The sequence below is a fragment of the Oncorhynchus kisutch genome, linkage group LG30, assembly GCF_002021735.2.
Source record: "Oncorhynchus kisutch isolate 150728-3 linkage group LG30, Okis_V2, whole genome shotgun sequence".
Taxonomy (NCBI): Eukaryota; Metazoa; Chordata; class Actinopteri; order Salmoniformes; family Salmonidae; genus Oncorhynchus; species Oncorhynchus kisutch.
Genome location: NC_034203.2, coordinates 18,184,188 through 18,472,545, shown reverse-complemented (window position 1 = coordinate 18,472,545; position 288,358 = coordinate 18,184,188). Strand labels below are relative to the sequence as shown.

The 288,358-nt window shown below is 42.6% G+C and overlaps 13 protein-coding genes across 41 annotated transcripts in view; 6 read left to right on the top strand and 7 right to left on the bottom strand.

Moving 5' to 3' along the window:
- Positions 1-17,782: 17,782 nt before the first annotated feature.
- LOC109874865 (class E basic helix-loop-helix protein 22-like) lies at positions 17,783-19,002 on the top strand. Its single transcript, XM_020466899.2, has one exon. It carries the CDS (start codon positions 17,940-17,942, stop codon positions 18,642-18,644), a length of 705 nt encoding a protein of 234 aa, XP_020322488.1. The 5' UTR covers positions 17,783-17,939; the 3' UTR covers positions 18,645-19,002.
- Positions 19,003-19,076: 74 nt separating this feature from the next.
- Positions 19,077-31,659, bottom strand: cyp7b1 (cytochrome P450, family 7, subfamily B, polypeptide 1). Of its 2 annotated transcripts, none has more exons than XM_020466896.2 (6): positions 31,325-31,659; positions 25,257-25,393; positions 24,429-25,028; positions 22,286-22,492; positions 21,023-21,201; positions 19,077-20,422 (listed from the first exon to the last, which is right to left on the bottom strand). In XM_020466896.2, exons 1-6 carry the CDS (start codon positions 31,399-31,401, stop codon positions 20,093-20,095), a joined length of 1,530 nt encoding a protein of 509 aa, XP_020322485.1. In that variant the 5' UTR covers positions 31,402-31,659; the 3' UTR covers positions 19,077-20,092. The 2 variants fall into 2 exon arrangements, with proteins under 2 accessions (XP_020322485.1, XP_020322486.1); XM_020466897.2 differs by lacking the exon at positions 31,325-31,659 and adding an exon at positions 25,483-25,789 and having other exon boundaries at positions 19,673-20,422.
- Positions 31,660-53,276: 21,617 nt separating this feature from the next.
- On the bottom strand, positions 53,277-59,575 carry LOC109875281 (armadillo repeat-containing protein 1). 2 transcript variants are annotated; one of them, XM_020467578.2, is made up of 7 exons: positions 59,318-59,575; positions 58,974-59,142; positions 58,646-58,737; positions 57,870-58,059; positions 57,520-57,636; positions 56,268-56,342; positions 53,277-55,976 (listed from the first exon to the last, which is right to left on the bottom strand). In XM_020467578.2, exons 2-7 carry the CDS (start codon positions 59,133-59,135, stop codon positions 55,785-55,787), a joined length of 828 nt encoding a protein of 275 aa, XP_020323167.1. In that variant the 5' UTR covers positions 59,136-59,142; positions 59,318-59,575; the 3' UTR covers positions 53,277-55,784. The 2 variants fall into 2 exon arrangements, with proteins under 2 accessions (XP_020323167.1, XP_020323168.1); XM_020467579.2 differs by having other exon boundaries at positions 58,974-59,512.
- Positions 59,576-60,079: 504 nt separating this feature from the next.
- On the bottom strand, positions 60,080-105,181 carry LOC109875280 (high affinity cAMP-specific 3',5'-cyclic phosphodiesterase 7A). Of its 8 annotated transcripts, none has more exons than XM_020467571.2 (13): positions 104,216-105,129; positions 76,903-76,972; positions 75,933-76,019; positions 74,368-74,522; positions 74,206-74,269; positions 73,777-73,872; positions 73,529-73,629; positions 73,143-73,274; positions 71,497-71,588; positions 62,756-62,900; positions 62,430-62,526; positions 62,220-62,300; positions 60,080-61,906 (listed from the first exon to the last, which is right to left on the bottom strand). In XM_020467571.2, the coding sequence occupies exons 1-13, from the start codon at positions 104,351-104,353 to the stop codon at positions 61,680-61,682; spliced, it is 1,485 nt and encodes a 494-aa protein (XP_020323160.1). In that variant the 5' UTR covers positions 104,354-105,129; the 3' UTR covers positions 60,080-61,679. The 8 variants fall into 8 exon arrangements, with proteins under 8 accessions (XP_020323160.1, XP_020323161.1, XP_020323162.1 ...); XM_020467572.2 differs by having other exon boundaries at positions 60,084-61,906; positions 75,933-76,022; positions 76,912-76,972; positions 104,216-105,181; XM_020467573.2 differs by having other exon boundaries at positions 60,084-61,906; positions 76,912-76,972; positions 104,216-105,181.
- Positions 105,182-109,865: 4,684 nt separating this feature from the next.
- Positions 109,866-115,165, top strand: LOC109874497 (dnaJ homolog subfamily C member 5-like). Its single transcript, XM_020466409.2, has 4 exons — positions 109,866-109,976; positions 113,268-113,481; positions 113,636-113,807; positions 114,752-115,165. Exons 1-4 carry the CDS (start codon positions 109,870-109,872, stop codon positions 114,835-114,837), a joined length of 579 nt encoding a protein of 192 aa, XP_020321998.1. The 5' UTR covers positions 109,866-109,869; the 3' UTR covers positions 114,838-115,165.
- A 656-nt stretch (positions 115,166-115,821) lies between these two features.
- trim55a (tripartite motif containing 55a) lies at positions 115,822-132,852 on the top strand. Its single transcript, XM_031810664.1, has 9 exons — positions 115,822-116,207; positions 116,556-116,731; positions 127,485-127,665; positions 128,013-128,108; positions 128,304-128,537; positions 128,833-128,855; positions 128,941-129,065; positions 129,305-129,696; positions 131,300-132,852. The coding sequence occupies exons 1-9, from the start codon at positions 116,040-116,042 to the stop codon at positions 131,393-131,395; spliced, it is 1,491 nt and encodes a 496-aa protein (XP_031666524.1). The 5' UTR covers positions 115,822-116,039; the 3' UTR covers positions 131,396-132,852.
- Positions 132,119-133,168, bottom strand: crha (corticotropin releasing hormone a). The gene is made up of 2 exons (XM_020467026.2): positions 133,083-133,168; positions 132,119-132,678 (listed from the first exon to the last, which is right to left on the bottom strand). The coding sequence occupies exon 2, from the start codon at positions 132,656-132,658 to the stop codon at positions 132,143-132,145; it is 516 nt and encodes a 171-aa protein (XP_020322615.1). The 5' UTR covers positions 132,659-132,678; positions 133,083-133,168; the 3' UTR covers positions 132,119-132,142.
- An 18,575-nt stretch (positions 133,169-151,743) lies between these two features.
- On the top strand, positions 151,744-163,064 carry adhfe1 (alcohol dehydrogenase iron containing 1). The gene is made up of 14 exons (XM_020466917.2): positions 151,744-151,902; positions 152,133-152,170; positions 153,805-153,848; positions 154,196-154,249; positions 154,500-154,654; positions 155,058-155,254; positions 155,580-155,657; positions 155,812-155,917; positions 158,272-158,424; positions 158,578-158,676; positions 158,815-158,893; positions 161,139-161,235; positions 161,471-161,628; positions 161,844-163,064. Exons 1-14 carry the CDS (start codon positions 151,850-151,852, stop codon positions 161,925-161,927), a joined length of 1,395 nt encoding a protein of 464 aa, XP_020322506.1. The 5' UTR covers positions 151,744-151,849; the 3' UTR covers positions 161,928-163,064.
- A 179-nt stretch (positions 163,065-163,243) lies between these two features.
- si:dkey-97a13.12 (CD2-associated protein) lies at positions 163,244-171,533 on the top strand. 2 transcript variants are annotated; one of them, XM_020466918.2, is made up of 5 exons: positions 163,244-163,611; positions 163,952-163,995; positions 165,199-165,366; positions 169,006-169,097; positions 169,303-171,533. In XM_020466918.2, exons 1-5 carry the CDS (start codon positions 163,545-163,547, stop codon positions 169,508-169,510), a joined length of 579 nt encoding a protein of 192 aa, XP_020322507.1. In that variant the 5' UTR covers positions 163,244-163,544; the 3' UTR covers positions 169,511-171,533. The 2 variants fall into 2 exon arrangements, with proteins under 2 accessions (XP_020322507.1, XP_020322509.1); XM_020466920.2 differs by lacking the exon at positions 163,952-163,995 and having other exon boundaries at positions 163,247-163,611.
- LOC109874872 (myb-related protein A) lies at positions 170,402-197,611 on the bottom strand. Of its 3 annotated transcripts, none has more exons than XM_020466914.2 (15): positions 197,448-197,611; positions 186,814-186,901; positions 186,645-186,726; positions 186,480-186,551; positions 186,278-186,370; positions 184,964-185,184; positions 184,440-184,623; positions 184,183-184,257; positions 178,948-179,169; positions 175,057-175,401; positions 173,305-173,444; positions 173,098-173,206; positions 172,718-172,837; positions 172,325-172,432; positions 170,402-172,172 (listed from the first exon to the last, which is right to left on the bottom strand). In XM_020466914.2, the coding sequence occupies exons 2-15, from the start codon at positions 186,849-186,851 to the stop codon at positions 171,888-171,890; spliced, it is 2,094 nt and encodes a 697-aa protein (XP_020322503.1). In that variant the 5' UTR covers positions 186,852-186,901; positions 197,448-197,611; the 3' UTR covers positions 170,402-171,887. The 3 variants fall into 3 exon arrangements, with proteins under 3 accessions (XP_020322503.1, XP_020322499.1, XP_020322501.1); XM_020466910.2 differs by having other exon boundaries at positions 173,098-173,212; positions 197,448-197,608; XM_020466912.1 differs by having other exon boundaries at positions 173,098-173,212; positions 186,814-186,859; positions 197,448-197,505.
- Positions 197,612-204,473: 6,862 nt separating this feature from the next.
- On the bottom strand, positions 204,474-211,918 carry vcpip1 (valosin containing protein (p97)/p47 complex interacting protein 1). Its single transcript, XM_020467522.2, has 3 exons — positions 209,077-211,918; positions 208,001-208,087; positions 204,474-207,854 (listed from the first exon to the last, which is right to left on the bottom strand). Exons 1-3 carry the CDS (start codon positions 211,724-211,726, stop codon positions 207,031-207,033), a joined length of 3,561 nt encoding a protein of 1,186 aa, XP_020323111.1. The 5' UTR covers positions 211,727-211,918; the 3' UTR covers positions 204,474-207,030.
- A 5,343-nt stretch (positions 211,919-217,261) lies between these two features.
- cspp1b (centrosome and spindle pole associated protein 1b) lies at positions 217,262-238,689 on the top strand. 15 transcript variants are annotated; one of them, XM_031810549.1, is made up of 30 exons: positions 217,262-217,345; positions 218,533-218,639; positions 218,865-218,949; positions 219,229-219,310; positions 219,418-219,504; positions 219,909-220,145; positions 220,777-220,880; positions 221,988-222,352; positions 222,523-222,681; positions 223,149-223,240; positions 223,342-223,438; positions 223,724-224,053; positions 224,240-224,358; positions 224,623-224,761; positions 225,353-225,467; positions 226,339-226,486; positions 226,657-226,791; positions 227,031-227,137; positions 227,355-227,504; positions 227,704-227,847; positions 228,024-228,140; positions 228,268-228,334; positions 228,426-228,552; positions 228,683-228,822; positions 229,108-229,248; positions 229,565-229,608; positions 229,734-229,794; positions 237,057-237,160; positions 237,459-237,600; positions 237,779-238,689. In XM_031810549.1, exons 7-30 carry the CDS (start codon positions 220,872-220,874, stop codon positions 237,994-237,996), a joined length of 3,270 nt encoding a protein of 1,089 aa, XP_031666409.1. In that variant the 5' UTR covers positions 217,262-217,345; positions 218,533-218,639; positions 218,865-218,949; positions 219,229-219,310; positions 219,418-219,504; positions 219,909-220,145; positions 220,777-220,871; the 3' UTR covers positions 237,997-238,689. The 15 variants fall into 15 exon arrangements, 12 of the variants coding, with proteins under 12 accessions (XP_031666409.1, XP_031666398.1, XP_031666402.1 ...); XM_031810545.1 differs by lacking the exon at positions 217,262-217,345 and adding an exon at positions 225,555-225,593 and having other exon boundaries at positions 218,528-218,639; positions 237,776-238,683; XM_031810547.1 differs by lacking the exon at positions 217,262-217,345 and adding an exon at positions 225,555-225,593 and having other exon boundaries at positions 218,532-218,639; positions 218,862-218,949; positions 220,067-220,145; positions 237,776-238,683.
- A 30,449-nt stretch (positions 238,690-269,138) lies between these two features.
- Positions 269,139-288,358, bottom strand: part of LOC109874639 (solute carrier organic anion transporter family member 5A1-like) — a 33,824-nt gene continuing 14,604 nt past the window's right edge. For all 3 annotated transcript variants that reach the window (XM_020466637.2, XM_031810211.1, XM_020466636.2), the window contains exons 3-10: positions 287,108-287,240; positions 282,432-282,649; positions 280,856-281,020; positions 278,035-278,233; positions 274,148-274,307; positions 273,553-273,794; positions 273,261-273,325; positions 269,139-272,760 (exon numbers count right to left, since the gene is read on the bottom strand). In XM_020466637.2, coding sequence (XP_020322226.1) covers positions 272,288-272,760; positions 273,261-273,325; positions 273,553-273,794; positions 274,148-274,307; positions 278,035-278,233; positions 280,856-281,020; positions 282,432-282,649; positions 287,108-287,240 — 1,655 coding nt within the window. In that variant the 3' untranslated portion in view covers positions 269,139-272,287. The remainder of the gene's footprint in view (positions 272,761-273,260; positions 273,326-273,552; positions 273,795-274,147; positions 274,308-278,034; positions 278,234-280,855; positions 281,021-282,431; positions 282,650-287,107; positions 287,241-288,358) is intronic.

Sequence of the window (288,358 nt, the reverse complement as noted above, 5' to 3'; positions counted from 1 at the left end):
CAATCTGTAAAAAGCACACCAAACTACCTCATCCCCATATTGTTATTTATCCTCTTGCTATTTTGCACCCCAGTATCTGTACTTGCACATCATCATCTAAACATCTGCACATCGTCATCTGCCTCTATGGCCTATTTATTGGCTTACCTCCCTATTCTTCTACATTTGCACACACTGTACATAGATTTTTCTATTGTGTTATTGACTGTACGTTTGTTTATGTGTAACTCTGTGTTGTTGTTTTTGTCGCATTGCTTTGCTTTATCTTGGCCAGGTCACAGTTGTAAATGAGAACTTGTTCTCATCTGGCCTATCTGGTTAAATAAAGGGGAAATAAAATAAAATAAAAAAAGATACAGAGAGAACATCTCATTGGTTGTGGCTGAAGAGTGAGAAGCAGTGGACGAGCCACCCGGCTCACTTGGGCCTAATCAACCCATCCTTCAGGAGGTGTAGTGGGCAGCACATGTAGGATGAGAAGGTACCTCACCTGAAGACCAGCCAGGAGCTGCAGAAATGGCTGTTTGTGGGTAAATATAAAGAAAACCCTTTATACTCTACTTTCACTTTGCTGACCATATTTAAATGTTGAGGAAGTTCTGAGAATAAAGACACTAAATCCTCACATGAATAATGAATTAGTATACTATCGTGAAGCATAGGGTGGATGTAACTCTCACCCCCGCCGACACAACAGGTTCAGGGATGGAGAGAGCAGGAGGCCAAGAAGACAGAGAGTCAACGGGACGGAAAGAGGAATAGGAGGGAGAGAGCTGAAAGACGTCGCAGCCAGGAGAGGAAGGTGGAGGTAAGATTTACATCCATCCTATGTTACACGACAATACATGTGCAAACTTTAATTCCTTTTCGTATCTATTGACCGAGACCAAAACAGTGTAAGAGCCTTTTTATGTTTGCCTGGCCTAAAACAGGCAGTTACGTAGCTTTAGCTACTGTATGTTTATGCTCTTCTTAAGAGTGCAGAACATGGATTTACCACCAGAGGACCAAACCACTGAGCAGGTCCATGTTGAGAGCAATGATGTCACATAATGTATGCATACTATATGTATATGATGTGGTTTAAAGACCTGACTGTAGCAGAATAGGAATATGCATCAAATTAACAGAATCTGTCAATGCTCAAATCAAATTAAGATCAGGTGAAACACTTGACTCATAAGCTTTATTTACAGTAGACTGTTATCATCATTCATTCGTGCTTTGATGTCTAAAAAGAAAGGGTTAGACACAAGTTCATAAAGAAACTGGATAAATTCCTGCTGATGTGGTCTCTGCTGAGGTTTTGTACAGTATGTGTAGGTTTCCTGTCACTGTGGTTATCACAGCACAGTAGTACAGAGCAGAGTCTGTCACTACAGCAGAGGAGATCTCCAGATCCAAATGGTTTTTCTCTTCATTCAGTTTTGCAGATATTCAAGTGTTCAAAAGATCTGCTTTCTTTATAAACTCTGATCCTGAGATGTGCAGGAGGAACTCTGGCCTTTGTGCTGTGTCTTGGTGATTCTAATAGAATTCGTCACCCGCAGTAGTTGTTCTGGAGTAGTAACAGGGAATCTCTCCAAACAGTACTCTTCTTTCTTGTGTAGAGTGAGTTCCTCACAACTGACACCTCATAGACAATGGTTTTAAAACACATACATTTAATTGCTCATGAAACAACACCGGTCTTCTCTTCATTCAGTCTACCAGTGTGTCGTGGAGTTGTAATGGATGTATTCTGTACATACATGCTGCTTTGTTGGATCAAAAGACTTAATTTCTATCTGGAAATGTCTAGGGAATGCTATTGTTTAATTTTCAATACTATACCATGCTATACCATATGCCCAATCTTCAAATAAAACTTATAAAACAAATGTTATAATATTTGATCACTCTTGATAAGGATTAGGTTAATTTGTGTGTCAGACTGGCTTCTTTTTGTGTTTCCTGTCACTGTGGGCTCCAGGGCACAGGATTATCAATCAATCAATCAATCACATACACATATATTTATAGAGCCCTTTTTACAACAGTTGTCACAAAGTGCTTATACAGAAACCGAGCCTAAAACCCCACAGAGCGAGCAATGCAGATGTAGAGGCAAGGTTGTTAGGAAAAACTCTATAGAAAGGCAGGAAATTAGGAAAAAATCCAGAGAAGAAACAGGCTCTGACCAGTTCAGGGTTCCATAGCCGCAGGCAGAACAGCAGAAACTGGATCAGCAGCACGACCAGGTGGACTAGGGATGACGAGAGCCAGGAGTCTTCAGGCCATATAGTCCTGAGGCATGGTGCTAGGGTCAGTCCCCACACCACCAAGGCATATCAACAGTCCACTAACTTACTACCCTGAGACAAGGCCAAGTATAGCACACAAAGATCTCCCAACCGCACAAGCCAGAGAACAGGACGGATGGAAGAGCGCGAGAAAGAATCCCAGTGGAGATAGCAGCTGGCTGGGCAGAGCAAGGGTGGGTCTTCACTCCAGTGGCTTGCTGTTCGCCTTCACACCCCTGGGCCAGACTACAGTCAATCATAGGCCCTACTGAAGAAATTAGTAGTCAGTAAAGACTTAAAGGTTGAGATCAAGTTTGTGTCTCAGATGGATCGGCAGACCATTCCATAAAAATGGGGCTCGCTAGGAGAAAGCCCTGTCTATAGCTGTATGCTTAGAAATTCTAGTAACAATAACGAGTCCTGCATCTTCTGACCATAGCGTATGTATAGGTATGTAAGGCGGAAGCAAATCGGTGAGATTGGTAGGAGCATGTCCATGAATGCTTTTTAAGTTAGCAGTAAAAACCCTGAAATCAGCCCTAGCCTTAACAGGAAGCCAGTGTAGGGAGACTAGCACTGAAGTAATATGATCAAATTTTGGTGTTCTAGTCAAGATTCTAGAAGCCGTATTTAGCACTAGCTGAAGTTTATTTAGTGCCTTATCCGGGTAGCCGGAGTGTAGAGCATTACAGTAGTCTAATCTTGAAGTGACAACAGCATGGAATAGCTTTTCTGGATCAAATTTGGACAAACATTTCAGATTTATGCAACATTATGAAAATGAAAAAAGGCTGCTCTTGAAATATTTTTTATATGTTCGTCGAAGGAGAGATCAGGGTCCAGAGTAATGCTGAGGTCCTTCACAGTTTTATTTGAGAAGACTGTACAAGCCGTCGAAGATTCAATTTCAGATCTGAGAGCAGATCTCTTTGTTTCTTGGGACCTCGAACAAGCATCACTGTTTTGTCTGAGTTTATAAGTAAAACATATTCCGCCATACACTTCCTTATGTCTGAAACACAGGCTTCAAGGATAGGACATTTTGGTGTTTCACCATGTTTCATCAAAATGTACAGCTGTGTGTTGTCTGCATAGCAGTGAAAGTTGACAGTGAGTTCCCGAATGACATCACCGAGAGGTATCATATATAGTGAAAACAATAGGAGGACAAACCATCCACAGACAAACTGATACCTTTCCGACAGATAGGATCTAAACAAAGCAAGTACTTGTCTGCGTAGACAAGTTACGGTTTTGAATCTTTCCAAAATAATATGGTGATAAGGTCTAGGAGCACGTTAATAGACACTGAGCCTTGGTCTGATGCCATTAAAATGTCATTTACCACTTTCACGAGTCCGTTCTCAGTACTATGATGGGGTCTAAAACCGGACTGGAGAATTTTGCATATCTTATTTGTCTTCAGGAAGGCAGTGAGTTGCTGACCAACAGCTTTTCAAAAATGTTTGAGAGGAATGGGAGATTTGATATAGGCCATTTGTTTTTTAAATTTTCTGCGTCAAGGTTTGGCTTTTTCAGGAGAGGCTTTATTACTGCCACTTTTAGTGAGTTTGGTACACATCCGGATGATAGGGAACTGTTTATTATGTTCAACATAGGAGGACCAAGCACAGGAAGTAGCTCTTTCAGTAGTTTAGTTGGAATAGAGTCCAGTAGACAGCTGGCAGGTTTAAAGGTCATTACTATTTTTGTGAATGATTTGAGAGATACAGGATTAAAAGACTTGAGTGTTTCCATTGATCAGAGGGCCTGGCAGTTACAGTATGTGTAGGCTCAGGACAACTGAGTTTTGGAGAAATAGCCCAATTCAATGATGGAGTCCGTAATTTGTTTTCTAACGATCATTATCTTTTTTATCAAAGAGGTTAATGAATTAATCACTGCTGAAGTGAAAGCCAACCTCGGGGAATGCTTGGGGAATGCTACTTTTTAGTTAACTTTGCTAAAGTATGAAAAATACATTTTGGAATATTTTTATTCTCATTCAGGTTGGAAAAATAGGCTGATCGGGCAGCAGTTAGTGCTTTTCAATATTACATGGTACTGTCTTTCCAAGCTAGTCGGAAGACTTCCAATTTGGTGGAGTGCCATTTCCGTTCGAATTTTCTGGAAGCTTGCTTCAGGGCTCAGGCATTTTCTGTATACCAGGGAGCTAGTTTCTTGTGACATTTTTGTTTTGTTTTTAGCTGTGAGACTGCATCTAGGGTTTACGAAAGGTTAAATTTAGAGCCCTGGCTAGGTGGTTAACTGATTATTTTACCCCAACGTCCTTGGGTAGGTGGAAGGAGTCTAGAAGGGCATCAAGGAATATTTGGGATGTCAGAGAATTTAATGCGCAGCTTTTGATAATCCTTTGTTGCGGTTTAAGCATTTCATTATTTGTTGCAAACGTAATAAAATGGTGGTCTGATAGTCCAAAATTATGAGGAAAGTCATGCAGATCCACAATATCTATTCCACAGGACAAAACTAGATCCAGGGTATGATTTTGGCAATGCATAGGTTCCGAGACGTGCTAGATAAAATCCACTGAGTCGATGATGGTCCGAAAGCGGTTAGGAGTGTGTCTGTGGACTTCTCCATGTGAGTATTGAAGTCACCAAAAATGTGAATATTATCTGCCATGACTAAAAGGTCCAATAGGAATTCAGGGAACTCAGTGAGGAACGCTGTATACGGCCCAGGGTGCCTGCACACAGCACAGTGGCTTGCGAAAGTATTTTGTGGGGTTTGTATCATTTGATTTACACAACATGCCTACCACTTTGAAAATGTAAAATATTTTTTATTGTGAAACAAACAGGAAAAAGACACAAAAAAACTGAAAACTTGAGAGTGCATAACTATTCACCCCCAAGTCAATACTTTGTAGAGCCACCTTTTGCAGCAATTACAGCTGCAAGTCTCTTGTGGTATGTCTCTATAAGCATGGAACATCTAGCCACTGGGATTTTTGCACATCTTTTTGCACATTTTTGCACATTTCTGCTCCAGCTCCTTCAAGCTGGATGGGTTCTGCTGGTGTACAGCAATCTTTAAGTTATACCACAGATTCTCAATTGGATTGAGGTCTGGGCTTTAACTAGGCCATTCCAAGACATTTAAATGTTTCCCCTTAAACCACTCAAGTCTTGCTTTAGCAGTATGGTTAGGGTCATTGTCCTGCTGGAAGGTGAACCTCCATCCCAGTCTCAAATCTCTGGAAGACTGAAACAGGTTTCTCTCAAGAATTTCCTTGTATTTAGCGCCATCCATAATTTGTTAAATTCTGATCAGTTTCCCAGTCCTTGCCAATTAAAAACATGCCACAGCATGATGCTGCCACCATCATGCTTCACTTTGGGGATGATTTTCACGGGGTGATTTGAGGTGTTGGGTTTGCACCAGACATAGCGTTTTCCTTGATGGCGAAAAAGCTCAATTTTAGTCTCATCTAACCAGAGTACCTTCTTCCATATATTTTGGGAGTCTCCCACATGCCTTTTAGCGAACACCAGAAATCTTCCAATTCCATCTTTTGGGAGGGGCAGAAAACAGTTTTCAAGCCGCAATTGAGTTGTGAGACTGCTGTGGAGCTCATCACTCCCCCTAACTGGGACAATTACTTGATGCCGGCTCATCTTTCTAGATAATTTACACACTGAAGCTATGTTGTGCTTGGTGACCTCTAACTGTTTCATCCTAACATCGTTGGTGCCGACGTGGATAACAATATACCTAAACTTTCTACACTTGCCAGTTTTAGCCCCAGCCAGCACCATCTTCAGATGAGCCTTTATGTCGGTAGCCCTGCCTCCTGGTAAACAGTGTAGGATCGTTGGATGATTATTTTTCAATCTAATCTTGCGGGTAATGCAGTCGCCAATGACTAGGGTTTTCAATTTTTGTGAGCTAATAGTGGGAGGCTTTGGCAGCTCAGACCCCGTAACAGGTGGAGGAGGGACCTGAGAAGGCATGGCCTTTGACACCGACTCGTTGCTTAATGGGGAAAAACCTATTTAAATTTTCTGTCGGCTGAATGTGTGACACCGTTTGAGCAGGATTTCTTTCCAGTAGTCTTGAGAAAATTGTTGGGACTGTGTGGAGGGATTATTACCGCTATCTGTACTTACTGGTGGCACCGATGCTGTTTCATACTTTCCTACACTTAAACTGCCCTTGCCTAATGATTGAGTCTGGAGCTCAGATTGCAACTCGGTTATCCTCACCATAAGATGATTGTTCTTCTGCATTTTATGAGTACAGCAACTGCATTTAGAGGGCATAAAGTTAATCCTACGACTTAGCTTTTTTGTCTGGTGGAGGTCCTATATAGAACCATGTCCAGATAAACTTTCCGGGGTGAAAAAGTTTAATGAAAGAAGTTGAGGGAGGACGAGCAGAGTCTGTCACTTCAGCAGAGGAGATCTCCAGATCTACACGGTCGGTCGGTATGAACCTAAGCTGACATGCGAGAAGGGACAGTTTTCTGGACATACCCTGATTTGGTGATGAAACTCTGGTTTAGACCTAGGATACTGACTATACCACTGTACATTGTTTACAGAGACAGTGTAGCTGCAGGATAGTGTGATGGTATCACCCGCCACACCACCTACCATAGACCTAGTGGAATTAATGTCATCTTCAAAACTACCATCTGTCAGAAAAGGAAAAACATGTAGCTATTTTTGATAGCTTTTTTGACAACTATAAAATGCATTCTGATGTTTCAATTAAAATTGTAAACAAACAAGGACTCTCTACTGCAATCTTTCAGTCTTGCTGATTGGTTAAAATGTTGTAGCTCCACCTCCTGCCAAAGACAGGGGGTGGTGAACAACCAACTTTGTTTCTGTGTGTGCCATGAAATCCTTATTTAATGTACGTAGTAGCATTGATGCATTTTTTTGAACGAGTCCAGGCCATTCATCTTATACTACATCATCAAGAAAAAGTTAGAAATTAATAATGAATGTAGAAACAAAGCTAGAGTTAGAGTTAGAGTTATGGCTAGGGTTAGGATTGATCTGGGATGGGATGGGGATTTGGCTAAAATAGTGTTCTGGACACATTCATTCATGTTCCTGTTGATAACTTTTCCCCCGCAATCAGATGTCCTAGGTTTTTGTACAGTGTTAACAGGTTTCCTGTCACTGTGGGCTTCAGAACACAGTAGTACAGAGCAGAGCCTATCACTTCAGCAAAGGAGATCTCCAGATCCACATGTTCCACATGATTCGCTGTAGTCAAACAAAATCAAATCAAATCAAATCAAATGTATTTATATAGCCCTTCGTACATCAGCTGATATCTCAATGTGCTGTACAGAAACCCAGCCTAAAACCCCAAACAGCAAGCAATGCAGGTGTAGAAGCACGGTGGCTAGGAAAAACTCCCTAGAAAGGCCAAAACCTAGGAAGAAACCTAGAGAGGAACCAGGCTATGTGGGGTGGCCAGTCCTCTTCTGGCTGTGCCGGGTGGAGATTATAACAGAACATGGCCAAGATGTTCAAATGTTCATAAATGACCAGCATGGTCGAATAATAATAAGGCAGAACAGTTGAAACTGGAGCAGAAGCACAGTCAGGTGGAAGTTGAAACTGGAGCAGCAGCATGGCCAGGTGGACTGGGGACAGCAAAGCAAAAGATAACAGATGTTTGAAAAACCACAAACTGACAGGTCTGTATTCTGCTGAGCACCAGATGTTAGTTCTTGAAGTGGTCCAGTCCTCGGTCCTGGAGTGGGCCCACTCCTCCAGGCTTGCCTGCCACCCGGGCTCCCGGCAGACCCTAGCCTTTGTGCGACAACGCTTTTGGTGACCTACCTTCGGCCCAGATGTTTGTCTGCCGCTGTCGTCGTACCTGGAAGAGAGCCCGGTCGGCCCCTCTCAAGAGCACCTTTAGGTATCGACGACAAGCGGATCGCCACCGGACCCCGGCTCCCCGGTATTGTCTCGGGCAGAAGGTACGGCTGTCCACCCAGGATCTGCTTCTCTGGGTGGAATCCCTCAAACTCTCCCCCCGGTTATCCGCCTTTTCCCCATCTCCAAGTTCATTAGCCCCTCTGCTGTTCGTCTTCTGTTGGCCCGTACCCTTAGTATACATCACACTTTTCATGTTTCCAGAATTAAACCCATGTCTCACAGCCCTTTGTCTTGTTTTGTTGACGTCGAGTGAGAGGTTGTTTTGCTGACACCACACTCCGAGTGCCCTCACCTCCTCCCTGTAGGCTGTCTCGACATTGTTTGTAATCAAGCCTACCACTGTTGTGTCGTCTGCAGACTTGATTATTGAGTTGGAGGCGTGCATGGCCACGCAGTCATGGGTGAACAGAGACTACAAGAAGGGACTGAACACGCACCCTTGTGGGGCCCCATTATTGAGTATCAGCGAAGAAAATATGTTTTTTCCTACATTCACCACCTGGGGGCGGCCCGTCAGGAAGTCCAGGACCCAATTGCACATGGCGGGGTTGAGACCCAGGGCCTCTAGCTTAATGATGAGCTTGGAGGGTACTATGGTGTTGAATGCTGAATGCTATAGTCAATTAACAGCATTCTTACATAGGTGTACCTATTGTCCAGGGCAGAGTGCAGTGTCATGGCAGTGGCATCGTCTGTGGATTTATTGGGGCAGTAAGCAAATTGAAGTGGGTCTAGGGTGACACGTAAGGTGGAGGTGATATGATCCTTGACTAGCATCTCAAAGCACTTCATGATGACAGAAGTGAGTATAATGGGGTGATAGTCATTTAATTCAGTTACCTTTGCCTTCTTGGGTACAGGAACAATGGTGGCCATCTTGAAGAATGTGGGAACAGCAGACTGGGATAGGGAGAGATTGAATATGTCCGTAAACACACCAGCCAGTTGGTCTGCGCATGCTCCGAGGACGCGGCTAGGGATGCCGTCTGTGCCGGCAGCCTTGCGATGATTAACACGTTTAATGTCTTACTCACGTCGGTAACGGAGAAAGAGAGCTCACAGTCCTTGGTAGCAGGCCGCGTTGGTGAAACTGTATTGTCCTCAAAGCAGGAAAAGAAGGTGTTTAGTTTGTCTGGAATTAAGACGTCGGTGTCCGTGACGTGGCTGGTTGATACCATAGAAGAGTTTTAACGTAGATGGTGAAAGTTGCAAGACAGAGTAACTCTGTCCCTTTCTGAAGCCACTTCTATATCAGTGTAGGGTGTTATTACCTGTTCAGAACTGACACCTGTATGATTATAACACATATTGTCACGTTTGTCGTAAAGATGAGACCAAGGCGCAGCGTGAGTAGAGTTCCGCATGTTTTTAATAAAACCGAAACTCAGCAAAACAAAACAAACAAGCACAAATGAAACGTGAAGCTATAAGAATAGTGCAGACAGGCAACTAAACATAGACCAAGAACCCACAAACACCAAAGGGAAATGGCTACCTACATATGATCCCCAATCAGAGACAACGATAAACAGCTGCCTCTAATTGGTAACCATATCAGGCCACTATAAACATACAAATACTTAGACCTACAAAACCCTAGACATACAAAAACCCTAGACAATACAAACCCCTCGACAATACAAAACCCATAGACAATACAAAAACTAGCGTATCCACCCTAGTCACACCCTGACCTAACCAAAATATAAAGAAAACAGAGATATCTCAGGTCAGGGCGTGACACTTGTATTATGTTAATACTTTAAACCCACATGGAACATTTAATTAATTCCAAATGCAGTGTAAAGGTAAAAATGTTGTGAATTATCTTTAAATTCTTTGATTTGAAAAAGAAATACACCTAAACATAATCACACTCAGTTTGAATGAAAATGTAGTTACCTATCAAGTCAAAGAAGGGTAAAAGTGAACAGAACAACATTGTAGATGGCAGGATGTGTAGAATAAGCACCAGCTGCTGATGAAAAGCACAGCATCAACTGGCTATGATCTTCATGGTAGTATCATGTTTTATCTTGAGGATTCATAATCTAATCTAATCAATAGATAGTATAGAATACAGTATATACATATGAGTTGAGTAATGCAAGATGTGTAAACATTATTAAAGTGGCATTATTCATAATCTGATCCTGAGTTTTATACTCTAGCTCCACCTACTGACTATGTTGAAACAAATGTATTTTATATGTACATTTAATAGCAGTTTTAAAATGATTTATGCACTAAATACTCCACTTGATGGTGCTGTGGTCAAGCAAAATACATCAGATGCAGGTAAATCTATAACTGACAGGTGACATGTCTGCATTCTGCTGAGTCAGTGAGTTAAGTGTCACTGGACATCACAGCACAGTAGTACAGAGCAGTCTCTCACTTCCACAGAGGAGATCTCCAGATCTGTACAGGTCTTCACTTTGTTCAGTTTAACAGTGAGGTGAGAGGATGGAGGTTTAGCTCTCACTACAGTCCTAGAGGCATGGAGGATGAAGAGGAGGAAATGGGGAACTGATCCTGGATACTGTTTATACCACAGTACACTGTATGCTGAGGAGTAGTTGCAGGAAAGTTGAACATTTACTACCCTCCTCTCCATACACTTGGTTTGGCTGCACGGTCTGAAGACTGTCACCTGCTGATGTGAGGAGGTGATGGATAAATCACAAGGTAGATGTATTTGAAAGTAGGAAAGATCTTGTTATTTACTCTAAACCCCCCCCCCCCCCCAAAAAAAAACCGATAAACTATACATTAGCCTAAAAAATGTAGTCAAAAGAATGACAGGTATACAGTCATTGACTAACCTGTCAGAGCAGAAAGTAAAATAACTGTGTAGAGAACCATCATATTGTAGCTGAAGTTATATACTGGAGTGAAGTCCAACACAGTATTTTAAAGGATCATTTATTTTCATGAACCTACAGTAGGACGCCTCACCCCTGCGCTAAAATATGCATTAGAGGAGTTTATTAAAGGGGTTTCCTGTCACTGTGGGAACAGTAGTACAGAGCAGAGTCTGTCAATTCAGCAGAGGAGATCTCCAGATCCACACAGGTTCTCTCTTTATTCAGATTAACAGACAGTCGAGGGTCATCAGGTTCAGCTCTAAATACAGAGAGCTTTAAGGTGACTGTAGTTTAGAGGATGAATTGCGGTGCTGATCTGGGATATTGACGATACCATTGAAGAGTCTACTGATCCAGAGTAGTTGCAAGACAGTGTAACACTGCTTACCTCCATGCCATGTTCTGTCTCTGAAGTTGGTTTTAAGTTATTTTCATAACTGCCACCTGTAATAAAGATTAAATTAAAATGTTCAGTTGATGGGAAATTATTACATACTCATATTCAATACAAAGGAAAAGATCATCTTCTTCTAGGAAGTGCTATTTACAAATGACACTTGACAGTGACCTTGAATAAACTAAAAGTATGTCATGTCAGGCTAATACTCACCAACAAGTGCAGAGAGGAGAAACACTGGGTAGAGAAACATGGTGATGGGTGTAACAGTGTGTTATCTCTCATCTTATCTCCTCCTATTCAGTAAATGGACCCACATTACATCAACATTATAATCTGTGATGAACAAATATGACTTAATTGATGGATAATCATGAACATGATCTCTGATTATTTGTATGCAGATTATTGCCTATCAGGAGTCCCGTCGGGCGGCGCACAATTGGCCCAGTGTCGTCCGGGTTAGGGGAGGGTTTGTCCAGGGGGGCTTTACTTGGCTCATCTCGCTCTAGTGACTCCTTTTGGAGGGCAGGACGCCTGCAAGCTGACTTCGGGCATCAGTTGAACAGTGTTTCCTCAGACACATTGGTGCAGCTGGCTTCTGGGTTAAGCGGGCGGGTGTTAAGAAGCACGGTTTGGTGGGTCATGTTTCGGAGGACGCATGACTCCACCGTCGCCTCCCGAGCCAGTTGGGGAGCTGCAGCGACGAGACAAGATTGAAATTGTGGCGCAAAAGGGGGTAAAATACAAGATATATATATATAACAAGCTTACCATGCACTGAGGAAAGACCTTCATGCCATTTTGAGAGTCTCATTTTCATTCTCATACTAGCTCCTCCTCTAAACACAACACAACTAATTTTTCAGAGGATCATCTGAAGTGAATGAATAACAGGTATTCCCAAAGTATTTGATTTCCATATTGATAATATTCTGGTGTATATGTGTATAGAATTTCCCCTATTATGCTAAATGTGTTTTTACTTACTGTAAATACAGTTGTTAGCACAATAGGGAGCTGTATATCCTGTTGTCACTGTAAGCTTTGGGGCATTTGTTTTTGAGCACCCAGTGTTTCGTGAGTTCATTAAATAGCACAGTATTGAACTCTCTGTTTCCTGCGTCTGACTCCACACCCACGACACCTGGAGCGTTACAGAATCCTGCACCTGAAAATGGAGTCAGCAGGAGCAGCGGCCAACCCTCTCCCATCGATGGAGGAACGGGTTCTCCACCATACCACCGTCCTCCATCGGATCGGATCGGCTATGGATCAAATGATGGAGAGAATGAACCGATGGGAGAGGAGTGGTGTCCTCTCTCCACCTTCGGCACCCCCGGCTCCGGACTCCCCATCTCCCGACTCCAGCACTCTCCATCTGACGCTCCCGAGGGCTCATGATGGAGCGGCGGCGGGGTGCCAGGGGTTTTTACTCCAACTGGAGCTATACCTGGCCACCGTCAGAACCACTCCCTTGGGAGCGGAGAGGGTGAGTGTCCTCATCTCCTGCCTCACGGGTCGTGCTCTGGAGTGGGCGAACGCAGTCTGGAATGGCCCAGACTCAGTGAAGGAACACTACCCAGAGAGAACGACTATTTCATCTCAGGCAGGAGAAGAGGAGCGCCCAGGATTACGCGCTGGAGTTCCCGGACCTTGGCAGCAGGATCTGGGTGGCACGACAGGGCCCTTATCGACCACTACAGGTGTCGTCTCCGGGAGGACGTCCGCAGGGAGCTAGCATGTCGGGACACTACTCTTTCCCTGGATGAGCTAATCGATATGTCCATCCGTTTGGACAATCTACTGGCTGCCCGCGGGTGTTCGGAGAGGGGCCTGTGAGTTCCACCACCCAGCCCCTCTGCTCCCATTCCGATGGAGTTGGGAGGGGCCGTGCTGAGGGGTACCGGAGGAGGAGGCCCCCCCTGCACCATCTGTGGTCGGAGAGGACACACGGCCAAACGGTGCTGGGGGGGTCCGTCTGGGAGTAGAGATGGCAGGCGGACGTCGGTGGAAAGTCCAGACCAGGGTTCCACGGTGTGCATTCCCCCCGAGTATGCCGATTTGGCAATCGCTTTCAGTAAAAAGAAAGCGACTACATTACCACCTTATCGACCGGGAAGGGATTGTACGATAGATCTCCAGGTAAACGCTGCGCTTCCCAAGAGTCACGTGTACCCATTGTCCCAGGAGGAGACATTGGCGATGGAGACATATGTCACGGAGTCGCTGGGACAGGGGTACATTCGGCTCTCCATCTCACCAGTCTCCTCGAGTTTCTTTTTTGTGAAGAAAAAGGAGGGAGGTTTTCGTCCGTGTATTGATTATGGAGGTCTAAACGCCATCACAGTGGGGTATAGTTACCCACTACCTCTCATCGCTACAGCGGTGGAATCATTTCACGGAGCGCAGTTCTTCACAAAACTGGATCTCAGGAGCGCGTATAGTCTGGTGCGTAATCGGAAGGGAGACGAGTGGAAAACCGCATTTAGTACCACATCGGGCCACTATGAGTACCTCGTCATGCCGTATGGGTTAAAGAATGCTCCAGACGTTTTTCAAGCCTTTGTAGACGAGATTCTCAGGGGCCTGTGCGGGCAGGGAGTGGTTGTTTATATCGATGACATTCTGATCTACTCAGCCACTCACACCGCGCATGTGTCTCTGGTACACAAGGTGCTTGGTAGACTGTTGGAGCATGACCTATACGTCAAGGCTGTGAAATGTGTGTTCTCTAAACAAGCCGTCGCGTTTATCCGGGGTTTTGGCCAGGTATCGGCTCCCATTACCTCACTGCTGAAGGGGGGCCCGGTGCGGTTACAGTGGTCAGCAGAGGCGGACGGAGCTTTCAACAGGTTGAAGGCGCTGTTCACGGATGCATCCGTGTTGGCGCATCCGGACCCCTCTCTAGCATTCATAGAGGAGGTGGACGCCTCCGAGGCTGGGGTGGGTGCCGTGCTATCACAGCGCTCGGGTACGCCACCAAAACTCCGCCCCTGCGCTTTCTTCTCAAGGAAGCTCAGCCCAGCGGAGCGTAACTACAGTATGATGTGGGGGACCGGGAGTTGCTAGAGGTGGTCAGGGCTCTGAAGGTGTGGAGACACTGGCTTGAGGGGGCTTAGCACCCTTTTCTCATCTGGACCGACCAGAATCTGGAGTATATTCGGGCAGCTAGGAGACTGAACCCACGTCAGGCAAGGTGGGCCATGTTCTTCACCCGGTTCCGGTTTACATTGTCTTATAGACCGGATAGGTCCACCGAACCTACTCCCACCCTTCCCGCCTCGAGGCTAATAGCACCAGTGGTTTGGGAGGTGGACTCGGACATCGAGCCGGCGTGTCCGGCGGGGCGAAAGTACGTGCCGCTTGGTATTCGGAAACAACTGATTTGGTGGGCTCATGTCCTACCCTCCTCGGGTCACCCTGGGGTGGCGAGGACAGTGGGGAGCCTTCGGGGGACGTATTGGTGGCCCACCTTGGCTAGGGACGTTAAGGTTTACAGCCCTACAGACTGCAGAGGCATTATTCACCCACGTCTTTCGGCACTACAGGGTGCCAGAGGACATAGTTTCTGATCGGGGCCCCCAATTCACGCCCCGAGTATGGAGGACGTTCATGGAGCGTTTGGGGGTCTCGGTCAGCCTGACCTCCGGTTATCACCCCGAGAGTAATGGGCAGGTGGAGAGAGTGAACCAGGAGGTGGGTAGGTTTCTGCGGTCGTATTGCCAGGATCGGCCAGGGGAGTGGGCAAGATACATTCCCTGGGCTGAAATGGCCCAGAACTCACTACGCCACTCCTCTACTAACGTGTCCCCTTTTCAGTGTGTGTTGGGGTACCAGCCGGTCCTGGCACCATGGCATCCGAGCCAGACCGAGGCTCCTGCGGTGGAGGAATGGGTACAGCGCTCCAAGGAGACCTGGAGGGCCGTCCAGGAATCTCTCCAACAAGCAAGTGGACGGCAGAAGAGGAGTGCTGACCGCCACCGCAGTGAGGCCCCCGTGGGGGACAGGGTACCTTGTGGACTGGGTGGGGTATGGTCCGGAGGAGAGGTGCTGGGTACCGGTGGGGGACATCTTGGATCCATCATTGTTGAGGGATTTCCATCGCCTCCATCCGGATCGCCCTGCACCTCGTCATTATTATAACCTTTGTGTATGAAGTAGACGAACGTGTTTGTTCCTGGTCGTGTATTCTGCTGTACTGTTTTCGTCCCCCGTGTTTGGGGCATTTGTTTTTGAGCACCCAGTGTTTCGTGAGTGCATTAAATAGCACAGTATTGAACTCTCTGTTTCCTGCGTCTGACTCCACACCCACGACACCCAGAGCGTTACAACAGCAGAGTCAGACAGCGGGAACCTCTGGATCATCAAGGGGACTGATTTTAATACTGATTTAAATGTAATTAAATTGAGATGGGCATCGAATCTCCCCAGGAATTCAATGGCATTAACTGATCCAAAAGTCACCTGCCTCAGCATATACTTTGGGAAGTCATTAGCTCCCTGCTTGTACCAGAACAGGTACGGTTTGTATCAAGAGTATCAAATTGACAATCCATTGTGACCTGTTCTCCCTCAGTAGCGATCACATCTCCTGGTGGCTGAATGACTGAGTCTTCTTCTCTGCATTCTGGAAAATAATGTAATACACATTAGTATTAGGAGTGAATAAAAAAGTATGAAATTAATAGTAGAACTATTGTACTAAAAAATATATGTTTGATAAAAGAAAGGAATGGGAGCAAAGGCAGGAAAAGAATAAGAAAAATATTATAATACCATAACAAAATGCAGCACGAATCAGTACATTCCCCAGCCAGGGTTCCATGTCTGCTACTGTGAGATTAGTGGAAGAAGAGTAATACCACTCTGATGTAACTAGGCAATGATGAGATGATGAAATCCTTGTCTCCTCCTCTTTCTGTGTGTCGTCAAACATTGAGAACCTTGTGACTTTGTCTGAACAACACTGTACCCTGAGTGTTTGTACAGTGACTGAATCTCATGTTGTCACAGTGGGCCTCAGAGCACAGTAGTACAAAGCAGAGTCAGACAGCTGCAACCTCTGGATCGTCAAGGGGACAGAGCTAGATGTGAAATTCAGTCTGGAATCAAACCTCTTCTTGAACTCATCACTATTGCTCCCTTCTAAATAACGATCTCTTCTCAGGACATACTGAGGAGAGTTCCTAGTTAACTGGATGTACCAGAAGAGATCAGGAGATGTACTACTGGTAGTGTAATTACAGCTGAGTGTTATCAGTCCTCCTTCAAGGGCAGTAACATGTCCACTCTGCTGGTCAACAGCCTGCTCACCTTTGCAATCTGAAAAATGTATATCTTCTGGTTTTATAATACATATATGCTAAGGTTCTGAGAATGAGAATGTAGAAATGACAAGCACTATACCGTACCAAAATAGTATGCAGCCAGGATAAGTAAAGTATTCCTAAGCCAAAGTTCCATTATGATTCATGTATAGAGGAAGAATAGGCTGTTATAGACTATGTTCCATCCACTGTAGCTGAGAAGTCTCATAATTGTGGGGTTCTGCAGTATGGGAGGAGCTTATTGAATATTAAATTGTTTAGTTTAACTGCTAGAGGGATTCCTTGTTAAATGCTGCCTTTCTCCGGTTGATTTAGTTTGATATAATATATCATTATAAGATCACATTCTAAAAAAATTCCATTACTTGGAAACATGATTAGAAGCATGAAATATCAAAAAAATTTATGTTTTTTTCTCCCTGTCATTTGAAAGTTCCAATTTTAAGTTGTTTTGGGCCTTGGAGAAAAATATTTTATGTTTAGGGCAAAATTGAGCTCATCTGACAAATAAAATGAAATCATATATCCACTCATTTGAGGATTTGCAACAAAATCAGGAAGAAGGCCACAGACCACAGTAGCCTGCTATGGACCAGTCCACTATAGACCTGTGCTATGCTGCCCAATACCACAATGAGTTAACTTTAAGATGCATTTAAAACAGTAGTCAAGTCAACTGATGATTGGTTTTATGATTGAAACCAAAGATTGACAGGGGATGCAATCATTATCTTCATTCCTGTCATCACAGTGCACATTAACATTAATGATGGTCAATGGCATCACCATGTAGCCTATTACACATGGGTTGTTGTCTCTCCATTTGGTCCATAAAATAAACCTCTCACTCCTGTCTGGAGTTAATCAAGTAGAAAACTGCCTGCCTCATAATCCTGTGTCTCCTAATGTATTTTATTATCTCCTGAAGGTGAACCTCTGAGGGCGCACTTTACTGTATCATATTAAACCGTCACTGGACAAGTGTAACATCAAAAAAGTGGCGCGCAGAATCCAGGGCAATCACAAGTGGTCGAGAAAGAGTGGGGGGTGGGACCACTGACTTAACAGGACTGCGCACACCAGAACTCTGTAGGAGAGAAGTTCTTCACAAAGGTCCAGCGTTTGGGCGCAAAAGGATGGATTCTTTCAGATCGGGCTCTAGCATAGGACTGTCTCCCTCTCCCAGAGATCGACAATCACCCATGAGTTTTGATCAGGAGCACTCACAACCGGGAACAATGGCCGGAGTTCAGGCGGGAACACTTGGCTTCCCATCTGAATCGCTGTGCGTAAAGTACGGGGAATTTTTAAAACACACCGCTGCCGCCGCAGCAGCCGCTGAGAGCAGTGGCGGGGAGCAGAGTCAGGATGATGACAGTGATGGCATTGGCAGGAGTGACATGGTGCTTTTTCCTGAGGAAAGGCTCATGGCATCAATGGCCAAATGTGACGCAGGTAAGAAACACAAAGAGCAGAAAGTGCTGCGGCTGAACATTAACGCCCGTGAGAGGAGGAGGATGCATGACCTGAACGACGCGCTCGATGAACTGAGGTCGGTGATCCCCTACGCGCACAGCCCGTCCGTACGGAAGTTATCCAAAATAGCCACTTTGCTCCTCGCCAAAAACTACATCCTCATGCAAGCGCAAGCACTTGAAGAGATGAGAAGACTTGTCACATATCTTAACCATGGACCCGGTGTTACCGCGGCGAATACATCTGGTGCACCCGGATTAGGGCTCTATGACCAGCAGACAGGATACCCGTTCTCTGCTGGGACTCCAGACCCTTTCCATAGCAATGCAAATCTCTTTAACAAACACTTCAACCATAAACCTTGAACAGTTGTGGCCGACGACACTAACAGGGCTCTTCAAGCTTCGTGCACACAACTGAATTAATGAATTGATGGGACCAGCGTGACTGACTGAGAAGTAACCACATTACCAAAATATGGATTCTTACTGTATATGATGATGTTATATATTTCATGGTGATTATGTATCGAAATGGCTGTTGTTTTTGCAACGCCAAACGAAATGACAGCTCCATAACATGGTCAAAATGGTGAGGCTAATTTGTCTTTAACAAATTACAATGCAAGTCCAGTCTATTTATTTGACCATTATGTAGGCCTTTATTCATTTTATTCAGTTTGATTCGATGATGTTCGATGAATAAATTGTATTGGTGATATAATAGAGATGTTATGGTCTATATTTCTGCATTATATTCCAAATCGTGTATGTACAACCACACTTAACATCTGAAAGTCACAATTTATCAACAATTTTTTTCCATCAATTTAAGATTGTTATTAATTGTCTGGTTTAAATTCCCCCTAAATACTATGTAAAAACTCAGCCATTATAGCCTAACAAACATAAATGGGGTCTTTTCAGTAGCAAGGAAAACAACATGCTCAAACAAGGATCGGCAAGTCATAGCCACAGTGAGCTTGTCAAACAAAACAATTAGTCGTTGATCATAGTTGATAACCTTGCAGACTCCAATGACCCCATTAAAAGAATATAGGACACTTTTAGATATAAAAAGAAATTATGAATACAATTACAGCCATGTGCAGGACTGGTTAGTTAGGTTTTAATTTATTTGATTTCATGAATAGTAAATAGTAAGTATCCTGTTAGTGTCTTGAAATAGGAAAGACATTTGAATGTATAACTTGAAAATGGTCAGTTATTGTTATTATACGAATAAATATGTCATCAGAAATGTTTAGGGACACCACCATCTAATACATAAAGCTATAATCACATTGTGCTTTACCCTGTAAAATAGTTTAAGTATTTTATTCAACTACTGTACTGTAGGATACAGTTTATGTAATAATATAAGCAAGGCATAATAATAAACATTTGTATTTTATTTTAATAAAAGATATGGTAATCGTTTTTAACAGCAAAAACAGATAACTATATCTAATTATTGGCTCATTATGTCCTATGGAATAAAACAACAAAAGGTTCCTAGCTAGCAGATTCACTAGCCTTGCCCACAGCTGGAGCTTGCCTATATAATACATTGACAAATTAGCAAGTCGATAACTTATCGTGTGAATAACCATAGAGTTAACATCAGTCTATGAGAAAATAGTCAAATACATGGGTGCGTCTCAAATGGCACCCTATTCCCAATATAGAGCAGTACTTATGACCCTATGGGCCCTGGTCTAAAATAATGAACTATGTGGGGAATAAATAGGGTACCGTTTGGGACGCAACCTATGAGAAAATAGTAAAAATCCATATGAGCTGCATGGGGCCCTCTATTCTTCCTTTATACAGAGGTCCCCCTCTTCCTCTCTGGCCTGACGTGGTCTGTAGTGGATCTGGACGTCTGTGGCAGGGAGCAGGATACCCAGGCCAGCACGGCTAGAGTCCAGGGAACACGGCTCCTGCCCCTCCAACACCTCCATGTCAAAACGAAGCAGCAGCAGAGACAGGAACTGCTTTATCTCATTCACAGCAAAGTATCTTCCTGGGCACTTAGTGGAGCCCGAGCCAAATGGCATCCGGTAGTACTTCAGCTTCTGGCCGTCCTTATAGAAGTCAGTCTTTTCCTTTCCGTCTTCGACGTATCGGTCAAACTTGTACATCTGTTGGACGGGTAATAAATAATAGGTTTCTAGTGCATTATTTTCGGGATTATCATTATTATATCCCAGATCTTTTTATGCTCTTGCCAACTCCATTGATGTCATTGTCAAGCCAAACCAAGTTCATGTTTGGCATGACAAGGAGTGACAAGGAGTTGGCATGATAACACAGACTGGCACTCAGGCTATTCTTATTTTCGACCTCCTATATTTTAAAGCTCCTTCACCCCAAAGGGGTGATATAACAAAGGGTAATATTTCCTGTTTATTGCATATTCCAGGAAAGATTCAATTTTGTTCAGTCACCGATCATGGCAAGATTATCACCCATCACACCCTGATTACATTAGCATGCATGTTGTGACCTTCTGAAGGCCAGTGAGTGGATTCAATCACTCACAGTCCATGCATGCTTCTCATTAATCTAACCTGGGGACAAACACACACACATGCACACACACACACACAAATAGCAGGTGGTGTGGGTGGTGGAGGGAGGCACTACAGTAGAACATATACAACTCCCAGACTAGACTAGGCACAGTGAAGAAAGCCTACAGCTTTTCTAGAACGCCCACAGAATTCTGAGGTCTTCTTTACCTCTGGATTCTCATAGATCTCGGGGTCCATGTGCATGCTCTGGGGATACAGGGAGATGATATCTCCTTTCCTCACTCCGATGGAGCGCTCTCCCTCCAGCCGCAAGCTGAAGTCCTCCTGGGCCACACGGATGTTCATGGAGGCTGAAGACAGCCGCAGACTCTCATTTATGGCGCTCTCTGAAAACAGAACACAGAATGGTTCAGTTAGTCACCATGGGTTTTTGTTTTATAGCTACCAACATTGGCCAGAATAAAACCCATGGCAATCTATTTTTTTTTTTTTTTTTTTTTTTTTTACCTTGAGTAGCCACAATACTACTGGCTAACTACATACATGTACTCACACAGAAGAGAAAGCTTGGAGACTTGAAGGCTATTAGTTAGCAATATGAACTGCTCTAGCAAAATGGCTATGGCTAAAGCACAAGCTGAGTAACCAAGTCATACATAGCTTTGTTTCCACATGTATCCATCAAGGAATCCTGACTAGCAGTGTTTCATTAAAACCATTACAATCTTAACCGAGACAAGACACTATAGGTCAAAAAAGAGAGATTCCAAAATGTAACTAAGGACTCATCCAACCCCCTATCACTTATAAAAACAAACAGATGTGAAATGGATATTTGACTGTCTTCCCCTGAGGAGATGAAATTGTCAGTAGTGTGTGTGTGTGAGAGAGAGAGAGAAGAGAGAGAGAGAGAGCCACAGCCAGCCTAGACTAGTGGCATTTGTCCCTGAGCATGCAGTTGTCAGAAGAGATGAGGCTACAGTCAGCATGGTGGGTGCAGCAGTGTGATCTAATGTGACAGGTACAGAGTCTGGAGGGATCCTTTGAAACTGGCTTCATTACTACAATCACAGACACTGGTTTGTTGGGGGGTGGGACAGGACGATTTGCCCTAAATTGTACACAGAGCCACACATAGAACACCTGCCACTATACAGTAGAAGTGTGATAAGAAGACGTATGGGTATATATGTATGCATAGTCAGCTATACAGAGGATTGGAAGGCCCTCTCAAAGCCACACTACCATAGACAACTGAACTATGTCTATACTAGTTGGGGCTGAGCCAAAAAGACCACTTAGTCAAATCAAGGAGTAATACAATTATACATTCTATCAGTCATAAAATGCTGAGGACAAATTGGACACTACCCAGACAGACCTAACAACAATACACCACAATTATAATCTACCCAGATAAAGTAGGCAACAATGATGAGCCAGATATAGCAGAATACAATGAAACCCTACCAAGATACAGTAGGCTGTCCAGCTGTTCTCGGGTGAAGGTGACGTCTCGGTTGTGATCTGCTTCTAGTCCGGAGACCTTCAGGACACAATGGATCTCCTCACGCACTACTGCAAGGGCCTCTGGGTGTGTCAACAGGTAATACATGGCCCAGAAGGTGGCTGGGACTGTGTTTCCCACCGACGCCCATAGAATGGCAAAATGATGAGCTGTGGCAGGTACAGAGAAGAGTGTCTATTAGTTAGGTTTGGGAGGTTCTGGTTGAAGTCAAAGTAGCACATGTTATGTTGTAGGTGTATAGAGATACAGCTACATGGTAATACCATATTGTTCCTACAGTTATTACTGTGTAGGTATAAGTGTATATGGTAAAGTTAAGGGTAATGTCGGGTATACACTACACAATTTCGCCACAATCTTTCCGTCCCAGACAAATTTTCATGATCGGGGTGAAATCCTATGAACTTGGGCTAGGATCAGTACGTCGGCAATCATTTCCTTTATTTTAGGGAATCAGACATGCCTAATTATTACTTGAACATGTGTTTTGTGTTTAATAGGCTAAACTACACATTCTGTTAACATATGACCCCAAAGTGATCTGTCTTGCAATTTGAGGTCTACGACATTTCAGATTTACATATGATAATTTTTTACAAGGAAGTTTAGATGTAGTGAACTACTTTTTCAAAGTAATTTCAGTAAAGTAAAATATATGTTTCTTAAGGGTAGCTTTAGTGTAGCTTAACGAGTGTTGTGTATTCATGGATGACAAGGGATGCCAGGCTTCACCAAAACATTTACCAAAAAAAAAAAACAAAGAAACATACATTATATTGTATCTTTCATCTCTCTGTGTTTCGTAAATTTACTTCAATTCCCAAGAGGCTGAATGTATCTCACTGGAATTAGCATCAAAACAGCACCCCTCTGTCTCAGTATGCGTAGCACATCTGTCTGATGCATTCTGGTCAAAAAGAGTATGACATTGTTGCCGCCCGTAGCATTGAATGCAAGGGAAGCCAACAAGCATTTGGCCTCCTTTGATAAAAAAATAAAACAATTATAGCCAATCAGCATTGAGGTAAACTGAGTGAGCTCAGCTGTGAATGGTGCTGGTGTACAAAAAAAAAAAGTGTCAAGCGAAGCCAGTTTAGATTTCTCTTCACACCAATCACATCACATCAAAAGCAAAATGTCATTGTCCCTTTCCTAAATCAGCCATGGATATGGATAGGGATTTGGACTTGTGGTTTTACTTAATTCTCCGTACTGGCCAATGATTATAACAGCAATTCTGAACCAACCATAAATCATACATTGTGCCCCTGGTCTGAGGAGGATGGAAGTTCAACATCTAGCTAGATATAGTAGCTTAATGTTAACAAGCTGGCCTGGCGCATCGTTGTCTATGAAAGGAAGTTAGGCTAGCGAGCAAGCATTTTAGCCAGGTAGCCTAGTACAACAAAAACTAAGAGCGTATACTGTACGACAGAGTCATAGACCGTTTAAGCAACATGAAAGACAAGGATGGCATTGGCGTTTTTCTACCAGTAGGGTGAGTCAACATGTTTTTTCTACTTGAAAGGGAGATACCTGAACACACACACACACACACAAATCAGTGCCATGGACAGCCATATCATATTAAGCTTACGTTGATTGGACTAAAACATTTTTTTTACCATCTTTTGGTTGTCACTGTTTTAGACTAATTATAGGTGAATAGATTATGTTGATGTAGTCGAAATGGTTCTCGAATAGTGAAGACAGCGCCTGTTTTCTTTGAGACTTGCGGTAACTCTCCATGCTTCTAAATCAATAGTTGTTTAGTGGTCTGAAAATGTCAGAATCATTAACTTGCTGGACCAGGCTGTAGGTCATGTAACTGTTTGTTACATGCAATATGTTTTGTGGACTTCACCAGACAGAGGTTGCTCTCCGGCTTTGTGATGAAACAGAGTTGTGGTTAAATTTGTTCTGCCATTATGTCTTCTTATTGTCTCGGCCTTAGGCCTATATATCACGGTGGCAAGGCATATTACCGAGATGGATTAACATATTCAAAATGTAGGAAGTAAGGTAAAGTACATCACAGAAACATATAAATAAGCCTAGGTACGACAGTATATCGGCTGTGTATACCTGCTTTATCTACGTCTCCCATGCAGTCATACTGTTCAAACAGTGCTGCTCTTTCCTTTATGAACCCAGACGTGTTGGACCATGTAGACATCCTCTGAGGGTGGAAGTAGTTGATGAGTTTATCCCGGATGGTCTTGGTTCCTCCCAGCAAAGAGATGGGGATCCTGGCGATGAGGAGAGGGAACATGTTGTCGAACTTGACAAAGTCCTGTCGGAGCATCACCATTCCGCTGTGTCTGTTGGTGTGGGCAGGTTTGCCATACATGGTCAGGAAAGTAGCCTCAAACATGACCGAATTGCAGAACTGGTACATACTTTCAGTCCTCCACTCGCTCTCCCCATCCAGGTAGTCTTTATGGAACACAAGCATGAGATTTCCCATCATGCTCTCTGTCAGGTTATCGAGGTTGTCGCCCTGCAGAAGGCGGAAGGACCTCTGGATGTGCTCGTCCATTCCGGGGAACTTGCCGCTCCTGACAGGGGGGTAGCCGAACGTCACGGGGGCCACTTGGTCAGAAAACTCATGGAAGTCCAGCTGTTTGCCATGTTTGATGACGTACGGATACAGCAACGGGTTCATTATAAACGTCATGTATTTACCTGAGTGGAAATACGAGAACAGGATTGTATTTCAATAGACATGAAACACGTGTACTGTGTAAAACTTTACTGTTTTAAAAGAGCATTATGCCATAAGTAATAAGCATAAGTAATAAGTGCAATAGAATAGATAGATTTTGTCAACCATTTCAGTAACAACAAGAACATTGAATATTTTTTTAAACTACACTATTTTAAAATGTATAATAAAACATTAGTATCCCTCACCAGCAATCAGCACAGTAAATACATCTCCATGTTTCTCCTTATGTGCTGCAAGAAACCCATGAGCATTCTTTCGAAACTCCAAAGCTTTCCCAAGGAATGGAATCCAACCATTTACAAGTGGAGGCTCCCCATCTCTCCTATAAAAGAGATTAACAACATGTCATATCATCAACAAATATGCATCGAAAATCTTTCTAATGAAATAAGAGATAAAGCATTGATCTACCGGTTTCAGATACAAATGAGATCTTATGGACAAAGGAACTGGTAACAGATACAAGGCGTAGGCATGTGATTGAGCGTCTCCCAAACCTTCAAGCTGGACTCGTATCAGCTATCCCCAACATCTATTCTCTTTTAACACATACAGTATACAGTGTAACAGACAAATACAGCAGATGATGGGTGGCAAGGTTTAAAGGAAGAATTTAATGACCGAGAATTTAGCACAGACACAATAAAATGTTTTTATAAAGCCCTTTTTACATCAGCCAATGTCACAGAGTGCTATACAGAAACCCAGCCTAAAACAACAAACAGCAAGCAATGCAGATGTACTGTAGAAGCACAGTGGCTAGGAAAAACTCCCAAGAAAGGCAGGAACCTAGGAAGAAACCTAGAGAGAAACCTAGAGAGGAACCAGGCTCTGAGGGGTGACCAGTCCTCTTCTGGCTGTGCCGAGTTGAGATTATAACACAGAGCATCATCTCAGGCAAAATTTGATGACAGAGCATGAATCACTCCCTTACAAATTGTATCCAACTCAAACAGCTATAAATAGCTGTAGGGTTGCAAAATTATTACAAATTCTGTGGTTTTCCAGAAATCCTGGTTGGATGATGCCAGATTTCCAGCTTATTCCCCCCTGATTCCAGGAAACCTCCAACTGGGATTTCGGGGAAACCAGTGATTTTTTTTGGAATTTCCCGGAATTTTGCAACCCTAACCCATAAGTGAATACAGATGGAAGACAATTACAAAAAAAGGCAACATGGGAGTTCTGCATAGCAATATAATCGCTTAGTGATTACAGGAAGAGTAGGCTGGTTATTTTCCCAGGGAAATGTAACACTGTACATCTAACACTGCTCTGTTCTCTCACTGTCCATCCTACAGATCGAATTAAATATTACCTTCTAATCCATGTATGTGAGTGTGTGTGCCTGTGTGTGTGTCTGTGTGTGTGAGCATGCGCGTGTATGTGCATGCACGGGTGTGCAGTAAAAAGCATCCATGCGTTAGGCTTAAAGAAAGGAAGGGGCAGTTTTGACCCTGTCAACAGGACAGCAACACACACACTGGGCCCTTAAAACACACACACACGCACACACAGACACAGGTCCTTCAGAACACATCAAATCAAAGTGTATTGGTCACATACACAGTTAGCAGGTGTTATAGCGGTGCAGGGCAACGTTTATGTACTAGCTCCTAACAATGCAGTCAAATGTCAAATGTACAAAACAAATACACAGAAGAAACGTCAAGAAATCAAGAATGGCGGGCAAATTAACAACCCCAATTGCACTCTAGCAGTATCAAAACGCAATCTATTCATATGTACACTGGGGGAATTTACACAAGATGAAGTAAGATTGACATGTACAGCAGTACATATATTAGTTTGAGCGATGTCAAGAATCCAGTATATAAATAAATATGAAGTGTGAATAAACAGTGTAACTAAAATACAATGTACAGTAGTAGATATTAGAATAAGCTATATCAGGGATAGAGTGTTTAAATACTGTGTAGCAGGATTACAAGATGATGTTATATTTATCAAATCAAAGTGTATTAGTCACACGTGCCGAATACAACAACAGTAGACCTTACAGTGAAATGCTTACTTACAAGCCCCTAACCATGTCACGCTCGTTGTTAGAATAAACGGACCAAGGCACAGCGTGCGTAGAGTTCCACATGTTTAATTATTGAAATTCACCAAAACAATACAGACACAAACGAAACGTGAAGTAATGGAGTACTCACAGGCACTACACAAAAACAAGATCCCACAAACAACAGGTGGGAAAAGGCTGCCTAAATATGATCCCCAATCAGAGACAACGATAGACAGCTGCCTCTGATTGGGAACCATACCAAGCCAACATAGAAATGAAAAACTAGAATGCCTACCCTAATCACACCCTGACCTAACCAAATAGAGAAATAAAAGGATCTCTAAGGTCAAGGCGTGACAAACCAACAATGCAGTTTAAAAAATATGAATAAGAAATAAAAGTAACAAGTAGTTAAAGAGCTACAAAATAACAATAGCGAGACTATATACAAGGGGTACCGGTACAGAGTCAATGTGCGGGGGCACCGGTTAGTCAAAGTAATTGAGGTAATATGTACATGTAGCTAGAGTTATTAAAGTGACTATGCATAGATAATAAGAGATTAGCAGCGGCGTAAAAAAAAAAGGGGGGCGGGATGCAAATAGTCTGGGTAGCTATTTGATTAGATGTTCAGGAGTCTTGTGGCTTAGGGGTAGAAGCTGTTTAGAAGCCTCTTGGACCTAGACTTGGCGCTCCGGTACCGCTTGCCGTGCAGTAGAAGAGAGAACAGTCTATGACTAGGATGGCTGGAGTCTTTGACAATTTTTAGGGCCTTCCTCTGACACCGCCTGGTATAGAGGTCCTGGATGGCAGGAAGCTTGGCCCCAGTGACGTACTGGACCGTACGCACTACCCTTTGTAGTGCCTTGCGGTCAGAGACCGAGCAGTTGCCGTAACAGGCAGTGATGCAATCAGTCTCTCGATGGTGCAGCTGTGGAACCTTTTGAGGATCTGAGGACTCATGCCAAATATTTTCATTCTCCTGAGGGGGAATAGGTTTTGCCGTGCCTTCTTGCTTGGACCATGTTAGTTTGTTGGTGATGTGGACACCAAGGAACTTGAAGCTCTCAACCTGCTCCACTACAGCCCCGTCGATGAGAATGGGTGGCGTGCTCGGTCCTCCGCTCGGTCCTCCTTTTCCTGTAGTCCACAATCATGAGGGGCCCTGTGTTGAGGATCAGCGTGGCGGATATGTTGTTACCTACCCTTACCACCTGGGGGCAGCCCATCAGGATCAGTCCAGGATCCAGTTGCAGAGGGAGGTGTTTAGTCCCAGGGTCCTTAGCTTATTGATGAGCTTTGAGGGCACTATGGTGTTGAATTCTGAGCTGTAGTCAATGAATAGCATTCTCACATAGGTGGTCCTTTTGTCCAGGTGGGAAAGGGCACCAAATGGTTGTTTTATGAAATATAATAAGGTTCTTAGGACTCTCTCGGTCCCTTTCTGAGTTAACTGAGAGGAGTTTACTGTTAAAGAGATGGTGTCCACTCTAGCTTCCTGCAGTTAGTCTGGGCGTAGGGTGAAGGAAAATGGGTTTTGCTAGAGATAGCATGAGCTGACAATGACTTGATTGATAAAAACCTAAAAGCTGGCATTCCATAGACAAACTAAGCCGGGTTGTGGGTAAAACACCATCCTGTATAGATAACCAAGGTGGCTTATGGGAGTTGGAACCAGTCTGACTAAGCATGTTTAGGTCCTATATAACATCAGCTTTTTCCTTATCAGTTAAGCACTCGGCAACGCACTTCAGAGTGTGGGGTCGAAGGTTTGATTAATGCAATAATGAATCGATATTAAATAAAGATGATTGTTGGAAGAAATGACCAAGTCTCTCTCAGTACTGAATTTCCACAACAATACACAGTGTGAAATGGGAAGTGACCAGTGGTTCAATGCCTTTACAACATCGGGGTGTGTATGTGTGTTACATTACATTACAGACACACACTGGACACCCTTAGATTATAATAACTCCACTCAAACGCTAAGCAAAGAACATCCTCTCTCCTTTTTTGTGGAAGATCTTGCAGTAGTGGACAGAAAACTGTAATACAAACTGAGCAGATTCAGAAAGCTATTATCAAATATTTGTTCAATGATTTTTGAAGCTTAAGGATATGGTTACCAGTCAGGGTTTATTTGACCAGTTCGAGGTTGAGCTGGCGAGACATTTGCTTATATAGTCTATAGCCACAGCGTGTGTACACAAGACTATTAGCATACAGTAACTGAGTTAGGGGCACAATGTTACCCGTAATCTTCTCCCATATTTACCCTATAGACACACAATGTCAGTGGGTCATTATACTGATAAAATAGTGGCAGCATTGTAAGGTGCGGTATACAACAAAGTATTGTGTCATTGAAAACAAATACATAGACTAACTGTTACCATAGATTTCAACATCATTCCTGTCCTGTACTTGTTTTTGGAAACACAAAACTTATGCAGGAAAATACTGTATCTAGAGCTGACGTGGTGCAGCACGGAGCACAGTGTCCTGTGTCACAAAATAATGCATGAGAATCAACAAAACAATACTAATCTGTGCAATGTCAGTGCTAAACTAACTCATGTGTGTGCTTATCCATCCAAGGGATAATATTCCATTTCTCCTGCTAGTGTGTGGAGAGCGCTGGTCATGAGAGACTATCTGCTATTTGTGAGGCCTCAAACTGACAAGTCTCAGCCCAGGCTTGCTTGTTTTTGTGCTTGTGCCCCCACCTAGTCCACACTGCCGCCTGCCTGCCTGTCTGCCTGCCAGCCTCTTGTCAGAAGCAATCAGGGAGGCTGATAGTGTCTGCCAGCAGTGAGCACATTTGGAGAGGACAGCATCAGAATAAGGGCCCCATGCGTCAGTAACAATATAACAACAGATGCCCACACTGCAGCAATGAGTGTTTATCAATTAGACCTGTCATTTGTTATACTTCACATTAAACAAAATAGGATGATACTGTATGTAGAATATGGAATCCCATTTACCTTTACTGTTGAGGCCCTATTTGCTAGGAAGTTGCAACCCATTACTAAGTAATGTTGCAATCAGCTTGCAGGGGCAACAAAATGCAATCCATAACATGTTCCTCTTACTCAAGATTATCAACAGCAAGGTACTTCCCTTTTGCATAGATAAGAAGAGCGTGGTGGGGTGGGGAACACTGGGGATGATGACTATACTGGGTTCAAATACTAAATCATTTTAAATACTTTATCTGCGCTTGAATGAGCTTGTCTGGCACAATGTAACCAATAGAATAGTCCCAAAACTGTAAACCCCACCATCTGGCACTACAGGCAGTCTAGACTCTAGAGAAAATGCTCAAATAATTCAAAAGATTTCAAATAGTATTTGAACCCACCAGGTCTGATCCTCATTAACTGCCTCTCTGGGAGTTGACCAGCCATTGCAAACACTGCTGAAGGAAATTCCTTTAGAGACTGTTTGTGGCTGACCTACTTCTCACAGAGAACACAGTAGGTTTGCAGTCCTAAATGGCACCCTATTCCGTTTATAGTGCAATACTTTTGACAGGGCTCTGGTCAAAAGTAGTGCACTATAGGGGATAGGGAGCCATTTGGGACGAATCTGGGGTTTGCAGTCCCACGAACTCGCAGTAACAGCAGCAAATGGAACTTAACAAGACATTCATAAAGGTATTTAAGATCATGAAAACTATGTTTATAGAGCAAACAACACTGAAGAAAAGGTAAAGGACTGTTTGTTTGGATATAGCTACACTCAGTGCATACATAGGCTACACTGTCATCGTATTTTTTAACAAAGTAAGCCTTCATTCTAATTGGGAAAACATTTCTCGCTTATCTGGCCGTTGGCCAATGCAGATTTTATCATTCCTAAAATAACGCATTTCATTTCAGCAAATGTGTACACGTCATATTTATGGTTGCTACATTGTTACAACATTGTCAAAACTTTTCACATGAAGATGCAGGTTATAATTTGTTGGCTACTGTAGCTGAAACTCAAATGAAGCAACAACAAGACGCTCACTCAAATCTACTTCATGTTCTTACACAACAGTTTGATCACCTTTGTGTAAATAATCTCCTGCATGAACGCTATACAAATAATGTTTGAGGTTTTAAGGACCTTGAACAACTATCAGCTCAAAGTGTTTAGGCGAAAGTTATATTCCTAAACAGTAACGCGAACACCACAAACTTCAAATAAACTCGGAATTCATCCACCACTTGCCTTGTTCTGCTGAACCGCACGCTGATTAAGTAGAGTGCCAAAAAGCCAAACAACAAAGGTAAAACAAACTCTAACATTTCCTTGGGAGATGACAAGACGTTCCACAATAGGGAAAACTTCGGAAAGTTGTAAATCAATAGTTGTAATCGATAGTCGAAGTCAACTGCTCTCCTTCATATTGCCAGAGTTCGGGTTTGGTCATGTGGGCGCGCTGTTTCTGACATGACCACTATCTAATTCTAACCAGACCTGTGTTATGCCGGACGATGTGGCTTTTATTACAGGAAGTACAGTAGTTCAAAGAGTTGAGTAATGAAGCAATGCTGTTGAGCAACAGTGTGAGAAATAAATCAAACGTGACATTCAAAGCGCTGTTCCAGATGAACAGTTTTTTGCAGTCTCTAATTGGTAGCATTCATTCCATGCACACACACCCTTCTATCTTGTTGCTGCATATGCTCAAACAATGTCTAAATAATTGTGGTTTAGGGCCCCTAACCTACCTGCCTTGCCTACTAATGTAAGCAAATTTAAATATGAACCATAATAGAAATGTCACCATCTATGCACAGTTACTGGAAGCTTGCTATCTGATGAAAATATCCCTTCCGTTTGACTCAGATGTATCTTAACTTTATATAGGCTTTACTCTCGATTAACCCATAACTAAAATATTTCCTAGTTTGGTCAGATCTGTCCACAAGAGATTATACAGGCTTCAACCCTTCAACAAATACCATTGATTCACCACATACTGTGCAGTATCTCATCATTGATGTCTAAGTAGGTTGTGTTGTGCTGCATGTAAAATTGTAATATCCATTTCTCTATGAAGAAAGAATTACAGAGAATACAGAAGTGATGTCAACATCATTCAGTTCAATGTATGATTAATGCATTTTGTACAAATAATACAAATAGAGAAGTGTTTGCTGGAAAGGATGAGTGTATTGATGAATAGTGGAAGTCATAGTGGAATTCATAGGACAGAGACAGAGACCATTACATTTTCAAAGACAACTAACAGAATGAACCTCCAACTGACTAAAGGCCATGGTAAACTGTAAGGGCATAAACTGTTCATTTTAACAAAATCCACACCTTCCTGAAATGCTTCTCTGTAACACCATGTCTAGACAAACATCCTTGAAAACCTGAGAAAGAATGCTTTCCGTGCCGAAAATTTACACGTATTTATTTATAACCTTTATTTAACTAGGCAAGTAAGTTAAGAACAAATTCTTATTTTCAATGACAGCCTAGGAACAGTGGGTTAACTGCCAGTTCTGGGGCAGAATGACAGATTTGTACCTTGTCAGCTCGGGGGTTTGAACTTGCAACCTTCCGGTTACTAGTCCAACACTCTAACACTCTAACCACTAAGCTACCCTGCCACCCATAGCAAAAGAGCCTGTTCTCCATTGTCTCAAACAAACACCTAGATACAGATTATTAGGCCAACTAATATGGCCTACTAACTACTGTAACTAATCAGGGCAGGAGGTATGTCATCAGCACACCTCATATGATTAATATAATTCAGATTAAGGTTGCAAATAGGTTGCAATAAAGAAATTCACTTGTTTCCAAGAAATCATGGTTGAAAGATTCAGGATTTCCAGTTTATTCCCTCCTAATTCTGGAAACCCAGGGAATTCATTGAAAAACAAATTGCAACCCTAATCCAGATACCCAGTCTGCCCTACAGGCTCTATATTAGCATTATAATGAAGAGCATTGATTTCAGACCATGTGCATTTATATAGTCTTATTAGAGTTAACATTGCCTGTGTCTCAAATGGCACCCTATTCCCTTTGTAGTTCATTACTTTTGACTAGGACATTGTGTCCCACTTATCATGCTGTTTCCAGTTTCCAGGAAAGTGTCTTCTGTGCTGAGGGTGGTGAGGGGTGTTGATGGTTTATTTCTTTTAAGATTACATTTCTCCTCATTACAATCTGCAGTGATCTCGTCTCTCTAAATATAAATTCTTCAATAATAGTCCTGTACAAACGTAAAACAATTGTGCAAATTCAATTTACATCTCTCTCTGTTTGCCATTTGCACAGTAGATTAAGTTAATACAAGAATAGCATGGAACATGTCCTGGCAAACAACATGACAAATCAGAACACATTCAAACACTGTTCATGTTGTTAGTGAGTCTCTCGTCTAGTGGACAAATTCTCGTTGCCAGTGAAATGGCAAGAATCCGTCAAGAAAAAAACAATTTTCACACAACTTCAATACTGACAAAGTTACTTTATCGTGGCAGGTTAGGAGAATTAGGTTAAGGTTAGGAGAAGAGTTAACATGCTGACCCCCCCCCCCCCCCCCCCCCCCCCCCCACCACCCCCACCCCGCGTTGTCCCAACGAGTGTCTGCGTTGCCAAGCGCTAAAATAGAAGTCAGTTCTATTTGTGACACTGAATGCGATGCAAGTCCTGCCTCTCCCATCTCCTCATTGGTTTATAGAAGCAGATACCCACGTGCCATCTCCTCATTGGTTATACCCACGTGGGTGATTGAAAGATTAACTGAGTTTGGTCAGTTGTCATGGTAACTTTAATGCCAATTACCATATAAAGTCCAAAGAAGAAAAAGCATGGAAGGAGGAGAGATGACTAGAAACGATTCGGTTGACCATTTTATGTGTGGATTAATTGTCGAGTAGAGGACCTTGTGCATTTCAGGTAAAATAACAACTCAACGTTTATATCCCAAGACAAATTAGCAAGCAACTGCAAGCAAGCTAGCTAAATTGCCACAAATGTTTAATGCTTTTTGACCTGTACCCAAATTAATATAATTGGTTCAGAGTTTGTTTTGCTATTTCAACCTGTGTGTCATGATCGAGTTTGGTGTTGGGGACAAAATCAATTTGCACACGATGGCACACGCACGCGGCCGGTTTGGGTACTGTGTTATTAGGGTTAGCGAAAATGCTCTCCAAATCTGCTACGAAAATCACTTCCGGACGTAGCTGTATCGAAATGGCGTGAAAAGAGTATGTCCCAGTCTGTCAAGGCTCACATAGAATTTGAAATCTTTTTAGAGAGTATTAAACACAATGTTCTCTCTCCTAAAATGAGTCAGGTGTTAATAACACTGATACCTAAGCCTAAAATAGAAGTGCTGCTCATCGATAACTGGCGTCCAATTTGTCTTCTTAATAACGACTATAAGATATTAGCCTTACTACTTGGAAAAATAATTAAAGAAGTCCTGGATGCAATCATTGACGAAACACAGTCTGGCTTTATGAGGAACGGACATATTTCAGACTGGTATTAGACATACTTGACTACTCAGACCTAATAACTGAGGATAGCTTCATATAATTTTTTGATTTTTATAAAACATTTGACACAGTAGAGCATCAGTTCCTCTTCCACTCCCTTGAGAGACTTGGCTTTGGGGATTTTTTCTGTAAGGCTATTAAGACTCTCTATACAAATGGTAACAGCTCTATCAAATTGAAATATGGCACCTCACCTAGATTTGAGTTAAAGAGAGGAATTAGGCAAGGTTGTCCTATCTCTCCGTGCCTGTTTTTATTAATCACCCAACTTCTTATAAATTATTTAAATAATAGTCCTGTACAAGGTATTTCCATAGCTGGTAAAGAAATTATTACAAGTCAGCTGGCAGACAATACTACACTTTTTCTGAAAGATGCTAACCAAATTCCCATATCGATAAATGTGATACAATCCTTTTCCAAAGCATCTGGTCTACATCTTGACATTAATAAATGTGAACTCATGACTGTCAAAGATTGTGTGACACCTTCATATTATGGTATTCCAGTAAAAGAAGAACTTACATATTTAGGTATAACCATTACAAAGGATCAAAAGTCTAGAGGCTTACTACATTTTAACCCTCTTGTTTAAAAAAAATCCCAGAAGAAGCTAAATCAATGGCTACAGAGGGACTTATCTTTAAAAGGTAGTCCTAATAACCAAGGCTGAAGGTATCTCTAGACTAACATATGGTGCTCTATCTTTATATCTTGAGAGTAAAATAAGCAAGGAGATATATCAGATGATTTTCAACTTTCTGTGGAGAAACCGTACCCATTACATTAGGAAAACTGTTGTAATGAACACTTATCAGAATGGTGGACTGAATTGTCTGGACTTTACTACCTTAAATAATACTTTTAAGATCAGTTGGATAAAACAATTCCTAAGAAGACCCACTTCTATGTGGATTTTTATTCCTCATCATGTCTTCTCTACTTTTGGTGGCCTTAACGTCATGTTTGTTTGCAATTCTAATATTGACAAAGATCCAGTGAAACTTTCTGCTTTTCATCGGCAGGTTTTCTTGTCAAGGTCCTTAATTTATAAGCATAATTTTTCTACACACAAATATTATATATGGAATAATCGGGATATATTGTATAAAAATACTTCTTTGTTTTCAGAATATTGGTTCCGAAATAATATCCTATTGGTGAGCCAACTGGTAAATGCAGAGGGTCTTTTACTCTGTTGTAAGGAATTCTTATCACTTTACAAGGTCCCTGTAACACCTAAAGATTTTGCAATTGTTTTAGGTGCCATTCCCTCAGGTGTTGCTTTATTATTCAGGAACCTGTCAAGACCTGACCCTCAGAGCCTCCCTTCCGTTGACCCTGCTGACTCATCAGTAGGAAAGATTTGTTTCGCTTTTTGTCCATTCAACAACAGAGCGATATGAACCTTGTTTAAACAGGATGTTTTATCTACACCTTATGTCATGCCTCATTGGAATGGATTTATTGATAATATCTGTTGGAAAAAGGTTTGGATGTTGCCACACACATACCTACTTGTTAACAAAATTAAGTAAGTTTCCTTTAAAATGATTCATAAATATTATCCTGCCAACCACTATATGAAACCTTTTCGGGATAGGGGGCAGCATTTTCACTTTTGGATGAATAGCGTGCCCAGAGTGAACTGCCTCCTACTCTGTCCCAGATGCTAATATATGCATATTAGTAGTATTGGATAAAAAACACTCTGAAGTTTCTAAAACTGTTTGAATGATGTCTGTGCATATAACAGAAATCCTATGGCAGGTGAAAACCTGAAAAAAATCCAACCAGGAAGTGGGACATCTGATGGTTTGTAGTTTTTCAAAGCTTGGCCTACCGAATACACATTGAGATATGGATGAGGTTGCACTTCCTATCCTAGGGCTTCCACTAGATGTCAACCATCTTTAGAAACTGGTTTGAGGATTCTACTAAAAAGGAGGGGCTCATGAGACCTCTTTGAGTCAGTGGTCTGGCAGAGAGCCTCGGTCTCATGACGCGCGCTCCTGACAGAGTTACCTCTCGTTCCAATGCTTTTCTGAAGACAAAGGAATTCTCCGGTGGGAACATTATTGATGTTTTATGTTAAAAACATCCTATCGATTGATTCCATACATCGTTTGACATGTTTCTAAAGGACTGTAATCAAATCGAATCAAATCACATTTATTTATATAGCCCTTCGTACATCAGCTGATATCTCAAAGTGCTGTACAGAAACCCAGCCTAAAACCCCAAACAGCAAGCAATGCAGGTGTAGAAGCACGGTGGCTAGGAAAAACTCCCTAGAAAGGCCAAAACCTAGGAAGAAATCTAGAGAGGAACCAGGCTATGTGGGGTGGCCAGTCCTCTTCTGGCTTTCCTGGATTGCGATTATAACAGAACATGGCCAAGATGTTCAAATGTTCATAAATGACCAGCATGGTCAAATAATAATAATCACAGGCAGAACAGTTGAAACTGGAGCAGCAGCACGGCCAGGTGGACTGGGGACAGCAAGGAGTCATCATGTCAGGTAATCGTGGGGCATGGTCCTAGGGCTCAGGTCCTCCGAGAGAGAGAAAGAAAGAGAGAAAGAGAGAATTAGAGAGAGCATACTTAAATTCACAAAGGACACCGGATAGGACAGGAGAAGTACTCCAGATATAACAAACTGACCCTAGCCCCCCGACACATAAACTACTGCAGCATAAATACTGGAGGCTGAGACAGGAGGGGTCAGGAGACACTGTGGCCCCATCCGAGGACACCCCCGGACAGGGCCAAACAGGAAGGATATAACCCCACCCACTTTGCCAAAGCACAGCCCCCACACCACTAGAGGGCTATCTTCAACCACCAACTTACCATCCTGAGATAAGGCCGAGTATAGCCCACAAAGAACTCCGCCACGTCACAACCCAAGGGGGGGCGCCAACCCAATAGAACTTTTCAAGTTTTTGTCTGGACGAAATGCTCGCACCTCATGAAGATGGATTACTGGGCTGAACACGCTAACAACAAGTGGCTATTTGAACATAAATGATGGAACTTTATGGAACAAATCAGTAATTTATTGCTGAACTGGGATTCCTGGGAGTGCCTTCTGATGAAGATCATCAAAGGTAAGTGAATATTTATGGTGTTGTTTCTAACTTTGTTCCAAAATTCTTTTGGCCAAATTTCATATTCACAAATGTAAATTTACAAACAAAACACCACATTTTCTTACCTTACAAAGGGAAATTGAACTGTATTTTAAGACAATTAAATACTCTACTAACAAAAAAGCTAGAATAATAAGTGTATGTATGTCCCTTAAGGTCCTTATGTAATATGATATTGTACCCCCTAGCCCAATTGTCTTTTGTATATTATTTATATATACTTGTGATCCCACATGTACTTCATGTATTGATTTGTTGTTAATAAAAAATGAAAATAAAAATTTTAAAGGCTCACAGAATTATGTGATTACGCGCAGCAGTAGTTCCTAGTTTGGGGTTTTCTTAATTGATTATTTGGATGAATATCTATTGGGAGAAGGCGGTGCTTAATCTGGTGCTGTGATTTTCAAGACCACGTGCTAGTTTCCACTAGATTCCACAGCCACAATGTCAAAATTGGCTATATCGTAAAAATGTATGAATGCAAAAATGTCCATGATAAACACGGTGAAATTAGCGGAAGGGAGGGGTTTGGCCAATAGTTTCCATTTACCACGGAGGAGACTTTGCTTCATTCCTTTGCAAAGGAAATGACAAACTTTCTCCAGATAATGCTACTTTTGGGTCACCGAGATTAGTGAGAAGGTAGTAAAATTAAAGTAAAAATGATTTTCTCCAAAGATGATCATAGCTTTCAGAACATGTCACATCTTTTGGTTAGAACATTCTGTCCTGATACCCCTATACATTGTTCACTAAAGTCACTAGCAGTGGGCGTGGCTTGATAGCCTTGTTCACCAGCCAGGTCCACACTGTCATAGTGTCTAGAACCACATGAGGCTTCTGGCTCCTAAATATCTTATCCAAAAAGTATAACAACATTCAGAGGGGATACCATTGCTTATTTAGTATTACTTTGGGTGCCAGTGTTTGTACGTGTAAACCAACCCATAAATGGATGTGATCTCATATACAGAATATCTGAAATCAAACAGTATAATTTGCTCCTCACATCTTCGGGCATAATTGAAAGCTACATGAAGCTCACAGTTTTGACGCCAGACGTCAGATTATTCTGATTACAAAATTTCACTCAGTCAGAGATCTGACAAGATGCTCATGTCTCCGCCATAACAATGGGGGTAGTTTTCCAAAAGACGGGAAGGCAGGCGACAAGCTTAGGTCTGCATATTAAGCCAATAGAAATGCATTGGGCTTATTCTTGAGAGATTTTGGCGAGAGTGAGCCCTCTCACTTTGCCTCTTCCTCTCTAGCACAGTGCCATGTTTTGATCACTATGGAATGTGGAAGCCCGTTCCCTCCACCCCAGAAAATTATCTGACTACGAGTTATAAGTCATAATTATCAGATTTGTAAATCATAATTATTACATAGTAAGTCTGGATCATGGACATTGAAAAGTCCTGCAGGTCCTTTTACTTTTTATCATGGTTGGATGACTTACAATAGTGAAGTATTAAATTATCTCGGGGGACAGTACCAGAGACTGTAAGGGGGCTGTTGCCTGACTAGAAGTTTTCATGAGTTATTTAAAAAATATATGATTTTCTAAATTATTTTCTATTAGTTTAGGGTTCATCTAATCCCGACCTGACAGTGTTCCTTTTCAACTAATCTATTTTGTTTTCCAACCCTCAGGAGACGATGAGAAGGGAGTGGGCCACCTGACCAACGCCATTGCTGTGTGTGGTTAACTCCGGCCGCTCCTCTAGGTGCTCCGCAGACCTACTGCTGTCTTTTAGATCCTGCTGAAACGGTCCACTGTCAGCCAGGTGAGTCTGTTCTCCCATGGAAAGGAAGGGCTGTTGTGGCACCTGACAGATTGTAAATTACTGTTTTGTATTACTGTTTTATGTAGTTACTGTACAAGCATAAATTGTACAGATTCAATTTACATCTCTCTCTGTTTGCTATTTGTACAAGTAGATTATCATTCTATCCTCTTAGTTTGAATATATTGTTTTTATATATTTAGAGTTTGAAAGTAGTGTTAGGTTAAAGCTCTTTGTGCATGAGAACAGTACAGTTAAAAATGACAAATTGTTACTGGCAGTCATTGTTCCTTTTTCCGTCTTCCTTTTTGTCGGAATAAAACAGGATATAATGAGGACTAGATGAAATATGTCTCTCTGCCGATAGGCAGAGTGCATGTAATGGACAAAAATAACTGGTCTTGTGATATTTAGAGGTATTTTTCTTTTCATTTCTTAAATGAGCATGAATTTATAATATTGTGCTGTTATTATTTCCTTTACTATTATCTATTATTGTTGTTAATATATATAATTTTTTTCTGACTGTTTTCCATGGTATTTGGTTGGTTCTCTCTTACAAAGCACCCCCATAGATATACAATAGAGCTATGGGGCTTTGAATGTGTGGTGGCAGTACTTAATTATGTCATCATGGGACTGCCCATATTTCCCTCTGGCCTGCGCCAACTGGCAGCCAAGGGTTTGCCTTAGGAAGCAAGTGTGCATCATGAGTCAGGGAGATATGGGGGTGGGTTAGTGGGTGGAATATTAGGACAATTGAAGGTTTACACAGTTGCAGCTACAGTATGTTTAACAGTGAAAATATTATGGTACAGCTATGTGGACACTTAATCATCATGGTACTTTTTGATGGTAGGTTTACAAACATTGGTTGTGGTAAGTATAATTGAAACTTGGGTATCATTATGGTAAGTGGTGAAATAAGAATAGCCAGTTACAATTGTAATGGCTTAGCAGATCATAAAAAAATATCAATTTTTACCTATCTGAAAGATAAGGAATATAATATATATTGTTTACAGGAAACTCACTATATAAATAGAATAAGTTGGGTAGAAAAAAGGAATGAGAGGGAGAAATATATTTCTGTCATGGGCAAGGAAACTCAAAAGGAGTGATTATATTAATGATCAAATATTTTAATCCAATTGTGCAAACTGTGCAAACAGATCCTCAAGAAAGATGGATCCTTTTAAATATGCTATTGGACCAAAAAACAGATCTGGCTAATTCATCTGTATATGGGCCAAATAATGACGATCCACACTCCTTTGAAAATATATATAATAATCTATTGAGCTCACAAGCAACGAATGAATCTATTATTATGGTGGGAGATTGTAATATGGTTTTAAGTACCTCATTCTTGCTGGCATCAAAAGTTTATGAGTATTAATAGGAGACCGAATGATCAGACCATCATCTAATTGGCCTCCATGTAACTCTTACAGAATTTCCACGTGGATGGGGATATTGGAAATTTAATCAAAGCCTGCTAGATGTCAATTTGTTCTTAACTAAGACAAAATCATTCATAATTGACTTTCTTCTGCATAACATAGGTACAGCATATCCCCATATTGTATGTGACACTTTTAAATGTGCCTTTAGAGGCCATGCAATGAAATACTCATCTATAAAGCAAAAGCAATTTAGGTCAAAGGAGATTAGACTAATAAAGGATATAGAGGAAGTAACAGTGCAGGTAGATGGTAATGGAAACTGTACTATAGAGGCACAAAATAGGTTAGAGGAAAAACAAAAAGGATTGCAGGAACTTATACAAAAACAATCAAGTGTAATGTTTTTTTTAATAGAGCGAAAATTCTTCTTAAATAAACAGAAATGCTATCACAAATTTACAGGAAGTAGTTACAAATGACAGTCATCCATGGTTCACCAAATTATATTTTGAAAGAGGAAGCAAAATATTTCAAACATATGTATTCTTTTCAGTCTCCTCCATCTCCACTGAATGGTGTTAACTATAAGGATTTATTTCCTAATAATAATCATGTAAAATTAACACATTTACAGAAAGACCTGTGTGAAGGCCTACTTACAGAGGAGGAACTTTTTGAGGCAATTAAATATTTTCAGTCTGGAAAAACATACAGACATACTTGGTATTCTTATTTCAAAAATATAAATTAACTTACTACAATCAATTTCAATAGAAAGTTTGCAAAAAATAGGATAAGATTATGCAACCATGGAGAAGTAAGTACTTGCCTATTTATGCAAAAATCACATTAATTATCTCTTTGGTCCTATCACAGTTTACTTACTAATGGCACAGCCTACACCAGATGACTCATTTATATAAATCATATGAGCAAAACATATTTCACTTTATTTAGAATGCTAAGCCTGACAAACTCAAACATGTTTATTTATATCATGAATATGAGTTTGGGGGGCTAAAATGATTACATATTAAAGTATTAAACCTCTCACGAAAAGCTTCACTCATACATAAGTTATACTTAAACCCAAAAAGGTTCATCCTTTGTTAAAAAAAAGCCCTTTTGTCTTTATACAGATAACAACTGCTCATTTTCGACTAATTGAAAATGAAATTTTATTTAAAGTATCGACCTTACTTAAACAAACCATACAAAGCTGGTCACAATTTCAGTTTTATCTTCCAGAAGAAATAGAACAAATATTACAACAAATAGTATGGTTAAACTCCAATATACTGATTAATAAAAATAAAAAACATTTTTTATGGATAGAAAAATGGTATTATTATCATTAATGATATTATGAATCAAAACGGTGGAATTGTGTCACATATGCAGCTATCGAAAATATATGGGAATGTCTGCTCAATACAAACTTACAACCAACTGACTGCAGAATTACCACCAAAAATGGAGGAGGCAAGTGGAAGAGGGAGAAGGTAGGGAATTTGTTTGTCTGCCATATATTCTAGACCAAAACAGGCTGAAAGAAATTGGCATAAATAGAAAAATATATCTGTTTCAATTGAGGGCAAAAATGTTGACAGCTGCTCCATACAGGTATCAAAATACGTGTGAAGAGATTTTTGATGTACCGATTCCATGGCACATGGTTTATGAACTGATAAAAAAAAAAAACACTTGATTCAACACTTAGATTTTTAAATGTTTAATTATTACACAAAATTCTTGCCACCAACAGAATGCTATACTGTATATATGGGGCATACAACAATCTCAGCTCTATAGATTGGGCTGCGAAGAAACATAATCACTAGATCCTTATTCTGGCACTGACCCTATGTAGCTTGTTTCAGGTCACAGGTTCAGAAATGGTTAAAAAAAATCATTAACTTCAAATTAACCTTACCAATAGCAGTGTTGGGCGATTTGGAAAGCCATAGTCAATCAATCAATAATATAATAATGCTCATAGAAAAGGTTTTCATCTTTAGCTCACAATCTGTGGATTCTATGCGATTTAGAAAGGTTAAAAATGTAAAACATTACAGCACAATTGAAAAATATGGAAACCAAACGAGGGTGGTCTATGGTGATAGGTGGGATGGGCTGAGAGTGTCTGAGGGGTGGGATTAAAGATCTTATGTTTGGTAATGTATTATTGTTATGTGATTGCTGTATATAAAAGTAACATATATGTCAAAGTATGTATATGTAGCTGAAAAGCTGTAAAAACAAAAAAAAAGTGTCCTTCGAAGAGGGATGTTAGGGCAGTGCGGGGAGCAGGGACGTGACCATGGCACTTGGGTCCAAGAAAAAAGCTGTCGGTCCAAACTGCAAATGTCTGAGCTGCAGAGCTCTGGTTGGAGCTAGCTACAATCTTGCTTCTATCCCAATATAGTTTGCCCTGCCTTCATGGTTGTCGGCTATCGTTGTTTTTGTAGTTTTTGCCCCAAGCACTACTCCACGTGCTTCCCTTGCTTGGTGTGATGGTGACTTCGGTAAGATATTTATTATGATTATGAAATGTAAAGTAAAGTAACTTAATCCTTTGTAGTCCAAGCTATTTAAAGTATTGATTGAGTGGAGCGCAAGCCACCATCTGGGTAGTCTTGGAAAACCAGACCAAGGCAACAGCAGTGATTAGGTTTGGGATTAATGACAGACTCTTTCGGTAACTTAAAAAAATTGTTCCGGGGAGGGTCCTCCTCAGACAGACAACTCTCCTAACAAATCACACGTTTGGGTGGGAGGGGCTTAAAATGCCATCAGGAATTGAGGGGATTTGATTATCTGGCCCGGGTTACCCCGATGGGGAGAGTTTGCACCGAGTGAAAAGTGATTGCATTTCTTTTGGATTTGCCTCTTGGACGTGAGCCAGGTGCCCCATTCAAAGCCCATTGCAAAGTTGTCCAAAACACAAGTGACGTAGCCTAGGCTAAATTAAGCATGTGGAGTATTGAGTAAGATTCTGTGTTTTCACATGCAAAAGTGATTGCTTTAGATAAAAAAAAATTTAGCTGCCTTCCCAATGAAAATTAGTTTGAACATTTTAACATATATTTTATTTAACATACAGTACCAGTCAAAAGTTAGGACACACCTGCTCATTCAAGGGTTTTTCTTTCGTTTTACTATTTTCTACATTGTAGAATAATATTGAAGACATCAAAACTATGAAAGAACACATATGAAATCATGTAGTAACCAAAAATGGTTATTTATGTTATATTTGAGATTATTCAAAGTAGCCACCCTTTGCCTTGATGACAGTTTGGCACACTCTAAATATATACAATATATTTGTATTTGTATTTGTTTAACACTTTTTTGGTTACTACATGATTCCATATGTGTTATTTCATAGTTTTGATGTCTTCACTATTACTCTACGATGTAGAAAAGGGTACAAATGAAGAAAAACCCTTGAATGAGTAGGTGTGTCCAAACTTTGACCAGTACTGTAGGTATGCTTCTGGATGATGCACCATGCTGCCTTGTTGACAACATGACAGAGCAGCCCAGATTATTGTTCGATCTGAGAAGGGCACTCCTCCCTCACCATGTTTGCCTGTTAACGCCACGGGCCATAGACCCGGGCACCGCAGCTCAGGTTAATAGTACTCCCTCATTGTGCTGGGACAGTGTTTCTAAACTCTTGTCCTCCAGTACCCCCAACCATACTAATGTACGTTGTAGCCCCGGACAAACACACCTCATTCAACTCCTCAAGGGCTTGATGATTAGTTTACAAGTGAAATCAGGTGTGCTTGTCTGGGGCTACAATACAAATGTGTACTGTTGGGGGTACTCGAGGATTGGAGTTGGGAAACGCTTTGCTAGGACAATTGGATAAGGCAGTGACGTAGGAAGGTCGGATGTCCCAACTCCGCCCTTTCCAAACTGACGTTCTTTATGTACAGACATGTAAGCCGAAATATTGGTTAATTGTGGGAGTCAACCTGTCTGTCTAGAGCAGCCTTTCCCAAATTCGGTCCTGGGGACCCCAGAAGGTGCTCGTTTTTGTTTTTGCTCTAGCACTACACAGCTGATTCAAATAATTCAAGCTTAATGATGAGTTGATCATTTGAATCAGCTGTGTAGTGCTTGGGCAAAAACTAAATGTGCACTCATTGGAGTCCCCAGGATTAAGTTTGGGAAACGCTGTTCTAGAGACTACCATGCGGGTATGTATTATTGATTGATAACTGTTGGTGCTGGCTCACAAACAAACAAAAGGTGACAGTGATTTTAATCTTGTAACTTAAAGAGAAACTTACACTGAGTGTACAAAACATTAAGGACACCGGCTCTTTCCATGACAGACTGACCAGGTGAATCCAGGTGAAAGCTATGATCCCTTATTGATGTCACTTGTTAAATCTACTTCAATCAGTGTAGATGAAGGGGCGGACACAGGTTAAAGAAGGATTTTTAAGCCTTGACAATTTCTCGGATTGTGTACTGTTTTTCATGCTTAGGTTTGTGTCAAGAACTGTGTCAAGGTTTGTGTCAAGAACTGCAACACTGCTGGGTTTTTCACACTCAACAGTTTCCCGTGTGCATCAAGAATGATCCACCTCCCAAAGGATATCCAGCCAACTTGACAAAACTATGGGAGGCATTGGTGTCTACATGAGCCAGTGTCTCATGTAGAGTCCATGCTAAGATGAATTGATGTTGTTCTGAAAGCAAAAGGTTGGGTTGCAACTCAATATTAGGAAGGTGTTCTCAGGGTATATATTTTATGAAACATACAAATTATAACCTGTTTCTTGACCACAGGTGCTTTTTCTAGGACAATAATTACTGTAACCTTTAGGACAATTTCTCCATCACAGGTCCCCATGTGTACAGTAAGGGTATATCGTTAACATAACTTGTGATGGTTTAAATGTTCCGATTAGGCATGACAAATCAATTACCTATTTACATTATACTTCACACAAACATTTCATATGCATTGAATGTAGGATTGTCACCATTGTGTAGTAAGATGTATCTTTAAAAAGTATTGACTCGAGCAAATATGATGTAACAATACTGGATGGGTAACGCAAGCAGGTGAGCTTCCTCTATCTTTAAGGGAAACACTGAGGGTGGAATTTCAGAGTTTCCGACTAGGTCGGGGTGAAGTCAAGGATAGTACACTCAGGCCGTTTACCATTGTCTACTTAAGAGGGTGGATCTCCCATAGACACCCAATGTGATATCAGCTGGGTCTGGTCTACTTAGTTCATTGACATCCACTGAAACAGAAAAAATGAGGGAGTGGTATGTCTCGCTTCATCTTCCGTCTCTGGTGAAGCTCTTGATTCACCTGGCTTGACCAAGAGGTTATGCGATGGGGTCCAGCTGAGGTCACTATGAATGAGATGGGAGACCATGCACCTAGGGAGACCACGCATGGGAGCCCACTCACCTAGGGTGCCACGTCAGTTGCTACTTAAAGGGATACTTTGGGATTTTGGCAATGAGGCCCTTTATCTACTTCCCCAGAGTCAGATGAACTCATGGATACCATTTTTATGTCTCTGCCTGCAGTTTGAAGGAAGTTGCTAGCTAGCGCAATTGCTAACTAGCGCAATTGCTAACTGGAGGCTAACATTAGTTAGCATTGGCTAGCGAAACTACCTCTAACTTTCTTCATACTTAACACCGAGACATAAAAATGCATCCACAACTTCATCTGACTCTGGGGAAGTAGTTCAATTAGTTTAAAGTATCCCTTTAAAGCATAGTCTACCTTGGTCAGTAGAGCATTACTTGGCCTCTACTTTGGCTATGTCACGCCCTGACCTCAGAGAGCTGTTTTATTTCTCTATTTGGTTAGGTCAGTGTGTGATTTGGGTGGGCATTCTATGTTTTCAATTTCTTTGTTTTTGGCCGAGTGTGGTTCCCAATCAGAGACAGCTGTCTATCGTTGTCTCTGATTGGGAATCATACTTAGGCAGCCTTTTCCCCACCTAATGTTGTGGGTAATTATTTATTTTCTGTGAGTGTTTGTGTGCGCCACGGTTGCGTCATGGTCGGTTTCTGTTTACCTGTTTTTTCGTGAAGGTTTCACTTTATTAAAGATGTGGAATTACATGCACGCTGCGCCTTGGCTCATCTATGACAGGGAATTTGAAGACAGTGAATGTGATAGGCTGGCAGACTTCTTCCTGGCCTCAGCAATGGTTGCCCCAAAGGCTGCCCCAAGAGGTGAAGGAGAGCAGAGGGATCTGATAGGTGCTCACCGCTCCTGCAATAGAAGTGTTGAATACAGAATAAAGCATCTCTCATGGTGATTGGATGTCAAATAAATCCTTGCCAATAGTTTAGAAGAGCTTATGTTGCTAGGCTAGTCCCAAATATGTACGTCCAATCACCCACATCTACTAATCATAGACCAATGGGTCAATCTGAAGTTACAGAAAGGATGAGGGGGATTGGTCATTTGCCATCAGAGTAGGAGTGCTGATCTAGGATCAGGTCCACTCTGTCTATATAATAGTATTGTAGTATTCATTATGATCTTACCTTTTGCAGATGCTTAGTCTGGATTGTTGTCTTGGGTCAAATTGGACCCTGTATATTAATAAAATATTATTAGTACTGTAAATCCATATGTACTAGCTAGCTATCATTGTAGTAGTATCTAATATAGGATACTTGTATTAACTGTATAGATTAATTTCACGACCATGAGCTCCTACATGCGCTCCAGTATTAAAGTTGCCAACCAGCGGCCACCACTATTCCTCCAGCCACATCTGGAACTCCAAGAAAGACAGGCTGGCGGACAGACACACACAAAGGGCCAGCTCTAGCTTTTTGGGGACCCAAAGCGAGATTTGGTTGGAGGAGGGATCCCCCCCCCCTCCCCACACACACACACACCTCCCCACCACCAAGCGGGGGGAATTGGCCGGTCGCCAGCTGGACGGTGTTTCCTCCGACACATTGGTTCGGCCGGCTTCTGGGTTAAGCGAGCAGTGTGTCAAGAAGCAGTGCGGCTTGGCAGGGTTGTGTTTCGGAGGACACGTGGCTCTCGACCTTCTCCTCTCCCGAGTCCATAGGGGAGTTGCAGCGATGGGACAAGACTGTGACTACCAATTGGATACCAAGAAAAAGGGGTAAAAGGACAAAAAAAGAAATTGCATAACCATGCTAGTTAATTGTTTTAATGGACCTTCCAAAGGTGAAATTACAAGTCCTATTGGTTGTGAAGGTAAGGTAGCTAGCTAGCTAATCTCGATCCCACTCCATGGGGGTCTAGAATTTTATGAAGTAGACAACTGACTGTGTTTTGGGTCACCAAAAACCCGCTTGGATGCATTGAAGATGCATTAGTTTGTATCCATGAAGCTTCCCATGTCAGCCCAATTGATCAATAAGGAATAACCCTATGTCAAGGAGGTCTTTGATTCATTTTTTTCGTATGTAGAGCCTTAAAGAACACAGAATTCTCTGCAATGTACGTATAAAGACCATTTATATTGCTCAATGACACTAATATCTCCCAATGCCTTAAACCGAGGAGAAAATTAAAGTTGATCAACTCAAGCAGACTGGCCATAATGTCAACCTGTGCATGAGAGGAAGCAAAGCTTGCCAAGCAGCCTTTGCTAACGTTTCATCGTAATGAAATATATTTCTCATCATAACGGATTATTTAGTAATAATAATAACAACTTTCTCATTATGAACGTGATCTTTCTCATAATAACGAGGTAATGGATTATTTTGTTATACCAAATGTTTAAAATGTTTTGTAATAATGTGATCTTATCTTGTAATAAAATAATAATCAGCAATACACCACCATACTCATAACCCGTTTTCAGATTATTCTTTTTTTCGGGGGGGGGGGCAGGAACGGGCTTCCGTAGATCACACATCTCATCCACGATTCCTTCTACAAGAAGAAAAAAAGTCATATTTTGAAAGGGGCCAAGGACCCATGATGCCAGTCAGAGTTTAATGAAGGTGAATTTGGTCTCCTTGGTGAGGCCGCAAGCAGCAGCGTTGCCATCTGTCACAATAATTGCATGGCAGCCGGCATCTCTGGAGAGTCATGATGGTACAGATTGGGCTCTGGCCTCCAGTCGGACCACATGCACGGAGCCAGATGGTGGTGGGCACACACACGCACACACACTCGCTTATTTTGAGTCTTTAGAGTGTACAACCATACCCCTTAGGAGCCTCACTCCTCTGTACACCCAAGCTGTTCCTCCTCCTACATACACAGACAGACAGGCCTCCTAGCTGGCATGGGTTCTGCCATGAAAGATGATTCACACATCGCTATAATCAACGTTGTTGTTTGCTTTGCATTTCTCCCAAGGCCTGGATGTACTGAATATTTAATCTGTTGTTTATTTAATGTGAGTTTCAAATCATTTTAAATGATTGTGACTTGTTTACTACTACCTACAGATGTACACTGAGTGTACAAAACATTATGAAAACCTGCTCTTTCCATGACATAGACTGACCAGGGGAATCCAGCTGAAAGCTATGATCCCTTATTGATTTCACTTGTTAAATCCACTTCACTCAGTGTAGATGAAGGGGAGGAGATAGGATAAAGATGATTTTTTAAAGCCTTGAGACATTTGATAAATTAACGGGGTATGGTAGTAGGTTTGTGTCAAGAACTGCAACACTGCTGGGTTTTTCACACTCAACAGTTTCCCTTGTGTATCAAGAATGGTCCACCACCCAAAGGGCATCCAGCCAACTTGGCACAACTGTGGGAAGCTTTGGAGTCAACATGGGCCAGCATCCCTGTGGAGGGAGGGTGTTCTTAATGTTTTGAAGGAAGGTGTTCTTGACGTGAGGAAGGTGTTCTTAATGATTTGTACACTCAGTGTATACCTTCACAATAGGAGAACGCTCTGGTCATCATGTCCTAGACATTGTGTTGGAATGTGTTCGTGAGTGAAAAGGCCAAGATGTTCATATTTAACGTTGGCCTTTTTCATTCCAGTTCTATATGCGTTAGCCTTTTGTGTGATTAGAATTATTTTTTGGTCTTAATTCATTTGAGATTTTATGAGTTAAGTCAGTCAACTGCCTTAATGTTGCTGGACCCCAGGAAGAGTAGCTGCTGCCTGTCATTGTAAATAAGAATTGGTTCTTAACTGACTTGCCTAGTTAAATCAAAATAAATAATAAATAGAGAGGTGATGTGAGAGCTGTGTTTGTTTTGATTCATATTGTTGTATTGACATTGTTTTTTTTAAACATTTAGTTGTATTACATGTTATTGTGTAAGTTCATGTTGTAAGTTAGACCCTGGTCTTAATGGTGACCCACCCTGTATAAATAAAAGTTGTTATCTGGAATGTGAAACATGTTGACAATGGCCACGGAAAGATACAGAAATCCTGGAATAGTGTCAAAAAAACCTTTACACCTCTATTAGTCAGTCACAGGCTGTTAGAAAACAGCTGGCCATCACTGACAATAACTGCTTTCGAATGACTCCCACCCAAAACTACATCTTGGCTTGGCTCAGGTCCAATGACACTTATGGCCAAATTGATGAGGTTGAGAGGTATAAAGATTCTGGCCTCTAGTAAAATGGCCATGGGGGGTGGCTAGCTCTTGGAACAAAATGTAAATGTATACAAGTGATGCAATTTAATGCACAGTTTTACAGTACCATCTGCAAATATTTGCATTCCATTGTACTCTGGGTGAAATGAAGCATCAGCTTCACTAAGGCTATTCTAAGTAAGCCAAAACCAATCTGTTAACTATGAACTGCCTGGATGATGGCATGGTACTATAGTCCATTAACACACACTTACTGTAGTCACCTCAGCAGAGTCCACACTCTCTCTATAGCCTATTGACTGTCTTTGGTTCAGACACAGTAATGACTAAATAAACACACTCTGCAAGACCTGAATGGTAATCGTTTGTGTGTGTGTGTGTGTGTGTGCGTGCGTGCGTGCGTTCCATGCATGTTGCAGTGTGTTGCCGCCACACATGGCGAGCCCAGCTGGTTGTGGGAGGAGTGCCATATGGGTTGGGACTTCATTGGTCTGTTCTCTCTGCTTCTTCTACATAGGCTCCCCTCAAGATGAAACCAGGCATGAATGACCTTCAATGTGTCATGATCCTCAGTTTACAACATTAGCGTCCAACAGACAAGCTACAAAAAAAGACCTGTATGTAAATTTGGATTAATCTGCCCAACACAATAGAGGCCGGTGTTCAGTATTTGGACGTTTTGTCTCTCTTGACGTTCAGATACAGGATCACATGTTGATCTTATCACTCAGATCTAAATGGTTGTTGTAAAGAATCAACTTCGGGGGGAAAGATGTAATACTCTGAAAAACGGTTTATCACAACAAATCTGGAGCGCAGGAGATTAAATATACAGCAAAGCTAATGAGCCATTCATTTTCCAAATAGCGATAATTACCTAATTACCTCAACTAATGATAATGACTTTAATGATTCAACATTTTGGTTAATTGATCTTGATTGATTGCATACCACCAAACAGGGAAAGGGGAAAAACAAGGTAATTTAAGGAAGTACAGGTCAGGGCTATGATTGCATTCATAGCATTGCTAAAACATAAATATTTCAAATTTTAGGCTACTCCATCCCCTCTCATATATTGCATTATTTAGATACTCTGAGCTATGTGCTCCCCATACTCTAGCCCCTCTTGAAGGACACACTTGCTGTGACAGCAACAAATCATCTACAGCCTCTATTGAGATTTCAGTATGGCCATTATCATTTGCTTGTTCCACCCACAGCAAGTTCAGACAGGCTCTGAGAGTTAATACCAATAATGGTGTTCTCATTCAAAATAATGTTGCACGCACTCACGGTAAGTACTATTCTATTTAGCATAGCTATATCAACGTCCTGTGGCCTCTCTCATGCCACCTCCCTCTTGTCCCTAAAACCCCCCTGTGGTAGTTTCTGTGTTGCTAGGTAACAGCTTTCAGTAGGTCTTGGCACAGGTCTCTCTTATGCCCCTCTGATGACAAAAGTCTTATCCTCTAGTAACTACGAATAGAGGGTACTAAGGAAGCTTAATACATAACAGCATTCATGCACACAACATATTGTATTGTATGGGAATAGCTATTGTCAGGGGGTAAATTGCCACCTTTTAAGATATCATGGCTCTGCATGTTTCTTTCTGCTCTTTTTACTGTAACATCACAAGATTAACTGAAGTATTATATTCTACTGTTATTGATGGATAATTTTGGATGACTTTTAAAACAAAATGTATTAACATTACAAAATAAAAGAGAATATATATATAGGCACAGTCTATATGATCAAGCATTTCTCAGTTCATTCACCTCAAGCGGCTTGGTGGCAAACTGCAGTGGTGATGCAACACTGACACCTTATGTCTATTTCATTGTATTTCAGACGAAGAGGTAAGGTCCTGAATACAAGGGTAAAAAGCAGAGGCTTCCTTTTTGATTGTTCTTACAGTATGCACGGAGTGTGCTGCTGAATCGTTTGCCATTGTTGCAATGTGAATAAAAGGGTCGCTATGGGGACGACAGCAGGCAGATTCCCAAAGGGAATCCCATTGATGCTGTCACATGGGACTTTGCTTCCTCTGCATTTTCATTGGGATTGTCTGTCACTTACAGTCTGCCAACACGACGACGGCATTGCTCTTTTCTGTCTGTCTTGCAACTGTTTCACATCTACTTCAATAAACTACCAACCCAACAACATCAAGACTTGTTGTGTGGACATAGCTGTCTGGAAGTGCAAGTTGAAACATGTTTGTCTTCCAGTTGAGCAGCTTCCATGAGCGCTGGGATTGCAGCAAGTCAGTGGCGAGAGCTGTAGTCTAAACCTATAAATGAGGCCCTTGGCCAAGACAGACAATAGCATAATCCTCAGTTCTGTTCTCCTCTGCAGGGCCCCTCTAGTTTCAGATGTGGGAGGTTGGACATTTGCCAAGCCTATTGGGTCCCAAATAATAGCAAGAAGAACATGCATTATGGGAAGGAGCTCTAAGACAAGGCCCTTTAGTAATGTCCCAGGGGACCAACATTCTGTTTCTCTCCACTTTTATGGGAATGCAATCACAAGTGAATTATACTGTACAGTACATTAGAGGGAAGCCAAGTCAGTTGGTTTGACTCTCTTTCGATACCGATAAGAGCATTAGTTATCTACTATACAGAACACTAACACTAAATTAAAGTGATAGACACTTATCAGAGAAGGACACCAGTTGTCAATAAAAGGGACATTTCATTCATTGAAACCAAACATGGTCAACATCTTTCATCGTTTATTTTGTTGAATAAACGGTCATGTCCTCCATTTGAGGCAGTACCCTATCCCATCAGTGTCAATAAAATGAACAATGACATATTTCATATAATAACATTGTTTTTTAATATTATTTGATGTAACTCTTAGGAATCATAACTCACATCAAAAACACAATGGCCCACAACCCTACAGACAGAACTGACAGGCAGCAAACATACCTGTGATGCACATACATACTGTACATAACATTCCTGTGCGATAGGTGTTCATTCTGTATTGGTGGAAAGAAACAACTCCAGCATAAATAGGTTGTAATGTTAAAAGAGCAATTCACTTTTCAACCTCATTCATTATCTCCAGCACCATACCAGTGTCTACATGTCTGAAAACAGTGTTTCTATTATCTGTGGTTAAAAAGATAAGGTCCTATAAAATGCTTCTTTGTGACATCACAGTGCAGGATAAAAAGGTTTTATTTATTATTTTAAGTGATTTTCAAAATCTGCAATGAGTTTGTAGCCAGAGGGAGGGTATTTTATTGCCGGTAGACACTGGTACTGTGCTGGAGATAATGAAAATGAGGTTGAAAAGTAGTGGAATTACCCATTAATAGTCAGGAGGGAAAGGAAATATTTAATGTTTGGGGGTTAATTTAAAATACATGGATTATGTGATAGAAATGTCACCTGAGTCAAATAAAGATGACAAACAAAAGGCTGACTTAAATCATGATAGTTTACCTAATAATGGTTTCTGAACTAAAAGCATATCAATGACAAGACAAATATATTTACATATTTCTTTGTGAATGACTTCATTGGCAACCAATGCACAGTATTGATGAGTGTGAACTATAGAGTATGCTGCCCTGGCATGATGAACACAATCTAGTCAGGTGTGATTGTACGAGATGGGACTCTTTACAGGATGAAACAACACAAATACATGAGTGGACAACAGGACATTGCTTGACAATTCTATACAAGGATTCCCCCCCCCTCCTCCCCCTCCACAGACAGATATTGACTTTCAAGAAACACTTTCAAAAGGTAACCTCTTTTGAAAGTTCTCCCACTGAGAGGTTGTTACCTGTAAAATAGGTGGTCCAAACTGAATACTTCTTATGCTGAGATTTACTTTGAACTCATAATAATAAACATTTCCCATTCATACACTAACATGCACTGATAGCATAGCTATTTCAGATGCTGGGCAATTGATCCACTATATAGACTGAACCAAAATATTCAGAATTCTATACTTACAGACAACCCTACACTATGGCAGCATCCACTTGAGCTCCCTTTAACGACAGGTTAAGGACACTGCTGGCCAATCCATCTCCACTGAAATCTAACCATGTTTGTTTCCATCAACATATATTCAGAGATGATTAATGTTAGGCTTAGCCTAATCTTGGTTAAACCAGAACTTAAATCTCATGTAATTTGGTCAGATGCTTAACCATTTATGTTTATGTAGTCTGTCCATGAGAGATTACATTCAGCCTTGTATTCTTTTTAACGGTGCTAAATCATGCAAGACATTGGGGAAATGGCAGAGGCTGTCCCTAAAAGAGGAACAATGCTCTTCCTTAGGAAAGATATTCTAATATTGTCCTTCGAATGAGTAATACTTAACATAAAACAAGCTAATAATGCATGACACCACGTTGTTAGAGAATACCACAGTGGTCAGACTGTAAAATCTCCATGCTGTTTCTGGAGAGAAAACGGTCTCAACCAGCCACCCAGTCCTGTAAACATTTCTCATAACTCATGACAGATTCCATTAATAATTTCAGTAGGCATTGGAATTGAAGAGTACCTAGATTGGAGTTTATCCAGTGTCTACATCAGTATCCTTTGGAATATATCAAAGCAGGGAGCCTTACAGGCAGAATACATTTCAGATCTAATGCTGACAGTCAGTCACAAGGGTCTACATGTAAACAGAATGAAACGAAAGGCACGATAACTGAACACACGTTGATTACTGCATATTCTGGAACACCCATTGCTAAAAAAGGGGAGGATGGGTCAGTTCTTGGTCTAAAAAGTCAGATAAAAAGGTAGGGAGAAAAAGACCCTTAATGCAAACACGCTTTCAGATCCTTAAAAAAAAGTGCTCTAACTACAGGAAATTATTTTTGTGGTAACGTTTGGACCCTTTCTGATGGATCAAGTCGTAATGCTGCCACAATAATGCTCTTCACAACAAGACAATTTGGTTTTCAAAACATTTACATGAAAAGAATAGTCTAGCTCTCAATCAGAACCCTAAAGATAAGAAATAAGAATCAATTCTGGAAGCCAGTCCTCTCCCTTAATGGCTTGGTGATTCTGTATGGTGCAAGGTGGGTGTGAGATTGTGGGTGCATGTGTGTACTGTACACGCATTGGAATAGTTTGTTGTTACACATTGCCTTTGGCAGTCCAGCTCTTTGGCAGCTGGGAGCCTGATTCTGTATCTGTAGTATCTGAAGAGGTGTGGGTGGTCTGGGAGTGTCACCAGTAGAACGAGCGGGACAGGAAGTTAGCTGCAGTGCCTAGCCAGCTTGCTCCATCCTGCCCTGTGCCCACACAGGTCACAGCCTTGTCTGGCTCATGGGACGGGCTCTCCTCCTCTGGAAGGTAGTCTGGAAGAGCCACATTCTGCTCCACTGCTACCGAACCATCCTCTGGGAATGGGATGATTACCTGAACAGCAAAAGGAAGTGTTCAATTCAATGTGCAGCATAAGGTAGATGACATTCCTGCATACAAGGTCAAGGAGCATGGTATTTGAATTTAGATTCGAATTAGTTACCCAACTCCTTTCTGTAAGCTTTATCCTTGAGATAAGATAATTCCTTGATAATATTTGTAGACCAAAACAGATCTTCTCAGGGAAATCAATTGCAACAGAAAGTATATAAAACATTGATTCAACCAAGGCTGTTGTTAAGACAACAGAAACAAAACACTGGGAGTTCATTCAGAAATACAAACCTCTTCTCCATCCTCTCCCCTGACCACCTGTTGAGCTTTCATTACTTCAGTTGAGGCGATGGCAGAACCCAGAGCCTACAGAGGAAGCAGAGGTTTAAATGAATACCAACAACACATCAGCCATTATTCACTCGTCCATACCCTCTCCAGAATGTTCTAACAGAACAGCAGGTTGTCTGCCACCTTAATCTCTCGTAGACTAATCTAACGAAGCAGGCGTAAAAGAAACGCATCAGCAAAGTTGACTTCTTACTGGTCCTGGCGAGAGAAAAATAACTGTCGGGGGAGGTTCTGGAGTGTCGCCTTGTTAACGCAGAAATACTGGTTCAGGTCCAAAAGCAGAAGGCACATCACAGGCTATCTTTCATTTCCCCTGAAAACCGGATGCGTCAGGTTTCCGAGCACGCTGAGGGTGCTCGTGGACAGGCGTTTAACGAGGAGCAACTTCTGGATATATCATTTGGACAAATCAAGACTTTGCGGGTGTGAACCTACACCTGGCATCTTCCAGAAGGGGACTTTTGGCCCAGACACCTGCCCAAGACTTGCAGAGAGAGTTGGGTTGACCTACCAAAGGGGATCCATTCTGGTTCTGCCACTCACTCAAGGTTTATGTATTTTTTATAGAACCTTTATTTCGACAGGGAGTCATGCTGAGACCAAGGTCTGTTTCTCAGATGAGCCCTGTATACACATCAAAACATCTATATACCCTGTGCACATCAATATATACATTAATACACTAAACGCAAAACACAATCATAGAAAACATACATTCTTCAGTAAAAAGGTCCTCCATCAGTCTTGTTGAATTGCCCTAGAAGCACCAACTCATCCAATTTTAGAGAGCCTTGAAGATTTTTCCATAAGTAAGGTGCAAAAAATCTAAAAGCAGATTTACCTAACTCAGTGGAGTTCGAAGGGATCTCCAGAGTTAGCCATCCCTGAGACTGGTTCTGGTATCTCGTACGTCTATAAGTTAACAATGAAGTAAGGTACGGCGGAAGTTCATGCAGAAGGGCTTTATAAACAAAAGAGTGCAATGCATCTATCTACGTTACTTCAAGGAGGGTGAGCCTACTTCCTGATACAGAATGCAGTGATGTGCCTTCATACCTCTCCCCCCAGAACCTAATAGAGTAGCTGCGAGATTTTGGTTCTGGGTTGCCGAGAGTAAACAGACTCGCCTCTGGCCTCCATTGCCTCCCTAGAACATGCGGTTGCCTAATAGGACAGACAGGATGCGACTCACCTCTGCCTTCAGGTCTGAGCGGATTCTGACGATGCACCGCTTAATGCCCATCTGGAATGTAAAGCTGATGACACCTCGGATCTTCAATAAGGACTCTTCACAAAGGCTCCTCCGGCTCTGGAGGAGATTAATGGGAATAACTGTATAAACTCACTGTACCTCTTTTATAGTGGACTACAAGAACTGTCACCTGAGCTAATAGCTACTTATTGACGCATGATGTATTACAGAACCCATAATGCTCTGTGTAACATATCCGGTTTTATCTTAGTAAATATGTTACTGGAGCTAACATGACAGTGTCCCGTCTCCTTATTGATACACTTATTGGTCAGTATTGGGGCACTCACAGAGTCATCCAAGCCATGTATGTGGAGGACCACTGTTTTGGCCCGCTTGTTGGTGGATCCCAGGAAGAACTGGTCCTTGCGTCTGCAAGAGGGCCCCTCCTCAGGCTTGTCTGTATCCACACTGTTAGAAGCCTGGAGGAGTTCATAGATTTCTGAGGCCAGCATCTTAGTCTCTCCTGGGGTGGTTGTCCTAAGGGGGGGGGGGGGGGGGGGTAGATTTTTAGATTAAAATCTTTAGTCTCAACAGTATTAATGTACAGGAACTGAATTGTGAGACCCAATTAAATTACAAATACAGTTTTGCAGCACTTACAAAAATACCTTCTAGCTCTGGCTCAGAATGTTTGTTTCTCTACTTATTATTTATTTAACTAGGCAATTCAGTTAAGAACAAATTCTTATTTATAATGACGGAAGCAAAAGGCCTCCTGCAGGGTCGGGATTAAAAATATATATATATATAGAACAAAACACATCACGACAAGAGTGACACCACAACACTACATAAAGAGAGACCCAAGACGATAACATAGCATGGCAGCAACACATGACAACACAGCATGGTAGCAACACCACATGACAACACGGTAGCAACCCAACTGGGTCTAAGAAGATGAGCTATGTAGTGTTTGAAATGAGTTTAGAACCAGTTGGATTTTTGCAAAGAACAGTTGCAAAGAATACCAAATATGTTCTATTTGACAAAGATATCAACAGACAAGATGAGTGAGACTGCACAATCATGATCTGGGCTTTCGCAAGGGTCAAATACTCACTTTTGCATGACATTCTGAAGACTTAACATCATCCCCAGCTCTCCCTTCATTTTCTCCCTGTTTTGACGACATTCTGCGAGGTAGCGAACAGCCTGAAGGGGACACAAGAAACACAAGAGAATACATTCACCAACAGCAAAATGACATCCTCACTTACAAGGTTAAGGAGCATGGTATTTGAATTAAGATTACGATTAGACACCCAACAACCATTTATTTGTTGTTGGGTGTAAGTAGCTAGTACACAGACTTCAAAGCAGCCCAGTCACTTCAGTAACCAGGTGCATTGACTTTTAGAATGCAATGCATCCACTACAGGGGGGCTTACCAGGAGTGCTGAGTAGACAACCTGGGGATTGGGATGGTCCAGAAAAAGGATGAGTCCCGGTAAGCAACCTTGGTCTTGAACAATAGCTCTTCTGTTCATAGGATCTGCAGAAAGATCCCTCAACTGGTTCACCACAGCCAAAGCGTCTAGCTCCCTACTCATGATGCCTCTTACAGACCCATACAAGACAATCGACAGGGAGAGAGGAGATATGGAGGGGATGACATTCAGAAACAAGTCATCAACTTTTGCTATTAAATGTATTAGCTAGCTCAATAGTAAGTTCAATACTATACTGTAAACACAGTATGTAGCTAACGTTAGCTAGCAACACAGCCGTTTACCTTCAAATAAATGCCTCTTCAGATCTGCACAATGTGCACACCGCGTCCAAGAAAGACAGCATGAACAAAATCCAACGGGTAAAATAACACAAATGTAGCTAGACGCTTTTATTTTCTGTTAGTATTACATTACAAAATGTGGTATTCAGTTACCGACAAACTGGACAGGACTGTTCCAAGCGGCCACTCTGCAATATAAACGTCTCCGATTGGACGTTGGGGGCGACATGCCCACTTCACAAGCCATTCAGCTGCATTGTTCTTAGACCTGGTGCGTGATGTCAGATGATGCCCCGGCATGCTGATTTAAGATCAGTTTTACGGTTTATATTGTAACACGGATCCTCAATGCACTGATCCTAGATCTGTATTAATGTCAGACCTCTACAAAGTGATATTTTTAAACAAAACACAGATCAGAGAGAAAGCATAGTTATCTGTGATGTAATCATTAGTCCAAATAGTTGCAAAACGTTCTCAACTATAACGAGTTTCTTTTGGACAAATTCAGGTAGGTCCCATAGATATCCTATTAAATTACTAACATTTAATTATGTCTAGGTCCCTCCTGATTTAGTTCCGTTTGATTTAGTTTAAGAAACGTTTTGTAACAGAATTGGCCTAATGAATACTTCCCAACAGCTTTAATAATACATTAAATAAATATTTTCTCGAATTTGCAAAACACCACAGAGAATAACATTATTTGTAGAACTGTAAAGAACGACTGAGACTGCTTAAAAGAGAGGAAAAGAAAGCAAGCACGTGTGACAAGTTGTTTTAATGAAAATGTAACTGCAACTGGCAAGTATCAAAATATCAATTTGGCAAAGCTTTTCACAAAATAGTTTGCCACGCAAGTTTCTAGCCAAAAACGACTTACATCAAAATGGTAAACAGTTATATCAAACAGTCTTTCAGTTACCAGAAAATACATTTTTTTTTGCCATAATGAAAAGCACCGGTTTTCATTCAATGTACTGAACGTCCAACCAGAGACACGATCGTGCCTTGTGTATAGAATTTTAAAAAACAATACCAAAAATAAATTAAATATGGAATGTTTCATGTTGACTGAGTCACTGACCAATCTAATAATGCCTAGTAATTTCCTTCCACAGAGGCAAACAGTCGAACAATGCATTGAGAATACATGATCCACCTTATTAAAAAACAACTGGTTTGGTCACTTAGTTTTGTGCATAGCTTAAAAGGCATCCGTTGCCAGTCTTAAATGTTGCCTGTTTGCATTTTAGAAAGGGCTTCAACTCTCTAAAATAACATTGTATGTCATGGCGCAGCTCTACCAGAGGCAGACCTCCCAATTTCTCTTAATAAGTAGTCATGCTGTTTATACCTTCAACACACGTAACTCTGGTCATCCGTTACTAATATGGAAGAGTGGTTATTCAAGTGTTGAAAGAATGTTAAGGTCATAGAAATATAATCTATATTCTATTTCTATGGTTAAGGCCACACGCATGCCCCCTTTCCCCCCCTAACAAAACATCAGACTATGGTTAAATCCCCAACACCATACAGGTAAAGAAAGAAATTGATTTCATACCACATCCAATATACTTTTTTTTCACACAATTAGTCTCTGAGCTGAGCTGAGTCTTGGGTCATAAGACATGTTATAGTTCACAGTGCAAGTAGCAACAAATGGACCAAAACAGTCGTTTCAGGGCATTTGGTGTGTTGATCTGCAATCAGATGTTTGTTCAGTGTGTACAGGACAACTATTTCATGTGAGTGGTTATTCACATACAGTATGTACTTTTTTTTTTTTTTACAGAACCAATGTTAAATTTGTAAAATACAACACAAAGTAAATGCTTGTAAAGAGGAAGCAGCGAAGTGGGCTCTCCACATGATTTATTGTACGAGGAAGTATTACTAAGTCTGAAATAGAGAAACCCACAGACGCTTGTCTCAATCACTCAACATGAACCTCTCTCTGAATACAAGGTTTCCTCACTTTAAAAACATTAAAACAAATTGTTTGCAGATGGCACTATAATCAGAAGGGTATTTTTTAAATAATTCCCTTCAGGTCTCTATTCAAATGGTGGCATGTCAAATTAGGGATGTCAGAGCAGAACTACAGTAAAAATAAATAAAATATGGAAAGAAAATACAGCAGAAGCAACATGAGGTATCTATGTATTGCTCTATGTTGTTAAAGTAAAGGGTCCAAATGCAATAAATTAAGTTAAATTATGTGAAAAACAAAAACAGTGGTTAACCTAGATGGGGAGCATGTGGCTGAGGTGCTGTGGTGCGGGGAGTGATGGGTAATGTAGTTTTTGTCCTGTGAGGAGATTCTCTTCGCTTCCTGACACTTCACTCTCTTGGCGAGTCATGACCGTTTACTTCCCTGAGGTAATTCTTTGGAGTTTGAGTCCTTGGCAGCAGAAGTCCTCTGTTCCTCTGAGGCCCTACTAGTGTTAGCCTCCTGCTTGTCTCTACCCTCCTTCCAGCCTTGCTTGTTCAGGCTCAGGTGGCCCATCATGGTCTGGGACAGCCGTGTGTCGGAGAAGCGTGACCATTCCACAAATAGAGGCTCCACCACGTACGTCATAAAGCCTGCAGGGGAAGGAGACATCTCTCATTCAGAGCAAGTTCTGACTAATAAATCACAAAATGCTGCTCAAGTCAGGAGGAGAAAAACCCAACCACAAGCAAATGTACAAATATTAAGTAGGACACATTTTTAAATCATTACAAGTACAGTACATAGCCTTGTCCAAGCCAGAATGGCCCAGAGGGCAGGAAGATCTATTGTTTCTGTAGCGTGAGTCAGCTTGACGTACACCCCCTGGACAGGAAACCAAATCATAATCAAATCTAAATTAATCATATGCTTATAGTGGACTTAGATTAAGAGGGGTAACTTTACCAATCTGTATATTGGCAACTGAGTTGGATTGCCTGTCACAGAGTGGGGTAACTTCAAGATGATGTTTCCTCTCAATGTCACCTGATGAAAAGAAGGATTGGTTAATACTCATTATATAAACCATACTGTCACACATAGGTGCACTCTTAATAAACACCTGGATTAATATTAAAGGTGATTAGCCCAGTACAGGGTTTCATGATATAGTACCTTGATGGAAGAACTCCTCTGTCACTTTCTCGCTCCACAGTTTGCTGAGTTTCCACGGTCGGCAGGGGTTGCAGATGTCCGCACACTTCAGAGCTATCTTTACAGGGTCAATGGGGAAAACAGAGCGGAGACTTAGGAAAAGGACAACATATCGCTCAGTCTGTCTCGCTCGCTCCCTTTCCTCCATCAGCCTCAACCGCGTGGACGATTCACTTTTAGCAACACTTCATTGCCTCTGAGATGATCTCAATGCCACAACAGTGGAAAAGGGTGATGAATAATACAGTTATGAATGCTCTTTTTGTTATTTGGCACACATTGCTCACCTGAAGGATAAAGTGCCGATGTCTTCCGTTAGTGAGGCAGAGGTCTCTCTTGTCCAAGTGTGTCCTGAACTCTGACAAATAGTTATTCTGCCTGCTGATGTCCGTGGCCAGAATCAGGGATCCAAGCCGCTCCTCCATGTTCAATCTAAATGACAACAGCATCCAATCAATATTCATTAGCACATACTAATGATGCGGAGTCATTTTCATAAACATAAAAAGGTAAAGCCTTTTTTTACTGCAATGTTCCAATGGCAATGGGTTATTACACTGAAGTCTGAAGATGCATTTAAATTAGCTAAATCGGGAGACTCCATAGTTAGTATTTCATAAACTAAATGTCTTAGTGGATGTAGATGTAGTTAAATATAGACTAGATCTGACAGCGAACAAGGGTTATGCCTAATGAATGGATGGAATTATACTTTGGAAAGAACCATAGCTCTTCACTAATATACCTCACTAGATAAAATCAATTTAATAAAGTTAAAGAAAACATGATGAGAAACTCCAAGGGCTTAAACCTATTCATATTTTTCTACCAAGTTGTGGCAAATGAACTGCTGCAAGAAGTACCAAACACAACAATAAGTCTATGCTAGCAGTAATCACATGGATCTGATAAAACAAAAATCAACCACGTTACATAAAGATCCTAATCCAATCAAAATGTTTTCATGGCATGCAACAAAACAATTCAGAGTCACAGAGGATGTCCTGTCATTCTCCGTCTCCACTAACAAAAACATCTCTCCTACAGGTGCAATATATACAGTGCTTTCGAAAAACACTTTTCCAAATGTATTAAAAGTAAAAACAAAAATACATTTTACATAAGTATTCAGACCCTTTGCTATGACACTCAAAATTCAGCTCAGATGTATCCTGTTTCCATTGATCATCCTTGAGATGTTTCTACAACTTGGAGTCCAGCTGTGGTAAATTCAATTGATTAGAAATACTTTGGAAAGGCACACAGCTGTCTAGATAAGGTCCCACAGTTGACAGTGCATGTCAGAGGAAAAACCAAGCCAAGAAATAATTGTCCATAGACCTCAGATACAGGACTGTGGGTCCGCAAGAATGAAGTGGCCGCCATCATTCTTAAATGGAAGAAGTTCGGAAACACCAACTCTTCCTAGAGCTGGCCGCCCATCCAAACTGAGGAATCGGGGGAGAAGGGCCTTGGTCAGGGAGGTGACCAAGAACCTGATGGTCACTCTGACAGAGCTCTAGAGTTCCTCTGTGGAGATGGGATAATCTTCCAGAAGGACAACCATCTCTGCAGCACTCCACCAATCAGGCCTTTATGGTAGAGTGACCAGATGTAAGTCACTCCTCAGTAAAATGCACAAGACAAAAAAAAGACTCTCAGACCATGAGAAACAATAGTCTCTGGTGTGAAGAAACCAAGATTGAACTATTTGGCTTGAATTACCAAGCGTCACGTCTGGAGGAAACCTGGCACCATCCCTACGGTGAAGCATGGTGGTGTCAGCATCATGCGGTGGGGATGTTTTTCAGCAACAGGGACTGGGAGACTAGTCAGGATCGAGGGAAAGATGAACAGAGCAAAGTCCAGAGATCATTGATGAAAACCTGCTCCAGAGAGCTCAGGACCTCAGATTGGAGCAAAGGTTCACCTTCCAACAGGACAACAACTCTAAGTGCACAGCCAAGACATTGCAGGAGTGGCTTCGGGACAAGTCTCGGAATGTCCCGGACTCGAACACGACCGAACATCTCTGGAGAGACCTGAAAATTGCTGTGCAGCAATGTTCCCCATTTAACCTGACAAACCTTGAGAGGATCTGCAGAGAAGAATGGAACAAATTCCCAAATAAATCTAATGCAATTTTATTGGTCACGTACACATACAGTACCAGTCAAAAGTTTGGACACACCTACTCATTCAATGATTTTTCTTTATTTTGACTATTCTCTACATTGTAGAATAATAGTGAAGACATCAAAACTATGAAATAACACATAAAAGTATTAAACAAATCAAAATCTATTTTAAACTCTTCAAAGTAGCCTCTCTTTGCCTGGATGACAGGTTCAATGTCCATTGCTCGTGTTTCTTGGCCAAAGCAAGTCGTTTTATTGGTGTCCTTTAGTAGTGGTTTCTTTGCAGAAATTCAACCATGAATGCCTGATTCAAGCAGCCTCCTCTGAACAGTTGATGTTGAGATGTGTCTGTTACTTGAATTAATGAGATAGGGTGCAGGCCAGGGTGCAGGCTGTTAGCCAGCCTGTCAGCTTAGTGGAGTCTGCCACTAGCACAGTCAGTGTAGTCAGCTCAGCTATCCCCATTGAGACCGTGGCTGTGCCTCTATTTAGGTTGGGCAAAACTAAACATGGCAGTGTTCGCCTTAGCAATCTCACTGGAATAAAGACCCCCTCCATTCCTGTCATTATTGAAAGAGATGTGATATCTCACATCTCAAAATAGGGCTAGATCCTTCACTTCCAAGGCAGTTAAAGTCAATGAACTAATGACTGATCATAATCTTGATGTGAATGGCCTGACTGAAACATGGCTTAAGCCTGATGAGTTTACTGTGGTAAATGAGGCCTCTCCTCCTGGTTACACTAGTGACCATATCCCCCGCGCATCCCGCAAAGGTGGAGGTGTTGCTAACATTTACGATAGCAAATTTAAAATGACTGCATTTTCGTCTTTTGAGCTACTAGTCATGAAATCTATGCAGCCTACTCAATCACTTTTTATAGCTACTGTTTACAGGCCTCCTGGGTCGTATACAGCGTTCCTCACGGAGTTCCCTGAATTCATATCGGATCTTGTAGTCATGGCAGATAATATTCACATTTTTGTTGACTTTAATATTCACATGGAAAAGTCCAGACCAACTCCAAAATGCTTTTGGAGCCATCATCAACTCAGTGGGTTTAGTCCAACATGTCTCTGACCTACTCACTGCCAAAGCCATACCTAGTTTTGTCCCGTGGACTAAATAATGTGGATCTTAATGTTTTCCTCATAATCCTGGACTATCGGGCCACCTTTTTATTACGTTTGCAATTGCAACAAATAATCTGCTCAGACCCCAACCAAGGATCATCAACAGCTGTGCTATAAATTCTCAGACAACCCAAAGATTCCTAGATGCACTTCCAGACTCCCTCCACCTACCCAAGGACGTTTAACCTTGCATAATACCCTAGATGCTGTCGCACCCCTAAAAACATTTGTCATAAGAAACTAGCTCCATATACAGAAAATACCCGAGCCCTGAAGCAAGCTTCCAGAAAATTGGAACGGAAATGGCAAGACACCAAACTGGAAGACTTCCGACTAGCTTGGAAAGACAGTACCGTCCAGTATCGAAGAGCCCTCACTGCTGCTCGATCATCCTATTTTTCCAACTTAATTGAGGAAAATAAGAACAATCCCAAATTTATTTTTGATACTGTCGCAAAGCTACCTAAAAAGCAGCATTCCCCAAGAGGAGGATGGCTTTCACTTCAGCAGTGATAAATTAATTTACTAATTTGAAGAAAAGATCATGATCATTAGAAGGCAAATTACGGACTCCTCTTTAAATCTACGTATTTCTCCAAAGCTCAGTTGTCCTGAGTCTGCACAACACTGCCAGGACCAGGATCAAGGGAGAGACTCAAGTGTTTTAATACTACATCTCTTGACACATTGATGAAAATACAGTTGAAGTCAGAAGTTTATTTACACCTTAGCCAAATACATTTAAAAACTCAGTTTGTCCTTATTCCTGATATTTAATCCTAGTAGAAATTCCCTGTTTTAGGATCACCACTTCATTATAGGAATGTGAAATGTCCAAATAATAGTTTAGAGAATGATTTATTTCAGCTATTTTCACAGATATGCATATAATTGGTAGATTTGGATAGAAGACAGTCTAACGTTTCGAAAACTGTTTGAATAAAGTCTGAGTATAACAGAACTGATTTGGCAGGCGAAACTCTGTGCACAATCCATCCAGGGAAAACATTGAGGTCAATCTGTTTTCCATTGGTTTTTTATGGCAAGGCCGTTTTAATATAAATATGCTTGCAGTTCCTATAGCTTCCACTAGATGTCAACAGTCTTTAGAAATTGGTTGATGTTTTTCTTTAGAGAAATTAAGAAGTAGCCCTGTTATTTTCCTGTGTCACTCCAGGTGCACTCTAATAATTTTGTGCGCACGACTTGGAACATGCTTTCTTTGTTTTCGTCCGGTATTGAACACAGTTTATCCCGTCTTAAAGTGTATTGATTATTTCTGTTAAAAAAATACCTAAAGTTGTATAACGAAACAAAAGGTAATTTATGAGAGATTTTCTAGTCATGTAGCGCAAGTTGGAACCGGTGTTATTCTGGATCAAACGCGCCAAATAAATTGACATTTTGGATATATAACGACGGAATTAATCGAACAAAAGGACCATTTGTGATGTTTATGGGATATATTGGAGTGCCAACAGAAGAAGCTCAAAGGTAAGGCATGAATTAGATCTTTAATTCTGAGTTTTGTGTCACGCCTGGCGGGTTGAATTTTGATTGCCTGTCTTTGTTTGATGGGGTGCTGTCCTCAGATAATAGCAGTTTGCTTTCGCCGTAAAGCCTTTTTGAAATCTGACACTGCCGCTCGATTAACAACAAGTGTAGCTTTCATTTGGTGCATTGCATGTGTGATTTCATGAAAGTTTAATATTTATAGTAATTCAATTTGAATTTGGCGCTCTGCCATTTCACCGGATGTTGTCAAACCGATTGGTCTTTTACCAAATAATGTGATCTTCTGTATACCACCCCTACCTTGTCACAACACAACTGATTTTCTCAAACGCCTTAAGGAAAGAAATTCCACAAATTATCTTTTAACAAGGCACACCTGTTAATTTAAATGCATTCCAGGTGACTACCTCATGAAGCTGGTTTAGAGAATGCCAAGAGTGTGCAAAGCTGTCAAGGCAAAGGTTGGCTACTTTGAAGAATCTCAAATATATTTTGATTTGTTTAACACTTTTTTGGTTACTACATGATTCCATATGTGTTATTTCATAGTTTGATGTCTTCACTATTATTCTACAATGTAGAAAATAGTAAAAAGAAAAGAAAAACACTTGAATGAGTAGGTGTTCAAACTTTTGGTTGGTACTGTATTTAGCAGATGTTATTGCGAGTGTAGAGATATTCTTGGGTTCCTAGCTCCAACATTGCAGTAGTATCTAACAATTCACAACAATACACACAAATCTAAAAGTAAATTAATGGAATTGAAGAAATATATAAATATTTGGATGAGCCATGTCGGGGTGGCATTGGACTAAAATACAGTAGAATATAATACAATATATACATATGAGATGAGTAAAGCATTATGTAAACATTATTAAAGTGACTAGTGTTCCATTACTAACATGGCCAGTGATTTCATGTCTATGTATATAGGGCTGTAGCCTCAAAGGTGCAGGGTTGAGTAACCGGGTGGTAGCCGGCTTGTGTTGGCTATTTAACAGTCTGATGGCCTTGAGATAGAAGCTGTTTTTCAATCTCTTGGTCCAAGCTTTGATGCACCTGTACTGACCTCACCTTCTGGATGATAAGAGGGTGTACAGGCTGTGGCGCGAGCGGTTGATGTCCTTGATGATCCTTTTGGCCTTCCTGTGACATCGGGTGCCGTAGGTGTCCTTGAGGGCAGGCAGTGTGCCCCCGGTGGAGGCGTTGGGCTTACCGCACCACCCTCTGGAGAGCCCTGCAGGTTGCTGCCGATGCAATTGCCGTTCCAGGCGATGATACAGCCCAACAGGATGCTCTCAATTGTGCTCTCAATCTGTAAAAGTTTGTGAGGGTTTTAGGTGACAAGCCAAATTTCTTCAGCCTCTTGAGGTTGAAGAGGGGCTGTTGCGCCTTCAACAAACTGTATGTATGGGTGGACCATTTCTGATTGTTAGCGATGTGTACGCTGAGGAACTTCTCCGCTTCGGTCCCGTCGATGTGGATAGGGACGTGCTCCCTCTGCTGTTTCCTAAAGTCCACTATCAGCTCCTTTGTTTTGTTGATGTTGAGAGGTTATTTTCCAGAGCCTTCACCTCCTCCCTGTAGGCTGTCTCGTCATTGTTGGTAATCAGGCCTACTACTGTTGTGTCGTCTGCAAACTTGATTATTGATTTGGAGGCGTGCATGGCCACGCTGTCATGGGTGAACAGGGACTACAGGAGGGGGCTGAGCACACATCTTTGTGGGGCCCCAGTGTTGAGGATCAGCAAAGTGGAGTTGTTTCCTACCTTCACTGCCTGGGGGCGGCCCGTCATGAAGTCCAAGACCCAGTTACACGGGGCAGGGTTCAGGCCCAGGGCCCCGAGCTTAATGATGAGCTTGGAGGGTACTATGGTGTTGAAGGCTGAGCTATAGTCAAGGAACAGCATTCTTACATAGGTATTCCTCCAGATGGGATAGGGCAGTGCAATGGTGATTGCATCGTCTGTGGATCTATTGGGGCGGTAAGCAAATTGGGTCTAGAGTGTCAGGTAAGGTAGAGGTGATATGATCCTTAACTTGCCTCTCAACGCACTTCATGATGCCAGAAGTGAGTGCTACGGGGAAATAGTCATTTAGTTCAGTTACCTTTGCTCTCTTGGGTACAGGAACAATGGTTGACATCTTGAAGCAAGTGGGGACAGCAGACTGGGATAGGGAGAGATTGAATATATGTGTAAACACTCCAACCAGCTGGTCCGCGCATGCTCTGAGGACGCAGCTAGGGATGGGCCGACAGCCTTGAAGGTTAACGCTTAAATGTCTTACTCACATCTGCCATGGAGAACGAGAGCCCACAGTCCTTGGGAGCGGGCTGCGTCAGTGGCAGTGTGTTATCCTCAGGGTGAAAAAGAGCATGACGTCGGTGTCCGTGACGTGGATGGTTTCCCCTTTGTAATCCGTGATTGTCTGTAGACCCTACTACATACGTCTCGTGTCTGAGCCGTTGATTTGCGACTCTACTTTGTCTCTATACTGACGTTTTGCCTGATTGATTGCCTTACGGAGAAAATCATTATACTGTTTGTATCAATCATATTCCCAGTCACCTTGCCATGGTTAAATGCGGTGGTTCACACTTTCAGTTTTGCGCGAATGCTGCCATCTATCCACGGTTTCTGATTTGGATAGGTTTTTATAGTCACATTGGGAACAACATCCCCATACACTTCCTGATGAACTCAGTCACCTTGTCCATGTATACGTCAAAGTTATTCTCAGAGGCTACCCAGAACATATCTGCGTGATTAAAATGCATTCCGATTGGTCAGACCAGTGTTAAATAGACCTTAGCACGAGTACTTCCTGTTTGAGTTTCTGCCTATAGGAAGGGAGGAGCAAAATGGAGTCGTCATCTGATTTTCCGAAGAGAGGGCGGGGGAGGGCCTTGTAGGCATCTCAAAAGGGGGAGTAGCAGTGGTCAAGTGTTTTTTCAGAGCAGGTACTACAGTCAATGTGTTGATAGAACTTCGGTAGCACTCTCCACAAATTTGCTTGGTTAAAATCCCCAGCTACAATAAAGCGGCATAAAGTCTTTGCATAAAGTCCAGTGTAGTTCCTTGAGGGCCATCGTGGTATCGGCTTGAGGGAAAATATACACGGCTGTGACTTTAACCAAAGAGAATTCTCTTGGGAGGTAATACGGTCGGCATTTGATTGTGAGGTACTCTAGGTCAGGTGAACAAAAGTACTTGAGTTTCTGTATGTTATCACAATCACACCATGAGTAGTTAATCATGATACATACACCGCCACCTTTCTTCTTCCCGGAGAGATCTTTATTCCTGTCTGCGCGATGTACTGAGAACCCAGCTGGCTATATGGACGGGGACAGTATGTCCTGAGAGAGCCATGATTCCATTAAACAGAGTATGTTACAGTTCCTGATGTGTCCCTGGAAGGAGATCCTTGCCCTGAGCACGTCTACTTTATTGTTCAGAGACTGAACATTAGCGAGTAATACACTCAGAAGCGGTGGATGGTGTGCACGCCTCTTGAGTCTGACTAGAAGTCCACTCCAAATACCTCTCTCTGCTGGCAGTGTCTTGGATCAGCATCTGGGATAAGTTCAATTGCCCTGGGGGCTACGAACAAAGGATCAAATTCGGGAAAGTCGTGTTACTGGTCGTAATGCTGGTGAGTTACCACCGTTCTGATATCCAACAGTTCAACAGAGTGGCGCAGCAGTCTAAGGCACTGCATCTCAGTGCAAGAGGCGTCACTACATTTACATTTCCGGCTTTATGTAATAACACAAAAAAATGTGCTATGCTAATATTGTAAGAAAAAAAATACTGTAAAATTGCTGAGGAGCGAGAAGCAGTGTTGCAATGTCTGTCGGCGCCATCTTCCTTGTCCAAGCATGTAGTGTTATACCCAAGAAGACTTGAGGCTTTAATCGCTGCCAAAGGTGCGTCAACAAAGTACTGAGTAAAGGCTCTGAATACTTATGTAAATGAGATCAGGTTTTTATTTTTTATAAAATTAGCAAACATTTCAAAAAACCTGTTTTTGCTTTGTTATTATGGGGTATTGTGTGTAGATTGAGGAGGGGAAAATACGATTTAGTCAATTTTAGAATAAGGCTGTAACCTAACAAAATGTGGAAAAAGCCAAAGGGTCTGAATACTTTCCGAAGGCACTGTATAGAATTGCCTGGAGGGCACAAATAAAGAATGTTTATAGAAGATAGAAGATGCCCGGTCTCTGAACTGACCTGTCTTCAGTGGGAAGGTGGGACAAGAGTGCTGACTCTCGGAGCAGACCCACAGCAGACTTCCAGTGGTGATTCTCCAAAACGGAGCTATTCTACAATGGAAAACACAACCCAAAAAATACTCAGAGTATTAAAGAGGTAATTATATTGTACATGGGCTAGATGATGTCTGATGCCAACCATTAACATGTATTTTAAAGTCATTCAACATTTTATGGACAACTATATCAGCATCTTATCCATCAAAGAGACTAAAATAATGATGAGTAGAGAGTAGGGCTAACCACATTTAGTTGACTGGTCGATTGTTTGGTCGATAGGCGGATGGTCGACCGAGATTTCTTTAGTCGAGCAGTCACAATTAATACATTTTTTCATGGTGCACAAGACACCTGTCTGAGTGGTCTAATAAATTGCGGAGGCCACAGGGATGGCACAGTCCATCACTCTAAGACATGTGATACTGCAATTGTATATGTCAAAATAATGGTGCAATCTAAATCAAATAGAATTTTTTTTAAATGCACTTTCTTCCGGGTTGGATATGGTAGCTGCCCGCCGTTCTGAAACAGAATCTTTAGTGCGCTGTAGAATTGGCGCCTTTCCCTATGTTGCTATGTGCATAACAGCGAAATTAGCATATTGGGATTGAGAACAATGCAGCAGGGGTAGCAGCAGGGGTAGCAGCAGAGGCGAGGAAACAGCCCTTGCCTTAAGCCCTATTCGGACAGGATTAGTTTTACTGGGTTTGGTCGGGTAATGTAATTATGTGCACAAAACATCTGTTATTTTAGTCCCGCCGAATCTGCCATGTCAGTAATTTGTACATGGTAGGAGAGTAACAATTCCAACCAGAATAACCTACTGTTTTTGGCAAACTCCAAGGTCCACTGATAATACTAGTGCCGTGTGAATCAACATCCCTGTGTGTTGCTCACGGTTTGAGGAAGAAAACAATAACTGATTTCATAAATTGAACACAGTGCTGTGTATAGCCTAAATATGAAGGGCCTACATGTATCAACGTTCACAGTAAATGCCTTTGTTTATATGTTTTGTGCGTATGTAACCCTTGCTGTTAATTGATCGCAAAGCAGCATACAACTGACCTAAAGTTTTGGAAATGATTCACATTCTCATCCATAGCCTTAGAGCGCATCTCAAGTGCTGTAGGCTGGGGGGCATTTTGGACGTCTACTGCGGATCGCTAAAATATCCTAATGATTATGATCATACTTCCTCTATTCAAATATTATTGTGACACTACTGTATACCAAAGACGGTTTGGTATGGTTTAGAAACTTGGGAACCAAGCTCAAGTTATCAGTGTAGCCCAATTATTGCCTAACACAGCATGACCATCGGGCTCTTTCTTGAGTCATTTGCGTGTCTTAATTATTTAATTAATAAACTGTATGCTTAAAGCGTCAGACAAGCTCAGCGCATATGTAGTTGGTTTTATTCAAAACACAGGGTGTGCCTGTATATATATGGAAAAATACGTTTAAACCAATCGAGTGGTCGAAAGAACAGGACGACTCTCGTGGGGGGGAGTAGTACGTTATTGATCCCAGTTTAGAAAATTGGTTTTATCACCACAAGCATCAACATTGAGCCCAGAGGCTATTTTCAGTATAGGGCCTTACCTTGTACAGTGCTGCTAGATAATGGTTTGTTTTTATGAGGAAAGGCTGGTTGACACCTGGATGGTCCAGATCATGGGTGGCAGCAGCCAGCAGACCCAGCAGGAGATCACAGGAAGTCATCGTCTCAGCAAGCTGCAAAACACAGAACCCTCCTCATCAGACTCCTCATGAAGAGGTACAGTTGGAACAAACTTCTCCAGGTGTACTTGTAGGTTATACTTTTTTTGGTCCACACATTTTGAAGGCTACAGCACTTACAAAAACCTACACATCTTTCTACAAAATAAAACACTACAAAAAATAAACACATGTTCAAAAGAAATGTGAAAAGCTTAAGAGTATTGATCTGTTATTAGTTAGTGGTTAACAGTATAATTTCCTCTGACCTTGGGCTCCTGCAGGTAACAATACATGGCCTGAGTCACGTCCGCAGCATGGACTGCATTGTGGTAGGGGTTCAGGCTGCGGTAGTCCTCTTGAATCATGACTAACAACAACAACAACAACATTACGTATTCATTTCACTTGGGGAGAGTTTCAACTATGCATTACCACTTCATTCAAGTAGACAATATTGGGTTTAAATAAACCCATGTCCCAGTGCAATACGGTGTATTTCATTTAATTTCAATACCTAAAAATCTTCTAAGTTTAACCATGTCCAACTGAAAGAGCTCAATTAACCCATAACTGTTGAATAAGTGAAAGGTCAGGTTGACGAGGCTGTTCCCTGTAAGTAAGCAGAACAGAAACAATGAATCAACAAATGCATAATAACACTGCAGTTTGTAATACCAGATAAAGGAAGGGACACATGATGTAATAGTCCTCAATCTAAAGCTGAACTCTAACCACCTCTACTTAGTCTGACTAGCAAAACACCATCCACAATAAAATCACGTCATTCTCCATCCACATTTATAGAAAACTATTATGCGATTGAACATTTTCCAAATGAAAATAGAGAGCAATACATGTCAGGGTGAGAAAATAAAGCAGGCATGCATTGCATTTACAATTCTTAAACAGTAGAGGGCAACAATCACCTAGGAAGACACCTTACCGTTTGTAAGTCTATCAAAAAGGAACATGTCAAAGTTCCAGTTTCCAACCTTCTCCAGCATTAACTGAAATACATTAAGAATTATTTTGGGTTACAATTATCACTCAGTGATACTACAATACTTACATATTTAGGAAGTATTGTGCTGGATAGATTGCTAACCTTGGCTTGACCTGTGTAGTCATCATCAAGGATGTAGCCTAGTGGGTTGGAGGCTGGGATGCCGCGGATGAACCGTGACGAGTGGAGGTACCTCTGAAAGCTCAGCAGCCTGCGGACATTCCTGGCAGACACAGGCCCCGCAGACTGGGGTCGGGCTGTGGAAACAAAAGCACAGGATGATTAGCTATGGTTGAAATGTACTCACTTTGCTCTAAAGCTAAGCCGAGTTTATATAGCTAACAACTTAATTCATTTCCAGGTAAGAGTAACATGATGCTTTGTTGCATTATTTTTCAAGTAGCTTTCAAGAGATGTCCATCTCCACAACCGCCATAAGTTCACTTACCACCTTTTTTCACCATAGCTAAGTAATATTTCAAGTTGCAGTTGGCTAGCTAACTACTTCACATGCGTTGGTGTTATGATTTTGAAAATATTTAAAAAACACCATCAGTTGGCTTTTGGAGCTCTAGAACACTGAAAGGTTTTCAAACAGTTCTATTACAGAATTCCATTCTCCGTATGTGCACACAACTCTAATCTACACTCTGTACTAAAAGCAGAGCACAGCATATCATTGAGGACAAAGATTTTTTTTTTACTCAAAAAAGTCAATAGCATTAGGGTTAATACTGTACTGTAATAACCTCAATATAGAACAGATGCATTCCACGAAAGTTAGAATAATAACCTGTTAACTGTGAAACGTTTTGAAAAGACGTGGGTAGTGTCAAGAGCCCCAAGTCAATTCAAACAGTGAGTAGCATTGACAGAGGACAAACACAAGAGAGGATTTGAGCCTGCCATGCCGTGGCCACCCCCACCACTGTGACTAGTGCAAAGCGGTGTGAGTGTGCAGACATGCTGCTGACACAGCAGCCCATTCTCCAGCCAGCTGGCAGCCCACCAGTCGGAGTACTGCATTGTCAACGCACACTCACCAACCATGGCAGACTAGCAAGCCTCAAACGGCCTTTTGCAGCAAACCTGCATTCTAGAAAACTCTTGGAAAGATCAAGGCATTAACAAACAAAGCCAGGATTAATGTCTAATGTCTAATAGGCGATGGTCCCAAAACATTCTAAAATGCAATATTGATTGCTGGAAAGTTTTACACAGTCAGCAAACACAACACATATGATCACGTCAATAGGACAGCCAGCTGGATGGCTTCCATTGATCAATTTGTTAGAGAGACTTTGTACAATGGTCTTTTCATAGACCTTTTCAGAAGATCCAATTTGACAAGTGAATAATATAAAATGCTTTAATTTCATTAATTCCAAGCACATGACCGTTTTAAATGTCATATTAGTTGAAATGATATAATCATATCCACTACAGTATGTGGATGTGTATCTTGCCTACATTTAGATGAGGGATTGTTGAGTGTCCACTTCACATCTGCCATTTAATTCATAAGTCAAGTTATCATACAGGGTTACGTCAATCATAAGAGCTACAAGCAACAAATCATGGGTTGTAAAATGGTTCAGCTTCTTTATTGATAGAAGGGGTTTAAGCGGTGGTCACACAATGAATGGGAGTTTTTGGTTCATACTTACAGTGCAAAGTTCGGAAATCGACATACAAGTAAGGATGGGACCCTCTTGGTTCCGGTTCAAACCCCACTTGGCTTCTGACTCTCACATCTCCTAGAAGGAATGGGAAAACACGGTCCTCAAGGTACTGGCAATAAATAGGTGTTTCATTTAATAAAGCATTGGGCCTGCAGAGACTGAGCTGTGTCTCAAATAGCTCCTTATTCCCAGGACCCATAGGGCTCTGGGACCCATAGGGCTCTGGTCAAAAGTAGTGCACAACATAGGGGATAGCGTGCCCTTTGGGAGGCAAAGGCTGAGGCAACACAGACACAGCTGAAGAGGAAGCATGGCTGTGACACATTAGTATTCACACTGGTGTCAGTGAGCTGAATAGAGAGGCAGGCTTCTCTATTCAGACTAGATCAAAACAGACTCTGCAGTTATATTAGATAGAGTTGGGTAGTTATCTAGTTGGGAGACATCTTACATTCCTCGCCTGTGATATAAAACATCTTAAGAACTGTTAGCCATACTGACTAAGAAAGAGTACGTGTTAAAGATCCTGTATTCATAAGAGACAGGATCGTAAAACAGAAACACATACCCTTTCTTAGTCAGTATGTCTAAAGTACTATTAGACCTTATATTTACATTTTTAGAAGACGCTCTTATCCAGAGCAACTTTCAGGAGCAATTAGGGTTAAGTGCCTTGCTCAAGGGCACATCGACAGAGCATTGTCGGCTCGGGGATTCTAACCAGCAACCTTTCAGTTACTGGCCCAATGCTCTAACCACTAGGCTACCAGCCACCTTGCTGGGTAAGATTACCAAGATTAGACATGGGACAGCAATAGAGCTATTGCATATCTACTAATTAACAAACATGCATCAAAACATTAATTAAATCATCAATATTCATATGGGTGGTGAAAAGAGTCATACGATACGTTTCAATATATATGGATTGAGAAAAATCAAGTGAATATCATACCATACGTACCGAGCATCCGAATGTAGAGAGCTGTTTGATTCTCACTGTCATAAGAGATCGCCCCTCGTCTCTGAAAGGACACAAGGAAGGGATCATTAAGGCCGCAGACACACCAATAGAGTTTGCTGGCCGAGTGCGCACCGATTTTACATGTAGAATCGTGTGAAGAATTTCGCAGTCAGACGTCTACAGTGGGTGGTCTTACAAAAGCATTTACGACGCACATTTCACAGAGTTGGTAACATAATACGCAGTAAAAACAGAAACATTGAACGAACCGCCTCTCCTCCCCTAGTGACTGCTCTGCGGCACTTCTACTGTAACAGTCAGGGGAGGTGAGGGGTGCCCTTCTGCTGTGTCACATGCAGCTGTAGCCATGTGACAGTGGAGGACATTAAAGCCCTCTGCAGGACCCAGTCATTCTTTACACTTCAGGGGTCATGCAGAGCTCCCTGCAGTGAGCGAGAGGACCCTGGAGCACACAGTTTCTTCCAAACACCAGCAAGTTTGGTAAATGAACAGAAATGCACTGTTATTCCTTGTTACTATTTCTTCCAACTCAACAAAACATTCAGATATTTTATTTCAACTCTGTGTTGTCCCAATTCAGTTATCCATCTCGTCAAACTCTCAAGACAAACTCACAATTAAATGTGCCTCTTCTTGGTAAAGTACGTATTTAAAAAGGGATCTGTGATAGATTCCCAGTACTGTTGTCCAAACCCTTGCCCAAGCTCAGTTTCAGCTAATGAAGCTAAAACTCAGCTGGCCTGTGGGAAATTGCTCACCCAGAGAATGCGGTCTAATTAGCAGCAACAGGATGGGTTTCAGTATTGGCCACTGGGAAAATCACACAAACCACATGGAGCAAAGAGAACCACTCCAATGTCACCACTCACTTTCCCACCACCCAAAGACACCTCAATGATTTTGGATTTTGGACCATAAACAACAAAAAGTACAACATTTGACAAAACTTTTAACAGTATTTATTTATTTATGCTCCTCTCCTCCCTTCCTCTATTTTCCTGGACTTCCCCTCGCCCTCTGATGCAAATGCTCTCTCAGCTCACCGGGGTGTCCCCAGATGGCATAAAATTCGAACTATGACGTCAATCTGCTCAACATATTTGCATAATTGATATTCCTCCATCAGCCAAGCCCTAGCCGCATAAGCGCTGTTGAATGCAAAGGCTTAAGACATATGCCATACCGGCTTCTCTGGCCAGTGGCTGTACTTATACAGTCTTGCATGTGACTTTGCACTGAGTTTAGATTACAAGACCTGAAATGTGTGGTACTTGTAGACAATGTTCCCTCGTTTTTTTCAGTACTGAGTACAATTCAAGTCTGCTGAATGCAAACGTGAAGGTTATAAAAATTCTATGCAACTTCTGGCGTGCATTTTATGTGAACACAGACTGTACCCGCTTTAAGTTACAGTTATAACCGTGGCCAAGTAGGCTACTGTGGCTATTGGATCATAATGTAGGCCTATCAGAGTGCCCTAACGTAAAAAAATGGAGAAAATGCATCCCATAACATTTTAACATGGAAATAGCTGTTCAATCATTCAGCATACAGTAGCAGCCAATGTGTGGTGTTCAATGTAGGCCTCGATTCCGTGAGACTTTTGGAAAAAATATGCAGGGCTTGACAACCTGTTTATCCACTTGTCTTTTAGACAAGGAAGTGACTGAAGATTTGTTGTTTGATGAAAGAAACCACTTTACAAGTTATTATTATTATTATTATTATTATTATTATTCCCATAGCATTATTACAGTGAATCAGACAAACTATGCTACCCCCTGCCTATTGGCTACTTACCTTATTCAAGCCCGTCTCAAAATACAACACTGCTCTTTTAAGACAGAAAAACATTTCTTTACCTAACTCGCTTTTTAAAGATGGCTAGAAATGCTCTGTTCGGAAGCAACCACTCCCCCATTTATGACTAGAAATGATCTATAACTGGGCTACTACCTCACTTATTAGCAAAGAATATAAACAAATGTGCACACGTGGCTACATGCAGATCTCAAAACAAGCGCATCTACTTGCGACCACTCATGCTGTAAACACAGTCCAGTTCAAAAGGAATGGCACAGATCCATATACTGTATGGCAATGGTCTATTTGCATATAGAGATACTGCAGCTCTGATTGGTTATGCTGCACTGGTCTGTAGAATCATGCCTGTCAATGCAATAGAATCCTTCTCCGGTGCGTTCAGCCAACAAGAAAATCCCTTGCATACTAACTAAGTCTTGCATAGTTAATTTTGTTTCTGTGTGTTTTATTGAAAGTGGCTAATATTGGCAATTCCCACAGTAGAAGAAAACTTTGTTAGGTGTTAACTAAAGGGGAAATTTAGAAGGTTGAGTGAAGTTCAATCTTGTGCAGAGCGGCTGAGGGTACTTTAAAGATATTTACATATATTTTTTAGTATCCATTAATGAATGTACAGAAATTGTATTCTTTCTCTAAACAGTACTTACAGTCCAGAGCACACAGTAAGTTTCAAATGAGACCAAAGACTGGTTTTGTAGCATCTACAGACTCATCATTGTAGTGTCTTAAAGAAGGCCTGGGTAAGGCCAAAATCACATTTCCCAACTTTAATTTGTTATTTTTCAATAGTTATTTTGGATTCAGATTTTAAAAAGGTATGCCAAATGCATCCTTCCACCAAATGACCTTTCTATGGATTTCATTTCAGGAAGATCCTAAACATCATAAATATCTTTGGGCCAACCTTGTTTGGAATGGCCCATCTGACAGACGACAAAACTGTGGTGGTGGGTCATCAAGCGCTTCTACGCTATATGAAACCAACTGACCATGAGTAGCAGGCAACCAGCACAGCAATGAACTAGAATCAAACATGTTAGTGCATGTATGGACAAGCCTGTGTTGTGTGCTTAGTTTAGGGCATCACACGTACTGTAATTTGTTACTTTAACCCTTTATACTCGTGGGAATTGGCCTATATGGACAGGGCTAAATTGAAAGTATGAAAAGTATATGCATAACCATGGTAGCAATTAAAAGGCAACCGTTTGGAGATAATTGGGAAATGATTAGATCAAAAGGTGAGAACACAACAGTTCAACTGACAAGACTGAATCCAAACATTAAACTGTTGATTTTATGTGCATTTTACATTTACTGTACTTTGTTGATAACGAAATCTGAGAACACTCTGGATACATTCGGTAACACGATAAGACTACTCATGGAAAATGTGGGCTAGGTACAACATAAGACAAAAAAAATGACAAGGGTTGGAGTGTGCTAAGATCCTAAGCAATTTAAATACATTTTTATGACACAAAGAAAAGTCTTCAACTATATTTTACCAAATGGGGCCATCTTCTGTATACCACCCCCTACCTTGTCACAACACAACTGATAGTCTCAAACACATTAAGGAAAGAAAATTCACAAATTAACTTTCAACAAGGTACACCTGTTAAGTGAAAAGTACCTCATGAAGCTGGTTGAGAGAATGCCAAGAGTGTGCAAAGCTGTCATCAAATATAAAATATATTTTTATTTGTTGAACACTTTTTGGGTCACTACATGATTCCATGTGTTATTTCATAGTTTTGATGTCTTCACTATTATTCTTCATCACGCAAACACACAGTGTATTTGGAAAGAATTCAGACCCATTGACCTTTTCCACATTTTGTTACGTTACAGCCTTACTCTAAAATTTATTAAAATAGTTTTTTTTCCTTCATCAATCTACACACAATAGCCCAGAATGACAAAGCAAAAACTGTTTCTTGAATTTTGTGCAAAAAATTCAAACTGAAATACCTTATTTACAGTGCTTTGCGAAAGTATTCGGCCCCCTTGAACTTTGCGACCTTTTGACACATTTCAGGCTTCAAATATAAAGATATAAAACTGTATTTTTTTGTGAAGAATCAACAACAAGTGGGACACAATCATGAAGTGGAACGACATTTATTGGATATTTCAAACTTTTTTGAACAAATCAAAAACTGAAAAATTGGGCGTGCAAAATTATTCAGCCCCCTTAAGTTAATACTTTGTAGCGCCACCTTTTGCTGCGATTACAGCTGTAAGTCGCTTGGGGTGTCTCTATCAGTTTTGCACATCGAGAGACTGAAATTTTTTCCCATTCCTCCTTGCAAAACAGCTCGAGCTCAGTGAGGTTGGATGGAGAGTATTTGTGAACAGCAGTTTTCAGTTCTTTCCACAGATTCTGGATTGGATTCAGGTCTGGACTTTGACTTGGCCATTCTAACACCTGGATATGTTTATTTTTGAACCATTCCATTGTAGATTTTGCTTTATGTTTTGGATCATTGTCTTGTTGGAAGACAAATCTCCGTCCCAGTCTCAGGTCTTTTGCAGACTCCATCAGGTTTTCTTCCAGAATGGTCCTGTATTTGGCTCCATCCATCTTCCCATCAATTTTAACCATCTTCCCTGTCCCTGCTGAAGAAAAGCAGGCCCAAACCATGATGCTGCCACCACCATGTTTGACAGTGGGGATGGTGTGTTCAGGGTGATGAGCTGTGTGGCTTTTACACCAAACATAACGTTTTGCATTGTTGCCAAAAAGTTAAAATTTTGGTTTCATCTGACCAGAGCACCTTCTTCCACATGTTTGGTGTGTCTCCCAGGTGGCTTGTGGCAAACTTTAAACAACACTTTATGGATATCTTTAAGAAATGGCTTTCTTCTTGCCACTCTTCCATAAAGGCCAGATTTGTGCAATATACGACTGATTGTTGTCCTATGGACAGAGTCTCCCACCTCAGCTGTAGATCTCTGCAGTTCATCCAGAGTGATCATGGGCCTCTTGGCTGCATCTCTGATCAGTCTTCTCCTTGTATGAGCTGAAAGTTTAGAGGGACGGCCAGGTCTTGGTAGATTTGCAGTGGTCTGATACTCCTTCCATTTCAATATTATCGCTTGCACAGTGCTCCTTGTGATGTTTAAAGCTTGGGAAATCTTTTTGTATCCAAATCTGGCTTTAAACTTCTTCACAACAGTATCTCGGACCTGCCTGGTGTGTTCCTTGTTCTTCATGATGCTCTCTGCGCTTTTAACGGACCTCTGAGACTATCACAGTGCAGGTGCATTTATACGGAGACTTGATTACACACAGGTGGATTGTATTTATCATCATTAGTCATTTAGGTCAACATTGGATCATTCAGAGATCCTCACTGAACTTCTGGAGAGAGTTTGCTGCACTGAAAGTCAAGAGGCTGAATAATTTTGCACGCCCAATTTTTCAGTTTTTGATTTGTTAAAAAAGTTTGAAATATCCAATAAATGTCGTTCCACTTGTTGTTGATTCTTCACAAAAAAAAGATATAAAACTCTCTTTATGTTTGAAGCCTGAAATGTGGCAAAAGGTTGCAAAGTTCAAGGGGGCCGAATACTTTCGCAAGGCACTGTACATAAGTATTCAGAGCCGTTACTCAGTACTTTGTTGAAGCACCATTGGCAGAGATTACAGCCTCCAGTCGTCTTGGGTATGACACTACAAGCTTGGCACACCTGTATTTGAGGAGTTTCTCCCATTCTGATCTGCAGATCCTCTCAAGCTCCGTGAGGTTAGATGGGGAGCGTCAATGCACAGCTATTTTCAGGTCTCTGCAGAGATGTTCGATCGGGCTCTGGCTGGGCCACTCAAGGACATTGAGACTTTTCCCGAAGCCACTCCTGCATTGTCTTGGCTGTGTGCTTAGGGTTGTTGTCCTGTTGGAAGATGTCACTGAAAAACATCACCAAATGTATGATTTTACCACCACCATGGGATGGTGCAAGGATTCCTCCAGACATGACATTCAGGCCAAAGACTTCAATCTTGTTTTCATCAGACCTGAGAATATTGCTTCTCATGGTCAGAGTCCTTTAGGTGCCTTTTGACTATGAAGGCCTGATTGGTGAAGTGCTGAAAAGATGGGAGAATCTTCCAGAAGGACAACCATCTCCACAGAGGAACTCTAAAGCTCTGTCAAGAGTGACCATCGCATTCTTTGTCACCTCCCTGACAAAGGCCCTTCTTCCCCGATTGCTCAGTTTGGCAGGCAGCAGCTCTAGGAAGAGTCTTGGTGGATCCAAACTTATTCTATTTAAGAATGATGGAGGCCACTGTGTTCATGGGGACCTTCAATGCTGCAAAACATTTTTGGTACCCTTCCCCAGATCTGTGCCTCAACACAATCCTGTCTCGGAGCTCTATGGACAATTCCTTCGACCTCATGGCTTGGTTGTTGCTCTTCCTTTCCAAATCATGTCCAATCAATTGAATTTACCACAGGTGGACCTATCAAGTTGTAGAAACATCTCAAGTATGATCAATGGAAACAGGATGCACCTGAGCTCAATTTCAAGTCTCATAGCAAAGGGTCTGAATACTTATGTAAATGAGGTATTTCGGTTTTAATACAAAAACTTGTTTTTGCTTTGTCATTATGGGGTATTGTGTGTAGATTGATGAGGAAAAATATTTATTTAATACATTTTATAATAAGGCTGTAACATAACAAAATGCTGAAAACATCTAAGGGTCTGAATACTTTCCGAAGGCACTGTGTGTGTGTCTGTGCATATATACAGTGGGGCAAAAAAGTATTTAGTCAGCCACCAATTGTGCAAGTTCTCCCACTTAAAAAGATGAGAGAGGCCTGTAATTTTCATCATAGGGACACTAAATATGCAAAATATGGTGGAAAATAAGTATTTGGTCAATAACAAAAGTTTCTCAATACTTTGTTATATACCCTTTGTTGGCGATGACAGAGGTCAAATGTTTTCTGTAAGTCTTCACAAGGTTTTCACACACTGTTGCTGGTATTTTGGCCCATTCCTCCATGCAGATCTCCTCTAGAGCAGTGATGTTTTGGGGCTGTTGCTGGGCAACAGCCCATGATAGTTTCTGGATTTGACCATATTAATGATTAACGTATTTCTGTGTTTATTATAATTAAGTCTATGATTTGATATTTAATAGAGCAGTCTGACTGAGCGGCGGTAGGTAGCAACATGCTCGTAAGTATTCATTCAAACAGCACTTTATTGCGTTTACCAGCAGCTCTTAGCAATGCCTGATTCACAGCGCTGTTTATGACTTCAAGCCTATCAACTCCCGAGATTAGGCTGGCAATACTAAAGTACCTATAAGAACATCCAATAGTCAAAGGTATATGAAATACAAATGGTAGAGAGAAATAGTTAACGCGTCATAATTCCTGGAAAAACTACAACCTAAAACATCTTAACTGGGAATATTGAAGAACTGGGAATATTGAACCACCAGCTTTCATATGTTCTGAGCAAGGAACTTAAACATTTGCTTTTTTACATGGCACATATTGCACTTTTACACACACACACACTTATTTTGTTTAGCTCTCCTGGTTGTGACATTGATGAACTTGCGCAAGCACATTTGTAGTTGATTCATTTGGAGCACAACCCTGCATCCTCGCCATCACACAATTACTGTTGTTCATGCAATCCAAAAACAGCCCATTATAAATTGCAATCTGGGTCAGGTGGGCATGATTTGAAAGCTTGTTCTATTGCCAACATGACTAGGTTATAAAATACGATCTTACAGTGTTAGGCTTTCAAAAGGCAATTCTGACAAATAGATCATAATTATGGTGCTCATAGAAAGGGGTCATGAGTGCATTCAGTTGTGCCGCGGCACATTTTCTTCACAACAACCCATGGTATTTATGACGCCATGTCATCTTGTAACTGTACACCACACATAGTGATCATAAACATTGACACTGTATATGACATGAGTTTTATGATATGAAATGTGAAGTGCACATTTTGACTCATGGATGTTTGGCTTGCTTGTATGACATCAAAGACGTATTCAAGCCTCAACGTCTCATCTTACAAAATACATAATGATCTTAATTTATAGCATTTCCCTCATTCCCAATTAACAGAAGGGATGGGGCAAATCAGAACGGATGTCAGTCAAAACCCATACAGCGTATAGCATGTTACTGTACAGACAACACATTCCACTTAGTACCCCAATCTGCCATTTTCAACCTGTATACGGGTAGCAGTGTAAAGGGTTCAACAGTCAGTTGTATGAACTATGAGACAAGAAAACGTGCCAAAGATTTTGTTGACACATCAAAGCATGTCTATTCCGCTTGATTATCTTTGAGAAGAGAAGCCTTGCCAAAGTTTGACAGCGTTATTGTTAATACTGGCTGCTCCCTGTGTCTGTTAGCGGAGTGTTATCCAATTATGTTTATGTGGCAGCTAATGATACAGTATGCTGACACAGATTTGACATTGTACTACTTCACTATTCTTTTATTGAGTGAGAGTAATCTATTCCATCATAATGTATGGGGCTGAATCAGTGTCAAATCAAATCAAATTGTATTTGCCACATACACATGGTTAGCAGATGTTAATGCGAGTGTAGCTAAATGCTTGTGCTTCTAGTTCCGACAGTGCAGTAATATCTAACAAGTAATCTAACAAAAATTCACAACGACTACCTTAAACACACACACACACACACACACACACACACACAATGCAAGGGGATGGAATAAGAATATGCACATATAATTATATGGATGTGTGATGGCCGTGCGGCATAGGCAAGATGCAATAGATGATATAAAATACAGTATATACACATGAGATAAGTAATGTAGGATATGTAAACATTATTAAAGTGGCATTATTTAAAGTGACTAGTGATACCATTATTAAAAACATTTATTAAAGCGGCCAGTGATTTGAGTCTATGTTAGTGATGGCTGTTTAACAGTCTGATGGCCTTGAGATAGAAGCTGTTTTTCAGTCTCTTGGTCCCAGCTTTGATGTACCTGTACTGGATGATAGCAGGGTTCACAGTGAGGGTTTTAGGTGACAAGTCATATTTCTTCAGCCTCATGAGGTTGAAGAGGAGCTGCTGTGCCTTCTTCACCACGCTGTCTATGTGGGTGGACCATTTCAGTTTGTCCATGATGTGTACACCGAGGAACTTAAAATGTTCCACCTTCTCCAGGACTGTCCCGTCGATGTGGATAAGGGGGTGCTCACTCTGCTGGTTCCTGAAGTCCACGATCATCTCCTTTGTTTTGTTGACGTTGAGTGAGAGGTTATTTTCCTGACACCACACTCCAAGGGCCCTCACCTCCTCCCTGTAGGCTGTCTTGTCATTGTTGGTAATCAAGCCTACTGCTGTAGTGTAATCTGCAAACTTGATGATTGAGTTGGAGGCGTGCATGGCCACGCAGTCATGGGTGACAGGTATTACAGGAGAGGGCTGAGAACACACCCTTGTGGGGCCCCAGTGTTGAGTATCAGCGGGGTGGAGATGTTGTTTCCTACCTTCACCACCTGGGGGTGGCCTGTCAGGAAGTCCAGGACCCAGCTGCACAGGGCCGGGTCGAGACCCAGGGTCTCAAGCTTAGTGATGAGTTTGGAGGGTAATATGGTGTTGAATGCTGAGCTGTAGTCAATGAACAGCATTCTTACATAGTTATTCCTCCTGTCCAGATGGGATAGGGCAGTGTGAAGTGTGACGGCGATTGCATCGTCTGTGGACCTATTGGGGCGGTAAGCAAATTGGAGTGGGTCTATGGTATCAGGTAAAGTGGAGGTGATATGATCCTTGACTATTCTCTCAAAGCACTTCATGATGACAGAAGTGAGTGCTATAGGGCGATAGTCATTTAGTTTAGTTTCCTTAGTTTTCTTGGGAACAGGAACAATGGTGGCCATCTTGAAGCATGTGGGAACAGCAGACTGGGATAGGGATTGATTGAATATGTCCATAAATGCACCAGCCAGCTGGTCGGCGGATGCTCTGAGGACGCGGCTAGGGATGCCATCTGGGCCAGCAGCTTTGCAAGGGTTAACATGTTTAAATGTTTTACTCAAGTCAGCCGCGTTGCGGTAGAGCCCACAGTCTTTGGTAGTGGGCCATGTCGGTGGCACTGTATTGTCCTCAAAGTGCGCAAAGAAGTTGTTTAATTTGTCTGGGAGAGAGACGTCGATGTCCCACTCATCCTATCTCTAGTTTATCATCCTCAATTCAAGCCAGATACTGGCAATTGCACAAACAGCAGAGTCGTAGTTTATGGGCAGACACAATACTACTACATTACATACAGCCTAGGCTTTTGTTTAAAAAAGCTAATCTAATATGAACTAAACAGACAAAGCAGTATATTAAAACCTTGGTTTGAAGGCGCCAGTGTTTACACAAATCAGTTCTGTTTATGGCAGCCAGAGCCGGGGTATATCAGGCTCTCACAGGGAAGGAGGCTGTTAGACAACCAACCTTACCATGCCCATATGTGCTTCACACAAGCTATCCAGACAAGCAACTGGCATCTTGTCACATGGAGCTATGAGGGCTGTGTCAGGCCCAGCGTGCGTCACTACCGGCTTGCCTCGCTGCACTCCAAACACTGTGGCGTCTGTCAGGCTGGGACGGACATATGCCTCCATCCCTCATGCCACTCGCTCCTATTAAAATGCTTGACATTCAATGCTACATTCACAAGTCAACACATGACTGCTGCTCACGATTCTGGGCCTGTATCCACAAAGCATCTCAGAAAAGGTCCTATAATATTACCGTTAAATCAACACACTCGTCACTACCATTTAACAACGCTTTGGCAGTTTGGCATCCAAAAACTTGCCGATAATGTTACATAAAACATTTGAAGGGTCTATAATTTTCTTTCAACACAAAGTTAACATTGGCACCTAGACGCTTTTAATTGCCCAACTGCTAGGCATATTTTTTAACAACCTGTTATTGTGCTCCAAAGGCATAACGTATGTTCACTTGTGAATGAAATAACATGTTGGTTAATTAAATAACTGAACAAAAATGTGTGGTTCTAAGTATTTCGGCATATCCTGTGAAATAGGGCTAATGTGAAATCATTGTCAAAAGCATGTAGGTCGAGATTATATATGGATTGATCATATATATATAATATCAAAGCAACTGCATGTGACACAGTAGCCACTGACACCTCACGAGGTCTCCTAAATATCTGTCGACTAGGTGGGACTCTTATAACCAAAGAGGCTTCATGCATAGCTTTTATGTTTACCCATAAGAGTAGGAATAAAATACTTTCTGCTCAGACGATTGCTCTCAATGCAAGTGGACTGGCTTCAGAATTCAGTAAATCTCAGTATGTCATCATGATTGATTCCATGGTTGTCAAAATTAAACTCAGACATTTGGTATTGATACAACATCCTTTAAAACATCACACAGTGGTACAGTGTTGTGAAAACCCAGCAAGTTTGGTGAATGAACAGAAATGCAATGGTATTCCTTGTTACCCATAATTTCTTCCAACTCAACATCACATTCAGATATTTTATTTCAACTCTGTTCCATCCATCACAAAACTCCTAAGACAAGCTACAAATGGTCTGTGCTATCAAGACCTCATCTTTTAAGCCACCAATAAAATAAGCCTAAAAAGAACTGCAATGTACACTATGTGCAGTATATGTTATGTCTTGTGAAATGGATGATATGTTTATGATTCTACTCTACTGCTAAATCAATAAACCTATAAACCAACTACTACTTCTGCTACTAATATTACAATAGGGTAAATCCATTTGAATTCAATAACATCTTCACAGCATCCCTTTTGATGTAAACAAAACGTTCCATATATGATTGCCCATGGAAGAAGTGGTCAGAAAGTGACTTTTCGGACCTGAATGCAAAAAGAATTCAAGAGATAAAGGTGCTCAAAGTTGACCCATTTTGCATACCCCACCATACCATGGAGACATCCATGTCTTCATCACTGGAAAATAGAAACGGTTGAGATTGATATCATTTAAAAGCTTACAAACAGGGTTGTCAAACTGTTCTTTTACAATTTATGTCATTTATTAAGCTTAATTGTCAATTATCAAAATATGCATACAGTCTCATTTTTCATATTCTCATAAATTGTAGCTTAGAAATAATCGGAGGTTTTCGTTTTGTGCCCGCCATCAGTTGAGACATAACATGCTCTTGAAAACAGGGTGCGTGTCATTTCAATCATAGAAATATAACCCATAGAATGGACCTATCCCTTCAGACCACTGCAATTTGATGTGCAAAATGGGTCAACTTTGAGCACCTTTATTTCCTGAATGTTTTGGCATTCAGGTCTAAAAGTTACTTTCTGACCACTTCATCCATGGGCAAACATGCATGGAAATGGTTGTTTAAATCAAAAAGGATGCTGTGAAGATGTTATGGAATTCATATGGATTTATCCTACTACAACAACTAGAACTACCACTTCTTACATACACAAAAATCACTGTCTTTAACTTTGACCTATAATTAAGATGGTAGTCAAACTCTCAATACAAACTCACATTTAAATGTGCCTCTTCTTAGTAAAGTACGTATTTAAAAAAGGGATCTGTGATAGATTCCCAGTACTGTTGTCCAAACCCTTGACCAAGCTCAGTTTCAGCTAATGAAGCTAAAACACAGCTGGCCTGTGGGAAATTGCTCACCCAGAGAATGCTGTCTAATTAGCAGCAACAGGATGGGTTTCAGTATTGGCCACTGGGAAAATCACACAAACCACATTGAGCAAAGAGAACCACTCCAATGGCACCACTCACTTTCCCACCACCCAAAGATGCCTCAATGATTTTGGACAGAGCTTTTGTCATGAAAAACCCAAATCATGATGGAACCTTAACAGGTCCTCACTGGTGTCCTAAACTAAAAACACTTGACAAAACTACTCATAACAATATTTTACTTCAATCCAATGTGGTATTCTGCTTACGCTGTATCATTACCAAGTCTTAACTGTTCCTGATGAAACCAGCCAAAATAAAAAACACCCTCAAACTATCAGTCCCTGAAAATAGCAGACATACTGTACACACCATCACAACGTGAGCTCATAGTAACTCACCACACCTCCTTTCCTAGTAAGGCAGTAAACAGACACACAGTCATCGGTCTGTGCTAGAGATATCCTTTTCAAAGTCAAATCAACTCAGTGTTGATAAAGAGGCAGTTTACCTAGTAGTCCAAACTGACTGTCTGCTAGTGTCAGAGGACCTACCTTGTGGGAAATCCACCTTGTTAGAATCATAACTAAGGACCAGATCAGTACAATTCCCATTGGACCGTGTGGCCGAGGATCATACTCCCTCTCCCTGGATGTACATTCGTGTTTCTGTGTCGTGGGTCCAGCCCGGATAAATATTAGCAGACAGGCAGACGAAGGACAGCTCAAGGCCCAGGCAGGCAGAAGGGGACAGACAGAGAGTAAGCAGAGCCTTGTGCAGCTGTCTTAGCTCCAGCGCTAGCTACCTATCACCTGACTGACTGCCCAGTCCTAACACTCCAGGGACTGCCTGACAGACTGACTGGCTGGGCTGGCTGACTGACTGCCAGTCGACCGAAGGGCTGGTGTGAGGGGCACACACCACACTCTCTCCCTTCAGCCCCATATGGACTGATGGTGTTGCACTGTGGCAACGGCCAAACACCATCATAAACACTGACACAGAGAAGGGGGGGGGGGGGTAGAGAGGACAAGGTGTACCAACATTACTACACCTCAATGTCACGTTATTCATGACGTAAGGGTTTGAGAATCCAAAAAGGTCAGAAGGAGATGACTGCATAGCCTGGCTTCAACAGTATGTGTGCCTTGCTAAAGGCATGGCGGTTTGGAGAGTTGGCATACAGTACATATGAATTGTCAATATGAAACATGGGACACACAATGGCAGAGATATCCTTTTAGTCAAATCAACTGTGTTGATAAGAAGGCAGTGATACCTAGTAGTCCAAACGAACTGTGTGCTGGGGTCGAATGACCTACCTTCTAGGAAATCCCCCTTGTTAGAATCACAACCAAGGACCAGGATCATACCAGTGTTCTTTCCCTGCACTTAAGGTACACATATTTGAGTTTGCTATAGCAACACGAGTCCTACAATGTAAAAACGTGGGTTCTGCTGCCAAGATGAAGACAAAAGGTTTATACTATGAGAAATGATCTCTGATAATAAGCCCAAATTAAACATGAGGGGAATGAGATCACTGACGTTCCCAAGTCTTTGTTCTACTATGCACTTAACGTCATCAGAACAATACCATTAACATAAGTTACAATCTTACACAATACAAGTCAGTCTGGCCGATTATTGTAGGAAGAGAGACAAAGGGAAAAGTTTCTGAGACGCTCTGGGTCTGTAGCCTTGAATAAATGCTGTCCCAAAACAGGGTTAGGTATGCCCTCATACTCAGGCAGCGCACAGCCCGAATTAGACCCTCAACATACGTCGACATCACAGCTGATAAGTGTGGTGAAAGGGGACCAGAAATAGACCATCACACGCCATCATCAGGCAAGGGCCTCAAACCAACGGCACAGGAAGTGTTGGGAAATTGTCATCCTCCATGCAGCAACAGAGTCCCTGCAAGGACAGCTACGCAAATGATTCCACTCTAAATATCTAGCTAACAGGACACTTGGGATGTTTCCTGATTATTCCCTCGACTTCAGTGTCATTGAGGGGCCACGAATACACTAGTGGTGAAGACGGTTCCGATTTCTCTACGATAAATGCCTACTCCTAGAAAATATTAAAATGACAAACAGACCTCAATGTTAAACATGTCATATTTCAAAAGGTTAGTTACTCAAATTTTTTATTAAAAAAGATTGCAGACATTTGAAAGCAGGCCTAAATATCAACCAAATGTCAGTTGTAGAGTTAACTACCTCTTTTCCATTTGGTGGAAATGGGAATATAAAAACTAAATGTGCAGTGTCCCACAGTGTCCTAAAAACAGGAGCATGCAGAGCAACTGTGTAAAATAAGCTCTTTCATAAATAATCCACTTATGAGATACAGCGGATTCAGAAAATATTTAGACCGCTTGACTTTTTCCACATTGTTACGTTACAGACTTATTCTAACAATTCCCCATAAAAACAAAGCAAAATCGTTTTTTTTTTACATTTTTTCAAATGTATTAAAAATAAACTGAAATATGAAATTTACATAAGTATTCAGACACTTTACTCAGTCCTTTGTTGAAGCACCTTTGGCAGCGATTACAGCCTTGAGTCTTCTTGGCTAGGACGCTAAAATGTGTATGTGACCAATAACATTTTATTTTATTTATTTGGGAAGTTTGTCCCATTCTTCTCTGCAGATCCTCTCAAGCTCTGTCAGGTTGGATGGGGAGCGTCACTGCACAGCTATTTTCAGGTCTCTCCAGAGGTGTTAGATCGGGTTCAAGTCCGGGCTCTGGCTAGGCCACTCAAGGACATTCAGAGACTTGTCCTGAAGCCACTCTTGCGGTGTCTTGGCTGTGTGCTTAGGGTTGTTGTCCTGTTGGAAGGTTAACCTTCTCCCCAGTGAGGTCCTGAGTACTCTGGAGCAGGTATTCATCAACAATCTCTCTGTACTTTGCTCTGTTCATCTTCCCCTCGATCATGACTAGTCTCCCAGTAACTGCCACTAAAAAACATCCCCACAGCATGATGCTGCCACCACCATGCTTCACCGTAGGGATGGTGCCAGGTTTCCTCCAGACGTGACGCTTGGCATTCATGCCAAAGAGTTCAATCTTGGTTTCATAAGACCTGAGAATATTGTTTCTCATGGTCTGAGAGTCCTTTAGGTGCCTTTTGGCAAACTCCAAGCGGGCTGTCATGTGCCTTTTATAGACAGGTGTGTGCCTTTCATGTCCAAATCATGTCCAATCAATTGAATTTACCACAGGTGGATTCCAATCAAGTCGTAGAAACATCTCAAGGATGATCAATGGAAACAGGATGCACCGGAGCTCAATTTCAAGTCTCATAGCAAAGGGTCTGAATACATATGTAAATAAGGTGTAATAAATTTGCAAACATTTCTAAAAACCTGTTTTTGCTTTATCATTATTGGGTATTTTGTGTAGATTTCTGAGGATTTGTTGTTATTTAATCCATACTTTCTGAAGGCACTGTACACATTGGAAAGCCTACAAAACCACATACCATCTGTGCCTAGCGGCGGTCCAGCAACTAAGGAGCCGATTAAGATTGAGTGGGCAACCTGGTCTCACACACTAAATGTAATATAGGAAAAGTCAATCCTGGACATTAAAATTAGTATGATATGTTACGTTTAGCATGGTTACATAAGACAGAAGGTTACTTAAGGCAAAAAAACGAAAGGAGGATGGTTGGTCGGGGTTGATGGTTTTTCGCTTTGTCATTATGGGGTACTGTGTGTAGATTGAGGATTTAAAAACCTTTTTTTTTTTATCCATTTTAGAATAAGGCTGTAACGTAGCAAAATGTGGAAAAAGTCAAGGGGTCTGAATACTTTCCCAAACGCACTATTGATAATATTCCACATAATACTTTCCAGTTGAATAATGTGACGACAGCAAGCTCTCTCATACTGGACATGTCTCTGTCTACATCCCAAATGGCACCCTTTTGCACTACTTTTGAACAGGGCCCAAAGGGCTGTGGTCAATAGTGCACTATATGGAGAACAGGGTGCCATTTTTCAACATAGCTTCTGTTTCATAGTCACGTGTGATGATGATAAAGCCATCAGAGTGCTGGAAACAGCATAACACAGGTTTGTTTGTTTTTCCAGCTCATCATGTTTCTGGCGGGTTGGGGAGAGCTACAATAATATATTAAGACGTGTCCTAGGCGCTCCCATTCAAGGATTTACAAGGCATTTCTTTCTGAAATCATCTGTGAGCTTTGAAGAGGAGACTAGTTTGAAAGCATGTGTGAGCTGGATTGAAAGAAGACTGGTTTGAACTGTAATTCCGGTTTGGCATGACACAAACAAGCAAATTAAACTGGTTGAAAAATAAGGTCAGAAGATAAACATTTCTTTATCAAAGGACAGATTATTAGGACGAAACCTGGGCTTGCGTTTAGTATCAGTTCAACCTTCCTTTAGGCCTCAAAGCTGTCAAAATATGCAAATTCAGACTTCATGCAAACTAAAGTTGACCATATATTCAAATCTGACAGGACACTCGTCCACAAACAGTATGACAGGTAAATTTACCTGAAGCTCGAACAAGGCTATCCTATCAAGCACTGGCCCGTGGAATGCATACAGTAACATGTAGTGTACCATCATCTCCCCCCTATTTTGCATAGAACCTTAGGATGTAGGCCGACAAAACTAAAATGACAATTGCGCTGAAAGGTGAAATAACCTATGCAAAAGCTGAAATGACCAATATCAATGTATATTTTCAAAAGAACTTAGCTCTGGGATGGGCAACTGGCGACCCTAGGGTGTTGGCCCGTGGACACATTTCCAACCATATGATTGTTTGTTTATTTAACTCTTCCAGGCAGAGTTGCAAAGAAAAAGCCATATCTCAATCTTTTAATTTTATTGGCTAGTCTAAGATGGGCAAAAGAACACAGACACTGGACAGAGGAACTCTTGCCTACAAGGCCAGCATCCCAGAGTTGCCTCTTCACTGTTGAGACTGGAGTTTTACAGGTACTATTTAATGAAGCTGCCAGTTGAGTACTTGTGAGACATCTGTTTCTCAAACTAGATACTCAAATGTAATTGTCCTCTTGCTCAATTGTGCACCGGGGACTCCTACTCCTCTTTCTACTCTGCTTAGAACCAGCTGGAGCTGTTCTGTGAAGGGAATAGTACACAGCGTTGTACGAGATCTTCAGTTTCTTGGCAAATTCTCACATGGAATAGCCTGAATTTCTTAGAACAAGAAAAGACTGACGAGTTTCAGGAGAAAGTCTTTGTTGCTGGCCAATTTGAGTCTAATCGAACCCACAAATGCTGATGCTCCAGATACTCAACTAGTCACACTTTTAGTAGTGGTTTCTCTTTGACAGGTAGCCTAGTGGTTTGACAGGTAGCCTAGTGGTTAGAGCTTTGGGCCAGTAACTGAAAAGGTTGCTAGATTGAATCCCTGAGCTGACAAGGTAAAAATCTGTTGTTCTGCCCCTGAATAAGGCAGTTAACCCACTGTTAAGAATTTGTTCTTAACTGAATTGCCTGGTTAAATGTAAAGAAGAAAATTTGACCACGAAGGCCTGATTCAAGCAGTCTCCTCTGAACAGTTTATGTTGAGATGTGTCTCTTACTTGAACTCTGTGAAGCATTTATGTGGGCTGCAATCTGAGGTGCAGTTAAATCGAATGAACTTATCCTCTGCAGCAGAGGTAACTCTGGGTCTTCCTTTCCTGTGGCGGTCCTCACAAGAGCCAGTTTCATCATAGCGCTTGATGGTTTTTGGGACAGCACTTGAAGAAACTGTCAAAGTTCTTGACATTTTCCAGATTGACTGACCTTCATGTCTTAAAGTAATGATGGATTGTCGTTTCTCTTTGCATATTTGAGCTGTTCTTGCCACAATATGAACTTGGTGTTTTACCAAATAATGCTATCTTCTATATACCACCCCTACCTTGTCACAACACAACTGATTGGCTCAAACGCATTAAGGAGGAAAGAAATTCCACAAATTAAATTTATCAAGGCACAACTGCTAATTGAAATGCATTCCAGTGACTACCTCATGAAGCTGGTTGAGAAAACGCTAAGAGTGTGCAAAGCTGTCATCAAGGCAAATGGTGGCTACTTTGAAGAATGTTTAACACTTTTTTTGGTTACTACATGGATTCCATATGTGTCATTTCATAATTGTGATGTCTACACTGTTATTCCACAATGTAGAAAATAGTAACAACACGGAATGAGTAGGTGTGTCCAAACTATTGACTTGGACTGTAGCTTTTTTTGGGGGGGGGGGGGGGGGGTCTCAGTCATGTTCTCAATTTCAAAATGTTCAATTCAGATGACTGATTGTCAGTCAGATCAGATGCCTTTGATGTGGTTCAACTATGGACACACAATCACACAGTCATGTTTCAACAGGCTCCCTAGTCCTACCCACATCACTCATGCAGCATCTTGACACCTCTTGACGTCACTGGCTCATTCAACAGCAGTCTCCTTATCTCCATCTGTATCATCCTGTATTATTCATAAGGTCTAAACATCTGAGCAAAGTTTAGTATGCACACACCTTAGACAGCCATATCTATTAACTACAAGCTAATCTGATGAGTACATGGCTACATGACTAGACAGCTAAAACAGATTATTCACTTCCCACAGCAGATGACACATTCTGGCGTGCTTCTGAAAAAATGCACAGCATCTGCGTCACTGAGCAACTCAGGAAATACCTGGACTGTAATCTTCATTATGCTGTAGCTGTACAGTAAGTCCATTGCAGCAAATGACTCGGTGTTGGAGGTGCCTTGACATTTAAAATCTGAATTGTATCCATCAATCAAGCAGACAGACCAATCAGGTTTATTAGTCTGGGCTATTACTCTAGGGCAAGTAAACCTTGCATTGCTCAGGTTTATCCCATATCAGTTCTAGTGGGCTGGCTGACTACAGCGATGTAACTAGTAAAGCTAAGAGGAGGAAAGTACAGGAGAGATGAACTCTCCCTTAGCCTTTGTGTGGCCTGTCCCCAAAACACATTCGGTCTCTAAACTGTAAAAGAAACAAGAGCTAAAATTGTTCTAAGGTGCTTCACAAATTCAAAGTATCCCCATGAATTGTGGCACTTCAGTGTGAAAAGCAGCTTTGAGCATCTCCGCATTCCTTCCAGTGTGTTACCTGTAGTAAATTCCACTTCAGAGGGTGTGTGTGTGTGTGTGTGTGTCTACACTGGATGGGCCCTTCTCTTAATGGAACAGACCATGAGGTCTGGCTCATGGAGGGCCATAAAAGACAATTAGCAATATAGGGGAAAGGCAAACAGTCTGGACTGGAGCATTGTGAGGGGTTCATAAACTAATCACAGACCCTTACTGGCCTCTCACAGAACACAGAGTGATGCAGGGGAGTTGGAGGTGAAGTGTGAGGTAAGGACCATCATGTCATATCTACCTCCTGAATAGTTCCATTTGCAATCTTATTATGTAAACATATAACAATTTAACCTCACTTTGTTTGATCAAGTATGAATATGAAGATAATATCTCTAATAACAGAAAACAACTTTACACAATGATGATGTCTTCAACTAAAAGAATGAAACACCTCAGAAACTTTTAAAGGGATACTTCGGGATTTTGGCCATGAAGCCCTTTATCTACTTCACCAGTCATGTGAACTTGTGGATACCATTTTTATGTCTCTGTGTCCAGTATGAAGGAAGTTAGAGGTAGTTTAGCATTAGCGCAATGACAGCAAGTCTATGGGTATCGACAGCAAGTCTATGGGTATCGACAGCAAGTCTATGGGTATCGACAGCAAGTCTATGGGTATCGACAGCAAGTCTATGGGTATCGACAGCAAGTCTATGGGTATCGACAGCAAGTCTATGGGTATCGACAGCAAGTCTATGGGTATCGACAGCAAGTCTATGGGTATCGACAGCAAGTCTATGGGTATCGACAGCAAGTCTATGGGTATCGACAGCAAGTCTATGGGTATCGACAGCAAGTCTATGGGTATCTGCATGTTAGCAGATGCTAACGCTAGGAAAGAAACAAATCAAGTATAGTTTACGGTTTTCTTTCAATAAAAGTAGCAAAACAGCTGGTTGTTAATGACTAACTACATTTTACCTAATAATTAAGTGTATTAAACATCTGTGTGATGTGATCAATCCATTTATTCCAGTTCAGAATTAAATTATTTATTGTATTTTAACAGCAACAGTTCCAACCTAGACAGGTATGTAAGAGTGTTTTTAAATGGGGAAAAATAAACATGAAAAGATTTATGGGTATTTCAGTGTTATTTGTTTTTGTCTATATTGCAGTTTTTTTTAGGCATAAGGGCAATGAAATGTACCGATATTTAGGTATAGTTGCATATTTTCCTAAGCTTGGGTCCCAGGAAAACACAGAATTTCTCATTTGGGTCCCAGGCTGAAAAAGTTTAAGAACCCCTGGTCAAAGGTATTTGAAATACAAATGGTAGAGAGAGAAATGGTGCTATAATTCCTATAATAAACTTCAACTTCTTAACTGCAATAATTGAATTCTCATAATAAAAAGAACGACTAGCATTCACATGTTCTGAGCAAGGAGCTTTTGTTCATGGCAGATATTGCACTTTTACTTTCTTTTTCCATTATTTAAACCAAATTGAACAGGTTTCATTATTTATTTGAGACTAAATTGATGTTATGTATTATATTAAGTTAAAATGTAAAAAAGTGTCCATTCAGTATTGTTGTAATTGTCATTAAAAAAAATCCAGAAAAATCACATTGTAGGATTTTTTATGAATTTCTCATTTTGTCTGTCATAGTTGACGTGTCCCGATGATAAAAAATTACAGGCCTCTCATCGTTTTAAGTGGGAGAACTTGCACAATTGGTGGCTGACTAAATATTTTTGGGCCCCACTGTGTGTGTGTGTGTGTGTATATACACATACATACACACACACACACACACACATTTTATTTTTTTCTTCTTTTAATTATTATTTTTTTAATTTAAAATCGGGCGATTAAAATCGGTATCAACTTTTGGTCCTCCAATAAATCGGTATCGGCGTTGAAAAATCATAAAATCGGTCGAACTCTATCATAAACCCTTTCAAATCAAATGGCTCACATGCACCAAATATTTTTTTGTATCTTTACAACCACCTTAAAGTGGAACTGACAGCATTTTAGCAACATGGAATCTTATTCAAATATGTTCATATACACCCCCAGAAAGAACATTCCATTTTTTATATTTTCTGACAAGCAAGCACTTCGATACGGTCATTTTATTACGTATATAGTGAGGGAAAAAAGGTTTTGATCCCCTGCTGATTTTGTACATTTGCCCACTGACAAAGAAATGATCAGTCTATAATTTATTGGTAGGTTTATTTGAACAGTGAGAGACAGAATAACAAAAACATCCAGAAAAACACATATCAAAAATGTTATAAATTAATTTGCATTTTAATAAGGGAAATAAGTATTTGATCACCTCTCAATCAGAAAGACTTCTGGCTCCCAGGTGTCTTTTATACAGGTAACGAGCTGAGATTAGGAGCACACTCTTAAAGGGAGTGCTCCTAATCTCAGTTTGTTACCTGTATAAAAGACACCTGTCCACAGAAGCAATCAATCAGATTCCAAACTCTCCACCATGGCCAAGACCAAAGAGTTCTCCAAGGATGTCAGGGACAAGATTGTAGACCTACACACGGCTGGAATGGGCTACAAGACCATCGCCAAGCAGCTTGGTGAGAAGGTGACAACAGTTGGTGCGATTATTCGCAAATGGAAGAAACACAAAAGAACTGTCAATCTCCCTCGGCCTGGGGCTCCATGCAAGATCTCACCTCGTGGAGTTGCAATGATCATGAGAACGGTGAGGAATCAGCCCAGAACTACACAGGAGGATCTTGTCAATGATCTCAAGGCATCTGCGACCATTGTAACCAAGAAAACAATTGGTAACACTACGCCGTGAAGGACTGAAATCCTGCAGCGCCCGCAAGGTCCCCCTGCTCAAGAAAGCACATATACATGCCCGTCTGAAGTTTGCCAATTAACATCTGAATGATTCAGAGGACAACAGGGTGAAAGTGTTGTGGTCAGATGAGACCAAAATGGAGCTCTTTGGCATTAACTCAATTCGCCGTGTTTGGAGGAGATGGAATGCTGCCCATGACCCCAAGAACACCATCCCCACCGTCAAACATGGAGGTGGAAAAATTATGCTTTGGGGGTATTTTTCTGCTAAGGGGACATGACAACTTCACCGCATCAAAGGGATGATGGATGGGGCCATGTACTGTCAAATATTGGGTGAGAACCTCTTCCCTCAGCCAGGGCATTGAAAATGGGTCATGGATGGGTATTCCAGCATGACAATGACCCAAAACATTCAGCCAAGGCAACAAAAAGGAGTGGCTCAAGAAGAAGCACATTAAGGTCCTGGAGTAGCCTAGCCAGTCTCCAGACCTTAATCCCATAGAAAACCTGTGGAGGTAGCTGAAGGTTCGAGTTGCCAAATGTCAGCCTCGAAACCTTAATGACTTGGGAAAGATCTGCAAAGACGAGTGGGACAAAATCCCTCCTGAGATGTGTGCAAACCTGGTGGACAACTACAAGAAACGTCTGACCTCTGATTGCCAACAAGGGTTCAAAAACTTTTTTTCCCCCTCACTGTACGTATACTAAGGCATTTGTGAAAATTATATAGCAATATAGAGTGGGAAAGCGATTAATAGACACTGCAGTAAATAAAACTGAATAAAAACATGTCTCGTCCAGGACCGGAGTTTACGCAGACCTGTGTGCCATAGCCAGTCAGAGCTACAGTAGGCCTTTATACAAACAAGCCATTTGCCACACAGGCCTTCCATCATTCACTTTGAACTGGACTGTGTGTTTACAGGCAGTTGCAACAGCGCAACTTTAGATCATTAGAATGCATTCACTAAATGTCACAAAATACACCTGAATGGATTTCTGCAAATACCACGGGAGTCCTCTTACATTGGGGAACTTTACAGTCCTATTGATCAAACAACTGAAAAGGTAGGCTCTCTCCCCCTCAGTTATATCAATCAACATCAATAACTAATGCAAGCCAGAGCAAGATGTGCTAAAATCTAACGAAGGAACATAAACCCTCTCCAACTTTCAGCTAGTAGGCTGTCAATGCTGCACTGATAAGCAACGGGGAATTGTAGCCTACTCATCCTTCTGCAGCTTGCCTGCCAATGCACGCTTGTCCCAACCAAGTACCCAAGCGAACTGGCTAAAATTAGCTAGCTTGCTACTCGCAGATACAATTGTGAGAACACCCCACTCTGACCATTTTACTCACCCTAACTGAGCTGGTTAGGTTGTTTACATGTTGTCCAGAGCATTCGTTACTAACTAGAACGGGTTTTTTGCCTGCCTTTGTTTACTGACAGTCGTATTCAGCGGGTGTTGCACGTTTGTAAATTCGTCAGTTATTCTGAGCTCTGGCACATTCAGACGAGAGTACTCTGAAATCGGAGTAGCTAGATAGCCAGAGTGAATTTGCGAAGGCAAGAGATATGCTAGCTAACTGGATAACAGTCATTCAGGTTCTTGCTAGCTAACCAAATGACACCTGCATCTCTAGCTGTGTATAGCCACCCAAAAAAACGATGAGGGGGAAAAAGTCAAGTCACTCACCCACTTCAGATCAATGACCTTGCTAGTCTGATTGTATTGACATTCCCAGCTTTAGTTCAGTTTCGTTCGTTTTTGTCCAAAATATTGAGTTATTGAAACAGTGCATCACAAATGGAGGCAGCAAACAATGTACCAGGCCAGCTGTGATTTACAACCTGATGGCAATATTTTATGGACTAGCAAGAAATCTATTGGTGAATTATATTAATCATGCATTGAACTGCATCCATCTATTCTGCCCACAATGCCTTAGTGTAAGTCATGGAATGTTGAGTCAAATAGAACCTATTTTTAAAACCTCTTATAAAGTTGGTTTTGTAGCATAAACTTGGAATGTAAATATTAGTCACTTGTTTCACATCTGCAAAGTAATTAAAGGGCTGTCATTTCCACTTGAAGTGTTATCCAATGTCCTTTATTATGGCTACTTAGATTGAGCAGTTTTTGATTAAAATAACAGCTTTGTGTATACTTTAAGGTTATGGTGTGGATATTATGCATTTTTCCTTTTTCTGTAGGTTTGTTTGTTAAAGTGTCAGCAGGCTTCTACTACAGTATATCTGCCATACAGATGCAGACAGAGGTCATATGGGGCATAGAAACCTCCAGAGTACACCAGGCCATCCCAGTAGGCCAACCCAATATGTACCCCTTCTGCATGGATGGTTCAACACCAAGGAGTGGCAGTAACAGATGCTGATTCCAAAGAAAGCTAAGGAAGCTGAACTAAATGACTATCGCCCTGTAGCACTCACTTCTGTCATCATGAATTGCTTTGAGAGACTAGTCAAGGATCATATCACCGCCACCCAGGTAGACTTCCACAAGCTTCCCACAATAAGTTGGGTGAATTTTGGCCCATTCCTCCTGACAGAGCTGGTGTAACTGAGTCAGGTTTGTAGGCCTCCTTGCCCGCCACGCTTTTTCAGTTCTGCCCACAAATATTCTATAGGTTTGAAGTCATGGCTTTGTGTTGGCCACTCCAATACCTTGACTTTATTGTCCTTAAGACATTTTGCCACAACTTTGTAAGTATGCTTGGGGTCATTGTCCATTTGGAAGATCCATTTGCGACCAAGCCTTACCTTCCTGATGGATGTCTTGAGATGTTGCTTCAATATATCTACATTTTCCTACCTCATGGTGCCATCTATTTTGTGAAGTGCACCAGTCCCTCCTGCAGCAAAGCACCCCCACAACATGATGCTGCCACCCCCGTGCTTCACAGTTGGGATGGTGTTCTTCGGCTTGCATGCCACCCCCTTTATCTTCCAAACATAACGATGGTCATTATGGCCAAACAGTTCTATTTTTGTTTCATCAGACCAGAGGACATTTCCCCAAAAAGTACGATCTTGTCCCCATGTGCAATTGCAAATCGTAGTCTGGCTTTTTTATGGCAGTTTTGGAGCAGTGGTTTCTTCCTTGCTGAGCGGCTTTTCAGGTTATGCTGATATAGGACTTGTTTTACTGTGGATATAGATACCTTTGTACCTGTTTCCTCCAGCATCTTCACAAGGTCCTTTGCTGCTGTTCTGGGATTGATTTGCACTTTTCGCACCAAAAGTTCATTCATCTCTAGGAGACAGAACGTGTCTCCTTCCTGAGCGGTATGATGGCTGAGTGGTCCCACTGTGTTTATACTTGCATACTATTGTTTGTACAGTTGAACGTGGTACCTTCAGGCATTTGGAAATTGCCCCCAAGGATGAACCAGACTTGTGGGGGTCTATAAATTTGTTCTGAGGTCTTGGCTGATTTCCCCATGATGTCAAGCAAAGAGGCACTGAGTTTGAAGGTAGGCCTTGAAATACATCCACGGGTACACCTCCAATTGACTCAAATGATGTCAATTAGCCTATCAGAAGCTTCTAAAGCCATGACATCATTTTCAGGAATTTTCAAGATGTTTAAAAGGCACAGTCAACTTAGTGTATGTAAACTTCTGACCCACTGGAATTGTGAAACAGTGAATTATAAGTGAAATAATCTGTCTGTAAACAATTGTTGGAAAAATGACTAGTGTTATGCACAAAGAAGATGTCCTAACAGACTTTCCAAAACTATAGCTTGTTAAGAAGAAATTCATGGAGTGGTTGAAAAACAAGTTGCAATGACTCCAACCTAAGTGTATGTAATCTTCCGACTGCATATACTGTATCCTTCAGTATCTATTCTATTGTATATAGCCGCTGTCTATTGCATCTTAGCCGCTCTGTCACTGCGCATCCATATCTTTTTATATATTCTTATCCCATTTCTTTATTAGATTATGTGTATTAGGTTTCGTTGTGGAATTGTTAGATATTAGCTTTTGTTGTGAAGTTGTTAGATATTACCTGTTAGATACTGCTTCACTGTCGGATCTAGAAGCATTTCGCTACACTCGCAATAACATCTGCTAACCATGTGTATTTGACCAATAAAATGTGATTTGGACTAGTTAAAAAGTTTACTGTGCCATCTTTACAAGTTATCCAGAGCTGTTGGAGCCATACAGAAACACTTGTCAAAAACTGTCTTTAACGCATGGCATGAAAAACAAGGCCTCTACTGTGCAATGTTGTCAACAGGCCAGTCCAGAGCACATGGAATATTGTGGTTCACTTTGGGACAGATGAGCTGTGTTGGTTCACTTCAATGGATCAAAACCTCTAAGCATTACAGATAAGGGGGGGGTGGGGGGTGGCTTAAAACATTAGTACAATAATATCACAGTAATGTTTTCATTGGTCACATTATTAGGGATGTCACACAGGTCAAGTCTGGCATCTCACTGATCTAAGAGACTGATAAAGATTTATAAAGATGATAGATCAGTCCACTGTGAGCTTTCCTGTGGAAGGGTCAACTTGATCAAAATGATGCGATAACAACTGTGATAACAATTCATTTGGTGGGCCACTAAAAATGTAAAAAGGAATATGGCTACTTTGTTTCTATCAAAATATATACCTATACAAATATTTCCTGGCAGAAAGCACAACCCCAACCTTGACTTGATAGCTGAAAATGAAAGCATCAAATTGCTTTTGTTAATTCCCCAGATCGCTATTTCCCTTGCTCTTACCTTGGCCAGCTGTCTTGGGGCAGGTCCACCAAAAAAATAAGAATTGGAGCTGAAGCTAATGGCTCCCCTGCGGCTGAGAACATGTTTAGGAACCGGCCTGTCTAGAGGCAAAACCGGTAACTGATAACATACTTCCATTGAACAGTCAAAGCTCGGTCCAGCTCAAATTGCAATAAAAAAGCAACATAAAACTCATATAAAAATAGCATTTAAGCTGCTGGCACAACTGCAAATGTGGTAATTCCAATAACAGTTCCACTTCCCTTTATTTGTGTCGAATAGAGTTATTGAGTGTAGAAGAAATGGGTTGTTCACTTTTTTTGATGCATCAAACTTGCACGTCACGTTGTCGATAGCAATCCAACTGCTCTAATATTGTGTTCCAATATCCATATTTTATCCATTTGGACTTTTCCCCATTATTCCCCTACTGAACTCAAATCCGGGCCTGAAAACGGAAAGGCCTCTTTCTTTTTGGTATCTCTGTAATAAATTGCTTCCTCATATTTAACAATATTTCCTTGTTTAATGGGGACTGTGCACGCCAAAGCAATCAAAAACAGACGATGAAAACCTAGACGGAAAAAATATTCCGAAAATAAGAGCCGTCATCTACAATGTTATATAAAAAGGAAATGTACAACTAAATGTGTATTTATTCTGTCCCTGCTTGAAGTGGTGGTGGTAGAGAAAGTATTCCGCATGCATTCAGTCCATTTTCACCGCGTTGCTGGCATAGATTACCGTAGCGCACAGACTGTCCATGTAGCATCACGGGGTTAATATGGGTTCTTCATGACCGTACACTCCGAAAAAAATAATTTACCATGGGTCCAATAATTCACAGTAACAACAAAGGCTTCAACGCCACCGGAGTCCGTGTATTTCCTTTCGCTGACTCTACCCTCTTCCCAAACATAAATTCCCACCAGAGGTAGGTGGAGCTGTTGACTATCTGATGCGCCCTGTCTGAAACGTCCAATTGTATTTATCTATGGAATGTTACCCTCTTTGTGATTGGATGAAGAGGAACTGTTCATATAATACATATAAATCTATTGGCAGCATGAAAAGCGCAGCGCTCTCTCGTCCCATTTTGTCACTGTAGTACAGTGGTTCCCAACCAGGGGTACTAGGACCCCGTATTTGATTGAGTAGGTCTTGTTTGTTTAATTACTATCACAGATTATCCTATCCCCAGATGACCCTGTCACAGATATAATGTATTTAGATGCTACATTGGTTTTCTTCTATTAAGATACCAATTGTACAGTGTAAACTATTTATTTATTTAACCTTTATTTAACAAGGCAAGTCAGTTAAGAACAAATTCTTATTTACAATGACTGCCTACCCTGGCCAAACCCTAACCCCGGGCGATGAAGGGCCAATTGTGCACAGCCCTAAACTACAAGTAACACGATTAGTGGATTATTGCAGAGATAACTGCTGTATCAATGGAGAACAGAATGTAAATGTGGCTTATTTTGTCATGATATGTGTAAACCTACTTTGAAAGAAATCTAAATCAGTTATATGTTAGTCTGGACACATTTTAGTTGAAAACTATTGTTTTTACTTGATGTGTGTCTTTATTGCATTGTTGTTCTACATTGTTCAGATTCTAAAGGAAGTCTAGAGGACAGCCTAGATGGAGTAGAGGTGAGGAGTATAGGCAAACCTTCTAAAAGGGGCAATCCGCAGATGAATCAATAACAAAGCAGACACCCCACCTCTGTTTTGGTAAAAAGCTGAGGGATGAGCCTGGAGAAATGTAACCATTCTTAAATTCATAGACAGAGCTATTGATGCAAGGACTGACCATCCAATATATCAAAATTATCATTTTAAATGTGTTGAGGCTAGGGTTTGTTTACATTTAAATTGTTTACAAACATTGGAGTAAAACAAGCTTATATTTAGGGTTGTGATGGTGTACGTCAGTTGAACTAAGCTCCAGCAGGTGTATCTCACTGATCATCCCTAAAGCCAACACCTCATTTGGCCGCCTTTCGTTCCAGTTCTCTGCTGCCTGTGACTGGAACGAATTGCAAAAATCGCTGAAGTTGGAGACTTTTACCTCCCTCACCAACTTCAAACATCTGCTATCTGAGCAGCTAACCGATCGCTGCAGCTGTACATAGTCTATCGGTAAATAGCCCACCCAATTTTACCTACCTCATCCCCATACTGTTTATATTTATTTAATTTTCTGCTCTTTTGCACACCAATATCTCTACCTGTACATGACCATCTGATCATTTATCACTCCAGTGTTAATCTGCAAAATTGTCATTATTTGCCTACCTCCTCATGGCTTTTGCACACAATGTATATAGACTCTCTTCTTTTTCTACTGTGTTATTGACTTGTTAATTGTTTACTCCATGTGTAACTCTGTGTTGTCTGTTCACACCGCTATGCTTTATCTTGGCCAGGTCGCAGTTGCAAAGGAGAACTTGTTCTCAACTAGCCTACCTGGTTAAATAAAGGTGAAATAAAAAAAATATTTAAAAAATTAGTCATTTATAAGTTATATTCTTCAAGAATCCCGAGTGGCGCAGCGGTCTATGGCACTGCATCTCAGTGCTAGAGGCGTCACTACAGACCCTGGTTAGATTCCAGGCTGTATCACAACCGGCCGTGATTGAGAGTTCCATAGGGCACAATTGGCCCAGCATCGTCCAGGTTTGGCCGGGGTAGGCCGTCGTTGTAAATAAGAATTTGTCCTTAACTGACTTGCCTGGATAAATAAAGGTTAAATAAATAGACAAAAAAAATCAATGAGTATATATAATTAATTCATAAATCCAGACATGGATGTGGCATCTGCAGATAGGCCCTTTAAACAAATATGTCATTTGCAGAGAGTAATTTGACTAAAGCCCTTAACACAGGAAACATGCCAGACAGAACATAAAACACGTTGTCCCCTTCCTAAATGTCACCCTATCCCCTATATAGTGTACTACTTCTGAGCCCTGGATTTGAGAGAGAGAAAAAGCCTCATCAAACCATGAGCTCTTGATAGGATAGGGGAGGTATTATTTGGTCAAATAACGTTGTGCTAGTGTATGTGTGTGTGTGCGTGCCTGCCTGCGAGCGAGAGAGAGTGTTCCAGTCCAAAAGTAGGTCATGCATGGGAGCTCCAGGCCAGCAAAGGCAAGCTATTGGACAAGGATTTACATCTGCAGCCTAACTAAGTCACAGTGCTGATGCTGCAACATGAACTCACCGCATACAGTACAGACCTTATGGCAGCTAGCTTGTATCAAGACAGATAGAGGAATCAAAGAGAAAAATAACACCAACCTTGTAGGTACTCCATTTCACAAGCAAAAATGTTGTTTCACATTTTTTAAGAATTCTTTTAAATGGATGTAAGATGTGTTTACACTAATACACTTTTCTACATCATTTCATGTTCTCTGTGATTGTAACTGAAGCTTTACTACACCTATTATTCCAACGGCCAAGTAAAAGGGTATTCATTTCACTTAATGACTTCCCCAACGCAGTGTTTTCACCACAGACTAGTCCCAGCGTAGACATGCTTTTCGTCAGCGGGACCCCTGAGGAGCCAGCCAGGAAGCCACTAATACAGCACAGGTGAGTCTTCCATCAGGGTGTTTCCCAGGAGGCCTACACTCGTCTGTCTGTCTGTCTGTCTGTCTGTGCGTGTGTGCGCATACTGAATGCTCAGTCACCACCATCACATGTCATCCCACAGGGAGGAGTCCAAATAATAATTATGGCTCAGAGATTAGCAGAGGTGACCTCTAATCAGAATCAATGACAGGGTTTTTTTTCTTCCAAAGGAAACTTTGTCAGAGGACAGTTCGTAAAACAGGAAGGACTAACTATTCACTCCTCCTGCCACATGTTCACTTTATCAGCCATATGCCTTGTGTTCTCAAATTTGATACTTTATGTCAAATCAAATCGAAACACATTTTATTTGTCACATGCACCGAACACCGTGAAATGCTTACTTACAAGCCCTTAACCAACAATGCAGTTTTAAAACAAATAAGAGTTAAGAAAAAAATGTATAATAAATGTATAATAAACTAAAGTAAATAAGTTACACAAGAAAATAACAATAACAACAACTGGGGTACCAGGACTAAGTCAATGTGTGGGGGTACTGGTTAGTCCAGGTAATTGAGGTAATATAAAGTGACTATGCATAGATAATAAACAGAGAGTAGCAGCAGCGTCACGGCAAATAGTCTGGGTAGCTATTTGATTAATTGTTCAGCAGTCTTATGGTTTTGGGGTAGGAGCTGTTAAGCTGTAACTGGCATTACATTATATGTACGTTATATGGCATTACAATTACAATTTTCTTCAGTGCCTCAAGACTGCAGTACTGTAACAGTACACTAAACATTCCTGTGAGTTTGTCACCACCCTGCGATGAAAATATGCTATTACATAAATCAGTGACAGTAAGCTACAACAAACATTTGCAAACTGGAAAAAGTAGTATTCACAAATATCCTCCCCTACCCATTTCCATGAATTACTGTATGTGGCACTATTTCCTATGAAATTGTGAATGTAGGCCCTACCTTAAAATAATTTCATTTTGAACAGAAATCACAATATTTTTCCTCAATAAGAGTTACTGTCACGGCTGGCTGAAGGTGCAGCATGGTAAGCGTACATTCTCTTTTTATTAAAAATGACGCTGACAAAACAAAGAACAAAACAAACCGTGAAGCTTTGGGCAATGTGCCCTGAACAAAGTCAAAGTTAACTTCCCACAAACAGGTGGGGGAAAAGGGTGCCTACAGTAAGTATGGTTCTCAATCATAGAAAAAAGGACATAGAATGCCCACCCTAGTCACACCCTGGCCTAACCAAAATAGAGAATAAAAAGCCTCTCTATGGCCAGGGCGTGACAGTTACAAATGTGTTCACTACATCATAAATAATAATTGTACACATAATCACTTGATGGTGTGATCTAGGTCAAAACACCTGTTCAACTTGAGATGATAACTTGAAAGGTAAATCTGTCATGTGAACTTCATGTCAACATAAACCTCTTGTTTTATCAACCAGATACAGAAACCATGAAGTACTCTCTCCATATTGATTCTCGGCCCCCAGTCCCTAGTCATAGTGATTCTAAAGAAGAGCCCTCTCCAGCATCTTGCCCTCTGTTTTCTCAGACCCCTACCCAGGAGTTTTCAAGCCTACATTCAGTCACACAATTCAAGCAGCAGACTGTGTTGGCTGAAACCTGATCAAGGCTACACAGGAGTGTATAGCAGGCCCATTGGTGGCCTGTGAAACTCAAGCCTGCTTGTTTCTGAAGGTTTTATTTCACTGCGTCTCAGGTTTAGTCTCACAAACAGTAGCTAGCAGTCCACTGCAACTCCATCATTACCATACACCTCACCAGGTAGACAGAGGACTTTAACTGAGGACTATAATACTGTAAAGAAGTAAGATGGCTACTGCAGCATAATATTAGAACAAGGAAGCCAGGTATCTATTTTGTACCTTTGGATGATAATTTCTTGATTGTGCATTTCTTTGCTGTCAAGTAAGAGTTACATGGTTTGACTGAGTGTATTTTTTTAATAGTTGTATTGGTTTGAATCTAATTGACCCTCTTTCTCCAGCAGGTAAATGGTTGTAGGATGTCTGAACCAAGGCAGCGCTCCCTGTCCACCTCGGGAGAGTCTCTGTATCAAGTTCTGGTGCTAGAGAAAGGCTGTAACCAAGATGACATCAAGAAGTCCTACAGGTGGGAATTGACAACAAAGGCATCAGCAGTTCACATTGATCTATCTATCTATCTATCTATCTATCTATCACATCTACACTGACTGTACAAAGCATTAATTAAGAATAAAATAAAATAACATTTGTCACATGCGTCAAATACAACAGGTGTAGACCTTAAAATGAAATGCTTACTTACAAGCCTTTAACCAACAATGAAGAAAATATTTACTAAATAAACAAACGTAAAGAATAAAATAAAAAGTAACACAATAAAATAACAATAACGGGGCTATATACAGGGGGTACCGGTACCGAGTCATTGTGCGGGGTTACAGGTTAGTCAAGGTAATTTGTACATGTAGGTACGGGTAAAGTGACTATGGGGGTTAGGGTAATTAAATAGTCTGGGTAGCCATTTGATTAATTGTTCAGCGGTCTTATGGCTTGGGGGTAAAAGCTGTTAAGGAACCTTTTGGACCTAGAATTGGCGCTCCGGTAACACTTGCCGTGCGGTAGCAGAAAGAACAGTCTATGACTAGGGTGGCTGTAGTCTTTGACAATTTAATGAGCCTTCCTCTGACACTGCCTAGTATATAGGTCCTAGATGGCAGGAAGATTGGCCCCAGCGATGTACTGGGCCGTACTTACTACCCTGGGTAGCGCCTTATGGTCGGATGCCGAGCAGTTGCCATACCAGGTGGTGATGCAACCGGTCAGAATGCTCTCGATGGTGCAGCTGTAGAACTTTTTGAGGATCTGGGGACCCATGCCAAATCTTTTCAGTCTCCTTAGGGGGAAAAGGTGTTGTTGTGCCATCTTCACGACTGTCTTGGTGTGTTTGGACCATGATAGTTTGTTGGTGATGTGGACGCCAAGGAACTTGAAACTCTCGACCCGATCCACTACAGCCCCGTCGATGTGAATGGGGGCGTGTTCGGCCCTCCTTTTCCTGTAGTCCACAATCACTATCTATCACATCTCTATCTATCACTATGACATCGACACTCCGTTGCCAGTGTATTAGGTACACCACCCTGTTCACGAAAATGGTTAGCTTCTACAGACAGTGAGTCACATGGCTGTGGCTTGCTATACAAAGCAGGCAGACAAGCATTCAGTTTCTGTAAGATTGAACATTCAAATGGGCAAGATGAGTGACCTAAGCGACTTTGAGCGTGGTATGATCATCGGTGCCAGGCGTGCTGCTTCCATTATCTCAGAAACGTCCTGCCTCCTGGACTTTTATCGCACGACAGTGTCTAGGGTTTACAGAGAATTGTGCGATGAACAAAAAATATCCAGTCAACTGCAGTCCTGTTGGGCAAATACAACTTGGTGATGAGAGCTCGAAGAAGAATGGCAAGAATCGTGCAAGATAACAAGCAGGCCACAAACAGGCAAATAACAGCGCAGTACAACAGTGGTGTGCAGAACAGCATCTCGAAGCGCACAACTTACCGGTCCTTGTCGAAGATGGCCTACTGAAGCAGACGACCACACTGGGATCCATTCCTATCAGATGAAAACAAGAAGAGGTGGCTCCAGTGGGCACGCGCTCACCAACACTGGAGAATTGAGGAGTGGAAAAACATTGCCTGGTCCGACGAATCCCATTTCCTGTTGCGTCAAGCTGATGGCAGAGTCAGGATTTGGCGTAAACTGCATAAGTCCATGGCCCCATCCTGCCTGATGTTAACGGTACAGGCTGGTGGCGGTGATGTAATGGTGTGGTTCATGTATTCCTGGCAAACGTTAGGTCCCTAGATACCAATTGAGAAACTTTTCCAACCCCCAAAGAATTCAGGATGTTCTGGAGGCAAAGGGGGGTCCAACCTAGGGTGTACCCAATAAACTATCACATCTACACCAGTGATAGTTTAGTATTAAGAACATATGCTCTTTCCATGACAGACTGACCAGGTGAATCCAGGTGAAATCTATGATCCCTTATTGATGTCACTTATTAAATCCTCTTCAATCAATGTAGATTAAGAGGAGGAGACAGATTAAAGAAGGATTTTTAAGCCCTGAGACAATATACATGGATTGTGTGAATGTGCATAGACAACAATATGTAAGCACCATTGAATAGATTTTGGGAGTAGGTGCCAGGCGCAACGGTTTGTGACAATAATTGCAATGCTGCTGGGTTTTTCACGCTCAACAGTTTCCCGTGTGTATCAAGAATGGTCCACCACCCAAAGGGCATCCAGCCAACTTGACACAACAGTGTTCACACACACACACACATACACACACACACACTCATTGGAGTCAACATGGGCCAGCTTCCCTGTGGAATGCTGTCGACACCTTGTAAAGTCCATGCCCCGACGAATTGAGGCTGTTCTTAGGGCAAAAGGGGGTTGCAACTGAATATTAGGAAGGTGTTCGTAATGTTTTGTACACTCAGTTTATAGGTATCATATACTGTATTCCACATGAGATGTTGGGAAGATATTATGTTATACTGTAGACACTCGTACCAGGAAGAATCACATTTTCCATTGCAGTGCTAGGAATATGGAACCAAATACTACACTTTCAACTAAATGTAGTACACTAAGTGAATTTGTTCAAATACTTATGACAACTTCAAATTGGGGTCTAGATACATAAAGTTCTTCCATTTCTAAACGGTAAACAGATATGTATGAACATACTCTCAAATAAAAGGTGACATTCTGTGATGTCGCTTCATAAAAAACATTTGATCTCAAATCCAAAATGCTGGAGTATAGAGCCAAATTAAACGTTTTATCTTCACTGTCCAAATAAATACATAGAGGAGTGGATGTGTTATGCCCCTATGACCTATTTTGTTGTAAATGGTACCTGACATGATATTATTAAATGCAGACACGAATAACCCCTAATGATATTCATGTTTTATATTCTCTGAACTGTATTCATTCAGTATCTTGAATGAATTAGCCATTTTTATGAACATCACTATCTCTGAAGTAGTTTATAATACAAAATATATATATTTTCAGAGCATGTTTGCTCAACTCATCAGACACCACATCTCCTCTCTGTTGTCTTCTGCCAGACACTAGATGGGGCAGTGGACTTAGCTCCAGCAGAGCTGATCAAATGGTACATTAACTAACCTATACAAACAAGGGTGTGTCTAGATATGTCAATGAAATACCAGCCAACAGACAATACAACCTTTATCTTTGCACATTATCTCTCATCCAGTTTCTGAAACCACAAGCGAGAGGTTCACCAAGTTCTGCTGTCCATTTTCTACCCTGATTTTTGATATTATTGTGTGTTTATTGATTTACTTTTGAACGCCTTTCAGAAAATTAGCTCTGAGATACCACCCGGACAAGAACCCTGACAACCCAGAGACGGCAGAGAAATTCAAGGAGCTCAATAGCGCAAATTCCATTCTGTCAGACATCACAAAGAGAAACATCTATGACAGCTACGGCTCCCTTGGCCTTTACGTGGCCCAGCAGTTCGGAGAGGAGAATGTCAACACTTACTTCATGCTCTCTACCTGGTGGGCTAAGGTGAGCCGTCACAATCATACAGAGTCCCTGGATGATTTGCTGTGAGTCCCTGCATGTGTGTGTGGTTGGCTGTGTGTACGTCTGTGTGTGCATTAGTTGATGATTGCATGTTGGTTTCTTTGTCTTGTGTTAACCTATATCTCTCTCCTGTCAGGGTTTCTTTGCCCTGTGTGGCGTGATAACGGGGTGCTACTGCTGCTTCTGCCTGTGCTGCTGCTGTAACTGCTGCTGTGGGAAGCTGAAGCCCATGCCTCCTGGAGAGGGAACAGACAGCTATGTCTCCCCTGAAGACCTGGAGGAGGAGATCCAATACGACATGGAGACTGGTGAGGGGACACACTCAGTGAGGGCACACACACACACACGCACACACACACACACACACACACACACACACACACACACACACACACACACACACACACACACACACACACACACACACACACACTCATAAGCACACACAGGCTCACACACACAAGCATTTCACACTTGAGGAGGGCAAGGGGCAAAGGGAACAACAACTCATATAGTTAAAGTGTACTGCTTGCAAGCACCAGCAGACAGATGGTCCCGTTACACCACTAACACACTTCACAAGAAGGAACTGATGACCAATGCCCACATGGTAAGGTGAGCTTACTTTACACCATCATGGAGGGAAGTGAAAGTTCATGACTGCCGCCCACATACACAACAATGTATGACCAGACTTAAGAAACTCATAGCTACCCTTGCCGCTACAATTTCAACAGCACAATATTCATATAACATCCATTTAGGTACAGCTGATAGAGAAAAAATCTCTGTTTAAAAATTACAATTCTCACTGTGAATGTTAGTTCATTACATGTTCAAAAATGTATGGGAAGCAGTGTAGCCAGGATAAATAGCTAATTGTTTTTGGGCAACTCATCAATTATGGGAAGTTAAGGAGTAATTATGTACAATGTGTAAATGTCTCCCCGCAGTTTCAACAACAAGTAGATGTGCTAGATTTGTGTTGATGCGATACATCCTTCTTGTGCCAGTCAGAACCATTTCCTATAACCTCTTAGGAAAATAATAGATGAACAAATCATTTCTAAACATACCTTTACATCTTCTGCAAACAACAAACAAAAACATACCGTTAAATAGTTTAACATCAATGTGTCCCTGAACAGAATGAGAGAAAATACCACAATAAGAAGGACGAATGTATCTATGCTGATCATCTGATATTGTAGAGATTCTCTGTGTCATTATTCACACTGTTGTTTAATCCTAGATGTGGACACTCCAGTTGTGCACCAGCCAACTAATGCCAGTGAGAAGACACAGTTGATTGGGGATGGGCACCGAAGCTACACCTGAACCTGGATGTCTATAAACAGTAGCGGCACTAGACTACATAAACACTACACAGCCTATTTCTATGTCAATGGCTGTTCCCACACTCAAACCCAACTGCATTGTCTGAAAATCACTGCTTTTGGTTGTCTTTATTCACTTTTCTTCATTTCAGTTTTGGGGTTTTCATTGGATGTAGTTGATGTCATTGATCCCCTGCAAAACCAATCCATCATCTCCCATTCACTGAACTAAACACTCTGGAGGGCATTGTTTTACTTGTCACCTACAGTAGACTGCAGACAGCTCAGTGTGGAAAGATTACGTGTATGTATAAAATACAACTAATGTATTTTGTTAAAATTAAATGTATGATTTTATCTATCTATACAGTCAACATGAAATGGTATTGGATTATTTTGGTATGAGTGTGGTATATATTTGTTTTAAGTCTTCATCCTGAGGAAAGGTTCTGAGTCAATGTGGGACTGCGGCATTACTTACAGTGTCAGCGTAGTGTAATTCCTTCATTTGTTCCGCAATAGATCATGTTTGTCATTGGGAGGTGGACTGGAGTCTTTCAACATTTTGCAGATGTAGGCTAACTTGCATGTTTTCTACAAAAGCATTCTTGCATTATAGTGCAATTTTTAGAGATTGACAACTCTAAACATAAAATTAAGTCCGCTAATCAACAGTCAAAGCAGGGACTTGCCTATGTTTGTTAGAAAGGCTCCACCCGGAGTGAAGTCTAGACACAGCTCTAGGATCATTTCCCCCTCCCCCAATCCTAACCTTATCCATTAGTGGGGGAAATGCAAAACTGACGCAAGATCAGCGGCTAGCGGCTATTTCAGCCTACTCTGTTTAGTGGAGGTATGGGCCTACCCCTTTCTGTTTCAGAGGTGGTAACAGCTGGACTCCCTAACCCTTCTCATGACATTTTCATATATGGGCAAGTAAGCATGACAACCATTGACGTGGGGGTTTCTAAAAACAGCCTGTGACACTCAGTGGATTGCCAGCTAGGGAGCAACGCGATCCGTTAGAAGAAACACTGAGGACAGCAACGAGCGCCTGAGCAGGCCCAGTGACTCTGCATTGTTCAAAAGGAGTAGACATCTTTGATATTTGCCAAGTTAGTTCTTTAGGGATTGGGGGACCATTGGGGGACCATTTGTTGGTGTCCCTAAAGACCAGTAGTGTTTTTGTTTTTCAACTGTGCAATGAGTATCTCTCTGGGGTATTCACATTCCACAAAGCAAGACAGCACCATGGACAGCTTGGAGAAACAGCTCATTTGCCCTATCTGTTTGGAGATGTTTACCAAACCGGTGGTCATTCTCCCTTGTCAACACAACCTTTGTCGAAAATGTGCCCAAGATATTTTCCAGGTAGGTTGGTTATTATACAGCTGAACTTTTCACTTTTAACCTTTACTGTTCTCTTGATAGGCTATGTAAAGCTACAAAACAATTATAGTGAAGGTAGTGAAGGTATTGCTCATCTTTCAATTGTCACTGTTTATTTACCACTTATTTGGTCATGTTAAAAAGAAACAAAAAGTGTTTTGTCATCATGTATACCTATTGAAACCATGCCATTTCCAGATTCACCTAACACACAAGTTCAGTAACCAATGCAAATACTACTCACCTATATCAGACAACAGTAGGCCTATATTTTTTTAAATCCATGACCGGCTTTATCTAACACCATTACTGCTGTCCTGATCTGTGTAGGCCTCAAACCCTTATCTATCGACCAGAGGAACCACTGTGACTTCAGGGGGGCGTTTCCGTTGCCCATCCTGCAGACATGAGGTGGTCCTGGACAGGCATGGTGTCTATGGCCTCCAGAGGAACCTGCTGGTGGAGAACATCATTGATATGTACAAACAGGAACAGGAGTCCTCAAGGTGAGGAAATAAAGGCCTAATAAGAGAAGACAATGGGCCTAAAACAGGCAGAATATCATTGTAATATACAGGAGTCCTCAAGGTTAGACACTACAGGCCTATTTAAAATGATTGCGGCAGACAATCTAGTCAAAGGCACTCAGTAGTCCCATGTATGTCTGGCCCATTAGACATACAGAAACCCCCCACACCAACAAATCTGGGCTTCAAGAAGACTACATATTATCCAAAACATATAGAATGAATCTGAATACTACTGATGGGAAATGGAAAATGAAAGGAGAATATACAGAATGTATAAAACATTAACACCTGCTCTTTCCATAACATATCTGAATCCAGGTGAAAACTGTGATCCCTTATTGATGTCACTTGTTAAAATTCACTTCAATAAGTGTAGAGGAAGGGGAGGAAACAGGTTAAGAGTTTAAGCCTTGAGACAATTGAGACATGGATTGTGTATTTGTGCTATTCAGAGGGTGAATGGGCAAGACAAATGTTCTACGTGCCTGGTAGTAGGTGCCAGGTGTACCGGTTTGCGTCAAGAACTGCAACGCTGCTGGGGTTCACGCTCAACAGTTTCCCCTGTGTATCAAAGAATGGGCCATTTCAGTTTAATCCACCAGAAGAAAAAAAAACAACAAATAATACAACAAATATTGTGGTTAAACTCAAGACAATTTTTTTTTTTTAAGCATTCATTTTTTATTCCGTTTTTTTTTTTAAAGGAACAATCTTTGTAAATGATATCATGAATAGGACTGGTGGAGTTAAGTCACACATGCAGTTAACATATGGAAATGTCTGCTCTACCCAAAATTACAAGTAACTAATTGCAGCATTAGGGCAAAAATGGAAGAGGAAAGTGGAAGGAGGAAAAAGTATTGAACTGTCGGCCCTGCATTAAAGACCATAAAATCGTAATAAATAAGCCGACCAGTTTCATTGAAGGACCAAAAAAAATGACAACTGTGCCATATACAGTTGAAGTCGGAAGTTTACATACAACTTAGCCAAATACATTTAAACTCAGTTTCACAATTCCTGACATTTAATCCTAGTACAAAATCCCTGTTTTAGGTCAGTTAGGATCACCACTTCATTTTAAGAATGTGAAATGTCAGAATAATAGCAGAGAGAATTATTTATTTCAGCTTATATTTCTTTCAGCTTATATTTCTTTCATCACATTCCTAGTGGGTCAGAAGTTTACATAGACTCAATCAGTATTTGGTAGCATTGCCTTTAAATTGTTTAACTTGGGTCAAACGTTTCAGGTAGCCTTCCACAAGCTTCCCACAATAAGTTGGGTGAATTTTGGCCAATTCCTCCTGACAGAGCTGGTGTAATGTTACGGTTTTCTTCTGTCGAAGGAGAGGACCAAAATGCAGCGTGGTTATTTGTAAGCATCTTTAATAAAATATGAAAATACGAACAATATACAAAAACAATAACCGAGAAAAACCGAAACAGCCCTATCTGGTGCAAACAAACACAGAGACAGGAACAATCACCCACGAAATACTCAAAGAATATGGCTGCCTAAATATGGTTCCCAATCAGAGACAACGATAAACACCTGCCTCTGATTGAGAACCACTCCAGGCAACCATAGACTTTTCTAGACAACTCCACTAACCACAAACCCATAACCTAGAAAAAAAGCCTAGACAAAACCAACACATAATTCACCCATGTCACACCCTGGCCTGACCAAAATAATAAAGACAACACAAAATACTAAGGCCAGGGCGTGACAGTACCCCCCCCCCCCCCCAATAGGAGAGGGTCTGGGTGGGCGTCTGTCCACGGTGGCGGCTCTGGCACGGGACGTGGACCCCACTTCAACACAGTCCTAGTCTGCTTACTTTGCGTCCTTAGATTGGCGACCCTCGCCGCCGACCTTGGCCTACTAACCTTAACCAAGGGCCCCACTGGATTGAGGGGCAGCTCGGGACTGAGGGGTAGCTCGGGACTGAGGGGAAGCTCGGGACTGAGGGGAAGCTCGGGCAGGTTGATGGCTCTGGCGGCTCCTTACAGACTGGCGGCTCCTTGCAGACTGGCGGTTCTGGCGGCTCCTTGCAGACTGGCGGTTCTGGCGGCTCCTTGCAGACTGGCGGTTCTGGCGGCTCCTTGCAGACTGGCGGTTCTGGCGGCTCCTTGCAGACTGGCGGTTCTGGCGGCTCCTTGCAGACTGGCGGTTCTGGCGGCTCCTTGCAGACTGGCGGCAGCGCTGGACAGGCGGGAGACTCTGGCAGCGCTGGACAGGCGGGAGACTCCGGCAGCGCTGGACAGGCGAGGTGCACCGTAGGCCTGATGCGTGGTGCTGGCACTGGTGGTACTGGGCCGAGGACACGCACAGGAAGCCTGGTGCGGGGAGCTGCCACCGGAGGGCTGCTGCGTGGAGGTGGTACTGGATAGACCGAACCGTGCAGGCGCACTGGAGCTCTTGAGCACCGAGCCTGCCCAACCTTACCTGGTTGAATTCTCCCGGTCGCCCTGCCAGTGTGGCGAGGTGGAATAGCCCGCACTGGGCTATGCAGGCGAACCGGGGACACCGTGCGTAAGGCTGGTGCCATGTAAGCCTTCATTACACTTGGCTCGATGCCCACTCTAGCCCGGCCGATACGAGGAGCTGGTATGTACCGCACTGGGCTATGCACCCGCACTGGAGACACTGTGCGCACCACAGCATAACACGGTGCCTGCCCGGTCTCTCCAGCCCCCCGGTAAGCACAGGAAGTTGGCGCAGGTCTCCTACCTGGTTTCGCCATACTCCCTGTGTGCCCCCCAAGACATTTTTGGGGCTGACTCTCGGGCTTCCATCCGCGTCGCCATGCTGCCTCCTCATACCAGCACCTCTCCGCCTTTGCCCCCTCCAGCTCTTCTTTGGGGTGGCGATATTCTCCTGGCTGTGCCCAGGGTCCTTTACCGTCCAAGATTTCCTCCCATGTCCAGAAATCTGTATTTCGCTGCTCCTGCTGCCGCTGCCCGTCACCACGCCGATTGGTCCTGTTGTGGTGGGTGATTCTGTTACGGTTTTCTTCTGTCGAAGGAGAAGAGGACCAAAATGCAGCATGGTTATTTGTAAACATCTTTAATAAAGATGAAAATACAAACAATATACAAAACAATAAACGTGAAAAACCAAAACAGCCCTATCTTTTTTTTAATTTTTTATAAAAAATAATTTATTATCTTCAATACCATTCATTCTTTACAACTCATAATTTTCATACATACTCAAATAATGGTATTTTAATTTAACTAATCATAAACCCCAAACAAAACCTCAGGGGAGCATCTTCCCTCCCGTCACCCTACAAAATACCTTTCCCTATCTCCCCATCCCTAATCTATCCCCTTACAAATCTAAATGACACCCAGCCCTAAACCCCCCTTCCACCTCTCCCGAGCAGCATGCTGCCCCCACTTCCTCTCCTCCCTCTTCATCCTCCCCCTCAAATCTCCTTCCACCCTCCTCACTATCCCTTCCACCCCCCAATCTCTCCCTGTCTTCACCATGTTCTGCCTGGCTTCCCACAGCCCCCGTTTAAAGAGACTCATGAGAAGCCAGAGCAGAAACCTGTCCCTATCCGTCCCTCTCGCTCTCCCTACACCTCTCTCTAACCTGGCCCACGTCAATACAAAATCCCCCCTTACCAAACCTAACAACACCCGTGCCCTAGACCATACTACTCCGGCAAAGGCACAGTCCCAAAAGACATGGCGCACAGTCTCCTCCCTGCCACAAGAGGATCTTGGACAGGTGGGGGATTGCACCAAACTATACCGGTACATGATGGAACGTACCGGCAAGCACCTATGGAGGCTCAACCAATTCAGGTCCTTGAGCCTGTTGTCCAGACCCCGCGTCTGCACTCCCTCCCAGACCACTTCCGAGATGCCCACTACAGGCACCGGACTCCCTGCCTTTCTGGCCTCCTCGTACAGGTGCCTGTGATCTAAACCTACTCGGGCAACTTCAACCTCAGGGTGCGCACGCAGCCACTTGGCCGCATGACCAAAGTGCCACGGCAGCTGTTCTGCCCGAGGACCCGTGTTAGACCACACCATTATGCTTCTCGCCTGATATGAGAAGAACACCCGCAGGAGGTAACCGGATGGGTGTATCACTGGATGAGCAAGCTCCGTTAACAAGAAAGAAACAAAAATTGTGTCCAGCTTGAGGGGGAAATGTGGTACCCCCCCTACCTCCCTCCCCGATGGGACAGATCATGCGCGCCCTGGCGACCCACTCGCACCTGCCACTCCACATGAACTGAAACACAAGCCTCACTAGAGGCCTCCTCAGACAAGCCGGCAATGGGTAGATGTACGCCAAATACAAAAGAGACGGCAACACATCCACCTTTAGGACCAGGACTTTACCCATAAAAGACAAATACCTAGCCTTCCACATTGCTAGCTTCCTCTGTACCACTGCGATACGCATGTTCCAGTTCAGCGTCGCTGAGCCGGAGGTCTCAAAATGGACCCCGAGAATCCTCAGGGCCCCCTCACAGAGAGATAACCCCCCGGGCACATCCGTTCTACCGCGCCATCTACCGAAAAACTTGACGGAAGACTTTGCATGGTTCAGAACCGCTCCCGACGCTCGGGTGAAATCCCCAAAGATGGCAAGGGACCTTGTCAGGCACGAGTCCTTGCACAGCAGCAAGGAAGTGTCGTCGGCGTACTGCGTCATCTTAACACGCAGCCCACCACTTCCAGGGATCAACAAGCCTTCCACCCCTGTGTCTGCCCTAATGGCAGCCCCCAGAGGCTCCATGTACAGAACGAAGAGGAGAGCCGAGAGTGGGCACCCCTGCCTGACCCCAGACGAGAGGTCAAAAACGTCACCCAAGTGACTATTTACACTAACTCGGCACCCCGCTCCGACATATAATGTACGAATCCATCCTATGAACTTCTCCCCAAATCCTAATCGACCTAACACTCTGAATAAAAAGGATCTATTCACGCGATCAAAGGCTTTCGCCTGATCTAGCGCTGCTACCATTAAAGGCAGTCCTCTATCTTCAACCCAAGCGATGGAGTCCCTGATTAACTGTAGGTTCCATCTAATAGAGCGGCCCTCTACCCCGCACGTCTGATCCTCATGAACGACGTAGGGAAGGGCTGTGCGCAACCGGTCTGCTAAAACCTTTGCAAGTAGCTTGTAATCTACGCACAGCATGGTCAATGGCCGCCAGTTGCCAAGGTCTGTTACTTCCCCCTTCTTATATAAAAGTGACAGCACACCAACAGCCATTGATCCCCCCGGGACCCCCGTCTCAAGGATGGCCTTCAAGACTTCGAGGACCACTGGTCCAAGTATACCCCAAAACTTGAGATAAAACTCAGCCGGCAGCCCATCCATCCCAGGCACCTTCCCTTTTCCCATCCTCCTAAGAGCGCTCTCAACCTCTTCTAGTGAAATCTGGGCCTCCATCACTTCTCTAATGTCCTCCGGCAACCGCCTGGACAAGTGTTCTAAAAACACATTTCCCTGCTCTACATCTATTTCCCTTTCCTTAAATAAACCTTGGAAATGATCAGTTGTCACCCTGACCATATCCTCTGGTTCTCTAACTATACTACCATTTTCTTCCCTAATGCCATGCATTACCTTCCTACTCTGTCTGGCCCTAACCGACTTAAAGAACATAGCGGAACAAGTCTCATTGTGTTCTAGAAAGCCACTATGCGCACGCTCCAGGAAAGCTCGAGCCTTCCGCTCCTGCAACTCCCTGAGCTGCGCCTTTAGGGTAGCGGATCTCTCCCAGTCAAACGACCCGCCGAGGTTGCCTGCCTCATACTCGAGTTCAATTAACCTTTGGATACGATCCACCTCCCTCCTCTCCTCCCTTTTTTTCCTCTTGCAATACCCTATTATAAAAGCCCTAATCCTCACCTTAACTAATTCCCACCACTCTAACACCCCCTCGCACATGGACCGGAGGCCTTCAAGCCTCCAAAAGAAATCATAAAACCTGTCAACAAAAGCCTGCTCCTCCAGCACATCCCGATCTAACTTCCAGTACCCCCTACCAAAGAGGCAGACTGGAGACCCCACCTGCAGGAGCACCCCGTCGTGATCCGAAAAGAAAACAGGCAACAGCCGCCCAGACAACTTACCCAAAGACCTGGGTACAAAAATATAGTCGAGCCTCCGCTCAACCCCCCTGGAGTTGCGCCATGTAGGACCGGCCATTTTCGGAGTAGTGTGCAGACCACCATCAACCAGACCATGGCAAGCCATTAGCCTGGTAATGGCGCCTGCACTGCTATCCCCCCCTATTCCTAAATCTGTATTAAAATCCCCCCCTATCACTAATTTCCTATTTGTGACACACAGGGGCGTCAGACAGTCCACCATCTCCCTCCTGTCTGCCACCACCTGTGGCCCATACACCACCACTAATCTAAATTTACAATCCCTTATCGTGACATCCACCCCTATAACCCTCCCCTGCATTACCACAAAAGAATCCTCCACTTTTACCTCCCTGTGCCCACACAAAATCCCTACCCCCGATGAGTGCACCCCCCCAATACCCCAAACCGACTCCCCCTTGTCCCACTCCCTCTTAAACCTACTAACATCCCCTCCATCCCTCAGGTGAACCTCCTGTAAAAAACAAAAATCAAACCCCACACCCTCCAAATAACTAAAAACCGCCCTCCTCTTAACAAAATCCCTTAAACCCCTTACATTTAAAGTAACAAAAGGAAAATTAGACCCCATGAAAGAATCAAATAAAAACATGTAATACACTCAAATTCTAAACCCAGACAGAAAAAAACAAAAACAGGAGACTCACCCGATGCTCCCCTGCTCCATATCTACCGGTGAAAACACCATCCGTACTCCCGACATCCCCCCCACTTCCTCCATCTCACCAACCCAGGATGCAGGAATAGTGTTTGGCTCGGGGTGCCCTGCACCCTGGGTCTACCCCCACAATCCTCCCCCTCCCCAGTGCTGCAGCTGGATTGGAAAAAAATCGGGGAGGCTGAGTCCCCAAACAAAAAACTCCCCACCTCCTCCTGTACCCAGTCCTGAGTCTTGTTAGGTGTGTCCCCACCCAACAGAAGTTGAGGGCCTGGGGAAACCAGCAGCAACCCAGAGGTTTCTCCCACCCCCATCACTCTCTTGGCCATCCCCTCCCTCTCACTGTCGGCCAATCGCACCCTCCTCTTCATTCTCTTCTTTGGTGATGGCGGTAGTGGAGAGATACCACCCTCCCCCCCCACCAGCTCCTCCACCATACCCCTCATCTCTTCCACCAGGGCACTTTCCCCCCAGTCCACTTGCTCTTCCACCGTCTCCTTCTCCAACACTCCTCCCTCGCTTTCTTCTCTCTCATGCTCCTCCACTCGGTTGCCTTCTTCCGCCGCTTTTCCTGGTTCTCCTACTCCCGTGCCTTCCGTTTCCTTCTCTCTTCCATCCGCCGCTTCTTGCTCCTCCTCCTTCCTTGCGGCCTTCCCCTCTGGACCTGTACTCTGGTCATGAGGCTTGCTTCCTTCCCCCCCTCTTCTTCCCCCATCCCCCGCTCCTGCTCCCCCCCCAGCCGCAGACGCATATGACCTCTGACGAGCCGGGCACCCCCGCCACAGGTGTGCTGACGAGCCACACCCGTGGCACGCCTTAGGCTTGTCACAATCCTTCGCCTCGTGTTCCTCAGATCCACAAAATCTGCATTTTCTTGTGCTGCACGAGGCGAATATGTGGCCGTAGGCCATACAGCGCCTGCAAAATGGGGGCTGACGTGTATAAAACAACGTCCCCCTGTCAGCCCCTAGGGAGAACATAGCAGGAGGATGGAGGTAGCCACCATGTCCCTTTGGGTCCTCTCTGAGGAGGGCCTGGAAGCCTCTCCTCCCATTCCAAAACCCAAGGGAGTCTTTGAGGTGCCTTGCTGAGGAGACGTTATCCATGTATCTCCCCAGAAAGGCCCTCACCTCTTCATCCTTAACGTATGGGTTGTAAATGTTGACAGTTACAACCCTAAAGTTATTCTTCGCCAGGCTTGTTATTTCATAGTGGCTCATCGGCCTCTCGCCTCCCACTGCTCTTGCCCTTCTCAGGATATCATCGTGTTTCTCCTCTGTATATAGTGCCACATCGTATGCTCCCTCCAACGAGTTGCCTTGGAAACAAAACACGTCCTTCACCGTCAGCTTTAGAATCCCCATCAATATTATCCTTCCAAAAGTTTCCCGTCCTAAAGGCTCCAACTCCTTTTCCTTCCAAGCAAAACGAATCGTGTTGGCCAGCCCAATCCCAGGGACCGACCGTGTTGATGTATTTAGCACCATCTCCGCAAGGAGAATGGCGCTCGTTCTCTTCTCTTCCAAAACAATGAAAAAAGAAAATCCAAAGTGACTGAGTCTATCTTGTGCTAACACACACAGAGACATGAACAACCACCCACGAAATACCTAAAGAATATGGCTGCCTAAATATGGCTCCCAATCAGAAACAACGATAAACACCTGCCTCTGATTGAGAACCACTCCAGGCAACCATAGACTTTTCTAGACAACTCCACTAACCACAATCCCATAACCTAGAAAAAAAGCCTAGACAAAACCAACACATAATTCACACCCTGGCCTGACCAAAATAATAAAGACAACACAAAATAATAAGGACAGGGCGTGACATGTAACTGAGTCAGGTTTGTAGGCCTCCTTGCACACGCTTTTTCAGTTCTGCCCACAAATTTTCTATAGGATTGAGGTCAGGGCTTTGGGATGGCCACTCCAATACCTTGACTTGATGACGTCTCTGGAAAGACATCATTAGACACTCTAATCAAATCAAATCAAATGTATTTATATAGCCAATCGTACATCAGCTGATATCTCAAAGTGCTGTAGAGAAACCCAGCCTAAAACCCCAAACAGCAAGCAATGCAGGTGTTGAAGCACGCACGTTGGCTAGGAAAAACTCCATAGAAAGGCCAAAACCTAGGAAGAAACCTAGAGAGGAACCAGCCAGTCCTCTTCTGGCTGTGCCGGGTGGAGATTATAACAGAACATGGCCAAGATGTTCAAACGTTCATAAAGGACCAGCATGGTCAAATAATAGGTCTGGGGCAGGTAGCACGTCCGGTGAACAGGTAAGGATTCTATAGCCGCAGGCAGAACAGTTGAAACTGGAGCAGCAGCACAGCCAGGTGGACTGGGGACAGCAAGGAGTCATCATGCCAGGTAGTCCTGAGGCATGGTCCTAGGGTTCAGGTCCTCCGAGAGAGAGAAAGAAAGAGAGAAAGAGAGAATTAGAGAGAGCATACTTAAATTCACACAGGACACCGGATAAGACAGGAGAAGTACACCAGATATAACAAACTGACCCTAGCCCCCCTTTCTATTCTGGTTAGAGCCAGTTTACGCTGTTCTGTGAAGGGAGTAGTACACAGCATTGTACGAGATCTTCAGTTTCTTGGCAGTTTCTCGCATGGAATAGCCTTAATTTCTCAGAACAAGAATAGACTGATGAGTTTCAGAAGAAAGAGTCTTTGTTTCTGTCCATTTTGAGCCTGTAATCGAACCCACAAATGTTGATGCTCCAGATACTCAACTAGTCTAAAGAAGGCCAGTATTATTGCTTCTTTAATCAGGACAGTTTTCAGCTGTGCTAACATAATTGCATCAAGGTTTTCTAATGATCAACTAGACTTATAAATTGATAAACTTGGATTAGCTAACACAATGTGCCATTGGAACACAGGAGTGATGGTTGCTGAAAATGGGCCTCTGTAGCCCGTTTCCAGCTACAATAGTCATTTACAACATTAACAATGTCTACACTGTATTTCTGATCAATTTGATGTTATTTTAATGGACAAGAAAATGTGTTTTTCTTTCAAAAACAAGGACATTTCTAAGTGACCCCAAACTTTTGAACGGCGGTGTATGTTTTCAAAATACAACTTCTGTCACTAAATATACACTGTAGACTCCCTACAGAATATGTATCTACAGTATCTACATGTAATTTACTTACTGTAACTACATTAATGGTAGTCTCTGGAAAGAAGTCATCTGCTCTTGCTATTTTTGCGTAATCAACGTCATGTTATTGAGTATATTGCAGCGACAAGATGAATACCATTTTCACATGGACACGTTGTTTGAATCGGTGTGAAAAGCACTGCTCTGGGTACCAACAGTGTGGTAATCAATTAACAATGATTTACATAGCACAAGTGGACTATTAAAAACAGTTCTTCCAAATGTTAACATACTCTTGGTTGCCAAATAAACATAAATTACAAAGTAATGGCTATTCTGACTTGCCAACATTCCACGAGGAGAAAGTCTGTCTGTACTACATTGTTTTATTTACTTTTAAGTGACATTATTATGGCTTAAAGAGAGACACTTAGTCTTTGAGTCTCCAAGACATCGTTTTTGTGACTTTCCAGTGTGACGGACGTTACTGTGCTTGTTTAACAGTATAGCTTCCTCGCTCACAAACCCAGGTTAACTCGGTTAAACCAGGGCTGTTGAGTTTTTAAAAAGGTCACAGGGAAGTTTTTGCCAAATGTGTAGTGTTACACTCTTAGAAAAAAGGGTTCCAAAAGGGTTCACGGCTGTCCCCATAGGAGAACCCTTTTTGGTTCCGGGTAGAATCCTTTTTGGTTCCAGGTAAAACTCATTTTTTTTCTAAGAGTGTATTAATCTGGGTCCCCTAAGTATGACTGTAACCTGTACTGTAGCCCTCTGGTTCAATCTGCAGCAGCAAGCCTGAGCCTGAGCCTGCCAGGTGTGACCAGCCCATGTGTGAGGAGCATGAGGATGAGAAGATAAACATCTACTGTGTGACGTGTGGCGTGCCCACCTGCTCTCTCTGCAAGGTGTTCGGAGCCCACAAAGACTGTGATGTGGCCCCAATCAACACTGTGTTCAATAAGCAAAAGGTTAACTTATTTATTTTACCTATACTGTCTATCTCTTTTTAATAACGATGCTTTACAGGTATAAACTCTTAGCATTTTTTTTTCTATCTAGAATCTAGGTAGAACCCTTTTGAGTTCCATGTAAAAACCCTTTACACAGAGGGTTCTACATGGAACCCAAAATAGTTCTACCTGGAACCAAAAAGGGTTCTTCAAATGGTTCTGCTATGAGGACAGCTGAAGAGCCCTTTTAGGTTCTAGGTTTTAGGTTTTAGGTTCTAAAAAATTAACAGAGTATCAGAGTTGGTACATACAACGTCCTTCTTTGTAAAATAATGATGAACCTCCTCTGTGTGTGTGTGTTTCAGACTGAGTTGACTGACTGTATAGCCATGCTAGTGGGGAACAACGACAGGATTCAAGGCATCATGAGTCAACTGGATGAGACCTGTAAGACCGTTGAGGTGAAGCCTTCAATCTTTTCTCCTTTCTTATGTTTCATCTATAACAGCATTTCCACATTGTATAAAACTGCAATAATATTGATGGTAAAAAATGTATTCTTTATTTTTACTCACCCTAATTTTGACTTCTGACAATATCTATGACCCAGTTCTCTGTCGCCTCGACCTTACAGTACAATCATGGCTGTCTTCCAGGAGAATGGCAGGAGGCAGAAATCCAATGTGTGTGAAAGTTTTGATCACCTTTATGCCATCTTGGAGGAGCGGAAAGGGGACATGACCCTGAAGATCAACGCAGAGCAACAGGAGAAACTGGACTATATAAACGGCCTCATGAGGAAGTATAGAGAGCACCTGGAGAACATGGCAAAGATCGTGGAGACAGGGATACAGACAATGGAGGAGTCAGAGATGGCTACTTTCCTGCAGGTGATGAAACACTTTTTTTTGTCCAGAAGGGACAAGAATGGCCTTTATCTACAAAGATAACAAATTACTACCACATAAAATAGGCATCTGAAATTCTGCATCAGTGACATATCAATATTATATAAAGTTATGTACCATGTCTAAATCAAAAAGTGTTAACATGCTATTACAAACATCTTGTCTTCTGAGATGTCTTCAGAGATTTCTTCCCAGAAGACATGTTGTGCAATGTATTCTAATGTTTCACATCAGAGCTTTCTGAGAAATAATTCCTTTCTCACCTTTGCTCCCACAGACTGCAAAGCCTCTTCTACAAAAGTGAGTACACATACCCGTTTGCCAGTTTTAGTCTGTAGGGCTGATCTGTAGAACAGTGTACCTTTGATCTCCCTTTGTCCACCAGGCTCATTGCAGGCACTAACATCTCCAACCTGGACAAAGTGGAGCGTGGCTATGACAACATGGATCACTACGCAGCCAACTTTGAGCGGGAGAGGAGGGCACTGCACACCATAGACTTTGTGAAAGGTAGGGAGTATAATGAGTATTATGAGTACACCACCGCCAGTACACTCTCATCACCTCCCTTGGCATTTCAATGTTCTTTCACAATGTGACCAAAATCACTTCTTCCAGGGCCGTAGAGACTGTGTTAACTGATGACATACAGTAAATAACAAGAACAAGATCAAATAAAAACTCAGTAGAAGCACTTTCCCGTTATACAATATAAACCAATCTTATTTTGAAATCAAATTATTGTTCAGATGATGAAGATGATGATGAGTTTGAGTTTGAAGATGGAGAAGAGGAAGTAGAAGTGAGTGGAGTGAAAGGGGTGACCCGTACAGATGTCTCTCCTGCTGCTGCAGTGGCGGCAACGGTTGGGGCCAACCCTCCAAAGCCCCAGCTGACATCACCCCCACCCCTGCCTCAGAGACCTACTGAAACCCTAGGTGACACCGCTACACTGGCCACTCCACAGGCCCCTGTCCATGCAACAACCCCGGTACAATTCCCATCCTTAAACCCAACCCCAACTGCCAGCGCACAGGCCCGCGCCACAACCCCAGTCTACTTCCCAACTTCAAACACAACACCAGTTCAGTTCCCAAACACAGCCCCGGTCAACTTCCCATCAGCAGACCCACCGACACAGGTGAGAGAAACATTTGTGACACACTACAGCCTAGCCGGGAGATTTACTGTAAATGTCTCAACATAATAAATTATATAATAATAACAATGCATGAGCCGTGGCTAACTCCATTCTAGCAGGAGTGTCCGCTAAAGAAAATCTAAAATGAATATTGCTTGACTTTAATCTCCTGTCCTCTGTATGAGGAAAAAATTGTTGTTGAAACCAGTCAATAACCAGTCTGTATCAAAATATTCCAGTCATTGTTTAAAGCAGCTGTGCTCTGCTCAGCTCTGAGTTAGCCTGCATGGAACCTGGCCTGTGTTACAGAAGGGGCTTTCACCTCAGCAGGAGGCTTTAATGATGAGACACCTGCCTGCTCTCTGGTTGCCGGGGCACTGCGTGTGAGGGGTGATGCAGGGAGGGGGAGGCTGCTGTTTTCATTGGGATAATTATCAGCCACTCTGTTACATGTCATCACCATTGAGTTAATTTGCATGTGGAGTGCTAATTTGAATGAGCATATAGTTCACACCAACATAATCAGGTGGATTCAAATTAGAAGTGAAAAGCCACCTGGAACAGTTTGCATTCATTCCAGAGGGAAAAAAATAGGCTTGGATGGCCTACTGATTCATAGAGGCGATTATCATAAAGGGTCTTTGTGTGTGTGTGTGTGTGTGTGTGTGTGTGTGTGTGTGTGTGTGTGTGTGTGTGTGTGTGTGTGTGTGTGTGTGTGTGTGTGTGTGTGTGTGTGTGTGTGTGTGTGTGTGTGTGTGTGTGTGTGTGTGTGTGTGTGTGTGCGCATAACCTAAAATCATCACCTCATGTTGCATAAAAGAACTCTAATAATCCTGAAGAAATAAAGCTGGGTTGTTTTGTTTCTTCACAGGAATTATTTGTCTTTGTCACAGTTGCGGCTTTGTTTATTGAACTGCATCAGCTTTGGAGACTGATAAAGTCTACAATTATTGAGCTTTTGGGTCAGATATGTTTATTTCTTCCTTTGGGCACTGACTAATACTTAAGCAGTCAATCTATAACACTTAAAAGGTTACCTTTAAATTGAAAACATGAGATGCTTCAATTCAGTGCAATGTTCTTTTATCGGGTCAAATTGCTGTCTGCTATTGTGTACTCTGAGGTTATTGTATCGGTATGATTATGGTAATTCAGCACATCATGTTGATTGATACAGGAAATCATGTGGACGTGGTTGTGGGTGGCTATGTGTGTGGTGAGATAAATATATATTTTAGAGTCAATTTGTATTTCGTATCTCATAGTAGCTCTTTAGACTACAAAATATTTGATTTCCTTCATGAAAATTGTGTTAATTAGTGCTTTGGATTATGAAAAAAACTATATTTTCCACTCAGAATGTCAGAATTGGTCCTTTGTTTTAGTTCATTTGCATGGACATGTCGACATTTTATAGATATCAGAAATATTTATATGTATTCATTCTGTCCAAATAAGACTTTACTTGTTCAATATACATTGCGAGTATTTTGATCCCATTTAGAATCGCCATTCTGAACAATTTACTATGTATTATTTGAGTAGCTTCGCAATAGTTCAGTGACACAAGGGACATCTAATGGTTTTGCTCTATTTTTCACAGATGTCCTCTGAATCGGGATCAACTCAGCCAAACACAGATGACAAAGATGGACCCAAACACGTCTTCTCCTTTTCTTGGCTGAACAACCAGAAGTAGATTATCATTTTACCTCAAGACCATACTGAAATTGTTGTAATACTCCATTGTCTTGATTGAGTCAGCATCCTGCTGCAGGAACGGTTTAAATAAGTACTCTGTTACCGTTGAATAACTGTAATTTATCTGTAAATGCTCTCTAGCACTTGCAGTATATTCGTCATACTGTGAAAACAAACGTCATTGGGCTTATCTCTGACTTGAGAAAGCTGTGCTTAATTTGGCACACCTTTGCGCAATAGATTTCCGCGCCAGTCAGAAGAACAGCCAGAATGTATTTATACACTCAATTTAGGCTACACAGCAAGCAATAAATGTAACTTTTCAATTTTTTTATTACAAATATGAATATTAGACGTTCTCTTGCACAACAAATGTGATTGGTTGCTCATATTGTATTTTATTATCAAACTTTAACCAGTTGTACAATGAGAGGGAATATCAGAAAGAGAGGATGAATGTGTGACTAACAGTATATACAAAACATGTTATGCTTGAATATAAATTAAGACAAAGGATATTTGTTCAGTATCAGCATGTCAACGGGCTATGTTTGCTTCTCATCAAACAATGTAATAACTATACAGCGAATTATAACTCGATTTTACAGCTCTCGTTTAAATAAATACACATGATAAATAAAATAACGAAAGTTAACCAATTAAAGAGTAATACAGAAATGGAATAGTACCGTACACTTTGTGCAAGATGTAAACAAATTATTTGGCAAATGTGTTTCTAACACTTTCATTTCCCGAATATGTCCATCATTTTTCGGTTACTATTTGCCTGCTGTGCTAATTGCTCGGCTCGAGCCATTTCTAGAACTTCCCTCAGCAGGTGGAACGTCAGGTCCAAAGAGATCGGTGGCTCTTCGCCCGGCCCGGACCTCTTTCCTCTTTCCATGGAATCACCCATCTGGTTAGCGTAGCTGTTCAGAAACCGATTGATGTCACCGACTTTACCTTGCAGAAGGCGCTGCGTGAGCTGAAGTTGTAAAGCCCTGTTGACCGTTGTTGAGGGCGCAGCAGCTCCAGGAGATGTGTTCGGCGAGGAGGACTGGAGCGAATTTTGATTGGAGTTGTCTAGCCGAATTAAGTACTCCTCTCCTAGTCGCAGAAGAATAGGGAGTTGCTGTTGCAGCTCTGCCTGTAGATTGTGGGATGGATGGACCGCCCAGGGGGTTTCAATAGCTCTACATTCATAGCGAGGTTGGAAGGCTCCAAGTAGAGCCACGGCGAAAACGAAGACATTCACCTTCATCTCAGGAGATTGGGAGGAATCTGAGAATGAAATGTAGGCTAATTTGTATCATAATTAAAGTGAAGATGCATGTTAATTAGCCTAGGCTGGGAGTGTCCCTTTGACAAAAAGTTGTATTTTCATATGCCGCAAAGACTGATTTTGTATTTTACATGTATTTTATTTGCATTGAAAACAATAAAAGCGGTTGCTTATGTTGTAATTGCTTATTTAACTATAATATGTTATTTAATTACTTTTCAATTCCATTTTATGTTAACTATGTCCACCTCATCGAATAATATCATTCAATACTGTATACAAGTATTAAGTACTGCATTTTATGGTAAATATGCTACATTTCTATCAGTAATTAAATTATCTGCACACAACACCACAACTATTTCCTTAAATTAAACCAAAAATTCAAGTGGTTGTCAAATACCTGAGTTTAACTGTGACAGAAGATGTTTCTGTGAAGTTGCTATGAAAAGGATATCTCTTCTACAATAATTGTGCCTTCCAATGAACCTGCAACAGTGCGTTTTCAAAACAGCATCGAAACAAGACTTATATATCATAGACCTGAGACCATCATCACGCTCTGACATGAATCATGATGGTCTGCGCAAGCGCTAATGTAAAGAAGTCAAGGCAAAACCTGAATATGAATGGGGAGCATCCCTCAGTCCACAATGGTCCCAGAATGGGGTTAATATCAGATGAGTCATAAAGTAATTGGGATGTGTTGTTTTCTAGAGTGCCATTGTTCAACTAACTATGGATGTGGCCTTGCTCCTGAATGAATGAAAAAATGATATGGACAGTGGTACAGGGATAATAGTAAAATGCAATCATCATCTTCACCACCACCATTATCACCACCACCAGCATCATTGTGATACCGATTTTTACCCATCATAAAGCAAGGAATTAGTTTTGAATGACTCAATACGGTTTGTTCCAAAGTGGATGCAAAGTATTACATACTGAACAAATGCAACATGTTTCTACGAGCAGACACAAAATATCCCAAAAATGTTCCATGTGCACAAAAAGAAAATGTCTCTTTAATTATGTGCACAAATTTGTTTACATTCCTGCTAGTGAGCATTTCTCCTTTACCAAGATAATCCATCCACCTGACAAGTGTGGCATATCAAGAAGCTGATTAAACAGCACGATCCTTACACAGGTGCACTTTGTGCTGGGGACAATAAAATGTGCAGTTTAGTCACACAAAACAATGCTATAGATGTCTCAAGTTGAGGGAACGTGCAATTGCCATGCTGACTGCAGGAATGTCCTATGCCCTCCCTGCGCCCCTGCCCAGTCATGTGAAATCCATTGATTAGGGCACAATGAACTTACTTCAATTGACTGATTTCCTTATATGAACTGTAACTCAGTAAAATTGTTAAAATTGTTGCATGTTGCGTTAATATTTTTGTTCAGTATATTTTAAACAGGTGATTCGATTTGGCAGGGCTCAATGCAACGGCAAAGGTCCAGGTACACGTTCCAGCCTGCCAAGCTGGCAAGCGAGGTGGGTGGCTTGCACTTATAGAATACAGAAAAGACCCTTGTGGCCTTTTCCAACTGCAATTATTTGGATTGACTCATTAACATTTCACACAGGACAACCTGATATATCAGAACAGATTACGAGGTAGAAGTTGCGTTTGAGGGAGAAAATAAAGCAATTTCCTAAGTATTTCACTGAACCATATTATCGCCTAATAAAGAGTAGGTTATAAATATAGTTGATTATAATGAAATATATGACCTTATAGCCTAAGTCTCAATCTGTTCACATCTGTATGTTTACCTGACTGCACATACACAGAGAAGAGATGAGCAACATCCAAGGCATTATAAAGGTATGGACGGGCCGCTCCTGTAGCCAACTGCACCTATAGCCAAATTCACCCTTGTTTTTTTTCTGCAAAAAAAATGCTAAGAAAACCACCTAAGAAAACCAGAACCGCAGATAACAGGGAGTTAGAAAGAAGCACTAGGCCTACTTCTTTGCTAGAAGAACAGCTACTGGGGTTAGGCTATATCAGCTGATCATTTGCTAATTTAGGGTAAACAGCGAGTTAGCTAGGCTATGCTGTCAAAACAGGCTAACTACTATAGTATTTACTGACAAACAGTCAAACTGCAGCTGCCCACTTCCCTGTCCCTGACTGAGACAAAACATTCTAACAATTCAAAGTAACCTACTAGTGATAGTCATTTCCAACTCACTGCCTCAAGCCAAGTCTAAGACCAAAAGGCTCATTAACAGCTTCTACCCCCAAGTCATAAGACTGCTGAACAATTCATCAAATAGCTAACTACTATGGTATTTACTGACAAACAGTCAAACCGCAGTTGCCCCTTACCCTGTCCCCAACTGTGAGACAAAACACTCTGGGACCCCTACCACTGCTGCTACTAGCTGTTTATTATCTATGCATAGTCACTTTACCCCTGTACCCCCGCACACTGACTCGGTACGAGTACCACCTGTATACAGGTATAGCCTCTTTATTGTTATTTTATTGTGTTACTTTTTATTATTTTTTACTTTAGTTTATTTGGTAAATATTTGATTTACTCTTCTTGAACTGCACTGTTGGTTAAGGGCCTGTAAGTAAGCATTTCACAGTAATGTCTACACTTGTTGTATTCGGCGCATGTGACAAATATAGTTTTGATGTGATGCTTGTCCATTCGTCTGCGCACTGCTGCGCTTGTGGTGGAAGAAGGGAGGAGGAGGGGACTTTTTAAAAGATTAATAAGTTCTTGAGAAAGGATCTAGTTTGATAGGCAATTCTATACATTTAACATTACAAGAGAGAATTGAGACTAAAAATAAAAATAAAAGTTGCCTAATTAGTTCAAAAGAGCATTTTTTTAATAGGAGGGCAAAAGGGGAGGTGCTCCAGAACCCCTAGCGCTTTATCTGCGCACATGCCTGGTTATGGGTTTAGGTCAGCCTAAAACCCTGGCATTATGCCAATAATGCACAAAGTGTAGGTGTATGAAGTTGACATTTGAATGAACAGTCCACTGGACTGTAGAAGTGGGAGAGCATGGCAAACCCTTTTCATGCTTACATAAAAAAACATTATTTGAGCTCAGGCTATGTAAGACACATTTTCACTAAGAATTATGTTATAAAAAAATTAGGTCATACATCCCTTCAAGGGCCAAGTTTCACTGAGATCATAATTAGAGCTGTTAAATGTTTCTCTTCCTACAATAAATAGGTCCAGGGTGCGTCCCAAATGACACCTTATTATCTATACTTCTTTTGTTCGGGATCTGGATATCCATGTTCTATCAAATAAAATAAAATGAATCATATAAAATTGTATTTGTCACATGCGCTGAATACAACAGGTATTCCTTACCATGAAATGCTTACTTACAAGCCCTTAATTAACCAACAATGCAGTTTAAAAAAATGGAGTTAAGAAAATATTTATCATGACTGTTGACTACAGACTATTGATTCAGCAGTTACAGTCATATTAAAGATTAATTGGGAAAAATGACTAGAGATACAAACAGTTGTTCAAACAAAATGTTCCACTGGGTCCAGGAATGGAAATAGACAGGAATATCGTTAGTCAAGGCAAGTGTATTTGTCATAAGCACAGGATACACATGGTAACCAGTACAATGAAATGCTTACTTGCAGGTTTCACCTCTCAATAACGCAACTTAATTAACAAGAAAATAAATAAGCTCAATGGAATAAAAATAGAGTACATTTAGCAGAATGTGAATACAAGGAAGTCACTCAAATAAATGCACAGTAGGATATTTACACATGTGCCAGGGAGGGAAGGATATGGAGGAGGATGTGTGAGTGAATGTGTGAGCGAGTGCATGTTTGCTAAGGTGCGAAGAGTCCACGCAAGCCCACTGGGCACACACTGTTTTAATCAATGAAATTACGTTGAACCAATGTGGAATAGTTGTTGAATGACATCTGTGCCAAGTGGGAGGAGATTGTTGGTGTGCAGGTGGTCGGTCCCGGCTGAGGTGTTCAGCAGTCCGATGGCTGTCTGATTAAGTCAATAAATGACTATGAGTGTTTCTAATTGATCATCTCTGCTTTCTCCATTCAGCCAATTCACAAAAATGTGAATTTAATTCAATGCCTCTAAAAAGACAGAAGATGCATTAGGATGATTCACCAATATGTGATCTTGGAATAAAATGTGTATGTATTGTACATGTACAGTATTTGAAATAACTTAAGGGAATGCAGGACACATTCTCTGGGATTTGTCTGTTACACTCCCACGGTTTTAGGGGGTCATGCCTTTGGTCCACAGTGAATATTCTAAGTGAGATCTTTGAACTTTCTACAAATATAAAACAATGCCGTCAGCTTCATTCACATTTTGGCAAAATCTGAATCACAAGTAACATTGGTCTATTTTCAAAAGCTCATCAAGATACAAGATGGAGTTAAGTTGCTTTACCAAGCCATCTCCAGAGCAAGCTCATTATAAAGTTCTGTTCCCATTTTCCCAGAATTATCCAGTGAATGAACCATGATGGGAGGAATTCTATAGGGACAGTATATTGAGGTTATAGTCTTTGAAATGCATTCCTGTCGGACAGGGTTAGGAGGAGGATGCACACAGGCATGCACGCACACATACCTCTGAGATGGCACTCCACCAATCAGGCCTTTGTGGTAGAGTGGCCAGATGGAAGGCACATGACAGCCCGCTTGGAGTTTGTCAAAAGGCACCTAAAGGACTCTCTGACCATGAGAAACAAGATTCTCTGGTCTGATGAAACCAAGATGAAACTCTTTGGCTTGAATGCCAAGCGTCGCTTCTGGAGGAAACCTGCCACCATCCCTACGGTGAACCATGGTGGTGGCAGCATCATGCAGTGGGGATGTTTTTCAGCGGCAGGGATTGGAAGACTAGTCAGGATCGAGGCAAAGATGAACTGAGCAAAGTACAGAGAGATCCTTGATGAAAACCTGCTCCAGAGGACAGGACAACGACCCTAAGCACACAACGCAGCAGTGACTTCAGGACAAGTCTCTGAATGTCCTTGAGTGGCCCAGCCAGAGCCCGGATTTCAACCCGATCGAACATCTCTGGAGAGACCTGAAATTAGCTGTGCAGCAAGAATGGGAGAAACTCCCCAAATACAGGTGTGCCAAGCTTTTTGCATCATGCCCAAGAAGACTCGAGGATGTAATCGCTGCCGAAGGTGCTTCAACAAAGTACTGAGTAAAGGGTCTGAATGCTGATGTAAAAAAAAATATAAAATCCTGTTTTTGCTTTGTCATTGTGGGGTATTGTGTATAGATTGATCAGGGGGGGAAACAATTGAATCAATTTTAGAATTAGGCTGTAACCTAACAAAATGTGGAAAAAGTCAAGGGGTCTGAATACATCCCGAAGGCACTGTATGTGTAGCTAGCCTAGTGGTGATTACAAGATAGATAAGACATGTATTTGGGTATTTCAAATCCTCTCACAAGATTAACAAACAGCTTTTAAAACACCTGTTTGATATTGAGAGATTCAACAATATATGGAAATGTGTCCTTTTTTTTTGCTCTGTACTATAATGTGTGAATAAATATTGATTTTATGCAACGTTTACGGGCATGGTCAGAAAAATATTGCAGTCAATTCATCTTTTGTATGTTCCTCATCAACTTTTCAGTTGTGCGATTTATCCACAGGCAGTATACATAATGTTTTATTCAAGACTTTATTTTTGTCATCCGATGGCTTTAATTTCAATCATTTACATGCGATCGGAATCGTAAGTGTTGTTAACGACGAAACATACATATACATCAACAGCTGCTGGTAGGAAAATGGATGAGCCCCTAAGTCCCTGAAGAGGTCATTAGTGGAGCTCATCTGTATGGTGAAATTCAAGACTACATCCCAAATGGCACCTTATATTCCCTATTTAGTGCACTTCTTTTGACCCAGGGCCCATAGTCATTTGTGACATATCCTATGTTTGCATAAATAGAGCTATTTAGGGTAAACAAGGTATAGTGATTGCATGAATAGGCCTTTATGTATAGGCCTATGAATAATTTGTCCTTTTATTTAATGATCAGATTTTAATGATGGTCAAAAAAAATCTATGCTTTCTGCCCGTTTCCTCTCCTGTGTCTGATGCTGTGTGTGGTGTGCTGCCTTATTCCTGCCACTCTTTGACCTTTATCGGCCAATGAGTGACTGATGATGACAAAACGCCCATGCTCGCTCTCATTGATTTGATATTTCTAATTGTAATGGACCTCACAAGCTTAAATAGCTCCACGATTGGGTGATCAAAGACATCACTTGAGATGCAATACAGGCATTCGTGCACTTGTAACTGAGGACAGACTTTGCCATACAGAATACACCATACACATGTATTAACATAGTTCCCCTATGGAATACATACAGTATAATATACACTAAAGTATCCAGAACAACATATAGAATGAATCTGAAACTACTGATGGGAAATGTAATTAAAGGAGAATATACACAATGTACTAAACATTAAGAACACAAGCTCTTTCATTGATTTAGACTGACCAGGTGAATCCAAGTGAAAGCTATGGTCCCTTATTAATGTAACTTGTTAAATCCACTTCAATCAGAGTAGATCAGGGGTTCCCAAACTAGGGGTCGCGGCCCCATGTGGGGGTCGCCTGATATGAAAACGGGGTCACGGGAGAATTCCAAAATCCTGGTAAAAAAATGTTTATATATACAGTTGAAGTCGGAAGCCTGTTAACATGCACCTTAGCCAAATACATATAAACTCAGTTTTTCATAATTCCTGACATTTAATCCAAGTAAAAATTCCCTGTCTTAGGTCAGTTAGGATCACCACTTTATTTTAAGAATGTGAAATATCTGAATAATAGCAGAGAGAATGATTTATTTCAGCTTTTATTTCTTTCATCACATTCCCGTTTGGTCAGAAGTTAACTTACACTGAATTAGTATTTGGTAGCAGTGCCTTTAAATTGTTTAACTTGGGCCAATTATTTTTTATAAAACACAAATATCACATTTACATAAGTATTCAGACCCTTACTCAGTACTTTGTTGAAGCACCTTCGGCAGTGATTGCACCCTGGATAGCACCCTTCAGTATGACGCTATAAGGTTCGGCACACCTGTATTTGGGGAGTTTCTCTCATTCTTCTCTGCAGATCCTCTCAAGCTCTGTCAGGTTGGATGGGGAGCGTTGCTGCACAGCTATTTTCAGGTCTCTCCAGAGATGTTCGATCAGGTTCAAGTCCGGACTCTGGCTGGGCCACTCAAGAACATTCAGAGACTTGTCCCGAAGCCACTCCTGCGTTGTCTTGGCTGTGTGCTTAGGGTCGTTGTCATGTTGGAAGGTCAACCTTTGCCCCATCCAGACTAGTCTCCCAGTCCCTGCCGCTGAAAAACATCCCCACAGCATGATGCTGCCACTACCATGCTTCACCGTAGGGATGGTGCCAGGTTTCCTCCAGATGTGATGCTTGGCATTCAGGCCAAAGAGTTCAATCGTAGTTTCATCAGATCAGATCATCTTGTTTCTCATGGTCTGAGAGTCCTTTAGGTGCCTTTTGGCAAACTCCGAGCATTTTGTCATGTGCCTTTTACTGAGGAGTGGCTTCTGTCTGGCCACTCTACCATAAAGGCATGATTGGTGGAGTGCTGCAGAGATGGTTGTCCTTCTCGAAGGTTCTCCCATCTCCACAGAGGAACTCTGGAGCTCTGTCAGAGTGACCATCAGGTTCTTGTTCACCTCCCTGACCAAGGCCCTTCTCCCCCGATTGCTCAGTTTGGCTTGGTGACCAGCTCTAGGAAGAGTCTTGTTGGTTCCAAACTTTTTCCATTTAAGAATGATGGAGACCACTGTGTTCTTGGGGACCTTCAATGCTGCAGACATTTTTTGGTACCCATCACCAGATCTGTGCCTCGACACAATCCTTCCTTGGATTGTTTCGATCTCATGGCTTGGTTTTTTCTCTGACATGCACTTTCAACTGTGGGACCTTGAACGCAAGCATGCAGGGGAAATACAAAAATGTTATACAGATGAGTGACCGAATCAGTGAAATCCATTTGACTGTAATCCTGACTTAGTTGGCATGCCGGCAAGTGAAACTGAACAGCTGATCGAGCTGTAGACAACGTCACTATGGAGGACTTTTGGTTCCTGACTCAAAGGGAATACTGTACGGTCTCCCTCCGAGCATTAAAACTCATGCTACACTGATACAGTGCTCTCGTCTGTATAAAAAAACAAATATCGATCCAGGTTGGATGTGACAGGAGAGATGAGGTGCACACTGTCAGCCCCGCCCCCTGACTTTGAGAAGTTCTGATGCGACATGCATCAAGTACAACCATCTCATTAGTAGTGGTTCGATAAGAGAAAATATGTCAAAGTAATTTGCAATTGACTGTCATAGGCCCACAGTACAAATATATTACGGTGAGTTGAGAAAACAATCAGAAATACTGTTTGAATGTTTTGCAATTGACTGATATCCCCAATTAAAAATGTAAGCATTGGCTGTTAACTACATGTTTTTTTCACATGGTTGTGGTCATGAGAATTTTCAGATATCAAAATGGGGTCGCGGGCCGAAACGTTTGGGAATCCCTGGTGTAAATGAAGGGGAGGAGACAGGTTAAAGAAGGATGGTCCATCCCAATGGACATCCAGCCAACTTGACACAACTGTGGGAAGCATTGGAGTCAACATGGGCCAGCATCCCTGTGGAAAGCTTTTGACACCTTGTATAGTCCATGCCTCGACAAATTGAGGCTGTTCTGAGGGAAAAAGGTGGTGCAACTCAGTATTAGGAAGGTGTTTCTGATGTTTGGTATTCTCAGTGTAGGCTACAGCAATATGTAAAATAATGCTAAGCAGTACCCAATTTACTGAGCATCATAAATGTTTTAACAATCTAAGACATTCATTCTTTCTGCATTCAAATACGGTTATTTTTTTTCAATGGATAAATTAGGACGTCTCAGAAAAGTGTATTAAACCAAACCCCTTGTTTTACAACCTACTTTGGCCAGGAGTCTAATTTAGATGAACACAACCAAAGGTTCCTGATGTTGGTAAATTGATGCACAGGTCCCTTCATAAGACATACAGTGGCGTGCGAAATTATTCACCCCCTTGACATTTTTCCTATTTTGTTGACTTACAACCTGGAATTAACATAGATTTTGGAGGGGTTTGTATCATTTGATTTACACAACATGCCTACGACTTTGAAGATGCAAAATATTTTTATTGTGAAACCAACAAGAAATAAGACACAAAAACAGAAACCTTGAGCGTGCATAACTATTCACCACCCTTTACTTTGTAGAGCCACCTTTTGCAGGAATTACAGCTGCAAGTCTCTTGGGGTATGTCTCTATAAGCTTGGCACATCTAGCCACTGGGATCTTTGCCCATTCTTCAAGGCAAAACTGCTCCAGCTCCTTCAAGTTGGATGGGTTCCTTGGGGTACAGCAATCTTTAAGTCATACCACAGATTCTCAATTGGATTGAGGTCTGGTCTTTGACTAGGCCATTCCAATACATTTAAATGTTTCCCCTTAAACCACTCGAGTGTTGCTTTAGAAGTATGCTTAGGGTCCTTGTTCTGCTGGAAGGTGAACCTCCGTCCCAGTCTCAAATCTCAGGAAGACTGAAACAGGTTACCCTTAAGAAATTTCCCTGTATTTAGTGCCATCCATCGTTCCTTCAATTCTGATTAGTTTCCCAGTCCCTGGCCATGACATCCTGATATTTTTTTATAACTCAACCCTGATCTGTAATTCGCCACAACTTTGTCCCTGACCTGTTTGGAGAGCTCCTTGGTCTACATGGTTCAGCTTGCTTGGTGGTGCCACTTGCTTAGTGGTGTTGTGGGCCATTCAGAACGGGTGTATATATACTGAGATCATGTGACACTTAGATTGCACAAAGGTGGACTTTATTTAACTAATTATGTGACTTCTGAGGGTAATTGTTTCCATCAGATCTTATTTAGGGGCTTCATAGCAAAGGGGGTGAATACACTTTTCAGTTTTTGTCTTCTTTTTTTCTTTCTTTTTTGAAACAAGTAATTTTTTTCATTTCACTTCACCAATTTGGACTATTTTATGTATGTCCATTACATGAAATCCAAATAAAAATCCATTTAAATTGCAGGTTGTAATGCAACAAAATAGGAAAAACACCTAGGGGGATAAATTATTTTGAGACATATCACTTGACATAGCTAAAATTAAAGAATGTTCCGGGGAAATTATTTTAGTTATTACCCACCGTGTTGAGGTGCTGGTGGATACAGTTATCAACCAGTTTCATACCCTTTTCTTATTTATTTGTTGCTCATAATTGCATTTCCAAAGGTGGCGGTGGCAATGTCTGGGGAAAACATAGTGTGGATCCCGAATGGCACCCTATTCCCTATATAGTGCACTACTTTTGATCACGTCCATAAAAATAGATGTGCATGTCTTCACCAGGGATGGGTACCCTCCGAGCGTGTGGAACCAGCTAACGATGTAGCCAGGAGGCACCCTGACAGTTAACGTTAGTGGTGAGAGAAGACTGTTCATTTCTCTGTCACTGACCTCCTGGCGATGTTCTGGTATGCACACACGCACGCACACACACACACACACACACACACACACACACACACACACACACACACACACACACACACACACACACACACACACACACACACACACACACACACACACACACACACACACACACACACACACACACACACACACACACACACACACACACACGCACACACACACACACAGAGTGACATGGAAGGTCACATGTTGTGTGTCACTCTATTGATCAGTGTGAATGCTGATGTTGATCTCGCTGACATTATCACTCTGTCTGTGGGGTATGTCCAACAGGCTCAGGATGTGTCCCAAATGGCACCCTATTCGCTACAGAGGGTAGTGCGTATGGCCCAGTACATCACTGGGGCTGAGCTCCCTGCCATCCAGGACCTCTATACCAGGCGGTGTCAGAGGAAAGCCCTAACAAAAGACTCCAGCCACCCAAGTCACAGACTGTTCTCTCTGCTACTGTACAGCAAGCAGTATCGATGCACGAAGTCTGGAACCAGCAGGACCCTGAACAGCTTTTAAACTCAAGCCATAAGACTGCTAAATAGTTATATAAATAGTTAACCAAATTGCTACCCAGATTATCTGCATTGACCCTTTTTGCACTTTTTTTGACTCATCACATACGCTGCTGATACTGTTTACCATCTGTCACTTTATTCCTAGTTATATGTGCATATTGTAATTACCTCATAGCCCATCTTTCTATATGTATTGTTGGGGAGGTTCTGTAAGTAACATTTCACTATTAGTCCACACCTGTTGTTTACAAAGCATGTGAAAAATTACATTTGATTTGATATAGTGTACTACTAGGCTATAGGGTGCCATTTTGGGGTCCTGGTCAAAGGTAGTGCACTAAATAGGGAATAAGGTGACATTTGGCATGCACAATCTGAGTAATACACTATTAAGTCTCAGGTGGTGGAATGGAGGCGTCTGATCTCCTCCTCAGTGACCCTCAAATCAAGTAGGGACCTCTTTTCCTTTTCCAATCATCATTCGCCCCACAGAATTAAATCTCAAATTAATCAGAATTCTTCCCGCTGACCTCACCTTATTGTAATTGCAACTCACATACAGGAAAATCTTGTCACATTTCCACTCGTTAGAGGTTGTCATGACGTAGGGAATATTAAAGGCAAAGCTCTGCCTTGCTCACGGCGTTCACAGTAAGGCCCCTGCATGCGTCATCGTTGCCAGGGGTCATCACACTGTTTTGGACTAAACAGTCTATGGGAAAACATTTCCAGAGGGAAGTCTTGTAGGTCTACTTCTAGGTAGCGATTCATCCGCTACATCCATCTCCATTTGACCTCCTGATTCTCATGTGCTCCACTGTGACAGAGTGGAAGTGTTGCAATGACAGGTACACAACCCCCCACACTGAAACACAAGGTACTCAAGAAGCACTCAAAAATCAGCATCAAGATCACTGTCAATACCACCGTCAACGCCAAGAGTGACCATCCACTACATAAGGAAACATGAGAGTGTCAGACTTATCAATTTCTTGAGTCTATTCACTATGTCCAGGACATTGCAGGACATTTTGGTCCAAATAAAGTCCCTAGTCAATGTGACTCACACAGTGACGATAACAAAGTTTGGTTTTTAATTCAATCCGAGCCTTCTTGTGTTGGGGGGCTGGACAAAACATAGCCTCTGGGCCACTTTCCATTGTGTCCATCTGCCCTGGACACTTTCTGTATATCAATCAAAACTACAAAAAGAATCAATCCAACTGATTTAGAAGTACAATTATTTAATGAGGGAAGGACAGCAGATTTGCCATTGTCTGTTTAATGTTACACCAATTACTGGCCTGTCTGAAATAAGGGTGTTAGGAGAGAGCTGGCGCTTGCAGCAAACACACGCACTCACACACAAACACACACACACACACACACACACACACACACACACACACACACACACACACACACACACACACACACACACACACACACACACACACACACACACACACACACACACACGCATGGCCCAGTACACGATCACTGCCATCAGATGTGCAACGCTTATAGCTGAAACAGTGCTTTGCACATCTGATAAGAAAATATATGCATACAGTACATGCACACCTCCATTGATATGCAAAAGCGAATGAGATACAGGTGGTCATTTGCATGAGAATACATGTTTATTCCTGCACAGTTTTCACAATTAAGGATCTGTAGGTTCTTGCATTATTTATGGGCAACAGTCTTAGAATTTTAGGCTGGCAGGCAAGGAAATGCTACATTTGTGCATAATGGCATTTCAGAGAGTGGTCCTGACAAATAGCAAGTACAGCACAAAGCCAAAAAGAGGGAGGTGTTCCCTCTATGAGTGTCCCAAAATGGCACCATGTTCCCTACATGGTGCACTACTTTTGACCAGAGCCCTATTGGCCCTGGGCAGTAGTCGTGCACTATATAGGGTCAGCCAGCCTTGATGGGGTCCTACTAGCTGATAACCTTTATTCTAATGGCTAGAATGTGTGGTGTATGGCTACCGGAGACATAATAATTGCTGAATTGTTGCCAAACCCCCATGACTGTTCTTAAAGAATTGTTAACCCCCAATACTTCCAGATTCTGCTAGACGTGGCATGCATGATACATTTATATGATAGTAATCTAAAGTTATAAATAATGTTTTAAGATATGCAAGGAAAAATGCTGTTATTGTCTTCCAGAAAATACTATTTGTAATGCTCCATTTCTCAATATACTTTATCATTAATCAGCCTAACCTTAAATTGTTCCAATGATTTTTCACAGACAAAGTTTATGACTCAAAACCTTTTAGAGCTAATTATGTCTTGTGATGTTGACAATTTAAGTTGAGAGATATTTCATTCAAACATCTCCGACATTCCATGAAAATGTGCATCTGAAAAGCTATGAATTCGAAAAAAATTAAACATTTTTTATCTCGTCAACACTAGCATTTTCCGCCCTATTTTCTAAAAAGGATTGGATACAATCCCTCCTCTGAAAGAGGAGCAGATCGATATGCTCACTTCTTTCTATTGCTCATTGACAGACCACCTAAGACAGTGACTGTGATCCTAATGTAATGCTTTTGGAGTTCTCCTCACACTAAGTGATTACTCACAGGGTCAACTGAGGAGGGAGACACACAGTGATAGGATCACTGAGAGAAGCAGTAGATTAATACAGAGGACAAAGCAATTTCACGTCACATCAGCACAAACCCCTTTTACTGGACAGGGGCCCTTCAGACCAGGAACCCTGGCTGACTCTACTGGCCAGAAGTCCCTTTTGAAGTGCCAGGCTTGACCAGTAGGGGCAGGATATGGCCCCAATCAGCTTTCTATCTTGATCCAGGGCTACATCATCTATTCTATAACGAAACTTTTTGCTCCATTATACGAAAGGGCAATAAAATCCAGATCCACAAACTTTCTCTTGACCACAGAAAGTGGCAAGCCTTTTTCTAAGAAAATTCAACAAAAGACCAAGATGTCATCTAAAACACCTTTCCTAACGGCATAGCAAACGTGGACTCATAAAACGTTGGGGTCAGTGTAAAGTATATTGTATGATATTATTAGACATTGTCCCACACAATGACATATATGACCCCTTCACCTTGACAGGCCTGCTCAATTTAATTGAGAAACACAACGAGGTGTGCAGCATTGTAGGATCCAAGTAACAGCCTACGTCCTACCACACCATCTTCAGAGATCACTGCGCACATGGAGATGTTTCCCCCACGTTGTCCAGGGACTTGGACGGCAGCCAGCTGGCCGTTGAGGTCCCGCCCACGGCGCCGAGTTTTGGCCAGGTTGAAGCCCACTTCATCAACAAAGATATACTGTACTTGTGATGGTACACAGAAGCATTAAGCAGCATCACCCTCTAAAAATATATTTTGGTTAGTTATTTTTACAGTACAGTTCCAACATGTGCATCAAACATACCCTGCAGTTGTTTCACCTGGTCGTTGTTTCTCTCAAAAGGCACCAGGGAAATATGTTCATACTGTAAGAATACTGTAACATGCTTTGTGAATTTACATACATTTTAATATGTCCTTTACTGCAAATGTAATGGTAAAGCATATCGCATATCCTGCAGACTTACCGGTTGTCTTGGCGAAAAGTTATCATGATCGAATTGAAAGTTGATCATTTCAGATTGGGGTGAACTAATCTGTCAGCCTTCTACATGGTAAGGCCTCTGTTTACCACATGGTCAACAACAATGTCCCGGACTTCATTAGACACAACAGTTCCCTGCCGTCTTCCTCCCTCTCTCTGATGTCCACCTCTTTGAAATTGTTATTAATATTGTTTTTCTACTTTTTCTCCCCAATTTCGTAATATCCAATTGGTAATTACAGTCTTGTCCCATCGCTGCAACTCCCGTACGGAGAGGCGGAGGTCGAGAGCCATGCATCCTCCGAAACACGACCCTGCCAAGCCACACTACTTCTTGATACAGTGCTCACTTAATCCAGAAACCAGCCGCACCAATGTGTCAGAGGAAACACTGTACAACTGGTGATCGAAGTCAGCGTGCATGCGCCCGGTCCACCACAAGGAGTCAGTAGAGCGAGATGGGACAAGGACATCCCGGTCCGGCCAAACCCTCCCCTAACCCAGACGGCACTGGGCCATTTGGGTCTCCTGGTTGTGGCCGGCTGCGACACAGCCTGGGATCGAACCCGGATCTGTAGTGATGCCTCTAACACTTCGATACAGTGCTCTTTGACCTCTTTGACGGGGCTCATGCCCAGCTCTTTGACCTCTTTGATGGGGCCCATGCCCACCTCTCTGACGGGCCCCCTTGTATTGTAAGTATTGTGAACATTGCATTGTGAAAGGCAATTACTTCATATGAAAGGTATTTCTAGATGAAACATTGATTAGATTTGATTAAAAAGTAATTTTTTGGTGTGTGATTTGTGTGTGATTTTTTGTGTTGTACTAAGTCAATTGAAAATGTGCTTAAAGTTTTGAAAAAACTGCAGTTTTGATTATCTGTTTTGAATTTTGTACTAAGAGTTGTGAAATTTTACCACATACTCGTGAAAATAGTACCAAAGCGATAAGAAAAACTGTAAACTGTGTGCATCCCAAATGGCACTCTCTTCCCTATATACTTAGTGTTCTAGTCAAAAGAAGGGAATAGGGTGCCATTTTAGATGCACTAACTGTATGATGTTCATACCCCTGAAGCAACCAACACATTTGTTCAAAATAGGTAGGAGATCTGACTATTTATATCATACAAGTCCTTTATATCACTAAGACCAACGAGAATAAATCAATTTGACCACACCGAGTCACTTTGATTTTACCACAGCCGTGTTGACAGGAGTGTTTCCGCAACGTGCCCTCTCTCCATCCCTCTTTCCATTCCCCTCTCTCCATCCACCTCTCTGCATCCCCTCTCCATCTCTCCACCCCCCTTTCTCAATCCCCTCTCCCTCTTTCCATCCACCTCTCTGCATCCCCTCTCCATCTCTCCACCCCCCTTTCTCAATCCCCTCTCCCTCTCTCCATCCCTCTCTCTCCACCCCCCTCTTCATCCTCTATCTCATCCCCCCTCTCTCCATCCCTCTCTCTCCATCCCTCTCTCCATCCCCCTCTCTCCATCCCCCTCTCTGCATCCCGATCTCTCCAAACCCCCTCTCTCCATCCCTCTCTCACCAACCCCCTCTCTCAATCCCCTCACCCTCTCTCCATCCCTCTCTCACCAAACCCCTCTCTCAATCCCCTCTCCCTCTCTCCAACCCTCTCTCTCTCATCCCCCTCTCTCTCCATCCCCCTCTCTGCATCCCCTCTCCCTCTCTCCATCCCCCTCTCTCCATCCTCCTCTCTCCATCCCCTCTCTCAATCCCCCACTCTACATCCCCTCTCCCTCCCTCCATCCCTCTCACTCCATCCCTCTCTCTCCATCCCTCTCTCGCCATCCTCTCTCTCCATCCCCCTCTCAATCCCACTCTCTCCATCCCTCTCTCTCCATCCTCTCTCTCCATCCCCCTCTCAATCCCACTCTCTCCATCCCTCTCTCTCCATCCCCTCTTCCTTCTTGCTCCTTTCTCCAGGTTACAGCGGGTCAGAAACAATGTGTCAGTAAGAGTGCCAAACCTGACAGCCCATTTCCCAAAACTAAGCCTCCACTTATGTGACATCCATGTTTCAACGAATGCGTCCCAGTCACAAGGTATTACAATGCCACTGTTTGTGGCAGAAGACATTTTCTGTGACAGTTTGACCTTTTGCGAAGCTATCGACTCTCTCCTTCCTCTCGTTGCTCATCCAGAGGGGGAACTCTCAGACCATGCATTCAAATGCATCTTATTATTACTTATTCCTTACTATCATGTACACTTGCATCAATTCAAATAAATGTTATATTTATGTTGATGTAAAAAGACTACAAGAGAAATTGCATGAAGCTGTGGACTTCATGGAAACTCCCTACCATATTCTCATGTAATTTGTGTTATGAATACTGCAGATGCATCATGTGGCATGTCTATCCAATTAACATTGTTTCTGGTGATCACTCTCATGTCACAAGCCCTCCACTGACCCATAATGAATCATTGGAATTAGATCCATGAGAGTGTGATGGAGAAAGCAAGACGTGTGTATCAGATAGTGATGATCTTCATGCAGTATAGGTATAAAGTACGTTATGTCATTTTCATTAGCTGTGTTATGAAATTAAATGAAATGCTGTAATGATGAATTAAAGGGCCTCACACACTATGACCCTGTATCTGAGAATAGAACAGAGTATTTCAAGATGGATGAGAAACAATTGCTCTGAAGTGAACAACAATATATTTATTCTATGAAAATTACATATTAAAAGATCTACTGGTATTCCACATGCAAATGTTGTTAGGTGAATACAATTATTTATTTTACTTGTACAAAGTTACAAAAACAAAACAATTAATGATAAGCTAAATTAACTATAAATGGTATGGCATTGTGTTGCCAATACCTGAACCAAACTCTAAAATCCACATCACAGAATAGAACTATGAAAATACACTTCTGAATACAACTCAGTTGGAACAATTTAAAATGGAAGGTACTCATTGGCTGATCTCTCATATTGGGAATGACAGTGCTGCTGCTAGGTGTTTAATGGGAGTAGCCCTTCCAGCTGCAGCATGTTGGGGCTGTTATACAATAACATTGTGTCTGTGCATCCCAAATGGCATCCTATTCCCTACATAGTGCACTAGTTTTGGTCAAAAGCAGTGCACTCTAAATAGGGAATCGGGTGCCATTTGGAACAGCCACCTGTATCACAGTCTCAGAGAAATGGTGCTGGCTGCACCACACTGAGACTGAAAGGGCACAGGGAAATTGCTCTTTTTAAAGCAGGCTAAGGACATGGAGTTTCTTTCGCTGCCTGGCTAGTCTGTCCCCTCTGATAACATCATCACGGCTCAACACGGATCTCCTCATGCCCTGGTTAACACCGGCCAGAGCTGACACATGTAGTGTAGCGGTGCGAGTGAACACAGCACAGGTACTAAATCACTGTGAGTCACTTGGTGGAAAAAAAACCATCCAGCTGAATGAAACGATCAGTGTCGGAGGTATGGAGAATAGAGGTGCCTTTACAAGACAGACACTACATATAAACAGTCTCTTCCTTTAGATTGTCTGGTATCAGTGATGTATATAACCATTAATAATGGCTCTGGGCTGGCACCGTGCAGGTTGTACAGTATATGTGGAAGATTAGAGGTCACAGGGTTAAGGGGACCACAGAATTAGAATTACCGCCATAATAAAACATATTTCTATTTTATTGATGGGGACACCGGAAGTAGATATGAATGAAAAGTGAGAGATTTCATGGTGTCACACATCTATGGTGGGAAAATACGTTGTTTTTTTTCAGGGCATTTTCACTCTCTAGTGACAACCGCAACAGTGGCAGCCTATGTGGTAAGGGAACTTTGGGGTTGACAGTCCGTTAGGCTGCGTGTTGCGTGACGCTAACTGTCTAAAGTGCTCTTCCTCACATCACTTGATGTAGGCTACGTAATCACATGCCTGACTGTCACTCACTGGCAGTAAAGGGCAGAGATGCTATTATTGATTGTTATTCATCCAAGTATGAAAACTAGGATGCAGTTATAGCTTAGGCCTATGATGTGCAGTGAATAAATCTAAACCCACAGGAGATAGGTTGTGATTTCAGCTGATAGTTGCCCCCCTTTTCCCATGAGTTGAACTTGATATTGAACATTACTATTTTGGTTACCCTAAATGATATTTTGAATAGTAGGACTAGGCCATCTTTCTCTTACAGTATGTTAACTCTACTGCCTGTTACAATAAATGGAAATTGTGCTTTCCTCATCATGACGTGGGTGGTAGAGCCTTGGGTAAACGTCATAGGTCTGACCCATGTCCTATATCTTTTCACATTTGGTACAGTAAGGGGCGCTCGTGTATCAGTTCAAATCCAGACTTCGACTCCCTCGAGTTGAACTCATAAGTAAACCCAAATCCCGAAGGAAGAACGACAACATGGCAGGACGCGACAGGATTGTGCATTTGCTCAGGCAACTTGAAAAAGCAGCGTAAGTTGATTCCTAATCGCGAAAATGCACAAATACAAGATTGTTAAATGCACTAGAGGTAGTGGTTACTTAAGGTAGTTATCTTATTTAGCTAGGCCCCTACCTAACTTGTTATGTAGTAGCCAGATGGCAGTGCAAGCATCGACGTCAACCCAACTTCGTTTCACTCGCGGGTTTGCGTCAAATTATTACACTGCTTATGAAAATGCCGTTTTTTCCCCCATTTACAGGTGCAGATGCCCTGCCCATTCTCATACATTCCATCAAGGTAGTAGTTGGTTAAAATAACCAGTTTTATTATAACACACCGTTATTGTTAATTAAGTTAAATGTAACATGTATGTAACACCTAACACAGCTTCTTGTGCAAAAGCTCTGTTCTGCCTGTTCTGCCTGTCATTCAAGTGCACCTAGTGATTTAGCGCCACCCGGGGCTGTTTTTATTTATCTGTATCTAGGTTGCACTCATGACTTTCTTACGTGATGTAATAAACAGGAAACAGTGCCCATAATTGCGAACATTATAAAACAGTTTCTCCGCGTCAAAATGCGCATCAGCCAATTAAAATCGTTGATTTATTTATACTTGAAAGAACGCTACATTTTAGCTGGTCCCATCACCTGGCACACGTTAGCCCTATGCTAACCTCACCAGATGACAGTGATTATTTCCTGGAACAAAATTCCACATATCCAATTATAAATGATGACGAAGATGGACTTGAACATGGTAGCAATTTTCCATAATTGCAACCATAACAAAGTCAAGGACTCATTATCATCCTACAGGTGGCAGTATTGCAGTAACAGTCAGTTATTATAAAATAAACTTATAGCGAGTCCGGGCTCGAAAACATGTTGCCGAGCATCCACAGTAGAGGAACGTTTGTCAATCTACAGTAGGCCTACACCTATCGATCAGTTGATCAACACATCCTACATCACGAGGTAGACCTGTGGTTACACAGGCCATTCAGTGCTTTCGGGTTGTTGTTCATTGTCACATTTTAAAAATATTTTGTTGTATTTAACTAGTGAAGTCAGTTTACGGCCAAACCCGGACAACGCTGCTCAACATGGTGATTTCTCCCATGAAATCAAAGGAAGCCCGAAGAGAACTAGCCACCCCTCATAACCTGGTTCCTCTCTAGGTTTCGTCCTAGGTTTTGGCCTGTCTAGGGAGTTTTTCCTAGCCACCGTGCTTCTACACCTGCATTGCTTGCTGTTTGGGGTTTTAGGCTGGGTTTCTGTACAGCACTTTGATATATCAGCTGATGTAAGAAGGACTATATAAATCAATTTGTTTTGATTTGATTTTGAAAAAGACAACACAAACAGCTGGGTTGCTCCTTTCCCACTAAGAGCACCCGGGCCTCCTCTCCCAATCTGAGGCCCATCTCGGACTCAAGCATACAGCCTACGCCGACAATGGACTCAAACCCTACCACGCTCCCATTGACCCGCAATGAGTGGCCCTTGGCACTTATTTTTTTTATTTTACCCACAATTTCTCCCCAATATCGAGTTAGTCTCATCGCTGCAACTCCCCAACGGGCTCGGGAGGTAAAGGTCGAGTCATGCATCCTTGAAACATGACCCGCCAAACCGCGCTTCTTAACATCCGCCAGCTTACCCCGGCAGCCAGCCCCACCAATGTGTCAACTGACGACCGGTTTATCTATTAAAACCAGAGGTTTACGGAAAACCTATCTCTGACTCTGGTTCAGTTCTTGAATGGATTTTGGTTAGAAACACCTCAAGGAGGACAGTACACTCTCACTTTAAAAAAGAAATACATGTGTACATGTGTACCACTAATTAGGGTCCATAGAAACATGGAACAAAAGTGTGTTTTTTTACCCTGTCACAACATGTTTTAAAGTTGTACTGTTTGTGCTCTAGCTTCAGGACATGACTGTGGAAGAAAAACAGATTATGCATTTGAGGTAACTTGAACTATTTAACCATATTTTCACTCATCTGACTTTGACATGGCCACAGAAGCTTTTCAAAATAATTAAATAAGCCCTACTAATAAGCAGACATGACAGTTATTAAAGTTAAACCAACCGTATACTCCAACTACTGTCATGAGGCTCAGCATAAAACCCCTTTTAAAAAAGCTTTAAAGTAGTCTTTAGGCTAAAGTACTGCAAAAAAAAAGAAAAGTGGCCTGACACTTTTCTAAGATATCTATTTCTCTATTTTATTAATGAAAAGTAGTCAACGGTAATTCTTCCTTGGGATGTTGGCCAACGTTAACCATATTTTTCATGTTATTATTTGGTTTCAGATGGCGAGCTCAAACATTAGATATGGAGAGGGTGTCACACGGGAAATTGGTATGGTAAATAAGTCTCTGCTATTTGTTGATGCTATTCATGACAAGATATTAAACAACTCATGTTTACATAATATAATTGTTCTTCCTAAATGGTAAGGGGTTTTGTTCACAAGTAAAAAGTTTCAATAATAGAAGAGACATGAACAGGTCTAAAATTGAAATTGCATATAATGCTTTGAACATGAATCATATAAGATTTTGTCTAAGGCGTGAATAACACTCTCCTATTTTGTGATTTTCTTTCAAATGGCAGGATCTTCAGAACATGGGAGCTCGTAACGTGTGTCTTATGACGGACAATAATCTGTCTCGGCTCTCTCCTGTCGAGGCCGTGTTGGAGTCTCTAGTTCAGAACGGGGTTAACTACAAAGTTTATGACAATGTTCGGGTGGAGCCAACAGACTCCAGGTAACCCTGTGCGTTCCAATTGGCACCCTAGCTATTCCCTATATAGTGCACTACTTTGGAACAGAGCAGGGTCCACAGGGCTCTGGTCACAAGTAATGCACTACCGTATGTAGGGAATAGAGTGCCATTTGGGACACTTCTTTTCAATTACTTTGTATTTTTAAAATTTGATTTAACTAGGCAAGTCAGTTAAGAACACATTCTTATTTACAATGACAGCCTACATACAGTACCTACACCTAAGGTATGTCATACATCTTGACTGGGATTTCATCACTACATTTGATATTGATTCTAGTTTTTCCTCATTTGGAGTAAATGTATAGATGAGAAGCGTAATCAAAAAGTCAATCATGGGATGAATTTTCAATAAAGTAAATCACTTTCACTCTTTACTATACAGCTTCAAGGAGGCCATAGCTTTTGCGAAGAAAGAAACGTTTGACATTTACGTTGCTGTGGGTGGAGGCTCAGTGATTGACACCTGTAAAGCTGCCAACCTGTATGCCTGCCATCCCGATGCGGATTTTCTAGACTTTGTCAATGCGCCTATAGGGAAGGCAAAGCCTATTACAGGTGTTCTCAAGCCCCTGATCGCAGGTACTATGACCCCCAGTCACGAATACACACTGAGGTTAATAGGTTTAGGAACTAACTGACCCTGGTACACTGAACCATTTAGAATCTGTTGTATGTACACTGTATATAAATGTGTGTTTACTTTGACTATTATAGATTAGAGAGATTTTTTTGTGGGTGGTTGTGCACACCTGATCTTGTTAGACTACACCTCAAATCCTCTCAGGGAGGAAATTAATATGTCATACACTTTTAGAACAATTGAATGGATGTGCAGATATGCAGTTTTCCTAATATAGGCTAAACTTGTACATGTTAGTCACATGGCAACTATTTTTCTCTTAAGTTCCCACAACAGCAGGAACTGGCAGTGAGACAACAGGTGTTGCGATCTTCGACTTCGAAAAGCTGAAAGCAAAAACTGGTAAAAAAAAACACTTTGTCAGGGCAAAGCTATCTCTCTCCTTAGTTGCATTGCTGGCCTCACATTCAAATGATAATTAAATTCATACTGTATGTTGCAATGTTTCATTCAATGACTCAGTATGACTTGCTTGTCTTCTGGTTCATCTATTCAGGCATCGCCAGCCGAGCCATTAAGCCGACTCTTGGAATAGTGGATCCTCTCCACACTCTGCATATGCCCGAGAGGGTGGCTGCCAACAGTGGTTTTGATGTGCTATGGTATGTAAATATACTGTATTCAGTGCATTCGTAAAGTATTCAGCCCCCTTCCCCTTTTCAACATTTTGTTACTTTACAGCCTTATTCAAACTTCTTTTTTTTTAAATGTCTCATCAATCTACACACAATTCGCCTTCATGATAAAGCGAAAACAGAGTTTTAGAAAAAACTGAAATATCTTATTTACATAAGTATTCAGACCCTTTGCTATGAGACTCTAAATTAATCTCAGGTGCATCCTGTTTCCATTGATCATCCTTGAGATGTTTCTACGACTTGATTGGAATCCACCTGTGGTAAATTAATTTGATTGGACATGATTTGGACATGAAAGGCACACACCTGTCTATATAAGGTCCCACAGTTGACAGTGCATGTCAGAGCAAAAACCAAGCCATGAGGTCAAAGAAATTGTCCTTGGGCTCCAACACAGGATTGTGTTGAGGCACAGATGATCTGGGGAAGGGTGCCAAAAGATTTCTGCAGCATTGAAGGTCCCCAAGAACACAGTGGCCTCCATTTTTAAATGGAAGTTTGGAAACACCAAGACTCTTCCTAGAGCTGGCCGCCTAGCCAAACTGAGCAATCGGGGAGAAAGGCCGATGGTCACTGACAGCTCCAGAGTTCCTCTGTGGAGATAGGAGAACGTTCCAGAAGGACAACCATCTCTGCAGCACTCCACCAATCAGGCCTTTATGGTAGAGTGGCCAGATGGCAGCCACTCCTCAATAAAAGGCACATGAATGCCCGCTTGGAGTTTGCCAAAAGGCACCTAAAGGACTCTGAGACCATGAGAATGAAACCAAAGATTGAACTCTTTGGCCTGAATGCCAAGCGTCACGTCTGGAGGAAACCTGGCACCATCCCTACGGGGAAGCATGGTGGTGGCAGCATCATGCTGTGGGGATGTTTTTCAGTGGCAGTTACTGGGAGACTAGTCATGATCAAGGGAAAGATGAACAGAGCAAAGTACAGAGAGATTGTTGATGAATACCTGCTCCAGAGTACTCAGGACCTCACTGGGGCGAAGGTTGACCTTCCAACAGGACAACAACCCTAAGCACACAGCCAAGACAACGCAGGAGTGGCTTCAGGACAAGTCTCTGAATGTCCTTGAGTGGCCTAGCCAGAGCCCGGACTTGAACCCGATCTAACACCTCTGGAGAGACCTGAAAATAGCTGTGCAGCGACGCTCCCCATCCAACCTGACAGAGCTTGAGAGGATCTGCAGAGAAGAATGGGACAAACTTCCCAAATAAAATAAAATGTTATTGGTCACATACACATTTTAGCGTCCTAGCCAAGAAGACTCAAGGCTGTAATCGTTGCCAACGGTGCTTCAACAAAGTACAGAGTAAAGGGTCTGAATACTTATGTAAATGTGATATTTCCATTTTTAATCTAAAAACCAGTTTTAGCTTTATGAGGTATTGTGTGTAGATTGATGAGTAAAAAAAGAACAATTTAATCCATTTTAGAATAAGGCCTTTATATTCTGGTTAGAGCCAGTTTGTGCTGTTCTGTGAAGGGAGTAGTACACAGCGTTGTACCATATCTTCAGTTTCTTGTCAATTTCTCGAATGGAATAGCCTTCATTTCTCAGAACAAGAATAGACTGACGAGTTTCAGAAGAAAGTTCTTTGCTTCTGCCCATTTTGAGCCTGTAATCGAACCCACAAATGTTGATGCTCCAGATACTCAACTGGTCTAAAGAAGGCCAGTTTTATTGCTTCTTTAATCAGGACAACATTTTTTAGCTGTGCTAACATAATTTCAAAAGGGTGTTCTAATCATCAATTAGCCTTTTAAAATTATAGGACTTGGATTAGCTAACACAACTTGCCATTAGCTAACACAACTTGCCATTGGAACACAGGAGTGATGGCTGCTGATAAATGGCCTCTGTACGCCTATGTAGATATTCCATTAAAAATCAGTCGTTTCCAGCTACAATAGTCATTTACAACATTAACAATGTCTATACTGTATTTCTGATCAATTTGCTGTTATTTTAATGGACAAAAAATGTGCTTTTCTTTCAAAACAAGGACATTTTTAAGTGACCCCAAACTTTTGAACAGTAGTGTATATTGATCACATTCAATCAGTCAGTCTCTGTAACATATTATTATGTTTTTAAGGCTACATTCACATATTTTATCAACCTTATAAGCCAAATAACTAATTCATCAACATGCTTCTCTCTACCGACATGCTGCAGAGGCCTTTGACCTTTCCCCCACTCTGTGCTCTTATAACGTCAAGGTGGTGCCAGATAGAAGTGACTGATTAGAAAAATAGGAGTTGGATTAAGTTCTTTTCTTCATCTGTTCTCTTTGTGTGTCCTTATGCAGCCATGCCCTGGAGTCCTACACGGCTCTTCCCTACAACATGCGCAGCCCCTGCCCTCCCAACCCCATCAACCGGCCGGCCTACCAGGGCAGTAACCCCATTAGTGATGTCTGGTCCAGACATGCTCTGAATGTAGTGGCCAAGTACATGAAACGGTAAACGCCTTCCTGATGAGGCTTCCATTAGTTATTCCACAGTTTTATCCCCTAAAAATCACTACTGTCTATTGTGAATATTATTATCAGTGGTTTCTTATTATTAGTGCTGATGTAGGCGACATCATTAACTGTTCACTTTCTCCCTCTAAGGGCGGTGAACGATGCTGAGGATGTAAAGGCCAGATCCAGCATGCATCTTGCCAGTGTGTTTGCCGGGATCGGGTTTGGAAATGCTGGGGTCCACCTATGGTAAAGTAAACATATGGCTCATTACGCCTTCATAATGATTGAAACTGCACGCATCCCCTTCCTTATATGAATAGTTACAGTGTGTCCTGTGATTGATGATTCATGTGACTGATGAGATCCTTTTTGTTCATTTTCTAGCCACGGTATGTCTTATCCTATTGCTGGAAATGTGAAGACTTACATGGCTAAGGGCTACAATGTGGATCACCCTGTAGTGGTAAAGCGATTCTGGTCCTTTTCTTCATTTTAGAACCAATACAAAGCACTTATTATTGAAAAATGTCTGTTAAATTTGACCTTTATATAATTGAAAATTCTATATATTTAGTTATAGTTAGTTATATATCTCTATAACCACAGTTTTGACACTGATATAATGTATTTTCATTGGTATTCTGTTCCATGTTTGATATATACATTGAGTATATAAACTATTGAGAACACCTGCTCTTTCCATTGCATAGACTGACCAGGTGAAAGCTATGATCCATTACTGATGTCACTTGTTAAATCCACTTCAATCAGTGTAGATGGAGGGGAGGAGACAGGTTAAAGAAGGATTTTTAAGCCTTGAGACAATTGAGACAATGGATTGTGAATGAGCCAGACAAAATATTTAAGTGCCTTTTGAATGGGGTATGGTAGGTAGTAGGTGCCAGGCGCACCGGTTTGTATCAAGGGTGCAACTCAATATTAGGAAGGTGTTCTTAATGTTTGGTATACTCCGTGTATATTTTCAGGTAACTGCCAAAATAAAGGAAACACCAACATAACGGAAACACCAACAGTAAGTGTCTCAATAGGGCATTAGGCCGCCTTCGCATAGATTCTACAAGTGTCTGGAACTCTATTGGAGGGATGCGAGACCATTTTTCCATGAGAAATTCCATAATTCTTTATCTTAAAAAAAAAAAATGTACCTCTTTTTTTTTCTCCCCAAAGTATATCCAATTGGTAGTCTTGTCTCATCGCTGCAACTACCGTACGGTCTCGGGAGAGGTGAAGGTCAAGAGCCGTGCGTCCTCCAAAACACAACTCAACCAAGCCACACTGCTTCTTGACACAATGCCCTCTTAACCCAGAAGCCAGTCACACCAATGTGACGGAGGAAACACCATACACCTGGTGACCGTGTCAGCGTGCACTGCGCCCGGCCCTCCACAGGAGTCGCGAGATGGGACAAGGACATCCCTGCCGGGCCAAACCCTCCCCTAATCCAGACGATGCTGGGCCAATTGTGTGCCGCCCCATTGGTCTCCCGGTCACGACCGGCTGCGACAGAGCCTGGACTCGAACCCAGAATCTCTAGTGGCACAGCTAGCATTAGACCACTGCGCCACTCGGGAGGCCCATAACTTGGTATCTTGTTGATGGTGGTGAAAAAACGCTGTCTCAGGTGCCTCTCCAGAATCTCCCATAAGTGTTCAATTGGGTTGCGATCTGGTGACTGAGACACACAATCTTTAAACCCCCTATACTCCTTTGAGTCTCCTCTTTCAAAGTCACTGAGATGTCTTCTTCTAGCCATAGTAGCCAAAATACTGGGCAACTGGGCATTTATATGCCTGACTCTAAGCATGATGGTATGTTCATTGTTTAATTAATTCAGGAACCACACCTGTGTGGAAGCACCTGCTTTCAATATATTCTGAACAGAAATGTTTACGCAACATGTAAAGTGTTGGTCCAATGAAACATGAGCTGAAATCAAAGATCCCAGAAATCTTCCATATGCACAAAAAGCTTATTTCTCTCAAATGTTGTGAGCAAATTTGTTTACATTCCTGTTAGTGAGCTTTTCTCCTTCGCCAAGATAATCCATCCACCTGACAGGTGTGGCTTATCAAGAAACTGATTAAACAGCATTATCATTACACAGGTGCACCTTGTGCTGGGGGCAATAAAAGGTCACTCTAAAATGTGCCGTTTTGTCACGCAACACAATGCTATAGATGTCTCAAGTTTTGAGGGAGAGCGCAATTGGCATGCGAACTGCAGGAATGTCCACTAGAGTTGTTGCCAGATAATTAAATGTTAATTTCTCTACCATAAGCCACCTCCAATAGCATTTTAGAGAATTTGGAAGTATGTCCAATCGGCCTCACAATCGCAGACCACGTGTAGCCACTCCAGGACCTCCACATCTGGCTTCTTAACCTGCGGGATCGTCTGATACCAGCCACCCAGCTGCGCCCCTACCCAGCCATGTGAAAACCATAGATTAGAATTTCATTGATTTAATTTGACTGATTTCCTTATGATCTGTAACTCAGTAAAATCTTTGAAATTGTTGTTTATATTTTTGTTCATTATACTTAGTATCCCTCATTTACTGAAGTGTTTCCTTTATTTTGGCAGTTAACTGTATATAACAAATATATTGTTTCAGAAATATGTATCTCCATTCACAGTTTAACTATCAAGCATTAATAGTTCCCATGTGTTGCTCTTCTGTCCCATAGCCTCATGGTCTGTCCGTGGTTCTGACCTCTCCTGCTGTCTTTGCCTTCACTGCCAGTATGTGTCCAGAGCGCCACCTGGAGGCAGCAGAGATACTTGGTAACAGCAACTCTTCTCTACAACACCCCCAACAGTGTTGTCATTAAATACTAACACAAATATATTCTCAATTGTAATTTCCTTTTACCATGGCTTAGTCTCAAATGGTAATCTATACCATAAACAGTGCTCTGGACAGTGCACTGTAGGTGCATTAAGCGGTGCATGCGTGGCACTATTGTTTCCTCGCTGATTTTGTGACGTCAAGCTCACACCCCTCCATGTCTCTCCTCAGGGGCTGACGTGAGCAACACCAAGAGGGAGGACGCTGGGCTGCTCCTGGCCGACACCCTGAGACAGTTCCTCTATGACCTGAAGGTAGAGGACGGTCTGAGTGCTGTCGGCTACACCAAGGATGACATACCTGACCTAGTGAGAGGAACAATACCTCAGGTACACATTAGAAATGTTTCACATTTAATGTGCAAGACATGTTCTTTCACGCCCTGTTTAAGACTATTGAGCCCAGATGTTGGTAATAAACCCACAAGCAAGGAGAGTTTAGTGTGCTAGTGCTACTTTCCTTTTTCATTACATGTACTATGTCTCTCTTTCTGACTGGTATTTCCTGTGTCTGCCCCTGATTGTGTCACTATGGTCTCTTGCAGGAAAGGGTGACCAAGCTGTCTCCTAGGGAACACACAGAGGAAGATTTGACTAATTTGTTTGAGGCCTCCCTGAAGCTGTACTAAGACGGGCTCTCTTATGCGTCATCACCCACTCTCATACTGTACCTGTGTGAGATGATGAGAGCCCAAAGGACTCTGTGCTATTCCCTATACAGCACACTACTTTTAACCAGGACCCATAGGGCTCTGGTTAAACATTGGGCACTATATAGGGAATAGGGTGCCATTTGAGACGTAGCCTCCCATCGGTTTGCCATCCCATCCTCCTTTTATTGATAGATACAATTAAATGATAATGTTCCTTATTTGATTATACAGTATATTACCCCGATTTCAAATGTTGGTTTTGATTTGTAGTTACTACAATATAGTATACCGTTGCTGTCATGTTCCCCTCCCCATTAATTTGAGAATAGACTACTGGTCTGGAGTGGACTACATTGTTATGACAGTGTTGCGTCATTCTTAGAAGTGTACTATTTTTTAAAATCTAGTTTCCAGATTACTCAGGTTAACTGTTATGTAAAGTGTGCCCTAATGCTAAGAAAGTCTGATCTGGCTGCTTTCAAGTAGGTTAACCCAGGAGAGCACACTAGGAGAGCTTTTAAGGTCCATTGAGAGAAAGAGAGCCAAGTTAAGGTATCAATATGATACAGAATATCATTGTATCCCAAATGGCATCCTATTCACTTTTGGTCAAAACTGGTGCACTATATAGGGAATAGGGTGCAATGATACCTATCCTTATTAATGATAGATTCTGTATATTGACATGGAAATAGAGTTACGCTAAATCCTCGTTACCGTTAGGTCTTGATGTAAAGCAGGACATAACTCCTTTCTCTGGAGTTTTTCCTAGCCAACATGCTTCTACACCTGCATTGCTTGCTGTTTGGGGTTTTAGGCTGGGTTTCTGTACAGCACTTAGATATCAGCTGATGTACGAAGGGCTATATAAATACATTTGATTTGATAACTGGATGTCAAAATAAATGCATTTTAGGATCCATAATCATTTATATTCAAAATGTACATGACTCTGATCCCTTAAAATCATGAAATCATTTTAGTTTCTGTTTTCTTTGCTTGTCTTGGCAATGTTTCTACTTTTTTCACTCCTGTTCATATATGCATATGTCACATTTTATTTTTTCTGAATAAGAAAATAAGAATTTCAATAAATTAAGTATTGAAATTTAATTAATTTAATTAAATTTAATTAAATTTAATTAATTTAGATTTAATTAATGGTAATTTAAATGTGTGAACACTTTTTTTGTGTGTGGGCTACAATGAATGAGTAGACAGAAAAAAAATCTGCAGTACTTGTTTTTTACATAGCAATGATTTAAAATGTTAATGGTGGATCAGTCTTACTTTTTGTTGAGCTCAGTTTTGTTTCGCGTCATCGTATTCGTTTGACTCAAAATGACAGATTGCAGATGAAAATAGATTCAAAGGTGTCAGCGAGTTCGAAGAAACACTTTATGCGACTTGCGTGTGTGTGATGGATAGAAAGGGTGTGTGTGTGACATGCGTGTGAGGTGTGTATGTGTGATGGAGAGAAAGGGTATGTGTTACTGTGTTTCTGTGCGGTGGGATTAGTGACACTGGTGTTATTTAAAGCGGCGTGCAATAGTGTGGAGCTGCCAGACAGTGTCTCAGACACAGCAGGAGAGGATGCAGAAGATCTACGTGCAGAGTGATGGGCACTTTGAGGTATTCACCACTGTCTTCTCCCCACAAGGTGAGTACCACCTGCAATCCTCTCTGTTTCTCAGTGTATGAGTGCTGATTTAGGATCAGTTTTGCCTTGAATCACAATGAATAAGAATGCATGAAGAGGAAGTAACTTATCCTAGAGTACTCTGATACTCTTGATCCATTATGGCCCCAGTTCTATTATGGGCTAGTCTCGTGTTGTCATACTGTCCTGGTCTTTATTGAGGTTGTTATTGTGCATAGAGGATTCATTTATTTGCTTTTTCAGGGTATTTTCATTGGCTGGTTTTCAGTAGCCTATCATAGTTTTGCTGTCATCTTGCCTAACAGCTCTTTATGACTTCATATCTACCCTTTTTTATCAGCTTGTAGAGCAAGAACAAGATACAGGCCTAGGGAAGCAGTGAAGGTATGTTAATGATTTCTCATTATTGATAGAGCTACATGTGTAGTAAGTCACAACCAGAACATCAAATTTATAGCAAGCACAGATGTGAACAATCCAGTGTCAGGGTGACGTTCTGCAGAGGATCAAGATGTGTTGTCATTTAGACTAGAGGAATGGAGCAACAACATGAATGGATGATAAGATGAGGGGGCGGCAGGGTAGCCTAGTGGTTAGAGCACTGGACTAGTAACCGGAAGGTTGTGAGTTCAAACCCCCGAGCTGACAGAACTGCCTGTTCTGCCCCTGAACAGGCAGTTAACCCACTGTCCCCAGGCCGTCATTGAAAATAAGAATGTGTTCTTAACTGACTTGCCTGGTTAAATAAAGGTAAAAAAAAAAAAAAACACAGTGAAAACAATATACGGTATACAGTAGAGCTAGAAGATCTACTTAGAATTGATTTAGCAAGATTAGTCCGATGTGATTGGTGGACTTCCTCAGCAGAAAGTGACATAAGGGAATTTCTTGAGGGAAGCAGTGTAGTCTACTCCTCTAGGCAGGCCTTGACCCCCTCTCCTTTTTCCACATCACAGCTAAGGACCTTCTATATATAGCTCTCTCTTGGTTATTTAAAGGAGATCAACTCCAGAGAGCCTTGGACTGTTGACAGACATGAGGAACAGGAGACATAGATAGACTCTTATCCCTCTCTTTCAGTAACAAATTATTATCAAACTTCTGTGCTCATAAACTGTACAGTAACTACTGTTTTTATTTAGAGCAACAAATACACTGTCCACGGTATTGTCTCTCTCCTGGCAAAAGTTACATGCCACTGATGTCAGTGTAAGGATATACAGTACTTGTAATTTAAGACAAGATAATCCTCTTATCTGGTCTTCTGTGGGGACATTTTGAATGAAAGCGCAGTGGCTGGGTTTGGCCTCTGTAACCTGTTGGTTCATCAAGATAGACAATTAATGAATTAAGTATATTAATTAAATCTCAAGAATAGGATTTGTAGCATGATGTAATATTCTGAGTGCAATGAGTTGTAACTTCAGTTGTCTCAGGTAAAGGGAGAGAGCATCCTCAACTCTTATTATCTTGCATTAACAAATGAAAGTGTTTTTTGAAGTTGGAACCAAAAATAGGTCAACTATTCCTTGAGTAGTACTTTGTCTCTTACTGAGTTACAGTGGCATCTTACTACTTCTCCTTCAGGTAGTAGCAGCAGTCAACTACAGGCCTCAATGGCCAGATGAACTTCAACTCTGTCAGGGTGACATCATCCAAGTTCTCTTCAGAGATGAGCCCTCGTGGTGGTTCGGGCGTCTACAGAACGGGGCAGAGGGGTACTTTCCAACCGCATGTGTGACCAGACTGAACCAGGTAAGGTTTTTCCCCTGACTGCTGAAAAGCAAGATTAAAAAAAGGAATGTAGAATGTTTTTTATATTTTTGTTTTGTGAACAACCTTTCATTAAGGTTTGTTGTTCATCCAGATATTACTAAAAAGAGATTAATAATGTTTTGACAGTGTAGAACTTACCGTGTAGATACAGTTGAAGTCGGAAGTTTACATACACCTTAGCCTTAAATTCAGTTTTCCACAATTCCTGACATTAAAAATTCCCTGTCTTAGGTCGGTTAGGATCACTACTTTATTTTAAGAATTTGAAATGTCAGAATAATAGTAGAGTGATTTATTTCAGCTTTTATTTTTTTCATCACATTCCCAGTGGGTCAGAACTTTACATACACTCAATTAGTATTTGGTAGCATTGCCTTTAAATGGTTTAACTTGGGTCAAACGTGTAGGGTAGACTTCCACAAGCTTCCCACAATAAGTTGAATTTTGGCCCATTCCTCCTGACAGAGCTAGTGTAACTGAGTCAGGTTTGTAGGCCACCTTGCTCACACACGCTTTTTCAGTTCTGCCCACAAATTTTCTATAGGATTGAGGTCAGGGCTTTGTGATGGCCACTCCAATACCTTGACTTTGTTGTCCTTAAGCCATTTTGCCACAACTTCGGAAGTATGCTTGGGGTCATTGTCCATTTGGAAGACCCATTTACTTCCTGACTGATGTCTTGAGATGTTGCTTCAATATATCCACATAATTTCCTCCTCTCATGATGCCATCTATTTTGTGTAGTGCACCAGTCCCTCCTGCAGCAAAGCACCCCCACAACATGATGCTGCCCCCCCCCCCCCCCCCCCCATGCTTCACGGTTGGGATGGTGTTCTTCAGCTTGCAGGCCAGAGGACATTTCTCCAAAAAGTACAATCTTTGTCCCCATGTGCAGTTGCAAACCGTAGTCTGGCTTTTTTTTATGGCGGTTTTGAAGCAGTGGCTTCTTCCTTGCTGAGTGGCCTTTCAGGTTATGTCAATATGGGACTTGTTTTACTGTGGATATAGATACTTTTGTACCTGTTTCCTCCAGCATCTTCACAAGGTCCTTTGCTGTTGTTCTGTGATTGATTTGCACTTTTCACACCAAAGTAGGTTAATCTCTAGGAGACAGAACGCGTCTCCTTCCTGAGCGGTATGACAGCTGCTTGGTCCTATGGTGTTTATACTTGCTTACTATTGTTTGTACAGATGAATGTGGTACCTTCAGGCGTTTGGAAATTGCTCCCGAGGATGAACCAGACTTGTGGAGGTCTACAATTTTTTTTCTGGGGTCTTGGCTGATTTCTTTTGATTTTCCCATGATGTCAAGCAAAGAGGCACTGAGTTTGATGGTAGGCCTTGAAATACATCCACAGGTACACCTACAATTGACTCAAATGATGTAAATTAGCCTATCAGAAGCTTCTAAAGCCATGACATCATTTTCTGGAATTTTCCAAGCTGTTTAAAGGCAGTCAGCTTGGTGTATGTAAACTTCTGACCCACTGGAATTGATACAGTGAATTATAAGTGAAACAATCTGTCTGTAAACAATTGTTAGAAAAATAGCTTGTCACGCACACAGAAAGTAGATGTCCTAACCGACTTGCCAAAGCTATAGTTTGTTAAGCACTGACTAGTGCTTTATCCGGGTAGCCGGAAAGTGCAGTATTTTGCAGTAGTCTAACCTAGAAGTGACAAAAGTATGGATGAACTTTTCTGCATCATTTTTGGGAAGAAAGTTTCAGATTTTTGCAATGTTATGTAGATTGAAAAATGTTGTCCTTGAAACAGTCTTGATATGTTCATTAAAAGAGAGATCAGGGTCCAGATTAACGCCAAGGTCCTTAACAGTTTTATTTGAGTCAGCTGTACAACCATCAACATTAATTGTCATATTCAACAGAAGATCTCTTTGTTTCTTGGGACCTAGAACAAGCATCTCTCTTTTGTCTGAGTTTAAAAGTAGAACATTTGCAGCTATCCACTTCCTTATGTCTGAAACACAGGCTTCCAGCGAGGGCAAATTTGGGGCTTCACCATGTTTCATCGAAATGTACAGCTGTGTGTCATCAGCATAGCAGTGAAAGTTAACATTGATTCCGAATGACATCACCAAGAGGTCAAATATATAGTGAAAACAATAGTGGTTCTAAAACGGAACCTTGAGGAACACCGACATTTTACAGTTGATTTGTCAGAGGACAAACCATCCACAGAGATAAACTGATAGCTTTCCGACACATGAGATCTAAACCAGGCCTGAACTTGTCCGTGTAGACCAATTTGGGTTTCCAATCTCTCCAAAGAATGTGGTGATTGATGGTATCAAAAGCAGCACTAAGGTCTAGGAGCACGAGGACAGATGCAGAGCCTCGGTCTGACGCTATTAACTTCTTTACGCTACCCATCCCTGTCGCGGGATCATTTTCGTCAGCAACCGCTGAATAGCATAGCGTAACATTCAAATAATATTACAAAAAAATATTCATATTCATGAAATCACAAGTGCAATATTGCAAAACACAGCTTACCCTTTGTTAATCCCCCTGTCGTCTCAGATTTTGAAATAATGCTTTACAGCGAAAGCAATCCAAGCATTTGTGTAAGTTTATCGATAGCCTGTACACTTAGCATCAGGAAGCTTGGTCACGAAAATCAGAAAAGCAATCAAATGAACCGTTTACCTTTGATGATCTTTGGATGTTTTCACTCACGAGACTCCCAGTTACACAACAAATGTTCCTTTTGTTGCATAAAGATTTATTTTTATACCCAAAATACCTCCTTTTGTTTGTCGCATTATGTTCAGAAATCCACAGGAAAGAGGGGCCACGACAACGCAATTCCGAATAGTCTTCATAATGTCCACAGAAACATGTCAAACGTTTTTTTAAATCATTCCTCAGGTAGTTTTAAAAATATATATTGGACCGAGTGTGTAGGTTTTTCAATAACAGCGGGAGGAACAATGGCTGCTTTACTCTGTAGCGCAAAAACTCACATTGAGAGCCCCCACCTATCCACTTACCTAATGTGATCTTTCACGCTCATTTCTCAAAATAAAAGCCTGAAACTATGTCTAAAGACTGTTGACACCTTAGGGATGCCAGAGAAAAAGGAATCTGGTTGATATCCCTTTAAATGGAGGATAGGCATGCAAAGGAACAGAAGGGTTTCAAAATATGAGGCACTTCCTGATTGGATTTTCCTCAGGGTTTCGCCTGCAATATCCGTCCTGTCATACTCACAGACAATATTTTGACAGTTTTGGAAACTGTAGAGTGTTTTCTATCCTAATCTGTCAATTATATGCATATTCTAGCATCTGGTCCTGAGAAATAGGATGTTTACTTTGGGAACGTTATTTTTCCAAACATAAAAATAGTTCCCCCTAGCTTCAGGAGGTTAACAAGACACTTGTGGAGTGGTTGAAAAACGAGTTTTAATGACTCCAACCTAAGTGTATGTAAACTTCCGACTTCAACAGTATATAACATAGCTTCCTGGCAATTAACTCTACAGAAATAAACCGTCCCAACTAGTTGTTGGACAAAAGCTTGATGATGTAATCATGGACGTTGACCAGAAGGTCTAATTTTGGCATGTCTAAGTGAGTTTGGTATGGGTTTACAGAGTGATGATCATGAGCCAGTGAATGCCAATCCAAGCTTGTTACAGAGTTCATCCAAGGATGCAGCTCCTGATGCCCCCTGTGGCTGCACAAGGTGAGAACATCTGTGATCCTATCTCACCTCCTCCCCACCCAACAAACCACAGAGAGGATTGACTTCAGTTGATTGTAGTTGTCCTCAGTATAGTCAAAAAACTACCACCGTATGCAGTTTTCCCATCCAATAGGACTTCTATAAATTGGGTCAATGAGAATCAACAAGAAACCCTCTGTGTTTGTTTCCCTCTTTATGTATGCAGCGGTCGTAGTACTCCAAAGGTCCCCAGGCATGAGAAAGAGAGCCTCTTCCGGGCCCTGGGACACGAGGCCTCCTCAAAGTCAGGATCGGCCCACAGCTCCCCCAGCCTGTTGCACCGTGTGCTGTCCAAGGGCCACCGGAGGAAGATTGACGCCCAGGGACTGGGAGATGTAAATTGCTCCATCAATGTAGCATTTGAACCTGACTGATTGTTTATCTCTAAGAATTGTATCATGTATGTGCAGCCCTTTATTCTGTGTTAGTTTCCATGGCTGTTAGGTTCATCAAAACACAAACTTCACAAAACTGGAGCTATTATAGCTGTCATATTTTGGGGTAATAGTGAAATATCAATCATAAGGGTGTGACATGTTACACTACTTGTTCTGGAGTATGTTTATCCTCTATTTACCATTGAGATTAATGGAGTACAGCAAAGTACATGTTCTGTCAGTCTTCTTCTCTACTGTTAATAGCCAACTGTGATCCCTTATTTGTTAGCTGTTTTTACCCCATTGTTATTTGTACTGCTGCTTCACTTTAATTTGTACATATTGCATATATTATATTTGAACAAAATACATTGTAATGTTAAATCATTGTTTGCCTTCTTCATAGTATGATTGAGCTTCCTGCCCACCCAGTCTTCAGGCACTCACAAGCAAAACACACTCCTCTACAGTGGGAACTTACTGCAACACAAGCTAATAGTTTTAGCGTTTTATTATTACCAAACTGAGGTACATGTGCACGGGTTGGCAGTGACTCTATACACAGGTGACATAAACAATGTGCCATATAAAAACTGTGAAAAACAAATTGGTCTTTCTATAAAATAGAAATTATACACAAGTGCTACATGTACCTTTTTCCCTCCAAACCTAGAACAGGTTTAAAAATAAATAATATTACAGGTAAACAAAATGTTAAATCATATTACAATAAATCTTTACACAAAGATGCAGTACACTTGTAATTAACTTTGATTGGAATATCCTTCAGTTGCCCTAGTACTCCTATCAACTGAAACCTAGGTTGATAAAATACTTCTTAATGTAGGGTAAAACTAACACACTACGCTTCAGAATCAAATACTGTAGATCAACACTTGACTTTCTTAAAATGCCTTACAGAACTTTATACATACTGTTTTATGATTTCAAATTAAAATCCATGTTTAAAACCTTGCTAAGAAAGGAATCAGTTTACATACCTATACTTTTACAATTTGAGTTACCGGTAAGTGAAATCCCAATACATAAAACAAACTCTTTGGATAACCAAGGAGCAAGTACTTTAACTTATGTACACCAACCAACTGCCAAAATGTTTATTAAAGTATGTTTGTCCCAGGCAGTGTTTCTCCAATGGCTTCTGACCCTCAGACATGCATGACCTGCTTTGTCTCAGTAGCAGCAGAACATGCACACAGTACAATGCCACAAAGGCAAACTCCATTACCCTTACTTCTGGTTAACAATAACAGTACATTCAATTATAACAAAATGTGTACGCTACATCCAAAGGAATACACAAATGTTGAAAACAATAAGTGCAATTTGCTTCTGCATAGACATCTGAGGTGGAAGGCTGTAAACTGTGTTTGTAATAATATGGGACAAAATGTGAATATGGGGCAGGATGTGAATATGGGGCAGGATATGAATATGGGGCAGGATGTGTTCTGTGAATTTTTCAATGCTTTCATCTCCAGGGAGAGAGAATAGATACTGCTATTGTCCAATTCAAAATAATTAGAACATGTTTACAGTCTGTGCAAAGAAGTAACAGTACATTTCTTTATAAGTTTTGAAAAGTATTTTCAGTATCTAACATGATTCACTGATGAAGTGTTAAAAAATTCCATTGAGGTGGGGGTTTTGTTTAGCGGTAAAACAGCATTAACACCATCAGATGTACAATATCAATATTTTTGATGAGAAAAGCTTCAAAGGCTTCTGCACAATAAATTACAAAAAGTTACAGATTCCAATTTCTCTGTACCTTCAACGCAGAAAACATTCATTAAATGCTTCCACCTTTCTCTTGCTACAGTATACAACACACACCACTTTTTATAGTGCAAAATCAACAGAGTTATGGTCTTTAAGGTTATTCAATACAAAATAACTTCAATGAATTGCTACCAGTATGGTTAATCGCCTACATATTGTTAAATCATTTTCCTATCACCCTGTAATTGAAAACAGACAAATAAAAACATCACAGGTGGTTGTTTTGTGTGAATCCATGGACAAAAAAATAAAAGTAGGTAATATGATTTTTCCTACCTATAGTAAAATAGTCTAGTATTAGCATACCTCAAACTATCTTAGTGACTGTTAGCGAGCCTGGTCCAGATCTGTGTGTGCTCTCTTGCCAACTCCTATTGTCAGTGTCAAGCCAGAAAGCACATACAGTAGGACCAGGCTAACTGTTAGCTACTAAAGCTGTATTCACACAGGCAGCACACTTCTGATCTTTTGACCAATTACTGGCAAAAATCTGATTGGTCAAAAGACCAATTAGTGGCAAATAAAATCAGAATTGGGCTGAATGTCTAAACACAGTAGTGTTGAGGTCCTGTCAGAGTACCAAGGTTCTGGAGGCACAGCCAGGTGTCTGGGAGCTGAGGAACTGTCTGGCCTGCTCAGCTACGATCATCTGATCATCAGTCTTCCCAAATACCACAGCATCCCACTCACAGTTGTCGTCTCTCCTCGGTGCGATGGTGAGGGTGTGGTGGGGCAGGTAACAGCATGGCTCCTCTCTCCCTGGTCCTACTCCAGGGGCTGGCGAGTACACCAGCTCCTCACAGCCCAGCATGGACGACCTCAGGGGGGCGCTGGTCAGCAGGCTCTCCCCATGGATCTGAGACAATGTGAGAGACCTTTAAAGTACTGTCTTCAATGCTCTCTTAATCGTCCTTCACTCTCACCGTGGTTTGCCATCCTCATCTACAATAGTCTGTATGCATCTCATTTTCAGTGCTTCTGATGGCAACTTGAAAAGTGATATCTCACCTGTGCATTGTTGAAGTCTTCTTGGAAATAGAGTTGAGCACTGTGGCAGTCCTTATTCCAGGGTTCCACAGCCAGGGAATTCCTAACACTCCTGGACGATGGATCAACCTGGGTTACAAAACATGGAATGGATGAGACTGTAAAAAAAGTTTAATTCCATCTAGGTTTAATACTAATATATTTATTGAAAGGCACTTTGAAGTCTTTATCACGCAGGTTCTGGTCTATCTATTCTTTGTTTAGTCATTATCGTTGGTTGCTAGTTAAATGTGTCTTAAGCACTGCTATAGCCCTGACATAATTGCCAGGAGGTGACAAATAAAGTTGTTTGAATCGAATTACTTCATAATTACTGTGTACAAATCTCTATTGATGAATATGAGCTTCAGATACCTCATGTTTCCAGGAGGAGCAGAAGTCAGCCTGTGTTTCTGCATGAATTAACATATCAACCTTGTTTTCCACTCTAAGCACCTCCTCCTCCAGGTAGGCCAGGGACGTGGGCTGCTGCATCTAACAGAACACACACACACACACACACACACACACACACACACACACACACACACACACACACACACACACACACACACACACACACACACACACACACACACACACACACACACACACACACACACACACACACACACACACACACACACACACACACCTCAGGAAGAGTTACATAATACAACATCCCTCACACACCAAATACAAAACAGATAATACAGACATGACTTATAAACGTTATTCCTGTGTTATAAATATACCATCATTTTGAGCTGGGCCTGCATCTTCTCTTGGGTGGACGTGACAGTCTTGAATGGTGTTGGAGTTAGTGGCATGGGAAACATGATGGCTTTACGAACCTTGGGGGTCCTGAACCTTGTAAAACAGTCAGACAGTACATGCATATGAGAAAGCCTCTATTGGTGTAGGAGTGAAATATTGACACAGAACTGTTCTAGAAAACTCACCCAGCATTCTCCTTCTGATACTTGGTTGTTAACTCCTTCTGGAGGGGGGTGGTGTTGGCACGTTTGTGACCGCACACTGGGGTGGACGTCAGAGCTGGGTTTTCTAAAGTCAAATCCTCAACTCCAGACACGTTGAAAAACTACAGAGAAATACAGGGTAGTGTTTGTACCATATACGTATATCATATATCACAAATATACTCTATGGCAGGGGTCGGCAACAGGAGGCCCGTGGGCCCAAACCAGCACGCAAGTGATTTTCTTCGACCCCCAACGTTTTTAGGGTTTTGACATTTTTGTAAAAGAATTCTGCTAAAAATGAGCTTAATTTAGGGAATCTGTTTACCAATTATACCAATTTACCAATAAATGTAATCAAGGTATGAACATGTTCATTTTCAAATCTATTTTTGGGCTTAGTTGTGGTCAATTTGCAGTGTACAAATTATTAGAATTATGTTCCGGACCCCCAACCATCCGCTCGACCAAAAATCGGGGTGTTGCTGAATCTAGTTGCTTACACCTGCTCTACTGTCTGCAGGCTATATGACAATCAAATAGTTTTTGTCACATGCGACAAATACAACAGGTGTATTCACCTTACCATGAAATGCTTACTTACAAGCCCTTAACCAACAATGCAGTTAAGAGAAATAATAGTTAAGAAAATATGTACAAAATAAAAAAGTAACAATAACAAGGCTAAATTACAGGGGGTACTGGTACCGAGTCAATGCGTGGGGGTACAGGTTAGTCGAGGTAATATGTACATGTAGCTAGGGGTAAAGTGACAATGCATAGATAATAAACAGCTGAAGAAAAATGCAGATAGTCCGGGTAGACATTTGATTAGCTGTACTGCAGTCTTATGGCTTGGGGGTAAAACCTGCTAAGAAGCCTTTTGGACATAGACTTGGCGCTCCGGGTGGCTGGAGTCTTTGGCCATTTTTAAGGCCTTCCTCTGACACCGCCTGGTATAGATGTCCTGGATGGCATGAAGCTTGGTCCCAGTGATGTACTGGGCCGTACACACTACCCTCTGTAGCACCTTGCGGTTGGAGGCCGAGCAGTTGACATACCAGGCGGTGATGCAACCAGTCAAGATGCTCTTGATGTGTTGTTGCCTACCCTTACCACCTGGGGGTGGCCTGTCACAAAGTCCAGGATCCAGTTGCAGAGGGAAGTGTTTATTCCCAGGGTCCTTATTTTAGTGAAGAGCTCTGAGCGCACTATGGTGCTGAACGCTGAGCTGTTGTCAATGAACAGCATTCGCACGTAGGTGTTACTTTTGTCCAGGTGTGAAAGGGCAGTGTGGAGTGCAATAGAGATTGTGTCATCTGTGGATCTGTCGGTGCCGTATGCAAATTAGAGTGGGTCTAGTGTTTCTGGGATGATGGTGTTGATGTGAGCCATGACCAGCCTTTCAAAGCAATTCATGTGCTACGGTTCGATAATCATTTAGCCAGGTTACCTTGGTGTTCTTGGGCACAGGGACTATGGTGGTCTGCATGAAACATGTAAGTATTACAGACTCTGTCAGGTACAGGTTGAAAATGTCAGTGAAGACACTTGCAAGTTGATCAGCGCATGCTCTGAGTACACGTCCTTGTAATCCGTCTTGCCCTGCGGCCTTGTGAATGTTGACCTGTTTAAAGGTCTTACAAAACAATGTATAGCATAAATCATAGATCAGTGGTTTGCATAATTACTTGATGGTATTAGATTATACGTTACCTAGTCAGGACATCCTACCTGGGAGGGAGAGAATGGCAGTGCTTTGACATGAGTGACGCTAGGTGAGGTGGTGCTGTTGTCCAAAAAGGGGGTGCTGTGACACTGACTGGCAGGGTACTGCTCCCCCCTCTCCCTCCTCTTCAGGATGGAGGGAGGTGTGCTCAGCTTAGTCACGGTGGGTGAAGAGGCAGGGATCAGTTCAGTGTATTTCTCACTCAGGTCCATTATGACTGAGTCCTCAAAATGGTAGCTAGCTCCTTCTGGCATCCCCACTTGAGAGACAGACAACATCACTTCCTGTTTCAGGGGCGAGGTCATTTCCTTCAAGCTGAAACTGGTCACCTCGCTCCAAGCCACTGGGTCCTACAGGGTCAAATAAGAATTCATGTTTTGACAAGATTATAACTCAATGACTATGCTTAATTGTATTTGGATTGTTAACCAGAATTACACAATTTAACAGTTATCTGCATGTTCAATAACCTTAATCTATGAATATGACACACTTGACAGCATGAACAAAACTGAGCCAGTGCTTCGTTTGAAAATAAACATGAGAGACAGGAGGAAAAAGAGCAGAAATAACATCACATACTTAAATAGACAACATTTTGTAGTATTATATTGTATCTATGTGCCATACTGAGTCAGCCACAATAGGGAGACAGGAGGAGCTCACCATATAAATAGAATTACTATAATTTTAAGTTGACAAAAAATTTATTAATTAATACAACACTTTTCTCACCATAATTCCTCTTGGATCACTAAGATCAGGATCTGTTTTTATCGATTTCATAATGATTGTTATGTTTATTGATCAGATATGATGCATTTTACCACAATATAAACAAATACTAATGCAAAAATTCCCAAAAAAGTTCAACAAATCAATATCTAATATTATTTCTAATAAAAATGCCTGTCACTGAAAACAAATATTTAGAATGTAATTATTAAAATGAATTTTTGAATTTTTCCACAACACAACCTTTTCAGAATCTATTTTTGTTGTTGTCATAACTGGTTTTTTTTAGGTACACATATCTGGATAAAGTACAAAAGTCACAGATTAAGCCAAAATTTCTAAAGTATACATTTTCTTTATCCTAATATTTTCTAAATATTGGTCCATTACGTGAATAATAAACAGGTTTCAGAGATGAGAATGCATGTTTTGGTAATGAGTGTTTCATAGTTTGTCATTGAAAAACTGTACCGAGCTCTATTAGAGATAAATCAACCCAATAAATCATCACACTGTGTCATTTGTCAATCCCAAATGACTTGCATAAAACTAAAATCACTGAAAATGCAATTGACTAAAGACCCATTATTTTAGCATAAGTACACTGAACAAAAATATAAAACTCAACAGGTAAAGTGTTAGTCCCATGTTTCATGAGCTGAACTAAAAGATCCTTGAAATGTTCCACATGCACAAAAAGCATATCGCTCAAATGTTGTGCAAAAATCAAATAAAAAAAATGGAATCAAATTTGATATTTGTCACATACACATGTTTAGCAGATGTTATTGTGGGTGTAGCGAAATCTTGTGTTTCTAGCTCCAACAGTGCAGTAATATCTAACAATTAACATCTAACAATTTCACAATAATACACACAAATCTAAAATAAAGGAATGTAATTAAGAACATATAAATATTTGGATAAGCAATGTCAGAGCGACATGGAAGAAGATACAGTAGGATAGGATAGAATACAGTATATACATATGAATTGAGTAATGCAAAATATGTCAACTTTATTAAAGTGACTAGGTGTTCCATTTTTAAAGTGGCCAGTGATTTCAGCAGACTCTAACGTGCTAGTGATGGCAATCTGGTTTCAGACCTGGTTATGGGTGCACCTCAGCCACGCTCAAGGTCCTAAACGATATCATAACCGCCATCGATAAGAGAGAATACTGTGCAGCCGTATTCATCAACTTGGCCAAGGCTTTAGACTCTGTCAATCACCACATTCTTATCGGCAGACTCAACAGCCTTGGTTTCTCAAATGACTGCCTCACCTGGTTCACCAACTACTTCTCTGATAGAGTTCAGTGTGTCAAATCGGAGGGCCTGTTGTCTGGGCCTCTGGCAGTCTCTATGGGGGTGCCACAGGGTTCAATTCTCGGGCCGACTCTCTTCTCTGTATACATCAATGATGTCGCTCTTGCTGCTGGTGATTCTCTGACCCACCTCAACGCAGACGACACCATTCTGTATACTTCTGGCCCTTCTTTGGGCACTGTGTTAACTAACCTCCAGATGAGCTTCAATGCCATACAACTCTCCTTCCATTGCCTACAACTGCTCTTAAATGCAAGTAAAACTAAATGCATGCTCTTCGACGCCCACACCTGTCCGCCCATCCAGCATCACTACTTTGGACGGTTCTGACTTAGAATATGTGGACAACTACAAATACCTAGGTGTCTGGTTAGACTGTAAACTCTCCTTCCAGACTCACATTAAGCATCTCCAATCCAAAATTAAATCTAGAATCGGCTTCCTATTTCGCAACAAAGCATCCTTCACTCATGCTGCCAAACATACTCTCGTAAAACTGACCATCCTACCGATCTTCGACGATGTCATTTACAAAATAGCCTCCAACACTCTACTCAACAAATTGGATGCAGTCTACCAAAGTGCCATCCGTTTTGTCACCAAAGCCCCATATACTACCCACTACTGCGACCTGTACACTTTCGTTGGCTGGCCCTCGCTTCATACTCGTCGCCAAACCCACTGGCTCCAGCTTATCTACAAGTCTCTGCTAGGTAAAGCCCCGCCTTATCTCAGCTCACTGGTCACCCTAGTAGCACCCACCCGTAGCACACGCTCCAGCAGGTATATCTCACTGGTCACTCCCAAAGCCAATTCCTCCTTTGGTCGCCTTTCCTTCCAGTTCTCTGCTGCCAATGGCTGGAACGAACTTCAAAAATCACTGAAGCTGGAAACTCATATCCCCCTAACTAGCTTTAAGCACCAGCTGTCAGAGCAGCTCACATATCACTGCACCTGTACATAGCACATCTGTAATAAAGCCCATCCAACTACCTCATCCCCATACTGTATTTATTTATTTATCTTGCTCCTTTGCACCCCAGTATCTCTACTTGCACATTCATCTTCTGCACATCAATCACTCCAGTGTTTAATTGGTATATTGTAATTACTTCGCCACCATGGCCTATTTATTGCCTTACCTCCCTTATCTTACCTCAATTGCACACAATGTATATAGATATATTTGTTTCTACTGTATGTTTGTTTATTCCATGTGTAACTCTGTGTTGTTGTATGTGTCGAACTGCTTTGCTTTATTCTTGGCCAGGTCGCAGTTGTAACTTGTTCTCAACTACCTACCTGGTTAAATAAAGGTGAAAGTAAAAAAATAAAAGACATTAAATTAACTTGTGCTCATCTAAAGGACTACTCCTCTAGATAATGCATCATGTGTGTATAAAACTCTATTAAAACAATTATTGGAGTTTTTACAGCAACTTGAAAAAGGTTTATGGTAATGACAAACATGTCCACAGACAGTTTTTACATGATGAATATTTTAGTAAAATGTAAACTTCACCTAGCATTAAAAAAAATCTGCAACATATTTAGTTTTGTATTCAAATAGATTGGGTTTATCTAAAGTAAAATTTTATAAAATGCCCAGAGGATGATGTAATATGGATGCTTTTTGGCAATAAGAATTTGGGCTGAAAATGTACAAAATTCAGACGAAAATTTAAAATGTATTTAAAATGAGACACAGTGCCATAAACTAGGCAACATAGTCTTCAGAATGATAGTTGATTGTTGCAGATGGATCATGGTTTTTCTAACAAATTTTGCTACATCCATGGTTAAAAGTGCTTTCATGAGATTCACCCAACTGACCGAGTCTATGAGCTCCAGAGTCTCTGCGAACTCGGGGATGGTTTGTAGGGAGGAGAGGACAGCGCTTGCCTCCACGGCCAGGAACCTGCTGGGAGACACAGGAGTGTAGACAGCCGAACCACGGCCCTCCATACTCTGGTTCCCCAAGCTGCTCAGGGTCGTGTTGGTCAGACCGTCGTCTGTCAGGCTGCTGGACCAGCTGGAGTAGTGAGCTTCTGTGTTCTGTGGAGATGGAGAAAGAGGGGGGGCAGAGAAAGTTTAGCTTTGGTCCAGTTCGTCACATGCGGATTGCTAAAGGCATCAGCATGCTTCAGCTCGGCTGGCGCCTAGCAAAACGTGTCTAGTCGAACTGAACGAGTATACTCGCATACTCTCTTCAAAGACCTTAGCTTGGCAATATAGTACTGTTTGTCCATTTTGAGACACCGTAGCCAGTATACACTTCCTCAAAATAGTCAAAATTAATCATTTTGACGTTTTTGCCGAGATCTTAGTCGAGCAATTTTACATCTAACTAAGATGTATGGTGCAGTATTTCTCAACGAAAAAATGTGCATGAAAACGAGTCTTCTCTCGTTGAACGACAACAAAGACTTTATTGATGAATCCCTACTTTTGACCAATCACCGACGAAGGGAAGTAAGCTTTGGCTTCGAACTCAAATCAAATACATTTTATTTGTCACATACACATGGTTAGCAGATGTTAATGCGAGTGTAGCGAAATGCTTTTGCTTCTAGTTCCGATAATGCAGTAATAACCAACAAGTAATCTAACCTAACAATTCCACAACTACTTCCTTATACACACATGTGTAAAGGGATAAAGAATATGTACATTAAGATATATGAATGAGTGATGGTACAGAACGGCATAGGCAAGATGCAGTAGATGGTATCGAGTACAGTATATACATTTGAGATGAGTAATGTAGGGTATGTAAAAACATAAAAGTGGCATTGTTTAAAGTGGCTAGTGATACATGTATTACATAAAGATGGCAAGATGCAGTAGATGATATAGAGTACAGTATATACATATACATATGAGATGAGTAATGTAGGGTATGTAAACATTATATTAAGTGGCATTGTTTAAAGTGGCTAGTGATATATTTTTTACATCAATTTCCATTATTAAAGTGAGCTGGAGTTGAGTCAGTATGTTTGCAGCAGCCACTAAATGTTAGTGGTGGCTGTTTAACAGTCTGATGTCCTTGAGATAGAAGCTGTTTTTCAGTCTCTCGGTCCCTGCTTTGATGCACCTGTACTGACCTCGCCTTCTGGATGATAGTAGGGTGAACAGGCAGTGGCTCAGGTGGTTGTTGTCCTTGATGATCTTTATGGCCTTCCTGTGACATTGGGTGGTGTAGGTGTCCTGGAGGGCAGGTAGTTTGCCCACGGTGATGCGATGTGCAGACCTCACAACCCTCTGGAGAGCCTTAAGGTTGTGGGCGGAGCAGTTGCCGTACCAGGCGGTGATACAGCCCGACAGGATGCTCTTGATTGTGCATCTGTAGAAGTTTGTGAGTGCTTTTGGTGACAAGACGAATTTCTTCAGCCTCCTGAGGTTGAAGAGGCGCTGCTGCGCCTTCTTCACAACGTTGTTTGTGTGGGTGGACCAATTCAGTTTGTCCGTGATGTGTACACCGAGAAACTTAAAACTTACTACCCTCTCCACTACTGTCCGGTCGATGAGGATAGGGGGGTGCTCCCTCTGCTGTTTCCTGAAGTCCACAATAATCCCTTTCTTTTGTTGACGTTGAGTGTGAGGTTATTTTCCTGACACCACACTCCGAGGGCCCTCACCTCCTCCCTGTAGGCCGTCTCGTCGTTGTTGGTAATCAAGCCTACCACTGTAGTGTCGTCCGCCAACTTGATGATTGAGTTGGAGGCGTGCATGACCATGCAGTCGTGGGTGAACAGGGAGTACAGGAGAGGGCTCAGAACGCACCCTTGTGGGGCCCCAGTGTTGAGGATCAGCGGGGTGGAGATGTTGTTACCTACCCTCACCCACCGGGGGCGGCCCATCAGGAAGTCCAGTACCCAGTTGCACAGGGTGGGGTCAAGACCCAGGGTCTCGAGCTTGATGACGAGTTTGGAGGGTACTATGGTGTTAAATGCTGAGCTGTAGTCGATGAACAGCATTCTCACATAGGTATTCCTCTTGTCCAGATGGGTTAGGGCAGTGTGCAGTGTGGTTGCGATTGCGTCGTCTGTGGACCTATTGGGGCGGTAAGCAAATTGGAGTGGGTCTAGGGTGTCAGGTAGGGTGGAGGTGATATGGTCCTTGACTAGTCTCTCAAAGCACTTCATGATGACGGAAGTGAGTGCTACAGGGCGGTAGTTGTTTAGCTCAGTTACCTTAGCTTTCAGGAACAATGGTGGCCCTCTTGAAGCATGTGGGAACAGCATACTGGGATAAGGATTGATTGAATATGTCCATAAACACACCAGCCAGCTGGTCTGCTCTGAGGACACGGCTGGGGATACCACCTGGGCCTGCAGCCTTGCGAGGGTTAACATGTTAAAATGTTTTACTCACGTCGGCTGCAGTGAAGGAGAGTCCGCAGGTTTTGGCAGCGGGCCTTGTCAGTGGCACTGTATTGTCCTCAAAGCGAGCAAAGAAGTTATTTAGTCTGTCTGGGAGCAAGACATCCTGGTCCGCGACGGGGCTGGTTTTCTTTTTGTAATCCGTGATTGACTGTAGACACTGCCACATACCTCTTGTGTCTGAGCCGTTGAATTGCAACTCTACTTTGTCTCTATACTGACGCTTAGCTTGTCTGATTGCCTTGCGGAGGGAATAGCTACACTGTTTGTATTCGGTCATATTTCCGGTCACCTTGCCCTGGTTAAAAGCAGTGGTTTGCGCTTTCAGTTTCACGCGAATGCTGCCATCAATCCACGGTTTCTGGTTTGGGAATGTTTTAATAGTTTCTGTGGGTACGACATCGCCGATGCACTTTCTAATGAACTCGCTCACCGAATCAGCGTATTCGTCAATGTTGTTGTTGGACGCAATGCGGAACATATCCCAATCCACGTGATCGAAGCAGTCTTGAAGCGTGGAATCAGATTGGTCGGACCAGCGTTCAACAGACCTGAGAGCGGGAGCTTCTTGTTTTAGTTTCTGTCTGTAGGCTGGAAGCAACAAAATGGAGTCGTGGTCAGCTTTTCCGAAAGGAGGGCGGGGGAGGGCCTTTTATGCATCGCGAAAGTTAGAATAACAACGATCCAGGGTTTTACCAGCCCTGGTTGCGCAATCGATATTCTGATATGATTTAGGGAGTCTTGTTTTCAGATTAGCCTTGTTAAAATATATACGGCTGTGATTATATATACGGGAATATTATATATACGGGAATATATACGGCTGTGATTATAATCGAAGAGAATTCCCTTGGTAGATCATGCGGTCGACATTTGATTGTGAGGAATTCTAAGTCAGGTGAACAGAAGGACTTGAGTTCCTATATGTTGTTATAATCACACCACGTATCGTTAATCATAAGGCATACCCCCCCGCCCCTTTTCTTACCAGAAAGATGCTCGTTTCTGTCGGCGCGATGCGTGAAGAAACCAGCTGGCTGCACCGACTCCGATAGCGTGTCTCGAGTGAGCCATGTTTCCGTTAAGCAAAGAACGTTACAATCTCTGATGTCTCTCTGGAAGGCAACCCTTGCTCGGATTTCATCAACCTTGTTGTCAAGAGACTGGACACTGGCGAGTAGTATGCTAGGGAGTGGTGCGCGATGTGCCCGTCTCCGGAGCCTGACCAGAAGACCGCTTCGTTTGCCCCTTTTACGGCGACGTTGTTCAGGTTCGCCGGCTGGGATCCATTCCATTGTCCTGGGTGGAAGGCAAAACACAGGATCCGCTTTGGGAAAGTCATATTCCTGGTCGTAATGATGGTGAGTTGACGTTGCTCTTATATTCAGTAGTTCCTCCCAACTGTATGTAATGAAACCTAAGATTACCTGGGGTACCAATGTAAGAAATAACAAGTAAAAAAAACAAAATACTGCAGTTTCCTAGGAACGCGAAACGAGGTGGCCATCTCTGTCGGCGCCGGAAGTAAGAACTTCGGTTTACCTCCAGAAAAAATGCTGTGTGCCTGTACAGCCGAAAAAAACAAAATCCAAAATATATGCACAAACTCTTCCAAACTGTTTCGGCTGGGAAGTAAGCGGACTCCTTAATGCTGAAAGCGCCGCGTAAGCAAGCCGTACATAACACCCTGGACCAGGGCTACGGAAAGGTCAGAACCAATGATAATTAGGACGATGAGTTTTCCTGACCATGAGATCTGGCCAGGAAAAACTTTGGGCCCTAACCATGAGGTGTACATTTACCAATGTAAATGTAATGAGTGGACATTAGGGTGGAAATTGGCAGGAGCCTCACCTTCATGCCGAAACTTAAACATGAACTGTGCATTTTTCCATTCATCTATCCAAAGAAGCCTCACATGTGTTGTGAACAGCTAGCCTGGGTGCCAGTAGGGGCAGCTAGCTAACTGGGGGTGAGTAGCTAGTTAATCATGGGTGAACGGCTGGCTAACACGGGGTGAGTGGATGGCTAACCTGGGGGTGAGCGAATCGCTAACCTGGGGGTGAGCGAACGGCTAACCCGGGGGTAAGCGGCTAGCTGACCGGGGATGAGTGGCTAACTAACCGGGGGTGAACGGCTAGCTAACCGGGAGTGAACGGCTGGCTAACCGGGAGTGAACGGCTGGCTAACCGGGAGTGAACGGCTGGCTAACCGGGAGTGAACGGCTGGCTAACCGGGAGTGAACGGCTGGCTAACTGGGAGTGAACGGCTAGCTATCCGGGGGTGAGATGGGGGATGGGAAGCCGGTGGGGAGGGTGGTAGGGTGGAGTTCTAGAACATACTACACATACGTGTTCCTTCTCACACATCCGTCTTACACATGAGGCTTGTCGTCTCCTGACTTCGCTCTCGGCTGCCATGAGGAGCAGCTCGAGTTCCTTAATTCTCTGCTCTTTGTTGGAGGACCCATCAGTGAACGACTGCTGGGGTACACGCAGTCCAGGAGAGATTGGAAAAACACCTGATTTATAAGTCTTATTCATCTCTTACCTTACATTGGATGCTGAATTACAGAGGAGGAACTACTATACATTGTTGGGAGGGAAGGAGTTCACTTGCAACATGGTTGAGCTAAGGTGATTGAGTGCAGAGAGCTGATTGAGTGCAGAGAGCGGATACTCACCGGGACAAGGAAAGAGGTTTCAGGAACACTGTCCATGTACTGGCTATTCAACAAGCCAAGGGAATATCCTGAAATCTGCCAAAACACACATTCACAACACCAACATTGTAATAAAATGAACAAACCGTTTGGGACTGATTTCATCCTGATTTCAGTGATTTTCAGTCGATTTTAGTGAAATTTGATTTTCAATTCAGAATGATATTAGGCTATTCTTCAACCTAGTTGCTTGTGCTGATTGGTAAATCTGTGCTCACCTTTGTAGGGATAGTCATGAAATAGTGATTCTGTCTCCGCCAGGAGGAGCCGGAAGACTTGGTTCTTTTCTTGATGGAAGCCTTGGTCTTGTAGACCCGAGTCGGGACGTCCTGCAGATAGCCCTCATGCTCCACCTTCCTAAGCATGGTGGAGTTCCAGTGATTCTTTATAGAGTTGTCTGTCCTATGGGGGGATTCAGACCAAAGAAATGGAATTAGAACAATATTATGTTCTATATTGTCAACACTATATTTGTTGTTGCTTGTTAAATATCCCTAAGATTCAGACAAACAAAATATTTGATTAATCTCATGAGATTTCTACATATAAAGTCTGATGCCATTAGACACAGATACTGCGCCCAAAATATCATGCTATTCCCTACATTGTGAACCACCAGATCCCTATGGGCCCTTGTCAAAAGTAGTGAACTATATAGAGAATAGGGTGCCATTTGGGATGCAAACTGAGTGTTAAAAGCCTGTTATAACAGTGTTATGACTTGTTATAAAAGTGTTATTACCTGCCAGGCAGCAGCTTGGCTATCTCAGCCCAGCGGTTCCCGATACGTTTGTGAGCAGCGTATATGATTCGATCCTCCTCCTGAGTCCAGCAAGACTTCTTCACCTCAGGGTTAAGGTGGTTGTGCCAGCGCTCCCGGCACTGCTTGCCGATACGCCCGTGCAGATGCTTGGCAATGATGGACCAGCGCTTGGGGCCATACCTGTGCACCAACTCGATGACCTGTGCACAGATACATTGACACACAGCAAGATTAATAATTTGTGAATGTTTGATACATACACACTACATGGACAAATGTATGTGGACATGCCTTCAAATTTGTGGATTCAGCTCTTTCAGCCACACCTGTTGCTGAAAGGTGTATAAAATTGAGCACACAGCCATGCAATCTCCATAGACAAACATTGGCAGTAGAATGGCCTTACTGAAGTGCTCAGTGACTTTCAACATGGCACCATCATAGGATGCCACCTTTCCAAGTCAGATTGTCAAATTTCTGCCCTGCTAGAGCTGCCCCGGTCAATTGTAAGTGCTGTTATTGTGAAGTGGAAACGTACAGGAGCAACAATGGCTGAGCCGCGAAGCGATAGGCCACACAAGCTCACAGAAAGGGACCGCCACTGCTGAAGCGTGTAAAAATTGTCCTCAGCTGCAAAACTCACCACCAACTTTCAAACTACTTCTGGAAGCAACTTCAGCACAATAACTGTTCATCGGGAGCTTCATGAAATGGGTTTCCATGGCCGAGCAGCCACGAACAAGCCTAAGATATCCATATGCAATGCCAAGCGTCGGATGGAGTGGTGTAACGCTTGCCACCATTGTACTCTGGAGCATTGGAAACACGTTCTCTGTAGTGATGAATCACACTTCACCATCTGTTTAATGGAGGAGGAATAATTTTCATTTTCAGTTTTTCATTGTTTGGGCTAGGCCCCTCAGTTCCAGTGAAGGGGAACTTTAATTCTATAGCGTACAATGACATTCTAGACGATTCTGTGCTTCCAACTTTGTGGCAACAGTTTGGGGAAGGCCTTTTCCTGTTTCAGCATGACAATTCCCCCGTGCACAAAGCAAGGTTAATCTAGAAATGGTTTGTTGAGATCGGTGTGGAAGAACATGACTGGCCTGCAGAGCCCTGACCTCAACCCCATCAAACACCTTTGGGATGAATTGGAACGCAGTCTGCGAGCCAGGCCTAATTGCCCAAAATCAGTTCCCGACCTCACTAATGCTCGCAGCACTGTTGGAATGAGATGTTTGAGGAGCAGTGTACTTGGTAGACAGAAAACTGAATAGAAACTGTCTTCACCCTCTCATCCTCCTCCTTGGTCCATGGCCCTTTCACCAGCTCTGGGTTGAGCACTTTTTGCCATCGGTGCTGACACTGTGACTCAGATCTTTTCTGTCAGAATTAATAAATGCAAAAAAGGAAGAAAACATCAGTCCTATAAACGGGTACACAAGGGACAAATATGTCAGAGTTGGTCATATTTTGTGTGGGTGACACTTACCTTGAAATTATCTGCTATCACATTCCAATCATCTGCTCCATGTTCATCCACAAGCCTCTTCAGCCTCTCATCCTTGTGACCACAAGGGATAAAAATATTCAACATTATTTTCTTGGGAGTTGACTCAGCTACCACAGAAGACAACTCAGTCTGGAAATGACTTACCTCTTCCCTCGACCACTTGACTTTCTGCAAAGACTTCTTGGGACATTTCACCTCAATGCAGTCATGGTCATCCCCAACATCACTGAGAAAGGAAGGACTAATAAGGTTAATATACAAGAGAGGAGCGGAGAATAATGTTTACAGTGAACAGACATCCCCTCAAACTTACCAAAGGTATCGACGTCTTCTGCTGCCGCTGCTAGTCATACTGTATCCTGTTCAAATTGTTTTTGTTATGCAGCAACCTTATTGACAAACTATGGAGAAAGCATACAAAAAGCAACAGATTTTGATTAAATGTAGTTTGCTGAAATAATAGATCAGATAAAATAGGTATGAAGGGCTTGCAGACTATTACGGATTACAAAGGTGGACCCAGCTGTGAGTTGCCCAGTGACGCAGACCTCCCAGACTAGCTAAATGCCTTCTATGCTTGCTTCAGGGTAAACAACACTGAGTCATACATGAAAGCCCCTGCTGTTCTGGACAAATGTGTGATCTCACTCACGTCAGCCACGGAGAGAAAGACTTTTAAACAGGTCAACACTCGCAAGGCTGCTGGGCCAGACGGAATACCAGGACACGTTCTCAGAGCATGCACAGACCAACTTCACAGACATTTTCAACCTCTCCTTGTCCCAGTCTGTAATCCCAACATGTTTCAAGCTGACCACCATTGTTCCTGTTCTAAATAACTCTAAGGTAACCTGCCTAAATGACTATCATCTGTAAATCATCATCCCAGATACCATGGACCCACTCCAATTCGCATACCGCCCCAACAGATCAACAGATGATGCAATCTCAATTGCACTTCACACTGCTCTCCCACCTGGACAAGAGGAATACCTATGTAAGAATGCTGTTCATTGAATACAGCTCAGTGTCAACACCATAATCCTTCCAAACTCATCACCAAGCTTAAGACCCTGGGACTGAATACCTCCCTCTGCAACTGGATCCTGGACTTTCTGATGGGCCGCCCCCAGGTGTTGAGGGTAGGCAACAACACCTCCGCCACACTGATCCTCAACACGGGGGCCCCCCTGGGTTGTGTGCTTAGTCCCTACTGTACTACCTGTTCACCCACGCCTGCGTGGCTACCCACAACTACAACAACACGTGACCACTTAGGGGACACACAGCCCACGCAGAAGGGTAGGAGAGCGGGAGATCTCAGCTCAATGCACAATACTTGTACGGCTTCAGTTAACTTGAATAAAGGACTTGTGTTTTAAGGAACAGTTGTTTTCTTTAGTATTTCTTAGACAAGAGGATACAACAAGGAACCAGGAGTGACACAACTCACATTTGATTCCTCCATCATCAAGTCGAAAAAGCTGAACGGCGCCAAGAGGCTTCACGTCAACTAGCTAACTTTAGCTATATAGCCACTGGGCTAACAAGTGTGATGTAAAAATAACAACGCCGGAGCTAACGGAGCATGCAGTGCACGTAGCTAGTCATTTTGCAGTGCTAGCTGTCTAACGACATTGAGCCACTAAAGCCTCCAACAGAACTGAAACTTCACAGCAAAGTTGAAAATCAATGGAATCGGTTCAAGCACTGTTTCACCCTCTGGCGGCGATAGGAGCGGTTGATAAAGACGTCGCACAGAAGGTCGCCCGGTTTCTCACAGTAGGTTGCTCGGACGCCACTGATGTCTACAACAGCTTTCAGCTAACGGATGAAGAGCAAGCAGATTATGAACTGGTATTAGCCAACTTTCAGACTTTTGAAACAGACTGTTGAGGAATTTATTAGGGTCATGCACATTGGTGCTGTAGTTAGATTCTAAATCTCACAAGGTTCCGTTTGTCATAGTAAAGGGAGAAAAAACAGCCATCATTGGGTTAAAGTCATATAACTTACTGGGTCTGGTGAAATGGTTTCATACAGTGAATGGTTAAATTACTAATGTTGAGCATATTAGTCCAGATGCTGATGTTTTTCAGGGAAAACTCATGGTGCAACACAAAATCGAGTTAGTGCAGTCAAATAGATCAGTGATCCATGCACTTAGGAAGGTACCACTAAGAGACCAGCTAAAAGCAGAGCTACTGAGGCTAGAGTCCTTAGATATCCTAGACAAAGTAGAAGAGCTTACTGAATGGGTCCACTCACTAGTAATAGTGGAGAGAAAAGACGATTCTCTCAGACTGTGTATGGATCCAAAAGAGCTAAACAGGTATGTAAAAAGGGAACACTTTCAGCTGCCTACCAGAGGGGAGATATTTGGGGACATAGTAGGTGCTAAATCATTCTCAAAGCTAGACACCTCCTTGGGGTTATGGAAGATCAGTCTAGACAAGGCGAATACAAGGCTTTGTACTTCCAATACTCATTTTGGTAGGTATTCATTTAAAAGGCTCCCGTTTGGTCTCACTTCAGCACCAAAAGTCTTTCATAGGACAGTTCAACAGATATTTGAGTGTGCCATGCACAAAAGTGTACATTGATGTCCTAATATGGGGTCAGATTCTTGAAGAGCACAACACAAGGTTGAAAGCAGCACTTGATCCAGCCACAGCTAATGGGCTAAAGCTAAACGCAGACAAATGTGAATTCAGAAAGACAGAAATAAGCTTCTTGGGTGAAAAACTAACATGTGAAGGTATTCAGATAGACCAGAGCAAATTGACAGCCATCAAGAACATGCCACCGCCTACTTCAGGTGAGAGGTCTACTGTGTAAAACTACAGAATGGTGTTGGAACAGTAATCACCAGAAAGAGTTTGAGGAGCTCAAGGTATTAATCATAATGGCTCCAGTACTGAGGGTTCTACAGTATGATGAAAAGCACAAAACCAAAATCTCAGCAGATGCCTCTAAAGCAGGTTTAGGTGCAGTGTTGTTACAGCAGTATGGCACTAGATGGCGCCCAGTCGCATATGCCTCCAGGGCTTTGACAACTTCTAAGTGTAACTATATTCAGATTGAGAAAGAGGCATTGGCACTGTCATAAGCGTGTGAGACATTCCATGTGTTTAACTATGGTAAAACAGTGTGGGCAAAAACAAATCTATTGCAAAGAAAAGTCTAAAATACACACCACCAAGGGTACAGAGACTGTTTCTAAAACTTCAGAAATATGACTTGCAACTTGAGTACAGACCGGGAAAATAATTGTTAGTGGCACATTGTCCATAGCTTTTGACAGCTCAGAACCAAACCAGATATATGAGCAGGACGAGACCATACATGATAACCTTCAGAATGAGTTGCCCAGTCTCATAGATGAAATGTAGACAGTTATTTCACGTGCTAATGCAGAAGATGAATGTTTGTGAAAGGGTATTCAAGTCATAACATGTGGGTGGTCTGTACAAGGTATACCATAACCTTATGGTCAATACAGGGATGAGCTATCTGTACTTGATTGAATTCTGTTTAAGGGTTGAGGTATTGTGATACCAAGTGTGATACAGAAAAACATGTTGATCAAAATACACAAAGGCCATCTAGGGATGTAAAAGTCAAAACGACATGCAAAAGCAGTGTTATTCTGGCCCAAGATGAATGCTGATACAGAGCAGCCAGTCAAAGCTTGTGAAACATGCCATAAATAGCAGTCAAAACAGAGCAGAGACAATGTGGGTAGAGGAAAAAGAGGTAATGAGACCATGGGGCAAAGTAGGAATAGATCTCTTTTCTCTTGAAGGCAAGAACTATGTTCTACTGATGGACTATTACTCTCATTACCCAGGGAGCTTTGCTGAAGGACATTCCTGATAGTCAGGTGTTAACTCACATTAAGTCATTCTTTGCTCGTCATGGGGTCGCAGAGGTAGTCCATATGGACAACGAATCAGTTCAACTTTCAGTGATTTTTCTAAACTGTACAGGTTCAAGCATGTCACATCCAACCCACTGTGCCCACAGTCTAATGGGTTAGTCGAGTACGGTGTCAAAACAATGAAACTACTGCTTAAGAAAGTCATGTATCTAGCTTTGCTAAACTACAGGGCTACTCCACTAAAACATGGTCCGTCTCCCCGGAAGAGCTGTTGTTCAACAGGAAACTCAAAACTAGGTTGCCAGTACCCCTAGAAACAGACAGGATGACAAGGTCATTCTTAACAAACAGAGGGAAAAGAGTGAATAGAAAAGGTACTATGACACAGGGTCCAAGGTGCTCAGTGCGCTCAGTCCAAATGATAGGGTGAAAATGCATGAAGGAGCGTTGAGGCCCAATGTGGTGAAAACAGTGGCAACCAGGTCATATGATGTAATGACACCTGAGGTAGTTACAGGTAGTTACATACAGGAGAAATAGGAGACACGTGTTTCGTGTACCTGAGTGTGAGTAAACAGACAGGCAAGAGAGTGACATTACAGGTCAGACAACGTCAAGCCCAGACACTCCTGTGTCAGACCCACCAGGGCTGCCTGTTGTAATGAGGCAGTCAGGTAAAGAAGTAAAAGCACCTCAGAGGCTGACTGAGGAAGTATAAATGTGTCATTGAAATGCAGTGTTCACTATGCAAAGAAGTGTAACCAGGATTTATAGAGAATTGTTATTGTAATTGCTTTATCAAGTTTGCTGACGACACAACGGTGGTAGGCCTGATCACCGACAGCGACGAGACAGCTTATAGGGAGGACAGAGACCTGTCAATGTGGTGCCAGGACAACAACCTCTCACACAACATCAGCTAGACCAAGAAGCTAATTGTGGACTAGAGAAAACACGGGGGCGAGCACGCCCCCATCCAAATCGATGGGGCTGTAGTGGACCGGGTCGAGAGCTAACATTTTTTTTTTTTTTTTTTTTTTTTTTTTTATTTTACCTTTATTTAACCAGGTAGGCAAGTTGAGAACAAGTTCTCATTTACAATTGCGACCTGGCCAAGATAAAGCAAAGCAGTTCGACAGATAAAACGACACAGAGTTACACATGGAGTAAAAACAAACATACAGTCAATAATGCAGTATAAACAAGTCTATATACAATGTGAGCAAATGAGGTGAGAAGGGAGGTAAAGGCAAAAAAAGGCCATGATGGCAAAGTAAATACAATATAGCAAGTAAAATACTGGAATGGTAGTTTTGCAATGGAAGAATGTGCAAAGTAGAAATAAAAAAATAATGGGGTGCAAAGGAGCAAAATAAATAAATAAATAAAAATTAAATACAGTTGGGAAAGAGGTAGTTGTTTGGGCTAAATTTTAGGTGGGCTATGTACAGGTGCAGTAATCTGTGAGCTGCTCTGACAGTTGGTGCTTAAAGCTAGTGAGGGAGATAAGTGTTTCCAGTTTCAGAGATTTTTGTAGTTCGTTCCAGTCATTGGCAGCAGAGAACTGGAAGGAGAGGCGGCCAAAGAAAGAATTGGTCTTGGGGGTGACTAGAGAGATATACCTGCTGGAGCGTGTGCTACAGGTGGGAGATGCTATGGTGACCAGCGAGCTGAGATAAGGGGGGACTTTACCTAGCAGGGTCTTGTAGATGACATGGAGCCAGTGGGTTTGGCGACGAGTATGAAGCGAGGGCCAGCCAACGAGAGCGTACAGGTCGCAATGGTGGGTAGTATATGGGGCTTTGGTGATAAAACGGATTGCACTGTGATAGACTGCATCCAATTTGTTGAGTAGGGTATTGGAGGCTATTTTGTAAATGACATCGCCAAAGTCGAGGATTGGTAGGATGGTCAGTTTTACAAGGGTATGTTTGGCAGCATGAGTGAAGGATGCTTTGTTGCGAAATAGGAAGCCAATTCTAGAATTAACTTTGGATTGGAGATGTTTGATATGGGTCTGGAAGGAGAGTTTACAGTCTAACCAGACACCTAAGTATTTGTAGTTGTCCACGTATTCTAAGTCAGAGCCGTCCAGAGTAGTGATGTTGGACAGGCGGGTAGGTGCAGGTAGCGATCGGTTGAAGAGCATGCATTTAGTTTTACTTGTATTTAAGAGCAATTGGAGGCCACGGAAGGAGAGTTGTATGGCATTGAAGCTTGCCTGGAGGGTTGTTAACACAGTGTCCAAAGAAGGGCCGGAAGTATACAGAATGGTGTCGTCTGCGTAGAGGTGGATCAGGGACTCACCAGCAGCAAGAGCGACCTCATTGATGTATACAGAGAAGAGAGTCGGTCCAAGAATTGAACCCTGTGGCACCCCCATAGAGACTGCCAGAGGTCCGGACAGCAGACCCTCCGACTTGACACACTGAACTCTATCAGAGAAGTAGTTGGTGAACCAGGCGAGGCAATCATTTGAGAAACCAAGGCTGTCGAGTCTGCCGATGAGGATATGGTGATTGACAGAGTCGAAAGCCTTGGCCAGATCAATGAATACGGCTGCACAGTAATGTTTCTTATCGATGGCGGTTAAGATATCGTTTAGGACCTTGAGCGTGGCTGAGGTGCACCCATGACCAGCTCTGAAACCAGATTGCATAGCAGAGAAGGTATGGTGAGATTCGAAATGGTCGGTAATCTGTTTGTTGACTTGGCTTTCGAAGACCTTAGAAAGGCACGGTAGGATAGATATAGGTCTGTAGCAGTTTGGGTCAAGAGTGTCCCCCCCTTTGAAGAGGGGGATGACCGCAGCTGCTTTCCAATCTTTGGGAATCTCAGACGACATGAAAGAGAGGTTGAACAGGCTAGTAATAGGGGTGGCAACAATTTCGGCAGATAATTTTAGAAAGAAAGGGTCCAGATTGTCTAGCCCGGCTGATTTGTAGGGGTCCAGATTTTGCAGCTCTTTCAGAACATCAGCTGAATGGATTTGGGAGAAGGAGAAATGGGGAAGGCTTGGGCGAGTTGCTGTTGGGGGTGCAGTGCTGTTGTCCGGGGTAGGAGTAGCCAGGTGGAAAGCATGGCCAGCCGTAGAAAAATGCTTATTGAAATTCTCAATTATGGTGGATTTATCAGTGGTGACAGTGTTTCCTATCTTCAGTGCAGTGGGCAGCTGGGAGGAGGTGTTCTTATTCTCCATGGACTTTACAGTGTCCCAGAACTTTTTTGAGTTAGTGTTGCAGGAAGCAAATTTCTGCTTGAAAAAGCTAGCCTTGGCTTTTCTAACTGCCTGTGTATAATGATTTCTAGCTTCCCTGAACAGCTGCATATCACGGGGGCTGTTCGATGCTAATGCAGAACGCCATAGGATGTTTTTGTGTTGGTTAAGGGCAGTCAGGTCTGGGGAGAACCAAGGGCTATATCTGTTCCTGGTTCTAAATTTCTTGAATGGGGCATGTTTATTTAAGATGGTTAGGAAGGCATTTTTAAAAAATATCCAGGCATCCTCTACTGACGGGATGAGATCAATATCCTTCCAGGATACCCCGGCCAGGTCGATTAGAAAGGCCTGCTCGCAGAAGTGTTTCAGGGAGCGTTTTACAGTGATGAGTGGAGGTCGTTTGACCGCTGACCCATTACGGATGCAGGCAATGAGGCAGTGATCGCTGAGATCTTGGTTGAAGACAGCAGAGGTGTATTTAGAGGGGAAGTTGGTTAGGATGATATCTATGAGGGTGCCCGTGTTTAAGGTTTTGGGGAGGTACCTGGTAGGTTCATTGATTATTTGTGTGAGATTGAGGGCATCAAGTTTAGATTGTAGGATGGCTGGGGTGTTAAGCATGTTCCAGTTTAGGTCGCCTAGCAGCACGAACTCTGAAGATAGATGGGGGGCAATCAGTTCACATATGGTGTCCAGAGCACAGCTGGGGGCAGAGGGTGGTCTATAGCAGGCGGCAACGGTGAGAGACTTGTTTTTAGAGAGGTGGATTTTTAAAAGTAGAAGTTCAAATTGTTTGGGTACAGACCTGGATAGTAGGACAGAACTCTGCAGGCTATCTTTGCAGTAGATTGCAACACCGCCCCCTTTGGCAGTTCTATCTTGTCTGAAAATGTTGTAGTTTGGAATTAAAACTTCAGAATTTTTGGTGGTCTTCCTAAGCCAGGATTCAGACACAGCTAGAACATCCGGGTTGGCAGAGTGTGCTAAAGCAGTGAATAGAACAAACTTAGGGAGGAGGCTTCTAATGTTAACATGCATGAAACCAAGGCTATTACGGTTACAGAAGTCGTCAAAAGAGAGCGCCTGGGGAATAGGAGTGGAGCTAGGCACTGCAGGGCCTGGATTCACCTCTACATCGCCAGAGGAACATAGGAGGAGTAGAATAAGGGTACGGCTAAAAGCTATGAGAATTGGTCGTCTAGAACGTCTGGAACATAGAGTAAAAGGAGGTTTCTGGGGGCGATAAAATAGCATCAAGGTATAATGTACAGACAAATGTATGGCAGGATGTGAATACAGTGGAGGTAAACCTAGGTATTGAGTGATGAAGAGAGAGATATTGTCTCTAGAAACATCGTTGAAACCAGGAGATGTCATTGCATGTGTGGGTGGTGGAACTAATAGGTTGGATAAGGTATAGTGAGCAGGACTAGAGGCTCTACAGTGAAATAAGCCAATAAACACTAACCAGAACAGAAATGGACAAGACATATTGACATTAAGGATAGGCATGCTTAGTCGAGTGATCAAAAGGGTCCGGTGAGTGGAGAGGTTGGTTGGTGATTTAGACAGCTAGCCAGGGCATCGGTAGCAAGCTAGCATAGGATGGAGGTCTGTTAGCCACCCCTTACGTTCCGTCAGTAGATTAGTGGGGTTCCGTGTGGTAGAGGGGATTAATCCAAATCACACAAACAACAACAAAAATAAAAACAATAGATATAGTTATAGAGGCCCAAGAAGAAAATATAATAATAATAATTTAAAAAATAATTTAAAAAAAATAATAATAAAAAAATTGTCCGATTGTCTATTCAGATAGCAGCCGGTAAGACAGCTAACGGTTAGCAGGCCGCAGATGGGCGTTCAGGTAACGTCGCGACGGAGGAGCCGGCCGAATAACTCCTTCGGGTAGATAACGTCGGCAGTCCAGTTGTGAAGGCCCGGTGGGGCTCCGCGAAGGCAGTAAAACGGGTCCGGATAGGTGACTGCAGCCCAGGTGTGATTGATGGAACTCAGGAGTGATTGACGGAGCTTGCTAGCTCCGATGGTCACACGGATAGCAGCTAGCTAGCTGTGAGATCCGGGTATGAATGTCCAGGGACATGGAGAGAAAAATTGGTCCGGTATGTTCCGTTCCGAGCCGCGCTGCGCCGTACAGAACTGGCGATAGATTTTCGAGCTAAAGGATAGCTGATGACCACAAAACGATTTGCCAGTAAAGGAGCTAACTAGCTTCTGAACTAGCTTCTGGATTAGCTTCTGGCTAGTTTCAGGCTAGCTTCTTGGAGTTTCTGGCTAGCTTCTTGGAGGATTACAGATCTGAGGTAAATAATACTTTTTTATAAATATACATTGGTGAGGCGGGTTGCAGGAGAGTGTTTTGAAGATGAGTTGATGGAAAATAAAAATAAAATGTATGTGAAAAAGTTGTAAATATATATATATACAGGACACGACAAGACGAGGACAAAAGACGTCTGAACTGCTATGCCACCTTGGAGAATGCTTGGTCCTCAACATGGTCCTCTCACACTAGCACAGTCGTGAAGAAGGCACGACAGCGCCTATCCACCCTCACGAGGATGAAAAGATTTGGCATAGCCCATCAGATCCTCATGAATTTTTACATGTGCACCATCGAAAGCATCCCTGGTTATATCACTGCCTGGTATGGCAACAGCTCTACAATCGACAGCAAGGCCCTAAAAAAGGGTGGTGCGGACAGCCCAGTGTGTCCCTGGGGTCAAGCTCCCAGCCATCCAAGACATTCATACCAAACGGTGTCTGTCAGTGACCCAAAACATTTCCTAAGTCTCCACCCACCTGAGCCATGGGCTGTTTTCCCTGCTCCCGCCCAGTAGGCGGTGCTAAAGCATCGGGTCTCGGACCAATACGCTCCGAGACAGCTTCTTTCCACAGGCCATAAGACTGTTGAATAGTTACTACACCTGCACTCTCAGACTATCCACACTGACTACCTGCTCTGTCTCTATGCTCAACGACAGGTCTCTACCATTCAGACACACACTGACACTCTTCTCATTCACGCATACACACTCATGCACCCACGTTCACCACCACTCTGGCTCCAATACCCAAGCCGACAAGGTGAAACATCTCTCGATGTGCCCTTGAGCAAGGCACTTAACCGTAATTTGGTCCAGGGGTGCAGTACTACTTTAGCTGATCCTGTAAAACAACACATTTCACTGTGTATGTGACAATATACAGTATATATTTTTAAGTGATTACTATTAAGGTTCGCTGATGCTATATTGTTTATTATTATTACCACTAGTCTTTATCCTGCTACCAGCCACTTTCTACCCGTCCTATTACTATGATTATTATTGGTATTTATCCTGCTGCTAGTCACTTTTACCCCTGCACATTGTAATAATGACCTGGATATAACTGCATGATCGTGCTTCTCTTTGCATTTTACGTATGTTCTTCTTATCTAACGGTATATTATTAGCTACCTTTATTTCTGCATTGTTGGAAAAGAGCTCACAAGTTAAACATTTCACTGTACTGTTTTACACCTGCTGTATCCTGTGCATGTGACAATAAAACGTTTACACTTGAAACTAGGTGGATAGCTAATAAGAAGCTAACGTCTGCAAATTAGCCAACTAATCAGTCTGGCTAGCTAAAACTAGCTATACTTTGTTACGGTTAACGTTACTTAGCTGAGCCAGCTAGCTCAAATAACAATTTACAAAACAGCCTATGTTTGTTATTCATGTGGTTGACTTTATGCCTGATGATCAAACACTATTCTATATTCTGTTTCCACCTCATGTCTTCATCTTGCTACTCACATCCCATCTCCTTTGAGACTTACTTAAATTCTCCGTGGTGGTACCGTCTCTTGGGGGACAGAAATGTCTATCCCGCCGAATCTCGCGCCCACCCCGGTGCAAGCGCACGCGGACCCTCTCCTCATTGGTCAGAATCGCAAAGAATCTGTCAAATCAGCCATGTGAAATGTATCAAATTACTTTTCAGGCAGCCGGGTATTTCAAAAGCCGACGACAACACCTGTATCACTAACAAAAGCTTTTGGTCTACAAGTCATTCATGAAAATCATACAATTACATATGAACAGCCGAAAGCTGTATGCAGATGCAATGTTTTTTATATTTGAAAGTTGATGCAATTCTACCACCTGGTGGACTTTTGTAGTACAACGACAGATAACAGAGAACATTGCACGTGTTATTGCGTATCATAAATCCAATTAATTGGCTGTCACATTCTTGGCTGTGAGCCACAATGCAGTGACCCCTCCCTGGGGAAATTAAGCTAGACCTGCTAAGCTACAGACAAACATCGACGTGTAGCGTGGCACATACACATTCAATGGGTCCACAAAGCTCAAGGGATGATGGGATCAAGCATAGGCTACTGAACAACTTGAGTTTCTGTACTGATCAAAGTATAGTACCATATAACGTATTATAATACAAGAACAGCAGTCACAAAGAAACAAACTTTAAGATTATGAGATCAAGCATAGGCTATTGTTCAAGTGGGTCTACGTAGATTTTTTTTAAAGTAAAAATGAATTCAAAGGCAAATAGTTAAGGCAGTATTAGTGACCACAATACAAAATTGTGAAGCAATTACTTTATTGTTGGGTTAAAAAGTCATCACACATGCAAACAGCAATGTTGTAGCTGTGGTATCTTCAATATTTTATTAGCAAACAAGAAAAAAAGTTAACTAAACATTTTACTGAATAACTTGAGTTTATGTACAGATCTAAGTATACTACAATATATACTATTATAATACAACTGGCTTACAATATATGTAACTAGTACAGCAGTCTCAAAAAAACAAACTTCAAGTTTGTCAAATCAGTGTTGTCTGAGTTAGGCAAGTTTAACATTTCCTTTTTATTCTTCCTTGGACTGAAAATATCACGATTTGTTTGAGTTTAGCTAGTACATGCTCTATTCTAACAGTCCCTCTTTTTCTGAAAGTGCTGAGTTTGACATATTGTTCACTCAAAAGAAAAGCCATGGAGCTTTAAAAAAATGTTACCTGCAATTGTTTTTTTTGGCCGGTACAAATATAACTGCTTTTTGCCATAATAAGAAACCTTGTCCAGAAGTCAGGCCAAGACTCAGTAAGACTGAATGTTTTAAGGCCATAAGCTGATAATGGCAGCATCCAAAGTTACCATGTCATTCTAGAACAACAAGGTGATCTGGAATACTCCAAAATCTTGGTTGGCAACAAAAGTGTAAACTCAATTCGTGAGACCTCTGCCTTTTGAGGCCGGGGCCTATCAACACCGCAACCCACTTTTAGGTTGAAATTCCGACAAACAAACCAGGAGTTATGTTTTATAATGTCTGGAGAGGAATTTAATGCCACAAAAACTGATCTGTGTAACAACTACACAGTTTGCCTATAAGTTTACATTCAACTGCATTGGATGAACAACCAATTGGAAATATACTTCAAACACCACAGTGAGATGTAGTTTTGTGTTTATGAGATACCAAATGTACCTTCTCCATGACACCTCTTTCAATGATTTCTCAAGGGATACATCACGTTCTGCACCAAAAGATCAAGTCATCTCATGTCACACTCACCAACTAGGCATACATGTTAACAGCACTTTAATATATCCCATTGGCCTAGTTCTTTTTTGAGTGATTCAAATTGTGGATGTTGTGTTGAAATTCTAGAGCTGAATAGCAGTAAAGCTGCATAAAGCTGCATAACATTCTTAGTAATACAAGCTGATTGTTGGTTCCAAATAATTCAAATGAATCATTCTATTTCTATGCTTGGGTCATCTCAAGTTTATTCTAATGTTCCCATTAGTTGTTCCCAAGAGCAATAAAGGTAGCATATAGGGCTCAACACACCCCTGCACAACAACATGCCTTAATTCCAACTCTTGAATTCCAAGTGCAAACGTAAATGTATTATTTCAATTGAATAATAAAATGCTAGCATTGCATGTTCTCAAAACAACTAAAACTGCAGGCGGTTCATGGGAAAATAATGATCAGCTATTCTTGAATTGATGTATCTTCCCTTATCATCTATCAACATGAACTATGTACACACACACACATATATATTCATATATATACAGTCGTGGCCAAAAGTTTTGAGAATGACACAAATATTAATTTTCAAAGTCTGCTGCCTCAGTTTGTATGATGGCAATTTGCATATACTCCAGAATGTTATGAAGAGTGATCAGACGAATTGCAATTAATTGCAAAGTCCCTCTTTGCCATGCAAATTAACTGAATCCTCAAAAAACATTTCCACTGCATTTCAGCCCAGCCACAAAAGGACCAGCTGACATCATGTCAGTGATTCTCTCGTTAACACAGGTGTGAGTGTTGACGAGGACAAGACTGGAGATCCCTCTGTCATACTGATTGAGTTTGAATAACAGACTGGAAGCTTCAAAAGGAGGGTGGTGCTTGGAATCATTGTTCTTCCTCTGTCAACCAAGGTTACCTGCAAGGAAACACGTGCCATCATCATCATTGCTTTACACAAAAAGGGCTTCACAGGAAAGGATATTGCTGCCAGTAAGATTGCACCTAAATCAACCATTTATCGGATCATCAAGAACTTCAAGGAGAGTGGTTCAATTGTTGTGAAGAAGGCTTCAGGGCGCCCAAGAAAGTCCAGCAAGCGCCAGGACCGTCTCCTAAAGTTGATTCAGCTGCGGGATCGGGGCACCACCAGTACAGTTTGCTCAGGAATGGCAGCAGGCAGGTGTGAGTGCATCTGCACGCACAGTGAGGCGAAGACCTTTTGGAGGATGGCCTGGTGTCAAGAAGGGCAGCAAAGAAGCCACTTCTCTCCAGGAAAAACATCAGGGACTGATATTCTGCAAAAGGTACAGGGATTGGACTGCTGAGGACTGGGGTAAAGTCATTTTCTCTGATGAATCCCCTTTCCGATTGTTTGGGGCATCCAGAAAAAAGCTTGTCCGGAGAAGACAAGGTGAGCGCTACAATCAGTTCTGTGGCACAGCCAACAGTAAAGCATCCTGAGACCATTCATGTGTGGGGTTGCTTCTCAGCCAAGGGAGTGGGCTCACTCACAATTTTGTCTAAGAACACAGCTATGAATAAAGAATGATACCAACACATCCTCCAAGAGCAACTTCTCCCAACCATTCAGGAACAGTTTGGTGACGAACAATGCCTTTTCCAGCATGATGGAGCACCTTGCCATAAGGCAAAAGTGATAACTAAGGGGCTTGGGGAACAAAACATCGATATTTTGGGTCCATGGCCAGGAAACTCCCCAGGCCTTAATCCCATTGAGAACTTGTGGTCAATCCTCAAGAGGTGGGTGGACAAACAAAAACCCACCAATTCTGACAAACTCCAAGCATTGATTATGCAAGAATGGGCTGCCATCAGTCAGGATGTGGCCCAGAAGTTAATTGACAGCATGCCAGGGCGGATTGCAGAGGTCTTGAAAAAGAAGGGTCAACACTACAAATAGACTCTTTGCATCAACTTCATGTAATTGTCAATAAAAGCCTTTGACACTTATGAAATGCTTGCAATTATACTTCAGTATTCCATAGTAACATCTGACAAAAATATCTAGACACTGAGGCAGAAGACTTGGTGAGAATTAATATTTGTGTCATTCTCAAAACTTTTGGCCACGACTGTACAAGTGCCTTCTGAAAGTATTCAGACCCCTTGACTTTTTTCACATTTTGTTACATTACAGCCTTATTCTAAAATGTATTGAATAAACTCAGCAAAAAAAGAAACGTCCTGTCGTCACTGTCAACTGCGTTTATTTTCAGCAAACTTAACATGTGTAAATATTTGTATGAACATAAGATTCAACAACTGAGACATAAACTGAACAGAAATTGAATAATGTGTCCCTGAACAAAGGGGGGGGGTCAAAATCAAAAGTAACAGTCAGTATCTGGTGTGGTCACCAGCTGCATTAAGTACTGCAGGGCATCTCCTCCTCAAGGACTGCACCAGATTTGCCAGATCTTGCTGTGAGATGTTACCCTACCCTTCCACCAAGGCACCTGCAAGTTCCCAGACATTTCTGGGGGGAATGGCCCTAGCCCTCACCCTCTGATTCAACAGGTCCCAGACGTGCTCAATGGGATTGAGATCCGGGCTCTTTGCTGGCCATGGCATAACACTGACAATCATGCACAGAACGAGCAGTATGGCTGGTGGCATTGTCATGCTGGAGGGTCATGTCAGGATGAGCCTGCAGGAAGGGTACCACATCAGGGAGGAGGATGTCTTCCCTGTAACGCACAGCGTTGAGATTGCCTGCAATGACAACAAGCTCAGTCCGATGATGCTGTGACACACCGCCCCAGACCTTGACGGACCCTCCACCTCCAAATCGATCCCGCTCCAGAGTACAGGCCTCGGTGTAACGCTCATTCCTTCGACAATAAACGTGAATCCGACCATCACCCCTGGTGAGACAAAACCGTGTCAGTGAAGATCACTTTTTGCCAGTCCTTACAACAGGCCTACAAGCCCTCAGTCCAGCCTCTCTCAGCCTATTGCAGACAGTCTGAGCACTGATGGAGGGACGATCAGCTGTCTGTCCTGTCTCTAACACTGTCTTAGGCGTCTTACAGTACAGACATTGCAATTCATTGTCCTGGCCACATCTGCAGTCCTCATGCCTCCTTGCAGCATGCCTACGGCACGTTCACGCAGATGAGCAGGGACCCTGGTCATTTTTCATTTGGGGTTTTTCAGAGTCAGTAGAAAGGCCTCTTTAGTGTCCTAAGTTTTCATAACTGCGACCTTAACTGCCTAAGCTGTTAGTGTCTTAACGACCGTTACACAGGAGCATGTTCATTCATTGTTTATGGGTCATTGAACAAGCATTGAACAAGCATGGGAAACCGTGTTTAAACCATTTACAATGAAGATCTGTGAAGTTATTTGGATTTTTACAAATGATCTTTGAAAGAAAGGGTCCTGAAAAAGGAACACTTATTTTTTGCTGAGTTTAAATACATTTCTTCACAATACCCCAAAGCGAAAACTTTGCCCTTTTTTTTTGCACATTTATCAAATTTGATCGGGATAAGTATTCAGACCCTTTGCTATGAGACTCGAAAATAGAACTCAGGTGCATCCTGTTTCCATTGATCATCCTCTAATTTTTTTACCCCCCAATTTTGTGGTATCCAATTGGTAGTAGTTACAGTCTTGTCTCATCGCTGCAACTCCCGTACGGACTCGGGAGAGGCGAAGGTCGAGAGTCCCCCGAAAGCCGCACTGCTTCTTGACACAATGCCTATCCAACCCGGAAGCCAGCCGCACCAATGTGTCGGAGGAAACACCTTACACCTGGCGACCTGGTCAGCGTGAACTGTGCCCGGCCCGCCACAGGAGTGCCTAGTGCGCGATAAGACAAGGATATCCCTGCCAGCCAAACCATCCCTGACAGAGCCTGGGCTCGAACCCAGGGTCTCTGGTGGCACAGCTAGCACTGCCTTAGACCACTGCACCACCCGGAAGGCCCCTTGTTTCTACAACTTGATTGGAGTCCACCTGTGGTAAATTCAATTGATTGGACATGATTTGAAAAGGCACACCCCTGTCTATATAAGGTCCCACAGTTGACTGTGCATATCAGAGCAAAAAGCAAGCCATGAGGTTGAAGGAATTGCCCATAGAGCTCCGAGGCAGAATTGTCAAGGAACAGATCTGGGGAAGGGTACCAAAAAATGTCTGCAGCATTTACAGTCCCCAAGAACACAGTGGCCTCCATCATTCTTAAATGGAAGAGGTTTGGAACCACCAAGACTCTTTCTAGACCTCGCCGCCCAGCCAAACTGAACAACCATGGAAGAACGGCCTTCGTCAGACAGGTGACCAAGAACCCAATGGTCACGACAGAGCTCTAGAGTTCCTCTGTGGAGATGGGAGAACCTTCCAGAAGGACAACCATCTCTGCAGCACTGCACCAACTAGGCCTTTATGGTAGTGGCCAGACAGAAGCCACTCTTCAGTAGAAGGCACGACAGCCTGCTTGGAGTTTGCCAAAAGGCACCTCAAGACTCTCAGACCATGAGAAACAAGATTCTCTGGTCTGGTGAAACCAAGATTGAACTCTTTGACCTGAATGCAAAGCGTCACGGCTGGAGGAAACCTGGCACCATCCCTACGGTGAAGCATGGTGGTGGCAGCATCTTGCTGTGTGGATGTTTTTCAGTGGCAGGGACTGGGAGACTAGTCAGGATCGAGGCAAAGATGAACGGAGCAAAGTACAGAGAGATCCTTGATGAAAACCTGCTCCAGAGTACTCAGGACCTCAGACTGGGGCGAAGGTTCACCTTCCAACAAGACAACAACCCTAAACACACAGTGAAGACAATACAGGAGAGGCTTCAGGACAAGTCTCTGAAAGTCCTTGAGTGGCTCAGCCAGAGCCCGGACTTGAACCCTCGGATCGAACATCTCTGGAGAGACCTGAAAATAGCTGTGCAGCAACGCTCCCCATCAAACCTGATAGAGCTTGAGAGGATCTGCAGAGAAGAATGGGAGAAACTCCCCAAATACAGATGTGGCAAGCTTGTAGCGTCATACCCAAGAAGACTCGAGGCTGTAATCACTACCAAAGGTGATTCAACAAAGGACTGAGTAAAAGGTCTGAATAATTATGTAAATGTGATATTTCCGTTTTTTTTCATCTTCATACATTTCTAAAAGCCAGTTTTTGCTTTGTCATTATAGGTATTGTGTGTAGATTGAGGATATAAAAAAAACTCATCAATTTTAGAATGTGGAAAAAGTCAAGGGGTCTGAATACTTTCCGAAGGAACTGTATATGGTAAAGAAATTCACAAATCAAGTCTTATTTTAGAGATGTATTTCGAAAAAATATCCTGCACTGCATTCAATCATTCACTAAAGTCCAAAAAGTGATTGAGGAAATTGCATATGAATAGTGGAATATACAGTACTCCCAGGTGTGTGTACTACATTATTTTTTATTTTATTTTACCTTTATTTAACTAGGCAAGTCAGTTAAGAACAAATTCTTATTTTCAATGACGGCCTAGGAACAGTGGGTTAACTGCCTGTTCAGGGGCAGAACGACAGATGTACCTTGTCAGCTCGGGGGTATGAACTTGCAACCTTCCGGTTACTAGGCCAACGCTCTGACCACTAGGCTACCCTGCCATTATGCTGGGCCTTCCAATAGAATACAGTTCCACATCAAGTAGTTCAGCACTTGTACAGCACACTTAACTTGGGCCATTCATTTGGGTTTCATGAGAAATATGAAAAGTAGCATAAATAACTTCAAACCAGTAAGTAGCATGAACCTTGAACCCAAAAGAATCAACAGGCATTATCCGCAATCAATACAAACCAGCAAAAATAATTTCACCAATTTCCACCAATAAACTGAGTTATTTTCAGAACAGTGCTTCACTTGAAATGGCATTAATCTAAATGACATTTTAAACAATCTTTAAATTCTTATACAATTTTCCAAAAACAAATCCAAACTAAAAAAGGTTTTTCACAAGGTTTTTCAACAACAAATGTTGATTTTTGTTACTTATCATAAGGGCACGCATCTCCTTCCTTCAAGAATTAAGACAGCAAACCTTCATATAGGGAGCAACGTTCCAGAAAAGAAACTTAATTTGGAATATTTCACTGTTGTTTTAAAGAAATGCGTTGGTAAATCAAGTATGTTGGTAAAGCAATAAATGTGATGGTAGGTTATCATGTTTGAGGGCTAGTGCCTTTACAGTGTGCACTTTGCTGAAGCGGATGTTTGCGGTCATTACAATGCTGGTGTGGGATAGGATCTTAACTCAAGCTCTTCAACTCCCTCTTGTCTTAATGGCCCAGTACAATCCAACATTTTCCTCTGCTTTATATACAATCCCACACTATGAGGTTGGAATAATCTTGTGAAATTGTGAAAATGATAATGCCCCTTTAGTGTATGAGCTGTTTGAAAAGACCACCTAAAACTTCAGAGTGATTTGGTGGGATGGTGTTTTGGCCTGCCTGGTGAAAACACCAGGTGGTAAATTAGTTAATAGACCAATAAGAAAGAGTTTCATATCTCTCTGCCAATAACAGATCGTTTTCCGTTTTCCCCTTCCCCACTCCAACAGTCCTTGCAAAAATATTGCTTGAGAAATTCCTAGCGATTTATTTCATTTTAATTGAAAACAATCACAGTAGCTAGGTTTCCATCCAATTGGCGACAGATTTTCATGAAAATATTTAAAAAAATCTGCATAAAGAAAATATGCGTATTTTCCCACCAGTGGTGTTTCCACCAAACTGACTTGTTGCGGATAAAGGTCAGTGAGTGATGTAGTGCACACAACATGTACTTTGTTGCTTATGTTTTCATGGACCGAATAAAAATTCAAAACGTTTAATGTGTTTCCATCGCATTTTCAACTCTACAGATTGCGACAAAGCTAACTGTTGCTTTAAATAGCAAACGTGCCTACTCTGGTCTTGGTATGTGCGCGCTAGCCAACAGCTCGCAGATGCAGTGCAGGTAGGATCTGCGTGTCGGTTAGTCTACATGATGTGCTTATTATGAATAAGAGAGAGAATCTTTTTATTTGTCAAACGGCAGTCAAGCATCGATCATCATGTCACCAGAATAAGACCCTCTACATTTATTGGAAAGGAAGGTCAAGCTCACCACTGTGCACTTTCACCACCCTGTGAAGTTCATCGTAACTTATTTCATCCATAGCCTGATAAACTGCATCATTTCCCGAGTTGTAGCGGGAGGAGTCGAGGACCACACACCATGTCATCGCATGACTCCAAATTTACTTTGATATGACGGTTATTATATCAATATTTACGAATAAAGGCGTTTCCACCGCCATGTCTGGCATAATTAATTTTACCGACACAAAAAGATCCCACCATGTCAAAAGAACAAATTATCTGTGGCATTTACAAAATTGTACCGGAAACCTCCTATTTCCACCACAACGATTGTGATTATTATATTTTTTTTTTTATGCAGTATGACTTTACTCACATAAAAACTGTGAATGGAAACATGGTTAGTAAGGTATTGTTAACTAGAAATCGTTAACTAGAAATTATTTGATATTCAGATAAAAACAGCTGCATTGGACCTTTAAGACTTGGAGGACATGTACATGGATGTATTTCACACACAGGAAGCAGCGTTGCTCCTTGGGTCTCGGTGCATGTTTCTGTATAATAGCATTAGACTGTCACCAGAGGCAGAAACAGTCAACCTCTTGTCAATCATGCAGTAAAAGACAACAAAACACAATGAATACCAAAGCTTGGATACAACCTGAAGCATTCCCACACTAATGCCAACCAGATAGAGGGGTGAATGATCATGACTGAGAAAAGTATAGGACCAGGCCCTTTTCCCATCAGGAATGATCCATTGGCTCCAGGGCGTTGGTATGCTCTGCATCCTGGCTATCCATTTCCTCCAGCTCCTCTGACCCTGCATCCTTTCCATCAGGCTTGTTCCCTGCCTCCACTGATGTGCCATGAGCACCAGCAGTAGATACGTCCATAGAAGAGGCCTCCTTTACACCTGCCCCTGGGGCAGATTGGGAAGCACTCATCTTAGCCCCACTTGTCCTCTCTGCAGGGCCCCCAATGCCTGCCCCTGCATTGCTCTGCTCCCTCAGGTGCCTGTCCATGGAGGCCTGGATGGATGAGACCATCTCCTGTAGTTTTTTCCTCTGTTCTTCGATCATACTAGGGTCCAGGTGTCGGCTGTCTTTCATGGTGACAAAACCGGGAGCCATACGCACCAACTCCTTGGTCGCTTCCTCTGAGATGTCAGACAGGTCAGGTCCCTTGGAGGCGCTGGCGCTCAGGTCCACCCCGCTGCTGTGCTGCCTGGTGATGGGCTTGTGTTCAGGGGGAGAGCCGCCTGGGGCACTGCCCAGGGAGTGGCCCTTACCCTGGAAGGCGTTGACACTTTGGAGCTGCTCCTTCTTGCGCACCACACCTCCACTCCCGAGCCTCAGCAGGCTGTGAGAGGGGCTTCCCTCGCGACTCCTGGAGGCAGCTTCAGAGCGGAGCTGCACCATGGCCTCCTTGACGAGGTCCTCCACGTCAGGGCCCATGGGAAAGTGTCCCGCTGCATCCACACACAGCTCCAGACGCTCCTCTGCTGCGTTGTAAACAAACGTCTTTCCAGTCAGGTGTGGGAGGGTGCAGTGCTTGCCATCCATCAGGCCTGCAGATGAGACAAGAGCCATAATAGATGGTCATAAACACAGATCAGTACATATTAGATGCAAAGTTGAATATACCGTAGCTGTCATTTAAGTTACACTAATTGCTAAGAGGATAAAGCCTATAACAGAAAACATGACTACATACCCATATCTTTCTTCACAATGTTGTAGAAAACTCCACCTTGGTGGAATAAGTGAGGCAGTTTTTTGGCATATGACCAGACATCTTCTCCTGAATATGAATAAAACATACTGCAATTAGCATGTGAAACATTAAAATAAATGAATACAATTAAATTCCTCAAGATAAATGTGTGCTTTTGATCAAAATTCTAATTCTGTAGTAAAAATAGTAGGGCTGTGAATTGCCGATACGATATATATTACGATTCTTATGTATTGAGATTCGACAAGAGACAGACATGAGGAAAACGAGTTTTGGTAATGGAAATAAAAGGCTGAAAACAAATTGTCTCCCTATTTAAAAAGAAGATGGAGAACAAGCTATGAAGGAAATACTGGAGTTTAGGTGAAGGTACAGCCAACTAGCGCAAATAAGCTAGCGATTTTTCCCCTTGATCACAAAAGAAATGGGTAGGGCGGGGTGGATATCAAATCTAGCAACTTCTCTCTGCCTGAGGCTGCATGCGTTTCAATGAATACCGAATGCCATGTTGGTGATGTAGGCTACACAGAAAGCACGTGGAGTAGATTATAATTATAATTTCAACTGGAAAAAAAGTCATTATCCACAAAGATTGAGCCTTGATTCATCCATGACAAGCCCCCACAGTCACTCAATACCTCTATTAGGCCACTGTCAGTCATCCTGCTTCTTGTAACCAATCCAAGAACAGCATGCCCTTATGCTGTGTAAAGCTACTGTCTGTGACACCTATATACTACCCTCTCACTCCTATCACATTCAGTTGCTGGCCTTATATTTACTGAAGGGACGATCTAAGGCATGACGCTTCTAAGACTAGATAACTAATTGCCTGGAACTATTGGCCTAGTCTAAAAAGGTGAATCAACAAACAAGTTCTCCATCTACCGGAAGTCATTTTTGACTTTTTGTAATGACATCACAGCAGTGTTCTGCTTAACTCTTCTGTCACTTACGGGTTGCGAGATCGTGTCTTTCTTTTGTAGCAGTAAATAATGACAGCCTAACTATTGACTTGAATACTAAAACCTTTCCGCACCCTTCCCTTTTCTTACCCATTAAGGTTGCTAGGAGACAGAGGGAGGACATCTCAAGGTCAATGTTGTCCTGCAGCTCTCTGCTAGTATTCATTCTGCTGGAAGTCACTGGATCATCACTCTTCACAGAGAGGAGGGAATGCAGGGTTGAATGGGAACTGGAAGCACTTGGGGCGGATGCCTTGCGGTCCTCTGGACCTCTCAGGATCTCCACAGTCACCCTGTCCCCGTGTTGGAGAGCCACCGGTTCATTCTCTGCTCCATCCTTGGGAGGGAAAAGTTCTTTGGGTGGGAATCCATGTCGGATACATTGCTGGGCTGGAGGCATGGTGAACTCATTAGCAATGCTCCTCTGGAGCTCAGAGAAGGTGGTCTGAGCCTGTAGAGTGAGCATGGCCTGCCGCCCATCGCTAGTGGTGACACGGATCTTCTTCTCCTTGCTGGAAGTGGGGGAGAAGGAGGATTTGGTGGGTGTGGCTGGGGAGGAGGAATGTTCCTGAGCAGCACTTGGGGAGGGTGGCCTGCCCTGTCCCTTCTGCTCCTGCTTCAGTCGATCCGTCCTCCTCTTCTGGGTCACTAGGGCCTGCTCGCTGATGCTCTGCTGAAGGCTCCGCTCTGCCTTACTCACTGTAAGCTCCTCTTTGTGAATGGTCTTTGATTTCTGCCCAGTTAGTATGATCTTAGTCGGTGGCTGTGTGTCAACAGCCTGCTGGGTTTCCACCACGTCTGTGAGCCTCTGAGCATGCGCCCCGTCAATGGAGACTGGGTTATACTCGTCTGGGTTCTTCTTGGCAGTGTGATGTAAAATGGTGTTCACCACTTTCTGCACTAGGAGCTCACTGCCAAACTCCCCAGGGAAATGCTTGGTGACCAGTTTCATGGCGACATCATACACGTTGCTGTTCAGGTCCACATTAACCTCATACTGGAACCAGTACACAGTCTCCCGCACAACCCGCCCACCCCACTCCAGAGTGATGGGGAAAGCCTCTGGCAGATTGTCGTATTCCTTTCCCTCCCAGTAGTGCTTAAAGCCGCAGCCACATTTGCCCCCCTGGGAACGGGTGTTGGTTCTGTCTCCATCCAGATACACCACAGAGCCGTTGCCATGGATGTGGCGCACGGAGGTGCCATGGCACCAGTTGCATGTGTTCAAAGAGCTCAGCTTGTAGTCAGGAATGAGGATGTCCCTCTCAGGGTCGTAACAGCAGACAACCTTGTTCAGCGGGAAGCTGTAGTTCTTGTCAGGTCTGAGCTTCCCGTGGGTGGATTTAGCCAGGTTGTAAAGCTTACCACCTGGAGTCAGCCACTCAGGTAGAACATGAAGCTCAGAGAGTGCATTGCAGATCAGACAGCGATGTAGCCGGTTTTCCATGACTGATTTCCTGGCAGCCTCCGTCACCTCTTCGGGTTGGACGCCGATCACACCGGTCCGTCTGTAAACGTACTGATGCACGTCTGCCACCAGGGAGGGGTGGATTCCATGCTTCTCCATGAAGATCTCCTCCATGGCATTGACCAGTCTCATCACATACTTGTCTTGTAAGCTCCTGTCTCCCCCGATGACACAGCTCCCATCTTGTTCCAGCTTTATATACTTCTTGATGAGCTCCTGTGGCACTCCCCATGCCTTGGGGAGAAGCCTCGGTGGCAGCTTGGGGAGAAGGGTATTCTTTATCCCGACGAGGGGGATGTAGTGGTTACGCCCTGAGCTACTCCAGGCGATGCATATAGGCTTGTTAAACTTCCCGTCTTTTCCTTTGCACTGCTCTTCCGGCACAAGCCCAGGGAGAAAACTTGCAGAGTAATCCCCAGAGCTCCTCATTCCACTCAGTGAATCTAACAAGATTATGGGGCGGTGCAACACATTGGCCAAGCCGAATATGTGAATGTTCCGAAGTCCCAGTGGCACACCCTCCGGTGGGATAAACAGGGGGTCACATTCGTTGATGATGTCCTCCCATTCGGCTGCATCAATAAAATCCTGAAAGAGTGCCTTGTAGCGATCCAAGTTTTGTTTGAAATGTTGTTTCAAATTCTCTCTCAAGGCATGCCAGAACAGTTCTCTGCCTACCAGGGCCCTGGACACAGCATGAACAAGACAATGTCCATCTCCATCCACATGAACAGGAATGAGGCATTCTTTGTTGCTGTTTGCTTTCTTCATCTCCTCCAAAGTGTCGTGAAGGTATATCAGGCTCCCGGATCTGTCCTTGCCATAGCCAACCGTAGATACATGCTCCTGTTCAATTAGAAACGCCCTGTCTCCTAGAAGTGAACAGTCGAACATTTCTCCTTGATTCATTTCCCGCAGCAGTTTCGCTTTTCCCGTCTGCTTATCCATTCCATACCTTGTGAGAATAGGAGAAAGGAGCTTGCAATGGTAGTTGGAAAGCCCCATCACTTTCACCAGCTCTGTTCCCTTTTTCGGTGCACCAGTGACACCGAGTAAGGCATTTCTTAACAAATTGTGAAGCACAACGTCTGGATCAGTTACTTCTTCCACATTTAAAAGATTATTCTGTTCGTGGCGTTGGCCACACTCTGTGCATTCAATGCTAATCGACCCGTAAGCAGGGAAGAATAGCCTCGCCTGGCATTTCGGGTCTGGGCAGGTACCGGACAAAATACGCTTGTCCTTTTTCTTGGAGCCCTGTAGCAACGACATTCTGGCGAATAAAACTATACTATGTATTGATCCTACAAGACCATAATGGTTTAACCACCAAATAACTGCCTAGCAATCCCGCTTTGACTCAAGTACTAAGCTAGTATTTGCCAGAATAACAACCGATAACAACACGGAAGCGATTGTTTTTTCTCTCCATGAACGAGCGACTAGCGTTTCGTCAGCAACATTAAAAAGGGTACTTCCGGGTCATGTAATTTCAGCAATTTCCAAAATAAAAGTTCCCCACATAATAGTAGAAAATTTTAATTTATTCATGATAATGAAAAATAATTGTCGAAACATTAACAATGAGTCAATGTTCATAATTAAATGACATTTGCATTAGAAAACTATTCTAGGTGCCGAAGTAAAAGTGGGGTTGGGATTACCCAGTAGGGTCTGTTGATGGTGTTATTTCATGGGGACTGAGGTCTATGCCCAGCAAAACTTTCCACTCCCCCCTTCTAGTATACTCACGAGAGTGCGTAGAACACAAAACAGCCAATCGCCTCCTCAAGCCTCTTCCTTCAAGTAAACGGATGAGACCCAGGACAGCAAGACTTGGTCACATTTGATTTGATTTCATCAGCACCTTCTCTGAGGCTATGAGGTTGATGAACTCATGTTGAGTCTAAATCATACTTCTACACTGTTGTACTGTCACTTTAACTCTCTGCTGACTGACGAATTCAGGACTATATCTAAATGATGAAACTATACATCAACTAATATAGCTTTCTCTTTGTTTGCTTCCAATGTGAAATAAACACCATTCCATACCAGACTTACACTCTTGTCTTTCCCTATAATGTGTCAATGTTAATGCCAAATTCCAACTATTACCAGGTGATTAGGAAAGAAAAGAATTACTTAAAAGAAACAATGTTAACAATGTGGCCAGTAGATGGGGTGTTACCTGTAAATGACCAACATTATAATTGAATTACAAAACTTCCATCAGTAAGGCTGTTCTGAATGGATCGTCACTTTTCATTCATCTATCAAACTCATAACTCACATCGCTTTCTCTCACCTTTTATACGATAATTATTATATCTGTCTTTGAGGAGCATTTCAAGTATTTTGGCTAGACAAATACCATTTCTTTTTTGAGGCTGTATCCTAGTAAGATCATGCTGCTATAGGTATCACCCAAATTATGCCTATAGCCTATCAACGGTTATCACAGAGTTTAACCGCGCTTTTCTTCAACCTACCCTGGTCACAATTCATCAAAATGTTTTCATCTTGGACTTGTGAGTTCAGGTTTCTGTGGTTGTGTGACATATAATTGCCTCATAAAATAGCTCTGTGCTCACTAGGAAAAGGTAGATTCTAGTGAATAGACTGGACCCTGGTTTTCTGGACACACAATCAATTGTTTTGCCTGTACAGTGTTATATTTGTACCGTAGTGTCCAGGGGCTCCATTTTAAGCTGTTTGACCGCAGTAAAAGTCCAGCAACACTTCCTGACCTTGTTCAAACTCACCTGATTTGTATTCTAAGGACTGTAGTGAGTAGACTGGATCCTGGTTTTATAGACACACAATTGATCGTTTTGCCTGTACAGTGTTATATTTGTACCCTATAGTGTCCAGTGGCTCCATTTTAAGCTGTTTGACCGCAGTAAAAGTCCAGCAACACTGGATATTACCTAGATTTTTAAAAATCAAACTGACCTTTTTTGTATAATAGGGACTCTGGTGAGTATGCTGGACGATGGTTTTATGGACATACAATCCATTGTTTTCCTGTACAGTGCAATTTATTTTTGCAATACAACAAAAAATACAGTAAGACCTTTCTTAAACATTACATTTCAAAATTGCATCCTTGAACAATAACACCAGTAAATTAACAAGATTCATACAATCAAAATAACGAGTTATTTTCTTAGCTTGTCATTGTATATATATGTTTTACCAGTAGGCTAATATGTTCTTTACATTAATTTACTTAATCTCCAACCATTTCTCAATGTGCCCCACCTTATAAAATGATTTATCTTATACAAAGTAGTAATACTCTTGAGCTTTTCCCACCATGTAGTAAAAAAAAATGTCGCATCATCTTAACATTATGCACCTTGAAAAGCTGCAAAAATGATTGATTTTGTATCATAAACATAGCGTTTAAAGGCAGACTTTTAATTTGAAGGTAAAATCTGAAAACCGGAAGTCTCAATGCTGCTGCCCTGACTCTGTTGAGCGTCTGTGGCGAAACGTAGTTTTCCATGGGTTGTGGTACATATAGTTTTCTAAACTGTGCTAGTTGCGTTTATCTTTTGATATGAGTCCAAACCAGGACACATATAATAATTTAAGGAATACTAAGCAAGATTTATTATCTTATTGTGTCAAGTAACTATGCCTATTACAGTCAGATTTGGATAAATTAGTTGTTTATTTTGCTTAAAATTTAGTACCATGATGCGTTTTGGTTTTGCACAAATCAACCTAATTTATTTATTTACCTGAATATGTTTTACATGTATACACTTCTAGAACAGAGTATGTGCAATACAAGTGTGTGCTAACGAATCTCTAACGTTCCTGTGTCAAAAGATTAACGGTACATGCATGAGGAGACAGCAACATATAAGGAGTCATTATATGTTGGCAACATTAGCTAGTATTAGCCACTAGCTAACTACATTGTAAGTCTTCCCAAATTCGAGAAACATTTTGTTGTAATCAATGTCAATATATATTTTATTTGGCTTTACTGCTATTAGCCCATACAAACGCATTGAATAATAGGTTCACCACATGGAACAACAGCTAGTCCCCCCCCCCCCCCCCCCCCCCCCCCCCACACCAGAAATATCTAACGTAAGTTATTCTTTCCATAATAGTTTGTAGGCCAAACCGTTTGGACGCTACATACGATTTTGTGAGAAGACCGATTTTCGGGATGTCTCATGGCCTGACAAAAAACGCTTTACCACTGTCAACTTTCACCGCAGATACGACATAGGTGGAGGATAACAGATCTCTACTTTAAATGGACGGATTTTGATGTGGATTTTGCATTATGCTAATTCGATTTTCACAGGGACGCGGACATCGAGGTGCATGTACACTAGATAGTGGTAAATTGGCGAGTGATGTTTAGGCCGCCCATTGTAACTCGCTTGCGGACGTGCTGGCAGCATATGGCAGCCTTCTCGATTGTTCGTTAAGAATTCAGCATAGCAAGTTTGTTTGAAGGTCTTGTTATTAAATGGGTACATAGTTCAATAGTAATATCCTCTAAAACGCTCTGGTGACAAACAAACTTTGCTGCCCTGTTTCCAATTGTCCACATGGCTGGGATAACCTATTCATTTAAAAAATATATATTTCGAAAATGTTTAAAAATATATATGTATTATTAGCTAACTAGCTACAGTGTACACTGTAAAAAAACAAACTCCAAATGCATTCGTAGGTAGGCAGATAACGCCATGGAGAAGGGTAAAAGGATAGCAGCCCCAACTGTCAAGGTGAGAGAATAGGCTATTCTGGATAGGGCAGGTACTTTTGTGTAGTTCCTTTCCCTAGAAGTGAGGATGGAGATAATAGTAACAATATTCAGTGCGGTGTAATTTGACTATAATAAAGTCTGTTTCTTGTGAGTTTTTCTGTCCTCAGATAAAGAGAGTTACAGTATGAAAGCCTGTCTACATATTAAGAGGTCCCAATGAAGAGCAGTGGTTCTCAGTCCTGGTCCTGGGGACTTAAAGGGGTGCACATTTTTGTGCACACACAGATTCCTGTTGTACACTGTCTCTTTAACTACCTTATTTTCTCAATAAGTCTCTCTTCTTCACTTCATCCCTCTCTCCTCTTCTGCCTAAATCCTCTAGGTTATATCAGCTGTGTCAGTGAACCCCTCCTGCATCTGAACTGGCTACATATAGGGCCCAGCATGATCAGTGGTGAGAGGTCACTTGGTCAGGTCAACAGGAAGTATTATTAAAAAGATGCTTTACATTGAGATGCAGTAGTCCCAGAATTAATGATCCAAGGTCAGTTTTGCATTTCACCTCATGATTATTATGATGACTAACAATGTAATAATAAAAAATAAAACCAGGCTTAAACATGCTATCTCTCTCCATCTGTCTTTTGTCTGCAGATATGATTTGATGTGAAAGAGGATGCCAACCCCCCAGTCCCATCATCGCCCTCACCCGCTTTTAAGATAACCTTCGGGCCGATGAAACACTATTATGTAATTGTGATAAACTGAGAGAATATTTGGGCTGCACTGTGATTCAGTAATCATATGCTGCCTTCCCTGCTCCTATGTTCTTACCTCTTTCCCTTTCTGTCTTTTACACCTCTCTCGCCACCACCTCTTTCTTCATGTTTTTATAATGCACAACAGATGTGCAGTGAAGTACAGATTGAACTTGTACTTATAATATTACAATTATAATATTTATAATGCATGTATTTATAACACTTGGATAATAAACTTTCAATAAAGCGTTTCACATTCTCTACTGGTTGAAATGTAGTCTCTCATTTGATGAAATACTACACCTATCCTGTGTTTATCAGATCAATACAGATGAAGGGCATTAGATATTGAGATGAACCAAGGACCAAGATTTCAACACTGTTGAAGTGTATAATTGTAATCATTCAAAGACTGGAATTTGATACTCCTGGTATTGGATATGACAAAAATAATCAGACATTCATACCTGAACTGCACCTTTATTTGCCAAGGTAGAGTACATTTTCAGTGAATATATTAAATGTACAGGCTACGATGTGGGATCTCATGCATGGTAATAACTACATGTATACGACTTGCATCCTTGGCACAAAGTTATATTATATTCTACTCAATCCATAGGCTTCATTAATGTCATTCAGACTGTTTTGAAGTTGACACAACTGGCTATGATAGCTGAGGTTCATGGCTAGGTTCTGAACTAATATTGTATACCAAACGTTTGTGTCCATACACAGATCGGCTAGATAGCTAGCTACACATCCATAGGCATACAGGTATTTTTTATACTCCACTGCACAATAAGCAAGAACATAGCTATCTACATTATTTCATCTATCTGCAAGCTTACAAAATTGTACATTCAATTTGCAGTAAATGCTTTAGCTAGCTAGATTATTACATCCATTGTTTCACAAGATGACACCCTGGTTTGCTGGTTGATTCAGGAGTCCCTAAAACATTAAAGAACCAGAATGACAATTTCAGACTCATGTCAATACACCCATAAAGCTAGTCAGCTAGCTTGCTAAATCGCGATTTTCGTAAATTAACTTAATGATTATAAATATGCATACTCGTTTGTCTCTACATTAACTAACATATTCCTGTCAACCTTACATTTTCGCATGATTTGTTATGACGTTTGCTTCCGTCCCAGTATTTCTGTCAGCCATCTTCCCTGAAGAAAGTCTCCATCATTGGGTCGCACAGCGTCAAATTCTTCTGGGAACCACTCTGATTGGTCATCACCCAGCGGTCACCGCTGGTGATTTGCATAAAGTTTGGAAAACGTTATCTTTTTCACCGACTCCCACGCAACTTTCGCACCTCCCAAAGGTCCCCCGCCCTCTCCACTGCTCACTGTTTTGCTTTCATTGAAATGAATGGTAAGCGGTGTATCACCGCACAGCAACATATGCTAATGTATAATGAGTGGTGAATTTGTCAAATTGATTGATAGCGGGGGCGCAAGATCGCGCAGAAGACCACAGTGGTCAAGTGAATACTTTTTTCCGTCACTTGCAGTGCTGCTGGTTAGTACTTGCAGTGCTGCTGACAAGATACTCTGAAAATATTGAAGAATATTTCGGACCATCAGTTCTCTATGAAAGAACCAGTACTGGTGAAAACTAAAGACAGCAAAGTGCGCACTTGCACTTGGAAAGAATCTGGCAGATATAAACAATTCATATTTTAGAAGGTTGGTGCTGGGTGGTGGCGAGCTAAATTTACGGTGCTAACGTGCTACTGTAGCTACCTGGCTGTTGCTACTTAGTTGGCATCTGTGGCCTTGTAGTTTAAGCTAGCTAACTGAGTAGCAAAAGTTCGCAAGTCCAGTAGCTATCGTGGTTGCACAAATGGTGAGTACTGTTCATGCCATTTTAATATAGAAAACCAACTCCGCAACAGGCTTCCATCTATGCCTGTCTCGCATGCATTTGTCGTTTGTTTTAGCTAGCTAACTTTAGCCGGCTTACGCATTAGGTTAACGTTAACTATAGACAACTAACGTTTGCTAATTTAGTTTATAAAACTTCTAACCAATTAGTGTAACATCATTTAGGTAGCTTGCTTGTTTGCTAGGTAAGATATGGCCTAAATGCTAGCTAGGTAACGTTACATAGCTAAGATTATTTTTGTATTCAGTGGTTGCTTGACAACCGAAATTAAAGAGACAGCGGGCCATTTCTGGCGAGCTGGGTAGTAAGATAGCTATCATACTTTGCCAGCAATATGATCAGATGATATTACAACAGCATAACTAGATACATTTAGGGAAATATGACCAAAGTAAAACTGTCTGTAGTTAATCCTAGAGGCTGTTTTGTCGAGTCCAAAATGTTGCTACTAACTAACGTTAGCTACCTAGCTAAATGTTTACAATTCATGACATTGCTTACTAACGTAAACAACATCACTATTGAACTATTTCATTGACGTTAATATTTACTAGTTAGGTAACATTATATTCTCACCCAGAAGTTCTTAAATGGCTAGAATGTAAATGTTATACTGTTTGCAAGTACATTTGAGCTGTATTATTAGACATTGTTTAATTGTGTCACTTTCACAGTGAGCCTGCATTATAAATGGAGATGGATAATGAACTTAAGAAATTCATCCAGCAACAGAAGGCCAGAGTAGCAGAGGATACAAAATCCACCTTACCTGGAAATAAGGGTGTGTTTCCGTGTTTATTTTTACTGTGGTGATAGAATGCTGAAAATTTTGAACTTGGGTCGTTCCATGTCATTTCAGCAAGCCATGACACCATCATCTCAGATTGTTATGAAATCGTTTCTGTAGTTAGAAACAAATAAGATATGCATTATTTTGTTGAAAATAATTTGATCGCTGAGAAATTAAATAATAGATTGCTTGTCTGTCTGCCGCTAACTTTAGCAGGCTTGTAAATGTGCATGCATGCCGCAACATGGCTAGTCGAACGCAGAACTCTTCATTGAGACAATGCTGAAACATCAATCCACAGGTGAGTCGGTGCCACATTTGATTTTGTGCCGAAGTCAAAATGAAAGAAAAGAAAGCTTGCAAATTCAGTAGGCTATGGTGTGAAATGGGCTTAGAAGTGAAGTCTTTATTAATGTTAATGCAGACTTTGGTGTGCTTATCAATGCTCAACCAAAAACACCTTTCTCCCCCACTTCTATCAATAAGTTCTACAAAATTATGACTGAAGTGTAAAATGCATTCTGTCATTACTAAATGTGTAATGTGATATATTTTAATCAATCATCTTCTGCAAATGAAGGGAATGATGACATAATCTTTGCAGCAGGAAGGGAATCTGATTTAATTGGTCCTCAACTCGTGGCTCAGTCATTTCATTCAGGGTAAGTGGAGTTAGCCAACCCCGGAGCAGGTTAGTTCTGAAGGATTTGTTGCCATAGAAATGTACCTTGCTAAAAGGTGTGCCCCTTTCTTTTTACCGGTTATACAGAGTTGAACTCAGTTGATCAAATTTACCTCTCGAACTGCTCAAACTTGCGTCGGAGGATAGCCCTCTGGTCCATAGACTGCTTACAAGGTAAGAAAACCAATGTGTAATTTTTTTATTGGGTGAACTATCCCTTTATAATGATGGGGGGGATTCTTAAAAAAAAAATCTAATCACCTAATAGCAGGAACAGCACCACCTATTGGTCAGATCAGGATTTAGGATGGGACATAAACCCAACAACTTCAATAACCAATTTCTTTGAATAGGCGAGACATTTTTTGGGGGGACCATTTTTTTTTTTTTTTTTTTTATTGTTGTGGATTTCTCATGTCTAACTCATCAGATGTTAGGTGCTATATTTAACAACGTTATATGAATCCTATAAATTGACAATTTGGGTGCAATCAATTAGCTTAATTTAGCAGATATTCATTTATATATCAACAAATTAATGTTGTAGGAATGCTAAACTTGTATTTTTCTGTTGACAGAAATGATTTCAGAACAATCTGAGATGGTGGTGTCAAACCTCTTTCTTGTGCTTTTTGAGGTGGAATGATTCACTTGGACATGGGTGAAATGCATGCTACTTTGTGTTTGGTGACTGAGCAAATTATTGCAATTTTCTGACCTGTGGCTGGATCAACAGACAAAAGATCACAAGACCTATGATCACACACTCGAGGAAAATATCCCTCCATTTAAGTCGTTCACGGCACAAGGGAAAGGTACAGTATACACTGAGTGTACAAAACATTAAGAACACCTTCCTAATATTGAGTTGCATTCCCCCACCCCCTCCTTTTGTGCTCAGACCAGCCTTGATTTGTCAGGCCATGGACTCTGCAAGGTGTCAAGCATTCCACAGGGAAGCTGGCCCATGTTGACTCCAATGCTTCCCACAGTTGTGTCAAGTTGGCTAGATGTCCTTTGGGTAGTAGACCATTCTTGATAGACACAGGAAACTGTTGAGAATAAAAAAAAAAACAGGCAGGGTTGCAGTTATTGACACAAGCCGGTGCACCTGGCAACCATACCCCATTCAAAGCCACTTCAATATTTTTTGTCTTGGCCATTCACCCTCTGAATGGCACACATACAAATCCATGTCTCAAATGTCTCAAGGTGTAAAAATCCTTCTTTGACCTGGCTCCTCACCTTCAGCCACACTGATTGAAGTGGATTTAACAAGTGACAATAAGGGATCATAGTTTTCACCTGGATTCACTCGGTCAGTCTGTCATGGAAAAAGCAGGTTTTCATAAAGTTATGAACCCAATTTGTAAGATACTTTGTGGTAGATCTAGATCCTGACCAATGGGAAGTCTTTTATTTCATGTATACCATTCTGTTTTTCAGAGGAGAGTTGTTGTCTAAGTTTACCTTTGGGTAGAGACTATGAGAGGAAGAAACAGAAGTTACATCAAGAGCTCCGTCTGGATTACAGACACTTCATGGCTCAGGTAATAATATTACCAATGTCAAAAGTTATGTAGTTGTTACTTACAAATGTGTAACCTGTCAACATACATACATGGGCCATAATATTTACTTGTGTGTGATAAACAAGAGCACTGGAATGGTACGAGTGCAAGGAGTCAGTGCCGTCTTCTACCAAATGTATATATTTTTAAACAATGATCTCTGCTTTGGGCTGATTTGGCCAATTTGGCCCTTAATTATAGAAAAAAAATGTGAATGCTGCTGAACCAGGCCACCCCTTCCCCTTGGTGAGAGGAGAGCTGCTAAGGTAACCTAAGAAGTGCTATGTGTAGCCTATTTTTATATCAAGCTCTGTCAACTGAGGCCTCTTAGTTAATTCCAAATAGCCAAATCTATGTATACAAAACAACAACCACTCTCTCAACGTGAGCAAGACAAAGGAGATGATTGTGGACTACAGGAAAAGGAAGGCCGAACACACCCCCATTCACATCGAGAGTTTTAAGTTCCTTGGTGTCCACATCACCAACAAACTATCACGATCCAAACACACCAAGACAGTCGTGATGACGGCACGACAACAGCTTTTCCACCTCAGGAGACTAAAAAGCTTTGGCATGGGTCCACAGATCCTCAAAAAGTTCTACACCTGCACCATCGAGAGCATCCTGACTGGTTGCATTACCACCTGGGATGGCAACTGCTCAGCATCCGATCGTAAGGCGTACAGAGGGTAGTACATGCGGCCCAATACATCACTGGCGCCAAGCTTCCTGCCATCCAGGACCTGTATACTCGGCGGTCAGAGGAAGGTCCAGTCACCCAAGTCATAGACTGTTCTTTCTGCTACAGCACGGCAAGCGGTAGAGGAGCGCCAAGTCTAGGTCCAAAAGGCTCCTTAACAGCATCTACTCCCAGGCCATAAGACTGCTGAACAATTAATCAAATGGCCACCCAGACTATTTGCATTGGCATACTGAGTGTATATTATTACAAAAGGGCTGGTAAAACAGGTCTCAGTAAATGAAGAGAATTTGCTCAAATCTTCTTCTGTAAAAAAATGTAAAAAGGGGTGCTTGGAACCAGAAGTTGATCTTAAACTTGTCCTTTCCCCCTCATACATACAGGAGCAGATTGCCTTTCTCAGAGCTCCTCCAGACCTCCCTGATGTTCACTGCAGCCCCAGACCCCCGGTGCACGCTAAGAGGGTCCCCTCTAGGAGAGAGACAGCCACGCTGACTGAAGGCAAGAGGGGGCTGCACAGGGGAGGACACTTCCTGGTGGAGGGCAGTGGGATGGAGGGCCTGAGGCCTGAGGATGAGTTGCTCCTTCCTAGAGAGAAGGCCAGGCTGGTGAGAGTGGACTACGACTCTGAGGAGGACCTCACAGAGGAAGATCTGGATCTTATGGAGAGGAGGAGGCTCAGACAGACGGGGTCTGAGAGAGGAGAAGAGAGGAGGCGGCTAAGAAGACACTACAAAACGGACTTCAGGTGTTTTTAAAACACTCCCTTTGTGATACAAAGCATGATGTTGCACTTACCTGTAATAGATTCAGATCTTAGCTATGTAATGGGTTAATTGTCTCTACTGAAATGGTCTTCGCTAAATGCTTGCCTCTAGGTCTGTTTGAAAAAGTATTGTTAACCTTCCTCTTGTGCAGGGACATATCAAAGCTCAGGGACAGGAGAGTTGAGCTGCCTGACGACTACACAGAGACGCGTCATTATGCAGACAGGAAGGAGACTAACGTGTCTGTTGTTCCCGATGAGGATTACTTAGAGGCACGCTGGGGGACATCATCTCTGACCCCCAAAGCCAAGTATGTCAAACTATTCGTATTGAATAAATGATTGTGGTAATGTCAATTTGGTACAAGTGAACACGATTGTATTGTCATGGCTCTCTTTTTGTTGTGGATTTTTAACACAGTGCATTTTCTGTACAGTAATGTACATTTCTGTGAACAACTGCAGAAATATTTAATCTAATCTGGATTAAAGTTTTAATTTTCCATTGTCAGGGACATTGGGAGGAAAAGTACAAATGAAATGGGGCTGATGTCATACTGTCATCTGTTGTGCCTGGATCATGGCTTGTTCAAGCTTCTTGTGCCAGCTATTCGTAGAGATTTAGAATCCTCTCATACAATAAAATCATATGAAATCCCCAAACCAGCCTAGAATTAGACCAAAAAACCACACTTTCACTAAAACACAGACACTTATCGCTCAGTATTTTTCTATCTGTAAGTGTACTGTGAGTGCTTATTGACGTCCTATCTGCCAGGCTGCAGGTACCATCAGGGATGAAACCCAATGGAAGATCCAGATCCTCTACCAAGAAGGACGAGCCCGAATTTGCTACCGGACTAATGATTGGTAAGACCAATTCTGTTCAGATTTTTCTTAACTAAGTTTAACTACATTAGATAATTTGTTGATATTTCTCAAAAAATGTGGTGATATGGCATGTCTGACAGGGGCTGCAGATGCAGATGCTGCCTTGCAGAGAAGGAAGGAGAGGTACAGGCAGGAGCTGCAGGAGCAGATAGCTGAACAGCAGAGGAATAAGAAAAGGTGGTTGTTCATGTTTGTCTGATTCTGCTGTATGTGAAGAAGAAAGCCTTACATTATCCATCTTAGTGAGACGAGCTACAGGGTCTACAGACTCATTTTAACAGCATTGTAGTCATGAGGTAGATTTGTTTATAAGGCTGCGTTTACACAGGCAGCCAAATTCGGATCTTTTGCCACTAATTGGTCTTTTGACCAATTAATTGCCTAATAATTGGACAAGATCCGAATTACTGCTGCTTACTAGTGGGGAGAACCTCATGAACAGTCTGTTCTTTGTCTTATTAGAGAGAAGGATTTGGAGCTCAGAGTTGCTGTGACAGGGTCGACTGACCCGGAGAAACAGGCAGATTGGATCAAACCGCTTGGGGCAGTGAATGGTGGCGACCATGCCAGAAAGAGAAATGACAGCTTGTACCCACTAGGCCAAGGTGTGGACGTACCAGGTGATGAGTTAAATGGGAGACCCAGTGAGGAGAGCCGAGAGAGGCTTCCCCCTGAGCAGCCCCGCGTGGCCTTCCAGTCCCCCCTGCTGGAGTACAGCCACGCCCTGGGCCTCAGCAGTAGAGGCATCTCCCCTTACAGCCAGGCCATTCACAGGAACATGGACACCCCCAGGTAGCGAAGAAGCAGTAATCCTCATCTGCATCCTAAATGGCACCCAGGGCTCTGGTCAAAAGTGGTGCACTATATAGGAAATAGGGTGCCATTTGGGATACACCCCTCATCTATTCAATCTGATACATTCACTAGATTGTTTGACAAAATTAAACATTGCTGTATGATTTAGAATTTCTGTTTCAGGATTCCAGGTTTCCTTCCTCATCCACCATCCACATTGGCAGATGCACATACACCTTGTCATAGGGACTTCTACCTCTACCATGGAGCAAGGAATCCACTGGACCCTAACCCGGCCAACTGTAAGCACTACCAGTCTAAGTTAAATATTCAAGCTACATCAGTAGATTCAAATGGTTAAATACTAGTAAAAAAATATTGATTGGAGTGAAAGCGTATGTTCTATGATCTAGCCTAATTTGTGTTTTGTGGTATTATATAATATGTATTGGGTTGTGTGTGTTAGCTAGGAAATAAGCCCATGTCATGTTGCTATACACTTAGAAAGAGGTGTACATTGGTTTGACTGAAAGTATGTTCATTAGTGTTTGGTGGTTCTCTGTTAGATGGTCAGATCCTGCTGACAGGAGGGGGGCAGCCTGTGTCCTACCTGAGCCTCCCTCCTGCAGGGCCTCACCCCAGCCAGACACAGCACAGCCCTCCCAGTCAGCACAGTGGGAGCAGCCATCCAGAGCCCCCTCCACAGTAAGTACCTTACTAGTCATCTTATCCTGTCTCTTCCCTTCAAAATCCACTCTTCAGTAAGTAAGCCTTGTCTGACCCAAAGTGGCCCATAGGGCAGGAGCCTATCTCCTGTTTCTGTAGCATGAGGCAGCTTGATGTACAATTATCCCCTGGATAGGATGCTAGTCTCTTCAGGTGGTGAGTAGTATTCTCTATTCACCAATAGGGAGCACCACCTATAAATCTACCTTATTTGTGCCCTGTGTTGGACTTCTGAGAAGGTCATGCTCACTGGCCGTCTGGACAGACAGGACTGTTGTTCCCTCCCTGCTGAGTGACGACTGCAGCCTGCACTGGTCTGCTCTGGACAGCTCTGAGCTCTCCCTCCTCCCTTACATCTGCCATCTTTCTCCCAATAACTGTCCTCTCTCACAATCGGAACATCCTTCTCAGTGATAGATTGAATTGCATCAATGCGTGAAATGTGACAAACCACGTCAATGGTCTACCTCCCGTTTGACATACCTTTTTTGCATAATATTGATCATTTCAAATGGTTACATAGACTTATTTCATAGTAGTGAACACATGCGTAAATATTTAATCTTTCAGCAGACCTGTCAGTGACGCTGCTATCATGGGTTCAGGGATTGGAGGATTTCCCGCCGAGCAGATCAAGCCATCTAAACAGTGTGTGTTAAGTTACAAGGAGGCACTGAGACAACAGGTACATTTTGAATGTGATTGTGGAAGGCAGCAGTGTCTTTCTCCTCAATGCTTGCATGCATTTCGTCACAGTGTGTTATTTCGGCAGGGAGACACCAGGAAAGGGAGCAGTCAGCTTTTTTGCCAGGTAACATGTAAGTCCTGCCATAATAATTCATGCACATGAGTAAATGAGGGATACAAAGCATGTTTAAAGCAGGTGCTTCTACATAGGTGTGGTTCTGGGGTAATTAAGCAATTAACATTCCATCATGAATAAAAATGCTGGTCAGGCCATTATTTTGGCTACCATGGCTATGACCCCACCACAGGGCACTAGTGGTCACTGAATGGTTTGATGAGCATTAGAAAGATATAAACCATATGCCATGGCCGTCTGTCACCAGATCTCAACCCAATTGAACGCTTATAGGAGATTCTGGAGCGCTGCCTGAGACGCAGCGTTTTCCACCACCATCAACAAAACACCAACTTATGGATTTTCTCATGGAAGAATGGAGTCGCATCCCTCCAATAGAGTTCCAGAAACTAGTAGAATCTATGCCAAGGTGCATTGAAGCTGTTCTGGGTCGTGGTGCCCAACACCCTATTAAGATGTTTATTTTGACAGTTACATGTAGGTGTGTTGTAGAATCAGATTTGTTTTGTTTTTCTGAACCCAATCCCTCAGACATTCTCACAGCAATTTACCAATAGCTATGCCTATCAATATACCATTGCACTCTTCTCTATTGTCCTTTTTACATGACCAGTGAAGACAAAAGCACATCTGGGTTGTACAGAATTGAATGACTTTATTTGTCCTGTGAGGGAACTTCAATTTTGGATAATTGGTATTCTAATGAAAGTGTTCCATCCAAACCTGACTGCAGATCCAGGATAGACAGGAGCGGCGGAGGCTGGACAGGGAGGAGAGGGATCGGTACGAGGCCAAGCTGGAGGCCGACATGAAGAACCACGACCCCTGGGGGAGAGGGGGAGGAGGAGCACCCCTCAGAGACAGCAGGGGCAACCTCATCAGTATGTTCTCTCTGCGACTTCTCTCCCTCCACACTATGGTCCACATATTCTCTGTTTTCTCACCTTTCAGTAGACATACGTTTGGAGACTGAGCGCAGAGGGAAGAATGTGTCATATTTAAAACCTTCGTAAAGATTATTACTAATCATAATCATGTGAATTGTCACCAGCCGATCTGCACCAGATGCACAAGCATAATGAGGAGGCCTACATCAACCCTGAGACATGGCAGAAGATGGCGACAGCCACCATGACAGTACTCCGAGAGGAGGACACCAGACCTCCCTCCACCCACAGAGTCTCAGGTAGATACAGGGGCTTTCACATTGATGGGATTCTCTATAAGGCATATGCAACAGGACAGAGAGGAAGGGTGTGTCCCAAATGTCATCCTATTCCGTACATAGTTCACTACTTCCGACCAGAGCCCTATTGGCCATTTAGGACACAACCCAAAGTGGTAGTGGCACCCTGACAACCTGTCCAGCTCGCTGTGTCAGGCTCAGCTAACATGTTATTTTGTCTGGTGGGTTTCTGTCGACAGGTTTTGTTCAGGCTCCTTTGTTTGCCAGAGGCAGTGTTTTTGGTAACCGGCCCACACCACAGCAAGTCCACGAACAGGACAAGCACAAGGCTTACCTCAAACAACAGGTACTGGATGTCCCACCTCGGCACTGTGTGGCTAAAATAGTCTTTTCACATCATCAGCTGAAATTCACTAAGTCACGTAAAAAAGCTTATTGTGGAGCTTAAATAACAATGTTGTACTGATGCGCATTGATGGTTTGGTTTACCTTAGTCAGCTACGGTATGTGATTGGATACACGTACACACAGTGATTACCCTGGTTGTCTGTCCTGCTGCCTAGATTGAAGAGAAGCGGAAGAAGGGGGCGGAGGAGCGAGAGAGTCAGAGGCTGGAGGAGGAGAAGGAGGAGAAGAGGCTGTTTGAGCAGAGGGAACGCATCCAGAGAGAGTATGAAGAAGAACAGGACAGGAAGAAACGCAAGGAGATGGAGGTCAGTATTAACTGCACCAGGGCTTGGGTTCACTAAGGGAGCTGTAGCGTTAGGTTACACTGCAATACTCTAGCTACTAGTATGAGTAACATGTCAATCAGCTGAATGCTATCATATGACATGAGTCATTCAGTTCAGGAAATCTTTATTGTAACACACACACATTTCAGAGGACTGAGCAAGGTTTTTCTCCCTCCAGCAAAAAGCCAAGAATGAGCAGCTGATCCGTCTGGCTGAGGAGCGAAAGAAAGAGGTGGAGAGGAAGAAGAAAGAGGCAGAGGAGAAGGAGAACTCTGCCCTGAGGAAGCAGTATGAGAAGGAGAGACAAGCACGTCTAGAGGAGGTGAGCTGACTGGAAAATGCTCTGTTTGACCCTCTGAACATCGAGGGGCGGTTTACTGTACACATTAAGCCTATTCCTCGACTAGAAATCATGCTCAATGGATTATCTCCATTTAAAGCTCTCCACTTAATCTGGGAAACTGAGTTGTGATGACATTGTGGTTGCCTGTCTAATAGGTACCAAGGGAGCCGTCTCCCCCCATCCCCACCCTCCGGAAGAGGTATCAGGCTCCCCAGTACACCCCCAGACCTCCGTCCAAGGACAGCCGTCGCTCTACTGCCGTCTCCCTGTCTGTGAGTGACTTCCAGAGCCCACAGCATGTCCTCTTCCACACTACCATTGAGGGAAATAGTTTGACTGTGAGGAGAGATTAGTGGAGAATGACTGGGTCTGGTCTTCCTTCTTCTCTTCCCCCTGTAGGAGCATTCTCTATCAGGGCTCCAGTCCCCTCCAGTCCCAGCCCGCTGGAACCAGCTGAGAGCTGCCGGTAACACTGACTCCCACAATAATACAACACATAGTAGTTCAACTGTTTTCTCTCAACTTCTGAGATACTGATGTCTGTCTGTGCGTGCCAGAAGACCAGCGGGGTGTGATCAGTGAACTGTCGGTACTGCGCAGACAGCTGCGTAGCGAGCAGAAACGCCTGGAGGTCCAGCTACTGCAGTCAGAGTGGGAAGAGCTGGGCTCACCTATGAGTGATAGGTAAGGCTGGTGAGGTGATGCCCTCCACTGTTGGTCTCATGGCTTCAGCAAGCCAAGGGTCCAGGCTGGGTGTTAGTTGTAGTGTCCTATCTATAGGCTATGTCTCCAGGCTGACCGATACTGTGTCCAGGCTCAGGGACAGGCCCCAGGTGGATGTGTTTGACATGGCCAGACTGCGGCTGCAGGCCCCTGTCAGGAGACCCTCCTCCAGGAACACAGAGCCCAACTACCTGCATAGGATCCATGACTCGCTACAACTCCGATACAGAGGTGAAGGAGTACAGCGATTGTTTGAGGAATACTGTGCTGGTCCCAAATGGCACCCTATTCAGGGTCTCATCAGAAGTGCACTAGGGAATAGGGTGCCATTGGCACATAACTCAGGGCACTGATTCTTATACATGAAATCTAACAGCACAGTGTTCATCAACCAAATGCAGCAACTGGGGTTGTGTAGATTCCCTGTCACACTCCTTTTTTAGTGCACTACTCTTTACCAGGGTGATCAGTGATGTCATTCAGTATTGAATGGAGAAGTCATTGTTTGTGCTGCAGATGTTGATTCCAGAGAGGAGGAAGGTCATGGTTACTGTGAGCCCCCTAGGGACCGAGCTGGACAGAGGGTGGACATCCAGAGACGGGCTGGTTACAGGGTGCAGCAGCGCAGGATCAACAGCCTGAGAGAACCTGTTGACGGTCAGGAGCATTATCACCAAACACACACACTGTCCACAGACACAATATCAACCTCTACCCACTGTCTAGACACACTCAATATCAACCTCTACCCACTGTCTAGACACACTCAATATCAACCTTTACCCACTGTCTAGACACACTCAATATCAACCTCTACCCACTGTCTAGACACACTCAATATCAACCTCTACCCACTGTCTAGACACACTCAATATTAAATAATATTTTATCACCGACCTGTTGACTGCTCTATCAATAACTAACTTATCAGGCTTTGTAAGGGGCTTAAATCATTTGTCTTTGCATTTTACAGATTGTTTTGACCTGGCACCACCCCCGCAACAAGACCATTATTTGGTAAGTTTATACTGACCAGTTCATTTAGCCAGTGCACTGAACCACGTACAGTGGTTTATTTGCTTTGCTGTACAGTACAGCTTGTCTGTGTGTGTCACTAAGCCTGTACACTCTGTTCTCCCCAGAGGAATGCAGTAGGGGATCCTATGAGAGGTTCTCTGTTGGAGTCTGACAGTGCCTTCATTGGTAGGCCCCTTGTGGTTCACTACTGTCCCTGGGTAGTAAGGGAAGGTGTGCGTGCATTGGGAATAACATGGGGTGCATCCCAAATGGCACTCTATTTCCCAAATAGTGCACTGCTTTTGACCGGAGGCCTATGGGCTCTGAGCGCCCTATAGGCAGCCTATGGGCGCCCTATAAGCAGCCTATGGGCTCCCTATAAGCAGCCTATGGGCTCCCTATAAGCAGCCTATGGGCTCCCTATAGGCAGCCTATGGGCTCTGGTCAAAAGTAGTGCACTATATAGGGAATACGGTGCCATTTGGGTCACACACCAGTTTTTGTAAGTGAAAGAGTGACTTGAGTACCAGTCAAAAGTTGGGACACCTGTTCATTCAAGGGTTTTACTATTCTCTACATTGTAGAATAATGGCGACGATATCAAAACTATGAAATAACACATGGAATCATGGAGTATCCCAAAAAAATTTAAATATATTTTAGGTTCTTCTGAGTAGCCACCCTTTGCCTTGATGACAGCTTTGTACACTCTTGGCATTCTCTAAACCAGCTTCATGAGGAATGTCTTGAAGGAGTTCCCACAGATGCTGAGCACTTGGTGGCTGCTTTTCCTTCAGTCTGTGGTCCAACTCATCCCAAACCCTCTCAATTGGGTTGAGGTCGTGTCATCTGATACAGCACTCCATCACTCTCCTTGGTTAAATAGCCCTTGCACAGCCTGGAGGTGTGTTTTGGGTCATAGTCCTATTGAAGAAAAACAAATGATAGTCCCACTAAGCGCAAACCAGATGGGATGGTGTATCGCTACAGAATGCTGTGGTAGTCATGCTGGTTAAGTGTGCCTTGAATTCAAAATAAATCAGTGTCACCCACCATGCTTCACGGTGGAAACCACACATGCGGAGATCTGTTCACCTACTCTGTATCTCACAAAGACACTGGTTGGAACCAAAATTCTCAAATTTGGACTCATCAGAACAAAGGACAGATTTCCACCGGTCTAATGTCCAATGCTCGTGTTTCTTGGCCCAAGCAAGTCTCTTCTTTTTGTTGTCCTTTAGTAGTGGTTTCTTTGCAGCAATTCGACCACGAAGGCCTGATTCACGCAGTCTCCTCTGAACAGTTGATATGTGTCTGTTACTTGAACTCTGAAGCATTTATTTGGGCTGCAATTTCTGAGGCTGGTAACTCTAAGGAACTTATCCTCTGTAGCAGAGGTAACTCTGGGTCTTCCTTTCCTGTGGCGGTCCTCATAAGAGCCAGTTTCATCCTAGCACTTGGTTTGTGACTGCACATTTTTTCCAAACTGACTGACCTTCATGTCTTAAAGTAATGATGGACTGTAGTTTCTCTTTGCTTATTTGAGCTGTTGTTGCCATAACTGATTTTTAGAAGGGAAGAAATTCCTCAAGTTAACTTTGAACAAGGCATACCTGTTAATTGAAATGCATTCCAGGTCGTTGAAGCCATGAAGCTGGTTTAGAGAATGCCAGAGTTTGCAAAGCTGTCATTTTTATTTAACCAGGCAAGTTAGTTAAGAACAAATTCTTATTTACAATGACGGCCTACCAAAAGGCCTCCTGCGGGGATGGGGGCTGGGATTTTAATAAATATATAAATACAATATAGGACAAAACACACATCACAACAAGAGAGACAACACTACATGGAGAGACCTAAGACAACACAACATGGTAGCAGTGATGTGTCCTATAAGGAGCATTGGTGGCAAATCAGATGGCCGAATCGAGAGCACCCTTACCTTCCGATGTATAAATTATGTCTCCGTAATCTAGCATCAAATCAAATCAAATTTATTTGTCACATACACATGGTTAGCAGATGTTAATGCGAGTGTAGCGAAATGCTTGTGCTTCTAGTTCCGACAATGCAGTAATAACGAACAAGTAATCTAACTAACAATTCCAAAAAAAACTACTGTCTTATACACAGTGTAAGGGGATAAAGAATATGTACATATGAATGAGTGATGGTACAGAGCAGCATAGGCAAGATACAGTAGATGATATCGAGTACAGTATATACATATGAGATGAGTATGTAAACCAAGTGGCATAGTTAGTGGCTAGTGATACATGTATTACATAAGGATGCAGTCGATGATATAGAGTACAGTATCTACGTATGCATATGAGATGAATAATGTAGGGTAAATAACATTATATAAGGTAGCATTGTTTAAAGTGGCTAGTGATATATTTACATTTCCCATCAATTCCCATGATTAAAGTGGCTGGAGTAGAGTCAGTGTCATTGACAGTGTGTTGGCAGTAGCCACTCAATGTTAGTGGTGGCTGTTTAACAGTCTGATGGCCTTGAGATAGAAGCTGTTTTTCAGTCTTTCGGTCCCAGCTTTGATGCACCTGTACTGACCTCGCCTTCTGGATGATAGCCGGGTGAACAGGCAGTGGCTCGGGTGGTTGATGTCCTTGATGATCTTTATGGCCTTCCTGTAGCATCGGGTGGTGTAGGTGTCCTGGAGGGCAGGTAGTTTGCCCCCGGTGATGCGTTGTGCAGACCTCACTACCCTCTGGAGAGCCTTACGGTTGAGGGCGGTGCAGTTGCCATACCAGGCGGTGATACAGCCCGCCAGGATGCTCTCGATTGTGCATCTGTAGAAGTTTGTGAGTGCTTTTTGTGTGAGTGGACCAATTCAGTTTGTCTGTGATGTGTATGCCGAGGAACTTAAAACTTGCTACCCTCTCCACTACTGTTCCATCGATGTGGATGGGGGGGGTGTTCCCTCTGCTGTTTCCTGAAGTCCACAATCATCTCCTTAGTTTTGTTGACGTTGAGTGTGAGGTTATTTTCCTGACACCACACTCCGAGGGCCCTCACCTCCTCCCTGTAGGCCGTCTCGTCGTTGTTGGTAATCAAGCCTACCACTGTTGTGTCGTCCGCAAACTTGATGATTGAGTTGGAGGCGTGCGTGGCCACGCAGTCGTGGGTGAACAGGGAGTACAGGAGAGGGCTCAGAACGCACCCTTGTGGGGCCCCAGTGTTGAGGATCAGCGGGGAGGAGATGTTGTTGCCTACCCTCACCACCTGGGGGCGGCCCGTCAGGAAGTCCAGTACCCAGTTGCACAGGGCGGGGTCGAGACCCAGGGTCTCGAGCTTGATGACGAGCTTGGAGGGTACTATGGTGTTGAATGCCGAGCTGTAGTCGATGAACAGCATTCTCACATAGGTATTCCTCTTGTCCAGATGGGTTAGGGCAGTGTGGTTGAGATTGCATCGTCTGTGGACCTATTTGGGCGGTAAGCAAATTGGAGTGGGTCAAGGGTGTCAGGTAGGGTGGAGGTGATATGGTCCTTGACTAGTCTCTCAAAGCACTTCATGATGACGGATGTGAGTGCTACGGGGCGGTAGTCGTTTAGCTCAGTTACCTTAGCTTTCTTGGGAACAGGAACAATGGTGGCCCTCTTGAAGCATGTGGGAACAGCAGACTGGTATAGGGATTGGTTGAATATGTCCGTAAACACACCGGCCAGCTGGTCTGCGCATGCTCTGTGGGCGCGGCTGGGGATGCCGTCTGGGCCTGCAGCCTTGCGAGGGTTAACACGTTTAAATGTCTTACTCACTTCGGCTGCAGTGAAGGAGAGGCCGCATGTTTTCGTTGCAGGCCGTGTCAGTGGCACTGTATTGTCCTCAAAGCGGGCAAAAAAGTTGTTTAGTCTGCCTGGGAGCAAGACATCCTGGTCCGTGACTGGGCTGGGTTTCTTCCTGTAGTCCGTGATTGACTGTAGACCCTGCCACATGCCTCTTGTGTCTGAGCCGTTGAATTGAGATTCTACTTTGTCTCTGTACTGGCGCTTAGCTTGTTTGATAGCCTTGCGGAGGGAATAGCTGCACTGTTTGTATTCAGTCATGTTACCAGACACCTTGCCCTGATTAAAAGCAGTGGTTCGCGCCTTCAGTTCCACACGAATGCTGCCATCAATCCACGGTTTCTGGTTGGGGAATGTTTTAATCGTTGCTATGGGAACGACATCTTCAACGCACGTTCTAATGAACTCGCACACCGAATCAGCGTATTCGTCAATGTTGTTGGCTGATGCAATACGAAACATATCCCAGTCCGCGTGATGGAAGCAGTCTTGGAGTGTGGAGTCAGCTTGGTCGGACCAGCGTTGGACAGACCTCAGCGTGGGAGCTTCTTGTTTTAGTTTCTGTCTGTAGGCAGGGATCAACAAAATGGAGTCGTGGTCAGCTTTTCCAAAAGGGGGGCGGGGCAGGGCCTTATATGCGTCGCGGAAGTTAGAGTAACAATGATCCAGGGTCTTTCCACCCCTGGTTGCGCAATCGATATGCTGATAAAATTTAGGGAGTCTTGTTTTCAGATTAGCCTTGTTAAAATCCCCAGCTACAATGAATGCAGCCTCCAGATAAATCGTTTCCAGTTTGCAGAGAGTTAAATAAAGTTCGTTCAGAGCCATCGATGTGTCTGCTTGGGGGGGGATATATACGGCTGTGATTATAATCGAAGAGAATTCTCTTGGTAGATAATGCGGTCTACATTTGATTGTGAGGAATTCTAAATCAGTTGAACAGAAGGATTTGAGTTCCTGTATGTTTCTTTCATCACACCATGTCACGTTGGCCATAAGGCATACGCCCCCGCCCCTCTTCTTACCAGAAAGATGTTCGTTTCTGTCAGCGCGATGCGTGGAGAAACCCGCTGGCTGCACCGCTTCGGATTGCGTCTCTCCAGTTAGCCATGTTTCCGTGAAGCAGAGAACGTTACAGTCTCTGATGTCCCTCTGGAATGCTACCCTTGCTCGGATTTCATCAACCTTGTTGTCAAGAGACTGGACATTGGCAAGAAGAATGCTAGGGAGTGGTGCACGATGTGCCCGTCTCCGGAGTCTGACCAGAAGACCGCTTCGTTTCCCTCTTTTTCTGAGTCGTTTATTTGGGTCGCTGCATGGGAACCATCCCGTGGCACTGGTTGTAAGGCAGAACACAGCTTCCGCATCGCGAAAAACATATTCTTGGTCGTACTGATGGTGAGTTGACGCTGATCTTATATTCAGTAGTTCTTCTCGGCTGTATGTGATGAAACCTAAGATGACCTGGGGTACTAGTGTAAGAAATAACACGTAAAAAAACTAAAAACTGCATAGTTTCCTAGGAACGCGAAGCGAGGCGGCCATCTCTGTCGGCGCCGGTAGGATGATCATCTGAATCAGGGTTAGTTTGGCAGCTGGGGTAAAAGAGGAGCGATTACAATAGAGGAAACCAGGTCTAGATTTAACTTTAGCCTGCAGCTTCGATATGTGCTGAGAGAAGGACAGTGAACCGTCTAGCCATACTCCCAAGTACTTATGAGGTAACTACCTCAAGCTCTAAACCCACAGCGGTAGTAATCACACCTGTGGGAAGAGGGACATTCTTCTTACCAAACCACATGACTTTGTTTTGGAGGTGTTCAGAACTAGGTTAAGGGTAGAGCAAGCTTGTTGGACACACAAAGCTTTGTTGTAGAGCATTTAACACAATCTGGGGAGGGGCCAGCTGAGTATAAGACTGTATCATCTGCATATAAATGGATGATTGCCTATGATTGAGCCTTTGGGTACTCCCTTGGTGACAGGCAGTGGCTGAGACAGAAGATTTGACTTTATACACAGCACACTTTGCGAGAGGTAGTTAGCAAACCAGGCCAAAGACCCCTCAGACACCAATACTCCTTAGCCGGCCCACAAGAATGGAATGGTCTGTATCAAAAGCTTTGGCTAAGTCAATAAAAATAGAAGCACAATATTGCTTAGAATCAAGGGCAATGGTGACATCATTGGACCTTTTAGGTTGCAGTGACACATCCATAACCTAAGCGGAAACCAGATTGAATACCAGAGAGAATACTTTAGATAAAGAAGGCCAGTCAGTTGATTATTGACATGTTTTTCCAACACTTTTGATAAACAGGGCAAAATAGAAATAGGCTTATAACAGTTAGGATCAGCTTGATCTCCCCCTTTAAATAAAGGACGAACTGTGGCTGCCTTCCAAGCAATGGGAACCTCCCCAGAAAGGAGAGGGAGGTTAAAAAGGTTGAAGAAAGGGTCTAACCAGATGGGGTTTTTTTTGGGTCAAGTTTAAGGACCTCCTTTAGCACCTCGGTCTCAGTGACCGCCTGCAGGGAGAAACTTTGTATCAGGGCAGGGAAAAAAAGAGGAAGAAGCATCAGGGATAGTCACATTAGAAGGGGTGGGAGATGAGGAAATGTTGGATGGGCAAGGAGGCATGGCTGAGTCAAATAGGAATCCTGACCTAATGAGTAATTAAAGAGCTCAACCATGTGCTTCTTGTCGGTAACAACCACAACATTAAGGGACATGGGCAGCTGTGAGGAGGAGGGCTTATTCTCCAGGTCTTTAACCGTTTTCCAGAACTTCTTGGGGTTAGACCCACAGAGAGAGAACTGCTCCTTAAAGTAACTAACTTTGGCCTTCCGGATAGCCTGAGTACACTTATTTCTTTGCCTGAACGATAGCCAGTCAGCTTGAGTGTGCCGAGCCTTTTGCTAAATGCAATTCTTGAGGTGGAGTAACTCTGCAAGATCACGGTCGAACCAGGGGCTGAACCTGTTTTTTAATTCTCATTTTCTTTATGGGTGCGTGTTAACAACACCACTGAAAATATTTTTAAAAAGGTCCAACAGCTGAGCACTGAAGGTGATCCTTGGTAAAGATTACCACTCTCCCACCTTTGGAAGATCTGTCATACCAAAAAAGGTTATAACAAGAAAGGATATCAGTATTCAAAACACTTTCTTAACCACGTCTCAGTAATGACCAACACATCTGGATTGGAGCTGTGAACCCACACTTTCAATTGATCCGTCTTAGGTAATAAGCTTCTAGTGTTAACGTGCAGAAAACCCAGGCTTTTACGAGAGCAGAAATCAGAATTGGGGCTAGCAACAGTAGATGGGCCAGGGTGTACATTTCCAGATATCAACAGTAATACAATCAAGGCACAGCAGAGTACAGGGAGAGCTCTGCAGTGATGATTTATGACATCTGAATGTGCAAAGTGTGGCTACATTGCATCAATGCAAAGGGTAGTTACTTTAAAGAATCTGAAATAAACAAATACAAATATTTTAACACTTTACTACATGAGGTCTTCAATATTATTCTACAATGTAGAAAATAGTAAAAATGTAAGAAAAACCCTGGAATGAGTAGGTGTGTCCAAACTTTTGACTGGTACTGTAGATTTAATAAGTGATTTGTCTCCAGAACCCATGAGGGAAACCTTTCCAGTGCCCCCCACACCTGAGCAGAAGCCCCAGCTCTCAGCCAGGGAGAGGAGGCGGCTGGCCAAGAGGGCAGACCTGCACAATGTATGTCCTCTGACAGTCTGAACTGAACTATTTGAGACTGGGACCATATTCTCCGAGTGTCTCAGTGGGGGGTGGGGCTGATCTCAGATCAGGCCCCTCCCCCGTCCATGCAAACCTTTCATGATCGAAAAGGCTAAACTGATCCTAATTCTGCACTGAGACGCTTGACACAAACAGCCCCTGTTCCCTACATTGTGAATATGGCCTCACTTCTTAAATGAAGAGGCCAGTGGCAGCTCTCCATTGAAAATGCTATATTCCTCTACCATCATCATATCTTGTGCTCTGGCTTGTTTAGGAGCGGGTGTGCTCCAGAGAGCCTGTGGACCAGCCAGAGAACTACTCCCACCAGTCAGAGGCCAGTCTCAACACTGAGCAGCATAGCAGAGGGCATAACCACCATAGGACCAAGAGGCTGCCGGCTATGAGCCGCGGAACAGGTGGGTGAAGATCTTGGCCCTGGAAGATGGCAATGATTACATAGAGATAAATCCATAGAGGCTGTCATAATGTGTGCCAGAATTGAACAATCTACCTGGAAGATCTCTATGAATGAGTATTAAGAAGAAGATGGATGGGTTGTAGGCATCTCTTCACAGTTGTTCTCTTGTCCAGCAGACCTGTCTAGCGATGAAGATGCATCTCCGCAGGTCTCCCCCCGTGCCCCAGAACCCCGGGGCTCAGTGGATATGGTTGCCATGGAGCCCTGGATCAGACCAGGCACCTCAGAGACTCTGAAGCGCTTAATGACCGGTCAGACCCCCCGAGGGGAGAGGCTGACCAGCAGAGAGTCTGCAGTCCAGGACTGGGAAAGCCCCTCTACCCATCATAGCTAACCTTACACACACACACACACACACACCTCCCCCCTCGGGTTGTACTATTGATTCATTTTTCTGTGCAAAAAATAAAACATTTTTGTGCAGACAAACTCAGTTGTATTGCAAACGTTGTCAAACGCTTTGTACATCAGCTGTACAACTGAGTGTTTAGGGGGCCTACGTTTATACACTGCCATCACTTGGCTTGATGCGTCTACGTCAGTGGTCATGAAGACACAGTATCTCCTCAACACAGAAGGCTCATCTGCTAGATTGATGTTGACTAACTTAGCCCTTTGCTTTTGTATCATGGTCTACCTCTGAAAATGCCTCTTGTTAATTTGCAATGCAGAATTAAGCTTGTGAAAAACGCATAGATTGTACCTTCATGAAAAATATGCAGATTGTCTGAGAATGGTAGGCAACTCCATTCCTATAAGGACAGTGTGTGCAGGCATTTTCTCCAGTCAAGCACTATTGAAGTTGATTAGTTAAATCAGTTAAGCCTGCCTGTTGCCATCCTCTGAAAGGCGTATTAGAAAGTGATCTAGGGTTGCCTTAGCCTGATGTCCTGAACTGTTCCAAAGACTAATATTTATTCATTATATAATAATGGCACTACCTTTTAATGTAAATTGTGTTAATGGCATGTTTTAAAATGTGAAAATGTGACCTCATTTTCAACCTAATTAAATTATTTTAGATAAAGTTTTGTTCATTCTGTTCACCTGATAGCTGTTTAAATTTGTATTCAGGAAAATAGAGTCTCTTATAACAGCATAGTGATGTACCTGAAAATCGTCTGTCAACAAAGTTACTTCTATTGCATATCAATGCAGAGTTAAACCTTTGTACATTCTCATTAGAGTTGATCTAACAACAATTTAATGTATAGCTCGTTCTCCAATGTAACTGACACTCAAGACACTTTAACCCAAACATTATCCTCAAATGTTTCATCTTGATTTCACATGTGGCTAAGTGGAGAGCGGCTCATAAAACACCTGTAAACCATGTGTTTGATACTATTCCACTCCAGTCATTTTTTTTACTAGGCAAGTCAGTTAAGAACAAATTCTTATTTTCAATGACTGCCTAGGAACAGTGGGTTAACTGCCTGTTCAGTGGCAGAACGACAGATTTGTACCTTGCAACCTTTCGGCTGCTAGTCCAACGCTCTAACCACTAGGCTACCCTGCCGCCTGTTCTCAATTAAAGGTGCCACCAACCTCGTGCTCGATTCTCATAACCCAAGCTTTTTGAAAATGACCATACGTGTAGTGACAGTGCAGCTGAAATTAGTTTGCAAATTCAAATTGTTTTAATTTAAATGTTACAGTAAAAAAAGAAAATGGTTAACGTTGCTCATCCTTTTCACACCCTCAGTTTCATAAAATAATTCCGATAGCAAAAAGCACACCCTCCATAATGTTGGTCAGATGGAGAGAAATTTGTCAAATATGTGCATTGTTATTCTGATCATTAGTATGATATTTCTATGCCATACTGCAGCCATTCATTCAGTGCTTTTGTGGGCCCCACTCACTACACTATCTCTGGCCGGCACATGACTGTGTGCAGCATGGAGGAGCTTCCAGTACCTTTCTGCGGGCCCTGTCATTTTCAGCTAACCAGTCTGCTTTAAGAATCCCTTGCGGACCTCAGAGGGGCAGAGTTCAGAGGGTTAAACATCATCTGTGTTCCAAATGGCACCATACCGTATAGTGCACTATATAGGAAATAGGGTGCCATTCGGGATGCAAAACTTTCCCTCTCCCACCCCAGAGAGGGACTGTCTTTGGAGCCTGTATCCTGTGCTGGTCCTGGTCCACTAGTGATGATGTCACTAGCTTCCAGCAAGCCCTAGCTCCGCTCTGGGACTGGGCAGCAGTGAGATGTCGAAGGCGTTGAAAGAACTTACGCAGCACGGCCCGGAGTTCTGGGATCAGGTCAAACTGCATGATCTCACAGAGGAGTGGGTAATATCTGGATGCATGGGCCTTGAACTGGATAATAAAGGGACGGGATCCAATTAGTTCATTCTCCACAGACATGTGAAGGGAAAATTACAACGAAGTCTGTCTCAATTCATCCTTGCATCCCTTCTCAAACGTATTGGAGGAGAAAGTCCAAGTTCTCTCCCCTTGGACTTTCTTCCCCAATGCAATTTGAGAACGAGGCGAGGAAAGATTAATTGAGAACTCTACTTTGTGATCGACTCACCCTGTCATTGCTGATCTTCACCACCTGGGTGAGGAAGAGATTGGTCCAGGCTTCCCGGTGGCTCTCTGATGTCAGCGTGAGGAAGGAGCCCAGGGCCTCACTACACCCACTGCAATAAGAAGAGACATTACAGAAGAGTGTGGCACTTATTTCCAGACCCCGACCAGCAGAATATTAGTCTGGTGGAACCCAGCCTGATCTCAGTGTAACTCACTTTAAATGAAATGTGAGCGCAGCAGTCAGTCTGATTGACCAGGCAAGCAAAACACAGGTTCTTGCCTCAGTCTGTACTACCGGTAACCACTCCTGTCCACAATGGACTAAATGGTGCTGAACAGGATGCGTTTTATGGTTTTAACACAAGTCAATAGCACAATGTCCTCTAGCTAAGTTCTTACTTGAGCAGTCGCCTCTGCACCTGTTCCCAGGCTGCCTTGCGGCTGTCGTCTGTGTACATGCGGAACAGGATGCGGAGGCCACAGGCCAGACTGTTAGTCTCCTGCTTCAACAGGTTTGGTTTGGACTTCCCCTTGAAACCTGAGTAACACACACACATGCTGTGAGACAGCTGCTGTTGTATGTTAGTTTGTCAGTAAGCCATTCAAATGTCACTGTTTACTAATTCCACAACATCAGACATAAGACAAGAATTCCATGTAGAATCCCATATAGAGTAGTAATTTATAGTATCTGTGTCATAAGAGGTCATGATTATAGCTTGCGACGGCAGGTAGCCTAGCAGTTAAGTGCGTTGGAAGTGAAAAATCTGTCGATGTGCCCTTGAGCAAGGCACTTAAACCTACATTGCTCCTGTAAGTCGCTCTGGATAAGAGAGCTGCTAAATGACAAATGAAATGGGATGATCAGTTGAAGGTATAGGGGGTTCTTAGTCACCCACCTGCCTTCCACAGGACAGTCCTCTGCTCGTTGTTGGAGTTGAAGGCCTTGGCGAAGCAGTGGGACTCTAGCAGACAGTCCAGCAGTTTGAAGAGCTGATCTGAGGTCAGATAGCGGTACATTCCCTTGTCCTGGGCCTTCAACAAGACGTCTGCATCTACTGGGTCTCTGGAGAGGTTGACAACACCACAATGCTCAGTGATAACCAAATGTTAGTCAGCCATCCTGATTGTTTTATTTATTTTACCCTTATTTTATCAGGTAAAATAACTGAGAACACATTCTCATTTACAGCAACAACCAGGGGAATAGTTACAGGGAAGATGAGGGTGGGGGGGATGAATGAGCCAATTGTAAGCTGGGGATGATTAGGTGGCCATGATGGTATTAGGGCCAGATTGGGAATTTAGCCAGGGCACCAGGGTTAACACCCCTACTCTTACGATAAGTGCCATTGGATCTTTAGTGACCAGAGAGTCAGGACACCCGTTTAACGTCCCATCCGAAAGACGGCACCCTATACAGGTCAATGTCCCCAATCACTACCCTGGGGCATTGGGATACTTACTTATTTTAGACCAGAGGAAAGAGTGTCTCCTACTAAGTTGGTGGTTGAAGATATCCCTCTAGTGGTGTGGGGGCTGTGCTTTGGCAAAGTGGGTGGGGTTATATCCTTCCGGTTTGGCCCTGTCCGGGGGTGTCCTCGGATGGGGCCACAGTGTCTCCTGACCCCTCCTGTCTCAGCCTCCAGTATTTATGCTGCAGTAGTTTATGTGTCGGGGGGCTGGGGTCAGTTTGTTATATCTGGAGTACTTCTCCTGTCCTATTCGGTATCGTGTGAATCTAAGTGTGCGTTCTCTAATTCTCTCCTTCTCTCTTTCTTTCTCTCTCGGAGGACCTGAGCCCTAGGACCATGCCCCAGGACTACCTGACATGATGACTCCTTGCTGTCCCCAGTCCACCTGGCCATGCTGCTGTTCCAGTTTCAACTGACCTGAGCCCTAGGACCATGCCCCAGGACTACCTGACATGATGACTCCTTGCTGTCCCCAGTCCACCTGGCCATGCTGCTGCTCCAGTTTCAACTTCCACCTGACTGTGCTGCTGCTCCAGTTTCAACTGTTCTGCCTTATTATTATTCGACCATGCTGGTCATTTATGAACATTTGAACATCTTGGCCATGTTCTGTTATAATCTCCATCCGGCACAGCCAGAAGAGGACTGGCCACCCCACATAGCCTGGTTCCTCTCTAGGTTTCTTCCTAGGTTTTGGCCTTTCTAGGGAGTTTTTCCTAGCCACCGTGCTTCTACACCTGCATTGCTTGCTGTTTGGGGTTTTAGGCTGGGTTTCTGTACAGCACTTTGAGATATCAGCTGATGTACGAAGGGCTATATAAATAAATTTGATTTAATTTGATTTACTGGCCCTCCAACACCACTTCCAGCAGCATCTGGTCTCCCATCCAGGGACCGACCAGGACCAAGGATTCACTACTTTTTTTGTCGTTGTTTGCAATAACATTGGCAGCCCATCTCAAAATATGATTTATCTTAAGATACATTTTGCCCTTACTGTCGTTCCCTTCAGTTATTGAAACTGTGTGAATAGAGTACAAACTCCATGGTTACCTGTGCAGCAGCCAGGTTCTCTGCATCCTCCTTCCTGCTGCTGGCGGGGTAGAAGACCATGTTGTCTATGGTCTGGATCAGCTCCAGCTGCACCACACACTTAATGAGCAAGCCGGAGAATAACCTCAGCTCCTGCACCTCTCCAAAAACATTGAGACACACAGGACAGGCAGCGTGGGGGACGGGGAGAAACAGAGGGAAAGAGGAATAGCAGGTGGGAGAAGAGGCAGTTGCTGTCCAAACGTGCTTCACGATGTCCACCATTGTTCCTCTATCCAAGAACGCAAAAGGTAACTGAACTGAATGACCCCATAGCACTCACTTCTGTCATCATGAAGTGCTTTGAGATGCCTAGTTAAGGATCATATCACCTCTACCTTAGCTGACACCCTAGACCCACTTCAGTTTGGTTATCGCCCCAATAGATCCACAGACGATGCAATCGCCATTGCACTGCACACTGCCCTATCCCATCTGGACAAGAGGAATACCTATGTAAGAATGAAGTTCATTGACTATAGCTCAGCCTTGAGGACCTGGGTCTCAACCCTGCCCTGTGCAATTGGGTCCTGGACTTCCTGGTGGGCCGCCCCCAGGTGGTGAAGGGAGGAAACACCACTACACTGCTCCTCAACACAGGGGCCTGAACAAGGATGCGTGCTCAGCCCCCTCCTCTACTCCCTGTTCACCCATGACTGTGTGGCCACACACGCCTCCAACTCAATCATCAAGTTTGCAGACGACACAACCATAGTAGGCCTGATTACCAACAATGCTGAGACAGTCTACAGGGAGGTGGTGAGGGCCCTGGCAGAGTGGTGCCAGGAAAATAACCTCTCCCTCAACATCAACTAAATGAAGGAGCAGATTGTGGACTTCCGCAAACAGCAGGGGGAACACGCCCCTATCCACATCGACGGGACAGCAGTGGAGAAGGTGGAAAACTTCCTCGCCGTACACATCACTGACGATCTGAAATGGTCCACCCACACAGACAGTGTGGTGAAGAAGGAGTGACAAACCCTCAAACTTTTACATATGCACAATTGAGGGCATCTTGGCGGGCTGTATCACCGCCGGGTAAGGCAACTGCACCTCCCACAACCGCAGGGCTCTCCAGAGGCTGGTGCAGTCTGCCCAACGCATTTCCAGCAGCACACTGCCTGCCCTCCAGGACACCTACAGCACCTGATGTCACAGGAAGGACAAAAAGATCATCAAGGACACCACGACCTGTTCACCCCAATATCATCCAGAAGGCGAAGTCAGTACTGGTGCATCAAAGCTGGGACGAGAAACTGAAAAACAGCTTCTATCTCAAGGCCATCAACCTGTTAAATAGCCATCACTAGCTGGCTACCACCCGGTTACTAAACCCTGCACCTTAGAGACTGCTGCCCTATATACATTGGCATGGAATCACTGGTCACTTTAACAATGGAACACTAGTTACTTTAATGTTTACATAATGATTTACTAATTTCATATGTATATACTGTATTCTATACTACTGTATTTTAGTCAATGCCACTCCGACATTGGTCGCCCTAATATTTATATATTTCTTAATTCCATTATTTTACTTTTAGATTTGTTTGTATTTTTGTGAATTGTTAGATATTACTTCACTATTGGAGCTAGAAACACAAGCATTTCGCTACATCCGCAATAACATCTGAAAAATACATGTGTATGTGACCAATAAAATGTTATTTGAGAGACAAAGGCATTGGCAAGGGTGAGACAAAATCTGGGGAGGGCCGTCTAGGAGCCAGGGAGTAGGGACTTGCCCCGTAAACCGTCAAACAAACTCACTGGCTGGGGTCCTAGCTTTGGGGCCGTCCTCATATGTGCCTGAGGAGCCACTGTACGTTCTCTGCCTCTGGTTTTTCCAGGGAGAATCTATTAAGGCAACATTAGCAGGGATGATCACATCACGAGTAGAACTCAATCAGCATATTGGCAAACAAGGACTAGGGACACTGGTATTCAATCAAATGTATTTTATAAAGCCTTTTTACATTAGCACTTGACACAAAGTGCTTTACACATACCGACCTAAACCCCAAAGAGCAAGAATTGCAGAAACAGAAGCACAGTTGATAGGAAAAACTCACTAGAAGTTTGTCCCAGGCAGGATGAGAGGGGCTTTACCTGGTCCTGATGTCCAGTTTACACCTGTTGATGATGCAGGACAGCTCAACAGGATGGAGAACCACCCCCTCACCCATACCCAGTCCTCCGGGGCTACATTCATGTCATCACTAGTGTAGTCCTTGAAGGCCTGGCAAGAGAGTGTTTTAGACAGGGTTAGACAGTCTGATGGCCATGCAGAGGGGTTTAATGCATTACTTAGGACTTCTGCCCTAGTATTTCACATCCTAGTATTATCTCTGAATAGGCTACTTGAACTCCTTTGCTATGTAGTGCTCACCTGTGGCCTCTGACACATATTTAGCACAGTGGCATATGAGGCGGATGGACTCCATGCTGGTGTCAGGGAAGGATGTGTTACAGGCAAACTCACACTTTACAGCATCCTGGAAGGAGTCGATGGTGGCCGAGAAGTGTTTCTCAAATACATTTGCTGAGAACAAAAATTAAAGATACACTTTAGAATGTATATACAGTACCAGTGAAAAGGTTTGAACACACCTACTCATTCAAGGGTTCTTTATTTTTACTATTTTCTACATTGTAGAATAATAGTGAAGATGTCAAAACTTTGCAATAACACATATCGAATCATGAAGTAACCAAAAAAAGTGTTAAATAAATCAAAATATATTTTATATTCTTCAAAGTAGCCATCTTTTGCAATGATGACAGCTTAGCACACTCTTGACATTCTCTCAACCAGCTTCACCTGGAATTATTTTCCAGTCTTGAAGGAGTTCCCACATATGCTGAGCACTTGTTGGCTGCTTTTCCATCACTCTTCGGTCCAACTCATCCCAAACCATCTCAATTTGGTTGAGGTTAGGTGATTGTGGAGGCCAGGTCATCTGATGCAGCACTCCATCACTCTCCTTTTGGTCAAATAGCTCTTACACAGCCTGGAGGTATGTTGGGTCATTGTCCTAAAAACAGATGATAGTGGGACTAAGCGCAAACCAGATGGGATGGCGTATATCTCTGCAGAATGCTGTGGTAGCCATGCTGGTTAAGTGTGCCTTGAATTCTAAATAAAATAGACAGTGTCACCAGAAAAGCAACCCCACACCAATCACACCTCCTCCATGCTTCACGGTAGGAACCACACATGCGGAGATCATCTGTTCACCTACTCTGCGTCTCACAGAGACACGGCGGTTGGAAGCGAAAATCTCAAATTTGGACTCATCAGAACAATGGAAAGATTTCCACCAGTCTAATGTCAATTGCTCGTGTTTCTTGGCCCAAGCAAGTCTTATTGTTGTCCTTCAGTAGTGGTTTCTTTGCAGCAATTCGACCATGAATGCCTGATTCACGCAGTCTCTGAACAGTTGATGTTGAGATGTCTGTTACTTGAAATCTGTGAAGCATTTATTTGCGCTGCAAATTCTGAAGCTGGTAACTGTAATGAACTTATCCTCTGTAGCAGAGGTAACTCTGGGTATTCCTTTCCTGTGGTGGTCCTCATAGGACCTAGTTTCATCAGAGAGCTTGATGATTTTTGTAACTGCACTGTGACTGTTTTTGTGACTGAAATGTTCCGCATTGACTGAACTTCATGTCTTAAAGTAACGGACTGTCGTTTCTCTGTTCTTGCCATAGTATGGACTTGGTCTTCCTGATCTTCTGTATCAAATCAAACATTTATACATTTGTCACATACAGGTGTCGACCTTACAGTGAAATGCTTACTTACAAGCCCTTAATCAACAATTCAGTTAAGAAAAATACGTGTTAAGAAAGTATTTACTCAAATTTACAAAAAAATAAATAATAATAATAAAGACAAATTTAAAAAATGGGTGGGGACAATGCAAATAGTCTGGGTAGCCATTTGATTAGCTGTTCAGGAGTCTTATGGCTCGGAGGTAGAAGCTGTTAAGAAGCCTTTTTGACCTAGACTTGGCACTCCGGTACCTCTTGCAGAGAGAACAGTCTATGACTTGGGTGGCTGGAATCTTTGGCAAATTTTAGGGCCTTCCTCTGACGCCACCTGGTACAGAGGTCCTGGTGGCAGGAAGCTTTGCCCCAGTGATTTACTGAGCCGTACACACTACCCTGTAGTGCTTTGCGGTCAGAGACCGAGCAGTTGCCATACCAGGCGGTGATGCAACTAGTCAGGATGCTCTGGATGGTGCAGCTGTAGAACTCTTTGAGGATCTAAGGACCCATGCCAAATCTTTTCAGTCTCCTGAAGGAAATAGGCATTGTCCTGCCCTCTTCACAACTGTCTTGGTGTGTTTGGACCATGATAGTTTGTTGGTGATGTGCACACCAAGGAACTTGAAGCTCTCAACCTGCTCCACTACAGTCCCATCGATGAGAATGGGGGCATGCTTGGTCCTCCTTTTCCTGTAGTCCACAATCATCTCCTTTGTCTTGATCACGTTGAGGGAGAGGTTGTTATCCTGTTACCACACTGCCAGATCTCTAACCTCCTCCCTATAGGTTTCTCATCATTATCAGTGATCAGGCCTACCACTGTTGTGTCGTTGGCAAACTTAATGATGGTGTTGGAGTCGTGCTTGGTCATGCAGTCATGGGTGAACAGGGAGTACAGGAGAGCACGCACCCTTGAGGGGCCCCCATGTTGAGGATCAGCGGGGCTGATGTGGTTACCTACCCTTACCATGTCACAACACCACTGATTGGCTCAAACGCATTAAGTTAAAAGTTCATTTGTGGAATTTCTTTCCAAGGCACACCTGTTAATTTAAATACATTCCAGGTGACTACCTCATGAAGCTGGTTGAGAGAATGGCAAGAGTGTGCAAAGCTGTCAAGGCAAAGGGTGGCTACTTTGAATAATCTCAAATATAAAATATTTTTGGATTTGGTTAACACTTTTTTGGTTACTACATGATTCCATATGTGTTATTTCATAGTTCTGATATCTTCACTATTATTCTACAATGTAGGAAATAGTCCAAATAAAAACTGGAATGAGTAGGTGTCCAAACGTTTGACTGGTACTGTATAAAAAGGAAAAATTAATAAGTGCTCAAGGTTTCTGTTTTGAGTTTCTCTTTGCACTACCATCCTATATTACTCTTAATGTTTACAGCGGTAAGTCATGTCATTGACCAAGGACTCTAGTGTTAGTCATATAACCCAACACTTACTGACGATGTAGCCGGTGGTCTGGAAGGCCAGCTCCACGATGCTCTCGTCCTGGTCTGAGGCAGCCAGGTGGAACACTGAGAAGATGTTCCCCGCCTGGGAGTTCACCATCTGAGCTATACACCTCACCACCATGTCTCGAATGGTGGGAGACCTGTAGGCAATGGCATCATTGAATCATTGTACGATCTGAATCGTTTTCAAGGTTTGACTTACTGAATCATTGCAGTGTCTGAATAGCTGAATCATTTCAAGGTTTGAATTGTTTTAGGCAACAAAGGATGCAGGATACATTTCTGACCAGCATTAGAATTTCCTTTCATGCATTACAAAATAAAACAAAATTGACCTGTTCTTTTTCATTATATGTTCGAAAGGCCTCAAGAAATCCTTCTGGAATCGGAAGTCGGCGAGCTGTCCTTTTTCTAAGAATTTCATAGACAGCTGCCTCAGGGAATCCACGGCAAATATAGCCACATCCTCATTGGAGTTACATCCAACCTGTAGAGTTACAAAATACATCAATCTCTCAACATCTACTAAAACAGCAGGTGAACAGCACAACAAATACTTGCCAAGTATCTTTCCCCCCAAACAAATATAAAAATATAAACCAGTACCTTGTTAAAATGATCCCTGATGACTTCCCAAATTCTGGACCACTGAAGCCTGATGCGACCTGTTGTAGTAGGAGATCTCCACAATCTTCTGAAGGCTAAACATGCGTGGGTGTGTTGGCGAGGCTAGCTCGTCCATTGATACAGCACATAACCACCGGATAAAATCAACTGCAGAGTGTGAACAAATTCATTTCAATCTGTTTACTTATTTGCTTACCGCCCAAATAGGTCCACAGACGATGCAATCTCAACCACACTGCCCTAACCCATCTGGACAAGAGGAATACCTATGTGAGAATGCTGTTCATCGACTACAGCTCGGCATTTAACACCATAGTGCCCTCCAAGCTCGTCATCAAGCTCGAGACCCTGGGTCTCGACCCCGCCCTGTGCAACTGGGTACTGACTTCCTGACGGGCCGCCCCCAGGTGGTGAGGGTAGGCAACAACATCTCCACCCCGCTGATCCTCAACACTGGGGCCCCACAAGGGTGCGTTCTGAGCCCTCTCCTGTACTCCCTGTTCACCCACGACTGTGTGGCCACGCACGCCTCCAACTCAATCATCAAGTTTGCGGATGACACAGTGGTTGGCTTGATTACCAAACACGACGAGACGGCCCTCGGAGTGGAGGGCCCTCGGAGTGTGGTGTCAGGAAAATAACCTCACACTCAACGTCAACAAAACTGAGATGATTGTGGACTTCAGGAAACAGAGGTAACACCCCCCTATCCACATCGATGGAACAGTAGTGGAGAGGGTAGTAGGTTAAGTTCCTCGGCGTACACATCACAGACAAACTGAATTGGTCCACCCACACAGACAGCATCGTGAAGAAGGCGCAGAAGTGCCTCTTCAACCTCAGGAGGCTGAAGAAATTCGGCTTATCACCAAAAGCACTCAAACTTCTACAGATGCACAATCGAGAGCATCCTGTCGGGCTGTATCACCGCCTGGTACGGCAACTGCTCCGCCCACAACCGTAAGGCTCTCCAGAGGGTAGTGAGGTCTGCACAACGCATCACCGGGGGCAAACTACCTTCCCTCCAGGACACCTACACCACCCGATGTCACAGGAAGGCCATAAAGATCATCAAGGACCGCAACCACCGAGCCACTGCCTGTTCATCACCAATGCTACCTAATATAATGTTCCCTACATTATTCATCTCATATGTATATGTATATACTGTACTCTATCATCTACTGCATCCTTGTGTAATACATGCATCACTAGCCACTAACTATGCCACTTTGTTTACATACTCATCTCATATGTATATACTGCACTCAATACCATCTACTGCATCTTGCCTATGCCGCTCTGTACCATCACTCATTCATATATCTTTATGTACATATTCTTTATCCCCTTACACTGTCTATAAGGTAGTAGTTTTGGAATTGTTAGCTAGATTACTTGTTGGTTATTACTGCATTGTCGGAACTAGAAGCACAAACATTGCTAGACTCGCAATAACATCTGCTAACCATGTGTATTTGACAAATAACATTTGATTTGATTTGATTTATCATTCATATTTCAGGCAATACATTCAGTTTCACTCAAGCAAGCATGGCACTTCAAAACTATATCAAAGAAATTATTTGGAGGGTGCTTATATTTGTCCTGTTAGACACAAGTGTGTAAAACTAATGTGTTTTGTATATCCCTACTCCCCACAGGGTATGGTGTCATGGTATATTTCTGCTTTACCAAATGAGGAGAGTTACATACTACACACCAGTCAGAGTTATACTTAAACTACATCTTTAATAAGCTTTGCAGTAGCATTTGACTTTCAACAATTCACTATCTATAATGAACCATTGAGAGTGACTACAGAAAAATACAAAGGTATTTTATTGCCAAGATACACCCCTCAACTTACATGACGAACCACAGATCTTAGGAACTCTTCAAAGGGACTTTTACTTGAGAAAGGAGTATCCCTTAACATTTGCTATAAATTATCGCTCAGTTTGGTCTCTAAAACGAGGTTCTAATCTCGTTCCTGGTACTTCATAGCACAAAAATTATACCTCATTCAAGGCATAACTCAATTGTCAACTCTAGATACTCCCATCTCAAGTAAACCCCCTCTTGACCCCACTCCTGGACAAGCTCACTGAGGGGAGTGAGCCTCTAGGTCATACACTATCCCAGGATAAGTGTAAGATGAGAGAGGACATACAATGTTTTCAGACACTAACCTACAACTGCCCCCAATGTGAAAAGGAGGGAGTGACTGGCGCACAGACATTGAGAAAAGTAATTGGTTCCCCATTAATCACGCCATCCCTTCACATGGTTTAAGAATATGTAAAGACACATTCACATATGAAGACAATGTTCCCTCCTGTTCTTTTCCCTTTCTGATATTCTGCATAGCACCAGGGACATGTGAAAGACAAGCCTGACCTCTCCCCTCTCTGGGCCCCAAGTGACTGAGCCCTAGCTGAGGGAAAAGTGCAACTGCCAACACTATAGTCCAAAAGGATACATTCTAATGACAAGTATCTCACATAAGCATATTATGCAAATAAAGCATCTTAATTATCTATGTTACCCAACTAATTCTGATTCATCTGCCACAATGGCCAGGGTCACCATTGTCCAGCACCCCTGGAGCAATTGGGGTTAAGTGCCTTGCTCAAGAGAACAGCAACAGAATAAAAAAATTAACCTTTTCGGCTCCAGGAATCAAACCAGCAACCTGTCGGTTACTGTCCCAACGCTCTAACCGAGGCTACTTGCCACCCCTACACATCATTGGATAAAAATGTACAGTTAGGATCAAATGTAACTGATACCGACCTATTGCATTGCCATCCAGTCTGGTAGACCCAGTAAATATCCTGAAAAAACAAAAAAATATGACATTTTCTCCATCTGCAAAAGTGAGCGTTATTATGGTCTTATGGGGAGAGGAGGCATTATACAGGATAAAGGTTTATTGCGTAATAAAACTGGAGGGGAAACATTGAATCAATTCCACTCTGTCAGCCTACCTGTCAACAGCAACGACGACACTCTGGGAGCTTGTCTCTCCAATGGACTCCTGAATACTGGCTGTTTACGGTCCACATTACCTCCAACTGCAAGACAAACAAGGTGTAATGAGAAAAAGCTGATGGTTCACGTTTCAAGCAAACCCCTTAGTCAAACAATGACACATAACATGTTAAGAAAATATCAAACAATTAACCATGATGACATTATCACTAAGATAAACACTGACATACACGTACAGCAAAACTAGCCATTGTGACAGTAGCCTGAAAGGTATCTAATCCAACAGCCTGGGTGCATCCCAAATAGTCCCCTAGTATTCCCAATATTGACCAAAGCTCTATGGGGTTAGGGTGGAATAGGGAAAAGTGTGCCATTTGGAAAGTAGACTATTAATGAAAATGAGGACTCACCCAGTCCCATGTACTCTGAGCTGTCTGAGGACTGCTCTCAGGCTGGCGAGGAGGCCCCCTTTGGCCGGGACCGTCCTGAGATGTAACGGGCCTTCACCCCCGTCCCGATCAGCTGGGCCAGCTCCAACTGACTGATACACTTCAAGATCTGTGGAGAACAGAGAACCTTTCAGATGGGATTTTAATGGAGGGTTACTATACTAATCATCCTTTATTTAGCTATTGAGTCAAGTTCTCTTTTACGATACTGGTTGATAAAAACAATGTACAGGGAGCAACGCCAACCTAAGTCAGAGGATATTCTCTATAATAACGTCCTGGTTGGTCCGAAATATTGAAATACAGTGACTACTACGTAAGATGATAATATGGAAGAGATTCTAACCTCATGCCAGGAATTGTCCAGGTAGTTTCCGTCAGTGTGGGCGACAGTGATGAGGGTCTTTATGGTGTCGATGTTCTTCTGCTTCATCTCAGAGATACCACAGCTGGCTGTGAGCAGGGTGAACCGCGCCAGGGCCTGGACGTACGCATCACGCTCCAGTTGGATGGTGAAGATGCAGGCTATCCTGACGGCACAGCGGATCCCCTCCAGACACAGAGGCTACCTCAGTGTCATCACAGTCCTGAAGACCCACACTGAACGCTGCTAAGAAGGGGTCTATGCCAACTGGGGAAAAACACACACAAGGTCAGTACAAAAATAAAGATTTATTTTGATTTCCAGACCTAGGATGTTGGTGCAAAAAATATTACATTTGAGTGTAAAAATGTGTAATACTGTCTTAGAATTGGTATTCTGCATTTGGTTCCAGCATCAACTACAATCCCATTTTATACTGAAGGGAATGCATTACTACTGTGAGTAATGGTGACGTAACAGCGTTGGGATGTTGTACCTTAAACATTAGTCGGACCATTTAAATAGAATCAGTTTCATTCTAATTCTTATCCTAACATTAATTTCTTTCAATTCTTATCCTAACAGTCATTTATTCTAATTCTTATCCTAACAGTAATTTATTACAATTCTTATCCGAACGGTCATTTATTCTAATTCTTATCCTAACAGTAAATTATTCTAATCCTAACAGCAATTTATTCCAATTCTTATCATAACGGTAATTTATTCTAATTCGTATCCTAAAAGTAATTTATTCCATTCTTATCCTAACAGTAATCTATTCTAAATCTTTGCGTCTGACTTGGTCTAGGTGGGATACCTTGAACATAGGTCTGACGTGGTCTAGGAAGGTTACCTTGAACATGGGTCTGACGTGGTCTAGGAAGGTTACCTTGAACATGGGTCTGACGTGGTTTAGGTGCGTGGCGTTGGTGAAGGGAGCCTGGACGTTGCTGACTGCCTCCATCCGGGCCTTGGCTGTCGAGGCCATCTGCTCCATCTCTACGGGGGAGGGGTCGAAACAGACAGACACTCAGTGAGCATACTCTCACACACAAACACACCTACTGGACACAGTGTCAACACCTAACCACACAAAACAATAATGTAGACCCTGTATGCTTGTTTCCTTCTTGACCCTTGTCATTTTGTCCACCAGCAACAGAAAAGAGACTGGCTTTGTTTGCTGGATTTGAGGGTGATTTTTTTTTGTGTCGTTCATGGTTATTTTCTTCCTGCGATTTCGTCGTAAATGGCTGACAGGTACTCCTCAGGGAAATCTTTGCTGTCGTTGATTCCTCGATTCATCTTGATGTATTGCTCTTTCGTCATTTTATTCTACACCTGGTAGGGGGGGGGGGTCAAAAAAATGTTTAGGTCACAGAAAAAAGCCGTGTCTGAGTGACTTACTTGTGGACTGTGAAGGTCTGTTGTCAACATAATGATTGAATAAGCCAGGACGTATCTGCACTGGTGAACTCAGTTTGCCTGAAGGATTAGAGAAACAAGTCCAATGTCATAACATCTACTGTGCAATAACATAACTACCATCATCATCCATTAACCCACACCACGGGGTCTGTCTAGTGAGATTCCAGAGAGACACTCACCCTTGGATACATTCTAAATATCTGGCCACAAATTTCTCCATTAGTCGATCGATCTCCTGGGCCTCTCCGGGCAGACGGAAGCCCTCCAGGAACAGACGCAGAGCCGAGACAAAGTCCTTGCCTTGGAAATCCATCTGGTCCACGTAGGTGTACATCCCCTCTTTATTAATGCGCTCGTTATCCCCGATGAACTCCCCCACATGAGCCTGGAAAGCAAAGTCCATACAGAGGAACTTCAACGTACACATAAACAATGAAAATATAGTGTACACTGTATACTCAATATATTTGTGGACAAGAAAAAGTGAGAACAACAAAAGTTTGACATTTAAAAAAAAAAGAAAACAAATCACAGATTAAGACGGCTCTTTTAGGGGCAGTTTCCCCAGACATTGAGCTTGATGTTTTGTCCAGGACGAGGCTTCATACGTGTCTGGTAAGCTGCCCCCTGAAGGTTAACAGGCAGTGAATCCCATTGCATGTTATGTAGTTCCAGTGGGTCCTAACAGAATCTAGCCTCTCCTCCTGATGCAGAAACTGAGCTAGGTCCTCCAGCGTGGTACCCAGCATGCCTTGCTCCTGTAGATACTGGATGCCCCTCTTTGGTTTCTTGTTGAACCTGCACAGGAAGAGAGAGCGAAATGTCACATCTGTATGACACAGGCACATTTGAGAGCACAAATTCTGCTCGGTCACTTATCGCCGACTGAGCAGAATGACTGATCTACAAATCCTAATGATTAGTTATTTAGGATGCAAGTGAAAGCTGCTCTGACATTACTTCCAGTCTCCCACACACTTACAAGTGAATGCCTTGCTCGATGATCTCCTTCTGCCACTTGAGGACCGCGATGGCTCTGCGTTGTCCGTTCCTGACATGAGGGTGATGTAGGAGCCGATGCCCGAGGAGGCATTGGAGTCCAGGGAGTTTGAGTGGTTGATACTCTGGAGGCTTGGTGCTCTCACTGGGTTCCTGCTCCGCGGGCTTCTCCTGACCTACAGAGGTGAGGGGTGGTACGTAGGGACATCCCATAATGTCACGTATTACCGTTCCCTTTATAAAACCCCGTCAGAGGTCTCAGGGGCTCACTACGAGGTCTGCTGCTGTAAGCCTAAACACCACTAGTGCACACTTCAGGTTGGCAAACACAGGGCCACACAACAAACTGAAGAGTCACTTACTTGACTATCAGTTTTGCTTAAACTGACATTCAAGATCAACCTCAGTCTCTAACTGGAACCATGAGTCTAGGAATAGATTTGATGCTTTACCTGCTCTTCCTTGGAACAACAAAGACAGAGCAAAGCAGATCCAGATCAGCAATGGAACATGTCGTGATAAACACAAATATAATTGAGTCTGAGCTGCAGAGAGATGTCAGATGTGTAGTTAAGAGATATGGGTGGGAGCAGGGCCGTCGCGTCTCAGTGGGTTTGTGGGTCATTAAGAAGCCCCTAGGATACTGCAGTAGTTATGAATGAGCATGACTTGGTCTCAGAGGAAAGGTATTATTTATTCAACAGTAGGTAGTATTGTAGGTAAGTGGTATCTTACCTAGACTGGTCTGAGAGTTGGGGTTCACAGACTGATCATTGCTCCACTCCACCATACACTTGAGGATAGACACTAGACACCCCAGACCCCTTTTCCTCAAGCTCAGCTCCTACAACAAAAACACATTTAAAATGGTCACAACAGGAAAGGTGATGTATGGAAGGTGAGTGTCCATTGGAAGCATCTCTTACCTGAGCAGGTGTGGTGCCAAGCTCATGCCCCACTCTGCCCTGTGCCATCTTAGACAGGTAATTGACCAGCCTCTCAAATATATTAGCAACGTTCAGGTCAGTCGTAGTTGACATAGATATCTTGAAGTGGGAGAGGAGGGTGAGGAAGATGGAGAGCGAGAAGACCTCGGGGACCGAGGAGGCGCCGTTCTTAGACAGCGCCACACACAGGTACTGCTTGATGGCGTCGATGCAACATCTCGTTGGTCTTGAAGACGGGCCCAGCGTTCTGCAGGATGGACAGCAGCAGCTGGATGGACAGCAGCAGCTGGATGGACAGCAGCAGCTGGATGGACAGCACCTTGGAGCGCAGCTCGTGAGATTGACAGAGACAACGTTTCCTTGACGCATCCCAAATGCCTTATTATGCATTTTAAGACTCATCACAAGCATTTATGACATCTTTACAATGTCATACATTCCTCTTCTAATGATCTGGACTAACAGACAGTTGACAATGTTATGCATAGACATCCCATACTATACGCCTTAGACATAATAAAGGCTCAAAACAAGTTACAATATGTACCCACGCCCTTTAAGGGCTACCAAGAGGTTCAATCACAGTCAACTCCTATGGCCATAGCCTACCGGTCTATTCATACAGTGATTCATTGTGACAGGGTATCAAGGAGAGTTTACTTATGATCAGGGGGTCCATCAGACAGAGGCTTCATGGAGAGTTTGCAGAGGGAGCGAAACACTTAGAAGGCGTCCTTCTGGAGGATATGGGAGAACTTAGCAACAGGGGAGGAACCACTCGTAGCTCCAGATTCCTAGAAAAGGAAATGCACAGATGTCTCTGGTATTAAACACACAACATCATGTTCAAAATGTACATTAGTACGCCAAATCAGATGCCACTCTAATACTTGGATTTATCAACTAATCTGTTAATAGTCCCAAGACAGTATTTGAATCCCAAATGGCACCCTATTCCCTATTTAGTGCACTACTTTTTACCAGGGCCATAGGTAGTGAACTATAGAGAATAGGGTGCAATTTGGGAAGCTATCAATGGCATTCTATGTAGGGGAGCAGTGTGGGTGGGCACCTGAGTGTCATTGGAGACAGAGAGCCTATCGTAAGCCAGTGAGGGAGTGAAGGCAGTATATATGGGCGTGCCAGGGATACCGTCGGCATGGACGTTCTCTGTGTCGCTGCCCAGCTCGCCCTCCTCCACCACCGGGACTAGCACATCGTCTACACACTCTGTAGCGCTGCACACACTCTCCCTACATTCTACACACACACACGCAGGCATGCGGGAACACACACACACAGGGACATCAGCAAAAGAGCTAAAGATTGTCTCAGAAAACAACAGTGGGGCTAAAAATGAATTAGAACGTAAGAATTTATATTTCTTCCTAGCGCAACGTGAACAACTTTCAAGGCACTACAGTGAGTCCAATGTTCTACAGACAAGACATACTATATTTGAGTATAAAAGGTAAGAAACTGATGTGTTACCTCCAACAACTTTATTAACAACTTCCTGCAGCATGGCCTGGACCACCTCTTGAGCTTGCTCCTCATAGTTGACTGGTTCTTCCTCTACAAGCCCTTCAGCATCTTGCTGGAACAAACCTAGAGAGATTTAAATGCACTTTACCATGCTTTCCTATGGTGACTTTGTAGTCATATTGACACAGACGGAGCTGCTATGTAATAAACCATTACACATAACTCCTTTGTGAGATCTTCCATTTAATGTATCCCTCCACTAGGAGTACAAAACATATTCAACTGCAGAGGTTTTCCTTTTCATTATGAATCCCAATAAAGGACCTCTGCCTTGTAGAGTTTAACTGCCTCTGGTCAGGCCAAGAAGTCTAGAATGGATGCCACATTCAGACATTAGTAGTATCCTTGGCTTGTCTCCTGTTTCTGTAGCATGAGGAGGCTTGATGTACAAGTACATCAACGTACAGAACGCTCGTCTACCGCACGGCCTTACCCCCAATCCATCTCCTTAATGCAGAGTGCCAAGCAGACACATCGGGGTCCCATTTTTTACAGTCTTTGTTATGACTCAGCTGGAGACCAAACTCCCAACCCTGCAATCTCAGGGTGGACACTAATCACAAGGCCACTGAGATGGTTGGTCACACACACAATATACTTTGATTTGACAATTTTTTGTTACTACATGATTCCATGTGTTATTTCATAGTTTTGATGTCTTCACTATTATTCTACAATGTAGAAATATTTTAAATAATGGATATCATTATCAAAATCAATTATGGGTGCCTCCTGTCCCTGAAAATCCTGATTTTGATGCCATTGCTTAGTGGGCAGTAATATTGAACACTCAAACACAACAGAGGACTATGTCCACTATGTATGTGCCAGCTGTTAGATCTACTGGTTTGGCACAACCCTGAGAGAATGGGCCTGAACACACCATTGATGCGTGTTATCTGCTCAGTGGTTAGATGACAGACAGGCCAACAGGGCCAGTCATGCCAGACACAGGATTAACACTGGGGAGGAGAGGAGAGGCAGGCTGGGGCTGGTCTGTCTGTCACACAGACAGGAGGAGAGGAGAGGCAGGCTGGGGCTGGTCTGTCTGTCCCACAGACAGGAGGAGAGGAGAGGCAGGCTGGGGCTGGTCTGTCTGTCTGTCCCACAGACAGGAGGAGAGGAGAGGCAGGCTGGGGCTGGTCTGTCTGTCTGTCTGTCCCACAGACAGGAGGAGAGGAGAGGCAGGCTGGGGCTGGTCTGTCTGTCTGTCCCACAGACAGGAGGAGAGGAGAGGCAGGCTGGGGCTGGTCTGTCTGTCTGTCCCACAGACAGGAGGAGCGGAGAGGCAGGCTGGGGCTGGTCTGTTTGTCACACAGACAGGAGGAGAAGAGAGGCAGGCTGGGGCTGGTCTGTCTGTCACAGACAGGAGGAGAGCTCATAGACCACACACACCTTTATAATCTGCAGCTGAACACCGTCTGTCTGAGGCCCTTGAAAGCAGCCACATATGGTCTCGATGATTCTATCGATTAACCTCTTTCCAGGTGTAGTGTTGTCTGGAGCGTTTCCAGTGAGGTGGCCATAAGCAATGAGTCTCTGGAGAAACAAAAGTGAGGATTTACCTTAACTGAGTATGATACAATAATCCAGAAAAATACTGTGGAACTTTAATAACTGCCATTCGCCAAGATTAGACATACAGTTGAAGTGTGAAGTTTACATACACTTAGGTTGGAGTCATTAAAAGTTGTTATTTCCACCACTCCACAAATGTCTTGTTAACAAACTATAGTTTTGGCAAGTCGGTTAGGACATCTACTTTGTCCATGACTCAGGGAATTTGTCCAAAAAGTGTTTACAGACAGTTTATTTCACTGTATCACAATTCCAGTGGGTCAGAAGTTTACAAACACTAAGTTGACTGTGCCTTTAAACAACTTGGAAAATTCAAGAAAAGATGTCATGGCTTTAGAAGCTTCTGATAGGCTAATAGGCATCATTTGAGTCAATTGGAGGTGTACCTGTGGATGTATTTCAAGGCCTACCATCAAACTCAGTGCCTCTTTGCTTGACATCATGGGAAAATCAAAAGAAATCAGCCAAGACCTCAGAAAAAAATTGTACACTTCCACAAGTCTGGTTCATCCTTGGGAGCAATTTCCAAACACCTGAACATACCACATTCATCTGTTAAAACAAGAGTATGCAAGTATAAACACCATAAACAAAGATCGTACTTTTTGGAGAAATGTCATCTGGTCTGATGAAACAAAAATAGAACTGTTTGGCCATAATGACCATCGTTATGTTTGGAGGAAAAGGGTGAGGCTTGCAAGCCGAAGAACACCATCCCAACCGTGAAGCATGGGGGTGGCAGCATCATGTTGTGGGGGTGCTTTGCTGCAGGAGGGACTGGTGCACTTCATAAAATAGATGGCATCATGAGGCAGGAAAATTATGTGGATACATTGAAGCAACATCTCAAGACATCAGTCAGGAAGTTAAAGCTTGGTCGCAAATGGCTCTTCCAAATGGGCAAGGACCCCAAGCATACTTCCCGAAGTAGTGGCAAAATGGACAACAAAGTCAAGGTATTGGCGTGGCCATCACAAAGCCTTGACCTCAATCCTATAGTAAATTTGACGGCAGAACTGAAAAAGTATGTGCGAGCAAGGAGGCCTACAAACCTGACTCAGTTACACCAGCTCTGTCAGGGGGAATGGGCCAAAATTCACCCAACTTATTGTGGGAAGCTTGTGGAAGTGTTCCCGAAACGTTTGACCAAAGTAAAAAAATGTAAAGGAAATGCTACCAAATACTAATTGAGTGTATATAAACTCCTGACCCACTGGGAATGTGATGAAAGAAGTAAAAGCTTAAATAAATCATTCACTCTACTATTATTCTGAAATGTCATATTCTTAAAATAAAGTGGTAATCCTAACTGACCTAAGACAGGGGATTTTTACTCAGATTAAATGTCAGGAATTGTGAAAAACTGAGTTTAAATGTATTTGGCTAAGGTGTATGTAAACTTCAACTGTATGTTTACTGAACTTGTGTGTGTGTGCGTGTGTGTGTGGTGTTACCTGCTACTGACCTGTAAACAATCTAGAGATGTGATGACGATGCGAGGACATTTGGACTGGCAGGCTAACTCAAATGGCAGGAAGTACTTGTCTGCTTCTATGACGGTATCCTTGGACTTGACCGGTGGTAGAGCACTGGAATCAGTATTGTTGTCTCCAGGAGGGGGACTGGGGGGGGAATACAGAGTGACAGCTAAATGGTTAAAACATTAGGCCAAACAAACATGTCTGAGCAATTCAACCATCTCATATGAAACGTTTGTGCCTTGGCAATGGCCAACTGCCCCCAATGCTGCAGTCATATTGATGCTCCTGAGGTCCTCTGTAAACATCAGCATTGCTGTGATTCATTCAGGTAGGCAGCTGGAAGTGGAGTTGCGTGCAGTCTGCAGAGAAGGTTAGAGAGGTCGGGAGGAGGTCAGGGGAGGAGTACCAGTGTCGGCATTGTGGATACTGTCACAAACACACTTGGTGCATTCCGATTCTCTACACTTCTCCCGAAGTGTGCACTTGAACACTGCCTCCAATGGAAAAATGGTAGAAACTCCCAACAGCCAAAGCTTACAGCAACCCAATGCTTTCAAATCCATGAGGAGGAGTGAACACTTCGGGAGAACGGTAGAGAATCAGGATGTAGCCATTGTCAGTTAGCTGGGGGATACTGACCATCAATACTGAGTTACTCTTTATCCCACTTCTCTTTTCGGCTCCTTCCCTCAAACTTTAATTAGGCCTGCTATGAAGCAGATAGGCCTAGTCTTTTTTTTTTATAAACTATATTTGCATCTTCTCAGACTCGAGAGGTGTTAATTTCCCCAATGCACATTTGACAGGAAAAAAAAAACTTTTGTTTTTAACATTAAGTGAAGAGTGACTGTTACGAATCCCTTTTGGCCTGACAGTCTAGGGGAGATGGTAGCGAGACCCGTAACAGTCTAGGGGGGATGGTAGCGAGACCCGTAACAGTCTAGGGGGGATGGTAACGAGACCCGTAACAGTCTAGGGGGGATGGTAGCGAGACCCGTAACAGTCTAGGGGGGATGGTAACGAGACCCGTAACAGTCTAGGGGGGATGGTAACGAGACCCGTAACAGTCTAGGGGAGATGGTAACGAGACCCGTAACAGTCTAGGGGGGATGGTAACGAGACCCGTAACAGTCTAGGGGGGATGGTAACGAGACCCGTAACAGTCTAGGGGAGATGGTAACGAGACCCGTAACAGTCTAGGGGAGATGGTAACGAGACCCGTAACAGTCTAGGGGAGATGGTAACGAGACCCGTAACAGTCTAGGGGAGATGGTAACGAGACCCGTAACAGTCTAGGGGAGATGGTAACGAGACCCGTAACAGTCTAGGGGAGATGGTAACGAGACCCGTAACAGTCTAGGGGAGATGGTAACGAGACCCGTAACAGTCTAGGGGAGATGGTAATGAGACCCGTAACAGTCTAGGGGAGATGGTAACGAGACCCGTAACATAACTCATGCACATTATAATAGTGAAAAAGTAAAAGTGAGAACGAAATAACCACGACAACTGAAATCTACCGTCAAACTCGGGGTTTATTGGAAAACACACGGTAATGGGGGGAGCAGGAAAAGGGGCTGAGCTGGACCCAAGGAAAGAAACAATAAGTATTCAAAAACACCCCTAAGCTAGACTAGCCTACTTTAACAACAGCTATAACTAACCAAAAGGAGAAGACAATAACAAGAAAACGAGACACATCAAAACAAACCTTGACAATATTGACTAGAGATTACATTTCACACACACACTATATCTCAAAAGAAACCTACCTCAGTTTCTCTGTTTCTTCTTTAATTTCCTCTGAAAACAGAAAGAGAGAAACAATGAACTAAAGAGCCATGTTATTGGCCCCTCATGACCGGTATGATGCTGCTCTTGCCACAATAATCAAGGTCAATATATCAACAGCCAATGTAATACCCCAGCAGTAGAGAGCTTCATTACATGAAGGCATGACCACTTTGTCAAATTAGCCCATGTCCTCCACGACTATAAATTCCTGCCCTTGACCTTCATAGAAGATCCTGCCGAACTGAACACTCCATGCAGATCATGAAGTCGCCTGGTAATCAGGGTTTTGTCTGCACAGAGAAGTATTGGGTGGGTCGCCTCAGTGTTTTTCCAAACAGTAGAAAAGGGAGAGAAAAAAAGTGGTTTTAAAAATAATTTTCAAGATGGTAAAATGTTTTCAGTGTAAACTAGGATGACTAAAACTAGATATAAAGTATATAGAAAAGATCAGAGACCTTTGTTTTTTTAAATAAGATCTTGGGGAAATTACAATCACCAAAATAAAAACTAGACAGTCAGGGAGAATCTAAAATTCCAAAAAGTATACATTCAGGAGTATTTTTTCATGGCATGGGACTACCTACTGATTTTGTTATAATGTTTGAGTCATTCAGATGGCATAAGAAAGAGCATGGCATGGGACTACCTACTGATTTTGTTATAATGTTTGAGTCATTCAGCATAATAAAGAGGCATAATCCGTGACAAAATGAAAAAACGTGTAGAATTGTAAAATGTTCCCTCCACCCCATGAAAAAACACAGACAGCGCCATTGGCCACGCCCAGTCACACCCACCTGTCAATCACCTAAGCCCCAATTTGATCCAGCAAAAAAAACCTGGCAATACAATTACTGTTGAGATGCTCAGAGTCTGAACAGGAGAGAAAAAAAATCCAATACTGTAATATAATATCGCATATCTCTTCATAGGAGTTATTGTCCATTTCATGAGTCATGATAGGATCATCACCAATGGCCTCATGTCAGTGACATCTTCAGTCCTGGCCTCCACCAACCAGTCAATCTATAACCACAAACCAACTGCCTACATAGTTCAATACTTTGGAGCATGGCAGATAGAGATAACCTCCACTCCTCCATCATTTACATGGCATAGCAAAGGGAGGCACCGACAGCTCAAAAGTGTACCAGACTCAATCAATACATAATGAAAATGAACTAAATACCTTGCCTAGTGTAGAGTGGAATGCAGAACATACAAATGCACCACATGACTTGTCAACCCCAAAAGGCAATCAGTAAACAATCTGAGAAAAAGTCCATGCGTTTTGTTACCACCAACATCTGCACCATATTTTACCACCAAAACCAAGTAGAGAGGCAGCAGGTCATCCAGGTGTTTAACGCAGATAATGAAACATCTAGTATCTGTCTGCGACTCCACGGTCGAGCATCCCATCTACAGCCAGTGAAGGTGAGGTTGGGGTCATGGTCAGCATCATCTACTAGGTTTCATATTGGATGGCAGTCATGTTGTAATGTTATTATCAGGATCTGACACTGTAGATGCTGGGGGTTATCGGTGCTCATATGGAGGGTGGTGGTGTACAGAGACCCTCTGTTTTAGTTCAATAAACCACTTCTCAAATCGGTTGGAAAAGACTTAACTGCATCCCAAATGGCACTCTATTCCCTATATAGTGACCTCCTTTTGACGAGAACCCTACGGGGTGCTATTTGGGATGCATACTAAAACTTAAGAGTGAACTGTTTAAAATATCACTATGGACCACACATTCTCCTTGACCATCTACCTAAATGTTCACTTGAATCTACAGGCTGATCTCAACAAAGCTAAGGTCAAATATATTTCATTATAACATAGACACGGTGCTCCCCTATGATTTAGTCTCTGCCTGCCAACTAGGAAAGAGAGAGACAGTTCAAACGCTAATAAGCTGACTGCATCCACTCTCAGTTTATCAACGTTGTATCAGCATGCTTTAGATGTCTAGAGATGAGATGACAGCCTTACTGAAAACAAAGCTAATCATAGCTCTGCTGTTTGTACTATATCACCTGGAGAGGAACAGACTTCAGTGTGCTGCTAACAGCAGTATAGCTTCCTCCACTGTCCCCGTACCAGGCTCGAACCAGTGAGAACACAATCCAGACTGCGTCCCAAATGGCACCTTATTCCAATGACTCCAACCTAAGTGTATGTAAACTTCCGACTTCAACTTTATGTATTCCGGCTGCAAAAATATATATATAATTGGATCTCTGGATAATTAACTAATTGATTGCACACAAATTGGCCATTTTAATTTATATTATATTGATTAAAATAGTACTCAACATTCAGTTTGTCAAAAGCCACCCATTAGCTTTTACCCCTGTTCAGAGAAAGGAGTCATTGTTGTTGTTTGGTTTATGTGCCATAATACATCCTTATATATTACCAGGTCGTACCACTAGATGGTACTGTTGCTGCTATTAAGTGAAAAACTATTTAAAATGTTAAAGGGATAGTTCACCGAAATTATATATTGATTTCCATACCCTGTAAGCAGTCTATGGACAATGGATGTCAAGGTTTTGTTTTCGCTTTGCGCGCACACACCTGTCTGTGGTTCACACCTGTCTGTGGTTCACACCTGTCTGTGGTTCACACCTGTCTGTGGTTCACACCTGTCTGTGGTTCACACCTGTCTGTGGTTCACACCTGTCTGTGGTTCACACCTGTCTGTGGTTCACACCTGTCTGTGGTTCACACCTGTCTGTGGTTCACACCTGTCTGTGGTTCACACCTGTCTGTTAGCTGTGCTGCCCCAGACAGGAAGAAAAGGAAGTGTGCGCACGGAAAGCTAGAACAAAACATTGTCATAATAAAATAATTCATCAGAGGTCTAATATTGGGCTCCCAAACACCCTTCCATTATGTCAGTAACTTCTGGTTATGTCCCAAATGGCATCCGTTTCCTTTATAGTGCACTATTTTTGACCAGGGCTGTGACGACTGTGGAATTTTGACTCACGATTAATCCACGAATAGTCCAAATTATTTTTGCAGCAAAATGTTTTGAGCTCATAATGTGTCACAATGCATCTTTGAAAATGATATATGACACACCTAATGAACACAGTACAGCTTGCAGTGACACCCCTGTCTCAAATTGGAAATACAGTGCATTCGAAAAGTAATCAAACCCCTTGACTTTTTCCACATTTTACTTTACAGCCAATTTCTAAAATATCCTCAATCTACACACAATACCACATATCAACAAAGCAATATTTTACATTAAAAAAAAATAAGTATTACAAACAAAAAACATAAATATTACATTGACATAAGTATTCAGACCCTTTACTTAGTACTTTGTTAAAGCACCTTTGGCTTTTTAGGTTGTATGGGGAGCATTGCTGCACAGCTATTTCAGTTCTCTCCAGAGATGTTCAATCGGGTTCAAATCAAATCAAATCAAATGTATTTATATAGCCCTTCGTACGTCAGCTGAATCTCAAAGTGCTGTACAGAAACCCAGCCTAAAACCCCAAACAGCAAGCAATGCAGGTGTAGAAGCACGGTGGCTAGGAAAAACTCCCTAGAAAGGCCAAAACCTAGGAAGAAACCTAGAGAGGAACCAGGTTATGAGGGGTGGGTAGTCCTCTTCTGGCTGTGTCGGGTGGAGATTATAACAGAACATGGCCAAGATGTTCAAATGTTCATAAATGACCAGCATGGTCGTATAATAATAAGGCAGAACAGTTGAAACTGGAGAAGCAGCACGGTCAGATGGACTGGGGACAGCAAGGAGTCATCATGTCAGGTAGTCCTGGGGCATGGTCCTAGGGCTCAGGTCCTCCGAGAGAGAGAAAAAAAGAGAGAATTAGAGAGAGCATATGTGGGATGGCCAGTCCGCTTCTGGCTGTGCCGGGTGGAGATTATAACAGAACATGGCCAAGATGTTCAAATGTTCATAAATGACCAGCACGAGAGAGAGAAAGAAAGAGAGAAAGAGAGAATTAGAGAGAGCACACTTAAATTCACACAGGACACCGAATAGGACAGGAGAAGTACTCCAGATATAACAAACTGACCCTAGCCCCCCGACACATAAACTACTGCAGCATAAATACTGGAGGCTGAGACAGGAGGGGTCAGGAGACACTGTGGCCCCATCCGAGGACACCCCCGGACAGGGCCAAACAGGAAGGATATAACCCCACCCACTTTGCCAAAGCACAGCCCCCACACCACTAGAGGGATATCTTCAACTACCAACTTACCATCCTGAGACAAGGCTGAGTATAGCCCACAAAGATCTCCGCCACGGCACAACCCAAGGGGGGGTGCCAACCCAGACTGGATGACCACATCAGTGACTCAACCCACTCAGGTGACGCACCCCTCCCAGGGACGGTATGAGAGAGCCCCAGTAAGCCAGTGACTCAGCCCCTGTAATAGGGTTAGAGGCAGAGAATCCCAGTGGAAAGAGGGGAACCGGCCAGGCAGAGAGAGCAAGGGCGGTTCGTTGCTCCAGAGCCTTTCCGTTCACCTTCCCACTCCTGGGCCAGACTACACTCAATCATATGACCCACTGAAGAGATGAGTCTTCAGTAAAGACTTAAAGGTTGAGACCGAGTTTGCGTCTCTGACATGGGTAGGCAGACCGTTCCATAAAAATGGAGCTCTATAGGAGAAAGCCCTGCCTCCAGCTGTTTGCTTAGAAATTCTAGGGACAATTAGGAGGCCTGCGTCTTGTGACCGTAGCGTACGTGTAGGTTTGTACGGTAGGACCAAATCAGAGAGATAGGTAGGAGCAAGCCCATGTAATGCTTTGTAGGTTAGCAGTAAAACCTTGAAATCAGCCCTTGCTTTGACAGGAAGCCAGTGTAGGGAGGCTAGCACTGGAGTAATATGATAATTTTTTTTGGTTCTAGTCAGGATTCTAGCAGCCGTATTTAGCACTAACTGAAGTTTATTTAGTGCTTTATCCGGGTAGCCGGAAAGTAGAGCATTGCAGTAGTTTATCCTAGAAGTGACAAAAGCATGGATACATTTTTCTGCATCATTTTTGGACAGAAAGTTTCAGATTTTTGCAATGTTACGTAGATGGAAAAAAGCTGTCCTTGAAATGGTCTTGATATGTTCTTCAAAAGAGAGATCAGGGTCCAGAGTAACGCCGAGGTCCTTCACAGTTTTATTTGAGACGACTGTACAACCATTAAGATTAATTGTCAGATTCAACAGAAGATCTCTTTGTTTCTTGGGACCTAGAACAAGCATCTCTGTTTTGTCCGAGTTTAAAAGTAGAACGTTTGCAGCCATCCACTTCCTTTTGTCTGAAACACATGCTTCTAGCGAGGGCAATTTTGGGGCTTCACCATGTTTCATTGAAATGTACAGCTGTGTGTCATCCGCATAGCAGTGAAAGTTAACATTATGTTTTCGAATGACATCCCCAAGAGGTAAAATATATAGTGAAAACAATAGTGGTCCTAAAACGGAACCTTGAGGAACACCGAAATTTACAGTTGATTTGTCAGAGGACAAACCATTCACAGAGACAAACTGATATCTTTCCGACAGATAAGACCTAAACCAGGCCAGAACTTGTCCGTGTAGACCAATTTGGGTTTCCAATCTCTCCAAAAGAATGTGGTGATCGATGGTATCAAAAGCAGCACTAAGGTCTAGGAGCACGAGGACAGATGCAGAGCCTCGGTCTGATGCCATTAAAAGGTCATTTACCACCTTCACAAGTGCAGTCTCGGTGCTATGATGGAGTCTAAAACCAGACTGAAGCATTTCGTATACACAACAGAGCTGTGTTCAAATACCCATACTAACATAGTATATACTCCATAATATACTATTAGTTCATTTTAGTATACTGTAAACGAACGGTATCCTTTCAGTTGAGTGTACTAGAGATTCGCCTGTCTACCGGAAGTTGATGCTATTGCTATGCAACTTGCTAGCTTGTTAGCATAACAAATGACTAGCTAGACTTCGAGTGTGTTCGTAAATTCAATCTGGAGAGCCAGTGCACTCTGGGCGTTCGTAAATTCAGTGATTTTCACTCTCATGGCACACACAGTCCTGCTGCCACACACAAGTGAGAGAACACCTCACTCTGACCATTTTACTCACCCTTGCAGAGCTAGGACATCACGTCCAAATCATCCTAAAGTATTTCAAATGGATTGTGTAGCTCAAAGTCCCTTGTAGATGATTTGGACATGGGTGAAAGTTTGCTAATATTGATTCCAAGACTTGAAATGGATTTGTGCCACAAATGCTATAACCACAGATAGAAGGAGCAGTTACCAGCATCTTCCCTAATGTTTGCATTTGGAAACAGTGGGATTAGGGCCTAATGGATTTATTTCAATTGACTGATTTCCTTATATGAACTGTAACTCAGTGAAATTGTTGTATGTTGAATTTATATTTTGGTTCAGTGTAGGAAAAATGCATCCTTCATACAGTATTACATCCCTACTCTGCCACCTTGAGTACAGCCGCCTTACCTGTCAGGGTCAATGGAAGAAGACAGTCCACAGCGCCACACAGTGTTTGCATACCAAATGGCACCCTATATCAGTGGTCCCCAACTCCAGTCCCCCACTACCCACAACAGTACACATTTTTTGTTGTAGCCAGTGACAAACTGATTCAACACATTGAGGGCTTGATGATTCTTTGAATCAGGTGAGTTTGTCCAGGGCTACAACAAAAATGTGTACTGTTGTGGGTACTGGAGGACTGGAGTTGGGAAACACTGCCCTATATAAGTGCACTACTTTTCAAGAGGGCCCATAGGTAAAAAGTAGTGCATTGTGTAGGGATTAGGGTAGCATTTGGAACACACACATGACCAGTTTTAATCATGTTACATGTTTATTTCCTGCTCCAACAAGCACTTCTTGACCAAAAATCGCAATTCAATTCAATATTTATTTTTCTGAATTTTAATTGACAGATGTCAAGTATCGAAGGAATTTGTAAACAGTGTGTCCACAAACAATGTACATTTTCTTTCTTATGATGTCAACCATATAGCATAGGCATTAACTTGTAATTAAAACACTGTCATTTGAAATTAAATAAATATAATACTGAAACAAAAAAAAGAAAGAAAAAATAACATAAATCTACCTGAAATTGTCCATATGGTGACATCCAGGTCAAATCCTTATTTTATGCCACATACAAAGACAAAGCACTACACAGGGCGGTAAGAGTGAGAGCTCCTCTCTCCTAGCTCCAGAGGAACAGTAGGTTTGACGGTGAGGATCACAAGAGTACCAGAATTCTACAACAAACATCCTGGTACTATAGGTACAGTATAGGCTGAAAAGGTCTAATGATGGCAGCAAGTCAACCAAAAATCCTAGAGTCAAATTCTTCACAGTCCAAAGTCAGCCTTATCATAGAGTTCCATTACATGAAGTCAAGAGCATTTCAGAATCAGCAACATCTCAACTTCAATCAATTAGTAGGAAAAGTAGGCACTGAGAAACATAATACTGTAGCCTTTCACTAACCGATTCAATAACACTAAAGTTAGGAGAATTCTTGTCGCAAAATGTAGTCTCGCTAGAATTGTGATTAATATGCACCTGATTTACTCTATGTATTCTACTTTGTCTTTCACATGAAATGGAATGTCTGACTAAGAGTTATGTGACTTATTTCCATTAATAATAGTGTCTGGTCCTGAAACATTATTACATGCAGCAATTATGTCTATCACAACTACTACTGGATGCATTACACTGTTATTCTAGCTCACAATGTCAGTCATTTTACTATAAAGAGCTATGGTACCTTTCCATACTAACGGTAACATGTTATAATATCCCATAGTTTTAAAGCTATTAACTCTAAACCAACAGCCACATTGTATCATGGAAGTAAAAAATCATGTTTTATTGTCACATACACCGGATAGGTGTAGTGAAATGTGTTGTTTACAGGCTCAGTGCTATTCCACCTGCCCAAATTCAACATAGATGCATAGAAAAACATCATTTTAGCTTCTAATATTTAAGTGCTAAAAATTAAGATTATTCCACCAAATAATTGTCTAGTTATTTCACTTGGGGAAACACATCAGCTTCATTTGAGTATTTCTACAATATTGCTTACCACATCTGACTAGCAGGTGTCCTCAACCACTCTGTAAAACCAATAGCAATATGTACTTCAATATTGCATGTTACACCCATTAACTACTTGTTTCAACGATCTTGTTGCTAGTGATAGAAGATAGAGGTAGCTTGTATCACTAGTCTCCGAGAAGTAGTGCTAATCTAGAATCAGGTCGCCTCTGTCCATGTAATTGTATTGATTACTGAGCTGTGGGAGTTAGTAACTCCCAACCCTAAACTTGATTTAGCACTGCTTAAGAAATGAGTCTGCTTTCCTTTGAATTAATACAAATATACAATACAAATACAAAAGAAACTTCACCAAAAGGCAAAACAAACAACCTCAGCAGCCATGATTGATATCACTTTGACAGTTGTTCAGTAGGACATGCTCTATCGTAGACATAGTGAGTAGTTGGACATTATAATAATTATTATCGGTTACACAATACATAGGAGAAGTGGCCCTGCTGTTGGTAAATCAAATAATCTAGGCATCCAGTTACAGACCTAATAAACTAATCTAAACTACTGGCCAGACTCCTAGTCTTCGCTCGAAGGTAAGGTGAAAGCCGGTGACAGAGGCTACTTACTAAACTACTGACTAACGAATGTGAAATAGTGGTTGGTTTGTGTGGATTAGCTAATCATGGGAAGCACAGCAGAGTCTCTTTGCACAAGCAGCACTGGTCTGGTTCTGCTCCACCACAGAGCCAGCAGGGGGTCTGGTCTGCTCCACCACAGAGCCAGCAGGGGGTCTGGTTCTGCTCCACCACAGAGCCAGCAGGGGGTCTGGTCTGCTCCACCACAGAGCCAGCAGGGGGTCTGGTCTGCTCCACCACAGAGCCAGCAGGGGGTCTGGTTCTGCTCCACCACAGAGCCAGCAGGGAGTCTGGTTGGTTAAAACATTGCATGTGTGCCAAACGGCACCTTATTCCCTATGTAGCGCACTACTCTTGCCCTGGTCAAAAGTGGCACATTATAAAGGGAATAAGGTACCATTTGGGACGTACACATTTCAATTAGGATTTTTGTCTGAAACAAGACATGTTAATAAGAGATCGGTAAGCAAAAGATGCCTTCGTTCTGTAAAGCCCATGGCACACGAAGCAACACTGAGGGGGGTCATCATGAGTGCACTTAGCTTGAGCCCCAAATGGCACCCTATTCCCCACTACTTTGGACCAAAGTCCTATCGGCCATTGTCAAATGTATAGCACTGCATGTATATAGAGAATAGAATACCATTTAGGATGCAGCCCAAGTGTTGTCTGAAATAGAACTAAGGCGAGGGATATATTTGTGGGCCTGTCTAGGAGGTAACCACGGAGAAATGGTTCCAATTCCAAACGTATCCAGACACATCTTTTCCAAGTCAACCACTCATCATTACACGCAGGTCTGGGGCGATACTGAATGACATTTCCAGATTGTATGGAAAGGGAAGGCAATGCTCAATGTGTGCTTTTAATACAGCTTGCCATTAAATAATAGGGGAAAAGAAAATGACCTTGCATAGTAGAGGATTTAGTTTATGCTCGCTGGCCAAGCTGCTTAGCTCAGTCACCTCGTCATGCTGAGGTCTTAGAATGAACACTAAAGCTGAGCAATGGAGCAACAATACCAGCACTACGATCGTTCTCGAGAAGTATCGAAGGTGCACTTTTCTAAAGAGATGATATGCATTCTCTCCCATGACCGAAACAAACCAAAGAGAAAAGGACACCAACATACTAGGTAGAGGGAAGATTTGCTAACTGGGGTCTCCATCCCAGTGTCTTCCTGTATACATGTTGACCAACCGCTGCCTGTCTGAGTGACATCTTGTGCGTGTGTGTGTGAACGTATCCTATAATACCATACGAGTGAGAACCCAGAGTACGAAAGGCAGACATTGCAGAGACTGTGGATGGCAGGGCGGTAGGAGTTGCCCTCAGACGCGGGCAGACACCTGTTCCAGAGAGCGAGTGGGAGGGCGAGGGGCCGGCGGGGTTGATGCTTTCAGGCTCTTCAGGCTGTTCCCCGGGCAGCTCTGGCTGCTGAGGCCCCTGTTGAGGACGGGGATGATGGGAGGTTCGTTGCGTGGTATATTAACGGGACAGGAGCGGGTACGGGCGTGTCCCTTGTGTCCCCCGGCGTGGCAGATGAGGTCGCTCACCGTGTCCATGGGCGAGAGGTGTTTCAGCCAGCGCTCCAGACGCTCTTCCTTGTACTTGATGGAGTACCAGGTGAGAAAGATGAAGATGAAGCCAATGAACTTGAGGCTGGCGGCCAGGCCGAAGTAGACGAAGCGGAAGGAAGTGACATCGTACTCCCAGCAGGAGCCGTGGACACCACAGTCCTGCTGCCACAGCATACAGGTTGTGTCGATCACCGCCCCAAAATAGATGGGAGTAGGTATGTAGGCTGAGGAGAGAGAGGAGAGAGACCGTTATGATACAGAAGAAGTAGATGGTTGTAGGTATGTAGGCTGAGGAGAGAGAGGAGAGACTATTCTAACACAGCATGCATGTGGTGTCAATGTGGAAGTGGAGATGTACGTGGAAGACAAGGACAGAGGAGCGATACATACTCATTCAGAGGTTAGCCAAAGACACATTTCAATAGCCTAATTAAGCTTTGAATATTGGCAATAAAAGGGGGGGGGGAAATGAAACAAAGATGAACATGTTTTGAGATTTTTGTTGTTGATTACTGTTCAGTTCCTCTTAGTCATTTTCTGACATGAAGTGGGAACCTGTTTTTTAAAATTACATTTTGAACCAGAATCAAATGTTCCAATGGGACCCTATCCATATATAGTGGACTACTTCTGACCAGAGCCCTATGGCACTAAATAGGGACACACTCTAAAAAATAACCTCTCAGTATTGAACTCTGTATTTCACTGAAGCTGCATCACTCACCAAGGGTCCTGAGGAGAACAAACTGCATTCCGAGTGCAAAGGGTCTCTCCTGCTCTTCTACGGACCTTGAGGAGAGGAGGAAGAAGGGAGGAAATGGTGAAAATAGAGGTGCAAAATGATGATAACCTGGGAATCCTTGAAAAGCTTTATTCCATCCTGATTCTAGAAATCATCCAACCGGGATCACAGAAAGTTACCATCATTTTGCAACCCGATGACGAGAACTCACAACCACTACCTCACAATCCCTTCGATAAGTGTGTTTTGTTCAGTGTCTATTCTGGGTCAATACCTAAGAGTGACAATGATGGCGGAGGGCTGAGCGCAGGCCGTGATGAGTGTGACGATGAAGAGGAAGATGAGGAAGGGAATGAGGGTGCTGCAGGTGCGGTCACACTTCCCCGACACGGCGTAGCCGTTCTCGTTCAGGTAGGTCTTGACGATGACCAGCTGTAGCTGGTTGACTTGGCCGTTAGAGGACGGGGTGATGACCTGCCTGCTCTGGACACACGCACAGTCAGAGTAGTTCCTGATCTGAGAGACGGAGAGGGAACAGAACACCAGGCATCATTGTGAGCTCATCTTATTGTACTATGGAAGTAAACTTCTAAGGCGCAACTGTGCGTACCACAAGAAGTGTGTTATTCAAGTACTACCAATGTACACGGATGCTTAAATATTGTTTGTTCAATGGTCAGTAAGCTATAACTAGGGTCTAACACTATTGTTTTTTCTGATCAGGTAACTCACATTATGGCCAGGAAAAACTCATGGCCCTAGCTTTAGGTAACTTCCAAAAATGCCCAGGTATTGCAGAAATCCTGTTTCTAGAAACAGGGGGGAATAAGCACATTTTGCGACCCTACATTTGTGACTGAGGGACTCACTCCTGTGCTGTCGTTGCCCACACTGCTGCAGCCTGCCAGGCAGGGGTTGAAGTAGGTGATTCCGTCTGAGCCACAGACTGGAGCGTACTCATGGATCTTACAGCCACAGTTCACATTACACCCTCCAGTCAGGTTACGATGGGTCATAGTCAGAGTAGGACTGAGAAAAGTGAGGGAGAGAGATTATTTAGAGGGGGAGGGAAAGAGGTGGGAAGAGAGACAGGGAGAGGGAGAGAGAAAAGAGGGGGATGAAGAGAGCTAAATAACGTAGGACATTTTCCACTATCACAACATAATTCTTATTCAGACTGATTAAACAATGTTAAGAAGACTATCTTACCATGCTGCTATTCAAAGGTTTACACTGAGATTTGTTGCACCAAAATACATTGCTCACAACCGGGGGCAATTACACCAGTTAGCATGTGTACACTTGCTTATTGAACATCTCATTCCAAAATCATGGGCATTAATTTGTCAAGTTCTTCCACACCAATCTCGACAAACCATTTGTTTACGGACCTCGCTTTGCGCATGGGGGTATTGTCACACGGAAATAGGAAAGGGCCTTCCCCAAACGGTTGCCACAGAGTCGGAAGCACAGAATCGTCTAGAATGTCATTGTATGCAGTAGCGTTAAGATTACCCTTCACTGGAACTAAAGGGGCCTAGCCAGAACAATCAAAAACAGCCCCAGACCATTATTCCTCCTCCACCTAACTTTCCAGTAGGCACTATGCATTGGGCCAGCTAGCCTTCTCCTGGCATCTACCAAAATCAGATTCATTAATAAGGCTGTCTCAGACTAAAAAAAATGTTTGTCGATCGAAAGTCGTCTGTTCTTTCGAGCAATTTGAAACGTGTATTTTTCCATATATAGACACACCCAACGTGTTTTAGTAAAATCAACTATATGCATTGAGCTTGTCTGATGCTTTAAGCTTACTGTTTGTTGAAATAAGACAAACGACTCAAGAGGGAGCCAGCGATTTAGATAAGATTTAGAAAAAAACATAACCTGACCCAACCATCCTCCTCCTGCTGGCTTCTCAGATTCTGCCATTACTCTCCTGAAGTTGTCGGTAATAGGCTACACTAGGAGTCGGTAACCTTTCATGTGGAATGCCAATGTATCTTACCAACCTATTGTCATTGCCAACTATGTAAAAATATCCCACATAAAGCAAACAAATAAAAACATTGCAGGTAGAAAATATACTGATTTAAAAAATAATCTCCTATAAATCACATCGGCTACCCATGGCCTGTCTGCAACGAACTTGCAACATTGTATAAAATATTCTGGGTCCTCAGGGTATCCAGCGCCAGTGAGCTCGAGACAGACACAACTGTAGGCTATTTGCGCAAGGGATAAGAAGCAGTGCTTGACTTGAGCAGGAGATCACTGGAGCGGAGTATCAGTACCTCAAATTCTCTACTAATTGATCTCTTGTTCCTCTTATAGAATATTAGCTTAAAAGTATTGTGGAGCTCCTGCACCTAAATACAAATAGCACCCAAAATGAGTACCAGACCCTATTTCAGTCCAAAGCAAGCACTGATAAGAAGTAACTAGGTTGGCCTATTTTATGACGTTTCCACTGGATCAGAGCATGACATTTTTCTCTTTCACGCTGAGTGGTTATCAAAAGGGATAGAGCTGGAAAGATTTTTCAAATTGACAATAGTTCCTCGATGTAGGCTTTGACAATGGATGTTTGCTTTTGAGGTGAATAAAACATTACTTTGGGACAGAGGCGCAAATTTTATTTTATAAGTGTGGGGGACGTCACATTATTTTAAACCGACCCCTCGTAGACGTCCGCATGGTCCTAAAGCACACCGTTAATGGTGGTGCGTTTAGCCAATCAGATCTCCAAAATGGGCACCTTAATATGCCTACATTTGCGTGCAGGCCAGGCAGCCTTTAGGCCTATGTAAATGACTTCTATGCATAATCAGGTGCGCGTCCTTACCTTAAAATTTAAAGGAGTGCTCCAAACAAAAGACAATTACTAAATGTAATTGAATTAACTCATAAATGGAATGAAAGAAACCATAACTTGTTTTTCTCACAAGTGTAGCATAGGTTGTGCGCTCTGCAAACAATGTCCACTCTGACAATTAAAACGGTAAGACTGGAATAATAATGTATTGAATGCATTAACAGAAATGACCATAACCAAACAAACATTGTAGATTAGAGATGATAGGAATGAACGGTAAATGTACTACTGGTGATACAGTATAGGTAATAGGGGTGTAATATACACTAACCATCAAACGCAAACAATTCACACAATGAAGTTATGAAACAATGAATGTGCACAGATTAGTGGGAGAGCACGCATTCTGTAGAGAGACGTGCATCTGGGCGATGCGTGGTCAATCTGACATCTGCATTGGCCATGCAGCATTTACGGTGACACGGCCTCTGCAGAAGTCAGGGCATTCATACTTCTTGTGCTTTGCTGAGCTGTGCAGAGCTGTTGTGAAGGACGTTGTCAAGGAAGTGAGTTTATGTTTATACAGGATGTACCGCGTCCACCTACCGTCAGCTAATCATGTATATAGAGCCCTCTGCATTGTTACAACATTTGGAAGGAGCATGGTGATGCGGTACATAGCTCCACATGTCTCCAGAGGCTCCGTAATTGTGTCACACCGTCCATATGGAGCCTCCAACCACATTTTCAGATCAAGCATAAATTGGCTTTTAGTCTGGGCCTCCCACAATGCATTAGTTCACTGAGATGGGCGCAAATATATCAGCACTCTGTGGTACCGTTGCCTACCACTTCTCGGCTGAGCTGTTGCTGCTCTAAGACGTTTCCACTTCACGATAACAGCACTTACATTTCACCAGGGCAGCTCTAGCAGGGCAGAAATTTGACAAACTGACTTGTTGGAAAGGTGGAATCCTATGACGGTGCCACGTTGAAAGTCACTGAGCTCTTCAGTAAGGCCATTCTACTGCCGATGTTTGTCTATGGAGATTGCATGGTGGTGTGCTCGATTTTTATACACTTGTCAGCAACGGGTGAATCATAATTGCATCAGGGACAGGCACCCTTTTCCCTTTATAGTGCACTACTTTTCACCCTATGGGGTGAAAAGTAGCCTTGCATGAGCCTTGGAGTGTGCGTGCCAGAACGGCTCATAGAAACAGGAGCCTATCTCCTGTTTCTGTAGCGTGAGGCAGCTTGATGTACAAGTGCACCGCCTGGACAGGACGCTAGTCTATTGCAATGCCTTACCCCAAATCTCCTTAATGCTGAGTGCCAAGCAGAGACGCATCACATCCCAATTTTACAGTCTCTGTATATCCTGGTCAAAAGTAGTACACTATAAATGGGAATAGGGTGCCATTTGGGATGTAGCCAGAGGTTGGATCTAAGAGAGGGAACAAAGCTCCAGGACTGTAGAACAGAGAGTTAATTAATCTAGATCATAACAGTGTCATGCATTAAAGTTATTGTGTCTGGGGAAGGACTATGTTCCAAATGGCACCCTATTGCCTCTATAGTTCACTACTTTTGACCAGGGCCCTATTGGCCTTGTTCAAAAGTAGTGCACTACATAGTGAATAGGGCTTTCATTTTGGACAGGGACTCTGATGTGTGCTGAGGTGATACCTCACAACAGGGGCCTTCATGATGGTCACCTCCTCTTCTCATCATCACAGGGAAACACACACACACTAAACTTCCTCACATTGTTTAATACGTTGATATGGGGTTTTGGAGGCTGGAATGTTTGCAGAGAAATAATTCATTTAATTTTGGGGGAGCTAAGAGAAAGAGGACAAGATTGACAGGGATTGCATGAGGAAAAAAAGTTCAGATTGAAAGAAAGGGGTACTGAAGGAAGGAAGTTGTGGTTCTTACCCAGTGGTGTATGGTATGTTGATGCCTCCTAGGTTGATGCTCTCACAGCCCACTATGAACAGAGTAGAGAAGCAGAGAAGAGATACCCCACTACAGATCATGGCCAGCTTGGCTGACTCTCTGGCTCCCAGCTTCAGCTTCTTAATTATGTAGCCCCCCAGGACTATACCCACCCCAGCACTGGGCACGATGATCACACCTGTGACAGCAGGAGGCAGAGAGAGAGAGGCAGAGAGGCAGAGAGAGAGAGAGAGAGGCAGAGAGAGATAGAGAGAGTCAACGATGCGGTCTCCAGAACTCATAGATTAGATCACGGCAATCTGTTTCACATCTAGACGCATGTTATTCTACAACATCATTTAATTTGGGCCTCCTGTTCACTTTCAAACACATCATCCAAACAGAAAGAGCAGAGTAGAAGCTCCTTTTTAGGGGATTTCTGAGGAAGCTTTAAGACGGCTAACTGTACAACTAATGTTCAGTGGACGGAGTGAAGGCCCAGCCAGCAGCCATGAATAATACAAACACTCTTCCTTAAAATAAAAGGGACACCTGGGAGATGGTCAAGTAGTGAGCATTAAACTCACAGTGGCCCCACTGACGTGGAGTAATCTTAAAGACACAGACCCCTTCAGGCTGTCCCGGAAGTGTCCCTGACTAAGGAGCTTTTGAAGGCAAGGGCTCTAACTGACCTCTGTGGTGAAGCTGGAGACAATAGACCTGTGTTCCAAACAAGGGGTGTAAGGTGTGTATTGACTGAACAAAAATATAAATGCAACATGTAAAGTGTTGTTCCCATGTTTGATAAGCGGAAATAAAAGATTGCAGATGTTTTCCAAACGCACAAAATGCTTATTTCTCTCAAAGTTGGTGCACAAATTTGTTAACATCCCTGTTAGTGAGCATTTCTCCTTTGCCAAGATAATCCATCCACCTGACAGGTGTGGCATATCAAGAATCTGATTAATCAGCCTGATCATTACACAGGTGCCCCTTGTGCTGGGGACAATAAAAGGCTACTAAAATGTGCAGTTTTGTCACAAAACACAATGTCTCAAGTTTTGATGGAGAGTGCAATTGGCATGCTGACTGCAAGAATGTCCACTAGAGCTGTTGCCAGGGAATTAAATGTTCCTTTCTCTACCATAAGCCACCTCCAACCAGCCTCACAAACACAGACCACGTACATTGCGTTGTGTGGGTGAGCGGTTTGCTGATGTCAATGAGTGCCCCATTGTGGCGGTGGGGTTATGGTATGGGCAGGCATAAGCTATGGAGAGCTGTATTCCCAGGTCATGTGAAATCCATAGATTAGGGCCTAATGAATTTATTTCAATCGACTGATTTCCTTATATGAACTTTAACTCAGTAAAATCAATGAAATTGTTGCATGGTAGGCTTATATATTTTTTCAGTATAGATGTGTTTACTCGGGCTGTCAAATGATAAAAATAAAATAAAATCTGTGGCTACGGTTCTAGACAAGTCTCTCATTCACCATTGTGGCCTTACTGTAGCTGGCATTTGTGACTGAGACTTATAAAAGTGTGCTTCAAACAATGAACATTTGTGATCGCTAGACATACAAATATGATTATTTATTAATAGCTTTGAAATAAGCTCTAGTTGTGGACTCAACTGGACTAGATTGTGAACAACTCTTGGCGGAAACTCTCAGCTTGACTGCCGCGAGGGAGATTAGCACAATATCGTTCGCGAACTGCAGTCATAAGTGCGATTTCATGTTCTTTTTTAGTAGGGGAGTTAGGCTACATGCAGCTAATTACATGTTGTACACAAAATACATTAAATCGACATGTTTGTACAAACTTGGCTGTTGTAATAGTTTTGCGAACATAAACACAACACTAATCTCTCGTGTACAGATGAAACTGCGAGAATCTGTCAAGGCACATAAAATGATGTGAATACGAGCAGCAGTAGTTCCTGGTTTGGGGTTTTCGTCATTGATTATTTGGATGAATTAAGATTGGGCGAAGGCGGTGTTTACATTAGTGCGGTGATTTCACAAACCCGTGTGTAGAGGATAAACGGTTTCCACACCCACAAAGTCAAAATTGGCTATATTATAAAAATTCATGAAAACAAAAATGTTTTTTTTGGCCATGATAAACACGGGTGAAATTAGCAGAAGAGAGGAGTTTGGCTGGAAGTTTCCGTTTGCGATGGAAGAGAATTTGCTTCCTTCCTTTGCACAAAGGTAATAACAACTGTTAATGGGATTCCCCCCTCCAAGTAAAACAGGAAATGACAAACTTTCACATGAGAATTTTACTTCTGGTTAACTGAGAATAGCATAACAAAAACAGGCAGTCTGGAGATGTCATGTTCTACTTAGCTGCTGATTTTCACAGACAGGCAGAAAACTCTGTATTCGCAGCCACAGCCAAAAACAAAGTTTTACAGAAATGTATCTATCACGATTAATCGCAAATTCTGAATTTCCTTCAATTGAGCTGTAATTTAAGATTCTTTATACAAAAAGCATTATGAGAATATTGATGCCTTGACTTTGTCCAAAGTAACAGTTAGAAAAATCTGGTCATTTGATGAAGCTCTTTCTTTAACCTTAATATCAACTTGTTTTAACATTACACTGTTGTTTTTAGCTGTATAGATGTATTTATTATGTTTTCGGTGTATTTTTAACGCTTTCAATGTACGCTCAAAATATACAAAAATACAAAGTGCACTAAAATTACAAAAAGTTTAAAGTTAATTGAGTAGAAAATAGATGTGTATTTACCTGTGTAGATACTGGGAGTGTATTTACCTGTGTAGATACTAGGAGTGCATTTACCTGTGTAGATACTAGCGCTGGATGCCGGGATGCCAAACTGTGACTCGATGAACTTGGGTATGAAGGTGATGAAGGCGGTGACGATGGCGCTCTCTGCAGTGTAGGACAGGCTCACAAACAGGAAGGTGACATTACTCAGGATCCTCACTGCAGCCTTAGGCAGCTCTACACAGGGACAGGGAGGGAGAGACAGAGAGAGCGAGGGAGAGAGGGGGAGAGAAATAAACATGTAGGGGAACAAGACAGCAAGTTAGCAAAATGAGCATAAGACAGACAAAGACACAGGGAAGGCTGACGGACCATTTATATTTTGGAGCTATGCAAGGGTACATCTGCTCACCAGGAGGACATAAAGGAGTATGTACAATGTACAGTAATTCACATTCCTATTCAGATTCCCCACTACCTTAATAGGAACATTTTCTCTGCCCATAATTAGAATGAAACCTCATTACAGTAGAACCCTATATATTTCAACTTAGTAAACTTAATTAGAACATAAAACGAGGCAATGGGCTGTTATTACAAGTCATTTGTTATAGTGCGAGAGAAGTTCCACTCTAGCTGTATATAGCGCTCTGTGGCAGCAACAAACCATGCCAAGCATTTATAGACTACGATCAGTATCAGTAACTAGGTTTCCATAAACTTGTCGAGTGATTTTGTGTCGACATCAAAAAAAAATTGCATAGAAAAGAGACGCGAGAATTGCCTGCTACAGTGAGTTTCCAATGAACTGTCTAAAAACAGCTGGACGTAAGGACATCAACACCTAATAAAAACAAGTCTTTATATTATCCTTGCCCTGTAAAGAACAAATATGTTTATAATTGAAAAAATATATATAATTCAAACAGTAGGCATTTAGTATTAAACGTGGAGAGGAGCTTTATAGTAACGTGATGACAACATGTGCCCCTCGCACCTTGACAATTATTTGGCAATCATACGTTTCCATCATTTGTTGCAATAAAGGAGCGGTAGCTAGACTAGCGAGTCAGCAGCCGGTTGCCAGTTCGAATCCGATGGGAAAAATCTGTTGAGAAGCGAGTTAGCAACTGGAGGGTTGCTGGTATCAAATCATAGATACCATTGCCTGCCGTTGTGCCGTTGAGCAAGGCACTTAACCCCCCACAACAACAGCTCCCAGAGCGCCCAGTGTGGCAACTCTCCAAAACCTGTACGTGTATCTTTTAGAGGTAGGGTTAAAAGCAGAAGTAACATTTCAGGTGGACCTTGTGTGCAATTGAACAATAAAGTGATCTTAAAATAAAGAATGTTTGACAAAAGAAAACCCCACTCCTGTAGAAACAGATATAAATGTTGTTGATCTTTAGAAAACTTCTCCTAGATCTGCCAGCAATTATTTTTTGTGTGAAATTGTTGTCGAATAAACCTGGTCAATGGAAACCTACAAATTCATAGTATATGAGAGGCAAGTGTCAGTGAGATAACCCTGCTTCTTACAGCCTCAATAGCACCCCAAATTGCAACCTAATAGCTATATAGTGCACTTCTTAGGGAATAGGGTACCATTTGGGTACCATACTGTATCCTCTCTCTCTGTATAACATACCTTTAATGTCTTTCCCGAAGCCCATGGATGATGTAACCTTCTGACTCTTGCTGTCGGCCTTCTCCTTGGTGATGTCATCATCGCTGGACACGTTGTCCAGGGTGATCTTTTTCCTCTTCTTCTTCTTCTTGTTTCTGGGAGGCAGCTTCTTGGGGAAGGCGAACATGGGGAATATGACCAGTAGCATGGCAATGGAACAGAGCAGGAAGCCGCTCCACCTGAGAGAGCAGAGAGGGTTTAGCTAAGTGATGGGGGCGGGGTATCGATTCTCAAAAAAAAGAACAAAAATGCATAATAAAATTGCTAGGTAGTTAATATTAGCTAGGCCTAGTCAGCTGTACCTGCGCTAAAGCTCCTGTATTTTACCTCCTCTACCTTGTTCTCCATCTTCTTTTTAAATAGTGAGCCATCGTGTTTTCAGCACTGTTCACCGGACGTGCTACCTTGTCCCAGACCTGCTGTTTTCAACTCTCTAGACAGCAGGAGCAGTAGAGATTCTCTGAATGATCAGCTATGAAAAGCTAACTGACATTTACTCCTGAGGTGCTGACCTGTTGCACCCTCTACATCCACTGTGATTATTATTATTATTTGACCCTGCTGGTCATCTATGAACATTTGAACATCTTGGCCATGTTCTATTATAATCTCCACCCGGCACAGCCAGAAGAGGACTGGCCACCCCTCATAGCCTGGTTCCTCTCTAGGTTTCTTCCTAGGTTTGGGCCATTCTAGGGAGTTTTTCCTAGCCACCGTGCTTCTACACCTGCATTGCTTGCTGTTTGGGGTTTTAGGCTGGGTTTCTGTTCAGCACTTTGTGACATCAGCTGATGTAAGAAGGGCTTTATAAATACATTTGATTGATTGACTTTTATTTCCATGACTGATCAAAACAAATTTTCTCATGGCTTTCTCTTGTCCCTCTGCAGCAGACATGGTGAGCAATATGTTTGGAACATCAAATCGCACTAAAAACCACAGTATTGAATTGCAATACATATCGTATCAACATCTAAGTTTCGTGATTTCATATCGTGAGGTCCCTGGGAATTCCCAGCCCTAATGTCAAGTGTAATGTAAAGTGTTAATTTTGTATATGACTGTGTGTCTAAGACTATTTTCCTCTCAGGGAGCAAGCCTAGCGGTTAAGAGCGTTGGCCAGTGACTGAAAGGACACTGGTTCAAATTGCAGAGTTGACTACAGTAGGTGAAAAATCTGTCGATGTGCCCCTGAGCAAGGCACTTAACACGAATTGTGCCAGTAAGTTGCTCTGGATACGAGCGTCTGCTAAATGACTAAAATGTCAATATAAAAATGACATTCAAGTTTCTTATCCAATCCTGTCCTATCATCTGCAATGAGTTCAATAGCACATTCCCACAACACACAAGCCCCAAATTAAACAGCATGGAACACTGGAAGAGTAATAGTGCATTTGGAAAGTATTCAGAGATGTTCGATCTGGTTCAAGTCTGAGCTCTGTCTGGACCACTCAAGGACATTCAGAGACTTGTCCCAAAGCCACTCCTTAGTTGTCTTGGCTGTGTATTTAGTGTCATTGTCTTGTTGGAAGGTGAACCGTCACCCCAGTCTGAGGTCATGAGTGTCCTGGAGCAGGTTTTCATCAAGAATCTCTCTGTACTTTGCCCCGTTTATCTTTCCCTCGTTCCTGACTAGTCTCCCAGTCCTTGCCACTGAAAACCATCCACACAGCATGACGCTGCCACCACCATGCTTCACCATAGGGATGGTGCCAGGTTTCCTCCAGACGTGGCGCTTGGCTTTCAAGCCAAAGAGTTCCATCTTGGTTTCATTAGACCATCGTCTGAGAATTCAGAACTCCAAGCGCCTTTTACTGAGGAGTGGCATCCGTCTGGCCACTCTACCATAAAGCCCTGATTGGTGGAGTGCTGCAGAGATGGTTGTCCTTCTAGAAGGTTCTCCCATCTCCAAAGAGGAACTCTGGAGCTCTGCCAGACTGACCATCGGGTTCTTGGTCACCTCCCTGACAAAGGACCTTCTCCCCCGATTGCTCAGTTTGGCCGTGCGGCCAGCTCTAGGAAGGGTGTTAGTGGTTCCAAACTTCTTCCAATTAAGAATGATGGAGGCCACTGTGATCTTGGGGACCGTCAATGCTGCAGAAATGTTTAGGTATTGTTTTCTAAAAACTACAACTATATATATATATATATATATATATATATATATATATATATATATATATTTTTTTTTTTACTAAAAACCTGTTTTCGCTTTATCATTATGGGGTATCGTGTGTAGATTGATGAGGATTTTTATTTTATTTAATACATTTTAGAATAAGGCTGTAATGTAACAAAGCGTGGAAAAAGGAGTCTGAATACTTTCCGAATGCACTGTATGTACATTATTTCAAATCCCACATTTGATAAGCTAACATGTACATAACATACATTTCTATCACCACCAATCAATCCCATCATATTTAACATATTAGGCCTAAGCATTAACAATCACATATGTAAACGTCTAAATATAAACAAATATATATACGATTTTATTAGATATTTTATAAACAATACAAAACACATACAAACAACTAGATCATTACATCAGACCTGCCCAGAACCACTAGCCCCCACCCCTATCTCCAGCATCTTTATCACTTTCTGCCAAATGGCCTCAAACTGCACCATTTTGTTTCTCTCTGTCGCCCACGCACGTACATTTTTTTATAATAAAGAATTTCACCTTTCCATTGTGTAAACGACAGGCTGATGTACAGTTTTTGAGTACACATTCATTTTAAAGAAATTTTGAGAATAGTATTGAAGTTGGATGTATTTGAAAATATCAACCATGGTCAACCCACAATTGCAATTGTTGTCTTAGAAATAAATGTATTTCCTATTACAAACTAATTTACAGTTTCTATGCCTTTAGTATTCCATGTGGGCCAATTTATCAATGAATTCTGAAAAGCTATCCAAAGATTGTTCCATACGGTTGAGTGATATTGGTTCTTGTAAAATGGGTTTCATTTTCTTCCATATCATTAGTATTATTAACTATGAAGTTGTAATGTTCCTTTGAAAATAGACACATAAAAATATTCTGGGTATTAGCGTATCTTCAATATGTGCCCATTGTTCCTCCTTTATGCATTTAACTATATGTCGCAAGTACAAGCCTTGGGTTGAGAGTTCATACAATTCCAAGTCTGGAAGATTAAAAACACCCTCTGACTTAGGAAAATGTAAAACTTAACAGTTTATTCTATGAAATGTATTTGCCAATATAAAAGGTCTGTTATGACCTACTAATATTTTTTAAAGAACGTCTTCGGTTGGATAGCAGTCGCTGTCCGTGGTTCTGAAAGACCATGTAGCTATGTGCATAATAGCAAAGTTAATCAGCATATTGGTGTGGAGAACATTGTGGAGTCAGCGGCAGCAGCAGAGTGAGGAGACGAGAAAACAGCACTTGCCTTAAGACAAATCCTGCTTCTGTTGCCTGTTTGAGTGTTTGTTTAATAGCCTACTGATTCCATGAGCTCCAAGCCTCATTCAACCACAACATGTCAGATGAAGCAATTTAACAAATCCGGCCCTTTTTAATCTTTGCTATGTTGTAATAAAGGATTTACACTTTTTTCCATTAGAACAGCCTCTCAGGTATTACTTAAAATGTCCTTAGTGTTATTTACACTGTTCCAAATGGTCAGAAAAAATTATATTGTAATATAACAGCACCTGTTTTAGGCTGGGTTTCTGTATAGCACTTTGTGACATCTGTTTATGTAAAAAGGGCTTTATAAATACATTTGATAGATTTTTTCATTGATCGCACTTCCCCTTTCCCTCTTCAGCAACCAGTAAATATTCCCTCGTTTCGAGTTTCTCTTTCATGTCCTCTGCATCTCTTTTGCTGTCACATATGTTACGGTGTTCAGAGTTTGTAATAACCAATTTATTGATGCGAGTATGATAGGCTATAGGTCAGGCCCTATTGGTCACGTGCATGCTAATGCATACATCTGTCACGTAAAGAGAGCAAAGGTTGTTATTTCCTGAACAAATTAGGGATTTTGGTAACAGAACTTTTCAGTCAAAAAGTGCTATAAGACAATGCACACAGTCTGTGTTTATTTTTTACCACAGCAAGTCTGAACCCAAATCAATTGCGGTCGGACTCCCCCTAGTCATTTGTGTGTCTTATTTTATAAAACAGCGCTCATAAAGCATCAGACAAGCTCAGTGCATATAGTTGATCTTTTTTAAACACATAGACACAGGGTGTGTCTACATGTAGTAAAATACATGTTTAAAAATGGACTATTCGATTGGTCGAAAGAACAGGCTATTCTCGGTTGACCAAGATTTTTTGGGGGGTGGAGACGGCCCTAAAGGGAAGCCATGGCTTGTTGGGTTTGAGTCGCAGTGTTGCTTTAGCCACAGATTGGTTCACAGTTGTAAATAACTGACCGCTCCATTCTCTCCTGGTTACATGATGATTTTGATATATCGATTTTAAAAGGCTTATGTGATGTCTGGTTTCTTTATATAACCACAGTCTTGTTGATACAAAACTGAGATACTCTCTCCCCATGCGTCCTATCGGTACACGCATGTGCCTCTCTAACATTTCTATTCAATCGCATCATTTAACATATTCAGTGAAAAGTCTGGAACATTACCAGTTGCCAATGAAGCGAGGGTCGCTCTGATCGATGTTGACGATAGTCTTGGGGTCGACGTAGAAGCCGATGAGAACTCCTCCCATCAGGTACCCAGCAGCCGGACCCAGGGCTCCCATCACGTACATGACAGCTGCAGAGAGAAATAAATACATGATGTGAGGCATAAGGACAAATGTACATGTTGAGAATGGATAAGAAGAGTTGGAATGCTAAGAGAACAGAGAATAAAGAGTATGGATGCATCCCAAATGGCACCATATTCCCTATATAGTTCACTACTTTTGACCGGAACCCAAATGGGGGCAACGTCATCAATCTAATGGTGCTAATGCTACTATGAACATGATATCCTCAAAGACCTCAGCCAGAAGTGGATAGGGCTGCGTCCCAAAAGGCACCCCATTCCCAATGAAGCGCACTACTTTTGACGTCTTCACTATCGAGGGAATATGGTGCCATTTCTAGACACAGGCTAGGCCTTCCCTTTCTGTATCATCCAGCAATTCACACCCACAAAACTGCTTAATACTTTGTGCCATCACATCATGCACCAAGCAGTCTTCCTCCTGACTCAGTGTGGCAGCAAAACACAGGAAGTTGTGAGCCCCAGCTGATTGTGTGGACATGGGTTCCTGTCCAAGGCCTTGAGGCCAAGTTGCAGGCCCAATCTCTTATTTGAGCAGAGTACTATTTTTGCTTGCGGCACCCGTTATAGAACAGGCTCCGATGCAGACACACAGCAGCAGGAGCGCACCCTATTCCCACCCTTCTCCATGCTCACCCCAACACCAGTGTTTTATGTTAATGTGATCTATAGTGTTATTGTGTTTCCATCAGGAGTGTGACATTAAAGGCTTGTTACGAGCAGAATCCTCAATGGAAATGCAGCCTAATGACCAGGTGCCTCATTTATAACTATTGTGTAAAATTCGCCAAAAATGTCTGTGTGTACCATTTCTGAAAAAAGATAAACATATTGATTTATAAACCTTTATTTGCTGTATAATTTGGAACTATTGGTATTAAGGCCAAATCAAAAGAAACACAAAAGAGCGTGTGTACACGCTGGAATTAGAATGCACGGTAGTGAATGGCAAAAAACAGATGGGCTGCGAGCGTCAATGCCGTCAACAGCGTCATGCCTGTAAAGTGAGCGGATAAACTGCCAGAAAATAGACTGTTTGTGCATTGTTTTGTATAGTTAAAAGGGTCGATTTAGTGTTGATAAGTTTAGCTGCCAGTGCCAAT

Coding starts and splice junctions, on each gene's coding strand:
- LOC109874865 (XM_020466899.2), top strand. CDS start 17,940: ATGGATTCTTTCAGATCGGGCTCTAGCATAGGACTGTCTCCCTCTCCC.
- cyp7b1 (XM_020466896.2), bottom strand. CDS start 31,401: ATGTTAGAGTTTGTTTTACCTTTGTTGTTTGGCTTTTTGGCACTCTAC. Junction 25,029..25,256: donor ATTTACTGTGCTGATTGCTG/GTGAGGGATACT, acceptor ATTTCCACTCAG/GTAAATACATGACGTTTATA. Junction 20,423..21,022: donor AGATCTATGAGAATCCAGAG/GTAAAGAAGACC, acceptor CCCGTCCAACAG/ATGTACAAGTTTGACCGATA.
- LOC109875281 (XM_020467578.2), bottom strand. CDS start 59,135: ATGAGTAGGGAGCTAGACGCTTTGGCTGTGGTGAACCAGTTGAGGGAT. Junction 58,060..58,645: donor CTTCAGAATGTCATGCAAAA/GTGAGTATTTGA, acceptor CCCCCCCCTTAG/GACAACCACCCCAGGAGAGA. Junction 56,343..57,519: donor GCTCAGACCTGAAGGCAGAG/GTGAGTCGCATC, acceptor CTTCCTCTGTAG/GCTCTGGGTTCTGCCATCGC.
- LOC109875280 (XM_020467570.2), bottom strand. CDS start 104,353: ATGGAAGTATGTTATCAGTTACCGGTTTTGCCTCTAGACAGGCCGGTT. Junction 73,275..73,528: donor GTTACCTGCAGGAGCCCAAG/GTCAGAGGAAAT, acceptor TGTGTTTTGCAG/CTTGCTGAGACGATGACTTC. Junction 61,907..62,219: donor AGTTGCCAATATACAGATTG/GTAAAGTTACCC, acceptor CTTCCCCTGCAG/GCTTTATGACGTACGTGGTG.
- LOC109874497 (XM_020466409.2), top strand. CDS start 109,870: ATGTCTGAACCAAGGCAGCGCTCCCTGTCCACCTCGGGAGAGTCTCTG. Junction 113,482..113,635: donor TCTCTACCTGGTGGGCTAAG/GTGAGCCGTCAC, acceptor CTCTCCTGTCAG/GGTTTCTTTGCCCTGTGTGG. Junction 113,808..114,751: donor CCAATACGACATGGAGACTG/GTGAGGGGACAC, acceptor GTTTAATCCTAG/ATGTGGACACTCCAGTTGTG.
- trim55a (XM_031810664.1), top strand. CDS start 116,040: ATGAGTATCTCTCTGGGGTATTCACATTCCACAAAGCAAGACAGCACC. Junction 127,666..128,012: donor CTGTGTTCAATAAGCAAAAG/GTTAACTTATTT, acceptor TGTGTGTTTCAG/ACTGAGTTGACTGACTGTAT. Junction 129,066..129,304: donor CACCATAGACTTTGTGAAAG/GTAGGGAGTATA, acceptor ATTATTGTTCAG/ATGATGAAGATGATGATGAG.
- crha (XM_020467026.2), bottom strand. CDS start 132,658: ATGAAGGTGAATGTCTTCGTTTTCGCCGTGGCTCTACTTGGAGCCTTC.
- adhfe1 (XM_020466917.2), top strand. CDS start 151,850: ATGGCAGGACGCGACAGGATTGTGCATTTGCTCAGGCAACTTGAAAAA. Junction 151,903..152,132: donor AGGCAACTTGAAAAAGCAGC/GTAAGTTGATTC, acceptor CCCCATTTACAG/GTGCAGATGCCCTGCCCATT. Junction 154,250..154,499: donor TCACACGGGAAATTGGTATG/GTAAATAAGTCT, acceptor TTCAAATGGCAG/GATCTTCAGAACATGGGAGC.
- si:dkey-97a13.12 (XM_020466918.2), top strand. CDS start 163,545: ATGCAGAAGATCTACGTGCAGAGTGATGGGCACTTTGAGGTATTCACC. Junction 163,996..165,198: donor GGCCTAGGGAAGCAGTGAAG/GTATGTTAATGA, acceptor CTTCTCCTTCAG/GTAGTAGCAGCAGTCAACTA. Junction 169,098..169,302: donor GCCCCCTGTGGCTGCACAAG/GTGAGAACATCT, acceptor TTATGTATGCAG/CGGTCGTAGTACTCCAAAGG.
- LOC109874872 (XM_020466910.2), bottom strand. CDS start 186,851: ATGACTAGCAGCGGCAGCAGAAGACGTCGATACCTTTG. Junction 186,552..186,644: donor TCAAGTGGTCGAGGGAAGAG/GTAAGTCATTTC, acceptor TGTGGTCACAAG/GATGAGAGGCTGAAGAGGCT. Junction 186,371..186,479: donor TGATAGCAGATAATTTCAAG/GTAAGTGTCACC, acceptor TAATTCTGACAG/AAAAGATCTGAGTCACAGTG.
- vcpip1 (XM_020467522.2), bottom strand. CDS start 211,726: ATGTCGTTGCTACAGGGCTCCAAGAAAAAGGACAAGCGTATTTTGTCC. Junction 208,088..209,076: donor TCTCCTAGCAACCTTAATGG/GTAAGAAAAGGG, acceptor ATTCATATTCAG/GAGAAGATGTCTGGTCATAT. Junction 207,855..208,000: donor CATTGTGAAGAAAGATATGG/GTATGTAGTCAT, acceptor TCTCATCTGCAG/GCCTGATGGATGGCAAGCAC.
- cspp1b (XM_031810538.1), top strand. CDS start 218,549: ATGGAGATGGATAATGAACTTAAGAAATTCATCCAGCAACAGAAGGCC. Junction 227,505..227,703: donor AGAAACGCAAGGAGATGGAG/GTCAGTATTAAC, acceptor TTCTCCCTCCAG/CAAAAAGCCAAGAATGAGCA. Junction 237,601..237,775: donor GGCTATGAGCCGCGGAACAG/GTGGGTGAAGAT, acceptor TCTCTTGTCCAG/CAGACCTGTCTAGCGATGAA.